Source organism: Drosophila subpulchrella, chromosome 2L (assembly GCF_014743375.2).
Source record: "Drosophila subpulchrella strain 33 F10 #4 breed RU33 chromosome 2L, RU_Dsub_v1.1 Primary Assembly, whole genome shotgun sequence".
Lineage (NCBI taxonomy): Eukaryota > Metazoa > Arthropoda > Insecta > Diptera > Drosophilidae > Drosophila > Drosophila subpulchrella.
In genome coordinates, this window is record NC_050610.1 from 10,687,801 (window position 1) to 10,962,690 (window position 274,890).

At 39.7% G+C, this 274,890-nt stretch overlaps 44 protein-coding genes and 2 long non-coding RNA genes across 99 annotated transcripts; 22 read left to right on the top strand and 24 right to left on the bottom strand.

The window, feature by feature from the left end:
• Positions 1–16,260: 16,260 nt before the first annotated feature.
• On the top strand, positions 16,261–18,249 carry LOC119546052 (RE1-silencing transcription factor). Its single transcript, XM_037852116.1, has 3 exons — positions 16,261–17,365; positions 17,426–17,689; positions 17,752–18,249. The coding sequence occupies exons 1-3, from the start codon at positions 16,466–16,468 to the stop codon at positions 18,067–18,069; spliced, it is 1,482 nt and encodes a 493-aa protein (XP_037708044.1). The 5' UTR covers positions 16,261–16,465; the 3' UTR covers positions 18,070–18,249.
• Positions 18,250–18,386: 137 nt separating this feature from the next.
• LOC119546051 (serine/threonine-protein kinase grp) lies at positions 18,387–41,345 on the top strand. Of its 2 annotated transcripts, none has more exons than XM_037852114.1 (7): positions 18,387–18,584; positions 31,262–31,590; positions 32,424–32,647; positions 37,680–37,857; positions 38,868–39,010; positions 39,519–39,728; positions 40,376–41,345. In XM_037852114.1, the coding sequence occupies exons 2-7, from the start codon at positions 31,487–31,489 to the stop codon at positions 41,053–41,055; spliced, it is 1,539 nt and encodes a 512-aa protein (XP_037708042.1). In that variant the 5' UTR covers positions 18,387–18,584; positions 31,262–31,486; the 3' UTR covers positions 41,056–41,345. The 2 variants fall into 2 exon arrangements, with proteins under 2 accessions (XP_037708042.1, XP_037708043.1); XM_037852115.1 differs by lacking the exon at positions 18,387–18,584 and adding an exon at positions 24,687–25,410.
• LOC119546053 lies at positions 18,813–20,345 on the top strand. The gene is made up of 2 exons (XM_037852117.1): positions 18,813–18,941; positions 18,999–20,345. Exon 2 carries the CDS (start codon positions 19,012–19,014, stop codon positions 19,840–19,842), a length of 831 nt encoding a protein of 276 aa, XP_037708045.1. The 5' UTR covers positions 18,813–18,941; positions 18,999–19,011; the 3' UTR covers positions 19,843–20,345.
• Positions 20,422–21,150, bottom strand: LOC119546054 (E3 ubiquitin-protein ligase rnf8-A). Its single transcript, XM_037852118.1, has one exon. It carries the CDS (start codon positions 21,066–21,068, stop codon positions 20,553–20,555), a length of 516 nt encoding a protein of 171 aa, XP_037708046.1. The 5' UTR covers positions 21,069–21,150; the 3' UTR covers positions 20,422–20,552.
• A 238-nt stretch (positions 41,346–41,583) lies between the features above and the next one.
• On the bottom strand, positions 41,584–43,986 carry LOC119546050 (zinc finger protein 271-like). Its single transcript, XM_037852113.1, has 2 exons — positions 43,864–43,986; positions 41,584–43,804 (listed from the first exon to the last, which is right to left on the bottom strand). Exon 2 carries the CDS (start codon positions 43,800–43,802, stop codon positions 41,685–41,687), a length of 2,118 nt encoding a protein of 705 aa, XP_037708041.1. The 5' UTR covers positions 43,803–43,804; positions 43,864–43,986; the 3' UTR covers positions 41,584–41,684.
• Positions 43,987–44,311: 325 nt separating this feature from the next.
• Positions 44,312–46,607, bottom strand: LOC119548232 (zinc finger protein 431-like). The gene is made up of 2 exons (XM_037855373.1): positions 46,470–46,607; positions 44,312–46,320 (listed from the first exon to the last, which is right to left on the bottom strand). The coding sequence occupies exon 2, from the start codon at positions 46,314–46,316 to the stop codon at positions 44,433–44,435; it is 1,884 nt and encodes a 627-aa protein (XP_037711301.1). The 5' UTR covers positions 46,317–46,320; positions 46,470–46,607; the 3' UTR covers positions 44,312–44,432.
• Positions 46,608–49,122: 2,515 nt separating this feature from the next.
• Positions 49,123–65,329, bottom strand: LOC119546807. Its single transcript, XM_037853387.1, has 2 exons — positions 65,190–65,329; positions 49,123–50,628 (listed from the first exon to the last, which is right to left on the bottom strand). Exon 2 carries the CDS (start codon positions 50,528–50,530, stop codon positions 50,360–50,362), a length of 171 nt encoding a protein of 56 aa, XP_037709315.1. The 5' UTR covers positions 50,531–50,628; positions 65,190–65,329; the 3' UTR covers positions 49,123–50,359.
• Positions 52,914–55,139, top strand: LOC119546237 (C-type lectin 37Db-like). The gene is made up of 2 exons (XM_037852383.1): positions 52,914–52,934; positions 54,456–55,139. The coding sequence occupies exons 1-2, from the start codon at positions 52,914–52,916 to the stop codon at positions 55,137–55,139; spliced, it is 705 nt and encodes a 234-aa protein (XP_037708311.1).
• Positions 65,330–65,521: 192 nt separating the features above from the next.
• On the top strand, positions 65,522–69,723 carry LOC119546806 (cytochrome c-1). Its single transcript, XM_037853386.1, has 2 exons — positions 65,522–65,687; positions 69,214–69,723. Exon 2 carries the CDS (start codon positions 69,223–69,225, stop codon positions 69,538–69,540), a length of 318 nt encoding a protein of 105 aa, XP_037709314.1. The 5' UTR covers positions 65,522–65,687; positions 69,214–69,222; the 3' UTR covers positions 69,541–69,723.
• Positions 69,724–69,951: 228 nt separating this feature from the next.
• Positions 69,952–72,801, top strand: LOC119546056 (cytochrome c-2). The gene is made up of 2 exons (XM_037852122.1): positions 69,952–70,076; positions 72,196–72,801. Exon 2 carries the CDS (start codon positions 72,237–72,239, stop codon positions 72,561–72,563), a length of 327 nt encoding a protein of 108 aa, XP_037708050.1. The 5' UTR covers positions 69,952–70,076; positions 72,196–72,236; the 3' UTR covers positions 72,564–72,801.
• A 609-nt stretch (positions 72,802–73,410) lies between these two features.
• On the bottom strand, positions 73,411–78,251 carry LOC119546055 (V-type proton ATPase subunit H). 2 transcript variants are annotated; one of them, XM_037852120.1, is made up of 7 exons: positions 78,065–78,251; positions 77,428–77,906; positions 76,123–76,353; positions 75,153–75,287; positions 74,526–75,088; positions 74,278–74,391; positions 73,411–74,124 (listed from the first exon to the last, which is right to left on the bottom strand). In XM_037852120.1, the coding sequence occupies exons 1-7, from the start codon at positions 78,099–78,101 to the stop codon at positions 74,046–74,048; spliced, it is 1,638 nt and encodes a 545-aa protein (XP_037708048.1). In that variant the 5' UTR covers positions 78,102–78,251; the 3' UTR covers positions 73,411–74,045. The 2 variants fall into 2 exon arrangements, with proteins under 2 accessions (XP_037708048.1, XP_037708049.1); XM_037852121.1 differs by lacking the exon at positions 76,123–76,353 and having other exon boundaries at positions 78,065–78,249.
• A 574-nt stretch (positions 78,252–78,825) lies between these two features.
• On the bottom strand, positions 78,826–79,908 carry LOC119547121 (C-type lectin domain family 4 member F-like). The gene has a single exon (XM_037853831.1). The coding sequence runs from the start codon at positions 79,894–79,896 to the stop codon at positions 78,946–78,948; it is 951 nt and encodes a 316-aa protein (XP_037709759.1). The 5' UTR covers positions 79,897–79,908; the 3' UTR covers positions 78,826–78,945.
• A 376-nt stretch (positions 79,909–80,284) lies between these two features.
• On the bottom strand, positions 80,285–82,133 carry LOC119547347 (zinc finger protein 391-like). Its single transcript, XM_037854160.1, has 2 exons — positions 81,986–82,133; positions 80,285–81,937 (listed from the first exon to the last, which is right to left on the bottom strand). The coding sequence occupies exon 2, from the start codon at positions 81,931–81,933 to the stop codon at positions 80,380–80,382; it is 1,554 nt and encodes a 517-aa protein (XP_037710088.1). The 5' UTR covers positions 81,934–81,937; positions 81,986–82,133; the 3' UTR covers positions 80,285–80,379.
• LOC119547348 (tRNA-splicing endonuclease subunit Sen2-1) lies at positions 82,107–82,928 on the top strand. Of its 4 annotated transcripts, none has more exons than XM_037854162.1 (3): positions 82,119–82,266; positions 82,321–82,582; positions 82,640–82,928. In XM_037854162.1, exons 1-3 carry the CDS (start codon positions 82,144–82,146, stop codon positions 82,900–82,902), a joined length of 648 nt encoding a protein of 215 aa, XP_037710090.1. In that variant the 5' UTR covers positions 82,119–82,143; the 3' UTR covers positions 82,903–82,928. The 4 variants fall into 4 exon arrangements, with proteins under 4 accessions (XP_037710091.1, XP_037710089.1, XP_037710090.1 ...); XM_037854164.1 differs by having other exon boundaries at positions 82,139–82,266; positions 82,326–82,582; XM_037854163.1 differs by having other exon boundaries at positions 82,107–82,582; positions 82,627–82,767.
• LOC119547351 (COX assembly mitochondrial protein homolog) lies at positions 82,853–83,420 on the bottom strand. Its single transcript, XM_037854166.1, has 2 exons — positions 83,281–83,420; positions 82,853–83,227 (listed from the first exon to the last, which is right to left on the bottom strand). Exons 1-2 carry the CDS (start codon positions 83,330–83,332, stop codon positions 82,923–82,925), a joined length of 357 nt encoding a protein of 118 aa, XP_037710094.1. The 5' UTR covers positions 83,333–83,420; the 3' UTR covers positions 82,853–82,922.
• Positions 83,421–83,618: 198 nt separating this feature from the next.
• LOC119547350 (probable proteasome subunit beta type-2) lies at positions 83,619–84,528 on the bottom strand. Its single transcript, XM_037854165.1, has 3 exons — positions 84,352–84,528; positions 84,051–84,276; positions 83,619–83,992 (listed from the first exon to the last, which is right to left on the bottom strand). The coding sequence occupies exons 1-3, from the start codon at positions 84,440–84,442 to the stop codon at positions 83,704–83,706; spliced, it is 606 nt and encodes a 201-aa protein (XP_037710093.1). The 5' UTR covers positions 84,443–84,528; the 3' UTR covers positions 83,619–83,703.
• A 415-nt stretch (positions 84,529–84,943) lies between these two features.
• LOC119546614 (cytosolic Fe-S cluster assembly factor NUBP1 homolog) lies at positions 84,944–86,019 on the top strand. The gene has a single exon (XM_037853051.1). It carries the CDS (start codon positions 85,027–85,029, stop codon positions 85,960–85,962), a length of 936 nt encoding a protein of 311 aa, XP_037708979.1. The 5' UTR covers positions 84,944–85,026; the 3' UTR covers positions 85,963–86,019.
• On the bottom strand, positions 85,996–90,848 carry LOC119546613 (structural maintenance of chromosomes protein 4). The gene is made up of 5 exons (XM_037853049.1): positions 89,590–90,848; positions 88,907–89,531; positions 88,532–88,845; positions 86,787–88,470; positions 85,996–86,718 (listed from the first exon to the last, which is right to left on the bottom strand). Exons 1-5 carry the CDS (start codon positions 90,720–90,722, stop codon positions 86,254–86,256), a joined length of 4,221 nt encoding a protein of 1,406 aa, XP_037708977.1. The 5' UTR covers positions 90,723–90,848; the 3' UTR covers positions 85,996–86,253.
• Positions 90,849–91,714: 866 nt separating this feature from the next.
• On the top strand, positions 91,715–95,240 carry LOC119546238 (chitin deacetylase 1). Its single transcript, XM_037852384.1, has 4 exons — positions 91,715–91,760; positions 93,534–94,284; positions 94,359–94,881; positions 94,938–95,240. Exons 1-4 carry the CDS (start codon positions 91,715–91,717, stop codon positions 95,214–95,216), a joined length of 1,599 nt encoding a protein of 532 aa, XP_037708312.1. The 3' UTR covers positions 95,217–95,240.
• Positions 95,241–95,513: 273 nt separating this feature from the next.
• On the bottom strand, positions 95,514–96,375 carry LOC119548316 (U6 snRNA-associated Sm-like protein LSm7). The gene is made up of 2 exons (XM_037855496.1): positions 96,227–96,375; positions 95,514–96,170 (listed from the first exon to the last, which is right to left on the bottom strand). The coding sequence occupies exons 1-2, from the start codon at positions 96,239–96,241 to the stop codon at positions 95,853–95,855; spliced, it is 333 nt and encodes a 110-aa protein (XP_037711424.1). The 5' UTR covers positions 96,242–96,375; the 3' UTR covers positions 95,514–95,852.
• Positions 96,376–97,065: 690 nt separating this feature from the next.
• On the top strand, positions 97,066–107,860 carry LOC119548313 (BUB3-interacting and GLEBS motif-containing protein ZNF207). Its single transcript, XM_037855490.1, has 7 exons — positions 97,066–97,220; positions 97,409–97,716; positions 97,783–98,044; positions 98,516–98,933; positions 100,064–100,465; positions 103,059–103,194; positions 103,254–107,860. The coding sequence occupies exons 1-7, from the start codon at positions 97,180–97,182 to the stop codon at positions 103,388–103,390; spliced, it is 1,704 nt and encodes a 567-aa protein (XP_037711418.1). The 5' UTR covers positions 97,066–97,179; the 3' UTR covers positions 103,391–107,860.
• Positions 107,861–108,660: 800 nt separating this feature from the next.
• LOC119548314 (protein yellow) lies at positions 108,661–113,648 on the top strand. Of its 3 annotated transcripts, none has more exons than XM_037855491.1 (3): positions 108,661–108,717; positions 110,529–110,809; positions 112,282–113,648. In XM_037855491.1, the coding sequence occupies exons 2-3, from the start codon at positions 110,545–110,547 to the stop codon at positions 113,376–113,378; spliced, it is 1,362 nt and encodes a 453-aa protein (XP_037711419.1). In that variant the 5' UTR covers positions 108,661–108,717; positions 110,529–110,544; the 3' UTR covers positions 113,379–113,648. The 3 variants fall into 3 exon arrangements, with proteins under 3 accessions (XP_037711419.1, XP_037711422.1, XP_037711420.1); XM_037855494.1 differs by having other exon boundaries at positions 108,693–108,717; positions 110,532–110,809; XM_037855492.1 differs by lacking the exon at positions 108,661–108,717 and adding an exon at positions 108,732–108,752.
• A 28-nt stretch (positions 113,649–113,676) lies between these two features.
• LOC119548315 lies at positions 113,677–115,602 on the bottom strand. Its single transcript, XM_037855495.1, has 8 exons — positions 115,196–115,602; positions 114,954–115,107; positions 114,691–114,894; positions 114,487–114,635; positions 114,303–114,433; positions 114,100–114,250; positions 113,923–114,036; positions 113,677–113,864 (listed from the first exon to the last, which is right to left on the bottom strand). The coding sequence occupies exons 1-8, from the start codon at positions 115,427–115,429 to the stop codon at positions 113,700–113,702; spliced, it is 1,302 nt and encodes a 433-aa protein (XP_037711423.1). The 5' UTR covers positions 115,430–115,602; the 3' UTR covers positions 113,677–113,699.
• A 7,981-nt stretch (positions 115,603–123,583) lies between these two features.
• On the top strand, positions 123,584–144,588 carry LOC119546049 (myosin heavy chain, muscle). 34 transcript variants are annotated; one of them, XM_037852108.1, is made up of 19 exons: positions 123,585–123,601; positions 124,270–124,573; positions 125,162–125,305; positions 126,121–126,501; positions 126,574–126,637; positions 126,707–126,805; positions 127,025–127,128; positions 130,035–130,442; positions 131,303–131,473; positions 132,452–133,041; positions 134,744–134,861; positions 136,109–136,372; positions 137,828–138,037; positions 138,264–139,150; positions 139,731–139,809; positions 140,160–141,335; positions 141,721–142,626; positions 143,327–143,390; positions 143,862–144,588. In XM_037852108.1, exons 2-18 carry the CDS (start codon positions 124,370–124,372, stop codon positions 143,369–143,371), a joined length of 5,850 nt encoding a protein of 1,949 aa, XP_037708036.1. In that variant the 5' UTR covers positions 123,585–123,601; positions 124,270–124,369; the 3' UTR covers positions 143,372–143,390; positions 143,862–144,588. The 34 variants fall into 34 exon arrangements, 33 of the variants coding, with proteins under 33 accessions (XP_037708033.1, XP_037708036.1, XP_037708037.1 ...); XM_037852109.1 differs by lacking the exon at positions 134,744–134,861 and adding an exon at positions 135,401–135,518; XM_037852107.1 differs by lacking the exons at positions 127,025–127,128; positions 134,744–134,861; positions 139,731–139,809 and adding exons at positions 128,920–129,023; positions 134,028–134,145; positions 139,321–139,399 and having other exon boundaries at positions 123,586–123,601.
• Positions 144,589–144,891: 303 nt separating this feature from the next.
• LOC119548081 (cytochrome b5-related protein) lies at positions 144,892–146,759 on the bottom strand. The gene is made up of 3 exons (XM_037855166.1): positions 146,252–146,759; positions 145,558–145,940; positions 144,892–145,473 (listed from the first exon to the last, which is right to left on the bottom strand). The coding sequence occupies exons 1-3, from the start codon at positions 146,663–146,665 to the stop codon at positions 144,960–144,962; spliced, it is 1,311 nt and encodes a 436-aa protein (XP_037711094.1). The 5' UTR covers positions 146,666–146,759; the 3' UTR covers positions 144,892–144,959.
• Positions 146,760–147,479: 720 nt separating this feature from the next.
• LOC119548492 (cytochrome b5-related protein) lies at positions 147,480–150,288 on the top strand. Its single transcript, XM_037855767.1, has 5 exons — positions 147,480–147,611; positions 147,722–147,843; positions 147,920–148,250; positions 148,613–148,995; positions 149,056–150,288. Exons 2-5 carry the CDS (start codon positions 147,746–147,748, stop codon positions 149,567–149,569), a joined length of 1,326 nt encoding a protein of 441 aa, XP_037711695.1. The 5' UTR covers positions 147,480–147,611; positions 147,722–147,745; the 3' UTR covers positions 149,570–150,288.
• Positions 150,289–150,980: 692 nt separating this feature from the next.
• LOC119548454 (UDP-glucosyltransferase 2) lies at positions 150,981–152,662 on the top strand. Its single transcript, XM_037855718.1, has one exon. It carries the CDS (start codon positions 151,010–151,012, stop codon positions 152,579–152,581), a length of 1,572 nt encoding a protein of 523 aa, XP_037711646.1. The 5' UTR covers positions 150,981–151,009; the 3' UTR covers positions 152,582–152,662.
• Positions 152,663–153,365: 703 nt separating this feature from the next.
• Positions 153,366–157,824, top strand: LOC119547534 (UDP-glycosyltransferase UGT5-like). Of its 4 annotated transcripts, none has more exons than XM_037854429.1 (3): positions 153,366–154,005; positions 155,938–156,776; positions 156,837–157,824. In XM_037854429.1, the coding sequence occupies exons 2-3, from the start codon at positions 156,061–156,063 to the stop codon at positions 157,753–157,755; spliced, it is 1,635 nt and encodes a 544-aa protein (XP_037710357.1). In that variant the 5' UTR covers positions 153,366–154,005; positions 155,938–156,060; the 3' UTR covers positions 157,756–157,824. The 4 variants fall into 4 exon arrangements, with proteins under 4 accessions (XP_037710357.1, XP_037710359.1, XP_037710356.1 ...); XM_037854431.1 differs by lacking the exon at positions 153,366–154,005 and adding an exon at positions 154,048–154,177; XM_037854428.1 differs by lacking the exon at positions 153,366–154,005 and adding an exon at positions 155,074–155,228.
• An 837-nt stretch (positions 157,825–158,661) lies between these two features.
• LOC119546383 (trans-1,2-dihydrobenzene-1,2-diol dehydrogenase) lies at positions 158,662–182,040 on the bottom strand. 3 transcript variants are annotated; one of them, XM_037852620.1, is made up of 5 exons: positions 181,867–182,040; positions 160,697–161,101; positions 159,840–160,119; positions 159,229–159,472; positions 158,662–159,174 (listed from the first exon to the last, which is right to left on the bottom strand). In XM_037852620.1, exons 1-5 carry the CDS (start codon positions 181,928–181,930, stop codon positions 158,737–158,739), a joined length of 1,431 nt encoding a protein of 476 aa, XP_037708548.1. In that variant the 5' UTR covers positions 181,931–182,040; the 3' UTR covers positions 158,662–158,736. The 3 variants fall into 3 exon arrangements, with proteins under 3 accessions (XP_037708548.1, XP_037708549.1, XP_037708547.1); XM_037852619.1 differs by having other exon boundaries at positions 158,663–159,174; positions 159,229–159,475; XM_037852621.1 differs by lacking the exon at positions 181,867–182,040 and having other exon boundaries at positions 159,229–159,475; positions 159,840–160,136; positions 160,697–160,831.
• LOC119546382 (mucin-2) lies at positions 171,347–176,422 on the top strand. The gene is made up of 2 exons (XM_037852618.1): positions 171,347–171,560; positions 174,132–176,422. The coding sequence occupies exons 1-2, from the start codon at positions 171,347–171,349 to the stop codon at positions 176,420–176,422; spliced, it is 2,505 nt and encodes an 834-aa protein (XP_037708546.1).
• LOC119546384 (diacylglycerol O-acyltransferase 1) lies at positions 181,085–187,598 on the top strand. The gene is made up of 8 exons (XM_037852623.1): positions 181,085–181,580; positions 181,643–181,734; positions 181,802–181,854; positions 186,293–186,401; positions 186,458–186,601; positions 186,662–186,972; positions 187,032–187,304; positions 187,365–187,598. The coding sequence occupies exons 1-8, from the start codon at positions 181,090–181,092 to the stop codon at positions 187,596–187,598; spliced, it is 1,707 nt and encodes a 568-aa protein (XP_037708551.1). The 5' UTR covers positions 181,085–181,089.
• LOC119546381 (exportin-2) lies at positions 182,091–186,152 on the bottom strand. Its single transcript, XM_037852616.1, has 7 exons — positions 185,937–186,152; positions 184,571–185,430; positions 184,008–184,491; positions 183,647–183,949; positions 183,424–183,580; positions 183,068–183,368; positions 182,091–182,997 (listed from the first exon to the last, which is right to left on the bottom strand). Exons 1-7 carry the CDS (start codon positions 186,019–186,021, stop codon positions 182,260–182,262), a joined length of 2,928 nt encoding a protein of 975 aa, XP_037708544.1. The 5' UTR covers positions 186,022–186,152; the 3' UTR covers positions 182,091–182,259.
• A 402-nt stretch (positions 187,599–188,000) lies between the features above and the next one.
• Positions 188,001–193,536, top strand: LOC119546131 (aspartate--tRNA ligase, mitochondrial). 2 transcript variants are annotated; one of them, XM_037852233.1, is made up of 8 exons: positions 188,001–188,162; positions 188,415–188,565; positions 188,635–188,860; positions 189,606–190,106; positions 190,173–190,351; positions 190,453–190,542; positions 190,599–192,056; positions 192,128–193,536. In XM_037852233.1, the coding sequence occupies exons 3-8, from the start codon at positions 188,638–188,640 to the stop codon at positions 192,995–192,997; spliced, it is 3,321 nt and encodes a 1,106-aa protein (XP_037708161.1). In that variant the 5' UTR covers positions 188,001–188,162; positions 188,415–188,565; positions 188,635–188,637; the 3' UTR covers positions 192,998–193,536. The 2 variants fall into 2 exon arrangements, with proteins under 2 accessions (XP_037708161.1, XP_037708160.1); XM_037852232.1 differs by lacking the exon at positions 188,001–188,162 and having other exon boundaries at positions 188,398–188,565.
• A 132-nt stretch (positions 193,537–193,668) lies between these two features.
• On the bottom strand, positions 193,669–195,735 carry LOC119546133 (phospholipase A1 member A). The gene is made up of 4 exons (XM_037852235.1): positions 195,601–195,735; positions 195,174–195,542; positions 194,595–195,026; positions 193,669–194,533 (listed from the first exon to the last, which is right to left on the bottom strand). Exons 1-4 carry the CDS (start codon positions 195,635–195,637, stop codon positions 193,926–193,928), a joined length of 1,446 nt encoding a protein of 481 aa, XP_037708163.1. The 5' UTR covers positions 195,638–195,735; the 3' UTR covers positions 193,669–193,925.
• A 338-nt stretch (positions 195,736–196,073) lies between these two features.
• Positions 196,074–199,015, bottom strand: LOC119546132. Its single transcript, XM_037852234.1, has one exon. It carries the CDS (start codon positions 198,976–198,978, stop codon positions 197,032–197,034), a length of 1,947 nt encoding a protein of 648 aa, XP_037708162.1. The 5' UTR covers positions 198,979–199,015; the 3' UTR covers positions 196,074–197,031.
• Positions 199,016–200,528: 1,513 nt separating this feature from the next.
• Positions 200,529–203,930, top strand: LOC119546741. 7 transcript variants are annotated; one of them, XR_005219186.1, is made up of 5 exons: positions 200,529–200,677; positions 201,212–201,362; positions 202,366–202,667; positions 203,382–203,470; positions 203,553–203,930. It is a non-coding gene; the product is annotated as an uncharacterized LOC119546741 (long non-coding RNA). The 7 variants fall into 7 exon arrangements; XR_005219188.1 differs by having other exon boundaries at positions 202,369–202,667; XR_005219187.1 differs by having other exon boundaries at positions 201,212–201,354; positions 202,369–202,667.
• An 819-nt stretch (positions 203,931–204,749) lies between these two features.
• On the bottom strand, positions 204,750–209,392 carry LOC119548170 (hydroxysteroid dehydrogenase-like protein 1). The gene is made up of 5 exons (XM_037855282.1): positions 208,972–209,392; positions 206,868–206,990; positions 206,695–206,805; positions 205,500–205,948; positions 204,750–204,997 (listed from the first exon to the last, which is right to left on the bottom strand). Exons 1-5 carry the CDS (start codon positions 209,189–209,191, stop codon positions 204,881–204,883), a joined length of 1,020 nt encoding a protein of 339 aa, XP_037711210.1. The 5' UTR covers positions 209,192–209,392; the 3' UTR covers positions 204,750–204,880.
• Positions 209,393–210,325: 933 nt separating this feature from the next.
• Positions 210,326–216,104, bottom strand: LOC119548340 (hydroxysteroid dehydrogenase-like protein 1). The gene is made up of 6 exons (XM_037855547.1): positions 216,021–216,104; positions 214,303–214,505; positions 212,163–212,285; positions 211,995–212,105; positions 210,879–211,330; positions 210,326–210,565 (listed from the first exon to the last, which is right to left on the bottom strand). The coding sequence occupies exons 2-6, from the start codon at positions 214,466–214,468 to the stop codon at positions 210,449–210,451; spliced, it is 969 nt and encodes a 322-aa protein (XP_037711475.1). The 5' UTR covers positions 214,469–214,505; positions 216,021–216,104; the 3' UTR covers positions 210,326–210,448.
• A 359-nt stretch (positions 216,105–216,463) lies between these two features.
• Positions 216,464–218,073, bottom strand: LOC119546699 (hydroxysteroid dehydrogenase-like protein 1). 2 transcript variants are annotated; one of them, XM_037853179.1, is made up of 3 exons: positions 217,689–218,073; positions 217,139–217,249; positions 216,464–217,056 (listed from the first exon to the last, which is right to left on the bottom strand). In XM_037853179.1, exons 1-3 carry the CDS (start codon positions 217,966–217,968, stop codon positions 216,515–216,517), a joined length of 933 nt encoding a protein of 310 aa, XP_037709107.1. In that variant the 5' UTR covers positions 217,969–218,073; the 3' UTR covers positions 216,464–216,514. The 2 variants fall into 2 exon arrangements, with proteins under 2 accessions (XP_037709107.1, XP_037709106.1); XM_037853178.1 differs by having other exon boundaries at positions 217,139–217,252; positions 217,689–218,072.
• Positions 218,074–227,890: 9,817 nt separating this feature from the next.
• LOC119546605 lies at positions 227,891–238,095 on the top strand. Its single transcript, XR_005219180.1, has 2 exons — positions 227,891–229,459; positions 237,242–238,095. It is a non-coding gene; the product is annotated as an uncharacterized LOC119546605 (long non-coding RNA).
• Positions 238,096–238,354: 259 nt separating this feature from the next.
• On the bottom strand, positions 238,355–239,150 carry LOC119547651 (mitochondrial pyruvate carrier 2). The gene is made up of 3 exons (XM_037854594.1): positions 238,965–239,150; positions 238,866–238,906; positions 238,355–238,795 (listed from the first exon to the last, which is right to left on the bottom strand). The coding sequence occupies exons 1-3, from the start codon at positions 239,068–239,070 to the stop codon at positions 238,520–238,522; spliced, it is 423 nt and encodes a 140-aa protein (XP_037710522.1). The 5' UTR covers positions 239,071–239,150; the 3' UTR covers positions 238,355–238,519.
• A 364-nt stretch (positions 239,151–239,514) lies between these two features.
• Positions 239,515–241,849, top strand: LOC119546995. The gene is made up of 3 exons (XM_037853659.1): positions 239,515–239,956; positions 240,814–240,885; positions 241,408–241,849. The coding sequence occupies exons 1-3, from the start codon at positions 239,555–239,557 to the stop codon at positions 241,810–241,812; spliced, it is 879 nt and encodes a 292-aa protein (XP_037709587.1). The 5' UTR covers positions 239,515–239,554; the 3' UTR covers positions 241,813–241,849.
• On the top strand, positions 241,751–247,288 carry LOC119546994 (carbohydrate sulfotransferase 13). The gene is made up of 3 exons (XM_037853658.1): positions 241,751–242,181; positions 246,215–246,686; positions 246,746–247,288. Exons 1-3 carry the CDS (start codon positions 241,894–241,896, stop codon positions 246,973–246,975), a joined length of 990 nt encoding a protein of 329 aa, XP_037709586.1. The 5' UTR covers positions 241,751–241,893; the 3' UTR covers positions 246,976–247,288.
• Positions 247,289–248,513: 1,225 nt separating this feature from the next.
• LOC119546996 (electron transfer flavoprotein regulatory factor 1) lies at positions 248,514–249,309 on the bottom strand. The gene is made up of 2 exons (XM_037853661.1): positions 249,149–249,309; positions 248,514–249,049 (listed from the first exon to the last, which is right to left on the bottom strand). The coding sequence occupies exons 1-2, from the start codon at positions 249,188–249,190 to the stop codon at positions 248,834–248,836; spliced, it is 258 nt and encodes an 85-aa protein (XP_037709589.1). The 5' UTR covers positions 249,191–249,309; the 3' UTR covers positions 248,514–248,833.
• A 356-nt stretch (positions 249,310–249,665) lies between these two features.
• LOC119548251 (sorting nexin-2) lies at positions 249,666–252,095 on the bottom strand. Its single transcript, XM_037855394.1, has 5 exons — positions 251,819–252,095; positions 251,500–251,603; positions 250,545–251,430; positions 250,332–250,484; positions 249,666–250,272 (listed from the first exon to the last, which is right to left on the bottom strand). The coding sequence occupies exons 1-5, from the start codon at positions 252,002–252,004 to the stop codon at positions 250,222–250,224; spliced, it is 1,380 nt and encodes a 459-aa protein (XP_037711322.1). The 5' UTR covers positions 252,005–252,095; the 3' UTR covers positions 249,666–250,221.
• Positions 252,096–254,481: 2,386 nt separating this feature from the next.
• On the bottom strand, positions 254,482–256,631 carry LOC119547061 (lipase 3). Its single transcript, XM_037853743.1, has 3 exons — positions 256,495–256,631; positions 255,270–256,007; positions 254,482–255,054 (listed from the first exon to the last, which is right to left on the bottom strand). The coding sequence occupies exons 1-3, from the start codon at positions 256,597–256,599 to the stop codon at positions 254,653–254,655; spliced, it is 1,245 nt and encodes a 414-aa protein (XP_037709671.1). The 5' UTR covers positions 256,600–256,631; the 3' UTR covers positions 254,482–254,652.
• Between the last annotated feature and the right edge of the window lie 18,259 nt (positions 256,632–274,890).

Here is a 274,890-nt window from a genome sequence, read left to right on the forward strand (position 1 = left end):
GCGTGCCGGACTCACAAAATGCAGCTTTTTTCCGTCGTCTGATTGTGGAAGAAAAATAAATTTTACAATATTACGATAAGTTTTTAAGGTCTGCAAAAATTGCAGTAATTTTTTGGAACAATTCAATTGTTGAAATGGCATTAATTTGGCTATCAATGAACAAATTATAATAAATGATATTTGGTTTGATAAATTTGCTTCTCTATTCAGTATTTTAATTTCAAATCATTTTTGAAAAGAGAGAAACAAATTACATTTTTCACTATCTATTTAACATTATTCAATGGTAAAAATATGAATATTAGATTTTTATACCCGTTACTCGTAGAGTAAAAGGGTATACTAGATTCGTCGGAAAGTATGTAACAGGCAGAAGGAAGCGTTTCCGACCCCATAAAGTATATATATTCATGATCAGGATCACTAGCCGAGTCGATCTAGCCATGTCCGTCTGTCCGTCTGTCTGTCCGGATGAACGCTGAGATCTTGGAAACTATGAGAGCTAGGCTATTGAGATTTGGCGTGCAGATTTCTGAGCTTCTTACGCAGCGCAAGTTTGTTTCAGTAGAGTGCCACGCCCACTTTTACGCCCACAAACCGCCCAAAACTGTGGCTCCTACAGTTTTGATGCTAGAATAAAAATTTTAACTGAAGTGTATTGTTCTCATCAATACCTATCGATTGACCCAAAAAAAAGTTTGCCACTCCCACTTTAACGCCTACAAACCGCCCACAAACTTCAAAAAATCGTAAGTATGAACGTGGATATCTCAGAAACTATCAAAGATAGAGAATCGGGATCTCAGATTTAGATTCCGTAGCTTTGTACGCAGCGCAATTTTGTTACGCGAATATGCCACTTCCACTCTAACGCCCACAAACCGCCCAAACCTGTGGCGCCCACAATTTTCATGCTAGATACAAAATTTTAACTGAACTGTATTGGTCTCGTCAATACCTATCGATTGACCCAAAAAAAAATTTGCCACGCCCACCCTAACGCCCATAACGCTTAAGTCTGTCTACCGCCGGTAGGTGGCGCATTTCAGTCTTGCTTTGCTGCTTGCTTATCTCCATTTCCCTTTGGCCCCTTTAGCTGGGTAACGGGTATCTGATAGTCGAGGCACTCGACTATAGCATTCTTCCTTGTTTATATTCATATTATTTCTATCGAAACAATTCTATAACGAAGTGTTCCTTGTTTAGAGAGTGCACTGTATGGCTCTCTTTTTTTTTGTATTCTATCCTGAGAGCGTATGTGTACATTCAGTAGAGAAAATCAGCGGTAACGTCATCCTTTAGTATGTTGTGAACATTTCACTTTATCAGTGTTAAAATAAATGAAATATTAATTCAGTACGTTTTGAGCATTCAACCTTATCGGAATTTAGAATGAAAGAATTTCTTTCAAGTATTTTTACAATGTACACACTATATTAGGTTGGCGTACTATTAGTAATACTTGCATTGTGGCTTTCTTACAAGGATAGTAAATTTTCCGCGAATGAGCCTTTGATTATGCCTAGCGCACCACCAATACCACTATATGATCCATCATGGAACCCACCAGACTATCAACGAGATGACCCGCCACCGGACTATAGCTCACTATTTTTAAGGGAGACAGAAAAGTCAGTCCCTATGAAGGAATTTTAAAACAAAGACACAAAAAATAACAATATCTTTAAAAATAGCCTCACTTTTTAAGCAGTTTACAAATTTAAATTCAAATACTGTTAAGTCCTAAGAAGTGTGCAATGTAAAACATTCTCTTTATTGTTTAAAAATAATATATTATTCTTTGTCCCCACTTTCTCCCAATAGATTTTATTTCCAAAAAAATTTTAGACGAAAAAAAAAAAAGAAATCTAATTGTGGATTTTTCAAAATATTAATAACATTTCGAAAGTTCTTATAGAGAGATTTTATAAGCCAGTGTTCTCAGTTTTAAGAGATCGCTGTACAACGCTGCTCTCACGCTCTCTTGACATGATGCTTATTCAATGAGCAGGTATTTATGCATACGAATGACAGCTATACACGCGAATGCGGTTCCGATCATTCTTCAGTGTGTTTGGAGCAATCCACTCCACCGGAACTAAAAATGTCAGATACTCAACTTGTGGTATTTTCAGCGATCGTTAAATTTTGTATACTTTGGTTACTTATCAAGTGTATCGAAAATCTATTCAAGTCTAAATCGAATAGAGAGTCTTTCGCGAGTGCGCCATCAGTGAGTCAGCACCTGTGTGTGCCTAACCCACCAGATTTGGAAGCCCCAGCACCACCAGAGTGCACTACGGATGTTCCACCACTGTACGATATAATATACAAGCCACCAGATGACTCACGGGATGAGGCACGGAATGATCCTCCACCGGATTATAATACACTATTTCCATAAGAATCTGATAGTCAGAACCGCTGTAAGAAGATTTATTCATAAGACTTAAGGAAAGACCTATAGGTCGATAGCTCGAAAAATTGTACATTGATTCCGTTATGTTCATTGTGACCTCAGTTTTATTCATTGCCACTTCCGAAGGTGATTATAAAACACATAAGCATTTAGTTCCTAAAAGTTATGTTTTATACCGAAATAAAAGTAAATGATCAATCTCAGATGAATTCGAAATGAAGTAGTTTTCTCAATGCTGAGTGCGGTAAACAAACTGCGACATACTGAAGTTGTTTATATGAATCTCCTAACATATACAACATTATTAGGCACATTGGTTGGGAGTACTGGTATTGGTATTATTCCCCTAAGATTAATTCTCTTTTGAAACCTAAGAGATGTGAGAGAGGAAAGAGCTATTTATTCACACGTGTATTAATTATGAAAAAAAAAACTGAACTCTCTTTTTATACCCGTTACTCGTAGAGTAAAAGGGTATACTAGATTCGTCGGAAAGTATGTAACAGGCAGAAGGAAGCGTTTCCGACCCCATAAAGTATATATATTCTTGATCAGGATCACTAGCCGAGTCGATCTAGCCATGTCCGTCTGTCCGTCTGTCCGTCTGTCTGTCCGGATGAACGCTGAGATCTCGGAAACTATGAGAGCTAGGCTATTGAGATTTGGCGTGCAGATTCCTGAGCTTCTTACGCAGCGCAAGTTTATTTCAGCAGAGTGCCACGCCCACTTTTACGCCCACAAACCGCCCAAAACTGTGGCTCCTACAGTTTTGATGCTAGAATAAAAATTTTAACTGAAATGTATTGTTCTCATCAATACCTATCGATTGACCCAAAAAAATATTTGCCACGCCCACTTTTACGCCCACAAATCGCCCACAAACTTTAAAAAATCGTAAGTATGAACGTGGATATCTCGGAAACTATCAAGGATAGAAAATTGGGATCTCAAATTTAGATTCCGTAGCCTTGTGCGCAGCGCAATTTTGTTATGCGAATATGCCACGCCCACTCTAACGCCCACAAACCGCCCAAGCCTGTGGCGCCCACAATTTTTTTGCTAGATTAAAAATTTTAACTGAAATGTATTGGTCTCGTCAATGCCTATCGATTGATCCAAAAAAAATTTGCCACGCCCACCCTAACGCCCATAACGCTTAAGTCTGTCTACCGCCGGTAGGTGGCGCATTTCAATCTCGCTTTGCTGCTTGCTTATCTCCATTTCCCTTTGGTCCCTTTAGCTGAGTAACGGGTATCTGATAATCGAGGCACTCGACTATAGCGTTCTTCCTTGTTTATTTGTGTAACCGCCCTGCCAAAGATAATCCAGTTATTTTCAACCCAAATCGACCTTGAACAGCAGCCCACCCACACAAAATGAAAAAGAAAGTTTTCTTGACGAAGATATTTCTACAGATCTAAAAGAAGTTATGATACCCTAAATAATAGAACCAAAGGATATAATAAGTCGGCACTCAACATTCAAACATTATGTTTTATGTAAAAAAGTCCAAACAAGTTTAAGTTTATTGTTCTCATTCTCTTTACTTAACGCAAATGAAGAGATGTGCTGAAGAAAAGAGCAGCATACATTTTGGCAAAAACAAATATAAACAAAACACCTCCGACTCGATTTCTCTTTATATTATTTTGTGAATGTGTTTGAGCTTTTTCTTGGTTGCCTTGGTAAGTAGACCTCAAAATAAAGTTTTTGTTGGTTTAAGTGCGGACTTGAAAAAACAATCTATTAAAAAACATCGAATTTGTTATACGGTTACATCATTAAATTAGTTATTATTATCAGAACTCATTAAATTTCTTCTAAATACAAAAGGCATTCCATTGATTCCGGACTGACTAAATGCAGTTGTGTAAGAAAAATGATTATTACAATGTTACGATAATTTTCAGAAGTCTGCTAAAAATTACAGAAATTTTTTTGGAACAATTCAATTGTTAAAATGGCACTCAATAGGCCATCAACAAACAAATTATAAGAAATGATATTTGGCTTGAAAAATCTGCTTCTCTATTCAAACATTTTTGAAAAGAGAGAAACAAATTACATTTTTCACTATCTATTTAACATTATTCAAAGGTATAAATATGAATATTAAATGGCCCTCGTTATATCAAATCGGTTCCTATATTTTTTTTATTTGTGTAGCCGCCCAGATGTCTGACAAAGATAATCCGGTTATTTTCAACCCAAATCGACCTTGAACAGCTGCCCCAACCAAACACATATACACCGATGCTGTTCAAGGCAACAGCTCCTGGAAATCATCAAATTGCCATTAAAACAGAATTTTCTCTGATTTTGATGACCTCGGGCTGAAATCGTTATCGTTATCAGGGCTAGCAAATAAAATAATAATTTTCAATCGAAAAATGCAGGCACAAAATGGGGAAAAAAGAAGGGCTAAACCGTAGAAGCAAACACAAACACGCGGCGTATACGCGATATGTGGTGGCATCAGAAATCTGGGTCAGTTATGGCCCGTTTGTTGTTGCCTGTTTTTTTTCATATTAAATGTGCATGTGCGGTTCGATGTGTTGTCACTTTTTGGCATTTAATTTCCAATGACATTGGCCGCATCGGCAGCCAAACAAACATCAAACTCACATGCGCCCTAAAAATTGCAAAAAATATTTGCATAGCCCTCGACTCGAGTATTTATTCAAATTGGGGGAGACCTTTCAGAGGATTTTGTGGAGTGCCACCAGATTCGTTGACTAATCAAGAGCTCTTTTCCTTTTCATAGACAGTAAGATTGCTCTTAATTCGAATTAATTAAAGAATGCAAAGTTGTAAGCAGATAACTTAGCGTTAAAAAATAGTTAAATGTTGTTCTGTAATATTCAAATGGTTTTTACATTAACATATCATCCTTTTTGATTTTTCAAGTTTTGTAAAGGTTAAAGATATTATCCTGATCACAAAACAAGTCAATTAATCATTCTCCGAGCTTGATAGACTTTTTTTTAATCCAAAATAGTTTCAGACATGGCAAAAGTCCCATTTTTTTGCCTTCGACGTGCGTTGAACTTTCATTGATTGCACCCACTCACACACACACTCATGCAGGTCATGCACACTCGTGCATAAGCGAATTCCTTTGAGTGCCTTGGTGTGAGTCTGCGCAGGACTTAACCTAGGCAACTTTCTTTCGGGTTGTCGTAGGTCGCGAACACACGTAAACCAAATTGCATGCCAAGCAAAATGGCGTCGCAACCAATACTTGCAACCACACACTCGCACACATCCACACAGATATCCTTTTCACGGCTTTTCATGGCATACTAATCACAGGCAGGACCCATCGGTATGCTATTGATTGACCTGAAAACTCAGTCACCACACAGCTGCAATTGCCATTTAAAGACCTGCTGAAATCACAGACTGCTTGGGGCGATATTTATTATTTAGTTAAATCCATAAAAAGATAAGTATGTGACGAAGTCTGATAAATGGTAAATCAACATAAAAATGGTGTCTATGATTATGTCTAAGAAACTTTGTAATTGTGGTGTATAATACACACATTCAATGCTGTTGATGTCATAGTTAATTTTTCTTCACTACAATCCTTTGAAAAATAGCATTTCCTTTAAAAAAAACCTCTTATTCTTCTTCCTTCATAAACTACTGAATATCATCTGCTAGTTTATATTTATGACTAACAATAACTTCAACTCAACAAACCGATTCCCCCAAAATTTCGACTCAAAGCAATTCAGTGGCAACAACGTTGCGTATACGTAATGTTGATATGTGGCCGGGATTTCTTGGAGATTAATGACTTACCTTCGCCTTCTTCGCCGGCTTTCGCTTCGCTCCATTTCGACAACTGAAAAGGTAACATAAAATGCAAGCGGTTAACAATTAGTTAGTTAGTATTTATGATAGTTAATACAAACTACCAAGTTAAAATATTTTAATTAATATTAGAAATATTCTGAAAAATGAGTTGCAATTCAAATAAATACCTAAATGTTAGCTCAAAAAATAAAGATACATATTGTTACTATCTAAAAATTGCATACATTATCTTTTGTTTTACTTTGATTGCTTAAATATTATTTTATATTTTATATTTATGGTCATGGGTAATAAGTTTTAAGGCATAATAGGACTTAGCTTTTTAATGGTTGTCTTGTTATTTGATGCTATATATATAATAATAGAGCAGAAAGAATTTTTAGAGAATTTTTAAGCTAAAATTGTAAAAATGATGTTGCTGATACATATATTTAAGCTGAGCTTTAAGTTTTATTTAATGTGCCTGATGTGCAATCGAATCCTGCCACATTTTGTCGAATTTCCGCCACGAATCAGACCTTGGCAGCAGATCACCTCAGAAAATGCGTTTCCTGCCAGCCGCCGAAAACAAACCGAGGACCTTGACACACAGAGTCAGCAGCCTGAGTGGAAGCTGCAGTCGACGGCGGATAATTAAATGTCAAGATTGCAAGTAACACCGACGGGGGTTAAGGTGAAAGAGGGGTTAAAGGGGGTGCTGTGTGGGTTGGTCTGCAGCCGTTTGTTTTTGCCTTCATGGCTTACCAAACATGCAGCCACAAAACATGAAGCCACCCACACAAGCATCCAGTGAAGAGATGGATACAGCCAGTATGCACAGGAAAAAAATGTTAAAATTTAATATTTTAAAAAATTTAAAAACATCTATTATTCATCCAAAAATTTTAATATATTAATTTAAGCTTATTTAAAGACATGCAGAAGTTAAGAGCAACTGACAAACAATAACAAACTCCTCTCTTTGCCTTGGCTCTCTTTTATTTCGATTCTTCGCCCTCAAATACAACCCCAAACAAACCCAAAGTATTGTGCTCTTATCTTCCAAAATTTGGCAAAACAGAGGGCTCTCTACTTATAAAGAGCACTGTAGAACTTGGCTCAGAGAGCATATATACTTATCATGCGCAAGGTATAACTACTAACTTAGTGTGTTTTCAGTTTGGCCGAAACAATGGAAATAAACATTTATAAATTGTTTATCACAATTTTAGATTACTTCGAAAACTTTATGTATTTTATTTTTGTCATGTGTATATTACGTTATATGTTGTCTTCGTCAAAATGTCTTAAAAGTCCTGAACCTTCCGCGAGTGAGCCTCCAGAGAGTGAAAACCTTTTTGCGGCAGACCCACCAACTTTGGAAGCATCGTCACCACCAGTTAATACAATATGTGAACCACCTGATGACCCACCTGACAACATCCTTGCTGACCCACGAGATTATCCACCTCCGGATTATAGCGAACGAATTGTATAAGAGTTAAAAATAACGTTTTCTGGAAGAAGATTATTCCACAGATCTAAAAGAAGTTACATATGATATCATAAATTATTGAATCAAAGGATTTTAGAAACAAATGTGAATCTCTAGTCCTAACAAAGTTAAAGTAACCTCAAGAAATTGCACATTTTTTCCATTAATGTGATATATTTATTGTGATTTAATGTTTTTTCATTGATACCTCCAAAAAAAGTAATTTAATTCATAAACATTTACCACATATCTCAAAAATAGTGTTCTATAGGTTACCGTTCTTACAAAAAGTTAGTTAGAAACTTTACCACAAAACATCAAAGTGTAGGCATTTTGCGTAAACAATAACAAACTCTTCTCTTTTGGCTCTCTTTTATTTGGTTTGCCTCTTCCGCCGCAAAATAAAACGTGGTAATGGACACCCAAGTGTTGCCTCTAGAGAGTGAACTAATAAAAACCAAGATTACATATTTACTCAATGTAAGAATATTTTATATTCATATTATTTCTATCGAAAAATTTCTATAACGAAGTGTTCCTTGTTTAGAGAGTGCACTGTATGGCTCTCTTTTTTTTTTGTATTCTATCCTGAGAGCGTATGTGTACATTCAGTAGAGAAAATCAGCGGTACGTCATCTTTCAGTATGTTGTGAACATTTCACTTTATCAGTGTTAAAATAAATGAAATATTAATTCAGTACGTTTTGAGCATTCAACCTTATCGGAATTTAGAATGAAAGAATTTCTTTCAAGTATTTTTACAATGTACACACTATATTTGGTTGGCGTACTATTAGTAATACTTGCATTGTGGTATTCTTACAAGAATAGTAATTTTTCCGCGAATGAGCCTTTGATTATGCCTAGCGCACCACCAATACCACTATATGATCCATCATGGAACCCACCAGACTATCAACGAGATGACCCGCCACCGGATTATAGCTCACTATTTTTAAGGGAGACAGAAAAGTCAGTCCCTATGAAGGAACTTTGAAACAAAGACACAAAAAATAACAATATCTTTAAAAATAGCCTCACTTTTTAGGCAGTTTACAAATTTAAGTTCAAATACTGTTAAGTCCTAAGAAGTGTGCAATGTAAAACATTCTCTTTATTGTTTAAAAATAATATATTATTCTATGTGCCCACTTTCTCCCAATAGATTTTATTTCCAAAGATATTTTACATGAAAAAAATAAAAAGAAATCTAATTGTGGATTTTTCAAAATATTTATAACATTTCGAATATTCTCTGTTTTGGGAGATCGCTGTACAACGCTGCTCTCACGCTCTCTTGACATGATGCTTATTCAATGAGCAGGTATTTATGCATACGAATGACAGCGAATAGCGGTTTCGATCATTCTTCAGTGTGGTTGGAGCAATCCACTCCACCGGAACTAAAAATGTCAGATACTCAACTTGTGGTATTTTCAGCGATCGTTAAATTTTGTATAGTTTGGTTACTCATCAAGTGTATCAAAAATGTATTCAAGTCTAAATCGAATAGAGAGTCTATCGCGAGTGCGCCATCAGTGAGTCAGCACCTGTGTGTGCCTAACCCACCAGATTTGGAAGCCCCAGCACCACCAGAGTGCACTACGGATGTTCCACCACTGTACGATATAATATACAAGCCACCAGATGACTCACGGGATAAAGCACGGCAGGATCCTCCACCGGATTATAATACACTGTTTCCATAAGAATCTGATAGTCAGACCGGCTGGAAGAAGATGTTTCCACAAGACTTAAGAAAAGACCTATAGGTCGATAGCTCCAAAAATTGTATATTGATTTCGTTATGTTCATTGTGACCTCAGTTTTATTCATTGCCACTTCCGAAGGTGGTTATAAAACACATAAGCATTTAGTTCCTAAAACTTATATTTTATACCGAAATAAAAGTAAATGATCAATCTCAGATGAATTCGAAATGAAGTAGTTTTCTCAATGCTGAGTGCGGTAAACAATCTGCGGCATTTTGAAGTTGTTTATATGAATCTCCTAACATATACAACAGTATTAGGCAAATTGGTTGGGAGAACGGGTATTGGTATTATTCCCATAATTTTAATTCTCTTTTGAAACCTAAGAGATGTGAGAGAGGAAACAGCTATTTATTCACACGTGTATTAATTATAAAAAAAAAATTTAACTCTCTTTTTTCCATATTGTTCTTTGCCTCTGAAGCACAAACAGCAATTCAATTATAAAACCGAGGTGTTTATATCCTAGTTTTGTCTACGTTTTAACGTGTTCTAAGATGTATCACCCTTTAGTCAACCAAACGCTTAAGAAAATATTTTAATAAACAGGAAGATGGGTTGATATTTACGAAATTTTACATTAGATAGAGAGTAAAATGTATCAAAACAAGAGTCAATAAAGAGCATAAGAGAGAGCACTGATAGGGAGAATATTCGTACAATGTTATCTTCACATAAGCCCGATCAGTATAAGTTTGGCATTTCAAGTCTAATCAATTTACTGATCTTACAAATAGAGAGAAACATTCAAAATATTTCATTTGTTGAGACTTAAGGGAGAAAACTATAAACACATTTTTTATTAAAGACATCAGTACGTATGAATGATAATCTCTAAAGCTATTGGTATGTCTTAATGTCTTAAATGTCATTAAGCGCGCTCTTTAATGGGGTGTTAATTTGTCAGAGTGGGACCCCAAAAATATCCACCCAAATGTGGACTGCCTTGTTATAAGTATTATAAGAGATCATTAAGAGCTACGGAGAGCATAAGAGAGGGAGAATACACAAATGTTTTTATATGCTGATAAAAAATACCAATCCATAAAATATTATACTTTAGTATGCTTGCAACGTTTCTCTACAACGGAGTTCAAAATGTATTCCGATGCTTTTATATCTTTTTTGTATTGTACGACATTTTTGATTCTTGTTATATGTGGACTTTGTAAATTGTTTTACTGTCGGCAAAGAAAGTCTATACGTAGTGTGCATGTTTCAAACAATTATAAAGTAGACGAACAAGACGAAGACGATTCGCGAGCCAGTTTCTCGCTACAAGATAATACCCCAGTTTTTTTTACAATAAATCTACCGGATATAAGCTTCAATACCTGCGATACCCAGAATGATACCCAGTGTTATACCTCCAACGATAGTTATAGCGATTGTTGCACCAATAGTTACGGCGATAGTTGCTGCGATGACTACGGCGATAGTTGTTGCTATGATAATGATGATTAGTTAAGAACGACAAAAAAAATATATAAATCATTCCCAAAAATCTTAAATTGTAAATCTTTATTAAAATGACATTATCGAATAGATTAAGTCAATAAAAAAAAACTGTAAGCCTCAGGAAATATACAATGAATTCGAAAACTAGAATATACATTTAGTTTTCTCTGTGTATATGAGGAGAAATTCAGGTTCAGGTTTGTCGCTTCACCTCCGGCGAAGGCTGCTCGGCTGCTTGGATGCTTGACTGCTCTCACATCCGGCAACCGATCCTTGGCAGGCTGCAGGACCTCCGGGGACAGGACGAAAGGTGCAAGTGGGTGGCATAAATCTGGCATGCATGCCTCGAGTGTCCTTGTGGCGGGCAACAAACGCCAACGACTTGTGGCTCCACACACACTAGCATACACAAAGTGCGTGTCCTTGGCAAATTCCGCAGGCAAAGACAACGTCGAGGACGAACCGCAACAATAATGGCAGCCACATCATCAACAGGAGCAGCAGCCATAGAGGAAATACCAAGAAAACCTAGCAGACACTCCACAAAACACCAAATATTATTTAAAATAATATTTTTTGATTAGCTTACAAATATGGATAATGACATTCCACCTTTTAAGGAAGTATTTACAACTTTCTTCCCTCCTGAATCATAAATATGAATGTAAAATTATTATATTAATTTTTTAAAATTAAATCCTTTATTACATATATGACTGTACCATTTCACGATTACATATATATACTCATTATACTTATAAACGATTTTTTTATTTACCCAAGCTTTACATTTATCTCTTGTTTTCCACCCTTTTTTAATTCTCAAAGTGCAATCTAAAGGGTATTAATAAAGGCTTCTTCACTTTCGCCATATTCTAACTTTGTTTTCATTCTGTTTTTGTTTGCGGCAGTAACTTGAGTCTCAAGATGGGGCGAAAGGATGCCAAAGGATGTCAGCCAAGGCAACGCCAACTACTTGGAGCCCATTGCAACCCCATTCACCCACGGTGTATTTCCTTTTTTCACTTGTTTTTGGAGAAGGCCAAGCGCGAACTGCTTGAGAAACAGTTCAAAGGGCAGGGGAGCAGCCGTAGAAATCAAAACTCAATGTGGTGAATATTTCACTAGAGGGTAATGCAGGTCGGCATTACGTATACGCCGTGTTGTCAGCAATTAAAGGCGAACTTAGCGAGCAGCTGTTGTTGGCATTCGTGTTGTTGCTGTTGCAGCTGTTCGCCGATGTCCTTGAGCGCCTTCTAATTGAGGGCACTGCACTCGCCTGCGGTGACCCCAAGGCACCCCTTTCTCCACCCTTTTCTCCACCCCCTTTACCCCTTTCTTTTGTGGGCTTTGTTTGTGCTTAAAAGCTGTTTAACTGTCCGCCGCCCTTCGACCCCCCACTTTATGGCATACAAATGTGTCCAAAACACAAATATAAAAATCAAAATCAATTTAAAAATGGTTTTAAAATGACTCCATGTCCAAGAAATCATTATAAACAAATAAACAATTCAAAAATAAATGCTCAATCATATATAAAATTTTTATTTTGCATGGTGACGTTATTTGTTTTTATCTTTAAGAGAATTCTTCGTTTGTGCCTTACAAAAATAAAACCAAGATAAGGGTCCTCTGGGTATATGCTAAATGTATAAATTTGAAATTCCAAAAACATGCAATCTTATAAATAATGTAAGGAAATTAAAAAAGTGGGCTATAAATCATTATGAAAAAAATATCAAAGGTTCATAGAATCTTATAAAAATTCCAATATTTGTTAACCAATAAATGCATGAAAGTATCCTGTCAAAGGTCGCAAGGATCTACTATTATTTTGACCTCCACCGTATTTCTGCGAGGATTGTTATAGTTGCACTTGTGTGTGCTCTCATGCGTGTGTGTGTGTGTGTTGGTATCTATGTTTGTGTGCCAGCTTTTGTTGGGGGTGCAACATGCAAATGAATCAAATTTCTTGCATGTGTTCGCCTTTGCATTCGTATGTGTGCCTCTGTTTGTTTGTTTATTTGCATGGAACAACTCAAATGCAACTGTATGCACCCTACACAAATACTAATGCCCGTGGCCACACACACCATTGCCCACCTGAAAGTAGGTTAACTCGTTTTTACGGTTCAATTTTTTTTCAGTAATGCACAAATCGCGAGGAAACGAAAACACATTATGGATATAAGGCTAACTTAATAATATTATATGCAAACGATTTTCACAGAATTTGGATTTTAACTATTAAACTATAACCAATTTTTGGAGAACTTAAATATCCTAATAATGTTTCAGGATTATCACTTAATCGCTTGCATTTGTATCCTGACATTTATTTTCCTTGATATACCTTTAGGTTACCTATTTTATGTGATGCTTCCATATAAATTATACAAATTAATTGAGTTAACATTTGAACCTGTTTGTTTTCATCAACAAAATGATTAGCTCATTATATCTTTCATTTTATCAAATACATTTTTTAAAAAGGCATTGCAATAAACGATATTTAAAACTCAAATCCTTTAAATATCATTGAGTTATTTTTTAAATTAGTGGTTTAAGGTCGTGCTGAGTGAAAAATCCAAGTGATTGCAGTTATATTAATCCAAAATACAGGTGTGCGCCTAATAGCACATCTAAACTAATCAATCATTTGCTTTTGTTATTTACCAAGCTTTTAATTTCTCTTCTGTTGACCTCTCCTCGTTTAAATTAAGTTAATCAAACACGGGTTTCGAGTGCAACAACTTCAGCTTGCACGGAAACAGTAAATAGATATAATAAGTCTCTGAATACAGTGCGACCTTCTCCCCTTCCTCAATACAATCCCCTGCATCGGGCTGCTTGGTAATCGAGAAACTGGCACAAGTGGACACTGAAGAGTCATCGACAGGACGATGATGGGGATGCAAATGCCGACAAGAATGGGGATGAGAAGGGGGATGGCAATGAGGATGAGAATGAGGACCCACCTGGACAAAGGGTCAAAGGCCACTGGGCAAACAAAGTAAAAATCCTTATCACAACCAACGTGTTCTCGTTTACACAAACAGAAATCCAAAAATTACTGTCTTCATAATTTTCAAATACTTAACTAATTTTTAAATCGTTATTTTTAAATACCCAAACCAGAATTATTTTTTAGCACAGTTTTTAAAATCTCACTATGACTGTAGTTTAAGGATTCGTGAGACATATGTATTATTTTCATTTGTTTTACACTACTTCAGATATCTTAACTTTACCAAATTTAAACAAATCACTTTTGCAGCCTACAAAAATTATTTTAAATACAAATAAAATACCCTTAAATATCTTAAAATATTTGGCTGTGTGCGGGCCACACTCTTACTCACCTTGAGTTGAGATTTCCTCTTGAGGGCGGCAATTGAACGAGTTTGCTGTCGTAGAACCTCCAGTGCAGCAACGAGGTCAGAGTTCGAAAATCAAAACGAATTTGAAAACTGATTCCGGCCAAAAAACTGAAATCATCGAAACGGAATAACAATATTTGGTGGCGCGAAACTCTCTCGAAATCTAATTTTGTTTTTCATTTCCTTTTTTCCGAAAATTTCGATACTCTTGCAAAGGGTTTTATAACTCAAAGGGTTTCACAAACAAATAAAATACTAAACATTATTAGGAAAAAATTTTAATGATGTGTTTTTTTATATTTTAAAATACTGGTAAATAATATAATAGAATTATTAAAATATATATTTTTTCGTATTAACATTTTCCAATAGCAAGAGAATCTAAATTTAATAATATTCCAGCATCCGCCTTGGATTTATCCGATTCGTTTTGCTTTAATTGTTTACGTATGCGTGAGGAACGGCGCGAATGAGATGAAAAACATATCGTTTGAGTTATAAACATTTAGCAATGAAAATCGTTTTCAATCTTTTCATTTAATTTCCATGATTGCTTTGATTGGCTTTAATTGCACGTTTTGACTGACTTATGAGTGGGTGATGGAAATTTTGCGCTAAGTTCACTTTATTTATTTTAGAATATTTAAGAATAATTGCGAATATTTGAGGTTTCTCTTTCACTTGGAATAACCTTGCGCAATTTGAAAATTTTTAAGTCGTTGGGAGGGGTTTTCCACTGCATATTTCCGTTACGTGCCGTGCAACCGGAAGTGCACACACACACACACACAGCCCACACCAATACAATGAAGTGCATGGGGGCTACTTTTTTATACTTTTTTTTCTATGGTTTGGTAACTTTCAAGAGGGTGTTTGACCCATAAATGAATTTATGCCAATTTAGAAAGGCAAACACAGTTGTGGGCTAAAAAAGGGCAACGGGAGGTTAAACATTGGGGCGGGGGCGTTGGCTAACCAATTAAAACGTGTTTTTTTCAGGGGGGTTGTTTATTTATTTGGTATTCCCTGTTGCTGTTAACAGGGGCAGCATAACCGGATATTTTTATGCAATTATTTTAATGGCCTAGACACCAACACAAACAGTCACACACACACACACAAATACTAAAGGGCTAGCCCGTTTTTTACTTGAAATTTACTTGTTTTCCTCTAGCTATTCGCCTGCCTTTTGGCCAAATTAAACAATTTTTTTTTCACTTTAATAATTGGAAATATTTTTGGGTTGTCCGCGGTTTTCCGAGTTTTCCGTGCGCCTTGGCCAGCAGTCGACATGCAACTGAGCGAGTGAAAAAGGCGAAACAGCTGAAAAACTGCAAGGACTCCCGATCCCAAAACCGAATCTTACAGCCCAGACGAACTCTGAACCGAGTTTTGGAGGGGGGCTGCGGGGGGAATTCCATTGAATGGTGGCCCCAAAAACTCAATGAATACGCCAAGCCGGCAATGCAGGCGCTGCAGGGCGCATGTGTCCTGTAGTAAAACGGCGGCAAGGATAATGAACTCTGCCAAGTGCAGGTCGCTGGTCCCCACCCAGATTTTGGTGGAAAGGGGTAGTAAGACTCAAAACCATACAAATTTTTACTCGGCATTCATTATTTTCTTTATTTTGTAAATAGTTTTCATTTTTCAGAATTTTATAAAATTATTATCACTTTTTCTTATTTTCAAAAAGACCGCGCAATAAAAAGACGTTTACCAACACTGGAAGCTCTGCCAACAATGCTAGAGATGGCCTTAATTCGATTGTCGTGCGATAGCTATGCTTCCTGATATCGAGTATAACTATAGGTATCGATATATGCACAATCGAATGCAATGACAGCTGTTGATTTATCGGTATTTCCTGTTTTTTGGTATTTTATCGTACTATCGTCTACACTAGAAACGGTCACTCTAAAAATACTAAAAATTAACAATAGCAACATACGGTACGGTATTTCCGATCTGTTTATAAATAAATCAAAATTAAATAAAAAAGAAGCCATGCCATTACAACACAGAGTTTGCTAACTCTCCAATATGGCTGGCTCCTTAAGATGCACAGAAAACCATAGGCGGTGCCGGCTGCAACTGTAGCATTAGTATTACCCATCGCGCCATTTGTGGACTCCAGTTTGCAATGCTCAGCGAGGATCAGGAATCCTTGGAGGAAGCAGAGGAGCCCTGCGCCGTCTGGAAGTTCCGCTGCAGCGTGGCCAGGTGTCCCTACCGGACCAACAGGCCCTACAACATGGCGCGCCACGAGGAGTCCCACTCGAATCCCATGGACTCCAAGCTGAACTGCTGTCCCTTTTGCGTCTACAGCACCGACAAGTCTTCCAATTTGAAGCGCCACATATCCACAAAGCATCCTGGTGCCCAGGATCGGCTGCCGGAGATTCAGTCCCTGGATCGCACGACCAAGATTCAGTGCCAGGTGATGGGCTGCAGGTACGAGACGAATCGCCCCTACGACCTCAAGCGCCACATAATGGTGCACAACAATCCGGAGAAGAGCCACAGGACCTTCAAGTGCTCCCTGTGCACCTACAGCTCCGACCGGAAGGGCAATCTTAAGCGGCACCATGAGCTGCGCCACTCGGGCATCGAGGAGGCCATTCAAACCGCCGAGGAGCTGCGCCAGGAGTTACGCATGGAGGAAGAGAGGCTGGAGAAGCAAAAGCTGAAGGATCAGATGCTGGAGGATCAGAAGGAGCAACAGCTGAAGAAACAGCAGCTGGAGGAACAGAAGTTAAGGGAACAGAAGCAAAAAGACCAGTTGCTAGAGCATCACATGCTTGAGGTTCAGATGCTGGAGGATCAGCTAGATAAAGAGGACACTCAGGTAAAGGTAGAGACAGCGCTGCCCAAGCCAAAGGAGAATTTGCTTAGCAGTCTCATCGAGGACCTCGTCGACGAGGAACAGGGGGAAAATAAGCTGGAGTTTGTGTATGAGCCCATGCAAGAGGAGCAGCCGCCCATAATCACCATTTGCAAGCCGCAGATAATCCATGGAGACATCAGCAATAAGCAAGTCATTGTAAGCTACTAAACTACATGTTTATATACAAATTTCTCATTCTAATTTTCGTCTAACCAGGCTGTCAATGTAAATGGGCAGCTGCGGTGGTTCCAATCAATAGATCCACCGCCAGGAGCTCCCACAAATCTGGAACTGGCCGCGGAGAAGCAGGCAGTTTTCGCCCAGCAGCGAATGGAGGAATTGGACGATGAGTTGGCCTTGTCACTAGCCGAGCAGGATCAGCAGGAGGAACTGCTCGTCGAAATGCTGGCTGAAGAGAAACCAGTCGAGGCTAAGCAGACCACTGCCATAGAACTGGACTGGAGTTGGAGTACCCCTCATGTGAGATATAACTCTTAACTCTGGAAAGACATAGCTCTCTAACCAACTCCTTATCACTGAAGGCTGTACACCACATTACGCCCACAATTGAAGACGACGAGCACAAAACTGACGATGTGGATGCGGATTTTCCCGATTGGTGGGACGATGGCAAATACACAAAGCTGTCCAAGAACCAAGTATTTCGGAATCTGTCGAAGAAACCCTCGAAGGCCAATGTGCAGCGCATTCTGCGGATAATCTACGATGTGTATTACAAGCCTTTCAAGGAAGATCGCAAGCGGTTCGAGGCCTTTCAAATCAAGGACTCCTGGTTGTGCGCCACTCGAATGACTCGCATGCAGATCATCAAGGACATGTACTCTAAGCAGGGCACCTGAACTATTGGATTAGTTTATATATTTTTGAGAAGAGCCATTTTTAGTTTTAAGTGTAAAGTGTACGAATTAAGCAGAGCACAACTAGTTTTGGCATAAGGCATTGACATTGCATATTCTAAGCTTATAAAAAAATATTAGTTGAATATTTGTTAAAGCGTTATTCATAAGTTAAGTTGCTATTAAAAAATATATATTAAAACAAAACAGGAAAACTTATTTTAAATAAACGGTATTTTTATATGGCAATGGTATATAGTTGTATTTTACGGCCATATGGTATTTTGTAACATTATAGGCACGGTCACACTACTCCCACCAAGTAAAGTAATTTCAGCAGCGTTTGCAGATTTTTTGCATTTTAATTACTTTTGTCCGCAAGTAATGGCATGATCGCTGTGATCAAGTGATTTGAGTCCCAGTGAACTGGAAAAGTTATAGATTTAACAAACAGGAACTCTCAATTCGTGTAAACGTAGCAACAAAAGCAAAACGAGCAGCCGGAAAAGACGCCGCTGGTGAGTTGAGTCAACTGTGCATAATTTGGGGCCAATATTTCTCTTGATCCGCGGAACTCAACGCTTTGTTTATTTAATGACTTGCTGGCTGGCCCCGCTTTTACCCTTTCTCTTCCTTTTCCCCCGTTTTCCTTTTGTTTGACTTTTTGGCGCAATATTATTCACCACACACCGGTGTGAACCGAGTTCACCACAACACGAGCTCTGCCCAAAAAAGTACTAACGCAACTTTCCTACACCGTGAGGGATGGTCATATTGTTTTGTCTTTAAAAAAAAAAAATTCCACGAAACCATTTGAATTTTTCCGGGAGTTTAACTGTTTAGTTGTTTGTGTATACAGGTTAGGGAGTTTTAAGGTGAGTTTGAGGTTAGGGCTGATGCAGAAGAAAATAACAACTAAATTTCGCTTTAAGAACAAGAACGATCATGGCCTGGGTTCCCAATTCGCGTTTCGAGGATGATCTGGTGGACATGGAGCCGGATTTTAACCTTATCCACGGCCAGTTGGCCTACGAGGCCAAGAAGAAACAGGAGTTCTGTCCGCGTCCCAAGGCCACCTACGAATATCTGTCGGCCCGGGAAAAGCGCAACTCGGAGCAGGAAAAGGTCGATGGAAGCCCAGGCGGAAAGGGTAGGGAGATCAGGGAGAGCCTCCAGATGATGGAGAAAATCCAGAAAATATCGGGCACTAGGCCGCTCGGGGAGCATGCCACCATGGCCGACTGGGAGGACAACAGCACCGCGGAAATGGAGTTGGTGGCCATTATGCGACACTTTGGAATGTCGTCCATGGCCGAGGACACGATGCCCGATCTGCCAGAGATCAAGCCTCAAGAAGGACCCATCCATGTCATAAGAAACGGCCGCCGCAGCTTTCCCCTCATCACAGACCCCGAATTCTTCAAAGCATGTAAACCGCGCCGACCAAAACAACCCAGCACTGCCAAGGAACTCAACAGTGCAAACGATTCCATCAGTGATTCCTATTACACAGCCGATGGTTCGGCCAATTCCATTAGCCTGTATGGATCTGCCAAGTCCCATTTGGACAGCAGCCCGGAAATGCGAAAGACCATGAAGCCGAAGCGGGAGGAGTACCTGGAAATACCATACCAACCGTTGGAAGAGAGTTTTGGCCAAGACGAGAGGACCTTTGCCAAGGAGGCAAACTCATCTTCGTCGGAAAAAAGCTATGGAAGAAGGAGGAACCGAAGGCCCAGCCAAAAAGAGAGAGGCCGCCAGCAATACGAACCATAGGCAATAAACCACCAAAGAACCTCGAAGAGCAATTCCCATTGATGTACGCTATGTATCATAATCAAAAAACCAAGCAACGATTGTTTTTTGTATAAAATAAGCATCTTGCCACTTTTATATAAAGATTTTTGTTTCATAAGTCTTTTGATTAAGGTACATACGCACCTCATATTATACATATTTTACTCGTTGCTTGGTGTGTATTTGAAGCAAGAACCAAAAAAAATCATTTAAAAGGATGTTCCTATAAAATTAGATAAATTTGGTTTGAAAACCGGTTAGGATATTGGCCTTAGCCTAATTAATCTGCATTTTTACATGCAATGGCAGGATCAAACATATTCTTTGCTTTGCGAGACATTTTAGGTAAACCAAATATTTATTTTATTTAAACATGAAACTCAGAGCGATTTTATAGACGGGGCAACTCGACTATAGCGTTATAATTTTATAAATCATGTAATAAAAAATAAATTCCCTTCCGTAATTTAAAATGTTGGGTCAATTCATTTTTTAAGATTCCATAAAATAACTATACAGTAGGGAAAATTACAAAATTAGACGTTAAATATGGTTTTAATAAGATATCAGAATTTATTAAAACGTAAAAGTCTCCACTTCCTCGGCATTCTTTTAGAACTTCGCTGAAACTGGGAGTTTTTTGATGACCAACGAAGGCTTGCGTCCAAGGTGCTGCTACATACGAAGGATTACTGGTCGGTTGTACTGTCACAATTGTATGGATGCACCTGACGGATGTCGTCTTCGTAGCTGACCACTCTGCAGATGGGGCACCGATTTGACTGCCGCCAGTAGGTGCGGATGCACATCTCCCCGAAAAGGTGGCCGCATTTTAGCGACACCAGCCTATGGTGGCCTCGCGCACTCCAGTGCAACAAGCATATGCAACAGCTATTCTCTTGGTCGATAATATCCAGCTTCTTCCGCAATTCGCTCGTCGCGTTATTGACAGCTTCTTTATTGGTCTTAATCCTTTGGCGCAATACCTCAGTTTTTTCCATCTCCTCTTGCAATTGTTTGAACAGCTCGTTGTCCTGATCCCGTAGCTCTTTGAGTGTCGGAACTTTGTTGCCATCCTCGGTCAGTTGCCGGTCCAGTTGTGCGCCCAGTTTCCTTTGCTCCACGATTTCTTCCGCGACTTCCCTCTTTAGCATTCCCGATATGGAGCGCGGCTTTGGTTTTTGATTGGCGAGGCTTTTATTCATTTTTGTTATATATAAATATAAATAGCAAGGGGGAACACAAATTTTAGACAAATCTGCGTAGAAAACACAAATGTTATGAAATCTGCCCTGTCACAACTGAAGTTTTAGGTGTCATGATTAACAGTGCTTAAAAAGACTTGCTACCTACAAATGTTGTAAGTTGATTGCAACATTACCACTAAAGATTTGGTATGGTCATATAAAAATTTATCTTTATTTATCAGGTCAGATTAAAAGTGGCAGGGGTTAACCAACACTGGCGTATCATAGTAAAGAGCTGTCAAGTCTATTTAGTTCCTGTCAAATCATTCTGTTCTGTGAACTTCAACTTGCCAGTAAAATTTGTGGAGATTTTTATTACTAAAAAGCGAAATGGAAAACAAAGATATTTCGAAGATGCTTAGGAGGGAGCTGATCCTGGAGCTCCACAAGGAGAGAGCAGAGAATAAAAAGAAGGAAGAGTTGATCCAGGCCAAAATCCATCTGGTCACCCTGCGCAACCAAGTGCAGGAGGAGAAGAGGAAGTCCGAGGAGCTGCAAGAGAAACTAGCGATCCAGGATAAGGATTTGAAGCCATTTATCGACAGGGAGAACCGGAGTCTTTTGGTCAAACTGGAGAAGATAACCGACGGAAACAAATGTTACTTCTGCAAGTTGAAGTTTCAATCGGAAACCCATCGCCGAGCTATTTTAAAATGCGGACACGTATTCGGGGAAATGTGCATTCATACTTATTTGATACTACACAAAAACTGCCCCATCTGCGATTTTCCGGCTGTTTTATGGGATGTTCGTATTATTATAGCAGGCGAAAACCTTTGCACAGCAGACTGATTTTCTTTATAACTTTATTTATGAAAGAAAAATAAATATTTGATGTCAACATCTTTAGGTATAAATTTGTTTGTGGTCTCTTAGCACTTATTTGCAACCAAATATGTTCAGATAAAAAATCTTTTTTGTGGAATGTTTACTTTGCGAAACATTCGATCAATTAAGCGCTCTTAAGATGTACTTCGTTTCCATTTAATTTCCCTAATTCAATCAGGGGATGAAGTGAATATTTGGCAATCATATCAAAAACTGTGAGTGAGCATTAATCCTTAATCAATAAACCCCCTTCCGCTGCATTCTATTGTTGTTGTGTTGGGATCTATTATTAATTTGGCAAAACCGACGCGCCCATCAATTAAGTCTAATAATCTGTCCCAGAGACAATAGAATAACATTGAGAAATTTCCTCAAAGCACGTAAGAATTAATGGGAGAGTGGGGGAACTATAGATTTGGAAAGTAGAGGAAGTATAAACAGTCCTACATCCAGAACTAACATTTATTAATTAATACCTGCAATTTGAATTGTTGATAATAAAATGTAAAAATAATGTATTGTTACTTATGAATCCTTGTTCAAAAACAATGTGGTCCGAATTCTTTTTAAAACCTTCGGTGTTAACTATGTTACATTCCTTTGTAATTTTAATTGTTCATGTCTATCAATTTTCCATTAGTTAGTGTACAAAACATGATACAATAAACGCTATCAATGTAATAACTCCATTTTTTTTTTTAATAAAATGGATTGCTAGAAAATAGCCTTCCATTGTAATGTTTTGAAAGAATAATGCAATTTTTAGTGGCTAAGCTTAGTTTATTTAGCGAAGTTGTACTGTATTTGGGCGGTGGGAGTTGAAGTTGTCTGTCTCCTTTTTCTCGGCGGCTGTTGCTCTCTCATCTCTTTTTTGCTCCCAGCTTCTCTTCTCGCCTCAGAGTGTGAACTCACACACACGCACACAACCGAAAGTTTCAGTTTCCGTGGCAACCGCGTGCGTCTTTTGTTTCCTTTTTCTTCTTTTGCGATTTTCTTTATTTTATTCCCTTTTCTTTATTTTGCGGGGTTGTCAAGCAGAAGTTTTTGTTGTTATTAGTGGTGAAATGGATGCTGTAGTTGTTGTCTTTTATGCATAGGTCTGCTGCTATTGTTGTTGTTACGCAGTTGTACATAAATATGTGTACATACATATGTACATAAATAAATATTGATGTAGTCAGCGAAAAGGAGACAGTCCAGAAGGGGTGGGGAAGGGGGGAGGGAGGAGCTGTGGAGCGGGGCAGACGAAACCATCCACACGCTTTACATATGTATGTATGTATGTACATACGTACATTGCTATATGTCGCCTATGTATATGTAAACGAGTCTGGAGTCGCGGTCTTATTCGATGAGCGAAAGGCGAAGCGAAATCAAAAATAAAGAAGCAGTTCGACAAATGGCGCAAGCTATTAAAATAAATATGTACAGGAACTTTTTTTTTGGGTGGACCCGAGTATGAAAGTCTAAAATAACGTTAAATTAAATATTTATAGCTCTCTTTTTGGGGGGCAGTTCTGATCGACTAAATCTGTTTATAAAACCTGAAGTTTACTGTTTCACCTTTTTATTTTTCTCAATTCGATTTTATTTCTTCAAGCTTACTAGGACCAACAACATAACTTTTAACTCTGTTTACTTATGAAACGCATTCAACCATTTAATGCATAATCCAATTACTCTCAAAATATCAAATTTCGTTGTGTTTAGCTATGAACATTAAAAATCCTTGTTCACAAGGTCCACTCCAATTCCTACGCACATGAGTTGCGGCGAGAGTTTCTGACGCGAAGTCAACTGAAGCTGCCGAAAGGTAAGCTGCGTACAGTGGAATAGCGTGAACATTAAATCTAAAAAAAAAAAAATAATAATCTACATTTTATCTGCATCCAACCAAATAAAGTTTTTACTTCATGTATTTATTCTTACTCTGGCCAATAATTTTTAAATTCTGATATTACGAGTAAATTTTGAAAGCGAGTTCTACTGTGCAATGGTTAAACAGAGAGGGGAAATAGCCAAAGGAGCAACAGCCCTCGCCGGTAGCCGGCTTTCAGCCTCTGCAGCGGTGGTCAGAGACAGGGCACGGTGGGGTGGAACCACAGAAAATACCTTAAATGGTATTAATGGAAAGGTAATATGTTTTCTAAGCAAAGGTCAAATATATATTAGATATATGACACTGAAACGAGAGAAATGTTATATAAGTATCATATTTGATTTTCAAAGATAGCACGTCTCTTTGCACAGAAGTCTTGATCCTTGATCTTCGACATTCGAAAATATTACACATCGATTAAGTTAACTAAAACTTCTCTAATAAGAAATCAAATTAGGTAGTATTAAATAATATTTAAAGTAGAGATTATGATCCCTGTGAGACCATCCCACTGTGCAGTGCTGAACTTGAGCGAGAGAGCAAGTTGAACTTGCCAGATGCTGTGGGAAAAAGGAAGAGCGAGAGGAGAGGAGTCTACCACCACTGCCACTGGCATCCCTCTTTCTCTCCACTTCATCCTCCTTCCTGCATTTTGTTTTTGGCGCGCGCAAGCGTAAGCTCTCTCCGCCTCTCCCAGTCTCTCCGGCGCTCTCTGGAAGTTTCGAGTCTCCATCGAGGCAGGCTTACGGTGGCTTACGATTTTCTGACACTACGTTGCTGACTTACGTTTGGCTTTGGCAGTTTGATTTGAACGAACGAAGCGCCTGCACGGATACAGATACAGATACAGCGAAAGCGAAATACATAGTTCAACTAGGAGACCTCGCCGCATCGTAATAGTAAAGTAATATCTCAGACAGGACGAAGCGCCTGCCACAGGATACAGGGAATGCGAGATACATAGTTCAACTAGAAGACCTCGCCGCATCAAAATAGTAAATTAATATCTCAGACAGGACGAAGCGCCTGGCCACGGATACAGATACAGCGAAAGCGAAACACATAGTTGAACTAGGAGACCTCGCCGCATCGTAATAGTGAATTAATAGTAGTACAACTACTACTGCAGTTGTAGGCGGCGCTTTTCAATCGAATCGCAAAGGAGGATAATGGCGTGGCAGAGAGAGAAACGTGTGCAGAAGGTTGAGGTGGGGAAATGGGAGTGCAAGGACCACGAGGCTGTTTCATTAAAATTGGGATACAGACAAAACGCGGCTCGCAGGATACCGGATACGTCTGTGTGCGTTTGTGTGCCGCATCCATTCAGGAGGCAACAAAGAAAAGGGACGGAAGACATTTTTCAGTGGTGACTTTCTCGACAAAATCCTTAAAAAAAAAAAAGGACAAAACGGTTCGGTTCCTATTCATACGGTCTCTCGGTCTTCGGTTTCGGGGTAGTTCCTCAATCTCCTAGAAGAAGCAGAACGAGATGATGAACCTGAAGGAGAAGCCGTCAAAGAAACCGCTTCGCAAATATTCGGCGCCCTTTCGTTCCAAGTCGCCTAAAATAATATGGAGAATCATGGAGAATATGTAAGAAACCAACAACATTTTATTAAATTCCTAAGTAAACATTAAATATTGAAATCCTGATAGGAGAAGAAAAGGTCTATAATATCAATGGCTTTGCTAATTGCATACTAAACAAAAGTTTTCCAACACGAACTTGAAATTAAAGAAAGAAAGAAAAAGCTCGCCTAATGTAAAGAATACTATGTAACAAAGTCCTTTAGACCTTTAATTTAACTACTCCAAAATTGGTAATATGAAATTTAAATTTGAAAGTTTAGATAGCACACAATTCCAAAATCACCAGTTTTATGATATTGTAGAAGACAATGAGGAATACAAAATATGAAAAAAAAATTTAAGGGATATACAGCTTGCTTTTCTAACTGTTTTTCATTTTTATTGCAACTTAGTAGGTTTCCTCTGTGATCCTCAGAAGAGGGATTTAAATAAAACTAAAACAAATTCACTAATCAAACTTTTATAATATGAACTTTTAGAATCCGAAAATTATTTTCCAATCCGTATAATCAAAAGAAAGATACCTTACTCTGAAGTATATTTAAAAACCACAACAAATTGCACATGCGGCATTTAATTTATATTTTTTGCAGCCACTCTTTGGCTTGTGCGTCTTTTCCCCCTCCTCTTTTTTGCAACGCCCGCGAAATAAAAAGGAAAAACTCGAGGTTACCAACGGAGCAGGGAGAAAAGCAACAAACAAAAAATATATATATAAAAAAAATAAATAAAAAACGCAGGAAAAAACTTGCAGCGCTGGTCTGGCCACTTGTCCGTCTGGCTGCCAGCCTGTTAGGCCCGTCCTTTTCTCTCACTGTACCCGTGTATTAGTGTGTATCTGTGTGCGGCTTTTTTATGGCCATGCAATATCTTTTTTCATTTCTGGCTTTCCTGTTCGCAGCCTCCTTCTGCTGCTGCTGCTGCTTCTTCTTCTCCTGCAGCTTGTGCTTCATGTACAGGGCGCATAAAATAAGATGGGAAAAAAAGCGAATGTTCAAATTGAAATACTTTACAAAACTCGTATTTGCTTAGCCTTATCGGCCCCGCACAGATACGAACGCACACACACACAGACACCTCAGCCAGCGACTCTCTGTCCTGGTAACGAAGTTATATCTTCCCCGCTGTTGCCAAGAGCCTCCGAGTCTTCAGGTCTTCAAGTCTTCCAGTCCGCTCCTCGGTCTCCGAGGTCCGTGGACTTTCAAGCGCCTGTAACCGGTAGATAAAATGCAAAATTAAAAAAAAAAATAAGAAATGAAAAACTAAAAACCAGCCTCCTGTGGCATCTGCATAATCCCCAAGCGATCAATAAAGCAGGGCATTCTCCGCTGCAATTAGTGGGCTATATCATTCATCGCAAACGAGACAGATCATAATGCTCTATAATGATGATTGGAGTGTGTCCCTTCTGGTTACAGTAGCAGACACTTACCTCTGGTGTTCTAAAGATAAATAATACTTTACTTCTGAGAATATATTCGGATGGATTACATGAAATTTAGGTTTACCAAATTAAAAAAAAAAAAACAAAATGGGTCTGAGGGCTACATTTCAATTTATAAACGTTTATTAACTTTAAGTAATGCTATCCTCGGTTGATTCTGGTTAAAGCTAATTTTACATTTGATTTTATAATTATAAATATCAATTAGCTTCTGAAAATATATTCGGATGGATTCAGCTTTACCATATACAAGAAAAACCAATTCTTTAAATTGGACTGACGGCTTCATATAAATTCTTACAAAAAGTTAACCAACTTTAAGTATTGTGATCCTCAATTAATTTAGGATTTAACAATCTGCTTTTGAGATTCACTCACGCATCTTTAAACAAAAGCTAATCAAAGGGGTAACTTATCTCATTATAGCCTTTACTTAACTGGGTAATTGGAAGGGCAAGTTAAATAAACCTTTACGATTTTAAACCACATCACAATAGTAATAAGTTTAGGACCACATACGGATAATAAACTCTGCAGACAACGGGAACTCATGCTTTTTAACTTTCTGTCGAATCATAAAGGAACATTCATAAATTTGTTTACTGCTATCCATTTCCTTTCCTCTAATCCTCGCTTGCGTTCTACCCACTGCTAAATCTCTGGTGAAGGAAACCAAATCCCCTGTTAGAAATCGGAGCTAATGGCTTGGGCTAACCATTAACCAACGTCATTACAGGGTTTTCTGGCATCAGCCAATAAAGCCAGCATGCTGACCATGGCCCGTAGTCGCAGATAGCCTGACTTACTCTTTTGCCGGACTTGAACTCCATACTCCATGCTCTCCAGACTTGATGTGACTTACCCACAATGTCATTAATTTTACTCGTTGCTGGTTTTCAGTCTGCTCCTTTGCCCACTCAGCCGGCGACTAGTTTTTAGTTCGACCCCTTCCCTTATTCAGGAAAAAGCCACTTGTCCAGGAATACACTTAAAAACGAAGCATTTCATTTTAAATTATTGAAATTCATAGTTTACTGACTGCAATTAATAAGAGACCTTTGGGCTTATATTTTATCAGGATGATATAATGTTATTATTATAAATTTCATATAATGGCGGAGATTTTTAATTTCTCAACTTTAATACTCAGGATTAAAATTCAGTTTATTTAGATTGTAGCTTACTAATAAAAGTATCACATATTTTCGGAGCTATATTACTTTTTAAAATTTTTTAGTAGCTATCCCATTGTTTTAATGTCTGTGTAATATCGAAACTTGCTCCTCACACAATTTTCCTCTTTTTAGTTTGCTTTTTCAACTTGACTCGCTTTTTAGCCTTTTCCACCGAGCCATGAAAATGTTGAAGTGTAACTAAAGTGTGAGACGGTGTTGGTGTGGCAACAAAGACACGCTCCAATCCCCACCCACTGCCCTTTCCACCCACCCATCGCACTTTAACCCCATCGCCTTTGAGTGTGCAGTGTAGTGTTCGCTTCGTTTGACTCTTTAATTTTATTTGATTTTAACTCTGTAACTTGTTTGTTTAGGATACGGTTTTTGGATCCTTTCCAGCTGTCTCTTGCCTCACAGCCCTACCCGGACCTTTTCGCTCTCCTGCTCCTGTGAACTTCATTTTCACCGAATTGTTTAGTCATAGGATTTTCCCAGATTTCATTACATAAAGCTAATAAAAGTTTTCGCAGGAAAAGACATTTATCTGATCGGACTTTTTTGGTAAAAAAAAAAAAAAGAAAACATCGTTAAAAGATTTACTCTCCTTTTTCGTTAGTCATTTATTTTTGCTGATAAAAAAGGTCCCTTAAATCTTGCTGAGTGGCAAGACAAATTTATGGTTCTTTGTTAAGCAAGTTCATATCATTTATAAAGCATTGCATGACAGGTGACAATTTTTTAATGATTTGGGTTTAACCTTTGGGGATATGCCTCTACCCTCTGGGGTGGTAACACCTTTAAAATACCAAATAGAACCACATAACCTAAATTGCATAAGATTTTAAAGGATTTTTCACAACTCACGATGATTTTCGAGCAGCCTGTTTTTATTAAGCCTTAGAAAAAATACTTCATATTTTCTTTATTATTTCTTTAAGTATATTCTTGGGATTTAACATAGGCCTTTGAAACTAATTTTTGTTCTACCCCTCTCTTCCTCTTTTCCTAAATACTTGAAATTTTGTCCATAACATACTTTTCCAACTTTGATATCTCTGGCTGAACTTTTTTCTGATGCTTTTGTGGAAAGTTTGGTGAAAACTTGTCAAAGTTTTTAGTGGAGTTTCATTACTCATCCGGTATCATCTGTCCTCCATTTCTCCATTTCCCTACGTCCCATCCCCTTTTCCCTTTGGGCTGCCCGTCACTTTTGAGGTTTTATCCTTGGGCTGTCAACACGTGCTCTGACACGCCCCCTTTTCCGCCCTCCCGGCACTTTTTAGTTGAGGCTAAAGCAGTGTAACACATGTTATCCTATATCTCCCCATTCCCAACCCACACCTAAACTTATCTTTTATTCTGTCAAACGGCGAAAAGGGTTTCTTTGTGTGAATAATTTAGCCAGGATATTTCATATTTTCTGAAACAAATTAACTAAACTTTGAGAAGCAGGTAAAAATGTAAACTACCCTTTTAAAGACTAGTGAATATATAAAGTAATAACAATTTTAGTGTTAGTTAAATGTTAGTATTACTTTTTTTACCACTTTAAAAATGTTAAATTAAAAAAATATTTGCTTTCATTTGTTTTCCGTTGAAGAAATGATAATTTGCAATGATCCCTTAGGGACCAGTAAACAACAAATGCTAACCGTCGTTATCCCCTATCTCACCCCCTATCTTCTCATAATCCCCCAATTCAATTTGCATGACAATCGAAACTCATTGCGAATGCAAAAACGATTTCTTGAAACTTTTCAATTATTTAAACTTTTTACGGGGGGAGGAAAGTATTACTAGGAAGCTCCTCAAATGGCGGACACCTAAAAATAGCCCATGGAAGAGAAAGAAAAACGAAACGAAAGGAAACCTTCAAATACACACACCCATGTGAAAAAAAAAAGGAAAAATTCCACTCTGTTGAATGTACAAATACACACAAGTAAAAATGTTAATAGTGGCCTGTTGAACAAGAAAAAGCAACAGCATCCTCTTTATGCGCTCTCTCCCTCTTTGAATCAGATTCTCTCTTTTGAGCGCAAGCTCAGAGAGCAACAGCAGCGGTCATTAAATTAGAACTAGTCAAGCGTAACGACTACGTCATATTTTTGCAAGAGGTGGAGTTTGTGGGGGTTTCTGTAGAGAATAAGAGCGAGTTTAAATGGGAGAGCTTTTTATGATGGGAAGGGGTGGGAAAGAGGGGAAACAAGTACGCAAAATGCTGAGGGAAGAAAGATTCTGCGGAAGGAGGTTGCTCTCTCATCTCACTTATTTTCCCTTCCTCTGCTTTTCCCTCCAAATCCCCCATATCCACCCACACAGTGTAATTGCAAACATAGTGTACATACAAACATACCTACGCTAAATGTACAACAGGAACTAGTACAATGGGCAGAATGGGAAAAGGTTTAACTAATTTCACGGTAAAACATTTTATTTACGGAGTTCGTAATTTTTTTTTATTCATACTTATGCACATAATTGAGTGAATTCTTTAAATAATTGGATATAAAATCTGATTATTGTAACAAATGATTAATAAATCATATGAACTAAAAAATAACATACTTTTGATGAATACCTTTCACAATTATAATAGGATTTTATTTACGCTACTTTCCACAAATATAAGAGGATTCATTTTTGTAACACTGCCTACAATTAAAATATTATTATTCTAAACTTTTGACAACCACTGTGCTTCCTATTCTACTCTAAAACGAGTACACTCTTCTTCACTCTACTCCATGTCCTTCGCTTCGATTGCTTTATTCTTGTTTGTTTGTTTGTTGTTTTTGCCGCACGAGCTGCAAAGCGGTTGCGCAAAACGAAGGACTTGCGAATTAGGAGCCGAAAGGAAAGCCGAAGAGGCGAACGAACGAACCATGACCATGCCAAAGGATGAAATATTAACAGCGTCACTGCGAAGGGGCCGCCAAAAGTAGTTAACGATTGCCGCTCTTTTTCTCTCTTCTATCTCTCGCTTCTCTACACCACAAGACTTCGAATTCAGCATCCCCATGTGCTTTTCAATTTGCGTTTGTGTGTGTGTTTGTCGAGTAACTGTGAATGACAACCGCGGAACGTTGTGGAATTGTGGAACAGAAATTAGAAAATATTCACGCTTTTCTTTGTTTGTTATTGTTGTCTGTAAAGCCCCTCTTCATCCCTTTCTTTTTTTTTTTTTTTTGTAAACTTTCCACTAATCTCCTTATTTGTTTTTCTTCTTTTTCAGATATGCACGAGGTGGCGAAAGCTGAGCGAGAATTCGGCGGCAGATGACAAGGACAACGCCACGCACATGGCGGCAAGGCTACAACAAGGATACAGGATACGGCCAACCGGATATTAAACTATCAACACTAGCCAACACAGCGAAACGAAACTGAGGCATAACTATTAGCGTGCTTTGCTGTTGTTTCTGTTTCTGTTTTTGTTGGGTGAAAAAGAACAGGACACCATGGCGGCAACGGCTACGGAAATGGGAACAGGTCCTGCGGCCACCAGGGAGTTCGTCGAGGGTTGGACTTTGGCCCAAACTCTGGGCGAAGGTGCCTACGGCGAGTGAGTGTCCTCAAAATTAATTTCAAATTCCACTACATGTAGAATTATTTTGATCGAATGATAGAAATTGTCAGAGTTATGGAAAACCAAACATTTAAAATCTTTATCAAAGCCAGATCCCTGCATTAATCATCAAGAAATCTGGAAGTTTAGAGAAGTTTTTATTTTAACAAATAAAATAGTTTTTCTAAAGAACAAAATAATCATCTTAAGGTATAGATATGTACAATATAAAGAAATTCCCATATGAATGACTTGTACACATTCTTTATATCCTCGTTAGCGTTAGTACCTTGACGATCTTAGATCCTAAAGTAAGCAAGGATAAATATTATGATAATATTTCACTTTAAAGTTTAGTTTTAATTTAAATATTTTTTAAAAAAGTAATTACGATACGATCTTTATTTTGAATATAAATTACAAATGTCCTCGTGCCTTTTTGTGCGTCTGTGTGTGTGTGTTGAAGTCAATAAACCGGAAATGCTGCAGAGCAAAAGAGCAAAAAAAAAAAATACTAACTGAAACGCACTTTTCCGGCGTATTCGCTGTATACATTCATCCCGAAGGCACCCGCTGTGCGCCCCCCTTTATAAGGGACTCCTCAGTGCGCATGTCCCCGGTGTCCGGGTCCGGGTCCGGGGAATTTGAGGACTACGGGAGTACAACGAACGAACGACAGACAGACAGACACACGGCATTCGTAGCACTAGATGCACCCGGACGGAGAGCAGTCGATACACAGACACCAACGTTGCAACTGCAATTGCAGTTCGTCCTGCGTCATATATACCCCAACTAATCCCCGACTATATCCGATATCTTCTATGCAGGGTGAAGCTGCTAATCAACCGGCAGACTGGCGAGGCTGTGGCCATGAAAATGGTGGATCTAAAGAAGCATCCGGATGCGGCGAACTCAGTGCGCAAGGAGGTCTGCATACAGAAGATGCTCCAGGACACGCATATCCTGCGATTTTTCGGCAAGCGTTCGCAAGGCACCGTGGAGTACATTTTCCTGGAGTACGCCGCCGGCGGAGAGCTATTCGATCGAATTGGTGAGTTTTATTTTAATGATTGTGCTTAACATCTACAACTATGCATGTAGATTATTATACAAATCGGTAGTTTGCAATATTAAGAGCAAATAATATTTTATTTTATAGATTTAAGTCTATTTAGGTCCATTTTCTCGTCTGCATTTAAAACCACTAAAACGATATTAAGTATTTCAATTCTTAGGGTTTCTCAGGGCCAAAAATACAACAATTTATTGTACTACATTATTTGTATATGTGTTTTTATAATCTAGAATTTAGAACTAAAAACCTAGCCACTAAAATGTCCCTATGTTAATTCTTTGGGTCACTCAGGACCAACATATAAGTTAATGTATTATAGGACATTATCTGTATATGTTATTTGATAAACCAGTTATTGTAGCAGTTAAAAAGAGGAAAGAAAATATGAAAGACTTAAAAAGTTTTGGGATCTGAACCTATTAAATATTTCAGACCTCTAGAAATATTTGTTTAAAGTCTTCTACTGATGGTATTTTGCTTAATGGCTTACCATTCTAAGCCTTTCCTTACTACAAAAGAGTTTCCACCAGCCTCAATTCCATTCCCAGTCACCACCATTTGAGCTTTATATCAAAGCAAAAGCCTCTTGATGGAGCTACTTAAAGTTTGCTGGCCACTCAACTTGCCATACGCCAGAATCCGGGATGAAACTTGGCCAACATGCCAGGAAACCATAGAATGCAATAAATGAAATTATCCCTCAAAGCATGCTTTGAAATAGTTGAGAATATTGCTTAAATCTGCTTAGTGAATGGGGATTACGAAGGGTAATGTCTCAAGGAAGATTATAGATGGACAAACAATGATAATGATAATGATGAAGACAGGTAAAGAAGGAAATTCTTGCCTTGGCTACATCTTAAGAAATCAGTTATTCTAAGAACTTTTTATTCTCAATATGATTTGATAAGATTGCTCTTGTTTATGGTTCATTATTATTCCTGCCTCTGTGTGTGTGTTTGGCATCATCCTACATTCGAAACTCATCCAAGTGGGAAATAAAATAGGAGGAGTCATAGAGGGGGGCATGGCGCAGATGCCACATAGTCATATAGACGTCGGCCAGACGGGGCAAATATGCCAATATGGGCAAAACAAACCGACTGACAGCGGTCTTGTTGTACTTTTTGAGGGTGCAACTTGAAGTTCCTCCTGCCTGCTGCCATCCAGTGAACTGAAATGGAACGCACACACATCTATCTATGTATTCCTCCTGCAGCAGCGGGAACGACAAATCAGACTGACAAGATACGGATCTTCATTACGCCAGCTTTCTGTCTCTTTTGCAATGACAATTTGCCAAATGTACAGGCAAAGAGGGAGGGGGGGGCAAATGGAAAAGGGAGACGGACACTAGGTGCCAAGCTCGTGGCATTTTCATAAATATTAACAGCTTGGCAAAAGGTCAGCCGAAGAGCAGCGAGTGTGGAAGCGGAGAGAGATTGCCCCTAATGGAAGTGGCGTCCTTGCATTGATTGCCACCTCATCCTGGACCGCCCCCGATTTCGCCAATTCCCAATCACCATCATCATCATCATCGCCAACATTTTGCTCCGCCCTCCCCGCAGGGGATGTTGCATGGGTAGATGGTGTAATAATCAATGTGGCAGCCATATTTAGTCCCCGGTTGCTAAGCCATTTTTAATGATATTTAGAGATGTTACCAAGTTCGAGTGATGGGCACCTTAATTACTAATGCTTTTGAACTTCAAGTGTCAATAAGTACAAAGTTAAAGATTGGCCTATAAAGGCATTCAAATTTATTATTTGAAAACCCCTATTTATTTGATTTAAATGAAAAGTTATAGTTTTTAATGTATTGTATCATAAATACAGCTGAATATCCACTTTGTGGGGGAAAGGTAGAACTATAGAATTATACAAATAATAATGAAAATCCTTATAAACACTCAACACAGTGTCATTTATATGAGAATTTGGTTGTGCGCCGCCCGACGTAGTACACTGTACGTGTGTCGGAATAGTTTTTTTCCTATAGGAGGCTGCCGACCGCTGTTATAAGCCTATTATTTCACTTTTGAACAACTGTATATATGGAAAACTAGGATTGTAGTTGGCTAGTGCATTCATGAGAATAATATTGAACGATTTTAAAATCATGCCATGGTCACTTTAACTCATCACCCAATCACTTATCTAGTCACTCACGAAATCGAATCATCATCAGATATCACGCTTGCATCTCTTCTATGGTTTTAGCGGTCTATCGCCTGTTGGATAGGCAACAAAGCGTCCTTTTTCCCACCCAGGATAGAAAATTGGTTAGCAGAGAGGGATGGGGGACAGCCTATAGGGATGGAGCAAAGGCAGAGTGCAATGAATGGCTTGCCATAAATAGGTTCAATATGCAAATGAAACATAATGGAGATGCACACACGCAACCAGATGTCCTCCACTGCGAACGTATGTGTGAGTTTAATTGTCTGTTTGCACAGAAATGCATCCATTAAGCTTATACACCCTCAAAATAGGGGGGATGAAAACGAGGATCCTGAAATCGGGTGAGCTTATAGATTCCCAAACGATTCGGCCATTCACTCAATCTGAGAAGGGGGTTCGATATAAATTATGCTTCAATTACAAATGAAAATTTCGAGTAATTTCGCTCATTTCCATTGCCTTGCCATAATATCGCACTGTTGGGGCGACCATACTTTTCTCCCACTTTGTAAAATGCAATTAATTATGCTAAAATGTTACTGACATCCTGCAATTTTATTGCTTCCATCTTATTTTCTCGGCTTCCCATTTATGCAAATGTATGTACTTTTTCATCACGCCGTTTTTATTTGCGGTACTCGAGCTTTTTAAGTCTGTCAATATTTCGTTTCATACTTAAACACAGATATCAGATGGCTTGCAGATACAGATACTGGAAGAAAAGTGTTTGCAAGGGAATATTAATCTATTTCTTATAAAAATAATAATACAAATGCAATAGTTTCACCAAATAAAGTTGTTAGGTCCAACACCTTGAGGTCTAAGTCTGCTTTTCTAAGTGTATCATTCTGGCGACGCTATAATTCCCAACCAGTTAAGGCGCTGGTTGTTGGCTACTACGTGAAATATACGTGTACAGTGAAGCCCTTAGCTCCTTTTTGATTGTTTGCATAACTTCAAGACTTAGACTTCTTGAAGTCTGCTAAAACTTTTGAATAATTTAAAAATATTAATTTGATTAGCTAATAATTAAGCTACAAATATATAAGCAATAACTTATTTTCTTAGTGCATCATGCAGTCGCCTCCATTTAATTTTACCCCTGGCAAAAGAGTTGTGCAAATGGCGCCAACCAGCAACATGCCACATGATAAATGAATGGCAAACAATGTGGCACACAGATGGGGGCTGCGCTTATAGATGTGGGCGTGGCACACCTGCCCAACTTTATCTCCCTGCACAATCAACATTTAAGGCATTACAAATTGAGAGTGACAAGAAGCCAAGGAAATACAGAGAAGAGAATGGAAGTAGGAACTGGGGGGAAAATTTGTTGGGAAAACTCGGTGGAAATTGATGCTGCTTCGGTTGAAAAATGATTACTTAGAAGTTTTTACTCGCCAATTGTTTGCTCTTTTCCATCAAATTGGTCGGAACAGGAAAAGCAATTAAAATTGGTAGGGATTTCAAGAGCATCCTTACATATGTTAATTGATTTCCAGAACTCTCAAGCATTTCTCACATGGGAATTGCAATAGTTTCATTCGTTAAAAAAGGGTTTCTTTAATGAGTTCACCTTAAAAGTAAATACCCTTCTAAATGTTATTTAAATTGTTATATTATATTTTCTTTACAAATTCTCCTAAGACCTTTTTCATGGAAAGCTGTAACTCAAGAACTATCGAATTGTATCAATCAAAATGGCAAATTCCATCAGCTCGATGCAAATTTCTAAACATAATTCAGCTTTTTCGCTTTGCCTTTGACCTGCCCGCCATCAAAGTGGAAGAGTCCAAAGCTGGAAAAAGGTGGGGGGTTTAGGGTAAAATCAATAAGTGTCGGATGGATGGGGGAAATGAGATGATGACGTTTGATCCCGGTTGCAGGATGTGGCTGCCTTTGACAGTCAATCAGGTGAAAGGCAGGGGAAATACAATCTGTCTAGCTGTTGGTAACCCCAGGTGATAACCTCCCAGGCTTTGTGTGGTCCTTTGTTTCTCCATCTGTGCATCTCCGTCCTGATTATTTCAATGCACATCCGAGTGCCACTCTACATAACTCCAAAGTGGCTGCAAAGTTGGAAAAACCTTGTGGTTTGTTGCATTATCCTTTTCATAACCAAGAGACATGTCTGCGGGAAATATAAAAGAGCTCTAACAAGTCATGCATTAACCGATTAGAAAAAAAAATGATGGCAATGTAATGTCTTATTAAGAAACAGAGTAGATATTCCAACTTCCTTAGGGTTAAATATTATAGAAAAACCCCAAGATGGAAAAACAGAAACCAAGCTAGCCGTAATATTTTGACTACAAAACCAAGAGGTAAACATGACAGCTAAACAAACATTTTGGCATTGTTTGCTTTGATTAAAATTTCATAAAACTGTTGATTGCATGGCGGCTGTCTCATCCTGTTCCTGTTGTTGTTGTTCTTGTTGTTCCGTAGAAGGACCTGCAACCGGCTAAGCCCATAAATCCTTGACACACACACACTCACACAAGCACATCAGGATGCGTTACATTTGTTTTTCCACCTGCCCAAACTGACCTGCCCTGGGTGGTTTTGCTCTGCTGCACATTTTTCCCATTTTCCGTGCGTCGAGTTCCGCTGGAAAATGTCCATAAAGAAATATAAATACATATAGAAAGAAGGCATACAACATACCTTTATTACATTGCAAAAATGGTAGAACATTGTAATTCAATTTCCGCCACAGGTATTTTTTAAACTGTCCTACCTTAATTGCATTTATATTTATCCAAAAAAAATAAGTGAATTCTTCATCTTTTTTAACCATATATTATCATTTGTTTATCTTTTGCAGAGCCCGATGTGGGAATGCCGCAGCATGAGGCCCAGCGGTATTTCACACAACTCCTGTCCGGACTTAACTACCTACATCAGCGTGGGATCGCCCATCGGGATCTGAAGCCGGAAAATCTGCTGCTGGACGAGCACGACAACGTGAAAATATCCGACTTTGGCATGGCCACCATGTTTAGGTATTAGGTACAACACTATAGATTGGTTATAATAGGAAATAGAAAGGGGTGCATTCAAAGGGATGCATTTTAAACAAGTTTAAGATAGTGCGTCAGACGAACTTTCGATTATCCATTACCCTTAAATTGACAACTTAAATAGCATTTGCTTTAAAAGGTCCCCTGCCCTGCAGTCCATTTTAAAGCATATACAAATATACAAACTGCGTGGAAAACGTATAAAATCCATTAACACTGGCTAACCGGCGGGTAAAAGTTTTTCATCGCCAAACTGACCAACAAGCAGAATAGTTAATTGAAAACGCTGTCGGCACAAACAGCCAAACTAAACATGCCCCCGGTGGTTTTAGTTCGCAACTAAGCGAAAACTCATTTAAATCGTTAGCCTGCATTAGAGAGTTTAAAATAGTTTAAATAGCGTAAAAAAGAACAGTCAGCAATTATAAGTTTATTCCCAAACTTCGTTTAAATCATCAATTCAGTCGTAAATCGTATTTGTTTATACGACGAAACCCAAGCTTATCTTTCATGATTTTTTCGGGTTGAGCTTTCTGTTTAAACAAAATAATCGTAGGGGATCAATTACACAAAGAATATAAGATGGTAAGTCTGGAGGGGTGGAAAAGAAAACAAATGGATTAGTTTATCACCTTATTTAAGTTTGTTTACCATGCAGATTTTCATACTTGCTTTCTTAAGAACCCTTGAAGTAAGAACTGTGTTGATTGCGATGGAATCTTTAATAAGTAATGGTTTTTTATTTTAATAACAAAATTTGAGACCTGGTATTAATATGATAGAATGATGATGATAGAATCCATAATGAGTCATAGGTTTTTCTTATAACAAAATGTTTTTTATAATAAGAAAATGTAACTAAGACCTAACATTTCTCGCTGTGTAATCCCCGACTAAAGCCCGAACTATCTCTCTATTTTGTATGTTCTCTTTACGTTTTCTCCCCCCAAATTCCCGACGACTGGTGCGATTTCGGCATTAACATGGAGCAGGTGCAAGGGCAAGGAGCGACTGCTGGACAAACGCTGCGGCACCTTGCCGTACGTGGCCCCCGAGGTGCTCCAGAAGGCCTATCACGCCCAGCCGGCGGATCTGTGGTCCTGTGGCGTAATTCTGGTCACAATGCTGGCGGGTGGTAAGTGAAATTCCGGTGCAACATCAACCCTTTACGTGTTCTTTTTTCGCTAATTAATTTTTGTGTTATTTTTTGCGTGATTTTTGTGCACTCTCATAAAAAAACAGAAAACAGTGAAAAACCATATACGAAAAAATAAAAATCCAGAGCATTACCATCGATTTAGCTTGTCGCATTTAACGGAATCAGTCTCACATGCATTATTTTTCGGTTCTACGCTCACATTTCTCCTCTTGCACTACTTATCATTTTTGCTGTTTCTTTGGTATTCTAGCTGTAGATTGTTTCACGCACATTGTATATCATCTAAAGCTTTTATACCAAAGCTCCAGCTTAAATTGCTTAACAACGCACCAGCTACCAACCTCAAACAGCCACAAATACAGGAATGATTTGATCAAATTTCACCCGCTTGCCAAGTCAATTTATCCATGTGTTTTATCATTTAGATTTACTTAATATAATACATGATAACATGATTAACATGATTTCTGATTGCCTATTTCAGAACTGCCCTGGGACCAGCCTTCCAGCAGCTGCACGGAGTTTATCAACTGGAAGGACAACGATCACTGGCAACTGCAGACTCCCTGGAGCAAACTGGACACCTTGGCCATTTCACTGCTCCGCAAGCTCTTGGCCACCAGTCCTGGCACGCGATTAACCCTGGAGAAAACCCTGGATCACAAATGGTGCAACATGCAGTTTGCAGATAATGGTAGACCTATGTTTTTATTTAAAGTGCATATGGATCAGTGTCTTTATCTCGGTGCAAATGATGTATTCAAGCCCACGCGATGGCTCAGGTACTTAGTGACTCTCAATGCTTTCGACATCTTGGGACTCGCTCTGTACCTGCGCTGCCAGTGAGGCCTTCTCTACAAACAAATGAATTATAATTTAAATGTAAGAAGTGCTTTGTGTTTTAAGAGGTAGCTGCCTTGCCGTTGCTTTGGCGCTTTAGCTGTATGATAGATTTAAACTACTTCATAAAGCTAGATTACCAAAGCATTGGCTTCTGCAGATCAATCATCAAATGTAAGTTACAACGGCGTGATTATTATTATTAAAACTCATGAACTGTGTGAATATTTGAAATTATTATTATTTTATTACCTATGAGTTGCTCTTTTGTTTGCTTATTATTTGTTCTTTGGTGATTTTAGCTGTATGGTGTGTCTATGTTCCATAGAGCTTTATTACCAAAAACCAAATGGTTTTTGCATTATGCTTGATTTGCTTTTTGCGTTTCTTAACTAAACATATTTATTTATTTCTTTATAATGTTATTATCAAAAAAGAGTGGTTGTAAAGCCTTTACTTGTTAATTCTAATGTTTTTTTTTAATATTCTCTTTTTCCGCAGAACGTTCCTATGACCTGGTGGACTCGGCGGCTGCCCTGGAGATTTGCTCGCCGAAGGCTAAGAGGCAGCGCTTGCAGTCGAGCGCCCATCTGAGCAATGGCCTGGAAGACTCCATCTCGCGAAACTACTGTTCCCAGCCCATGCCTACCATGCGCAGCGATGATGACTTCAATGTGCGACTGGGCAGTGGTCGGTCCAAGGAGGATGGTGGCGATCGCCAGGCTTTTGCCCAGGAGGCACGGCCCAGTTACTCCTTCTCACAGCCAGCTCTGCTGGATGATCTCCTGTTGGCCACGCAAATGAATCAAACACAGAGCGCCTCGCAGAACTATTTCCAGCGTTTGGTGCGGAGAATGACTCGATTCTTTGTGACCACACGATGGGACGACACCATCAAGCGCTTGGTGGGCACCATCGAGCGATTGGGTGGCTATACGTGCAAAGTGGGTGACGATGGTGTGGTCACCGTTTCCACCGTCGATCGGAATAAGCTGCGTCTGGTCTTCAAGGCGCACATCATCGAGATGGACGGTAAGATTCTAGTGGACTTCCGGCTGTCCAAGGGTTGCGGCTTGGAGTTCAAGCGACGCTTCATCAAGATCAAGAATGCTCTGGAGGATATAGTGCTTAAAGGACCTACCACCTGGCCCATTGCGATTGCTACCAATTCGGTGCCTTAGCTAATAGTTTATTTCGACCTTAAAGTACCTCTTTAAAACTTGTTTACATTTACTACTGTCTAGCCTGTAAAGCAACTCATGCATCACCTTCGATAAGATTTTTCTAAACTTCTCAATGTGCTAACTTATTCTTAATTCATTGCATTGTTTACGATTACGTTATGTAGTATTGTTAAGCGGGCTCTCCTACGATTTTAATTTTGTTGAATTTTAAAGCGAATGCCGAGTATTGAAAATTAGTTAGTTTAAAGCGTTATGGAACAATAAATCGAAAACGATTTTGATTGAAAGTTTTGGGCTTGTATTTATTAACTTAATTTAAGCAAATTTAATGGGCTAATGGGATCTGAGCCTGAGTCCGTGCCCACGCACTGAAACATTTCGCCCAAAGATAATGAAAGGGATGTAAAAAAGAACAAGGGAAATATAATTGAATGAAAATATTTGAATTTCAAAAGAGAAAAATGAACATACCGAACAATTATAATGGAAACTAAAAATAAGGGAGTCGCCTTTAAATAAAACTAATTAGAGCATATGTTAATTTATTTATTATCGTAAAATTTGTATATTTCTATATTTATAAATAGGGATGCATTTGTCAAATTGTTGGGTGAAGGTTTGTGGGATCATTTATTCTTGTGAGTCTTTATGTGTTTCTCGAGGGCGGGAAGGTGCGAAAAGCTTGACAGGCATTGGGTACATTTATACGAACGCAACTTGGAGTGAGACTGCATGTGCGACGTTAGAGAGGCTTGATAGGCAAATGATTTCTGGCAATAAGGACATTTATGCGGCTTTTCTCCTATGTGTATTCGTTTGTGCGCCCTAAGAGATGGTTTAAACTTAAAAGTCCTTGGGCATTGACCACAACTATATGGTTTTTCACAAGTATGAGTCTTTACATGTTCCTCCAGCTTCTTTTTTTCCCTGAAAACGATGGTACAATATAAGCACTTGAATATTGGCTTGTGACACATCGTCGTGTGTCGCTTAAGACTGGATTGTTTGTTAAAAGATCTTTCGCATTGGTCACATTTATATGGATTTGCTGTCGAGTGGACAGGTTTTTCTCTCGCGTGATCCTCCATGTGCACATTGAGGCACCAGGGACGCGCAAAGGACATGTCGCACTGCTGACACTTGTATGGCCCCTTCGTTTGGTGGGTTAAAATGTGTCGCTTTAGGTCGATGTTGTGCTTAAAAGAGCTGGCGCATTTATCGCATTCGAATGGACGTTCTCCCGTGTGCACCCGTAGGTGCACTCTCAACATACTTTTGTTGCGAAAAATCTTAGGACACTGCGCACACTGGAACATTTGTTTTTTTTGAGGATTGAGGCTTTTAATTCGCTTAAACTGGAATTTCTTTGCGTGGGTCAACATGTGTCGCTTCAAATCAAGTGCTGCCTTTAAAGCCTTCGGGCATTTGTCACATTTATACGGCCGTTCCCCCGTGTGTTTACGCATGTGTTCTTTTAGACAAAAATTTAACCTAAAAGTTTTCGGGCAACGATCGCATTTAAATGGTCTTTCTCCTCTGTGATCGCGAAAATGCACCTTAAGGGCAGAGGGATGTGTAAAGGACATGTCGCAGAGGTTACACTTGTGCGGTCGTTCCTTTGTGTGGGTCAACATGTGTCGGCTTAGGTCAACATGTTGCTTAAATGCCTTGGGGCACAGGTCACATTGATAGGGTCGTTCGCCCGTGTGAACACGCAAGTGTACTATAACACCAGCTTTTCGCACAAAAGACTTCTGACAAAGATTACACTTATATGGGCGCTCATCCGTTCGAACCCGCCTGTATGCCTCTGGACCTGATTGGTTTGGACGGTAAGATAGGTCATCCGACTGAGAAGAGGTGTCATTTTTAATAAGTCCCTGCGGTTGTTCCGTCTTACGTGGTCGTCTACTTTTGTCACTTGGAGTGTCAGTACTATGATTTGATGCAGAGTCAGCGTCCTCCGCATGTCCCCTGAGATGATTTTGAAAACTACAATGGCGTGCAAAGGTTTTCGCACAGACGGGGCACTTGTGAGGTCGCTCTTCATTGTCAGAGATCTTCGGGCTGCCAAGATCCACATCATCATTTCCAATTTTAAAATGGGGTTGATCATCTTTCCCGACTGACTTTTCACTCTTCGCATCCTCTTGGATTTGACAATCTGAAGACTTAGTTTCGTCGTCTGATATTTCACAGACTTCATCTTTACCTTGAGCGTAGCCATTTGATTGATCGAGTTCACCAGCTGATATCCCACTGTTACTGTCCTCCGTAAACTGGCACATGGATTGATCAGTTTGGCCGAGTGACATCTCATCTTCCAATGAGTTCAGCTCCATAGTTTCGCTATCGAACTGCTGGGCATTATTTTCTTTATTTGACTCCTTTTCCCCAAATGGTATGTCCTTGACTGGATGGCCGGATCTTGATGCCTCGCTCTCAGAGTCCGATATTGTAAAGTATTCCTCCTTACGCAAATCATTCCCGATGCACTCGACTTCCTTGACTTGGCACAGGAACTGGTGTCCCAACTCGGAAGTCTGTTGGATCTCGAAGGCGTTCTGGGCATCTTCCAAGCAACTTAGGCATATATTTTCGGGAAGCGAGTCGCCTTTCTCCACTTGGTAGCCGGACCACTCGGCAATCATGTCCGGAATCGAAGGTCCCGATCCTAGCGTTCCCGCGAATATGTTGACCATGTCATCGCAGTGCCCCAGGCAAACCCGGCATATTTCCTCCATTGCTATGAAAAAAAGAGAGTTGCAATTGAATAAAATCCAACTTCATAATTGACATGCTCACCTTTATAAACAATCAATATATTATAACTTAAAGTACCGTTCCGTACCTGAAAAAAAAACTATTTCGCAGATTGTTTATATCTCCGAATTTCTTTAAGTACTCTAACCACCCTGTGTCGGGTGAACTGTGCTGTTAGGCGCATTTATCGGTTCTGCAATCGAACTGTTATCGATTTTGGGCATTTTTAAAATGTAAAAACTATTATAGATTTGACTTTGTATTATCTAAATACTTGCGGGTTTGTTTTTATACCCTTGCAGAGGTTGTTAATATTAATAAGCTATGATAGTATTTATTTGACAAAATTCATAATTTCTAAAGAGTAACCAGTATACCCAGTCGATTGTGATGATTACTGTAAGGCACATTGGTTTAATGAGTAAAAAGACCCATTACGAGGTTTGATATATAATTTTAGGATATTAAAAACTCGTTTTACCACCTTGTTTTTTACATAAAAGATTGTATATTTGGGCTTTTCAAAAATGTAACATTCAGTTGCTATTCAAGACTTCTTAAGCGTGCATATTGCAACTCTCCTTCCTAATTAATACTTAACTACAGAGTCTCTATGAAGCTCCAGCTTTTAACTCCTTCATATGAGTAAGGATGTGAACATTAAGAATAGATGTTCGCGAAAAAGACTTGTCGCAATAGGTGCATTTAAAGGGTCGCTCCCCCGTATGAGTCCGCATGTGCCCCTTAACAGTTGTCAGATCCATAAAAGCCCTGGGGCAATAATTGCATTTGAACGGCCTTTCTCCCGTGTGAGTTCGAGTGTGTCGCTTAAGTTCGCTCGGTTGTTTATAACACTTTTGGCATTGGGAGCACTTATAGGGCCGCTCCCCCGTGTGGGTACGGGTATGCATAACAATGGAAGTTGAGTACTTAAAAGTCTTTGGACAAAAGTCACATTTAAATGGTCTGTGCTCGCTGTGCGTCTTTAGATGTTTGTTAAGGTCGCCCATTCGCTCAAAGGACGTTGAGCAAAAATCACATTTAACTGGCCAGTCAGACGAGTGAGCACGCATGTGCTTGTTGAGAAGAGATATATGTGCAAAGGCTTTCGGGCATTGATCACACTTAAACTGCTTATCTCCCGTGTGAACCTGGATATGTCGGTTAAGATCCTCCAGTTGCGTATAGCTTCTGTAGCAGTGAGTGCACTTAAAAGGCTTTTCTTCATTGTGAGTCTTGATGTGTTGGTTCTTTCGCCATTCCAGTTGAAACGTCATTGGGCAGATAGGACACTTATGCGACGGATCTCCCGTGTGATTCATAATGTGCAAATTAAGGGAACTTTGATCCTCAAAAGTCATTGAGGACTGATTACATATATGAGATTGGTCTTCATTGTGGGTCTGGACATGTAGGTTGAGTTGTGACTGATCTAGACATAACACCGGGCATTGGGGACACTTTATCGTACGTTCCTCCGTGTGGGTCATGAAGTGGTGCTCTAGAGCTGATGGTCTTGAAAATGTCTTTGGGCAGTAGGAGCAGTTATACGATTGTTTCTCTGGGACAGACTTCATAGAAGTTTCAAGGTGTTGTTGAATGTGCCGAAGACAACTCGTTTTGGTTCGATAAGCCATAGGACATTGGTCACATTTGTACGGTAGCTCCCCGGTATGCTCCGTCAAGTGAAACTTAAGACCAGATTTTCGCATAAAAGATCTAGGACACTGGGAACACTTGTAAGGTCGCTCACCAGTGTGAATACAGAGATGCAATTTCAAATTCCATTTTCGTTGGTAAATCTTCGGACACCAAGGACACTGGAAAGTTTGATCACTACTTGAATCCGTGTTATCACTCGCTGTTTTACTATTATTATCTACCAGTTGACTCTCGAATTTATCATTTTTACCGACTGATACGTCACTTAATACATCATCTTGAATAAGGCAATCGGATTGGTCTTCATCGCTTGATATTTCACATACTTCATCTTCATCTTGGATATAGGTATTTGTTTGATCGAGTTCACCAACTGATCGACTGTTTCTATCCACTGAAATCCGAAAATCGGATTGATTAGAGTCACTAATTGATATCTCATCCGTGAAGAAGTAAAGCTGGGCCTTCTTTTCTTCGCTTGATTCCTGTTCTTTGGTAACTGACGTGTCCTTAACTTGAAAGGCTAGCTTTTCGCTTGGTTCCTCACAGTCAGAGTCTGATATTGTGTAGGATTCGTCCCCTTCCCCGGTGCCCTCCACTCGGCATAAGACTTGGTGTCCCATGTCGGATGCCTGTTTGATCTCGAATGCATTTTGGGCATCTTCCAAGCAACTTAGGCATATATTTTCGGGAAGCGAGTCGCCTTTCTCCACTTGGTAGCCAGACCACTGGGCAATCATATCCGGAATTGAAGGTCCCGATTCATCGGTTCCTTTAAATATGTTGACCATATCATCGTAGTTCCCCAGGCAAACTCGGCATATTTCCTCCATTGCTCTGAAACCAAGAAAACCATATCTAAAGTTAACCTCTCCACGTAAAATCATATGCACATGCATGTTGCAATTATCGCATTACAGGGGCTGGGTTTCGCCCGCATATTGTTAGCTATATTTCAGAGCCTTTGTAATTATGAGACACGTTACCAAATTTCGCCACCAAAGCGTGCACGTTTCCAAATGATAAGGTGATATTTTCGTGGCTAAAAATATCTCCAAAATATAAATAAACTACATTTTTGTATCTCAAAGTGGACAACCTAAAGTTCCGTATTAATGTTTACATTGCTTTTACATCCCAACTTCAAGTACTCCAGGCACCCTGTTGCACGAAAGTGTGCTGTTAAGCGCAAATAACATATGTTGTGCTATCGAATTGTTATCGACTAGGCGGATAATTCAAAAAAGACTACTTCCTGTTAGATAAAATTGATGTCCCTGTCTTATAGTAATACTATTGGGTGGGCAAGAAAGTCATGTCGTTTTTTTTAGTAATCGTTTTTAATCTAATTTATTTACGACTAATCGAGCACCAGGGTCACACTTTTTAGTATCGTTTTAAAGCTTATTGTCTTAGGTACTATCGACGAAAATTTGGTAATTATTCGATAACATTTGTGGAAGCTATAGCAAATTAAACATGGAGGACCAAAGTGAGCATTTTCGGCATATTTTGCTTTTTTACTTCCGAAAAGGAAAAAAAGCGGTCGAAGCTCGCGAAAAATTGTGCGAAGTGTATGGTAAAGATGCCATGAGTGATCGCCAATGTCAGCGCTGGTTTGCCAAATTCAGGCTTGGAGATTTTGGAGTTAAAGACGCCCCACGTTCTGGTCGACCATCGGCCGTTTTTGACGAACAAATTCAGGCTTTGCTGGATGAAAACCGGCGCTATTCAACGCGGGAGATGTCAGAGAAGCTCAGTGTGTCGCATACAACGGTTGAAAACCATTTGAAGAAACTTGGCTACGTAAGCAAGCTCGATGTTTGGGTTCCGCATAACTTAAAGGAAATTCACCTAACTAAGCGTATCAACATCTGCTATTCTCTGCTGCAACGGATTAAAAACGATCCTTTTTTGAAGCGGATCATTACTGGCGACGAAAAGTGGGTTGTTTACAATAATGTCCAACGAAAAAGATCATGGAGCAAGAAAGATGAGCCAGCCCAAGCCACATCAAAGGCCGATATCCATCAGAGGAAAGTTATGCTGTCTGTTTGGTGGAATTGGAAGGGTGTAGTGCACTTTGAGCTGCTGGGACGGAATGAAACCATCAATTCAGATGTGTACTGTCGCCAGCTATCCAATTTGGCGGAAAAAATTAAAGAAAAGGAGCCGGCACTAGCTAATCGCAAGGGTATAGTCTTTCACCATAACAACGCTAGGCCCCACACATCTTTGGTCACTCGGCAAAAATTAACGGAGCTGAATTGGGAAGTGCTACCACATCCACCTTATAGTCCGGACTTAGCACCTTCAGATTACCATTTGTTTCGCTCTCTTCAAAACTCTTTGAATGGTAAAAACTTTGATTCAGATGAGGCTGTCGAAAACCACTTGTCTCGATTCTTTGCTGGAAAAGACCAAAAGTTCTTCGAGCGCGGAATTATGCAGCTGCCCGAGAGATGGTCATTAGTGGTCGAACAAAACGGCCAATACATAATTGATTAATTATAAGTCCTGATATAAATAAATCATCTTTGAAAATATTGAAAAAAAACGACATGACTTTCTTGCCAACCCAATAAAATATAAAAACAAGGAAGAACGCTATAGTCGAGTACCTCGACTATCAGATACCCGTTACTCAGCTAAATGGACCTAAGGGAAATGGAGACATGCAAGCAGCAAAGCGAGATTGAAATGCGCCACCTATCGGCGGTAGACAGATTTAAGCGATATGGGCGTTGGAGTGGGCGTGGCAAATTTTTTTTTGGGTCAATCGATAGGTATTGACGAGACCAATACAGTTCAGTTCAAATTTTGTATCTAGCATGAAAATTGTGGGCGCCACAGGCTTGGGCGGTTTGTGGGCGTTAGAGTGGGCGTGGCATATCTGCGTTACAAACTTGCGCTGCGCACAAGGCTACGGATTCTAAATATGAGATCCTAGTTCTCTATCCTTGATAGTTTCCGAGATATCCACGTTCATATTTACGATTTTTTGAAGTTTGTGGGCGGTTTGTGGGCGTAAAAGTGGGCGTGGCAAACTTTTTTTTGATCAATCGATAGGTATTGATGAGAACAATACATTTCAGTTAAAATTTTTATTCTATCATCAAAACTGTAGGAGCCACAGTTTTGGGCGGTTTGTGGGCGTGGCACTCTACTGAAACAAACTTGCGCTGCGTAAGAAGCTCAGGAATCTGCACGCCAAATCTCAATAGCCTAGCTCTCATAGTTTCCGAGATCTCAGCGTTCATCCGGACAGACAGACGGACAGACGGACAGACGGACAGACGGACATGGCTAGATCGACTCGGCTAGTGATCCTGATCAAGAATATATATACTTTATGGGGTCGGAAACGCTTCCTTCTGCCTGTTACATACTTTCCGACGAATCTAGTATACCCTTTTACTCTACGAGTAACGGGTATAATAATACCCAAGATGTTAGCCCCATTTAATAGGAATACTAAAATTATAAAAATTATTACCCTACATGTTAACCCCATTAAAAATTCAAATATTCAAAAGTATTATTTATGTTTGATCAGTAAAATTGGGTTCAATTTTATCCCCGCCAAATAATAACTAAAAACATTTATTGCATTGAACACTCAACAGCTTAAAGACTTTATTTATTGATCGATATCGATTTATTGCATTTTTCTCAACAATTATCTGCTGCAGTGATATTACTATGTTCTAGTACAGTTTTCTCATTGTTTTGGCATTTACCGTTATTACCGTTATTACCGTGATGCTTGCAGGGTTGCATTCTGGCTTACTAACTAATTAATAAGTAAATTTGAATTTCGAAAATCTCTGATAAATGTATTTGTTATCTTTCTTGTCGTAGTTTTCTCATTGTTATATTCTCTATTACTGTCTGAGGTTGTACAGAAATCAAGATTCTTCATCGCTATTGTGTTTTTTGCATTGCTACTGTGTTAACTAACAACAATTGCTGTCGTTTGGCAACTTCTTTGGGTTAAATGCACTTCTCATATTGCTGGGCTTGGATAACTATTGTGAGTTAGTGTTAGTATTTATTGGATAAGCGCATTTGCATAGACTCCGATTCGAGTTTGATGTGTAAATATATTCCTCTACATGTGTGTATACATTGTATTGTTATTGTTAGTACTGGCTCAATTGCTCGCTTCTTTAGTTAATATATTTATCTATTTAATAGCCTTGCATAAACGTTTTCTCTTGATGCTTGCTTTTTTTATTTTGTTTGTGACACGCAAAACATTGTTGTAATTACAAAAATATATATATACCTCGTGTTGTAGTCGGCTGTTCTCGAAACTTAAGCACTAATAAACCCGAATAAACGCAATAAGTGGATTATGATTTAATATTTATTTGCTTGTAGTTTGCAATTTGTAAGTGTCTCATATTTCTTTTCACTTATTACAATACAAAAGGTACGAAAGGCGCGAGAAATTCCGTTGCCACGGAATTTACACTAAAAATTGACTTAATTGTGAAGAGCTAACTGAAAGAAAACGATTTCGATTTCCCAAAAAGGAGCTTAAAATAAACATTGTATTATTTGTTTTGGGGTATTGTGGTTGGTATTCCTTGCTTTTCAGCTTAAACTTAACATGGTATTTCTGGTAGAAGGTGTATCCTTGATTACTCATTTGGTAATACTTATTCGCTACATTGCTGGAAAAGTTAAGGTGACCATATAGGTTGGTGTTTCTCTCTCTTGGTGTCTCATTATATATAGGAAAACTTGACTGAAAAGCGGCAACTAGTTCGAGTATCTGTTATATGCTTAACCATTTTCTTTTCTTTTGCGTTGAGGGGTATGGGAAGGATCTCGAGTTTGGGGGGTATCTCGACCTTATAGACTAGCTCCGTTACTCGGCGCGGCAGAGCAGCGAGGCGAAGCGGAAGAGACGCATCCAACTGAAGAGCTTCGACTCCAGGAGATTCTCCTCCGCCGTCGAGGTGGTCATCGAGACCCGCGACGAGTTGGAGGACTTGCTGCTCCGCTTCTGCTGCATGATCCTGGGCGAGCTCATCTTCATTATCGAGTAAGTCGTCTTGGCGGCTTCTGGATTGCACACGCCACAAAAGTGGACGTGGGCTACGGGGTCACAAGCGTGGAACGAACGAAACGCACAGGCTGCAATGAGAAGACGGAAGAATTGGGCGGGGTATTAGTATAGGTCGAGTGCTATTGAAAGTCAATGGCTGAGGCCTCGAGCATCACTCTACTCCCTTTTTGTCGAGTGGCTGCCGTGACATTTGAGCGCCAGTCAGCAAATCCCCAAAAATCCCCTGCGAAAAGCTGACTAATGGGGAATCGAAGGATGATGCGGTGAATGAGAAAGTGTTTTCAAGAGTTTTCTCAGAGGAAGCTACTGATTTTACCCACCCAACAAAAAATAAATTTTATATATATTATATAACTTTATATTTTATAATGCCTACTCCTGAGGGTAACAACGATTTCCTAAAAAATTTAACGTCATTTAATTATAACTTTTAATTTTAGAAACTTAGATACAGGAATGCTCGTATTATGATATTCGTAAGTCCCCCAAAATCCTCAGCGAAAAGCTGAAATGAAAGTTCATGCGGTTATTAAAAATATATATTTTAGAATACCATTTGCGGAATCTTTTCGATTTCCCAACAAAATTTCAAAAAAATGTTGTACTACTATACTACTATATTATATATATCATATCATACCATTTTATAATATACTCAAATTAATTTAATAGCAACTTGTTACTTTGAAAAATTATCCTGGTATTATAACTTTAAACTACAGATTTAATGTTAAAATGTATATTTATGTTTTCATCTTAGGAACTTTGTTTTCATATAACCCCTTTTACCTTAAGTGCTATCTTTATAAGCCACAAAAATACTATTTTCACTACTTCCACTCTAATTTAAATGTCGCCCTGCAACCTACCCATAAAAACGAACTAGTTTTTTACCAACGGGGCTGCTCAGCTCTAATCGAAATGCTCCATTGGCTCCACACACACCCAGGGCATTGTACAACCCACCCATCCAAAGCTGATGACCTTGCCCATATGCACCGAAGTATGTATGCTTTGTACACGAGTGGTATGCCCAAAAAGAGGCCCAAATCGAAACGTTGCCTTTGCCTGCTCCAGTTTTTCCAGATCTGGCTAAAGCCAGATTCAATGACAAAACCGAACGCTTCGTTACGGATAATAAAAGAGAAACATACAAATCGGCTTTGTAAGTGAGACTGCATGTACGTAAAGTAAAGTTTACATTTCGAGTACACACATACATAAGAACTGAGAATTGATGTTTGCTTTAATTGGACAAAATCCTGCTTTTTTTGGCTGAAAAAAAAGATTACATAGTACAATATGTGAAAGGGAAAGATTGTGTGTGTCCTACGTCACTGGTAATTATGCAATGTGCAATCTACTCCCCTCCCACATTTCATCCCACCGCCTTTGGGCAGCAAATTAATTTCAATTCCCAGTCAAGCTTTACAATCCCTGCCCGTTTTCGTCTGTGTGTCATACACATGTGTTATATGTATATCTATGGCGACAGTCGAAAAGTGCAGTCCGCTCATAAAACATTTCCATATATCAAGCAGATAATAATAAAAAAACTACGACAGCAGCTTGTCGCGTCCACGCGACACATAGAAATATTGTTTTGTTTTTTCCGCTTTGTATGTTGGGGATCGCTTTTCCTTCTAGCTTCTTGCTAAATATTATTCCACTTTGTATGTTTTGTAAGCAATCTTGTCACCGCTCAAAATACGCCTGCGCATTCGGTTGGCTCATTATAATGCTGAGATCATGAAGATAGCCGGGCCAACGAACATTTGGGAGAACAGTGGGTAATGTAGGGAAAATAGTGCTTAAATTCCACAATTACCAAACATAATGTTCACCCATTTAAAATAATAGAAAAAAAAAACAGTTTTACAGGCTTTCCTATTTATAATTTCAAAAGGAGTAATAAAATCTCTAAGTACACCCATCAAAGAAACCGTTTACCTTACATTTTTCATTCATAGTTTTTATATTATTTAAAAATGTGTGTATATCGAACTATTTCTAAACGAATTTACGCATTTTATTTATAGAACTTATAGGGTAATGAATTTGTTTTAGGAAAAGCAATTATGGCTCAAATTAGTTCTATAGAAATTCCACAGTATCAATAATAGAAAGGCATTCAAAATCATTTCGATTGATTATCGGAGTTTTCCAATAATTTTTTAAAATTTCCATCCAGTGTCCCCTTTTTGACTCCATTATCACGTACGCCCCTGCATGGATTTTCATTTCTTCTTCTTAGCTTTGACATAAACATTTCGGGAATGAGAAATATTTTCTGTTTTCGTTTTAATCTTTGGAATACTTCGAATGCAGCTGCTGTGTTGTCAGTCAGAGAGGGATGGGGCGAGAGATCGTGATGGTGTGGGCGTCTTAAAGCTAACGGGCCAACACGATACTCGCCCACATATCTATGCATAATACCCCTTCCCCACCTTCAATGCCTTTTCAAGTTTCACAACTCGGTCGACACTTTTTGCCTTCGAATTGCATGTTTAGATTTAAAACAAGGAAGAACGCTATAGTCGAGTACCTCGACTATCAGATACCCGTTACTCAGCTAAAGGGACCAAAGGGAAATGGAGATATGCAAGCAGCAAAGCGAGATTTAAATGCGCCACCTACCGGCGGAAGACAGATTTAAGCATTGTGGGCGTTAGGGTAGGCGTGGCAAATTTTTTTTTGGATCAATCGATAGGCATTGACGAGACCAATACATTTCAGTTAAAATTTTTAATCTAGCATAAAAATTGTGGGCGCCACAGGCTTGGGCGGTTTGTGGGCGTTAGAGTGGGCGTGGCATATTCGCATAACAAACTTGCGCTGCGTACAAGGCTACGGAATCTAAATCTGAAATCCCAATACTCTATCTTTGATAGTTTCCGAGATATCCGCGTTCATATTTACGATTTTTTGAAGTTTTTGGGCGGTTTGTGGGCGTTAGAGTGGGCGTGGCAAACTTTTTTTTGGGTCAATCGATAGGTATTGATGAGAACAATTCATTTCAGTTTAAATTTTTACTCTAACATCAAAACTGTAGAAGCCACAGTTTTTGGCGGTTTGTGGGCGTTGGAGTGGGCGTGGCACTCTACTGAAACAAACTTGCGCTGCGTAAGAAGCTCAGGAATCTGCTCGCCAAATCTCAATAGCCTAGCTCTCATAGTTTCCAAGATCTCAGCGTTCATCCGGACAGACAGACGGACAGACGGACAGACGGACAGACGGACAGACGGACAGACGGACAGACGGACAGACGGACAGACGGACATGGCTAGATCGACTCGGCTAGTGATCCTGATCAAGAATATATATACTTTATGGGGTCGGAAACGCTTCCTTCTGCCTGTTACATACTTTCCGACGAATCTAGTATACCCTTTTACTCTACGAGTAACGGGTATAAAAATCGGACGACATTATCAATTTTGAAAATTTGTTTTCCTTTTTTTGCCAATATGTTTTGATATTGTTTAGTTCTAATCTTGTTCTTTTTAAATAAATGTTTAATGATTAATATTTAATTGGATTTTTTGGGCGTCCTATTAAAAAATATGTCATGCTGATAACAGATGACGTTAGAAGCAGCCCAAACTACTTTTGGGAAGATTTTTTCAGAATTCTTGAATTGCATATAAGGTTGATAAGAAATTAATTATATAAAAATGAGAGGGCTATAAAAGTCGGGGAGCTGTGAAAAATTGTTTAGTCCTCTATTATATTTGCTTACGAATCCATTAAGTAGATCTTTATTTTACGCAATGCGTACATTTTTATTATTTTTCCTTTTTGGAATTCTTGTTCAAAATACTCTTGGAAAAGATTTGGTAGCCCAATTTGCTTATCTTGCTGACCAAAAGTTGTAATGTAATCGTTTTTGTTGCAGTTCTCTAGTGACCTAGAGCGAAGACTTGTGACTCTGGAAGCTCGGCAATATGCTGATAGTGATGCCTTTGAGGAGAGACTTCGAAGATTAGAAACCCACTTGCCCACTCAACGGAGAATCGAGATATCGCAGTCTCTGGAGACAGATAAGCCTGTTGCCGACGAAAATGCCATTGGTGAGAGAATCGAGAAACTGGAGGATGCTTTAAAGCTGGAGTTGGCTGATCACTTGGGGAACATAACTTCTAAATTCGACGCCCTAGTTGAAAAGCTTGCCGAATCAAAGGTGGTATATCAGAAGATTGGTGAAAAGTATTACTATATCCATAATTGCGTTGAGAGGAGCTGGACTGATGCCCAACTTTTTTGTGATCAAAAGAATGGACATCTTGCGACTCTTCAAAATGAAGAGGAGTGGGAGGCTCTTGCTGAGCACTTGAAGAGTGACAAAAACTATTGGGTTGATATAAATGACAGAGACGACGAAGAGTTTATATCCGATTTTACACAAAAAAAACCAAAATTCTTAAAGTGGAGTGATGACGAACCTAATAATGGAGGTGAATATGAATTTATAGAAGATTGTGTGGAACTGCAAGGAAATAATAACTTTTACATGAATGACGCACAGTGCTCAAACCATAATTTATTCATTTGCGAATTCGAGCCACAATGCATATCGTAATTCAAAGAAATTGGAAGCTGTTTCACCGAATAAACAATTTCATTTAATTCATAAATTTGTATAAATTAAAAAATATGTTTGATTTGAGAAAATAAAAAAATTAAAGAAATAAAAACAAAATGTACTTGGCTTTTTGCTATTAAGGATCGGAAAATAAGATGCTGCTTCAAATTTTTTCCATTTAAAGCATTTGATGAAAGTAATCCCAAAACAAAAAGATAAGCCACCCAAGATGAAGGTCCATTACATCTGGATATAGAAATAAACTTAAACCAAGAGCAAAAAGATTTAACGTAGTACCCCATTCTTTTCAGTGTATGAACGCTTATCTCTACGCTATTGTAATAATTACTTTATAATTGCTTCGAGTAATTTATTTTAAGGGATTGGAGTCGAGGTTATTCTTATTTTACCTAACCAAAATCAGCTAGTTCTTTATGGTGTGCCAACTAATAGTTGACATTTTTTTCTATCTCCTCATCTCTTCAATGACAATTTCAAGGCGGTTGTTTTATTGGATCCCCCCTACCACATCCCCCATCGGTTGGCACCGCGGGGCGTATGCGTGATGTTTTTATTGCCGTTAAATTAACCGAATGCCCCAAAGCCCAGGCAGTTTTGAAGTCGCGGGGAAAGTGGAGAAATGGTTGCGAACATGCAATACTTTAGATTTGGTGTATATCCACGAGTATTTGTGGACTTCGCTCCCGCCCCTGGGGTCATGAGTGTATTTCAATATCCTGGGCGCCAGCTCTTGGGATATTTATGAGTGTCGAGTGCTGGAAATCGAATATCTTTGATGACGACGCTGTCTTTTCGGTAATTTGTTGCCCATCATTGTGTTGCCCTGAAGTTTTATCACCCACGCAGACAGCTTGACATATTTTAGGGCCCATAATGGCCGAATAACAGCTAATAATATGATGTGAATCTTGATAGATTTTGTGGGTTTTTTACACCTACAGTTGCACTTTGTTTCCAGCTGGTTGACAAATATTTTCCATTTTCCTCCTAATTGGCTTCAATTTTATGTCGCCGCTGATGTGTGTGATTTTTTACTTTTTCTATACACATGTGTATTTCTTGCTTGTCACCCCGGCTCACATTGACCCACTTGGCGCCACATACTGTGCAATAGTAGTATATATGTAGTAGTATATAGTGGCAAAACAACAACTGCAGTTTGAGCCTGTGCCAAATTCAATTATCAATTTGTGCTTTTCATGCATTTTCCATTTCAACTCGTCTTTTTTCCTCCGTCGCTCGTTTCAAAAGTGGCAGTTGGAAAGCCAAAAGTAGGGAGTTGGCCTTTGCCATTTGGCATTCGGAGGAACACGACAGCTACGAATGCCTGAAATGCCGTTGATAACACTAGTTAACCTGATTTCGTAAATTGGTAAAACAGAATGGCTATTGACATTTTTATGAACCGACGAACAAAGGGTATTTTTACAACACAGAGAGAATTCTGACGTTCTTATCTGAGTTGAAAATGTTCTTTAAAATAGAACGACATTTTTGAAGCCGAAAATGTTTTCAATGTTCTTGAATCAAGTTGTACATTGTATATCTCAACTACTAAACTATTAGTCCAGCCAGTGCATACTTATTAAAAAGTTGTTAAGTAAACTCAATTTAACTTTTCCCTTCTCACCGTTTCGTTCTAGTATTGAGAACATTGATACCAACATGTACTTACACGGTTTTAAGGAACCAATGCTCTTAATTCAAGAACAATGTACTTGAATAATTCTCTCTGTGTAGATATGATCACTCCCGTACTTGGAAACTAAGGTTTATACGCTTATTTCAAAAATATAATCCCCCTATACTTTATATTTACATTTATTTAACATTATTAAAGGATTACAACAATTTTTTTTTGGTAATGGTATCTTACCAAACTTTGCCCAGATCGCCTGTTAAAAATACATTTTAACACAAAAACCTGATATATATTTATAAGAACTTGTGTCTATTGATCTATATTTGATTTTTCCACACTAGTTCCAGCTTTAACTGTAACTTTACGAGCTTTTTACTAGCTGACCTCATTACCTCCACTTAGTGTTATTAGAACCGTGTTTAGCATTCACCGGCTAACTTCTAGATACTTGCTGTGAATGCAAACCGGCGGTTAGATAACTGCCCCAACTTTTACCACTATCGTTATTATTATTATCGCCGCCACTGTCGCATACCGCTATCTGCTGTCATGTCACTGACTGTCCCTGGCGGTTTCAATTGCATTTCAAATGAATGTTCCACGACTTGCAGTGCGTTGTTCCCCATGGAGAATGGAAAATGGGACCGGGAAACATGGCAACTGGGAGCTCGACTTGGTGTTGTTATCAAGCGCGTGCCACTTGAGCGGTTCGCTGAGTGACACAGCACTACCACAACTGCAACCACGACCACAGATGCCACAACAAACAGCGACCCACTGCCACGCCCACCGAGACCCACTGTACCGCCCAGCCACCCATCCGCCCACTTTGACATCCGTCTTAATGAGGCTTCAATATCACTTGCCCATTGCCACCCATTCTACACAGAGAAGAATATAGATAGTATTGAATTCATTAACCATTTTTCACGTAAAATTAATAGTTGCTTACATTTTTTATTAAGTTTTAAATATTTTTTAAATATTATATTTATAATTATATTAACTTGAATTTGTTTTTCAACTCGTTAAAGAGGCAAAGTAACTATACCATTTATTTCATTTTATAACGATTATTTAAATATTTTTTATTTAACATGTGATTAGCTTAAATATTTTCTCTATATTTTTTATCACTTGTGGATTTTTAGTTTATTTAAAGATTTAACTTTGATTATAATACTAAATTCAATTTTTTAGTGACGTCGAATATTAAAAGTTAATATTACTAGCACTGTATCTAATTTTTGATGCCTTGACGTAAATATTTTCCAATTAAACCATGCATAAGATAATTCGTTGTTGTTTTTAATTTAAATAGTTATTAACTTTTTTTTTCAATCCCTATTTTGCCTTATGGATACCTTTTTCTCTCAGTGCAACTGATTGGCATGGCTGCTGCTATTGTAATTTGAAAGCTGAGCGAAATTGAGACACCGATAGAGAGGTCTAGACTCTAGAGCTAGAGCGTCAGATCTTTGTAAATAGATAACGATATCTAATTGGGTCAGGCTGTACTGTAATACGCATTTTCGACTTGATTGTAAGCCGTTTGATTGATTCAACGGGGCTTAAATAATGGATCGGAAGACCTTGAGGCCTCCCTCTGTATTTTCTACAAACAGCAAGCATTACATGACAAAATCTTGCTGTGATCTCACCAAGAAACAACAAACAAATGACATCACATGGTGGCAAGTCAAGTTGGGGACCCGTTCAACTTGAGTCGGCAATTAGAAGGCAATATTCAAGAGATCTACGTATAAATCATAAATATTAACAAAGCACACACACACACACTGGACGATAATGGGAGTTCAAAGAGGCAAAGATACACACCATAGAGAAGATGGGAAAAACCTGAATAAATATTTATAAGAATGCTAATTCCCCGATTGCAGTGGCTGCAGTGAAACGAAGCTGCGGAGAAAAGTGTAGCCAGCAGATGCATTGTCTTTTGGCCCAGAACCGCAGTCAAGCATTTTGGGATGGGGGAAAAACCGCAAAAAAGGCGGCAAGTGCCCTACGTCCCCCCCTGGCAACTGCGACATTGTAACAGTCTAGTTAACTTGCAACTTACAAGCGAATGTATCTGTATCTACGAGTTACTTTACAATGCCCCCATCTCTGTGGGCTACTCCACTACTACGAACACATCTCATCTCTCTTTTCACCTCCTGTGCCCTCTGTTGACTGACTTTCGAAACGTGTTGTCATGTAAATTAACCAAAAAAAAAAATGAAAGAAAAACTGCCATGTTGCGGGTTAGTTGAGGAATACGAGCTACATGCAGCTATGCTGCAAGTATCTTTCAGATACACAGAACACACACAGCGACAGTGGGAGACTGGGCCAGAAGAAGCCACCTCGGCCTGAGAAAGACAAATATAATTGACAATGGAGAACAGCTGGAATGAGTTGCAAACATCACAGACAAAGCCGTTTAAATGGAAAATTGTTAGACGTCACAGGCCAGCGGAAGAAACATCCCAAAACAGCCCGAAGACCAGTTGTCAGCTGTTCGGCGAAAACTTCAGCAGGGAAAACTTTACGCTGAGCCCCACAAAATCCTAAATAATGGAACACAATTTGGTTGGCCCTTAAGTCAATTTACCTTAGGTAACGTTAAAAACGTTTAAATGGCTTGACTTGGAGGAAAAAAGTCACTATGTTTTCAGAGAGATATATATACGATGGAAAAAGGTCTTTATAATAATAATAACAATAAATAGATGATATTTTTTACTTCCAAGATTCAAGCTATAAAATATTCATTAACTATTATATAGTTATTTAATCCATGTTCGGAATGGGAGTCATCTTTAAAATTATACAAGATACAAATTGTAAAATATTAATTGCCCTTTATTCCTAATTAAATATTGGGTAAGTTATGATCATAAAATGTAAAATGTTCAAGATATTATCGAATACTCTAAAAAGGATGTAGGCCTGCACATACGGGATCATAAAACTAGAATATCTTCGTCATTATAGAACATTTACATTTAAATCAAGAGTGCCTCATGAATGTACCCAAATTTGCTGTTACATTTCTGAACATTCGTTTAAGTTTTTTCTCCAAAGGGGTTCTATTACACAATATTGGAAACATTCTTCTTTTCGTTGCTTCTTAAAATATCAAGAAAAATATATCTTAATAATGTTGTAGTTCCAAAATGACAAGTCAAATTAGCTATTTTAGCTCTAGTTAATGCTCTTTAAAACCTTATTGATATTTTTTCAAAGTTATACCATTTTTTTAATGATCTCTTAAATGTACAAGAAGAATCGCACATTCTATAGCAATTAGTAAACCAGACACTGACCCATTGCGAAATCGCACCTTAATATTTTCGTATTCCCCCACTCGACCGTAGCAAAAACATTCCCCAGACGGATAAATACATTTTCAAACAAGCCATTACGCGGAGTGCGAAGAACCCAGGGGTGCCCATGTGCAATATAGCCAATGGCCACTTCCATTTCCTGTTCTTTTGGCACGACCATTACGCATACGCCACGTACGCCAATACGAATGCAAATATTATACCATTATTGCGCATGAAATGCCAACGTAAACAATAATAAACCTCAAGACCTCAAGACGATGGCGAAGGAAAGGCCAATAAACAAGAAGCCAAATGCGGCCACCAAAAAATAAAGTTGAAGCATGAGGAAAGAGGAAAGAAAAACGGGGTATACGAAGTTCAAAGTTGGCCAAAAGAAATTGCGCGGTCAGCTTTGGCCAGTCGGTCATTAGCTAAAACCAAAGTCCCATTGTGGGCAGCTCGTTAACTTGGTTGGGGGGAAAAAAAAGGGGGAGTGGATCTGAAGCATGGTTTTATGGCCGAACTAACCTCTTGCATAATGATGGGAAAATCTCTATGCATGCCCTTGATAAGAAATGCGGCACACAAAGCCAGATAGACGGGGTAAAAATACAGATAGACAGAGCGAGAGATCGCTACGCTGATGGGGATATTATTTTATGGCTCATTAAGCTGTTTTAAATAAATTAATGAAACAACGGAAAATGTCCCAATAAAATGTAAATGAAGGCAACCAAAATGCAATGCATAAAAAACATATAAAATCTGAGTGATGAAAATACCTAATTAAATTTGAATTGAATACAGTGCCCTTGAAACACAATGTGTTTAAGCTTTTAAGTAAATCAAATAGTACTAATTGATTAGGACATTCAAATAATTATAAGCAATTAGTGAATACTTTTCACGCCTTTAGACTCAAGAAAGTATCTTTGTTCAAAACAAAGCGAAAGATTTATGAATTGAAAGATACAATAAATCTGCCAAGTTTTCGTTGGCGAATCTCCTAATGGTTTCAATTCTTATTTATTTGGATAAATTTAGAAAAATACACTGAAACACAAAAATGGAAAAGAAAAAAATAAATATCTGCACATTGAATTTATAACAAAAACATAATGGTCAATATTTAAATTGAAGGTAAAAAATAAATATTAATTTTGAAGCTAGTCATATTTACTTAATATTAATATATTATTTTCATATTAAATTCAAATTTTAAAATCTTTGAATGAAAAATAATTGTAAACTTAAATATTTTCGTATTTAAAGTAAATAAAAACCGTAATGGATAAAAAATATAGCAATAAAATGCAAATTGAATATGAAATCCTAGGATTTACTACGTTTTTAATCAGTGAACCTTAACAAGAAAAATGGAAAACTTTAATATTTAAGTTACCACATCCAATAAAGGGGATTTGCGGTAGAAAAAGCTCTTAAAAACCTTAAAACTCTCTTTATTTTTTGACTTTGAAGTTTATTCTGTCAAGAATTTCCAATTAAGTCAAAGACCACACACCATCTTCAGAAGTTCCCCAAACCTACATTGCCCCACTTTTCGATGACTTTAAAACTTTCTGTGCTGACCAAAGCAATTCACTTTGCAATGAGTTTTCCAGCTTAGCGTGGGGGTCTTCAGGGGTCTTTCCCCCTCAAGTACTTCCAATCGTGGTCAATGCATAATTCAGAACACTTATTCGAGGGGCCACAAAATAAACAAAGATGACGCTGTGAAAATATTGAAGACCACACACACTTACGTTGCTGGAAAATTGGATTGATGGGGGAAGGTTCATTGGGTTTGACCCCAACTTTTTGCATATGGTATCAACCTTTTCGTGACCTTTTTCAGTGCAAGCTCAAGCATCGATTTTCGATTAAATCTAATTGACATGACGGACCACGCCCACTTCCGCCCATTCTGTCTGTCTGCTTTTCCTGTCAAACTTGAGTTTACCCATTTCTCCGCTCGTTTCCACTGACCATTTTCCATTTCCATTTGACACGCTTCGGAATTTTCAGCAAGTCCTGGTTCTGTGCGTAAATTGTTGTAAATAATTTATGCCATTCAACGTTGTTGACTTAACATTTTTTTTTTGTTTTTTGGTTGGCAAAATTGTTTTTGGAGCTCATTGTAGGCCCCAGACTGATGGCTTGTCATTAATTTTCGGCTAATCTCAATCAGTCAAACGAAACGGGGAAAATTCACTTTTCGAGCCATTCTAACCATTCCCATCTATAAGCCAGCTGCTAACTTTTATCGGTATTTGAGTGACAAGGCTCATTTCGGTTTTCGAGGCCATTTCCTCTTCTGGGTAATTGAAATTTCGTAGATAAAATTGGGAAATTAACAATAAAATGGTTTAATTGGAACTGGCTTAAATAGGTTAGCAAACGCTTAAGGTTGGAATTTATCACATCCGGACAATCGTAGAAATCATCAACAATTTTGGGGAAGTGATTTGAAGAAAATACAAAGTTGTTCTACATTTATTTTAAAAAATTAGCCAAGAATTTGCCTCATCTGAAAAGCTTCATTATTCATTTCCTAAAAGAAAAATTATAACAATCTCTCACTTTTTAACAATGTACTTAAAAAAATATTTGAGTTCTAAAAATATTATTCATCATTTATAATTCACAGAAGGCATTGGTAATTTATCAAATCTGTTAAAAGTTCCAAAACAAAATTTCCAATTACTCAAAACAAAACATTCACCCAATTCCAAGCGCTTTTCCCGCATGACAGTTCATTTTCCAAATATATCTGTGGTTTTCAGCCAGCTGGCCACAAATTTGTTGATGTCATCAATGACATTTGTATAATTCTCGTTAATAAAAATGCACTTAGTGGTAAGTTGGGGGAGTAGTTAGGTAGTGCTTGTCTTGCTTATCTGGCAAACACTTCATGACCGCCCCAATATTCCGACCCCAGGCCCCCGGGAAAAGCGATTCATGTTTGTAATCTCCTTTGTTGCTTTGGTTTTCCTCCATTCGCTTTATTATTTTAAGCGCAAATATTGATTTCCTTTTCTTTTTTGTGGTGGCTTCCCCGAGTTTCCGAGTGTTATAAATGCAATACAAACGACCCAAAGTTTGATAAGTTTTTGTGTTTCCCTTTTTTTTTGGGTTTTGATGCCCCATATGTTGGTTATAGTTATGGTTGAGGGACACCAAGTGCACTTAACGATATGATAAGAAATGAACGACCAACAGAGCTGACCTAGATAGAGAATCCGATAGCTGATATAGTACAGATGAGTTATGTACTCGTTTCTTATATATGAGACAACAGTGAATGCTCAATTAAATGGCCAAGTGTTCAATTGCCATTAAACCGGGCTCATTACACTGAATGGGTTCGTGAGCTTCGCACGATGAATATTAATCATTATGTTTTATGTTTCATGTCTCTGCCAGCAGGATAAAGCAAATTAATTAAATTATAGCGATTCCTCAACATTTATGCTGTAATTGATGTTGGGGCTGTGAACTAGCTGCGGCCCATAACAAAAGACCATGCCGCACATACAGTTCGGCTCATTGGCCTATATAAAATGCCAGTGCCATGCCAGGGCATAAACAAAAGCCAGAAATGATTAATAAACTGAAGCCAAAAAGGGGGCGGTACATCAGTTCGGTTCAGCTGGCTGACTGGTGTGTGGAATACAGATGAAGTGACATAATTGAAAGCCAGGAGGTGGGGCCGAGGAAGCCTTTGAGAACTTTTTGTGTGAACCTACTCGTCGAGTACATGGGGCCAAAGTAATCAACTGCCAACAGAAAAGGGAACGAACCTATTCCTTATAACAGCCAAACGGCAAAAAGATTATGCGCTTCAGTTCGCATGAGGGCTACTTTCAAAGTTCCCAGGAAAGGTTATGTTTACTCAACAGGGCGGAAAACTGCGGCTCAACTTTTACTTTAAAAGAATTTAAAGATAAAGAAAAAGAATGTGGATAAAGTTCAATCAGCCAGTTACCTTTTCTTTTGATAAATTGGTTAAAAAATAACATGATAAATTTGAAGTTCAAGATTTTCTTAAAGTTAATATATTTCTTATTTATAAAAACCAAAGCCCAACATTGCAAAATGAACCGAATTTCCAAAAATATAAACCCATACATTATAATATTTTATTAAAAGTAGAACAGAAACCTGATTTTTAAAGAAAATATTTGAATTTTAAAAAGATTCGTCGAGTATGCACGCTTGCCTCGAACTTTATGCGTTCGGCCACACCAAAAAACTATTCCATTGCGTAATTAAAAGTCTAAATGTTTACCATAAACATCTTCAAATGACAGAACAAAATGTCCACATTGAAGAAATTTAGAATTTAAGATGACCAACAGAAATATAGTTTATGGCCAAGAAAACAAATGCATTTGTTCTTTTGACTGGCACTTAACCTACTTAGAACATTTATCTTTATGAGCTTGTAGGTACTACATTTTCATATTTACTTAAAAAAGTTTTATCATGCAGACCCTTTTTTATAATATTTTTCCATAACCGAAAGTATTACAACCCACTTTGCGACCCAAGTAAATCAATTTCGCATAAAATAAATAAAGAAATAGATTTCCTTTCAAGTTGCGGTCCATCCTCTTCATATGCAGATGTCCTTCGCCGATAAAAAGGCGAGACCCTTATGGGATAATCTGGTTTTAGGCAGGAAGCACATAAGTCGCCGAGCTCTCGTTCATATCGGAATTTACAAAGGAAATGCGAAAAAGAACTCGGTGTGGAAATGGGGTTGGGATTGGGGAGGCCATAAAACCAAATGAAAAACGAGTCGAGATTTACGCTCGAAACGGAAAAACGCAAAAACAAAAAACTTTTAGGCGTGATTACGTAAAATGCGTAAAAAGAACAGAGAGAGAGAGGGAGAGGGAGAGGGAGAGAGTGGCATTGATGAGAAAGAGAGGGCGTCGTAGGAACCACTTGACGCATTTCAAGGACACGTGCAGCCTTCGCAAGGACATACGCAGCATAAAAGAGTATGGCGTTACACAACACTGGCTCGTAACGGTCTTTTGAACTTACCGTAGTTTGATAGTTGGCAGCTCCTTTGATGGCTGCCTTTTATTATTAGGTTTTTTTTTTATTCAGCTAAGTAGGCCCCGGCTGAAATGCTTTCGACAGTCGATGTCAGTGGCCAGAACACAGATACTTTTCGAAGGTGACAAGCAGCTAACAAATTTTCCGTTCTCGCCGAGTCTTGTTGTTTTCAAGGGATTTTTTAAAACTCGAAAACTTGTGCGATTTTCAATTTCCTCCACGGACGTAAGGCGCGTAGTATTCGATCGCTGTGCAACGGTAGCGTAACGGTGAATAGAATCGGGAGCAGAAGAACCGAACGCCGCGAACTCAGCTGATTGAATGAAAACGCCAAGCGGAGCAGCAGCCACGGTTGCCCCAAGCAGCGCTCTTTGAGAGAGGGACACCGAGACAGAGAAAGAGAGAAAGAGCTCCAATTAGTGGGGGCAGAGCAGAGGCAGAGCAACAAGCAGCGGCAGAGAGCGAGAGAGAGGCGTCCAGCAGGTAAGCTTGTTGCATTGTCAGTGCTGCCCCCCGTACAGGGATGAAAGTTTTTAAATATTATAAAAATAACAATCGACTTTAAAAAAATTATCAATTCTAAATAATTGGGTAGGGACACTGAGAGGTTAATTACTTTTTTCTAAAATTTGTTTTTCCTTTTTGATTTATTTTCTAAAAGGTTTAAGCAGAAGTATCATTGCTCTTAAATACTTAAATATTATAGTATTAACATCTGTTAATTATTAAGATTTTAAAATTGGTGTAAAATGTTGTGTAGATCCTTATATACTAAGGGATACTTCCAAAAACTTTCTAACGGAATTATCTCAATGTCAGATAATACAATTATTGTTTTAGGGTTCCTCAATTTTTCATTGTTTTGTTTTAACCAAATAAATATTTTAAAGTTAATAAAATCAACAAATTTATAAAATATTTTTCAATATTCGAAACCCAATTCTGAATTCTTGCAAAATCCAATAATCTCAAAGGATGCACCACCCCTTTTTTTCTCTCCCCCCTTTTCCACTTTGACACATCCATGGGTATGGATGCAGCGACGTCAGCAGTGCAGTTGCAGCAAGGAACAGTTATAAATTGCCTGAAATGGAGCATTTTTAGCAATTTTTCATTCACACATTCCCAGCGTCGCTCTCACGCGCAGCGCTGCAGCTCTCTCTTTCTTTCCCTTTCTCTGTGTCATTTATGTTGGGGCTGCTCTCTTTCTACTCTCTCTCTCTGGCCCCATGGCCTCTCCTCTCAGCATAAAATGCAAAGCCAACTAAACCAGCGGTGTTGTTGTTCTTATTGGGGCTTATGTAACTTTCGGGCATCCGCAGGCACAGAAAGCAGAAAGCGTTGAAGGGCAGTCAGCGACCTCGTTCTAGAAAAGAAGCCATCTCTCCAGCCCCACCACCCCCCAAAAGAAAGCCCCCGAAGAAGAAGGAGGAGCAGCCACAGCAGTGAAAAGCGCGTAGTATAAACATGCTGTAACATATACAGTAGTACTTCTGGTACTTAAACCAAAGAATTGAATAGAAATAGTAAAAGATCTTCAAGTTTGACCTCGAAACATTCAACAAGATCATCTTGTAAAAAAGTTTAAGTATTATTTTTAAATAATAATAAGAAAAAACACCTTTAAATTAAATTTATATATATATAATTTTAAGTTTTAAACTTACTATTTCTGCTTCTCAAACCAACAAATGGTATAGCAATAGTAAAAGATCTTCAAGTTTGTCCTCTAAACTTCCAACAAGATCATGTTATAAAAAAGTTACATATATTATTTTTTGACATAATATCTTTAAAATGATTTACCCATTCAGTTTTAATAAAAACCTTTTATTGTTTAAAGAAAACACCTTGAAATGGAATAAAAATATATATCATTTCATGTTTCTATCTTAATAATATCTTTAAAAGTCATAAACTTTTCTGTTTTTAAATAAAAACCTTTTTTGTTAATAAACGAGCTTAACATTTCTTTTTTTTTAAAATCAAAATGAAAATCTGTGGCATAAAAAAGTTCACTTATAAAAGTTCAACTGTGCAATCCAAAAGGGGAACGAGAAAGAAATGTAGGGTTTTTGCCATGCAGAACAGGCAGGGTGGTGGAGGTGGTTCTTTATGGGTATAGTTTGGGGGTGTGGCTTGGCGGGAATATCAAAGTCATGCCAAATTGCGCAACAGCCAAAGCGTTGTTCTTGGTAACCCGCTGACCGGGGTTTTGTAGGAGAGGGAAAAGGGAAGCTAAAAAGCTAAACTCGAATTCCAGTGGTCAAGTCTGAAGTACTCGAAGAAATTCTTAATAAACATTATGTATAAGACTTGCCATGGTTACAACACAAGTTAGAAACTTCAAGGTTTTCCCAAAGTACCCGCTCTACTTTCTTTGGAAGACAATAAACAAGTTATTCTAAACATTAAGCTTGGTAAACTTTAAAAATCAGAACAGGTTTATGCATTAACTTGAAAGAAAATATACAATGTAACAAATACGTTCACCATATAGTTTTAATTTTCTTCCACGAGTTGTTCTTTATGACTTTATTATTAATTCTTAACAATATCCGCACTTCCCCAGCAACATCCGTACTTACCAATTCAGGTATTATGACATCCTTTCGTTCCTAGACTGTCCTTTGTTCCCCGCTCCCCCCCAACATGCCTTATAAACCCCATTTGTGGAGCAACCTCTCACCTTTTTATGGACTTCCGCAGCAATAGATCTAGTAAACAATAATGCCCCCACCCCACTCTCTTTTCACTGGGCACTATCACATTCTGCCGGGCCCGTTCAAGCGTAATTTAATTTCTTGCGCCATTTATTTATAGTGTTCAGGAGGCAAAGGAACTCGGGCCAACAGCCAGGATAGTTTTGCCTGCGGCTAAATTATGGCTCCTGGGTAAATTAGGTTAGGTCACAGTCAGGATGGAACGATGCGGATGTAGATGGATAGGGTAGGGTACACCTGATGCCTGGAAAATGTCACTGGACCGAATGTGACACTAGAACAAATATTTACCCCATTTATGATAAATGATCTAAAATAATCAAAAATATGAGAGTGGCTTTAAGGTTGTATATGAAAATATTTAGGTTCCCCTAATACCAGGTACCGTTCATAAAAGTTTTGCGACTGTATCTATAAAAACCTCTCGTTTTGTATAGTTATTTCTTGGTATATTTAACAGGCTCTCAAAAGGTTATGCTATATTTATTGAAATTTAATACTCAACTTTTAGTGGATGCTTAGTTCTCTAATGAGTACTATCCCCGTATAAGCCCTATTTGCCCCCTTGTTTATCACCCCCATATTTCGTTTTTCTGTTTTTGTTATGCGGTGGCATCTGTTTTTGCCACAGGAAAAGTGAAGGAAAAGCGGGGAAAAGCGGAAGGGAGTGCGTAAAATGCGTTTTAATTGAAAGGAAATGTTCAAAGCACATGTGCATCTGCTAGTCAACAAGGGGTGGGAGAGGAGGTGGATCGGAAAAGGGGGCGGCAGGCCTGTGTCTGCTAATTGAATTACCTTTCGGTTGCTTTTCCCATTAGAAGTGCCGCCAAGTTCTCGAGCTGCTTGTTTGCTTTTCATTTAATACCCATTTTGATTCAATTTTTGTTTTCTTATTTTTCTGACCCAATTTCGTTTTTTGCTTCGTGCATTTGCAGCTGTCTCCGTCTAACTTTGTGCAGCCCAGAGAGGGGCCAAGAGAATCGCTCTCGCTCTCTCTCTTGAGATGGGTAGAACTTGCACTTTCTAAGGATTTTAAATTTTAAAAATGTTTAGGAACGAGAGTTAGGAACTAGTTTTTACGTTAGGGAAAACAAATTATAAACTAAATACCATAAGGGGTTTAATACAGTATAAAGGTTCCAAAACACTACTAGTTTTAGGAAATAGTTTTTACAGAATAAAAATAAATATGATTTGATGATAAATATGATTATGAACTAAGTACCATAATATCTTGGTTTCAAAAAAAGTACCCCCTAACGTATTCTCTTTCTTCTTATCCTCAGACTTCCAGGATGGGTGCAGGTGATGCGGAGAACGGCAAGAAGATCTTCGTGCAGAAGTGCGCCCAGTGCCACACCTACGATGTGGGTGGCAAGCACAAGGTGGGTCCAAATCTGGGCGGGATCGTGGGCCGGAAGAGCGGCACTTCCGCGGGGTACAAGTACACGGAGGCCAATATGAAGAAGGGTGTCACCTGGACGGAGGGCAATCTGGACGAGTACCTCAAGGACCCCAAAAAGTTCATTCCCGGCACCAAGATGGTCTTCGCCGGTCTTAAAAAGGCTGAAGAACGGGCCGATTTGATCGCCTTCCTCAAGTCAAACAAGTAAAATAATAATTCCTGCGAAACAACAAGATCGGTAACCATAATATCTGGAACACTGCGCTATAGAAGTCATCCTAAAAATGCCGCTATCCCTTGAATTTATTTTAAGCTGGCAACAAATCTATGCCCGATAACATTTAAACAGGTTTCCTTCTTCTTTATTCAATTAAAGTTGATGGAACTAAAACGTCGTTTTTGATTTTGATATGCGCGCGTAATGGTACTTATGGGAGTTATAAAGCATACAGCTTTTAACAGATGTGGTTATATGGTCATATTAAAAATTGTTTTATTGGCTCCTGCTACTAGCGGTAAAGCTTTTCGGTTTTATATTACTAGCAAATAGATTAAATATATTTATACATTCATTAAAAAAATACGAATTCATTTTACATTTAACGGTATTTTGGAATCAGAAATGGTATATGATGGTATTTATTTTCAGGCAATATACGGTCGCACACTAATTTCAAAAAACGAAACGACGAAACATAGCGGTCATTCGTGAAAAATCGGCAACGCTCGACGTTTGTGTTCAATGTAAGTAGTGGGTGGACTTTTCGAATTTTCAAGTGACGTAAATATTACCTTGAATAGTTATTGATTAGCGAGTTCTCGGACAGATAATAAGGGTAAACACTTCCGCGTAGTTAAAGTTGCATAAGTTCCAGCCTCAAAATGCTGTGAAAATTATTCGCATGCAAATTAAATATTTTTTTGGGGGATAATTCAGGTTACATAAACGCGTCCTTGTGTGCGTGTGTATATTAAAGCGATTTATCCGCGAGATGTTTACCAGTTTATTTGTTGTATATTTTTATTAGTCAGAAAAGTGAGCAAAAAATTATTAATGGTAAAAATAGCAATCCAAAGTCACATTGCCATTGAAAAAATCGCCAGAGAGCGTCGATTACATGAGCAAAGAGAGAGTACAGAACCCGATCATCAGCTGTCTCGCTCGCTCTGTCTGGCAAAAAATATATCAATTCTTGGAATCTTTTTTGTTTGCCTTTGCCGTAGCTTTGGAGTTTAAAAGCCCGCCACGTGGTTGCTAAGCAGGTTTTTTCTTTCCCCAATGTGCCATTTTCTATATGGCAAAAAAAAACGAAGAGTTTTCACCTTTGCAAGGAATGAGGCTTATGTAACATTCGCTTTTCTAAGGAAACTTGGATGTTGGCCCAATTTGCACTCATCTCTTTGTTCTCACCTCTCTCTCTCACACCCACACAAAGGCCAGAACACGGCTGCCTTTGGCCTGCTTCCAATTTTCCAATTGCACTTTCCCTTCCTCTCACACGCACACGCATAATGAGAACTTACTGAAAAGTTCTCATCAAGGCCAAATCAGATGTTGACATTGTTGTTGCTTTGACTTCCCCCCACTCTCTAAGTGCATGCTTAGTACACAGAGAGAAATTAAGGCTGTGATATAATAGATTTTTATTATTTTACATGTGAAGAATTTGAAATCAAAAAGTAGTATTTCTAAAGTAATAACAATTTGTATATAATTTATTTTGATTATATAAAAATATTTATTCCAAATATGTTCATATTTCTGTATTTAACCTTATCTAATTTCTCTTAGTGTAGTTGCGTGCTTGTGTAGGTGACTTACTCATTGCAACGGCACTTTCCTCTCTCAAGTTCAAATAGCTGCATGCAACTTATTAACCGGCAATTAGCAACTTGACCGTAACACAGACCCTGGGAATTCTACTATTCTAGTTATATAAACAACTAACGCTTTTTCATCGGATGCTTCCTGGTGAATTTTTTAGCCTGTTGCTGAGTGATTCCATTCTGACGCAATTATTCGACGATTGGCGAATGTGTGAGAGAGAGAGAGTGGGGGCAACAACATGTGACCAGCGTCTGAAGCTTTTTTTCAAAGTCTGTGTTTTTGATGACGTTGCCCTACACGCGCGTCAAAAATAGGAAAAAAATAATATGTGGGTGGAAAGGGGGAGGAGAAGGTAAATGGGAATGCAGACTCAGTTAGATAATGAAAATTACAGCCTTATCAGAAACAACAGCCGACTAATGCACTTAGCATAAGCGATTTTAATAATTCCGTTTCCGCAGTGAGCTTATCAATTGTTTACATAACCGGGCAAGGGGACAAATATTTTTTCACGGCCCCTACACACAGAAAAATGATCACAAAATGTATCAAAGTTTATAACATTAATATTATTATAACGAAATAATATAAATTTGCTAAATAATAATACTAATGTTCTGTTGATTATTAGTTATTAGTAAAGTCTTTAACTTTTTTAAATATGTGCACTAATGTTGTGGTTCGATTTTGATCTTGAAAAGGACTTAGTACCAATTTGGAAATAGTTTTCAAAAATTAAGTAAAATAGCTTTGAATTTTTATTTTTTTAGTAGTCAGCCTTTTTTTCTAGTGAAACCCGTACTATCAGATTCAATAGATCTGAATCGTTTGCAAAATGATAGGAATGAAAATACCATTAATGATTGAGTTCTTGACAATACCAATACCAATCAGCAAATATTACTTTCGAAAAATTATGAACTTTGGAACTAACTTTGCTAGCAATAGAGTTAATAAATTGTAGCTAGGTTTTTAGGTAATGTTAGATCTATTACTTTGATCATTTAGTAATTTTCTTTATCTTGTATCTTACAGTCGAGTCCGTGTTAACACATCAATCAACCACATAATCCACAATGGGCGTGCCTGCTGGTGATGTTGAGAAGGGAAAGAAGCTGTTCGTGCAGCGTTGCGCCCAGTGCCACACTGTTGAGGCCGGCGGCAAGCACAAGGTGGGACCCAACCTGCATGGACTGATCGGTCGCAAGACCGGACAGGCGGCCGGATTCGCGTACACGGACGCCAACAAGGCCAAGGGCATCACCTGGAACGAGGACACCCTGTTCGAGTACCTGGAGAACCCCAAGAAGTACATCCCCGGCACCAAGATGATCTTCGCCGGCCTGAAGAAGCCCAACGAGCGCGGCGATCTGATCGCCTACCTGAAGTCGGCCACCAAGTAAAGGTGCTATCCACAAACTCACCAACAACCTCTGCAGGATGTCTAACTGTATTATTGTGTTCAGTCACAGTCCGGCAAACAACCGCAACAGAAACAACTACAAATCAACAAAGTACAGACCTAAAAACTACAATTATGTTAATTATAAAGTTTAAATAGGACAATTTATTATTTAATTTAAATAAAAAGTGGAATATTTAATTTAAACCCGATGAGAATTGTGACAACCACAAGAAAAAGTTAAATAATAAAAAAAAACAACTAAAAACGATGTAAAGGTGCTTTATTTTGAGTGGGGAAAAAAGAATACTTTGAATTCCTTAGAACCTATTTATTGTTAGAAAGATCTATAATCCCTTGCTCTTAAGTTCAAGCTTTAAAGCTTATAAAGAGGATTCTTTTTAAGGGAACTCCCCAGCTCTTAGTCATGCAAAAATGGGTTTATTATCGGCAAAGAGAACTATGAACTGGCGAAATTGTTTCTCTGATAACCATTTATTGAAAAGCAAAGAGTAGATCTGGCCATAACTACTACTATATCACGTGCCTCAACCAAATAATAGTACAAAGAGAGGCCAATAAGAGATTTCCCTAGGTCTCGTGTCCCAGATAAGAACCGATAGCTAGTAACTGAACTATGAAACCGTTCTAAAAGAGCATCGCAGCTACCTAATCAAATATTGCGTCACAGTATAATAGCAATTTTGAAAGAGAGCCCCTCTACAAAGTAAACTTCTCAAATCACATGCCAATTCTTACAATATGAGTTATACAAGAATACACTTGAAAGTTAAAATAATTTTGGCTAGTTTATGTATATTTTCTTTTACACTCGCAAAACTTGATCGTACACTTTAATAACAACTTTATTATGCATTACATATTTTTCATTTCAATTATGCTTATTTGATTTAGTTTTAAATGAAAGAAATACTTGATAGGTTTATACAATATATTTTTGTTTTCTTTAGTTTTGTTTTTTTTTTGTTTAGTTGTGGGTGCGCTGACGCGATTATAATACAAAAGAAGTGCATATCATCTGGTTTAGAAAAAACTCTGTACAGCGGCGCACACATAATATTAAGAACACAAATAATAATAACAACAAAATATAAACAATCGAATTGAACGGAACAATCCTAGAGGATAGACGTTTGTATTTGCTCTGCCATTACAGTGAATTGCTTTTTTGGAATGCCAACAAAAAATCGAATTGTTCTCTCAATACGTTTTATGGACCGAGGGCGTAAATGGGCGTGGTCGGAGGTATGGGCTAAACAAGAACTTAGTTTAAACGGGGAACAAACATGCGCTTAAGGTAGCAAGAACAAACATCATTGTAAGTGTGGTGGAGAGGTGAGGGATCAGGCTGGAGATATAGATCCCTCCGCGACTCTTATTGTTAGTTAAGGTATCAGGCTGGCGGCCTGGCTAGAATATTTGTTGTGTGCCTGTGCATGGATGACTGATTTGATTGGACCACTTAGGCCTTGCCAGTGATGGGTGCGGAACCTTGTTTCTGGTTCTCGTTCTCCTTCTCCAGCTGCTTGCCCAGGTATTCCCTGATAATAAAAACAAAGAGTATTTTGAGTACACAGAGAATTTTGATCATCATAATGGTCATGGATTGAAAATGATTGATATGAGGATCACAGGACCTGTATGCGGGATATGGGGAATGCATGAGAGAATATGCACTCAAAATCCATACTAACCAGTTGTGTACCATCAGCTTTTGCACGGCCAGCAGGGCTTCGTATCGCACATTGGGATCCTCGTGTCCCAGATGCTGCATCACGATCTGTTTGCCACCCAGCTGCTCCAGCACACTAAGGAAAATAAGTTTATTAATAAGCTGCTTAGTACTATAAAGCTTAAATGGTTTCCGCTAGGTTTTGGGTGGGTTTCAAAAAGGACAACCCTTAAACAGCGGGATTTACAAATATTTATAGAATATACTCACTGCTTGCCGCGGGGATAGTGACGCACATACTCTCCGATATCAAAGCAGGCGACGGAGAGGATGATGGCGTCCTTGGAGGTCTCCAGCAGGTGGACAAGGATGCGCAGCAGCTCGTAGTTCTTCTCGTTCAGGCGCTGGGCATTCTCACGCCAGAACTTGGCCGACTTGTGGACAGGCGACCACTCCAAGCGACCGCTGCGCACCTCAGTGGCGTACTCATCGAAGGAGCTCAGGTCCTGCACAGAGTTCTGCAGCTTCTCGCTGAGGTACTCCACGTCGGCGGTGATGTCCTCGTCGTCAAAGCGACGCTGCTCGAGAATGGATAGCTGCTTCAGCACCTTGCACTGGACCATGGCGATGCAATGGTCCTTGGCCACCGATGTATCCTCTGGCTTCTCGATCAGATTGCGGAAGACAGCGAGGATGATGCGGGTCACCTTCTCCTTGGCACAATCGCTGAGGATATCGGCCAGGATGGGGATCACGCTGAACTTGTTCATCTTGGCGGCCAGCAGGGGATTGAAGGTCAGCACCCACAGGCAGAAGATCAACTGGTATTGCACCTATGAATAAGAAATCGAATTTAAATTGTACCAAACAATTTAGGCATTTCAATTTCAAACTCACCTGGAAGTTGACACGGGTCGAGAGGATGCGGATCAGAGTGCTGATGCCGTCGACGCCCACGAAGGCGAATCGGTACTCATCCACGCGGAGCATCATCTGCAGGCAGCGGGCCACCGATTGGATGTATTCGTTGTTCTATCAATGTTAAAAAACTCCCATTAGTTAATTCTCGAATTCGATTTATCTTTTCATTGGTTAGGTTTGTTAGTTATGACGATATCAGCTGGAATCTATTTTTGGCTAGCTACAACAACGATAATTACTATAAGCTACGCACAATAGGAGAAATATAGTGAAATAGAGAGTGGACAACATTTAAAGAGAGTTTAATATGCAACATCAATGGGGGTTCGAACAGTTCACCTTATGCCATTGTTTATCTTTGTGTAATTTTGGTTGATTTTCGTGTAGTTTTAACCCGTCACCTGGACCTTGATTTCCATTACACCACACTGATATGCCTTTTATACACCGCTTGACAACACTGGTTGCTAAGTCCTTCGCGCCGGATTCTCCTGTATTCTCACGCGCTATTAGTCGGGTTAGTAAACAATTACGAAATAGACTAAGAAATATCACACAAACACACGGATCACAATCGATAGAGCTATTGTTATAGCTCCAACAATATAGAGGTATAGATTAACGTCCATTTAAATAATTCAAATTTTGGAATTTAACTTATACGAAAATTCTTAATATTTTTGTCATAGACCATTAAAATAAAAATCGTGAGAATGTTAGAATCTAATTTGTTCGAAAATTAGCAATATTTTTTATAGATCATAGTTTTTGTACCGTATAACACGACTTGTCTCATCGACTGTGATCCTTCGTGTGCCCATAATTGTTTGATAGTTTATTCGTGTTTTGTGTGTGTTTTTGGTGGGTGGGTAAGTGAATGTTTTGGTTGTTTCGGCGAGTGGATTGCTGCGAGATTGGTTTTTTTGGGTTTAGTGGTTTGGAATACCGGTATCACGCATTTGCCGTCCTGCTGCTGGTGGTCACTGCTACCGCCCACCTCCCGATAGCTCTCGTTGGCCCCCTCGGCCAGCTGGTGCTGCTGCTGCAGCTGGGCCAGAGTGGGACTGTACTGGTGGCCATGGTGGTCTTTGTCTTTGCCATGCTGTCCATGCGTGTGCACAATGATCGTTTGTGTCCGCTTGGCCAGCTGGGCCATCTCTTGCAGATAGGCTAAGCCCTAGGGTGGGATCAGAGGTCGTGGGTCGTGGGGGTGGTTCGTCCACAGACATCGATTCAATCGATTCATAGATGGTAAATTGCATATAAATTAAAATTGTTCACAGGGTTCAAGTGCAGCGGAACAGATAAATACGTTTGATGGACAAGAACACAAGGTAAATAACATTATTATAATCTGGTGCTATTTATGTGACACATGACACACGACTGCACGTGATGATCGGGAGTGGTGAGGTGGCGAAATATATATCCGGGATACTATAAGGTTTGGATATGGTGTGACAAGATTCTGAGTGCTGATGTACATATGGCATAATGTAGTTACAAACTCTTTGTTTGGTCTCCTCATTTGCAGAGATTTCACGAGTATTTCACCAAGACGAGGTCAGTTGTGTTTGGTTTTTAGTCTTATACGAGGTCAGTTTCGGTTGTTTTAAATTAGAATAAATTATTATGGGTATATATACGGAAAGCAATACTGACAAGACATGCAGGAAGCTGAATATAAGGTTAGCTTTGAGTAGGGTTAGGTAATTTTTGCTTAGGTATATGAAATAAGGTTTTAGAAATAGTTAGGGGATAGATTTCAATTCGCATTAGAAAGGGAATAAAAAAAACTTTAGTTAATCAAGCATGAACCATGCTATCTTCCTACGCTACATATCACATGCTATGAACTAGTGCCTGATTTGGGAACCCATGAATCAGCAAATTTTGTCAATATACAACTAATTTAAATATTTTCACTAACTTAATTAATATTCTAACTAGTAGTGCAGGGATTAACCTCTTAATCTTCAGAACAAAAATTGCTTTGTAAAATGGAAAATTTCGTCAATATACAACAAAAAATAAAACTTGCACTGGGTGTATAAACATGCAGTTGCATGATTGTGCATCCTTGGAATTTAAACACTTGGAAAACCCTAACCCAGTGCAAGAATTGCTTAGAAAAGTGCCAAGTATATACCAAAACATTCTTCACATGCTCTCCTAGCTTCATTTACAGATCATTGACAACATAAACATGCTCGCGGAGGGCTCATCCTCTACCGCACACATGCAGACTCACGTTGCTGGCCAGCTGATCCTTCAGGAACTGCAGATAGAAGTTCAGATCGGACTTGGGCATGGTCTCATGGCCCCAGCAGGCGAACTTGGCGAGGATGCGCGACGCCATGTTGACAATGAAGCCATCCTGGCGGTTCAGCAGGTTGAGGAACGGACCCCAGATGCACTGCTTCAGCTTGCCGGCCGTCTCGTGGAACAGATCCACCCGGGAGCGATCCTCCTGCAGCAGATCGTCGAGCAGCACGAGTATGTACTGGATGGTGGAGTCCTTGGATAGATGCGAGACAAGATTGAGCAGGGTCTTGACCACCTGGCTGGAGTTCGTGGCCAAGTAGCTGGCGCGTGACTTGTCCAGAGCGCTGATCGCCTTGTAGTCCTCCTCGCTGATCATCTGCGACTGCATGTAGGATGCCCAGTTGATCGCCCTCGTGCGGATGTCCGCCGCCTGCTGCTGCAGCACCGAGGTGGCAGCAATCATATCTGCGGGGTGATACAATAGAACAGGTTAATCGGCGAGGATGATGGGGTGCTGCGATGGACAGCCCAACCACCCCACACACCCACACACTCGCACTTCGATTTTTCACCAGAGGTCGACTGCGAATTGCGGGGCGGTGCGGTGCGGGGGAAAAACTCACCAATGTTCTCCTCGGGCAAATACAAGGCGGTAGTCATTTTGAAGGCTTTCTTGCGACGACGCTCGGCACACACAAATTCAAGCACAGAATTTATGAAAATCTATCAAATATTACCCAGTGTTTTTCACACTACTGCGACACGACCGAAATTCAGCTGACTGGTCTTGTGACTTTTCTGCAGCCGTTGATCGAATAGTCGATTAGTGAACATCGATAGGTGAGCAATAACCGAAAGCTATCGATGGCTTGGGGCTGCCAACTGATTTTTCCCTATTTCGAGGAAAATATTTTCTAGATTTTGAATTTAAGCCCCATTTTTTTATCCATTTACAAAAATGGTGTGCAGCATTTTTATATTTTCTTGACTAAGGTTTCCCAAAACATCTTTCGCATTTCGCCAGTATAGTTTTTAAAAATTTTTTTATAACCTTGAGGCTGTTGAACCCAACCGTATCTCCGGTATGCAATATTTACTTTAAAATCAAATTAGAAATTATATTTTGAGTTTTTCATTTTTAAAAATAATTTCAGACATTAACTTATAAAAAAAAATTAAAATATTACATGCTTTTAGTTTGAAATAAAAATTCAACAGAAGCCCATTAGCCCTCAATATCTAAAATGTTCTGTTCAATACCCAGATTGTAGTTCATTCGGTAGATGATGCAGTTGCTCATAAGTCTGATGGTCCACCATCCTAAGGCCCACTTCCAAAGAAAAATCTCTCTTTCAATACAGGAAACCACATAAAACAGTTAAAGTGCTTTTAGAATATTTCAGTTTTATTTTCCAATCAAGAACAAAATTCGATCTTTACATTTTTTGAACTAACTTATCAAATTTTAATCGGAATTAAATGTGTTTTTATGTATTGTCATTGCTTAACTTAAGTGATTTGTCTCTTTTAAGTACATTTCGTTTCCTGCTTGACAAATAAAATATCTTCCATGATTGCATTCGTTTACCCTCATGGCACCCTGAAACAAGACAACGCAGTGCATATTGTCGTTCCAATAATCGGGTTCACCCGGACTCCACTTTAAGTACGAGACTTTCTTACCGGTGTCCACACTTACAAACTCCCCCGAAATGGCCTTATCATTGACGCCCAACCAGTATCGATCACCATGATTGACCATCGCGATAATGGCATTTAGTTCCTCATCATTTTCAAATGTCGCCAAATGTCCCCCCTTATCTACACAATACTTTTCAGCATCACTATAGGATTTCACACTTTCCAAGATAAAGAAATATCTAGATTGGACTTTCCGATAGTTCATAATTAATCTAAGCATGTGCATTATGTTTTCAAGTGGCCTTTCCAGATCGAACCTGATTGGGACCTGCCGGATTAACTCCTTCAAAGATTCTTCCATCCTCTGTAACCTTATATTTACAGCTTCTTGCAAGGCTGCCTGTTGTGCCTGGGTTTCCTTAACTGCCGAGAAATTGATGTCCATCTTGTTCTGCATAGATACCAGTAAATTTTCTATGCCTGTAAGGTGGTACTCCGTCCCACCAAGCTTATCCACAACGTCCTGAGCAATTATCTGCTGGCTCTCCAACTTCTCCAGCCTGAGATCCTTGGAGTCCAGAGAGGCCTTAGCACTGGTAAAAGCTTCCTGTACGGATGCCAACTGGATTTGCATCTGATGCCGTTCATCACGGGTTCGGTTTGCACTCTCCTGTTGGTCAATAATGAAATTCATTACTGGCCTAAACCTAGAGAAGAAGTGATTGCCACAGCGGGTTTCCAAGTCCTCTGATTGAGATCCATTTAGATTTCCAGTAATTAAACTGATGACCAGAATGGCTGTGAGCTTATACATGGTTTAAGAGCTCAACTCGATGATACTACTGAAATGATTGGGCTCCAGTGCCTCTTTTATATGCAACAGCCTGTGCGCACTTACAAAATATAGAATTTGATTTATGACTCAAAAAAAATTTAATTTCTTTTATATGTATGTATATACTTTGATCTTTGTTTATTGACGGTTAGCGATAAGAAGCGGAAACTCATTAATTACTGATTAGGTGGAATTAAATATTGCCCGGGAATAGCAACGCTAAATATTTTAAAACACATAATTCGATTAAAAATGTATAATTAGTTCATAGAATTTTGTTCTTGATTGCAAAAATAAAACTGCATAATTCCCAATTAAACTGAATTATTCGGTGCCCTTCTTATACCTAAGAAAAACAATCTTTTAGTTTTTTTTAAATTCAAGGCAACGAAAACCAACAAGTTGGGTTTTTATTATAATTACAAAATATTTTAAAGGTATATCTTAGTCACAGTTTGTCTTTTAAAGTTTGCATTGCCTTTGGTGCTTCAGCATATTGTTTCTAGCCGTAAAAGACTTCGAACAGCAGGCACACTTAAAGGGTCTTTCGCCAGTGTGGGTACGGATATGAACTTTCAGATCGCAAGGTCGATGAAAAGACTTTGAGCAGTCATCACATTTGTGGGGCTTTACTGCAGAGTGCGCCCGGATGTGTCGATTTAGATCGGACCTGGACATGAAGGTCTTGTTGCATTGGGAACACTTGTTCGGCCTTTCATTAGAATGAGTCAACAGGTGGTGCTTGAGATGGTGTGCCTTCTTATAGGTCTTGGAACACTGATCACACTTGAACGATCGTTCTCCGGAGTGCATAGTAAAGTGGGCTCTGAGGGCATAGGGACGTGCATAGGAGTTTGGACACTGGGGACACTTAAACGGTCGTATCTCCGAGTGACTTAGCAGATGTCGACTGCAACTTGAGGAATACGGAAACGACTTGGGACACTTGGGGCACTTGAACACTCGAGGAAGACCTGATGGTGAAGGCTTCGGTTTATCGGTCTGATCCTCTGAATGGCTCAAAATGTGTTGCTTCAACTGCTTTGCCTCCGCAAAAGTCTTCGGGCAATCGGAACATCGGAATTGCTTGCCATGCGATTGTGCGTGCAGTGTACAGGAATCTTTGTCCTGAAACGTTTTCGGGCAATAATTACATTTGAAGGGCAAGTAAGGTGTGGGTATACGTTCCGATGCAGGCAAATCCGTTTTCGTTTTATCATGCAAATGGGTTAGGATTTTTTTCTTTAATGGGGTGGTGGATGCAGAAGTCTTTTGGCGTTGTTTTATTTGAGGCTTTTCAGATGGTACCTCTGTTTCAGAATCCGGATAATAATCGCCCTCTTCGAACCCAGTGGTGCTAAAATCTGAATCAGAAAAATCAGACTTTTGACCATCGGCGTCTTCTTCTGAATGGGTTACAATGTGTTGGCTAAACTGTAAGGCATCCGCAAAAGACTTGGGACACAGGGAACACTTGTAACGCCGTTTCCCTCGAGAAGGCAAGTCCGATGTTTTGGGTATATTACCCAGATCCAGATCTAATGCAGATAATATATACTTCTGGCCAATATATTGTTCCGTTTCAACGACTTCAATCTTGCAGACATCTTCCTCGAATAGGTCGCTTTCCATTGCCTTGCATGCTGCCTCCAGAAATATGTCCTCATCGATAGGCTCGTTTTTAACCTTGTATTCCTGGGCGCTATTCGATTCCTCACTATGTACATTTTTAAAAGGTTTTTCCGTTTCTTTGTCGCAAATGGAATCCTCACTGTCTGAAATTCGACAGACTTCCTCCTTCTGCAGTTTTCGGATTATTCCAAATGTGGCTCGGGCATCCTCCAAGCAGGTTGGACATATACTTTCCGGAAGTGAATCGCCTTTCTCAACCTGGTAGCCGGACCACTGGGCAATCATATCTGGAATGGACATTTCCTGGTCCTGCACACCGTCAAATATATTGATCATATCGCCATCCTGTTGCAGGCAAACCCGGCATACTTCCTCCTCATCCATTTTCCTAAAAGCCAGCGATTAGAAAGGAATTTAAATGTTACATTTAACTTACACTGAGGATATTTTTTATTAGCGATATTTATTTGTTTACCATTACTCCAGTGTAACCGTGACTAGGGTTTTCAAACAAACATACCATCTGGGAAGATATTTTCTGGTATTTTTATGGTATTGCTATTTTCCATGAATGTTTTTAATGAATAAAACAAAATGCAGTTCTCATTTCCCTGCAAAAGAAAGCGCTGCTTTAACAAAAATCTAAATTTCACGCCTTTTCCGAGTTGCGAGATTGGAGAACGCTATCAGGGAAGATTTACAGGACTCTCCGTAGAGGTAAAAGATCCAGTTCAGGCGAAATCGTTGTATGACAGCGGCTGTTTTGGCAAGGGAAGCAAATCTCGCGGAGGACCGGCATCTGGAGATGAGGATGAAACGCTGCTCCTGGGCTTGGAGGAGTCCTGTTTCCTGGCCTACTACTTGAACACTTTGGAGATAACCAACTTGACTGGCAGTTCCATGGACTATCAGGCGTTTTTGGAGTCTGCCAATAAGCTAAATGAAAGATTTGTGGAGAACCTGGCCTGCTATTTGTATTTAAAGTCCAAGAATTGGGTGATCAAGAGTGGCATCAAGTTTGGCGGTGATTTTCGTAAGTTTTAAGCTTGGGAATCTCAAAATATTTATATAAATCAGATCCCTATTTCAGTTATCTACAAGCAAAGCCCTCGCTTGTACCATGCCAGCTTCTTAGTTATAGTTCAAACTCCCTGTGATACGGATTACTATCAATCAAAGAACTTGAAGGGCGTTCAACGTGTGGCTGAAACTTCCGATAAGGATGTGCTGCTCCTAACTGTCCATCGACCTAAGGATGTACTCAATCCCAAGGACTTGCAGGAGACCACAGTAACAGAGACAATTGTGCGGCGTTTCAATTACTTAACTTTTGTACAAAGCAAACAACAATAAGGAACTAATCGGAACTGATTCTACAACTTCTCCAGGCGATGCTTCTTGGGTATGCCGGTGCTGCGATAATCGGCCCGTTCTTGGAGGTATATCTGCTTGCACTCCTCCTTGAAGGCCTCGTTTTGGTACCACTGGGTAAGGCACTCCTTGAGGGCTGAGTTTTGCTTCCGGCAGGTGGCCACCATTAGTATACTGCTGGCCTTGCAGCATTCCTGGAAATCGGCCACTTCCTTGGAGCAGAATTCCGCTTTGGCACGATCCCGCATTATCTTGGGTATCAGTACTTCCCTCTCAACCTTGCGCAATCTGGTATCGTTGGGGTCACCTAGCGGAAGGATTATTAGTAACTACTCCTAACTCTTTGTTCTGACGACTCACCAAGCCCATGGGGATTATGGGGGTCTACGGTTGTCTGTTGTTCGAGGCTCATTTTGTGTTAAAAATACTATTTATTTTGTGTAACAACTTTTAGTGTGACTGATAATTGTACTACGAAAAATGCCTTGTACGTAAAAATACTGAAAATAAATATTCCTTATAAATTCTTGATTCTATTTTGTATTACCTATGTATTAACATGTTCAACAATTATGCACAGAATGCAAAGTAAAGATATTCTTGCGAAAAAATTAAAAATTTTGATTATGTGATGACGGAGCGACGAAATAGAACTAGACCAGGCTATTTTTAAAATATTTTGAGAATCTTGTAAAATAATAGTATTATCATCAGTTTCGTACCAAAATCCAGACGCATTTTATTAGAAAACTGTGCATTTAGAATGCTTAAATCGAAACCTAACTAAGCGGCCAGGCTAGATGAGCTGATGGGTTCCAAGTTCCGCACACCATCCTTGTCCACCACGGCGACGGTGAAGTTCTTGAGGTTGACGACCAAACGCTTCTGGATCTCGACGATGCACTTCTTGAAGACCTCGTAGGCCTCGTCCTGGGTGATGTTGGGGTGCCAGTAGCGATCGTAGATGCTGGATGCGAAGACTGCACCATAGCCATGACCGGCATAATTCACGGGCATCGCATTGGCCAGGTAGTCAATGAAGTTAAGCTCGGGGCCCTCGATGGGATCGTAGCTGGATAGTAAAAATGTGGTAAGATTTGGAAAGGATAAACCGATTCCTTGATCCTTACCCGGCCACAAACATATAGACCTGATAGGGCGTGCGACTGCGAAGATATTCGGCCAGATTTTTGCGCGTGAAATGGGCCGACGCATGTGGACTCAAATCGTAGCCGTTGCGCATCTTGTACAAGGCTATGTTCTTGGCAATGAACTCGGTGAACTGCTCCGTGTCGCCCGACTCGCCGACGGTCGATATAAGCAGATTATCCGAGACCTTGTGGATTTTGTTCTGATCTGCAAAGGGTTCGAAGTGAAGAAGTCACCGCATGAGACCCAAGCCGCCAAGAAAATTCAGACCCCCGATCTTACCCTCTTTCATCACGATTATGGAGCGGGCGTGGGTGGTGTCCGCCGCCAGCATCACGAAGTCGGGGCCCTTGATTCCCAGCAGTGTCTCCATGTCTCTACTATTTATATACTTTCGGCGCTTTCGGGAAAATTTCCAAGTTGTTTGTGAGTTGCCGAAAAGCAATGACAAGCAATAGTTAGGAGCAGTGTGTGACCGTGGCAACGAAAAATACCGGACCTGTAAAAAAATACTAACGGAAGTTTGATACCGAAATGAATTTATTTTGTATCCATTAAATAAATTAAGTAATTGTTAAGTAACAGCTTATTAATAAATATGTTAAATACGAAATATTTTTAAATATAAAAAAAATTTAAACTTCCTTTAATAACTAATATAAGGTCCTTAAATTCATAAACTTTTTACAGATGCAAGTTAATTAACATTTCTTAATTGTTTATCAAGTTAATAATCAGTCAGGTATTTTTAGTCTATACAAACCAAGTACTTGTAATTGGTTTGTAATAAATGTTTAATATTTATATACGTCTGTTTTCATTTTTTTAAATATTTAAAATAATCCTTTTAGACCCTCATGCTACAAGCACATTTTTTTTAATTGGCCACACTGGCCGTCACTATCATTTATAATTTCACAATTAACTTCTAAAATAATAGCCATTAAACCTTAAGCCATGCAGGCACCTCCTCCAGAACACTGTCCTGGCGTGGAGAGCGAGGATGCGGGCAAGGGAAACGCCTGCGCCGGCTGTCCCAACCAGAGCATCTGCAGCGATCCCAACAAGAAACTCGAGGATCCCGGCAAGGCTCTGGTGGCCGAATCGCTCAAGGATGTGCGCAACAAGCTGCTGATCCTCTCCGGAAAAGGCGGCGTGGGCAAAAGTACGGTGACCTCTTTACTGACCCGCTATCTGGCCAGGAGCTGTCCGGACAGCAACTTTGGCGTCCTGGACATCGACATTTGCGGTCCATCGCAGCCTCGTCTGATGGGCGCCCTGGGCGAGAATGTCCATCAGTCGGGATCCGGCTGGTCACCCGTGGGAATCGAAGACAATGTCTGCCTAATGTCTATCGGCTTTCTGCTCGGCTCCGTGGACGATGCCATCATTTGGCGGGGTCCCAAGAAGAACGGCATGATTCGGCAGTTCCTGAGCGAGGTGGACTGGGGCGATTTGGATCTGCTGCTGCTGGACACACCGCCCGGTACCTCCGATGAGCACATGTCCGTCGTTTCCTATCTGAAGGACGACACTAAGCCGGAATCCATGCGCGCCGTCTTGGTGACCACTCCACAGGAGGTGGCTCTGTTGGATGTGCGCAAGGAGATCAACTTTTGCAAGAAGCAAAATATCCCCATTGTGGGCGTCATCGAGAACATGAGCAGTTTCCGTTGCGGCAACTGTGGAAACAGCTCGGAGATCTTTCCGGCCAAAACCGGCGGAGCTGCAGCCATGTGCGCCGAGATGGGAGTTCCGCTGCTGGGCTCCCTGCCCTTGGATCCCCAGGTGGCCAAGGCCTGCGATTCTGGCGAGGATATAACGGAGATTAAGAACCCTACCACTGAGGCGCTGGAAGGGATTTGTTCAAAGATTATGGCTAGCTTTAGTTAAGAATGTAAATTTTATAATATACAAATTTTGTTCAATAATACAAAAACATTGACAGAACGAGTGGTCCTTCTTAACACATAACAAAGGTTGGTTGCTGGTACATGATTTACTTATAGAAACTAGTATTATTGAATGAAACAAATTAGCTGGGGTCTGTTTATATACAGCCCACTCTCTCATCAGCGTTTAAATAATCAAATTATAAGGAAATTAGCAGTTTACAACATGAAGCTTTACAAGAGAGAACAGGCCTTTAGAAGTCTAATTATAAAATACGCCTTTGTTTTAAAGTTAGGCATTAACCAGCGGTGGGGAACAGGGCGGACTGTCTAAGGAGACATCCGTTGTTATTCTGCCCGTGGCGTTCGTTTGTTGAATGGCTTCCGCGATGACAGCGCGCTCCACAGTTTGGGCAAAAGTGGTATCCCTTCCTGTGCTTTCCAAGGGCGGAGCAAAGGTGGTTTCTCTTCCCCCCAACTGATTAATCAAGCTGACTATTTGTTCTGAAGCCGTGGCTTGGGTATCCTGTGTTTGACTCTCATCGGGCTGTATGGTAACATCCTGCTCGATGGTCCCGCCCACATACTGACTGTTGGCGATGACGGGCTGCTGAGTGGGCAGCGCAGGCGGATAGTTTAGCATGGTGATGGAGTCCGTGCAGTCGCTAACCTTGTATATGCCCACCAGAAAGTTGGCCAGCTCGAACATGTTGACGCGAAGTGAAACAATGATGAACTGGGCGTTCTTAGTGCGCTCCTAAAAAGGAATAACATAGGTATTGTAAGTAATGTAAGAAAATATGACAAAATCACTAGCATATTCACCTTTATATAGTGCCCTACAATAGAGACATTCTTAAAATCCAGCGCCGCATCGATTTCATCCATGAAGTACAGCGGCGATGGCTTGTAGTAATGAAGGGCAAAGACCAGGGCCAGCGAGGACAGAGTCTTCTCACCGCCTGAGAGATTCGAGATGTATTTCCAGCTTTTCTTGGGCGGTCGCACCGTAAAGTTTACGCCCTCGGTGAAGGGATCCATGGAGTCCACCAGCTCCAGCTCGGCATCCCCGCCCAGCGTGATCATCTGGTACATTTCCTTAAGCTTTCTCGTTATGATGCTAAAGCCATCCATGAACTCCTTGTAGCGTCGCTTTCGCACCTCCTCATACTTGTCGCGCATCTCGTTTCGCTTGGAGGTGATGTCCTCCAGGACGCGGACTCGATCCAGGTAGACTATACGCTTCTCGTTGAACTCCTTGATGCAGCCCAGGTTGGGCTTCTTGGTTTTCAGATCCTCCTCCAGCATAGTTTGCTTATATTGCAAGGCTTCCAAGGTCTCTGCTTCGAGCTCTTCTTCAGTGAGTTCTTTGAGCGGTGCTTGTGGTTCTGTTTCCCCGGGAATCTCGTTGAGCTTCAAAGGACCCAGTTGAGCCTGCCAGCCGGGAATGTCGGATTTCACCTTGTTCATTTTTCCCGCAGCCGCTTGTAACTTTGTATCTATTTCAATACGCTCAATATTTCGTTTATTCTCCTCCTTGGTGATCTCATCTATTTGTTTTTTGATATCCGAGGATTGGGATTTGGCCCCTTCGATTGCGGCTTCCGCTTCTTCTGCCTCCTTCTGCAGCTCCTCCTGCTTTTCCTGACATTTCTGCCGGTCCTCGCACAACGCTTTTAACTTTTCCTCCGCTGCTTTTATGTTCTCCCGCAGATTATTATTGTTGCCGGTAATCTTTTGTATGTTGCGATCAGCGGAGGCCAAGGCCACGTTCAGGGAGCGCACATTGGCGGCCAGCTTCTCGATCTGGTTGCCCACCTTCTTGATCTTGGCCTGCACGGGCTTGACATTTTCGTTTCTCATGGTCTCGTACTGCGTCTGGATCTCGTCGATTTGGCTGGAAACAGCCTGCTCGGCGAATTGTGCCTGCTCCAATTCTTGCTTCGCTGCTTCTATTTGCTCCTCCCGCTCTTTGACGGCCCCCTCGTCCGTTGTCTTCTTCAGCATCCGCTGGCGCTGCGCCTCACACTGCTTCAGGTTGCTGGCCATCTGTTGCTCCAGGGAGGTAATGCTCACCGCCAGCCGTTTGTACTCCGCCTCATCCCGCTGCTGGCTGTTCCTTAGGGTTTGTATCTCGCGCTCAAGACTGCCCTGCTGCTCCTGGCAGTAGTTGACACGCGCCTGCAGCTCCTCCGCCTGAATCTGCATGTCCTCCAGAGCTTTCTGTGACATTTGCGAACTTTCCGCCGATTCGGCAGTCTTCGTGCGCACCTGGGTGCCCATTTTGCCGCGTATTGGGCGATTGCCGCCACCAGACATGGCGCCCGTCATCTCGATCATCTCACCCTTTAGGGTTACAACACGGAAGCGTTCTCGGCCATAGGCAATGCGGGTGCCCTGCTCCAGTTCGTCGGCCACGAGTGTGTTCCGCAGGGAAAAATAAAAAGCTGTTCTCACCCGGTCGTCTTCAACCTTAACTAGATCGTATAGTCTAGAAACGTTCTCTGGTCTGCAATCAATATAAAGCAGGATATTAGCAGACCAATCAGGTTACCATTTCCATCACATACGTATTTATCCTAGAGTTCGCTTCCCGACGAAGGTGCTCGATCTTGTCCAGCGTAATAAAGGTGGCTCTGCCCACGTTGTACTGCTTCAGCGCACCAATGGCCGCCGATGCAGTGTCATAGTTGTCCGTGACAATGTTGTCCAAGCGTCCACAGGCGGTTGAAATGGCCACATCGTACTTGGCATCTATGCCACCCAAATCTCCCAGCCGCCCCAGAATGCCTGGGATTTTTCCCTCCGCCTTCATGCGCATGAGGAAGTCAAGGACTTTGTTATTAGAGCGCTGAGCCTGCATGACCGTCGATCTTTCGTTGATCTAAAGGGAGTATCATTGATTAGTACAGAAAATCTGTAAGGATAAGCTAGCTAATCCTTACCTCTGTCCTGAGCTTGTTACACTGCATGGATAGGTTGCGCTCCTCTTTGACCATTTTATCCACTTCCGCTGTCTTGTTGGCTATTTCGTCTTTCATGCGCGGAATGCTTTCCTTCAACTCGTCCACCCTGGCCACCTTCTCCTCAAGACTCTTCTGCGACTGTTCGTAGGAGTTCTTCAGGGTCTCATATTTCCTAGTCTCGGTGGTCTCGGCCTGTTTGAGAATCTTGAGCTGTGACTCGATCACCTGCAGCTCTCCCTTGGCCGCGTTGACCTTCTCCTTGAGCCCCACCAGCTCGTCACTGAGCTTCAGGCGCTTCTCGGTCAGTGGGGCCGTAGTTTCCGTCAGCTCGGCCTGCTTTTTTTCAAGTTCCTCATTCAGTGTCACCTTACTCTTTTCCAGCTCCTCTAGTTTTTTATTACAATCTTCGATTTCGCGCTGGTTTTTCTCCGGCAGCTTGTGCAGATCCTCCAGCTCCTTCTCGTTCTTCTCTATCTGGGCCTTGTCCTTCTTGCGCTGTTTATTAGTGTTCTCCATGGTGCTTTGAATCTCAGTGTGGGCACTCTCGATGGTCACCAGCCTTTTCTTGATTTGTTCGCGCTTCTTCACTAGAGATTCGTAGGCTCTGGAAGGTGGGTAGATTAAAATGTAATATATGTATCTATAGGTTTATTTGTACTTACTCAATTTCCTTGCGAATGATGGTCTCCTTTTCCGCTCGTTCTTGTTTTAGGGCAGCAGTTCCTTCGTCGTGGGTTTTCATCTCCTCCACACAGGCCTCATGCTCCTGTGTGTACTGCTCCAGCTTGCTCTTCTTTATGCTGACGATCTTCTGGATGTGGAAAGACTTGGTCCGCACCAGCTCATTTTCCTTCTTCAAATAGTCGACGGCCTCGTTGAACGGCTGCTCCAGATCCTTCATTTCGCGCTCGGCCAGCTTGCATCGGTTGTGCTTCTCGGTTCGATCGTCGGTGAGCTGATCGACCCTCTGGTTTATCTGCTGCAGTGGTCGAATGTAGCGTTGGGTTCCCACAATATCCTCCAGATACTCCAGCATCCCCGTTTCGTTTTCCGTCTGCCCCTTGGGCTTCATCATGGCAATCGACTCCACCTCGCCCTGGAGGATCAGGAAACGGTTGTGCTCCAGATCTACATGATGTTTCTTTAGCAGCTTGGCCACATCCTTGAGCTGGGCTCGCTTGTCGTTGACCGTGTAGAAGGAAGAGTTGTCCGCCATGGCTGTGCGTTCGATGACAATGCTGGAGTCGGGTACATCTTCGCAGGTGCCATCGCCCTTGTCCACGATCTGCTTGAAGTGCACGGCCACCGAGCAACTGCGAAGATTGGGGAAACTCGAGGAGGAGTGAATAAGGGTGGAGACACGCTTGCAACGGATGCGATTGGCGCGGCAGCCGAAGACGAACATCATGGAGTCGATGACGTTGCTCTTGCCACTGCCATTCGGTCCAATGATGGCCGTGAAGCTCTGATGGAAGGGACCCAGTTCCACCTCACCGGCGTAGCTCTTGAAATTCCGATTCACAATCTTGGCGATGATCAGTCGCGGCCCAACGCTCTCCATGGAGCAATGAGGCGGCACCGGCGGCGGGATGTATATGTCGCCAATTCTGGTGCCACCCTCCTCGTCGTCGAAGATTAGGGCATCATCTAGGGCGTCCATGCCCGCGTCCTCCTCCTCCTGCTGTTGCTGTGCCCGCAATTGCTGGGCAGTTAGCTGCGGCACCCGGAACTGGCCGCTCTGGCGTCCACCGCCCACTGCCTTGGGCGTGCCCTTGCTAGGACGCGCCTTCTGCATCTTGAGTCCTTAGTAGAGAAAACCAAGAGTGGATTAAACCAAGCCGTGGCCGCCAATTACAAATAACTTTTTTTCGGGCGCCAACAAAAAATAGGACGCTAATTGCAGTGTGACCGTCTTCGTCTACCACCAAAATACCCCAAAGCCACTTCAAAAATGGAAAATCAAGGTAAGTTGGCAGTTCTTCCGTTTAAATTTGAAATGACAGTTACACCGGCTTTAAAAACGGATATAACAGAATGGAAAAACAATACGATATTAAATCAATGGTTCCTTTAATTCCTCAATTTTTAACTTACTAAAAAGGCACTTATTTATTTATTCATTAAATATGAAGGTCTTTTAACTTCTGGTAGAATAATTATGAATATATGTATCGAATGTTTATGTAACTTTATTTACGATAATTTTTCAAAGTTTTAAAGTTCCGTACTTTAGAAAATATGAAAAATTTAACATTCAACCTAAAAATCTATTTGTAAAGATTTAACGACCATTTATATTTTTTTAAATCGGTACCAAAACCACTATTAAGTAATAAGTTGTTATCAAACTTATAAATAATTCAGCCAACTAATATTTGAAAAATGCTCTCTGTAACTCTTAAACATAAATATATCACCCACTGCTAAGAGCTTTCTCTGGCTGGCTCTCCGCTACCCTCTTGTAAGAGAAATGCCCAAATATATAATGCCTTGACTGCATCTGGCTCGACTTCAGTCACAATTCGTCTTTGGCTCGGTGCGGTTCCACTCGCGATTTTCTTGGTTTTTCCAGCAGAGCAAAAATAAAAACGCTCGTCTCGAATCGAAACGGATAAATATTGGACACACGACACAAAGTGGAAGAAAGCAGGCTGGAAAATGCTCTGCCCGGGGGAAAATGTAAATTGCCAAACGGGTTTCACAGTCAAGGTCGTCGCTTCCGCCCAGCGACGCTTTAGGCCGCTATCACCGCCCCATTTCAACACCCACTCATTACTCAGCTTAATAATGGTGATTATGATTATGTCGTCTTCGCTGGATGCCCTGGTCATTGGTAATTTCTCCCCTTTTGTTCGGTTTTTGATTTTGATTGGATGCGTGTCTTGCCTTTATTTCTATGCTTTTTTTTTTGGCATGCGCATGCGCGCGCGCATTGGGTGTGAAAGTTGTCGATCGGATCGGAGAGTTATATAACCACAAACGGGGCGCCAAGTGGGTTCGAGTTGTCCCCGTACCCCACCCAAAAAAAGCAAAAAAAAAAACGGCGTGTGCATTGAACCCCATGACAGTTCAGTTGCTGAAATTTTCCTGACCCGCTGCCTTGGCCTCTCCAAACTAGCAAGATGATAAATTTACTTTCTAAATGCTGCAACTGCCCAGCTGCTCCAGCTAGAGCCACAGATTGAGATTGAGATTGAGATACATACATACACGGACAGCCCAAACAGCCAGTCAGTTGGACTATCTGTTATAGCCATACATATCTCGAGCCTCGAGATCGCATCTTGCATTTGGCCAACACGCGTCTCTTGCCCAATCTCTGCCTGAGTTACGATCTGGTGCGGCACGGCTACGGGCCATTGCTGCCAATCCATGATGCAAACGCATTTCAATCTATACGCCGCATTGTGGCCCACGGCTGGGGGCGTTTTTTCAAGTGGGTGGAGCCGGGGGAGGTTCCAGAAATTTGGTATTCCAAAAGGAAGAAAATTGAATGTATTGGATAATCTCATAAAAGACTTCAGTTAGGATTCTGTATTCTAAACACATTTCCCTAGAAAACCCTATTTCCGAAAGGCTCTCGAGATTCTCATAAAATGTAGTTAGTTCTAATAGGGTTAAGGCTAGGAAACTTGGTTTGCGGGAGCTTCCAAGTATTGGGTATTCCAAAGTTTTCAAGAGTTTCTGGAAGATCTTAAACATAAATGGTTTTTCAAAATGGCTTCAGTTAGGATTTCGAGGTCTTAACACATTTTCCTAAAGAAACCTATATCTAGAATATGCTCCAGATTTTGACAAGTTACTTTTAACAACGTCGAGCCTTAGGATTCTTGTTTTTTAAGATAATTTAATTAAATAAATTGTAAAAAATGTTCAACGAGATATTTCCAGGAGGTTTCCTTAAAAAGTTTATTTTAATATAGCCAACAGATCTTTTTTTAGCTTCACTGTCAAGTGTCGTGTCTAAATCCCATTAAAATTCAAAGAAATAACAAATTTAAATAAATAATTAAGTGATTAAAAGTAAAACAAACCAATCCAAATTATAAATTTGCAAGGTTACCCAAGAATTATATTCTTTCTGCAAGATAATGTGTATAAAATACATTCAAATGGCAAGTGATTATAAGTTGGAATGCCAGTATTTCGTGACTAGTCGGCATATAAATCATATTTCTCAGTTACCAAGAAGAAAGATCATCTGAGATAATATTATTTAAATGTTAATCGAGGTCTCTAGCATATCAGAAAGGTCATCACAAGCCAACTCATTACTTTAGGATCTCTGTAACTAGTAAGTGGTGTATGTTTCCTTGAAATTTGTCAAATTTTCCAATTCAGTTCAACTCAAGTGGCGAATGGCGAACGTGGGCTTATGCGGTGTTTCTTTTCCACAGTTGGCTATTCGTAACTACCTCCCATTTCTGTGCGTGATTGGTGGTAGCCAGCTGAAGAAAAAAACCAGAAGAAATATTGCTGCAATCGGTAGTGGATAATTTTGGCTTTGACGTGAGCAGTTTCGTTTTTGGGTCAGCCGCATTAATTAGTCTCCTTGTTAATTACACACGGCTATCTCACACCCAGTTAACGAATGTGTGCCTTGCAGACAATGATGGAAATGGTATAATCACGAGCAACCACACTCGGCATCGTCGCGCGACCTCCGGAGGAGCATCGCCAGCCAATTGCATGCAAGATGCACGCTTCTACCGCAATCCCAACCGGCCGGTCCACAAGATCTGGACGAACAGTGAGTGCGCCAAGTATTTTCTCTGCCTCGACGGCGAGGTCTTCGAGTTCAAGTGCTCCGAGGGTCTGCTCTTCGATGTGGTGCGTCAGATCTGTGACTTCAAGGCGAATGTGGATAATTGCGATGTGAGCGCGGAGACGCCGGCGCCGAAGCCCCTCCTGGAGATGGCCGACTGTGCGGATGACTACCAGTTGGGCTGCGCCGATGGCACCTGCCTGCCGCAGGAGTACTTCTGCGACGGATCGGTGGACTGTCCCGACGGTTCTGACGAAGGTTGGTGCGATGTTGAGCACGATCCGAATGCGGCGGGTGCTTGTGATCCCCGGAAGTGCCAGTTGCCTCAGTGTTTCTGCTCCAAGGATGGCACCCAGATACCCGGTGGTATTCCTGCCCAGAGTGTGCCGCAAATGATCTTGCTGACCTTTGATGATGCCATCAATCATGATAATTGGGAACTATTCTCCAAGGTTTTGTTCACACAGAACAGGCGGAATCCGAATGGCTGCCCCATTAAGGGCACATTCTATGTCTCCCATCCGTTTACCAACTATCAGTATGTCCAGAAGCTGTGGAACGATGGTCACGAGATAGCCGTGCACTCGGTCACGTAAGTTGGAAAGACTGGAAATATATTAATTATTAAAAATATATTACAATTTATTGCTTATTCCCTTATCCTAGTCACCGTGGTCCCGAAATGTGGTGGTCCAAGAACGCCACCATCGAAGATTGGTTCGACGAGATGGTTGGCCAGGCGAACATCATAAACAAGTTTGCCGCCGTTCGCATGGAGGAGATCCGGGGAATGCGGGTGCCCTTCCTGCGCGTCGGCTGGAATCGGCAGTTCCTCATGATGAAGGAGTTTGGCTTTGTGTATGACTCCTCCATGGTGGCACCGCACTCGAATCCTCCTCTCTGGCCCTACACCCTGGACTACAAGATGCCGCACACCTGTACGGGTGTGAATCAGAATTGTCCATCTAGGAGTTATCCGGGCATTTGGGAACTGGTGATGAATCAACTAGAGGCGGATGAATATATGTGCGGCATGGTGGACAGTTGTCCGCCGCATTTGAGCGGCGAGGATGTGTACAGGATGCTGACGCACAACTTCAAGAGGCACTACCTCAGCAACAGGGCGCCCTTTGGCCTGTATTTCCATTCCACTTGGTTCAAGAAAATCGACTATCTGAATGCCTTTCTGGTGAGTGTTGAATGGAGAAGATAGAAATTGATTCTCATTCTTCATTGTTCATGTAGAAATTCCTCGACGATCTGCAAAAACTGCCAGATGTGCACTTTGTAACCAATCAGCAGGCGATTCAGTGGATGCGCCATCCCACGCCCAGCAATCAGCTGCATCAGTTTGAGTCCTGGCACTGCCAGCCCAAGGATCTGGATCCCCACGAGCGGGTCTGCAACCTGCCGAATGTGTGCAAGGTGCGGAGTCGGGTGCTGCAGGAGGATCGCTTCTTCTATACGTGCATGGAGTGTCCGGCTCAGTATCCCTGGATTCGCAACGAGTTCGGTTTGGACTAAGGTGATAGCCCGCATCACACTAAACAGGGCCTCGGAAGGGGTTTTTAGTTCCGTATTATATTTGAGCTGTCCAGAAAGCAAGTCTTAGAAGGCCTCTTATTCAATAACTTTGCATTTATCAGCATTCATGGTGATACAGATAAATACCAATTGGTATTATACAGGCTTGTTTAAGAATTCGATTTGAATTTGGAGCATTATGGAAAACTGTTGAACAATATTACTATATTATTTACAAGGTTGTTTAAAGGTGCTAATTAGCAAACTCTGGAATGGTTATCAAGGATTTTAATACAATTTTAGGTGCTCAATATTTATTAATTGGAATTTTAAGAGCTAGATAGATTAACATTTAGGTGATCAAAATCAAATAGTAACAAAAATCTCAGAGAATTTCTAAACTTGCCTGGTGTAAACATAATTTCCGAGACAATCATATTATGGAGTTCAAAATCCTCTTTTTGGGGGCCGACAAAAGTTGTAATTTGTGGCCTAAATAGATTTAAGAACTAATTTATACGTATGTCTCCGCTAAATATATTTAAACCGATTTCCATAAAAGCGCTTTGTACTTAGTCTAGACCTGGAACCGAAGATCCACAGTTAGAGATACAGATCCTGATCCTGATCCATCGATTACTGCGTTATAAACGGATTGGCGATGCTTTCCACTCCGTCCTGCGGACAAATGAGGACCAGAGCTGTACCACGACACACCACCAGTCCCAGGCTCCGGTTCGTCTCGGTCAGCTTGTAGGGCTCGTCGGAGTCCCGCAGGTACTCCACCGTGTTGTCCAGCACCAGGTTAAGCAGCGCATCGTAGCCCTTGAGGATTCCGGATGCCTCGCGGCCGCCCGCGAATTTCACGCGGATCTGCTTCTCCAGGTACTTGGAGAGGTCCAGAATCGACTCCTTGCGGCGCTTCTCCTTGCCGTCATTGTTGCCGCCGCCCACCTGCAAGGTCACGCACATGATTAGCCCCTGAATGTTTATGCATTTATTTATTTTACCTTTTTATCTGCCATTATGCGGTTTTTATGGTAAAAATAAACGCCGGCTGGTTTAGAGTGACCGTTGATTGGTGTGCCAGGAAATGCCACCAAGATATAACGCTACTCGCCGGCAGGGGGCGCTAGTCGAACTGCAAAACCATCGATACAAATATCGATAGTAGTGGCAGGGCTGCGGGACTGTTGTTTCTACCAGTTCAGAAATAATATCAGAATTAAAGATACATTTTGCCAAAGAAGGAAATTTATTGAATGTTTCATACTGAGGTCATGAATAACAATACATTTTCTTGGCATTATGTAGTACTTCATTTGTGTCATACAAAGTACTGTTAGAAAGTCTCATAAATAATAATGATGAATTAAGATGATATTAAAAATAATGGTTCCAATATCATGGGCTGTTCCTTTCAAAAGATAAGAGTGTTGGACAAAACCACATGGCTTCAAAAATAAATGAATTATTTCTTAATATTTCATGTCAAATGTAAATCACTAGTGTCATACATAATGTTGTTAAAAAGTGTCATAATTAATAATGATTAATTAAGAGGATTTATTTATTGTACAATATTAAAAATAATGGTTCGAGTATCATGGGCTGTTTTTTTCAAAAGAAGAAAATCAACTATAATAAATAATAATACACACTAATACAGATAAAAGTGTTGGACAAAACCAGATGGCTTTAAAAATAAATGAATTATTTTTAAATATTTCATGAAAAATTTGAATATTTAAAAATGGTATGGAAAGTACATTTCTTGGGGCCAAACAGTGTAACTTATCGATAATTCCGCGTTCCTAGATGCTTTCACACCATCTGGTCACTCTGACTGGCTCTCCATTTTGTTTTCCACGGCGAAACCTTTTTTGCTACATCAGATTGCATTTTTACACCACTTACTCGAGCGTTTGTTTAAATTTAAGTGTTTTAAAGCAACCAACAAACAATGGGACGCAAGAAGAAGAAGGCCTCCAAACCCTGGTGCTGGTATCCTTTTCGCAAAACAAACAACAAAGTTTTTTTTTCACGGCATGTGCCGCTGGCTGTATCTCCACATACATACACACAAATTTATATAATGGTGTTAGGGAGCTGCAGAAAGTGGGCGGGGGAGGGGTTGGGGTAAAGGGCCACATCTCGAGAAATTTTCCTTAACTCTTAACTAAAAAAACTAGGTACTGCAACCGAGAGTTTGACGACGAGAAGATCCTGGTGCAGCACCAGAAGGCCAAGCACTTCAAGTGCCACATCTGCCACAAAAAGTTGTACACCGGACCGGGGCTCTCCATCCATTGCATGCAGGTGCACAAGGAGACGGTCGACAAGGTGCCCAACTCGCTGCCCAATCGCTCAAACATTGAAATCGAAATCTTCGGCATGGACGGCATTCCCGCCGAGGATCTCAGGGATCACGAGCGTCAGAAGAATGGCGGCAAGTCGGATTCGGACGACGATGAGCCGGTGGCCAAGAAGAAAGTGGAATGTGAGTCTTCCACCCAGCCATCCATAATAATCTCCATAAATCTCTAAGCCCCACGTTCGTTTGCAGATGCCATGAGCGTACCGCCGCCCATGATGATGCCCCCGAACATGATGCCGCCACATATGCTGGGCCAATATGGCATGGGCATGATGCAGCACATGCCGCCGTTGCCTCCGTACCCAGTGCCCATGATGCCGCACATGATGCCGCCGCGTCCCCTCTTCCCAGCCGCCATGGCCACCACCTCGGCGGCAGCTGCTGCGGCTGCGGCCCATCATCACCACGCCGCCGCCATGGCCCAGCAAAAGCCAACATTTCCAGCGTACAGGTGGGCATCGATAGCGGGGAAAACCATATTAGAATTATGCCCATTTCGTTTGACAAAATGCAATGTGTTGTAGTGCTGTTCTAGGATGCTGTATTTTGAACCTCGCTGAGAAATATTTCTTTGACATTTTTTGAAAGCGGAATGTTCTACATTGAATCAAAAAGGCTAAGAAACTAATAACTCCCTACAAAACTTGTTTATTGACATTTTTGTCAGTCAATTTTGTATGCAAATTTTCGATTCTATACCTTTTTGATTGAGGTGAGGTCGTTACCTTGAAACAGAAGTTTCATGTACGGTTGATCCTTACACATGCTTAAGGCTAACAATCATTTGAGACTTTTTTAATGGCATTTTCTAAGTGGTTTTCCCCTCATTAAGTTCAGCCTTTGAAAAAAGTCGACGACTTCTAGGCCTAATCCAAGATCTTTTTCACTAACGTTAACCTTTGTTTTTGCCTTCTCGGTAAAGTAATGCTACCATAAGTGCTCCGCCCACCACCAATCATGCTGGTGGCGCAACCAGCGCACCACCAAGTGGTCCGCCCGATGGCCAGCAACATCAGCAGCGACCACCGGTTCCGCCAGCGGCAGGCGGCGCTGCCACCGCTGCTGTTACCACCAAGATCATGCATCCGCAGGAGGACATAAGCCTAGAGGAGTTGCGCGCCCGACAACCGAAGATACAGGCGCGTCTGGCGGCCGCTATGGCTGCCCTGGCGAACCCACAAAACCGCAAGAGTCCCAGTAACAATGGCGGTGCCCTTGCGTCGATGCCCGCTACTCCGCCGCCCCCGTCGCTGGCCGGGATCTCGCCCACCGGCAGCAACAGCAGCAGTGGCATGGCTAACGCGATTGCCGTCTCCACAGCCATGTCGAAGGCCCAGGAAGTGAGTTCTTATCATAGTTATAGAAACCATAGTCAATATAAATAAACAGACCGCGACGGAAACGACTTCCAACTGATAAACAGAATTAACATAACGCAACGGACTGAAAAGCGGACGTGTAAAAAAGACAAATTCCTCAGAAAATAAATTAAAATAAAATATACAATTGCACATACAAAACTTGACTCACATTTGAATTTCGACTGCATTTTGCGTTCTAAGAGAATTCCATTTTTCCAAACTGGACACGTTTTTTTTACACATTACTGATACCAATTTTGGTTACCATTACGTTGACGTTCTAATTTTCGTAAAATGCAATGGCGAAAATTACGTTTACACGACCACAGCATACGAAAGCAAACAGAACTACACAAAACGAAACAGAATTAAAAGAAAAGAATAACTTTTTTAGCATATAGTATGATATATGTCTGTACAATTTTTTAATTAAACAAAGAAATTAATGGCAACAAAACAAACGAAACGGCGGTTTTCAATTTAACCAATTAAGATTCTTTGATATAAAGCATCTATCCACGAAACCTAGGGAATTCGAAAGAAGGGAAATATAAGGTTTTTTTTGTCTTGGTCCCCCAACCTTAATCCCCAAACCAAAATCTCATAAACCAAAGATGCTGCCAGCTTATCTTCCCTTACATTTCGAATAAAATAAGGAAGAGGCTGTATTCAAATTAATTAAAGGGATGTATATCAAGAATAGCTTGATAATTACCATTGGAGAGGGTCTATTTGATTGGATCTTAGGTGCGGACCTTAAGCTCGAAATAAGTTGCTGAAGAAAGAATTAGGAGACTTGGACTTTTATTAGAGTTGTTGGTTGTTAAAAAAAAGATTTACAGAATGCTTAGAACTGTTAACAAATCCTTAGTAACAGGTAGGACAAATTTAACAAATAATTAATTTTAAAATAGTTTTTATTCAAATAAAGGCTTAAAGAAGGGTTGCAATACCCAGATATTTCTCAGTGGAATAGAAAAATAAATTATAATTTATCACCACGATATAGAATTTCCCACTCAGTCAAGAATAATGGGCTGTCCCAAAAGAAAAACTCCTCCCAGTGGCATGTGAGATGAATTCAATCGATTCCCAAAATTTTCTTACAGACCGCCGCTCTAGTAGCCGTGGCACAGGCTCAGGCTCAGGCGCACGTCCATGCTGCCCAAGCCCAGGCTCAGGCCCAGGCGCAGGCTCAGGCCCAAGCTCAGGCTCAGGCCGTGGTCCAGGCCCAGGTGCAGGCCGCCCATGTGGCCCACGCTGTGGCAGCCCAGCAGCAGGCGGTGCACCAGCAGCAGCAGCAAGCGGCGCAGCAGCAACAGCAGTCAGTGGCGCAGCAGCAGCAACAGCAACAGGCCGTGGCACAGCAGCATCATGCGGCTCAGCAGCAGCAGGTCAAGCAACTGGAGGAACTGAATCGGGCTGTGATGCTCCAGCGCTTTCAGGCTGCCCGGCAGCCGGCAAATCCTGGCGCTGCGGCAGCGGCTGCGGCGGCCGCAGCCGTCGGCATGGTAAGTCTCTAATCCAGCGGTGCTGCGTATGCAACGCGAACAACCAATCAAAAGAATGAACTTGACTTAACAAAATCGAATTCCAAGTGCTGAGAATCTCAATCTGTAAAAGATCACAAAACAAAAAAAAGAAACAAATACCGATCTTGTGTCCCAGGGTGGTACCAAAAAGCCAACGACAGCATTTTCCAGTGGGTTAACCCGATTTAGTATAGAGCTTCGCCCTCATCATCATGCTAATCACCTACTAGCAAATGTTTTTCCAAATAACTTGGGGGGTCCTAAAATTTAAATGATTTTCAAGCTATATTATAAAGAGTTAACCAAGCCCCACTCTCACAGAACTAATATTAAATTTCTGCCGTTGAAATCATTTGTTGAAGTCATTATTGATCTTGGTCAAGGGGATAACCGATGTGTTTAAAAGTATCTGAAACAGTTTTTGTAATTCCAGACCTTTAACATTCAAGGAAAAAATTGCCTATTTCGAAGCTCGGTGCATTCGGTACATTTTTAAGAACGTTTGTTCTCAAATTTTTCGTTCTTCATTTTTCTGGGTGTGCAAGTACCTTAAAACCACTTGAGAGGTTATCAGCAAATTATCGTTCTCCCCCTAAAATTCAAATAACTTTTCTTTCATTTGTAAAATAATCCATCCAGTAGTGAGCCACACTACGAACGCTTGCCAACACTGCCGCTTGAGATTTCCTTTACTTTTTGAACACATCACTTTTATCCAGCTTATCCAACAAGGGATTTCAACTGTCTCAACTAATATGTCTCACACCATATCAAATTCTAAACAGTATTTAGCTTGTAAACTCGAAAAATGTGTTAAAGTTACCGTTACAATTGCAGTACAGAGCAGAAGTTCAGTGTTGATAAACGATAAAAAGTTGCAAAAGTGTTGCGCAGGGCCCGAACAGTTTACAGTATGTATGGTTTTTGTACAACAACAAGTTTATCTTTCCCCCACCAAACCCAACCTAATCACTCCCTCCCGATTAAAACTCACACCCCGCAATATGATATGTGAAATGCAAAGTGCGCAATGCAACAAGATAAGTAAAAGCCAACAACTCAATTATAATCTACTTAGTCGTACTTATGCAAGTAATTATGTAGTCTAAGCAAGTACCTACTCTCCTCTATCTCTCAATCACTCACCCCCCATGCGTATATAATCCACAAGATCAATCCCGTCCCCAAGAAAGTTTCTAGTACGTACTGCCTTGCAAGTAAAACAGAACAGAATGAACTTACAATTATGATAATGAATGAGAGAAAAGTCGTGAGTCATATTTATAAACTATTTTGCAAGCCATGTAAGTACATTTCAATAATTTCTATTACCAAAAAACAAAAAAAAAAAAAACAAAATACTTTGAATTTGTCGTAATGGTTGCTGCGTTGGTTGGTTTAATTGATTGATGATTGATTGACTGGTTGATTGATTAATTCATTTCCACAAAATATACACATGAATTAAGTAAGACTACACGCCGCATTGATATGTCTCTATATCTCTATCTCTATTACCTCGATAACTTCATCCACCCAAAATATACAAACAATCTGATATATATCTCATAAGCATAATATCTAAATGTTCTTTGATCTGTAAATTGTACTACCAAATCAATGTTTTATGTTCTAAAGATCGTGCATCTCTGTCCCCCCACTTCCCCGTACATACAATCCGTTTCCTTTCGATTACTGCCCGACTAACACACTCTATCACTCATCTGGTTTTATGCGCAGTACAAATGCTTATCAAAGGTAGAGGACTATCGGTTGCAGATCCTTTCCGTTTCATTTTTCACCGATGAGCTTGCCATAGAACCCCTCCTCCTAACCCCCATCTCACCCTCATCCAACTCCCATCTTAGCCCAGTTTGAAAACTAACTTCTAACTGAAAGATATTGGAACTTGAACTCGACCCCATGCCTCCGGTTAGTAAATCAAATTACTATTTCTTTCTCTTAAGTGCGAATACGATTAATTTATACATGTTGCTCCAATTGAAGTGCAATATTAAGATACAAAAACCAATATTAAGATACAAAACCTTAAATGGTTTGCAATGCAATCCCCTCACACCTTCTTCCACACCATCGTCGTCGTCAGTTCAGTTTCCGAATTGTAAGTACTTTTCTTTTTAAATCAACAAACTATTTAATTACAAACGAACAAAAAAATTATATTGTTTTTGCCATGGTGAGAAGAGAAGAAGTCGTCTCGCCTCTTCTCGCTGCTCTACTCAATATTCTACTCTATATATCTTGTCTCTGCTCTATCATACATTTGTAATGCGATGCAAAAATGTTTTCCACCCACAAAAAAAAAACCAAACACACATACACACACACACACCTCTTATCCATTTATTGAATAAGTACGCAAAAACCAACTTATTAATATTTTAAATGAAAAAAAAAAACAATACAAACATAATTAATAACAACTTAGCTAATTTTGTGTACAATGGCTTCAATATAGACCCGGCTAAAGTGCCCTCAAGACTATTAATCCGAGCTCTTGTTTCCATGCTCTTCTATATCTTTCTCTCCTCATCCGATCCGTCACCTCCAGATGCCGATACCTGGCCACATGCAGCTGATGCAGCCGATGTTGAGACCGGCCATGGCCTTTGGTCCGAATGGAGCTCTGATCGGCGGGAATATGCTAAGAGCAGCCGGTGGACCCGGATTCAATGGAATGCCTGCAGGTGAGTGGATCAAAGATGTGGAAGTGAATGGGTTTTAATATATTACTTTCTTTGTTTAGGCCTGCTGCCGATGCAGATAGGACTGCCGGGAATGCCGGGTGCCTTGCCCGCTGGAGCGATGGCGATGCCTGGAATGGGCGTGATGCTGCAGGGACATCCAAACATGCTGCAGATGATGCAGCCGCGCTTCAGATGATGTCTGCCCGCTGCGCCGGGTCTGTTGCAGGCGCCAGCAGGCCAGCCGCCAGCGCACCTGCAACCGCAGCCGCATCCTGCGCGTCCCTTCTCCAGGACGACGCCCGCTCTGCAGGCTCACGCTCAGCCGCCGCTGTTGAGCCTGCCGCTGCCACTGCTTTTCCACGAGTGAGGCAAGAGGATGATCATGCTTATAGTTGCAAACGGCAAACAGCGCGCGCACTCAGCAAGCAAGTTGTTTTGAAAACTCCAACCAAAGTCAGTTCTTTTTCAATGTATAACAGTTTTTGAGACACAACACACACCCCACACATACACCCACTTCTTGGCCCCACGCTACCCACTAATCAGCGGTTATGCCTAGTAAACCAGTCGATGTCATCTATATATATATATATATCTTTCGTTCATCTAAAGCACTCCATTCTAGCTTTTGTTCCAATCCAAATTGTTTAATTTCCCCAATCCGAACTTCTCGATGTGCGTGCATAATTACATCTTTTAGATATATATTATTCGTGCTCTCTCTGTATAACACAATGTACCACACACATACACACACTAACACTAAACATCTGAAGCTACTTTGCTGTGCTGTAGATCTCTATCTTTTATCTGTATCTATATCTGTATAATCAACAAATTAATCGTTGACATTATCTATACAAAATGTTGTTTTTTTAACATTCTCTTTCTTTTTTTTAGTTTCATTTAGTGAGCATATATTTTAAACACATCCACCTACACTCACACACTCAAGTTGTTTAATTATATCTCCTCCAAAACAAATGAAAACCGAAAAGAAAAATCCGAAAATCTTCGAAATCACACAAAAGCCAAAAAACCAAAAAAACCTGAACGCTCAAAGCTCTGGGTATGTTGACAATTGCCATAAGCAGCATTTTTGTGTTGTTTTTGTGTTATTCGTGCGTAATTTATACTTTCGATTCTTTCTGTCCATGTGAAATGCTCTGCAAACTGTTACAATGTTATACAATTCATACAACTACTTCCGTTCAGGCCCCATGTTGTCTATACCTTCGTTCATTCGTTCAGTTGCGGCTGACAAAAAGTAAGTCCTATCTTTCTTTACATAGTATATTTAACTATATACATACAAAACATATTTATAAAAAATATTCAACATTTCTTTGTATCGTTTCTGTTCTTTTGGTATGTAATATATATATATTTGGTGTGTGTCATCGCGAGACAACAGATCAGAGCAGGTATCTACCTTCAATTTGTTTTTCTTTTTTAATAATTATATATGCATATTAAATACTATCTATCCTAAGTCATTTGGTTATGGTATGGTTGGTACTAAACAACAAAAACACCAGAGACAACTACAATAAATCAACTAGATCCCCAGTTAAATCACTATATAGCTTATAGAGTTGCCTGTAGAGGGCATCTAGATAGGAATTTCTCACGTGTTAGTAAGTACACTCGATACGTTGTTTTGGGATCGATCTTAATGCTTTTGTTTTGTTATTACCGTAGTGTTCTTCCAAAACTCCCAGTTATCATCTAGCTTCCTTTCCACAACTTCAAATAGTTATTGAACTAATTAAAGATAATACTCGATAACTTGATCCTTCATTGAGGCACTCAGCTCAGTCTTTTGTTAATCCGATGGTAAACCTATGAAATTGTAGCTAGCATAAGTAGTCGATTGACAGTTAAAGAGTACTAGTCGTAACCATTTTGTTTTGTTATGTTTTTATGGAAATCAGCATGAGTCAGATTGTTCTTCGTGCCCCGGCGAGATCTTCGAATACTCCTAACCCAGTGTAGCCTAGGGTAGTTAGACTTAGCACTCAGAATCCTGGAGAGCACCACACGTCGTCACACTAACTAACCTCACCATTGTTTGAGTATACCTCTAGTAAACACTTGTAACCCAACCATATACTACTATATATCTATGTATAAATACATGTATTAATGTAATAATACCGTGTAACTTAATCATAAGCAATGACAAGTGAAGTGAACTGCCCAAGAAGAAGCGAGTGAATCCGAACATATTCCCCTCACTCGGGCCAGTTTAGCGCAAAATTGATGTTGGACTCTCTGGTCTGGCAAATTAGCCGCACCGCCATCGGGATATCGCCGGCCGGCCATATCAATTTCGTTGGCCCGGTTCGATAGTCCTGCGGTGTTAGAACGGCGTGCTTCAGACGAGAGTACCTCAATGCAAGACAGACAGTATCCCAGATTCGGTGGCACTACTCGTATACGATTCACACACTATCCCCCGACTAAAATCGCATCTGTACACAGTACTCGTACTCGTAGCATATATTCTCTCTCTCTGGTAACTGTATTGCGAAGATTGTAAATATTTTTGATGGACGCATTTCATTTTGTAGAGTTGCTTTTACTTATCACTTATGCTTTATTTTTGTCGGGAATGCAAATAAACTTAAATTTTTTGTTCGAATCGAAAGTCTTGAGGTATTTAAAAATGTTGTAACTAAAATCGGTTATAAAGTTTCAAGTTCTGGAAGCCTAAGAAGTGTTTTTTAACCGATCGGTCATAACGTTTTATAACCGATCGGTCATAACGTTTTTTAACCTTTTTGATATTTTCATTATATATTTTTAAATTAATAACATTTTTTGTTTGAATAAAAAGTCTTGTTAAGGTATCTCAAAATATTATAAGTAAAATCTGTTATCAAGTTTCAAGTTTTGGAAACCTTAAAAAGTATTTTTTGATCTAAAGCTGATAACTTTTTAAACCTTTTTGATATTTTAATTATTTATTTCTAAATTAATTATACACTTTATGCGGCAATAAATAAAATAGGTATATAAAAATATTTAGTTAACAAAGTTTTTAATTCGTTGGTTTAATACACGCTTTCTAATTGCCATTTAAGGGCTGTGTTATGTTAGTTAATCATGATTGTTAAATAGAGTCAAATCAAATTGAATTTACTTTCGTTTATGTTTAAGTTTCGCTTGCACTTCCCGTCCGTAGTCAAGTTTTAGTATTCTTTTTTGGTGGTGGTCCTTACAAATCGCAATAATTTCATATTACAAATTAATCTTTTAACCATTCAATTCTATCCATGCAATGCACGCGTTCATTTGAAACGAGTACAGCTAAAAGGCTACAAGTTTTGTTAACATTTAATGGGCTTTAGGTGTTTTGCGAAAGGAAAAGAAAACTAAGATCTAAGAATTAAAGTTGAAAATTACAAATTAGACCACCGATCTTCGTCTGTCTTTGCGCTGGGCGACACGCGAGTAGCTGAACAAATGGCAGTCACTGTAATACTAAACCCCACACAACCGATCCCAGGCGTAAATGTCTGCTGCGTTCAGTCGAAAGCGTGTCACATTAATTTTGCTGAGCGAAAAGTCCCCTGCGTCCGTCCTCCCCCCTTCTATCTATATATATATATATCTATAAAGTAAGTGGTATATGTCTATCTTTGGATTATGTTTTGCATGCCCTGAAGAGTATGCCTTCCGACCACAAAAAGTACAAGTTCGAATCGGACGCAGGCGATGTGCCGGAGTTTAGTCAGGAGATATACTATATCTGTGTGTATCGTAACTCTGAGGCGAGGGCACATCACAGTTATTGAGCTAACTGTTGGACTTTTCGGTCCTTGTCTTGCGACCACCCAATCGTTATATCCACACCGCATAACACCACAACTATAACCATATATATGGGTATCAGACGAACCGAATTTGCATACTACGCGTCTTGTACAATCTACACCACCCGTCGGCCGAATCACCAACCACCACATCGACCACACCATTTCTCAGAGCATCCGTATAAAGATGGATCCAAAAGAGAGATATGCTATACGATAATGTTTGTTTACACATTTTGTTTAGTGTTGATTTACTCATTTTATCAATATAAAATTAATCAATAATGCTTTGATAGTTGCAACTACTTTTTTTGGGAAAGTATTTCAAGATCGAACAATTTTCAAACTAATCAACAATAAGAATTTGTTTTGCCAAAGATCTTTGAAGCTTTCGACCAAAGTTTTTTTTTATTAATTAATCTTTGAGTAAATATAAATGTTAACCATGTTTATACTTTTTTTCATAAGCTTTAAGCCATTTTTGTTGCATTTACTTTTAACTAAAGCTTACGGAATTAACAAATCAATTTTTCCTTATCCATTTCTGTTCGTTCAACAAATATAATCACACAAAAACTTAGCTAATGCCTATATTATATTTAAAGCAAATGCATAAAATCAAAAACCAACAAATTTGCCTATGTTAAATCATTTTTAATGTTGTAATGTAAATGAAAAGATGCAAAAAAAAAACAGAAGGAAAACAAAAAAATATAGATTTAGCATTCTTGTACGTAAAATGTTTTTACCAAAACGAAAAAAAAGAAAGTATACAAACAGCAAGTTATATAAGCAATTGTTTAAATTCTTTTAAACTAAATATAAATCTATAATTAGGAAAACAAAAATGCATAATAAGAATATTTCTAGTTTAAAGTTTCGATTGTTCTCTATTCTTTTGAAATTAATTTATTGAAATTTTAATAAATCGAATAAAAATGAACATATCATGAGTTTTCTTGGGGAATTGGGTTTCTGATTGGGAGAAAAAGGACCACATTGTAAAGTTTATGAAAAATAAATAAACTCTTTAAATTTGTATTAGAGGCGGAATATTCCTTCCAGCTTCTCATGTTTTAGTATTACATATCTTTTTATATTTTATCCCAACTTGATGGGAAATCACACCCAACCATGATGACTCATTGGGTTATCCCCAATCACTCACTCTGCCAATGAGACAACCAGAAGTCAGGAAGTTTCCACGATGAATACCATACAAATTAATTAAATTTTAATTTCAAATATTGATTAAAATACAGAAATTACTCGGACACTGGGCTTGTATAATATCTTTTCATATTTATGGGTCAATCGTGAATAGACAGTAGGCCCGTAATGGCTATAGGCAGTGTGGGACTTTTTTCAGGGGCTTGTCAATCACAGGGACCCCAGCTGGATATTTTAATGACTAGATTAATATCTCCAAGGCGTGGGAGTTATGTTATAATATACTTTATTTGCGGGATAGCCCAGGGAGCGTGCCGAAAATGAGTTTAATTCATTACCAACGTGCTAAACCGTCTTAACGGCTGACTAATTCAAGTTCAGTCGAATTCCGAGAGAGCCTCATGGAGCGGGAACCACTCACGCAGACCGGTCTCCAGAAAGTCGACTTGACTGGCGGCTCACTTGACTTTTAGTTTCGTTTCGAGTCTCGACGTTGGCGGTTGTGTACCCGCTATATTTGTAAACCTAAAAAAAGGTGTGTTAAGTGCCGACCCGAGCTTGTGACATTTGGTAAAGATTTGTCCAGCAGATCAAATAAACTCGGTGGTCATAATCCCGAATCCAGGGCCAAACGAAAGATCCAAGCCACAAACTAAGTAGTGTTACTTGATAGGGCCTGCAAAACTGTAGTTGATTATAAAAGTGTGCCTTCAAACCACTCAAAAAAAAAAAAAAACAAAATACTGTAACAAATATAAAACAAACAAATAATAACGAGTTAAGTAGAGATGAAAGTTAAACCTGATTAAAAGCCATTAATAATAATACTCAAAAAGTTTAATTACATGCTGTGCTTAGACACGCCCACAATTCAAATGGGAAAGGTAAAAAGCTAAGAAAGTACAGGTATTTTAAAGCTGAATCACCCAAAAAACTCGAAAAATACGTGCTCAAATCGTTCATCAGCGAAAAAATGCCCATATCATCAATAAAATTTATTAGATGGAACAATCGAGGAGAATGGCGGTCAGTCGGAGTGCGCCCATTGAAATGCTAATGCCTGAATAGCAAGACTCAACTTGAATTTTGATGATGAGGTCGAGTGTTCGAGACACGCAGATACATTGATGGTACAGATACATTGGTTAAGATACTCTAAAAATAATGTTTGGATGTGCTGAGGAGGGAAAAAGGTTCAATGGGTCTGTAATTACAATCCAAGAGTGATGCTTTTCCTAAGGGCTTTTGAAAAATTTTTTTGCAATAAGTACCCGAATATTCCCTCCAAAAAGGGTATACAAAACATCGGTGAAGTTCCCCGAAAACGTTCTGATCTTGTGGTTAGATAATGTTCTCTAAGACTCGCTTTTAAGAGGAAAAAAGTATTTGTGGTTTGGCAGCTTAGTCAGAATTTGGCCGACTCGAAACAGACCAAAGGCAACTTTCAAATTACCAACGGAACCAAAGACAAAACAAAGTGTGACTCACATGGGAAATAAGAAGGCCAAGAAGTATGGCGATGGAGGCTGGTCCAAGTGACAATGTTGAATGATTATGAACTTTAACAGAAACAAAGTAAAGAGAAAAAATCTGGAAAATCAGCAAATTAAATAGTTAATAAATTGCTGAACTTTTTTTAGCAACAATTTTGTTTGTGCCAAATTCCATTCATACAACGTACACCGACAAAAAATGGAATTGTAAAAATAAATCACTAAACTAAATACAAAATCTTAATAGTCATTTCAAAACATAATAAATTTCTTGATTTAATTTGAAAATATTTAAATCATAGTAGAAAATATTAGTTTTGATGTTTGTAACATTTAACGTTTAAACATTTTTAAATCATATTTAGCCTTAGCATTAAAAACCATCTTTTCATATTAAATAATTTAAATTTATTAATATTTAAAAGTAATAGTTAAATTATATATTTTAACATTTATAGCGCAACAAAATTTTAATTTAGTATGAAATTCTTGGACTATTGGACTATTACTTATTTTATCATTTAACGTTTAAACATTTTTAAAACATATTTAACCTTAGCATTAAAAACCATCTTTTCATATTAAATTCAAATTAATATATTAATACTTAAAAGTAATAGTTAAATTATATATTTTAACATTTATAGCGCAACAAAATTTTAATTTATTATGAAATTCTTGGACTATTGGACTATTACTTATTTTTTCAGTGTATATTATTGAATGAATCCGTATTTGCTTTTTCCGAGTGTCTGATCTGGTTGAGTTTATGGCTTGGACAAGGCCATTGCGGCTTAAGGGAAGCTTAAATGCGTATATCAGCTAATATTAATTGATTTTCTTGTGTTTACAGTAGATAAATAAGAGCCATGCTGCGATTCACTTATGGACTGCTCCTTCTGTGGGCGGTTTCTGCCCTGGGAAACGACAATCTCCGCGTGGCCTACGAGTGGCGGGAAATAGACTTCAAGTACGCCAGTCCGGAGCAGAGGTGGTCGGCCATCGAGCGGGGCGAGTTCAAGCCGGCCAATGTGATACCCTTTGGCCTGGAGGTCGCCGGCCACCGACTCTTTGTTACCCTGCCCAGATGGCGGGCCGGAGTGCCGGCCTCGTTGGCCTACCTTGATCTTAATGGTAAGCGCATGAGTTGCATTGTTGCAGCTGCCACATCGTTTGTGCTTGTAGTTGAATTTGAATATAATTGCCCCGCTGCAATTGCACTATGTGTGCCAAGAACTGATCTGGGATCTCAAATCTGAAAACTGAAATCTCATACCTCGGATCTCGAGTCTCGAATCTCACAGCTCGGCAATTGTTTGTCTGATCAACTAGACCATCCAAACAATTCCGTTTCCTTTCGCACTTGCGGCAATTAGCATGATAATTCCGCTCGCTGGCGTCATTAACTGTCTGACAACAACCGCACACCACAAATCGGTGCATACTGGTTGTACACATTGTATATATAATGGGGTTCATCTGGGGTTCAGTGCGGGGGCTGTGAAGTACACATTTGGTCATAGCAAGTGCACAAATTGTACTGAATGGCTTATAATCTCGAGATATTCCCAGTTCTAAGATTTCAGATCAATAGTAAATAGGTTTGGGTCTAATTTCGAAATGAGTTATCTTTATTCTGAATTTTTCTGACCTTTTTTTACATTATTTTTTAATCCTGACATACTCTCAGCTCAAAGATTTTAGATCAATATTAAATAGGTTTGGGTTTTATTTCAAAAAGTGTTATCTTCAATCTGAATTGTTTTTCTGTTTTAACTTATATTTTTTTAATCAAGCTTACAAGTATTCAATATTCCTTATAACAAATTCACGTATTTGTCTTACAATATAGGGTGCTAATTAAAATATTTCCGTATACATTTAAATCAATTCCAAGAACATAAAGTTACTTTACCTTTTACCGCCTAACCACAAGGCAAGTGGGCCAGTTGCCTTAGCCACAACTCAATCTCGGCTTATTAGCCAGTTAATCAGCTTAGACATGTGCAAATTTGCAAAGCACCAGTGCGCATTACTCACCAACAGTCAACAAATGCTCACCAAAATTTTTCGAGTAGTCTAATTAGCGGCATCCAAAACAAACAAGCAATGCAAATCCCCAAATTAATATACAACGCAACAAGTGAAGTGTTTGTTGACAATACCAATAAAAATAAATCAACCAATTTATAAGAAAAACCAAAAAAAAAAAAAATTTTAATTTAAATTTTAGTACACTTAAAAACATATTGAAATTGTTACCATACAACACAAGAATAATTTTCCAAGAATAATTAAAATGAATTTTTAAAATAAAGAAACTTAATAATAATATTAACTTTTAAAGAAATATATAAATTAAGCAATCTTTAATTTGGATTTCCTATAAACTATTTTAAAACCGAATTATTTATAGGTTACCTATCAGATTAACCTATAAATAATTCGGTTTTTACACAATAAATTTTATACAATAAATTTTCAAAAAATAATACAATTAAAAAAAATCATATGTTTTCTTTAAATATTCAAAAATTTTTGTTCTCCCTTTTTATTTTCTGTTAATATTTTAAAATATTTATATTACTTTCTTACCATTCTTCCAGATACTTCCAGCAAAAGTCCTGACCTGAAGCCCTTCCCCAGTTGGCAGGCCCACAATCTTCAAGAAGCCGAACCGGAATTGGTCTCTCCATTCCGCGTGCGAGCCGATCGATGCGGACGCCTTTGGGTTCTGGACTCCCGAATCTCTGGGGTTTTGGAACAGACCAAGATCTTTGGGGCAGCCCAACTGCTGGTCTACGATCTGCACAATGATGATCTGCTGCGACGACACGTCGTGCCCGCCGGCCAGTTGAAGCAGGGATCCTTGTTGGCCAATCTCGCAGTGGAGGACTCCGATTGTGAGAACACCTATGCCTACGCTGCCGATTTGGGCAATCCCGGCCTGGTGGTTTACTCGTGGAAGGACCAGGAGTCTTGGCGAGTGCAGCATCATTTCTTCCATCCCGATCCCATGGCTGGTAACTTTAGCATTAATGGCATTGAGTTCCAGTGGGATGATGGTCTATATGGTCTGGCTCTGTCGAAACCTTTGGAATCCGGCTACTCCACGTTGTACTTCCATCCACTTTGCTCCACCATGGAATTCTCCGTGGATACGGCAATATTGCGAAACCAAACTTTGGCCACTTCGACGATGATTTATCGGGAGTTCAAGGTGTTGGGTTCGAGGGGTCCAAACACCCAGGCTGGAGCCGAGTTCTTGGATCCTGCTACCGGTGTCCTTTTCTATGCCCTGCCCAATCTCAATGAAGTTGCCTGCTGGCGCACTGCCACTGAATTTAATCACAGTTCCCAGAGTCGCATCTTTATGAGCAACGATACTTTGGTGTTCCCTAGCGATATCAAGGTGGATGACCAGCAACGTCTATGGGTCCTCTCCAACCAGCTATCCGTATTCATCTACGATGAACTGTATCCCGGTTCCATTAACTTCCGCATTTTAACCGCCAGTGTTAAGGATGCCATTGAGAACACTGCCTGCGAAATCAGAACTTCCCCTCTGCCGGATGTGATCAACAAACTTGGTGATATACTAAACACGAATATCAAGGTGAGGGTGAATTCAGCTGCTTCCCTGGGGAACTTGAGCTCCCTGATAATCGTTGGCCTGTGTTTGCTGATGAGCTTTAGGATCTAGGTCTGGACGTACAAAAGTATCTTGCACACTCGAATGAAATACTTTCGGAATTTTAATAATTCAAAGTATTTTTAAAAACTTTTGAGTAACACCGAAGATTAAAGATCTCCGAGGATAGAGTTCTGTTGCTTGTTGGTTTTAAAAACATTTCTGATTTCTTAAAGGTACGAAATATTTTTATTTGAGTGCATCTGTATTATGTTAAGTTTTAGGCTAAGAAAACTGTAACCATGTTCGTGATGTTGATTAAATGTAAGAAGTGTATCGGAATACTTATACTTCCTAGTTCTAATACAGAACCAAGCCAGCTTAGTTCTTGACTCAAAATTTAGATTGCTTACTATCCTTCTTTTTATAAGCAATGGCTATATCGATGGTCTCATCGCTTGTTTGGGACTGACCATCCTCGGAAATCTCTCGCTCCTTCTTTGCCTGCTCCTTCTGCTGCATCTTCTTAATAAAGCCGCCACAGAAAAAGAGGGTCATCTGAAAGGAATGATTATATAATAAATAATATTAAAGGTTAGAAAATAGCTAATCCTACGTGTTCTAGTATTCCAATCAACCCCAGGACAGACAGACCCAGCAAAAATCCTAGGGAACCACCCACATCCGCTATGAATTGCGTGGTGTCATAGCTGGGACGCTCTTCAATCATCTGCAAATGGAACATAGCAGGTTCAGGCAACGATCGATGCATCATATCATTTTAGCCCCCTACCGATATCAGTTTCGTTGTGTAGTATATATAGATTTGTGTGCGGGGCTCTGGTTGAATGAAGGTCTTGCGGTTCTGAATGAAAGTTGTGTAGATTCTCGATTGGCAGGGCTGAACACAGTCGCAATCAAAGTCATCCTCATTTTCATATACACTGAAAGATAAAATTATTATTTCCAAAAGTCGAATTATGTTTCCATCCTTACTCCTTATAGTCTGATATTAGTTTTCTCATGGAAACAGAGTCGTTGCAGGGCTCACTTGCGGTTTCATGCATCCAAGGTCCCGAACACTGCATATTATCAGCCAAATCCTGCCAGATGCACTGTTCACCACACTGAAAGGACTCCAAAATGTTAGCCTAACAAAATGTATTGGTTCTTAACCTACCTTTAAGTCACTGTAGTCCTCATCGTCGGAACAAGCCTCTTGACGCGTCTGGACATTAGAGAAGTATTGGGTCTGGAGCTTGATCTCGATTTCCTCATTGACACTTACAAAAACATATTCCACACGCCCAGAACCCTTCATGTTGATTTCTGGATCGGAATAGGCTTTTAAGCTTATGTATCTTTTCATTAATGGTAAGCTTACCTGTAAAGTTTTCCTTCTTATCGTGTATGAAAACATGCCAGCCGATACCACCTGTATCCACATCGCTGGTTGAAGTGGTCAACATGGAATGTTCTAGCATCAGGGAGTATCCCACGTCTTTCGAAACTCTCTTGGCGGGTTCCTTGGGCCTAAGGGTATAACACCGACCCATATAAAAGTGTAGACTGCTGTTCATCACCACATCTAAATAAAATCGTTATATGATATTTGTATTTAATATATTGTAAATGTATTTAACCTACTACTTGGATTTTCGTTAAGTCCGTAAAATACAAAAGTGTCACCCATATCATGAGTGCTATTTTCAAAGAACTCTTCCAGAGATATTTCTCCAAAAGGATAGTTCATCCAGCAGGTGGCGTATTTCGGGTGGGGACAGGCACCGCCAGAAAGGCGCTAAAGAAATATACTTTGATTTAACCTTACTCTAAGTAGTTTTTAAAAAACTATCAAAAACATTATATTATTTTCTTGATACACTAACCGTTAGCATCTCCTCTTTATAAGGCGGCTCCCGACAAATGGTGACCGCCGGCATTTCGATGGTTTCGTTTAGGCTGTAGTAGGAATGCGTGGAGATGGGTGGATCGTAGAGCTTGGAGAAGCACTCGTACAACTGGACAATGACCACAATGCAGCAGGCGAAGAGGACAAGGTAGCGGATGAGCTTGGCTGGATCACGGAAGATCCAGGCCCGAGTCTCCGACCAGTAACCCATGGCGTGCGGAAAGTGAAACTCTAGTGAGCTCGGTGGTTATGGATACACGTTTCTGTCATGGCTGAGGGCCAATATCTTTGGTCTGTTGTGCGGCTTGTGCGAATTCCCACAGTTGGTCAAGATAAGACTAATATTGATTTACGTGCCGTGGTGGCGATAAGCTCCATTCACCCCATCGATCGCGACTTTATAGCCGGTCATATGTGTGTGGCCGTGTTTATCCGACTTGTTTACAAAACGCTTAGTGCCGCTAATCTTAGCGTAACATTACCTATAATTAATTAATTAATGATAAGACTTTTGCAGATAATATGCTCAAAAACAAAACAAATTCTTCGTTTCTGAACTTTGCAAAACAAAATCGTAATCTTAACGAGTTCCTTATGTAAAGACCCATTTGCGGTGCCTTAGCCTGTTTTTAAAGCATTTTAATACGATTTTGCAGATAATATGATAAAATACCATACAAATTCTTCGTACTCTTACGTTTGCAAAACAAATCTTATTCCAAATGAATGCCTTATATAAAAACCCATTTGCTTATCATCAAGGCGCCTTAACTAATGATAATAGTGTTGCAGGAATTATGGTTAAATACACAGTACATTCTTAATATTTAAAAATTACAAAATCAAGTCTCCATCCAAATGAATGCTTTATATAAACCCTATTTGACCCCAAGTTTATCATGAAGGTCCCTTTAAATGATAAGAGTTTTGCAGACACCATGCTCTTTCTATGTATTTTAAAATTGCAAAAAGATATTTCATTCCAAATGATTGCATTATATAAAGACGCATTTGCGATGCCTTAGCCTATTATCAAAGCACCTTTTCATGATAAAAGTTCTGCAGACACAACGCTAATTCTTTGTATTTGAAGATTTGCAAAACAAATCCCATTCCAAATGAATGCCTTATATATAGACCCATTTGCGATACCTTAGCCTATCATCAAAGCACCTCGCACGGGCATAGTTTGACCTTATAGACAGCCAAAGCGAAATCTATGCAAACACCTAGCCATTAGCGAGCCATGTATAAGGAAGCTATATAAACAGATCGGGATATATGGCCAAAGCTTTCGGGGCACAAACAAACAATGCGTGGTGGATCCAGCTAGATCGTGTAGAAGACATTCCTCAGTTGTGACGTTAAATCAGAGCAGCAAAAACATCCCAACCCAAACCGACCCACTGCTATATATCCAAGCCCCTATATACAACGTTCCTATGTACAGTGCTGGGAAAGTCAAGAAAGAAAAAAAAAGAAGAACTAATAAACAAAAAGAAACTTGCTACTAAAAATAGACAAATTGAAACATTTCATGAGATGAAAACACCAACATAACGTGGACATGGACGTGCTGACGAGCACGGCAAAAAAATGAAAGAAGGAAAAAAAGAAGAGCGCTTCTTTACAGATACAGATACAGATACGAATACAGATACAGATACGATCGCATTAGATCTGTGTATCTGGCGTATCTGTGAGATATGTTGACGGACTTGTCGGTCGGCGTACCACACGGCGTATGCGTTCTGCGCCCGTGGATCCGTGGATCCGTATAGTTAGTGCCCAGGACGCAGTCCCTGTGTGCGAGTGTGTATCTCTACATATATCTACATAGTAAATTTTAAATTTTAGATACTCTCGTTCGCATACATAGAGAACTGCAGAGCTGAGTAGAGCGTACGTTCGCTTGTGTTGAACTTCTTCGCAACTAAATAGCTTTTGCTTTAAATTTAGAACACAGCGGCGGCTATATTAAACGCATATGAAATGTTTTTTAGATTCAGTAGGTATGCTGCTGGCAAGGTATATAAAGAATCCACCATATATAATATATGTATATACACATACAACTAGTACGAGGTCCTACACCCGATATTTGTATGAAGAACTCTACCTGCCATTTCAATGTTTTATATTATCTGCCCCCTTAAAACTTTCTAATCTTATTATACATATGCGATACGACCCAAATACATTATGTTCTTCCCTCGCCTTTGGTGGAGTATGAAATATGTTTTAAAAATACACTTTGCTTGTCGCTCATAAATTTCTAAAAACAAAATCGAAAAATACTTTTACATTCGGTTCGGTACTGAGTCATTTCCATGCTGTCTTTATGGCTATATGGCTGTACATTATTAATCAGAACGCATACACACATTACGCGCAGAGGCGTCCGCAGGGGGGGAGGGTATATTGCCCCCCGTGCAAATGGAAAATATTTTCATTTCCCATTTTCACTCATCATTAATAAAAGTCTCGACGCTATATAGACTTCGATTATTGCAATTCGCTGCACTTGAGTTCTATAGTATGGTAGTGGGCTATATAGTCGATTCTATGGCTGGCTGCCTGGCGTACTTGGCTGCAGTCGGTTTAATTGGGTGACAAATGCTTACAGAAATAATTTTTAATGCTCCACACATCAGTGACTAATACTAAATGATTCGATTGGATTGCCTAATTAATTAGCGATAGATGGCATCTACATACAACTATGGGTAGAGACATCTTCTGCGGATCGGTTTTGCATTATGCGTGTGCGATTTTCAATTGAGCCGAGGCAATTAATCATTTCAGACCACACGGGTCCACATCAACACCCAGCTGAGGGCTGGAAAACGTTTTCTGTTTTATAGATTGCATAAATATCTAAACAAAATTGTGTATTGGAAAAATAAACATGTTGGGATTCGTTTTGGCCACAGACCACAACAACCATGGTGGAAATAGTTTAACCAAAATGATATCATAGATTTATGAATAGGGTTTTCTGGTAACTTTTATTATTTTTGTCGGTAGGCTTGATATATTTTAATGTTTGGGCTATTCCGCAAGAAACGTGACAAAAACCTTTGGGTCACTAAAGAAATTATATATTTTTTAATGAGGAATACTAGTTGTATTGCATCATATACAATTTTTATTTTACGAATAATTTGGAGAGATCAATATAAGTTTTGATTTTTGTTTATTTATTTGAGAAGATTTAATTAATTATTAAAGGTTATTTTTTTGACGTTTAAATATTTAAATTTAATACAAATTTTCTTTATATTATTATTATATATTATAGCAGAATTTCATATGATCTAAGCAAAAAATATTTTTAAAGAAAATTACGGGATCCAAATGGAAAATAATATATATTTTTTGTCAGCTTTAAGAATTAGTTTTCAGTATGATTTCTCAGTAGGTACGTATATATGGATTCATTATAATTAATGCCTGTAACATCAGTTTTCTCTGTTAGTGATCAATCAAAGAACAAAGATCCATAGTTAGAATGTGTTAGTATACGGCTATATTAACTCTAGGATTGACAGTTGCAAGTGCAAATGTCAAAATTTCCGTCCATCGCTCCATTGGAAAAAGAATTTGGCAAGACGTACAATTACCAGATATTTCTTAGGATGACCAAAGCCCCTGTTGCATAACCCACACGTAATGCAGGAAGTATTCCTTCATTTGTCATGCCATGTGCTACCTGGCAACGAACCTCCTCCTGCAGCCTCCCCACCAGGCTAAATCATTTGCGAAATTAAGAGAGATCTCTGGGGTAATGGGTGTGGATGTGGGCATGGGATCGGTGCACCAGAGATGCGATGCAGATGCCGCCGAGTGCTCGACGTTGACCGACGATCGGCGCTCGAGGATTACGAACTACGGTTTGGGGGTTGGGACTTGCGGATTGCGGAGCAACCGGCCGACGATGGATATTTTTATATCGACAATTTGGATGGGTTCCAATGCATTTAGACGAGAGTTATCTATAGACTATGCATGTATTTTGGTCACGGTTGGCGTTTTTAAAATATTTTCATTTTATGTGAACCAATTGGTTGTGCATAATTTTTAGGGAATACCATTTGAGAAAAATTTCGGACAGGGTTACTGATATCTTTAAATGAAACCTATAGGGCGGAATGTTATTAAACTAGGATGCATTTTCAGCCATACCTGAGCGAAAAGCATTTACAGTTCGACCTGGGAAATAAAGATCATTTGAATACAATATTTTTTTTTTGTTTTTAGTTTTTTTTATGATATTCTTAAAAGATATCAATTATTTCCAATAAAAAACAACAAAACTAACATTTTTGATGCCCAAATAATGATTTTAAAATATTACTAATCCCCAATGCTAACATATTTGATATATAAATTCTTAAGATTTCTTAAATGGTGATACTGATTTATATATTATAAGTTCAGATTTCTGAAATAGTGATAGAGAAATACTATATTTGCCAACAAATTTTATTAGTATGGAACTTAGTTCTCAGTGTACTGCAAACATGTTTTCAAAAATTGTTGTTTTATAAAGCTTAGATTATTTTAGAGGTTAAATATATGTATACATTTTCAATATTTTGAACATGAAAAATTTAAAATGCTATTGTTGTTAATGGGTGTATGTAAATATGTAACCAACTTCATAAACATTTTTTTTTAATTTAAGAATTTAGTTGATAGACTTAGAACATTGTCATAAATGACAGGATTTAAACATATAAAATGTTTTTATGGACAAATATGGGTCAACATTTGTGCTAATTCATGAGCAATTTACTTTTCAGTTTGCCATCGTTGATGATGATTTATGATCCGTCATACAAAAGAGCACAAGCCTTATAGAAAAGCCATTTGCAAATGATCTACTAACCGACTTGGGGGCTCAGGTATAGGTATACCCACTACGCATCTGGTTGGGGCTTTAGGCTTTCCCTGTGATCTGCCTTTCTGTCACAACCAACCCTCGTACCTACCCCCCAAATAAAAATGCCTTTCAAAGTGTCTTCTTTTTGGCAGCGACTATGGGTGGTGTTGATTTTGGCGGTGCTGGTGGTGCAGGTGCGGAGGAGGACCTCGCACATCGCAGTGTGGCGGCAGCTTCGAAATAGCCCATTGCAAGCAATAATTGTTGCTGCCTCGTGTAGACAAGCAGCCCAGCCCCTGAAGACCCCCTCGACCACCCTGAAAAATTTGAGGGAGGCCGCCAGTGCCAAAATACACAAAAAAAGCAGCACTATCTTGACACTAAATTGCAAAAATTGCTTTGCGTCAATGACTCAAAAAGAAAATGTGTTTTGTGCTTTTTATTAAAAATTGGGAACAGAAAAATGGGTTTGTATTTCTGCAAGGATGCAGGGGAATCATCTAGAACAACTTAAAACCTGCCCCCGGGAGACCCATGATTTATGACCACTAAATGTTTATTCTTTTAAAAACTAATAAACAAATGTCTACGGGTTTTCATGCTGAGGATTATACACCATTATAACTTTTTGCCTTGCATAAATGAAAAAGAAATACTAAAATAATTTTGGCTCTTTAACTAAATTCTTGTTTTTTGTTGTTTTTAATGTCGAGTTTATGTTTTCCTCCTATTTTGCCGACAACTCTTGTCGACAATGTCACAGATTTTGTTTCAGAAACCTAACAGAAATTATGATAATTTTATATGTGAGAAAAGAATTGAGAGCAGCATCCCCGGCCCAAAAGAATAGAGACAAGAGAATTGAGACTTTTTAAAACTATAAATATTCCCAAAAAATGTTTGAAATTTGTTTTTGTCTGAATTTATGCGTTGTTGCTTTTTCGCGTATTCTTTTTCCGCTACAATTTGTTGCTTTGTTAAATCTCAAATATTTTAAGCGCTTCAAGTCATTATGAAAAGTATTTGTCGGATACCTTGCAGTGGGTGTATATGGATGTATATCTTGTATTTTCATTTAATATATTTTTCTGCCAAAAATATTGCATGTGTAATTTTGTAATTGGTGGAAAATTATGAATAATTTTTGTGTCGGAATTTGACACAATTGTGAGGGGGGGGGGGATTGAAATTCTGTTGGCATTTATCATAATTGTCTTTGTCAGCGTTATGGATTTGATAAATTCCCGACAAATCGGCAGAACACGGATTTCATAATGCACTTGTATTTGCATTGGTATTTGTATTGGGTTCTAGCATTGAAAGCTAAAGATTTTCGCATTGCATTGCTTTGAAGGACGCCGACTACATTGATTTGATGTGGCATTTCTCTGGCTATCTATCTATATCTAGAGTGCGAGTATCTCTATCTATTTTTTGTGCTTTGTGGCTGCTTGCATTCTCTGGCCCATCGATGTTTTCTTGAAGTTCACATCTTTATTTTTGGCAGACACGAATTTTTCTATGCTAGGATGACAGCTCATCAATCATTAGGTCGAAGGTTCTGGGTTTTGGGTTGTGCCATGTAACCATGATCCAGATGGATGTTTATTGATCTATATTCCCATTGATTGCTGTCGATCGATCCTCTCGAACAGCTGTTTGGCCACTGATCGTAAAGTGATCACCGTTCGAAAGGAAGCCCACCTAGCGCCGCCTGATCTCCCACATTGGTGCCAGATCGAATTGGCATTGAGGTGACCAAAAGCCAAAACCAGAACAAAAAGCGAAAAATGATCACCGAGAAAAACAAATAAAGATCCCCCAAACCAACCATACACATGTGTGCGTCTAGAAATGATATGTGAAATAAGTAAAAAGAAAGCTCGAGCGTAGAAAGAGCGGAGAAGAATTGCTTCACGGCGGAAAAGTTGTCATTGAAATGGATTTTACTATCCGACTTGACTCATGGGAGAAATATATGCGAGAGAGCTCACGCAATAGACGGAGAAGACGAGCTTTTCACTCTCGATTCCGCAACGATCCTGATTGCATCATATGCTCACACATATGCCCCCCATGCCATCCCAGCCCCCCAAAGAAATGCCCACTTGCTAGAGAAGAGGAACCAGAGCAGCCAAGTGCTGCTAGACCGAAAAAGGGAGCAAGAAAAACCGAAACAGAAACAGCGCCACGCACACCGATCGTCGGATCGAAAAGCTTTCGGGGTCTTACGGGATCCATGGGTATCAAGTTGCCCCGTATAAAAGGCAAGTTTACCGGTTGCACGGTTCAGAACGGCTTTCGAGCGCGTAAGTGCAACACCTTTGATGTGCGATCTCTGATTTTTGGATATTACCACCCAGCAGTAGCAGTAGCAGCAGCACCAGCGGCAGCAGCAACAATTTTGACCTTTTTGTCAAAAAAAAAAAGCATAAACCTAAAATAATTATTACTACATCTATATATATATATTCGAGAAATATCGAGAAACGCAAGAAAAGTGTATGTGTGTGTGCGATAACTACGATCCTGGCGAAAAAGGATCTATGAAAACTATGTGACAATAAGAACAGTGACCCGGATTACTTACCTCGGATTATCGAATCGAAATGGATTACAATTACCGATCTTACCTTAGGAACTACTTCAGTTACTTAACCTAACCTATAGGTGCAAATTTCCAATCAGAAGATAGTTTCGTGAAAGGCATGCAACTCTGTCTTCAGCTTCTTGTGTAACAGATCCCAGAAAAATATCTCACAAAGAGATATAAAGTGAAGTAACAAGGATTTGAATTAAATACCTTTAAGAAACCAAACTAGTTTAGTCATCCTTTATCTTTTAATGATAAAAAATAGCCGTCCTTCAAAATATCATATGTCGGTTATTTTCAAAATTCGAATCTTATAGATCAGTCAAATGTCAGAGAGAGACAGCCAGCTGTTACTTCATCAAAAGTGAAAATTTGTTTTTCCTTGTGTCTTCGAAATGCTGTAATAGCAATTTCGAATTAATGGCCAAATGATTTCATACACAAATACCTTTGTGGCCGAGACATATGCGTGGCATGCTATTAAATAGAAAATAGAATTAGACTATTCGAATTCGTTGTCGACTCATATACATTGGCGAAAATATTTCGAATATGTTTTAAAAATAACCAAAGACATTAGAAAGAGATCGCCAATACATATACTTTATATCTATGTGTGCCATGCGGTAGCATGAGCCGAAAGCTCTCGAATCTACCAAATACATATACAGTTTCGAAATAATTTCGAGAATTTTAAAAATAACGCATTCGTTGAAAGTTCGCGTCGAATCGAATCGAATCAGATTGTCGATAGGCGATTTCGTGTGGATTGTCGAAAATCGTTGGCCATCCGAGGTTAACTGAAAGGAATCATTGCGATCTTGTAAATCGGTCGTACTAGAACACGCCTCTTTATCGGGTTAGCGGTTTAATTAATCCGAACTTGCGTTCCGAAATCTGAAACGGTAATAGAACTTTTCCTGGTCCTGGTAGAGTGAGTGAGTTGTGGTGACAGTTAAAGATCCAAGAAAAATAAAAGAAAATAGATATTTAGTAGAAAACACTTTGCGGTTCAATAACCGGTTCGATTTTATTTACAAAAAAAAACCTGGAGAAAAGTACGCCGAAAATTTGATTGAAAATCGGACGTTACGTAACAAATACCAACGCCCCGCAAATTCGTACATATATAGCAAGCTGCCCACATATATATATACGTGATATATACGTAGAAATCCGTATCGGATCCGTGATCTATATTTAGGCGACAACCCACACAATTCACTTGTTGTCTGTTTATAAGAAAAACAACAACCAAAGACCGACAAGGCCTAATTAACTTTGAGGTGTGAGATAAAATCGAAGCATTTGAATAGGCACACATACATAAATATCCGGTTACGCTAACGGGAATTTCGAAAACGCGAAACGGGAAAAATGCTCATATTTGGAAATCGAAATAAAATTTCGAAATCTTTTCCACACATACACACACACACGTAGAACTTTTGTTGTGTCTGCTGTTGCTGCTGCTGTCAAAATGGGTCAAAAGCATAAAAAACCAAAATATCAGACTTCGAAAAAAAAACTGAACCATATAATAATTCTGATTTTGTTTTGTTTATCTTTACAGGGAAGTTTTGGGCTCACGACGCGATTAACTAAGAAATTTTAAAAAGTCCCAATAATATTATTTCACGAGTTTTTAAGTTTCTAAACGAAATTTAATCAAGATGCCGAAGCCAATCCCAAATCAGGAGGATGAGGATCCCACCCCCTACTTGTTCGTGTCTTTGGAGCAGAGGCGTATCGATCAATCGAAACCCTATGACTCCAAGAAGTCGTGCTGGATTCCCGACGAGAAGGAGGGTTATCTCCTTGGTGAGATCAAGGCCACCAAGGGCGATATCGTCTCCGTCGGTCTGCAGGGTGGAGAGGTAATAACATCGTCTATGGGAAGAGACATCATCAAAAAACGCATCATCAAAACCGGTTATTGGAGTAAATTTCCTAAGGGCCTTTCCAAAGAGTTCGCCACTTGTTATCCCTGGACAAATTCTTTTTGGTACTAAAAAAAGGGTTTATCGATGGGTAGTAATGGGCGGGGACTTGGAAACCACCAGAGAAACTTCAATGACCTCTAACGTAGCTAAAAAAAAATGAAAAGAAACTATAGATTTCACCTATCATATACGATTAGGTACGAGATATTAAATCCGAGAAGGTGGAAAAAGTGAATCCACCAAAATTCGAAAAAATCGAAGATATGGCCGACATGACCGTGCTTAACACTCCTTGTGTGTTGCACAATCTGCGTCAGCGTTACTATGCTAAGCTCATCTACGTAAGTGTTGTACTGCCAGAAACTCACTAATATATGGGTATCTCTTCTTCTCTCTCTCAATCTCAAAAAAACGAACTGCTAACCCCAACGTCTAACCAACAAAAATTGTACAAAAACTAAACATAACCAATCGAACTGAATCCGACGAATCGAACGAATATGACAATCGAAAACGATATAGACACGAGACTTAAAGAAAGATCTGCTCCAGCAAGTGAACCCTCCGAAATACGAAAAAGCCGAGGATATGTCCAACTTGACATACCTTAACGATGCCTCTGTGCTCCATAACTTGAGACAGAGATACTACAACAAGCTGATCTACGTAAGTAATTGCCAAACCAGGGTGGCACACAAATATGCGTTCTATGTTTTTACCCAGCCGCTTACCCACACTCACATTTAGAAAAAAAAACATCCCCAAATTCTTTAAACCTTTATTAGAGCTCTACAGCAACTAGTCTCTAATCAAAGCCTGAAAATACCTAATGCAATCTAGTAGACTGCTAACCTTATCATTGGCTACCTTTTCAAAATTACCACACTCATAAAAATCATTTTAAATAGCCCTACAAAATCCTAACCCTAGCTAAATCCTCATTTCCTGTGACGTACGCACTAACAAAGCTGTTATTAAACATCTATCTTGGCCGTCCAGTCGGATGAACCGTACAACTGGAAACTAAACGGTTCTACACACAGCACTACACACACCACACAATCAAAGCCACAAGAATTGGTTCTCAACATACAAAGAAAGCCGAGCTGAAAAACTCCCCAAAAAAAGATCATCAATCACATTACCCCAATCAAAACAGAAAAACTTTAAACAAGTATCCTGCAAAACATCGTAGTTAGTCCTTACTTATAACAAAAACCGAACACCAAAAAACTGGTAGACCAAAAGACAACCGAAACTGTTACTAAAAGTTGTATTTTTAAGAAAAACTGTTCTTAACTTTTCCTCTGTCTATGGAGGGATTATGAGCTCTTCAAAAAAAACTTAAAACTTAAGATGCTCTAAATCCACCTACTCCAAAAACTAACTTTCTAAAAAAGCTAACAAAGATGAATGTCAGAAGAATTCTTCGCCCGTATTAACCATTGAATTCTCTCCAATCTCCAATCTCCGAAAAACAGACCTACTCCGGTCTTTTCTGCGTTGCCATCAACCCTTACAAGCGCTACCCCGTGTATACCAACCGTTGCGCTAAGATGTACCGTGGCAAGCGCCGTAATGAGGTGCCCCCCCATATTTTCGCCATCTCTGACGGTGCCTACGTCGACATGTTGACCAACCACGTGAATCAATCTATGTTGATCACCGGTGAGTCTGGTGCCGGAAAGACTGAGAACACCAAGAAGGTCATTGCGTACTTCGCCACCGTCGGTGCCTCCAAGAAGACCGAGGAAGCCGCCAAGAGCAAGGGCTCCCTGGAAGATCAGGTTGTGCAGACCAACCCTGTGCTTGAGGCTTTCGGTAACGCCAAGACCGTGCGTAACGATAACTCTTCTCGTTTCGTAAGTACCACTTAAACCATATTGAAACCATATAGAATATCTTAATAAAATATGTTTCCTTTAATAACCCAGGGTAAATTCATCCGTATCCACTTCGGCCCCACTGGTAAACTGGCTGGTGCTGATATTGAGACCTGTAAGTTATTACTTTCCCTTGGAGAACCATTATGACTCAGGATCTAACATGATTCTCTTATCTTTACAGATCTGCTGGAGAAGGCCCGTGTCATCTCCCAGCAGTCCCTGGAGCGTTCCTACCACATCTTCTACCAGATCATGTCTGGCTCCGTTGCCGGTGTTAAAGGTATACAATCGTCTCACTCACTCATCCAGACATCCCTCATCCAGAGAATCATCGAACTTTTTATAGTTCTTTTTAAATCTCTTCTAGTTGTTGTTTAGGTTCAATACACACACACAAACGAACACCAAACACAACATACACACCCACACACACACACACCAATACAATTGATACCATAGATTAATCAATGTACTTTCTATATACACATTATCTGTCTAGACATTTGTCTGTTGACCGATAACATCTACGATTACCACATTGTCTCCCAGGGCAAGGTCACTGTAGCCAGTATCGATGATGCTGAGGAGTTCTCCCTCACCGATGTAATTGCCCTATCCTTATATCAATCTAAATTTCGTTTTTATATTGTTGATATTGACACTTAGATACTTATTACTTATTTGGCTAAACTACTACTATCGAAATATCGTAATCTATTTTAGAGCAATTTATAGCTAGTTGGTTAACTATATTATTGCGTACCGCTATCGTATCGTAAATGGATTAGGCCAAACCCCTTTTCCGCTTAGCTGTAGCCCCAATACTATGCCAAGAAACATCCCGAGGATCGGATAATTGGAGTTCATAGTAGAAAGCTTTCACTTAGACCCCCGCCCCCTGTCCCGTCCACAACCACAAAGGTCCTAACACATTTCATATCAATCTAACCCTTCAGAACCCTTTAATAAGATCATTATTGAACATATTTTTGTTTCTACCTCTTCCACATACCTTCCACCAAATACCAACAACACACAACCACACCTTTCATAACTATCGTACAATGTTGTTCGCATATATATCGAATATATATCTATAAAGAATACTGCCTGCTTTCGAACAACATTTACGATTATCGCATTGTCTCGCAAGGCAAAACCACCATACCAAGCGTCAACGATGGCGAGGAATGGGTCGCCGTGGATGTAAGGCCATACAGAACATGGTTACTTGTCTGCATTATCGTACTACCCACGAAAACATAACCCCCCCCCCCAACAATCCATAACTCCTAACTTCCTTAAGTGTTGTGACCTCAATGTTGTTCAATCTAAATTCAATTGTACATATATATATGTACGTATCTCCGTGTCCTAAACTCCGTGTCCTGGTCTTATTCAAAATTGATAATGCCTATCAAGCTAGCCAAAGCCCAAAGCATAACATAACTCTAAACCTAATATAGAACCTAACCAACTTAATCCGAGTAATACTTTTAGTAGATAGGTAGGGTGTAGGAACTTACCATTACACATCCGTTTATTTCGTTTTAAATGCTATATGATCGAGTCTTTTTGTTCGCGTAAATTAGAGATGGTATTTCTGGGCCAACATATTGGCGATTATCCAGGCATTTGCCAGGGCAAAACGCGGATACCCGGTGTCAACGATGGGGAAGAATTTGAGTTAACTGACGTAAGTTGTGGTGCAGGTCCAGTGTTTCCCAACCAAAACCCAACTCCAACTCGGAACTTTTGTAAAAAGATATTTTCTCTATCAGTGTTACGTATTACCTTTTTTTTCTCTTTATCAATTCCACTGATGATGTTTGACAATGATCCGAGCACGATCTTATCGATCTTTCGCTCTATGTAGTGACGGCTATGATCTCTGTGTACATATGGTTAACTTTCAAATGTTATTCCGGAATTATCTTGAGTTACTGCGCTCTCTATCTCTCTTTCTCTGTATTTCTTCTACCAGTTTATTTCCCACGTAGTCTTGCACCACAATCCAAAATTCCGCTTGTACCATACACAAAAGCCACTAAATAGTCCCAAAAACCCATTAGCTGGGAGCAGGAATGAGTATCTCTGTTGACCAAATGCCGAATCTATACAGTTGATTTATTTTCGACTTCTCGCTTGACACCGGGTTGTATTTGAATGCCATTGAGAGAGATGAATGCCTGCTCCTGGCTGGGAATGAATGCACAAGGATAATGCCCAAATCGAAGATATACAAACACACCACAAAACACTCCAAAAACACACACACAGCATAAAGCATAAAGCACATGTGCATTAAATATGTGATACCCTAGGCTTAGAGCATAAGTTCTGTTCTTCTTGCTAAACCAAAGAAAAACCTCTCTTCCGACTATGTGTATGTAGACATGTGCTTCCTCTCCGATAACATTTACGACTACTTTAACGTGTCCCAGGGTAAAGTCACTGTACCCAACATGGATGACGGTGAGGAGTTCCAGCTTGCAGATGTAAGTGGTCGCCAAACCAAACACACACACAAGAACCTATACACCTCACCTACGCACACACACACACACACTCGCAGACATATAGACACTTCCCGCAAATTATATGCATCCGATATCGGTAACGTCTGAACGACAAGGAACCCACGAACCGATGAGCTATACCAACCACACCAAAACCAAAACAGATATATTTTGTGTGTTCTGTGATTATCCATTCTTTCTACATGTTTTTTTTTCTTAAATGTTACCCAAGTTTCGGTTCCTAAAATTGAGCACATAGAGAGTAAGAATGATGGAATGGCGAATGTCGCAACCCCTGCCCGAAAAAAAAGCATCCTAGGGATCGGTCTCTAAGCCGATGCTCTGTCAATTTTTTTATCTGTACCTGTACCTAATACGAATGGCCCGACAAGAACGATTGGAATGAACTGCATCATGTTATCCTAAGAAATTCTTAGTTTTAGATAAAAAAGTGTGTGTGAATATTCCCTGAATTGTACCTGGCAAGGACACTATGTACAAATTCAATTTGAATCCTTTATGTCTATGATAACTTTTGTGTATGACGGCAACAGACTGACTCGAGAGCCGTCTTTACCAAAACTGGTTGAAAGTTAAGCACGTAAACCTCCTACGATATCAAAAAGAAAGTTCCTATTTTTTCATGTGTCTTGTTAGTGTTTAAGCAACCCGGCAAATCACGTGTTTCCCAATGATTCCGGAATACTTAAGCCACCACCCTGGAAAACCTAGCTATAAAAAAAGATCTGTAGGATTACTAACCATAACGCTGCTCGTAAGAACTTTTGGTAACTTGTAGTAAAATTGTTCAAGCATGTCAAGCATGATTTACTAGACGTAAGCTACACTCAACCACAAAAAAAATGCTCAAAAACAAACCCAAATAACGCCAATAAAAGCCAATTAACCCAAAAGATGATGATATACGAAGTTTCCCATACTAAAGTGCCACATTTCTTTCCCACCCCCAACAAACTTTTCGACCTATAGCAAGCCTTCGACATCTTGGGCTTCACCAAGGAGGAGAAGGAGAATGTGTACAGGATCACCGCCGCTGTCATGCACATGGGTGGCATGAAGTTCAAGCAACGTGGTCGCGAGGAGCAGGCTGAGCAGGACGGTGAGGAGGAGGGTGGCCGTGTGTCCAAGCTGTTCGGTTGCGATACCGCCGAGCTCTACAAGAACTTGCTGAAGCCCCGCATCAAGGTCGGCAACGAGTTCGTCACCCAGGGCCGTAACGTCCAGCAGGTCACCAACTCGATCGGTGCCCTTTGCAAGGGTGTGTTCGATCGTCTGTTCAAGTGGCTGGTGAAGAAGTGTAACGAGACTCTGGATACCCAGCAGAAGCGTCAGCACTTCATTGGTGTACTGGATATTGCTGGTTTTGAGATCTTCGACGTGAGTATCGGACGGATCGGGGGACTTGGTCGGTCTTTAATCTTCTCAAGGGGATACTTGGTATTCACCTTGTGGGATTCTAGTCTGCCCTAGCTGATGATGATCTAGCTCAAGTCATCCTAATGATTGAGCTTATATCATCTGCAGCTGACCTGCTAACACGTCTTTTAAAAGTTTAGCTAGGGACTCAGATTCAGAATCACAATCAGAATCACTCGGGGGAACTGCATAGGTGCAACCTATCTTCGCACTTAAACGCCCACAAAAACCACACAAAGAAACACCTTAGCACTATCCGTAGATACCTTAAATGATCACCATATTTTACCATGTAAATATTCTTAAATAACTCCAATGTAGTACAACGGCTTCGAGCAATTGTGTATTAACTTCACCAATGAGAAACTGCAACAGTTCTTTAACCATATCATGTTCGTCATGGAGCAAGAGGAATACAAGAAGGAGGGTATTAACTGGGACTTTATCGATTTCGGTATGGACTTGCTGGCCTGTATCGATCTGATTGAAAAGGTGCTTAATAGTTTCAACTCAATCCATGTTTATATCTTTGATTTATGTACCTTATTTTGTGTGTTCTTGAAAAAAACGCACCGAAGTATTTTCTGTTTGTTATGTCATGTTATAGCACTTTCAATCGATCTTTTAGATATGAACCTAGTCTGCGGATGGGTATCCGCCAGAGTGATCTCAGGTAAACTGTAATCTGTAAAATGAGTGTGTTCTGAATGTCAGGGAATCTTGTCGGCATGCCCCACCCAAGCACTGGTTTTTTATGTGTTGAATATGTACTCATCCCATCAATCCACGCCATTTCCCCAAAAAAAAAAAACTATATCTAGTACAACGGTTTCGAGCAACTGTGTATTAACTTCACCAACGAGAAGTTGCAACAATTCTTCAACCATCACATGTTCGTTTTGGAGCAAGAAGAATACAAGAGGGAAGGCATTGACTGGGCCTTCATCGATTTCGGTATGGACTTGTTGGCCTGTATCGATCTGATTGAAAAGGTTCGTCTCCTCGCAACCAACCCTCCAAAACTATCCGCCTTCGCTCGTTTTTCTATCTCATACATATAAATAAGTTTATGTATAAATTTATTGGCACCCTCGATGGCAAATCATCTAAAACTGATGATCCCAGAAGGGGCTAGCCTATATATATATATTTATTGTTACAGTCACGCGGAGAAGTGCGCCCACAAGCGTTTTCTAGCTCCATATATATACATACTATAAGCACCCACACCCACACCCATGTCACTTTTTATGCAGAATGAAGTACCCCCAGAAAGAGTTCGAGGGAAAACAGAAAGTAACTAACCCAACGAAAATCGAACATTGAAAACAACATCCAAATTAACACCGCTTTATTATTACGTTACATATTGTTCCGTTCCACCATCTAGTACAACGGTTTCGAACAATTGTGCATCAATTTCACTAACGAAAAACTGCAACAATTCTTCAATCATCACATGTTCGTTTTGGAACAAGAAGAATACCAACGCGAAGGAATCGAATGGACCTTCATTGATTTCGGCATGGATCTGCAAATGTGTATTGATCTGATCGAAAAGGTACAGACACGGCCATAACTATCTATCAGAGCAGATAGCCCAAGCTGACCATAAAACAATAATACACACTTGCGATTGAAGTGCACATCTAATCAGTAATGCAATCTAATCGATATTAATTTTCATTAACTTAGTTATAAGATCGCCTAAAGCTAAACAAGCACCAACAGTTAATGCATATGCAACTTTACGACTCACCACTAAAATTGTAAGGGGTAAGTTCTATGTACTAATGTGTTCTGTAAGTCGTATATTAGTCGAGCGTTATGCCGCTTATAAGTATTGTCTTTTAAAAAATTGAGAACTACTTTAGTTTAATTGCGTGCTTTTACTAGAACAACAAATTTCAGAAGCCCCAGAGAATCAACGGCAGAAGACTAACTTTGCATTGGTTTTTCTCACTCTCTAGCCCATGGGTATCCTGTCCATCCTGGAGGAAGAGTCTATGTTCCCCAAGGCCACCGATCAGACCTTCTCGGAGAAGCTGACCAACACCCATTTGGGCAAGTCGGCTCCATTCCAGAAGCCCAAGCCTCCAAAGCCCGGTCAGCAGGCTGCCCACTTCGCCATTGGCCATTATGCCGGTTGTGTGTCCTACAACATCACCGGTTGGTTGGAGAAGAACAAGGATCCCCTGAACGACACCGTTGTCGACCAGTTCAAGAAGTCGCAGAACAAGCTGCTGATCGAGATCTTCGCCGATCACGCCGGCCAGTCGGGTGGCGGTGAGCAGGCCAAGGGAGGTCGTGGCAAGAAGGGCGGTGGCTTCGCTACCGTCTCGTCGGCCTACAAGGAGCAGTTGAACAGCTTGATGACCACCCTGCGTTCGACCCAGCCTCACTTCGTCCGTTGCATCATTCCCAACGAGATGAAGCAGCCTGGCATGGTTGATGCCCATTTGGTTATGCACCAGCTGACCTGTAACGGTGTGCTTGAAGGTATCCGTATTTGCCGTAAGGGCTTCCCCAACAGGATGGTGTACCCCGACTTCAAGATGCGGTACGTATGGGTTACGGGGGGTCTTAGGTCTTTAGTTTTTGAATATCGAACTATAAACTTAAATCTTTAATCATAGTTAATACACTAGAGCACTTAGACTTAGCATTTTGAATTCAGTTCAGCACTTTTGGTATCTTGCACATACACCAGTTAGCTAGCACCTAGGTGTAAGCAATTAATTATCGATCGATTATTAACTTGTCAATTGTAATACTCAACTATAGTTACATGATTCTGGCACCTGCCATCATGGCGGCCGAAAAGGTGGCCAAGAATGCTGCCGCAAAGTGCTTGGAAGCCGTCGGACTGGATCCCGATATGTACCGCATTGGTCACACCAAGGCACGCTTTCCTTATTTTATATTCACCTTTCGTTTTGCAAGCGAATGTCCTCACTCCAACTGTATGACTAGTGTATCTTTCAATTTGAATCCCCACTTGTTTCTCCTCGTTGTATGTACCATATGTACCATGTATTAGCAAATCAATTCCAGTTCCAGTTCCAGTGCTGTGTTAGGTGTATCTCCGTCTTAAGTCTCACTGTGTGTATCACGATTTGTTCTGAGTATGGAATCAAAAACGAACTTTACATCCTGACAGGTACCAGATTCTGAACCCTCGTGGCATTAAGGACCTTGATTGTCCCAAGAAAGCCTCCAAGGTTCTGATCGAGTCCACCGAGCTGAACGAGGACCTTTACCGTCTGGGTCACACCAAGGCATGAAAAGATCTTTATTTTATCTAAGCTTAATCTGGCAAAGCAACTTCAAAATTGTGTAAAAACGGACACTTATGAGTGGATGGCTCAATAGTATTTTTATGTAGTCAATAATATTTGATACGGTGCTCGAGAAAACCTCAACGAGAGAGCTACCCAATATGAAAATTCACAACATACTTTACACTTCACACACCTGACAAGACATTGTTGGCGAGTCACAACTGTACCGAGTGGGTACGATGGTATAAATATTTCCATATTGCAGCTATCAAATCCTGAACCCAGGTGGCATTGTTGGCGTCGAAGATCCCAAAAAGTGTGGATCCCTCATTTTGGAATCCACAACCTTGGATCCCGATATGTACCGCATTGGACACACCAAGGCAGATAACCGTTCCAATCCGTTTAGAAGTTTCATGCATTTTGAACTTATTTCTTTCTTTCTGCTCCACCCCCTCAATTAGTAGTTTTGAAATATTTCCCCTTCACACTCGACGAATACCACACAGCTCGTATTCGAATCCAATAAACTTGTCTGAACTTCACTCGTATATCAAACGCCAGTCAGAGGCAATACGAGCCCAAAGCATCCACAAAGAAATACAAAATACAAAAACAGAATTCAAAAGATTTCAGGCGCCCTTTAGGTAAACAGCAACATAACCCTACTAAGGGCGCTCAGTTCAAATTCAGCACTTCTCTCCTTATTCCCGGAAATGATATGATATGAAATCCCACTCCAACATGCACACACACACACACAAACATGTAGACACGAACACCAAAACACTCGAATAATCCCAAGCATGGGTTCGAAAGTATTATCGTACAAGTTCCTTTTTGAGTCTTTATTGTTAAGAGTTCAGATCAACTGTAACTAACTCTAGACCTTAAGCTAGACGTACTAAACCATAATTAGATACTTGAAATACTGTAGTATCATTTAATGTTGATTATCATCATATATATGTGAACATATAGCTACCAAATCCTGAACCCCAAGGGCATTAAGGGCCTCGACTGTCCCAAGAAATGCACGAAAATTTTGATCGAGTCCACCGAACTGAACGATGATCAGTACCGTTTGGGTAACACAAAGGCACGCACAACCAATCATATTTTCTATCCTTGAAATACTTCAAAAACTCCTTTTGTCTATGGCTCCGAAACTGATGTCCAGACTCTCATTTACACTTTGCACTTTGAAAACAGAAAACACTCATGGAGTCGTACCTAGTCGAGATCCAAACTAAGCAAAAAGCTTAGAGTCTTGAGCCGGGAACACTCTGTTCGCATGTCTTTTTTCTCTATCTCTCTATAAGTTGGCCTGCGATTAGAAGGACTTACCTTACATACTTCAAACCACATCCTTACCAAAATCCAAGCCACAAAATAAAAACCTTTGCAAAAAGGAATCCACAATCCACCCCACCCAAAATTCCTACTATTGGTGTACACCTTTTATATTAGTAGTAACATACCTAGACGTAACTCTACTACTCCCTAGACAGTAGTTAATTAATCTAACCCCCACCAAAAACCAATACAAATTTAGTTAGAACGTATGCAATCTTATACTAACCAAACCGTTTGAAACAAATTAATACAATACCTTCAAACTACAAAACCCCCATACAGCTACAAGATCATGTGCCCCAAGCAATTGAAGGGCGTTGATAAAGACAAAAAGGCCACTGAAATAATCATTAAGTTTATTGATTTGCCCGAAGATCAGTACCGTTTGGGTAACACAAAGGTATATGACCGACAATATATCTTAAACATTCATTCACAAAACTATATAATCCGCACTTCTTCTTTCTCACACAACATCTTCTGCACACTTTCGAGGATACATTTTCCAGATCTGCTTTTCCTAAACCAATCATGACAACCCTTCCAGCTGATAGAACACAGCTTTTGTCATAGATTGGGTTGGGGATAGTTTGGGTCTGGAGACTTTATCTTGTCTATCTTAGTCTCATCTGAGTGTTATCATCTGCCTGTACTTAAATCCCATTTGCATCCCTATACTGACACCATCTTTTTATGTTATTGTTCTTGATCTGTGATTGTATGTACCTTTCTGTGTTATTGTTTGTACCATCCAACCTCTATCTATCCCAGTTCAACCTGTCCAAAAGTGTTTTTGAAGAACCGCTTAAGCGAAGCAAAAAAAAAAAAAAGAATGAACCTCTACCGTCTGAATGGGTTTCCCCCAGAAGCTCCCAGAATGTGTTGGTTCCGCTTAGTGCACGCGCTCTTCAGTTGACGGAACCAACAGAAATCTAACCTATATTTTCTTTTCCCCACCCCAAAAACCACCTCCAAACACAAAAAAAACAGGTGTTCTTCCGCGCCGGTGTCCTGGGTCAGATGGAGGAGTTCCGTGATGAGCGTCTGGGCAAGATCATGTCCTGGATGCAGGCCTGGGCCCGTGGTTACCTGTCCCGTAAGGGCTTCAAGAAGCTCCAGGAACAGCGCGTCGCCCTCAAGGTTGTCCAGCGCAATCTGCGCAAGTACCTGCAGCTCCGTACCTGGCCCTGGTACAAACTGTGGCAGAAGGTCAAGCCCCTCCTCAACGTCAGCCGTATCGAGGATGAGATTGCCGTGAGTATTGTCTCGGGCATTTATGGCTTTGGTTTTGGTTCGACGACGGTGAACTTGGACAGGACCAGTTGCCGGTGACAATCATCCAATGGACGCAATGTAGCCCTGGGGTGTCCATTCCATTTGATCATTGTCTGGGGTAATTGGATGAGTCAAAGCAGCTGCATCCCCAACTCAATCTTATTTTAGCCAATACCCATAAACATTGTTTCGATGCGAAATTCTTGCGCTTAATTAAGCACACATCTTAATACCTGCAGCATGGGCTGCATACCCATTCGAACATCCCCCCCCCCCAACCTATTCGAATAACCCAAGAGCCACCCACCCACTGGCAGCTGCTCGAACATATCGATACGATCTGATTCCAATCGCCGGGCTAGCCAAAAATAGATGCTGTCATAATCTCCTCGCACTTTCGGGCCAAATGTGGCCTCTGTTTTCGCTGGAATCCAACAACTCTCTTCACCTCTCACATTCCCAAGTGTACATGGTACACACAATGTACCTACTTACAAATAGTTTTTGCAAAAATTATGACTGGTTCTATTCTTGGCCCTGCCACATAGCTGGGAATTTGGTTTTTTTAAGAGCCACAATTAGTTTGCCAATTAGCTTGCTAATTAAATAATAAAAAATGCCCCATGAAGATGCCCACGTATAGTTCCGATACCCGATGAGTAATTTAACATGCATATACCAATACGCACAGGGATCTATATATAAGTAGAATACTTAAGATGGTACACCTGCTGGTAGCGCCGCACAAGTGCGACTTGATAGGCCCCATACCAGAGCAGTATAGCCCCATACCATACCATACCAAAGCGATTCGTGAATTATGATGGCTATACCTCCTAGCCAAGGCGATTACACACATGCCAAGTGGCATGGGCATGGGCATGGCAGCAGCTGCCATATATCGCTGCTCTGCTCTGCTCTGGTGCCATTCAGTTCAGTTCTGCTCGCATCGGGGCGTTTTTGCTAATTTTATAGCCAAAGTGGCCCAGTGCATTTGCAGCAGCCATTCCAGTTGTATTTGACCAGTCGCCGTCGCGGTAACGGGTACCACACACAAAAAAATCGAACCCCCAACGAAGAACCAAACGAACTGAGAGGAGATCACCCTAGCTAGCTAGCTAAACTAGGGCAAATAGGAGTTATTAAAAGTGACTAGCCCTTTAAGAAAGAGCTTAAGAAAAGTGATTTAGCGCCATGGCGGATGAAAAGAAAGCCAAGAAAACGAAAAAATCCACCGAAGCAACCACACCCAGTGCCACTGAGGAAGCAGCTCCAGCTGAGGCTGCCCCACCGGCAGAGGCTGCTCCGCCGGAGGCTGCTCCCCAGCCCGAGGCTGCCGCAGTCGAACCACCAAAAGCCCAGCCCCCAGCTGAGGAGATCAGCTCCTCGGGCACATCCTTTACTAACCCATCGAATGCCTCTAATGACTTGCAGCGTCTGGAGGAGAAGGCCAAGAAGGCTGAGGAACTGCATGCCGCTGAAGTGAAAGTCCGCAAGGAGCTGGAGGCCCTCAACGCCAAGCTGTTGGCTGAGAAGACCGCTCTGTTGGACTCCCTGTCCGGTGAGAAGGGTGCCCTGCAGGACTACCAGGAGCGCAACGCCAAGTTGACCGCCCAGAAGAACGACCTCGAGAACCAGCTGCGCGTAAGTATCCCATTAATATTGAACCATTAAAAACGGCCATTTATGCGATGGCATCAATCCAAGTGGAAGCAGCGAAATTGATCAGAGGCAATCGAGCATGAAAGTTGCTCGGCTATTTCTGGCCATTTGCGCTGTTCTGTGCTAAATTTAGGAGTGACCAATCACCTACGTACTCAGCCAATTAACATCAACCCCCTCCCCCTATCACAATTTCAATACTCAATAGGATATCCAAGAGCGCCTGACTCAGGAGGAGGATGCCCGCAACCAGCTGTTCCAGCAGAAGAAGAAGGCCGACCAGGAGATCTCTGGCCTGAAGAAGGACATCGAGGATCTGGAATTGAACGTCCAGAAGGCCGAGCAGGACAAGGCCACCAAGGATCACCAGATCCGCAACTTGAACGACGAGATCGCCCACCAGGATGAGCTCATCAACAAGTTGAACAAGGAGAAGAAGATGCAGGGCGAGACCAACCAGAAGACCGGTGAGGAACTGCAGGCTGCCGAGGACAAGATCAACCACTTGAACAAGGTTAAGGCCAAGCTCGAGCAGACCCTCGACGAGCTGGAGGATTCCCTCGAGCGTGAGAAGAAGGTGCGCGGCGATGTTGAGAAGTCCAAGCGCAAGGTTGAGGGTGACCTCAAGCTGACCCAGGAGGCTGTTGCCGATCTGGAGCGCAACAAGAAGGAGTTGGAGCAGACCATCCAGCGCAAGGACAAGGAGCTGTCCTCCATCACCGCCAAGCTCGAGGACGAGCAGGTCGTTGTGCTGAAGCACCAGCGCCAGATCAAGGAGCTGCAGGCCCGCATCGAGGAGCTGGAGGAAGAGGTCGAGGCTGAGCGCCAGGCCCGCGCCAAGGCTGAGAAGCAGCGCGCCGATCTGGCCCGCGAGCTGGAGGAGCTGGGCGAGCGTCTGGAGGAGGCTGGCGGTGCCACCTCTGCCCAGATCGAGCTCAACAAGAAGCGCGAGGCTGAGCTGAGCAAGCTGCGTCGCGATCTTGAGGAGGCCAACATCCAGCACGAGTCCACCCTGGCTAACCTGCGCAAGAAGCACAACGATGCCGTCGCCGAGATGGCCGAGCAGGTTGACCAGCTCAACAAGCTGAAGGCTAAGTGAGTACCTTTCGTTATTATTAGCCATTTAGCTAGCTTTTTCAGGTGCATCATCGAAACACAGAGGAGAATTTGAGTGTGATATACACTCCTTTTCGAAGATCTTGATTACCAAACCCCCATAGCTAATAGATATGTGATCTTTCTTTTACCCACTTTTGCTAATCCAGGGCCGAGCACGATCGCCAGACTTGCCACAACGAGCTGAATCAGACTCGTACCGCCTGCGATCAGTTGGGTCGCGACAAGGTAATATGTCGTGATAACTGGCGCCCGATCAGGGACGCCCAGCGATCCACACATATACAGAATTACACTGAACACGCATGTTCCAACCAAATAAAGCAATCACACAACTACGTACAAGTAAACTACGTCCGTGTGGCATCTCCTCTATATGACCATCTCTCTGTCTAATCAAAATGTTTAAAAAGGTTTCTCGAAAAGGGTTCAACGCAAGGATATTAGCAAATCGCTCGCTTCTCGCCTCTGTATCTGTCTTTCTATCCCCCCACAAAACATGAACTAACCCGTGAAATACGATCCTCTGTGTCTATCTATCTATCTATGTCTAAACCAGGGCTGAGAAGGAGAAGAACGAGTACTACGGCCAGTTGAACGATCTGCGCGCCGGTGTCGACCACATTACCAACGAGAAGGTATTACAATTGATCTATCTCACTATATATGCGTTAAATGCTCTCTCAACGCGATGCTGTAAATTAAAATGCTGAAATTTCTAGTTTTGCCACGTCTACATCTGTGTATAGTATCAACGTAGTTGCAATGCAACCACACCGAAAATCCCTAGAAAAAGAAAAAAAAAGAAAATTATGTATAAACTAAAACGACCCCCTTGAGTAACCTCCAAGCTTGATCTACTAAAATCCCAATGCCTTGTACAGCACTTGACACGAAACCAAAATGCCAACACACTCACAACCAATGAAGGAAACACCCAATACCTTTACGAAACTGATCAATCTATCCCAATTTCAAACCAAAACAGGCTGCCCAGGAGAAGATCGCCAAGCAGCTACAGCACACCCTCAACGAGGTGCAGTCGAAACTGGATGAGACCAACAGGACTCTGAACGACTTCGATGCCAGCAAGAAGAAGCTGTCCATTGAGAACTCCGACCTGCTCCGCCAGCTGGAGGAGGCCGAGTCCCAGGTGTCCCAGCTGTCCAAGATCAAGATCTCCCTGACCACCCAGTTGGAGGATACCAAGCGTTTGGCCGACGAGGAGTCGCGCGAGCGTGCCACCCTTTTGGGCAAGTTCCGCAACCTGGAGCACGACCTGGACAATCTGCGCGAGCAGGTTGAGGAGGAGGCTGAGGGCAAGGCCGATCTGCAGCGCCAGCTGAGCAAGGCCAACGCTGAGGCCCAGGTCTGGCGTAGCAAGTACGAGTCCGATGGCGTTGCCCGCTCCGAGGAGCTGGAGGAGGCCAAGAGGAAGCTGCAGGCCCGTCTCGCCGAGGCTGAGGAGACCATCGAGTCCCTCAACCAGAAGTGCATTGGCCTGGAGAAGACCAAGCAGCGTCTGTCCACCGAAGTGGAGGATCTCCAGCTGGAGGTCGACCGTGCCAACGCCATTGCCAACGCCGCCGAGAAGAAGCAGAAGGCCTTCGACAAGATCATCGGCGAGTGGAAGCTCAAGGTCGACGATCTGGCCGCCGAGCTGGATGCCTCCCAGAAGGAGTGCCGCAACTACTCCACGGAGTTGTTCCGTCTTAAGGGCGCCTACGAGGAGGGCCAGGAGCAGCTGGAGGCTGTGCGTCGTGAGAACAAGAACTTGGCTGATGAGGTCAAGGATCTGCTCGACCAGATCGGTGAGGGTGGCCGCAACATCCATGAGATCGAGAAGGCCCGCAAGCGCCTGGAGGCTGAGAAGGACGAGCTCCAGGCCGCCCTTGAGGAGGCTGAGGCTGCTCTTGAGCAGGAGGAGAACAAGGTGCTGCGCGCCCAGCTGGAGCTGTCCCAGGTCCGCCAGGAGATCGACCGCCGCATCCAGGAGAAGGAGGAGGAGTTCGAGAACACCCGCAAGAACCACCAGCGTGCCCTCGACTCCATGCAGGCTTCCCTCGAAGCCGAGGCTAAGGGCAAGGCTGAGGCCCTGCGCATGAAGAAGAAGCTGGAGGCTGACATCAACGAGCTTGAGATCGCTCTGGATCACGCCAACAAGGTAAGTTTACTGAAATACAAAAAATTAGCATTATTGTTTGCACTTTGAAAACTCTGAAATTTAAAAAGAGAGAAATAGTCAAAGCTCTCTAAAATAGAAAAAGAGAGCGAATTGCAAGATGGCGAACTCTCCAAAATAAAAAGAGAGCGAAAAGCAAGATAGCGTACTCTCCGAAATAAAAAAGAGCTAGAAAAGCAAAATGGCGAACTCTCCTAAATGCTAAATGAGAGCAAAAAGCATTATGGCGAACTCTCAGAAATAGAGCATGAGAGCCAAAACCAAGATGGCGAACTCTCCAAAATAGAAAATGAGAGCCAAAAGCAAAATGGCGAACTCTCCAAATCGGAATTTTAACAAATTAAATGTTTTTTCTTCCCATTTCTAGGCTAACGCCGAGGCCCAGAAGAACATCAAGCGTTACCAGCAGCAGCTGAAGGACATCCAGACTGCCCTCGAGGAGGAGCAGCGCGCCCGCGACGATGCCCGCGAACAGCTGGGTATCTCCGAGCGTCGTGCCAACGCCCTCCAGAACGAATTGGAGGAGTCCCGCACTCTGCTGGAGCAGGCCGACCGCGGCCGTCGCCAGGCCGAGCAGGAGCTGGCCGATGCCCACGAGCAGCTGAACGAGGTGTCCGCCCAGAACGCCTCCATCTCCGCTGCCAAGAGGAAGCTGGAGTCCGAGCTCCAGACCCTCCACTCCGACCTCGACGAGCTCCTCAACGAGGCCAAGAACTCCGAGGAGAAGGCCAAGAAGGCCATGGTCGATGCCGCCCGTTTGGCCGATGAGCTCCGCGCCGAGCAGGATCATGCCCAGACCCAGGAGAAATTGAGGAAGGCCCTCGAGCAGCAGATCAAGGAACTGCAGGTCCGTCTGGACGAGGCCGAGGCCAACGCCCTCAAGGGAGGCAAGAAGGCCATCCAGAAGCTGGAGCAGCGCGTCCGCGAGCTCGAGAACGAGCTTGATGGTGAGCAGAGGAGGCACGCCGATGCCCAGAAGAACCTGCGCAAGTCCGAGCGTCGCGTCAAGGAGCTGAGCTTCCAGTCCGAGGAGGACCGCAAGAACCACGAGCGCATGCAGGATCTGGTCGACAAGCTGCAACAGAAGATCAAGACATACAAGAGGCAGATCGAGGAGGCCGAGGAAATCGCCGCCCTCAACCTGGCCAAATTCCGCAAGGCTCAGCAGGAGCTGGAGGAGGCCGAGGAGCGTGCCGATCTGGCCGAGCAGGCCATCAGCAAATTCCGCGCCAAGGGACGTGCCGGTTCTGTCGGTCGTGGTGCCAGCCCAGCGGTAAGTTTCAGCTAGAACTCTAAACGCCCTTCATCATCATACCCCTAGCCCCTCTAGACCTTATGATTCCCTCTCTTGAGAAAAACAAAATATTAAATCCCCTTTGAGTTTCTCTCAATCGAAACACCTCTGAGCCCTCATTTGGCTGCAATAGCGCTCATTATCATTCACGTTCTCTCTAGATCAGATCAGTTTATGAATAATTTGTATATTCTTCCCTTTCATATTGCGCGCGTATGCTCTGCTTCTTCTCACGAATACAGATCTAAATCTGAGGCAACACCAAGTGAAAAAAAATCTATATAGCGATCCAATTATGGTTCATTTACGATAATGAGAGAACAAAAACCATGCAAAGAGAATTATAGCTTATAAGAATTATTATAAAATAAATACTAATAACAATAATATAGTTGCATCATACGACATTCGCTAGCAGAAAAAAATGTAAAAATTAGAAGCCACCCAAATCAGAAATCAATGGATCAAATTCATCGAATACCAACCAAGAATGCGTTCATTTTGACAGAAAACCAAACGAAAAGCAAAAAAAAAAAAAGAATTACAAATAAACAAGCAAGCAACCAACAGCAGCACCAGGCTAAATCAATCGAACTGCTTTCTCTACCACCATTTAAAAAAATCAATACTATTCTTCCACTATATTATTATAAACTGTATTTGTACATGTGTACTGCAGCCGACAGCGTCAAAGGGCCGCAAGAGCGCGCTGCTGGAGCAGTAGAAACTTTTCTGAAACATTTGTAAGTGGACGTGTTCGTGCACGTCTTGACCCGTTCTTGTTGTGTCGGAACTCTTCCCTCCCACTCCCTCACACACACGTCAGTCAGTCAACCGCAGCTCATCTCGTTGTCTCGCTCACTCGTTCGTTCGTTCTCGTTAGTCAAACTCATTCGTTACGTTTTGTCGTCTCGTTCTCGTACTCGTCAAGCGTTCTCGCTCCTCTCTCATACGACACTCGTTCCCCCAATAAGACATACTCTCTCTCGAAGAGCATCTACTTTAGCTCAATTCGTACCTGGTTATTGTTTTTTTCATCCCTGCACTCGCTAGCACTACGAAACGTGCTGAGAGAGTGCTAGGCGTTCTCGTTATCGTTCAATCCTTGTGCAGTCGATCCAACCTGGCGACTCGTCCCATTCCCCGGCATGTTTTAATATGGTATTTCTTCCTGAACTAATCCTTATTTAATTTTGTTTTACTTTCTTCTACAGCCCCGTGCGACGTCCGTTAGGCCACAATTCGACGGATTGGCCTTCCCACCAAGATTCGACCTTGCTCCTGAAAACGAATTCTAAATGCCATTTCATTTTTTAATTTATTTTAAATGATATTTCATAATGATTATGTTTATGATTTTAATTTAATTTCTTAATTTAAAAACAAAATAATAAAACTATAACAAAATATATATCGAAAACGACGGGAGGCAAACCACCAACACCAACGCCAAATGCACTTAGGCAAAAAATGAAATCAAATAACAACTATCGATCATGGAATCGATTACATACATAAGTGAACAGTAACAGGCTTTTGTGTAAGCGCGACATTTGCCATGGGGACACTGCTAGCTGGACCTGTATTTGTATTTGTATTTATATATTTTTATACAACTTTCGAAATGCATTCAACCAACTAACTATCAAAGAACCAAATCGATCCTCAACCGAACAACATGAGAAACAATCGATCGCGAAATGAGAGAGCCCCGTCAAAGTGAAGGCCCCGCGGCGGTGTCCGCCGGTAAATGTCGCCCGCTGTTCGAATATTTTGATCTATATGTATTCTCAATTACTTTTGTCATACAGACCAGACAAGACTTACGGACGACACAAGCTAAATGCACTGCGCTTATGTTTATGTTTAATTTTGACTCTATCAAGCAATGATAAAGAGATAAGATCATCACTCGACACTAAATGAAAAGTATACAAAAAAGGAACAAAATAAATGTAAATCAATTTAACAAGTGTGTTTTATTCTTTGTGTTGAAATGGGTATAGTGATCACCAGCTAAAGCCGCGACCCTACCCCATGGGGTACGATTTTTTCGCTGCCTGTGCTCTGCCGACACGCACAGCATACGCTTCAAATTGCTATAAATAAAATATTTCTTCTGAATTTGTTGTTGCACACTGTGATCTAACCGAGAGAAAATTAGAAACAGATAAGAATTACCTTATCTGCTACAATTTCTATTCATAACTATAAAATACGTTTGTTAAATGAAAACACTCGGTATATGGTTACTACTAAGATTATGTGAATATATTTATTTATTTTTAATTAAGCCCCATACAAAGTAAATCCTACTTTCCCGCCCCAGGAGGCCTGGGATTGGGCTCGATGCGCAGAAGTTGCTTGTGCTGGCCGATCATGTGCTCAATGTGGTTGCATTCGCGCAGATGACCCTTGAACTCATCGAGAGTCTCGTACAGCACTGGATAGAGAGCGGGTAGGAGGCCATGATCCAGCGTGGGGAAGAGATGGTGGAGCACATGATCGCCAAAGTGGGTGAGGACCAGGAACTGTGACCACTTGAGATCACCGCGATCAATTATTGTGTCCACCTGAAAGAGACCCCAGTCGCGATCCTCGCGATTTGCATCGCCCTCGTGATAGATTTCCGGATCGTGATGGGCAGCATTCAGACCGATCACACAAAAGCTAAAGCTGGCGATCGACGTCATCGCAAGCCATGTGCGCACGCTGATCCAAACACCCGCAGATCCTCCAGTTCCCAGGTATATAGCGATGGGTATACTCAGCGGCACCAGATCGTGCCAGTAGAGGATGTTCGTGTGGCGCAGCGAGTAGAAAATACTGCAATAACCATATCAATCAATCAAAACGATCACTGATTAGACTTTGTTTACGATCGCCACCACCTCGATCACGATCACTTACCGTGTGCCCATCTGTATAAAGAAGGCCAGGGCATAGGCCACCGGTTCTGTGACCCAGGACACGTAGCGCATCACCTTGCTCTTGATATGCGGATTGGGCACCCAGCACAGCAGCGGCTCGAACATCGAGAGCTCCAGATCGAAATAGGAATTGGGATAGATGTGATGGGACAGGGCGTGGGACACTCGCCAGGCGGCGAAGTTCATCAGACCCAGGTTGAAGGCGTACATCTGCCAGTTGTCCCGACGATGGAAGTAGTTGTGGGACACGATCACCGTCCAACAGAGGGCCACACCCGCCAGGACCAGAGCTAGAAGGCTATCGAACTTGGCACTGGCGATTCCGAAAATGAAGAGCGACACAAGGACGCCGAAGTGTATAAGCTACGGAGAAAAAATAGATTAAAAGAAATTTTAAATAACAAAAACATAAAAAAAAAAAAAAAAATTATTTCTTTAAAAAAAAAAAAATTTCTTTCTGTTTTTTTATATTTTATCCAACTAAATAACCGACATGCTACTTTAAAAAGACGTGAAATTTAAGATAAGTATTTTTTGATTCAATTACTAATAAATTTCGTGGGACTCGAGAGGCTCACCTAATCACTATATGTAAATTATAAGAAATATATAATTGATATGATCTAGTATTCACGCCCATTTTCTATTAATTATTTTAAAGTTTCAGCACTCACATCACTCTTTCGTTTTGGCCGCTTGTCCACAGTCTTCAGCTTTTCGCGCACTCGCTCCTTGAGGGTCTTGTAGAATCCCCCTTCCTCCAAAGTCAGGGTGTAGATCCTTGGCTCTGCTGCATCCCTAACCCGGTATTTGGCAATCATCTTCTCGGGAGCCGTCGTAAGATGATGTGCCTCAAAGGCTTCGGTTATGTCGGTGCCCTTGGTCTCACGTATCCAGAAAGGACCGCCAGGATGTTTGTCAATGAACTCGGTGAAGTCATAGATGCCATCGTAGATTCGCCAGAGTCCTTCCGCGCGATCGTCCTGCCGTTTGCCCTTCTGCCAGCTATGTGTGGTGATCAGGGGCGAGTTTCGGTATGTGGGGAATTTGGTGGCGATGCCACTCTTTTTCCACTCCTCAATTACCATTTTGAAGAGTCCTTTTGATCCTTGAGGTCCTTGAAAAACACCGATCCACCGATTCTGGAACCGACACGCTGCGATTCCAGCAACCAACTGAAAGGCACCGACAATGGCAAGAGGATTTTATGCGTAGCGCCAATCTCGGCAGATTATATAAACCGAAAATCGATTCCATTTTACAGGCAAAACGTTTCCATTTTGATAAGAGGGCGGCCTTATCAGCGGAGCGCCGTGGGGCCACAGCTGCCGGCTCTTAGCTATTACCTCTATCTAAATCTCATATTTCTTTTAAACATTTTGTCCTAATCAGAATTTCACTAGGGGAAATCACCTAGTGGGCATGTCTGCCCAGAACTCGTCGACAATAGGTCAGTGCGGTGCCCATAAACATTGCTATATCATCGCAGAAATTTGAGGCTTCGCTTGGCTGACGAAGGTCTAGCAGTTATAATGATTGTTAGGGGTAGTCTTCTCTTATAAAGATCCCATAAAAAATGCTTTATAACTTGGACAAAAAAAAAATTTGGTTAAACACGGTATTAAAATTATTAAAGTCAAGTAGTACTTTGGAACCTATGTAAGAGATATAAGGGTTTTTAGGGTATTGAAGACTAGTTAAAACTTAGGTTTTCTTTCTGGTAGATTCTTATTTAGTCTATTAACCTTAGTCCATTAAACCCTATGTTAGACTAGCAGTGAAAATAAGTTTGCACTGAATACCATTTACATATTATTTCATTTCCAACTGACCCATGATAAGAAGTGAGAGGTAGTGAGCGGAAAGCTTTCGATCTGCGATACTCTCGGATCAGAGCTTTACTAATTGATCGAGCAAGCGTTATACGAAGACAAAAGCCGAGCGACGCTCCACATAAAAGTTTAGTAGGCGCTACGTAAACAAACTCTGCGGTTTGTCTTCATTTGAGGGGGCACCGAACGACCGGTTCTTTCGGTGAGTACTAAGTTGAACTTGGGAATCAATCAGCTAGTTATCAGCCACGATTAGGCATTAGCATGCAAAGTACTTTCTTCGGTTAATGCTAACTCATTTTATTCTTGTAGATCGATTAACAAGCTGTGCACATAATGGCGCCCAATATTGAAGAGGATGTGGCCTGGAAGGTATCGGGAATATCGAGGACCTATCCGAGTTATCGCCAGCAACGACCCATTACAAGTGAAAGGTAGGTATCTGGTGGATTTGAAAGTCTTTCTACAAAGAACTCAAATGAAGGGATATTATAATTTTATCTTGCTTAGCTGGCTGGAGGGCAAACATGCAGATGACGAGGCCGAAGGTCTTTGGCGCATTAACGATAAGCTTTATGACTTGAGCGACTTTGCCGCTCGCCATCCGGGCGGTGCCTCTTGGATTGAGTGCACCCGTGGCACAGATATCACGGAACCCTTCGAATCTCATCATATTGAGGAGCGAGCTCGGGGAATGCTAAGCAAATTCGAAGTGCGACAGGCCACGAAGCCAAGGAACTATAAATTCACCCTCAAAGAAAATGGTTTTTACATGACCCTAAAGCGGAGGGTACGGGAAAAGCTAAGAAAAATCGAGTACTCCCCGACCAAGAAAACTGGGGTACGAATTAGATTTTAAGAGTCTTGAATTTACTCATAAACTACTAGTTCCTTTACAACGATTAACTATTTTTATAAATATATATATTTAATAAGAAAGCTTTGTCTTGAAAGTTCCTATTTTCTACTTTAATTATTATTGAATATTATCTTGTTCAATGGTATAAGTTGGATAGAATCCGTTTTTCCCTCATAACTTTCTTAACTTCTTTATATGGTATTCCTCCCTGTAAAGATACTACGGGACTAGATAAATGTAAAATGGTAAAACAGCAAAATGGTAAAGGTTGTTTTTAAAATTTTTTTTAGTTGATAAGAAGCGGCTTTTTTTTATGATCTATTCTATTTTTTTTAATCTTTCAGTTCCTTCACTTGGGCATCCTAGTCTCCGTTTTCATCTTTAGCTGGGTAGGCACAGTCCTGGACTCTTTGGTCTTTCAGGGACTTGCTGGCTTGGCTCTTTGCTGGGTGGCCACCTCCACACACAACTACTTCCATCAGCGGGATAATTGGCGGATGTATACCTTTAATCTAACGTTAATGAACTTCCGGAGTTGGCGCATTTCTCACGCCCTATCACACCATGTTTATGCGAATTCTCTGCATGATCTGGAGATGTCCATGTTTGAGCCATTTTTGTGCTGGATTCCCGATCGTCACTATGCAAGTAAAATGCAACGATGGATCTCTGTGGTTATATCACCAGTGGTGTATGTAGCCCTGTTTCAGGGACAGTTTATCCTGCGGTGAGTGAATTAACTAGCTCTGTTCTACATGGTATTAATAAACATTTTTTTTATTTACAGCATGGCTCTCTCCTTAACTAAAAGCAACCTTATGCACTGGGATGATCTCATAGGTTTTACCCTACCAATCTTTTTATATGTCTCCACTGGCGTTGGTCTGCTTGCCACTCTTGCTAGCTGGCAAATAATCGTAGCCGTGGGCAGCTTTATTTTTGGACTTGTGGGCCTCACAGCAGCCCATCATGATCCTCGAATTCTACACGATGGAGACACCCAACGTAAGGACATTGATTGGGGTCTTTATCAGGTGGATACAATCATAGACCGTGGAGATATCAAGTGGTCGGATCTCTTGGTGCTCACCCACTTTGGAGAGCACGCCCTGCATCATCTATTTCCCACTCTCGATCATGGAGTACTCAAGCAACTCTATCCCGAGTTAAGGAAAACCATTAAAGAGTTTGACGTGGAACTCAGGGAGATTAATCACTGGGGCCACATCAAGGGTCAAAATCAGCAATTGCTAAGGACCAAAAAGAATCCCCTGCCACCGGGTAGTAAAAAGTTGAAGTAGAATGGGTTTGGGTTAACTATGATAACTATGATATATGGAGGGGAATATTTTGTTTTTGTAAATAGGGACGATTCAGGTTAAAGTAGCCCTACAAGTAAAATTAATTGATCTTAAATATTTTTTATATTTTCTCTTATAAAATTCCTTGTTTAACTATCAAAACAATTTGTGCTCTTATCAAAAAGGTTTGCTCGACTCTCTTTCAGTTTTAGTTAATGAAATTTAAAGCTCTTAGAGCGTTTCCGCTTTTTAATGGTGTTGGTTATGATACCTAAAAACCTTTTTTAAATCTTTTTACGGCCCACCAACATTTTTTGCATCATTTAATTACTTTAAGTTAATTGAGTTACTTCTTTAAGTTGAGACTTCAGCTGGTGTTGAGAAAAAGTGATAGTTTTTTTTTGAGTAAACCCCCATAAATGGTAGACAGCGTCAAATGGTGATATGGAAATGTGTTTTGCTGAATCATCGTGACAATGCAAATAGGAGTATTGAGCATGAATCGATTAGAACATTAATTTTAAATGTTTTTCGGAATTCTAGAAAAACAAAAATATATAAAGCTTATACTAAAATGTTATAGGGTTATTTAATTTAATTAAAAATATATTTATAAATATTAGGAACCACAATTTCATGTTTATAATATTTGTTGGGCTATGTCTGTTATTATAAATAAATTGTTATACGTCTAATTTTGTGTTGACTTAGAGAAAATAAAAAACTACAAATAATTTGAAACAATTTTTTATGGGAAACACGTATAACTCATGATATATATTGTGAATAGCAAAATAAGTTTAGATTAAAAAAATAAAAATGAATATAATAATATTAAAGTGAATTTGACCTTGAACTTATATTTTTCTAAAGTTCTCTTAAAAAGCTGCAAACTTGTTGTCAAAGATATTTTCTTAAATCCCCCGATAGCAGGTTTATAAACCGAAAGAGTCGATTTAAACTTTATAGAGCACCTAGATAAGAGTATCAATCGGAATGGAAGAGAGTCGATAAAGAAACTGTATGCCTAGTATTTATAAGGTTCATTATGAATTGCAAAAACAATTGAAGTTGTGAAATTCAATACAATAACAAATATATTTAAGTCCTATTCTATTGTTCATTCAAAATTGTTTTTACCCCAATTGCTTAAGTACAAGTACAATCTCTTAAAATTCGAAGACATTATAATTCAGAATTCCCTTTCAAAGTACTTTATCACATAATGGTCAGCTTAACACCTTAAGGAAAAGGAAAGAGTCGAGTTAGACCTTTAAGAGAGATAAGATAAGAGTATAGTTTGGAATTGAAGGGAGTCGATAAGCCAATTAAACGACTAGCAACTTGAATTTTTTACCCATAAATAGCTAGCCGCATGCCCAGTTCTCTTCAGTTTTTAGTTCGACATTGACCGGAGAGGTCAGGCAAAAAGTTTATAAAATGTTCGCGGTTCACTCCGTACTTTTGTTGCTGCTCGGTGTGGTGGCTTCCACCCAGGGAGCCAATATTCTGGGGCTCTTCAGCAGCCACAGCCAATCGCATCTGATCATCCACATGTCGGTGGCCAAGGCCCTGGTCGAAGCTGGACACAATGTGACGGTGGTATCGATGCTGAAGCCCAAGGTGACGCACAAGGACATCCACCTGATTGTGATCCCGATGAAGGATGAACAGGAGCTCATTATGGAGAACCAAATGACTGAAATGGCCGGCCAGAAGAATTCTCTCGTGAGCACCATGATTCGACTTCTAACTGGCATGGAAGTGATGATCAATGCTCAGGCTGAACTGCTCTCCGATCCGAGGTTCCAGCGAATTTATGAGACCAAATTTGATCTGATGATATTGGGTTACTTTATCAACGACTTCCAATTGGGAGTTGCCCATAAGCTAAAGGTTCCCGTAATCATTGACTGGATGTCAGCCCCTGTTCCAATAATTGACATGTTTACTGGTAATCCCACAGAGGTATCATATGTGCCCTTGCTAGGCACTGTTGGAACACATCCATTGAGTTTCTTTAAGAGAGCGGAAAACTTTGCTAAATTCCTGTTTTTCGAGTATATTATGGTTGTCTTTGATTTCAAAATAAACCGCATATATAATGAAGTCTTCCCGGAGAAAGATCAACCAACTCTCAAAGAGCTGAGAAAGAATATCTCGATAGCCTTCGTCGGATCCCGTTTGATTGCTGAGGGTCCCATTCGACCACTGGTACCTGCCATCATTGAAATCGGAGGAATTCAGGTGAAGGATAAGCCGGATCCGCTGCCCAAGGATATCGATCAGTTCTTAAACAAGTCCACCCAAGGAGCTGTCTTTCTATCCCTTGGTTCCAACATCAAAAGCTCAACGGTGAAGCCGGAAATTGTGCAGACCATCTTTAAGGTCCTGTCGGGACTGAAAGAGAACGTTATCTGGAAATGGGAGGACTTGGAGAACACACCCGGCAACGCATCCAATATACTTTATAAGAACTGGCTGCCCCAAGATGATATCCTGGCCCATCCGAACACCAAACTCTTTATCACACATGCCGGAAAGGGTGGCATCACTGAAGCCCAGTACCATGGAGTACCCATGGTGGCCTTGCCTATTTTTGGGGATCAACCCGGAAATGCCGCAGTCATGGAAAAATCGGGATATGGCCTGGCTCTCGATCTGCTGACCATTACCGAGGATACGCTGAGGGAGGCCCTTAAGGAAGTTTTGGAGAACAAGAAGTACAGCCAAGCTATTGGAAAGTTCTCCGCCTTATACAGAGATCGACCCCTCTCTGCAAAACAATCGGTGGTTTACTGGGCGGAGTATGTCCTAAGACATCATGGTGCCCCCCACCTGCAGAGTCCTTCGGTGCATATGAATTTCATTGAGCTCCACAATCTTGATATTTACCTTCTAATTGCAACAATCCTGGTCTTGTTTGTACTCCTAACTCGTCTGGTTGCGAAATTTGTATGGAACAAAATACGGGGCAAAGCAAAGATCTCACAGTCAAGAAAGAAGCAATAAAATAAATTAAATAATAAGAACTGTTTATGTATTATTTATAGAAAGTTAAATATTTTAATAAAAAAACAAAATAATTTTAAATAACTATTTCATTTCTAATTACTAACTATTATCGTTATCTTCGCTTGATACGTGCTATCAATAGTTAAGATGGCCTAGTAATATTGTTTTGGCACCCCAAAGGTGGTTATTATTATAATAATATTGAATGAGTTTAAACCGCTCCAAAAGTTGTTTAACCATACTAAACTTTTATTTTAGTTTGACTTTCGACGGGGTTAGTTTTATTTGACTTTGTCAATCTTTATAAGGTTACATATTAGTACAGGTTTGTAAATCAAATCTGTTTGTGTAAAAAGTATTGAAAGGAAATAGTAGGATATACATTTGTTTCTTATATTTTGCTATCAACAATCATATAAAACCACCATCTGGCTAAATTACATACAAATGTAGGCCCTCAAAATTCGCAACAAACATGATAACATATGACACGATTTGCGATTGATAAGCTTGCAGTTTATTTCAATTTAAAGCGTTTAACCATGACTCAGGTCGCAGACACGCGATACGTTGTTAGACCCTAACGATAGCTATAAATCTATTGAGATAGTCTTGCCCGGTAGGACAGACCCTATTCAGAATTCCGTGATATGCCCAGTCACCCCGGCGCAGCTATACAAATTAAACCTGTATCAATTCAGATTGTTGCTGACGACATCTGAGGCACAGTTCTATATAAGCTGTCCCGCTGGAAAGATCGAAACTTAGTCGTTTGTTGTGAGTTCCATTGAAAAGTTCATTTATTGAGATGAAATATACTACGATTGTGCTTTCGTTCATATTACTTCTGGGCTCGAAAGACCCATAGAAGTGATGGAGCTAATACTTTAGGAATTTTTGGTACCCACAGTCCTTCCCATGTTATCGTGCATATGGTTGTGATGAAAACCCTTGCGGATCGGGGTTACAACATTACAGTGGTGACCCAGATGAAGCCCAATTTGGCGGAACATGAAAATATCACAGTGACACCGGAGCGAAAAGTTCATCCCGTCCCGATGACCAATGACTTTCAGCTGGGCATTACCGCCAAGCCTCACTGTCCGGTGATCATAACTTGGGTGGGCGTGCCCCTGCTTTTTATCCTTCTTGCATGCCCGGCTTAAATGTGGCCCTAGAAGCGGGTCAAAACTCCATGATGCTTACTCAAAGATTGGGTAACTTTTTCAGGCATTCCATCCTGGACATAGTCATTAAACTGTTGAATTTAAAGATGAACCTAATGTATGAGTATTATTTTTGCTAAGTTACTTTAAACTTTGGCTTTGGTCGTTGGTTGGATAGGCACACACTGACGGCGAAGGAATTGGAGGAGAACATCCATGAGGTCCTTGAGAACCCATCGTATCGAGAGACCATCGGTAAGTTCTCCACCCTCTCTATAGGGATCGTCCTCTAACAGCCCGTCAATCGGTTGTCTACTGGACCGAGTACGTACTGCGTCACTAGGGAGCCTATCATCTACAGAGTCCCCTCATCCACATGGACTTCATAGCCAGCAATAATCTCCATGTCCTTGGAGTAATTCTTCTCGTGAGTCTGGTACTTTGCTGATACTCATAGTCATATATAAATTCGTATTTCGCAAGATTTTTAATGTTGTGCTTGGCCATAGTTATCAAGAAAAAACCCTGCCTGCCAAGCTTAAAAATAATAAATCGTTATGCCATCTTGTCATTGCGAATTCGTTATATCAGTTGGCGTTATGAAATGCGAAATTGCACAAAAGTGTTGCTGTGGGGTCAGTGATCAAGTATTATGTTCTGTTTTGAGGAATACCCATTGATAAATTAACATTAATAAAAAAACAACTGATAATACCTTTCTTTTATACTTTTTATAAGAAGCAACACTGATAAAGACTACTAGAGAGATAAAAGCTTTGCTGGAAAGCATGACTGCGTATAAAAAAGGCATTTCAGGGGCGTAGCCTACGCTTAGTCTTGGGGGTTCAGCCCCTTAGAAAGTATGCTATACAAAATGTCTTTTAAAAACCCCTCTGAATAAAGACCTGACTCAGCCACTGTATATGTGTATATGTAGGGTTAGATAAACACTGGGGGCCTTGAAATTAATCGTTTGCAATTTTTTGGTGTCGCACAATCTTAAATACTTTTTGACCAGGAGCGGATTATGGCTTAGTAAGGGATTAATGCACAGTAATGCTTCTTAATAGAATAACCTAAGAATCTTAAACCCTTGCTATCTGCAATATAACTCAAGTGCCCCCAGAGACCTGCACTTTACGTAAATAATTTAATTATACTGATGTCATGCACCTTTAACAACCCGGCAATTAATGAAATAGCAACAAAGACTCCCAGACCTAGAACAACACTCGCCGCACTCAACAGGTTGCTCCCACAATCCCCCACAGCGATTATTTTTAGAGGCCTCCCGCTCAGTAATTCTCACTTCTCGAGAACTATTCCATCCCATCGGGTCATACCGATTCCGATTCTGTTCGGATTCAATTCTCAGTTATTCGAGCGGCATCCGAGGCAGCGCGTGCCGAACGCGTATTGTTTTCCAAATCTGTTTTATATTATTTAATGGCTCACTTGGGTGTCTCTATATAGACGAGGTATTTCGGATATCTATAATTGTTGTGTTGGAGTCGTCGGGGGAGTGTGCCAATTCAATGAAATAATAGTTAACCTACAAGTTGACATTGACAATGAGACAAGGTTGCACTTTAACCCATGTACATGCAGTTCAGACAATTTAAATATATATTTACTCTGGTCTATTTTAAAGTATAAGGTGGATTTATCTGGTTACTAGTGACTAATAAATGTGCCTTAATAACAAGGTGACTGTTTACTTAGAACACGAAAGGTGTAAGCAATTAAAAAATATAGGGCACATGCATTATAATAAAACACTAAGTAATGTATATATAAACAAATCCTTGTTTAACATTAATGATGAAATAAAATGTTCCACAAAACGAGCACTTTTGTGTGGAATAGATTGCACTTTAACCCTTCACGAGTTTAACAATCTTTAAAATATTGTCTGTGGTCATTTTTAAATGAGCAAAGTCTAAAGTGCAAAAAGAAAAGAGGAACGATTTAAGCAAACTATTTGATTTCCAAGTACAATATTTTTTTGATATAAATATATGTTGAATCAAAATTGTTTAAAAATGATCAAATATGATATCATGTACTAGACTTCCTACATAAAAGACAACGTGTACTTCGCTTGAGGTACACGTAATAACTAGTTAGCAAACTCTTTATGAAATTCATGCCACTGAATATAAATATAAATATATATACTTTTTGCAGATTAAACGATCGAAGGAATCTTATCAGTGCGTTATCGCTGAAACCAACTGAGTATAAGATAGCTGCCGGCTGCTTGCAACCCAATCAGTTTCCATTTGTACTTGGACTTGAACGGAGCTAGTCATGACACAAAACCGGAGAAGCAGTTGGATCGGCTGCAGTTTGGGTGGCCTTCTGGTCGCCCTTCTGGCCCTGCAATCGATGCCTCAGGGCACCGAAGGATCCAACATCCTGGGCGTCTTCACCAGCCACAGTCCGTCGCACTTCATCGTCCACATGTCCATCATGAAGACGCTGGCCGAGAAGGGTCACAACGTGACCGTGGTCTCCTCGATGCCACCTAAAGTGACCCACAAGAGCATCAAGCACATTGTGATTCCATTGAGTGCCGAGGATGAGAAGGTCCTCAACGATGGCATGATCGGTATGGTTAAGGAGAAACCCTCGATTTGGAACACCTTCAAATCGATCTTCAGCTCGCTGACCTTGCTTATTGATAAGCAGGTGGATGTTCTGGAGGATCCGAAATTCCAGGAACTCTACCTCAACAAGGGCAACAAGTTCGACGTGGTCTTCGCGGGATTCTTCTTTAATACCTATCAAGTGGCTCTGGGTGCCCGGTTCAATTGCCCCGTAATTATTTCCTGGCCGGGTCCACCCATGTTGATGGTCAACGAGGTTCTGGGCAATCCCGAGCTCTCGAGCGTTCCGCAAATGAATGTTGCCGGCAAACCGGGACAGCCCATGAATTTCCAGCAGCGTTTGCAGAGCTTTGGCAGCACTGTGGGCTTCAATGCTCTTGCTCTCTTCCTGAACTACAAATACAACGGGTTCTATGAGTGAGTTTTTATCAATAGATTGAGAAAATGATATGATAATCCCCTATCTTAACACTTTAGGCGACTTTGGGGCAAGGACAAGTCAATGCCCAGTTTTGAGCTGGCCAAAAGGAATGTCTCACTGGCCTTTTGCAATAGCCATGCCATTAGCGAGGGACCCATTCGTCCGAATGTTCCTGGTATAATCGAGATCGGAGGCATTCAGGTGAAGACCAAGCCTGATCCTCTACCGGAGGACATCAAGGAGTTCCTGGAGAAGAGCAAGCATGGAGCCATACTCTTTAGTTTGGGTTCCAATTTGAAGGGCGAACACATCCAGCCCGAAGTAGTGTCTACTATTTTCAAGGGTCTGAGCAGCCTTAAGCAGCAGGTGATCTGGAAATGGGAAGATTTGAAGAATACACCTGGCAAATCGGCGAATATACTGTACAAGAAGTGGCTGCCCCAGGATGATATCCTGGCCCATCCCAAGATCAAGCTTTTCATCACCCATGCGGGTAAGGGCGGAGTGGCGGAGGCCCAATACCATGGAGTTCCCATGTTGGCTCTACCCGTCTTTGCCGATCAGCCGGGAAATGCCGACAAACTGGTGGCGAGTGGATACGGTCTACAGATGCCTTTAGCGACTCTGGATCTGGATGAGTTCAAGGTGGCCATTAAGGAGGTCATCGAGAATCCCAAGTTCGCCCAGAAGCTGAAAACCTTCTCACAGCTGTATCGCGATCGTCCTCTGAGCGCCCAGGAATTGGTGGTCTACTGGACGGAATACGTGATCCGTCATCATGGTGCACCACACATGCAGAGTCCCCTGGTCCACATGAACTTCATCGCCAGCAACAACCTGGATATCTATATCCTCGCCGTTCTGGTGCTCTACATCCTCTTCCTCATCAACAAGATCGTGTGGAAGTTCTTGTGGGGCAAATTGTTCGCCAAATCGAAAAAGGATTCTCCAAAGAAGAAGGTGAAGAAGCAGTAGATAGGTATATAAAGGATTATGTGAATTTTATTCTTAGTAACAAATTGAAAATTAACCGCAAAACGAAAAGTCAAAATAAAACTTAAACAAAAACATCTACAATGTTTTATTTACCTTCAAAATGTAAATAATTAAGAACATACTAATAGTGTAAGAAGGTATGTACAATTAATATGTACATGGTATTCGCTTATCAAAAATCAACATATCATTATAAACTGCCGAATATCTTATCATTGCACTATCGTTATCAGCGATTATAACCAGTTACATTCAAGTGACGCCAGTGGCCTGCATTATATCATTTTTGCTGAACACTTAATGTTAATAACAGTGACAACTATTTACAGAGCTAGAACAATTATTTCATTTGTCGGTCGATAAGGGAACCCATTCTCTCTGAAAGCGATTATCTATAAAAATATCAACTCTCATGTTCTCTGCCTTTGGTTACGACTGGTTTTTTGCATAAATTATTTGATGAGACGAGCTTTGTTTACGAAATTAGTTGTTTATAGTTGTTCCCTTCTTATTTATTTTAAAGCACTATATGCATTTATGCTTGATAAATATTTTTAATTACATTGTTGGGGTATACATATTTGATCAAATATTTAGCATTTCAAAAACTCATTTCACCAAAGTCGGTTAAATATCCCAAGGCCAAAGGTATTCACCTTATTGGAAAAAAATTCTTTTAGTTTATATTTTTTTAGCCTTGACTCAAACCACGCAGCTTTTAGTAAGCTTTTGAATAATTAAAATAACGTAAGCAACGTAAGATGATCGCGTAACCTATCGATCGGTATATAACTCTATATCGTAAAATTATAGAAGATTTCAAGTTCTATAAATAATATGAATATAAATAAAAATTTTGAAATATTTATCTATTGACTATCTGATTTTATTTAAAAGCATATCTAATTCTAATGTCCGGTTACGTTATATTTCAAATATGTATGTATGTATCTTCCAATTCTAGGGGGCATCTATTGCCTTGGACCTGGGCGGCGCTTCCTCCTCCTGCTGCTTGGTTTCCAGGGTTCCATCGCTGCTCACATCCTGCACCACCCGACAGGTCTCGCTGGCCAGTTCCTCGGGATCCTCGACTATATCCTGGACTTTCTCGATCTGTCGCTGTAGATCGGGAATTTGCTTGCGATTGGCGAATTCACCCACACCCAGTTCGGCATGAATGCTGTCCATTAGATTGGCCAGCAGGAGGCTCTCGTTGTGGCTAAAATCATCGCTTTCGTTGCTGCCCTTCAGGATGCAGTTCCTCACCTCCTCGGCCTCGTAGCACATCCCTAGTCTATTGTGGTAGTGGGTGGGGGGCATCTGATCGCCCCCTGGCAACGGAAACTCGAAGTCCACCTCCTCGGTGATCAAACGCGTGGGACACCAGTAGTTGTTCATCTAAGGAGAATTCGATACTTGAGGATAAAGATGGGATATTGCATATTAACTCACTTTGATGGTCCCATTCTTGCCCTGTATAATCGCCTGGTTGCTAAGCTTCTTTTCCGCACTGACCTCGATGAAGGCCCTCTTGCCGCGGGTGAAACACAGTTCGATGTCGGCGGCTACGTCCACGTGCTCCGAGTTGACCCTGCCACTGACTTTGAGGCAACGCGGCACCTCCCGAAACACCCACAGGGCCAGCTGCATTCCGTAGACTCCGAAGTCGCTTGTGACTCCGCCGTAAAGTCCTAGTCTTCTGAGGGTTACTTGGAGTCAATATCTTTTAAAAACGTAATTAATCGCGCAACCTATAGATCTGTATATATCTCTTATAGATTTACTCTAAAGTGCTAAAATAATCTAAGGGACACTAAACAAAAATTTTCGTAGGCTTCGGCAATATTTTTCTCGTTTTCAAATTTTTCACCCCCTGAACTCTTCAGAACAAGATGGAGCAATAAAGCCCATGGTCACTTATTCGACAGTTATAACAATTTAAACCCGTACACGAATTCTTCAACAGAATAATACCGCGAATTCTTCAGAACCAGAGGAACCAATTCGACCGTTATAGTTACGTTAGTCACACTTCAGTTTCAAAGCTAGATTCAAAACCTTACCCCTGCGAAACGGGCAGACCCAGACTGCAACGGACATTCTGCAGTTCACCCAGACGATTCCGCAGGATTTGGTGTCGCAGGTAATGATAGGCGGGCACGCATCTTGGCCACATGCCCTCCATGAGAAAGAGACCTCGCGCCCGTGCCTTTTCCAGCAACTTGGTCACCTGCTCCTCCGTCATGCACAGCGGTTTTTCGCACAGGACGTGCTTGTCGTGGTTCAGCATTAGATGACACAGCTCCGAGTGTTGCGGATTCAAGGGCGAAATGTACACAACATCTGTGAGAAAGAGGGTGCTACTTAAATTAAATACACCAAGAAACGGAATAAAAGCCAGTATTAAATAACCTCAAGAAACGTTCTTGATATCAAGACGATTTTTTCCAACGAGATGAAAGTACACAGAGAAAACTATCCAAGAACATTGTTCTTGAATTGAGAACATTATTTTGAATTGAGAACATTGTTCCTGAATTGAGAACATTCGTTCTTAAAAACTATGTAAGCACAATTTGGTATCAATATAAGAACGAAATGGTGAGAAGAGAAAATTTAAATTGAGTTTATTTAACAACTTTTTGATAAGAATACACTAAGACTGAACTAATAGTTTATTTGTACATACAATGTACTTAATTACCGCCAATTCAACTTGATTCGAGCAAAATAAAAACATTTTTAACTTAGATGAGAACGTCAGAATTTTCTCTGTGTAGTCTTTCGATTTTAGGAATTTGAGAATAAATTAATCAGCAACTGTTTTATTAATTTAAAATTAATTTAATCCTTTTTTAGCCCCAAAGTTTTGGTAAGAAATGAGATAACATTTTTGAGCAGTATTTATTTGGTAACTCACCCACATTCGGGCACTTGGCCAGGTCCTCAAAGCTGGTGTACACATTCTCAACGTGGTGGCGTTCGGCGAAGGCGAGGGCGTGCGACTGGTAGGCGGCCACACAGGACACGATGCGGTGATGCTGCTCCGGCAGGACACTCAGCGCCGCGGCAAAGTCATCCGCCATCAGGCTGACCGGAGCGATTCCCCACCGCAGCGTTGGTCCCTCTTCCACCGCCCACTCACCCTTTCCTTGCACTGCCTTTGGTACCGACGACCTTAAGTCGAACTTGGAGGGGGGAGGAAACCGATTGATGTGAATCTGCCGGGGGCGGGATCGCCACATGTTTTGGTCGCCAATATCGCCGCCAACGAATCCAAATCTGCTCCGCCCGCCGTCCGACCTGGATATGGATGATGGGCGATCTGCGGAGCAAAGCGGTTAGTACTGGCATTTTACAGAGAAAACTGTATTTGGAAAATATATTCTCTATATATATTTTTAAAAACTTAAATTGAGTTTTTATTTAGGTACCAAGGAAAAATTGCACAAAAAAAATATATCATTTAAAATACATATATTAAATAAAGTTTTTAAAATAATTACTGCAATAACGCCCAGTGAATTAACGCCCATTCCGTTTATAATTTATAAAATAAGGGATATTTTTTTAGATATATGTATAAGATGTTATAAAATGATCTTTTTTTACTGGGCGTTATTTCTCCGGGTTTTATTGAATGCACTCTTAAAATTTTGTTTAACATTTTTTTTTTTAAGTTTTATAATCTTCAATACTTTTAACTGATATCCTAAAAACATATCGGTATGTACTCCGAATTTTTTTTAATATATTTTTAACACACAATCCCATATTTTTGTCGAGTGTACCACTGCCATTGGCGATCGGTGGCAACTTTGTCGCGTAAAACGCATTTCATTCATACAATCGAGCGCTTTTCCACGAACTGGCGAAATTGCGGGTGTTGGTTTTGGTTTTGGCTGTGGTGTTGGTTTGGGCCGCTGGGAAACCGGTCCGGACTCCGGGCCATCCGTGGCCACATCCACGTCGAAACCGAGACGACGGGCGCATTATGTGGCGCTGTTTAGTGCGTCAGTTCCTCCATAATTAGTCATATATGTTTAGCATCACAACTTGTGAATGACTCGCTGCCGTTCGCTGCAGCTCATAGTCAGGTTTTGTCTTTGATTTTTATTTATATATATAATTTTTTATCTTTTTTTTTGTTGTCGTCGTATTGGCCTGGTCCTGGCCAAGTTGGCCAAGTTGGGAGCTGCCTGGGCCGCGCACTTTGCGCTTCGTTCTGTCCGCATTCGAATTTCACTTTCTTTTTTAGAAACTAAGCTTTGGACTGTTTGAGCATTTATCACTGTAGTACCTGCCAAATGGGTAGCCGCACTTTGACAAGGTGTTGTACTTTATCAGCAGGGAGAAATCGATGGGTTTCTATCAATTTAAGTGATTTAATTAGCTAAATTACTATTATATCGTCATATTTTGATTTCTTTTTATTTTTAGTAAAAACATTTATGGAAACACCCGCAAAAAAAACAAAGAAACAATTTTCTCAATTTAAGAATTTGTCTTATCACTGATTTGAGAAGAAACATTCTTAAAATCAAGACCATAAAAATAATAAAGATTAAACACACTACTAAGATACAATTTTCTCGATTTAAAAATTCGTCTTCTCACTTATTTGAGAAGAAACGGTCTTGAAATCTAGACTAAGATTAATGGATCTCGAAGAAAAAATAAAAAAAAGACTTGATTCTATTTTTCAAGAAGAATATATTCTTGATTTTGAGACTTCGAGATTAATTCGATTTTGGACTCATTTTGAGATCGGGATGACTGGATTTTTTGTGTGATCATTTATCCAGAAGACTTCCCATTGGATTTATTGTGTGATCATTTATCCAGAAGACTTCCCATTTTTATTCTTGCAGGAGAGCATTGGCTATTCGGTTTTCCTGCACCCAAAGCTGCCACCTTTCCCGGCGTATTTCACTTTTCAATAACTCGAGTGCGTGCAACAATGTCCAGCGGCGAGTGTCCGCTTCTGTGTTCGAGTGTGGATGGCGGAACCGAACCCAACAAAAAACTAAAAATTTGTTTATCTAATTAGCAATGCACCGGGCGACGTCTGCGCGGGCAGCGCTTTTCACCTGATTTTGCATGCATGGCAGGCGGCACAAGTGGCAAGTCGATGGCCGTAGAAATTGCCCTAACCCCAAATGCAAAGCGATAAACACACATTATATATGTGCGAGGCGCGTTTTTGGTTGGCCAATGAACGAAAGTGTTCTTTGGGTGTTGTAGACGGTCCAAAAAAAAACGGTTGAAAACCAAAAATCAAAAATGAGAAAATAAGAAAACAAACCAACTCTCGCCCGATGACGGAAGTGTCTCTGTGGGTGAAATTATGTGCCAGTGAAAGGTTGCCTAATTTCTGTCATTAAACTACATGGGCTTGACCAGGACGCAAAGATGCACTGACACAAATTGCTGCAGCACATGCAGCACACACATTTAACACACTGATGTGTATTACTTTACATAAAGAAAAATATAAATAGGATTTAAAAAAAATGATAACTCACTTCAAATAACAACTTTACCAAAAAAAAAGATTTTATGTTCATAATAAAGGAACCAATTTCAAGATTTCAATTTATTTTGCATTCCTTACTTCTTAATTACAATAAATATTATCCATAAATTCATACCCCATGTTATGTGCACGTTTTAACTAAAAGAAAGTTAGATAGTACCTTTCTAAAAATGACAATATAATGATCATTTTCAAGGAATGTCAATCTATAAGTTTGATATTACATTGAAAAGAGGTTTTTTGTGATATCTTTTAAATTTTGCTATTGGAAACAACAGAACTAGTAATAAACGCTGAAAAGAAAATGCTTTTCTTAACAAAAAGTGGAGTATTATTAAAATTTGTAGAGGAACTATTATTTCTTGTCCTTAAATACATAAATTCATATTTTAAAGGCACATCTTTTAACTCAAAGGTCTTAACTACGTTCTAAAAATGTTTTCTGATTTCTATTAACTTTTATACTGCCCAAAAAAAAGATAAAAACGCTTTTATAAAATGTTTTTTTTAGCATGGATTTAAATATTATTATTTTTAGTGTGATGGCTGGAGGAGATTATTGTGCAAGGGGTGCGCGACATGAGCTGACAGCCGGAGCACACAAATTTGCCATGCGTGTGTCTTTTGATGACTCTTTCCCGAGAGCGACGACACGGCGGAGACGACATGTTCATTAAAGCCAGTGCCGCATGTGGTCATCTGGTTGCTCTGGTGCACCGACAAAGCAAATAAATACTAAAATTTGCATGCCTGCAACATAAATCGTCGCAAAATATTAAACAAGTCAGCGGCAACAGTTGAAATCAATAAATTTATTGATACAGTTTACACGGCTGAGTGGGCTGCCAGATAGCAACGGGAAACTAGCAACTGGCAACTAGCAACTTGGCCACATGCAACTTTGGTTGCATGCAACACATGCGCTAATTAAGGGGGTTCCCGGTTGCAGGCGGGGGTGTTTTGGCCAGAGCTGCACTTGAGATGGCGCGATGGCCTTGCAAGTGGCCACAGAAACAAGTTAACGAGTCCCGGCCAAATGACCAACTGACTGAGGAAACTCATTTGGTGTTTTGGGAAGGGGGAAAAGCAGAGGAAAACAAATTACCGGGCAGTGATTTGCGATGATTTGGTCCTTCTCCTACTTGATTTCATCTCATAAAAGTGGTCAAAATAAATAAAATGTGATTCGATTTTAATAGTTAACTAATTAAGTTTGCAGTGATTTATTACAATGTATTTACTCCAGAATTTATTACGGTTTGATTTGATTTATTTTTTGGTATTTATTTGAAACACTTTGAGTGTTTTAGCTTAAATGCAAAAACTACATTTGGTCAAAATAAATAAAATGTGATTTGATGTTAACAGTTGAAACAATCTTTGTAAACAAATTATGCTAGCAGTAATTTTTTAATTATTTATTGAGTTTTAAATGTGCAAAACAGAAATTACAAATTGTCAAAATAAATAAAATATAAATCGATTTAAATAAATTAATTAATTACTGATTCAGCATTTTATTATGTGAAATTTATGTATTGAGTTTTAAAAGCAGAGGTTACAATTTTTTTGTATTTCGCAGATTTATTCAAAAAATGTTTCTTACCTCAAAAAGAAAGTGAAATGATTGCCAGCACTTAAAATTCTGTAACCATAGATATTTATATATTTTGCATGTTTCGCCATTCTGGGCTGTGAAAGTCATGCGTCGAGTTCGTTGCCAGAGTCTTTTGATTTGCCATACGTTTTTTGTTCGAGACTTCTGCAACATTGCGCCTTAATTGACACCTTCAACGTGGTGGGGAATAAAGGGGGACAAAGGGAGGCTCTGTGGCCAAAAGACAGCATAATCTTGTTGTTATTTTCATTGATTTTTTATTTCTTTTACATTTGTCAGGCTGACGAGTTTTTGTATGCATGCCTGTCGGCTTACTCTCATCTTGGCCTCAACTACGCACACGCCCAGCAGCAACAGCAAAGCCAATTGACAGCCAGTCATGTCATGACTATTGCCAATTGTTTTTGCTGCCCAAAGCTTTTAACATCTTTTACGATTTCTTGGCCGCCAGTAGAAATTTTATTTGGCCAAAAGATTTTCGGATTTTATGCAACAGGTGGAGGCGAAAAGCGAAAGCTGAGCTTGGGAGAGGAAAACGCAATATTCTTGGCAGCCGGAAGGTCTAACCATTTTTAAAATAACCTGTTTTACATTATATCATTATACTGTCCTAATATTAACCTAGTAACTTGCAACACTTGCATATATTATACAGTTTTCGGTCCTCTAAGCCTTTAAAAGACTTCTAGGAATATTGGCTGCCAGTGATAGCAACATGTTGCAGGTTGCACAGCGGCAACATCAACAATTAACTTTCAACACTTGCCTATTACTTGTGCTTTTTGGGCCGTTAAATTTTCGGTTACATACTGAGAACCCCTAGAAAAAAGACCAGTCCGATCAGAATTCTTGGCCAGCAATGGCAGCAACATGTTGCAGGTAGAGAAAAGTGAGTCTGGCTGTGGCCAGCGGCCACTTAACCTATCAACTAACAAGACATGCCCATTTCTCAGGCTTTATAGGCATTCTTTAGGATCATTAGCTAACAAAGCATTAATAGAAAAAAGAACAGCCCAATCAGAATTCTTGGCTAGCCGTGGCAGCAACATGTTGCAGGTGGTGAAAAGTGAGTCTGGCTTTTGACAGCGGCAACAATCATCGCCAAACAGGCAGCAACAAAAGCGAAAAGGCGACAACTTTGGTGACGAAGCCCCGACTGAGCGTGTGTTTATGGATTCGCTGTGGCTTCGACTGTTGGCTTTGGTCAAAAGCGTTGGCCAAAAGCGTTGCGACGGCAGCAACACCACGAAGACAAGTGCAGGCTCTGCTCATTTTTTTTTCAGCTGGTTCGTTGTACCTGAAAAATCTCAGCCGAAGACCGCTGCCCGCTGCCTGCGTCGACTGCGCTGCCGCCTTTAACAGTTTCGAATTTGAGTTTTGGCCAAGACCACGCGAAATCAGTTAACAAACGGACGCGTTTTGAAACGGATGCACACTGGCTGGATGCACCGGCGCGAAGAGAAGCGAATCGAATCGAATCGTATCGTATCGTATTGAAGCGAAGCGAGGCGAGGAAAACCTGAAGCTCCTCCATAAAGATCGAGATCCCTGGTTTTTGTCCCAAAACCCGAGGCCGTGCGAATGTCTGTTTCTGTCGGTTTCGGCGGCAGAAGCTCGAAGAGCTGCTATCTTCATCGCCCGGTCGCGCTGGTCGTTTAAAAGTGAAATTTACTGAATGAAATGAAATGTCTTCTGGCCAGCCCCGCTGTCTGGCCGAGTGGCTTTGTGTTTGATTATTGATTTGTGACAATTGTCGGCAAGGAAATGACTGCAAATTAGTTGGCAAACATTCGCTGCCCCAAAAAGGATTAAAAAACACAGCAGATTATAAAGCGATTTGCTCGCAAAATAGTGGAGATATTTATTCCTGTGCCAGTGGGCGGAAAAAGAAGGTGATGTAAGATCCTGCTTAAATTGTGTAAGCTTGTGAAAGTGAAAGAACTAAACGTTGAGCTATTATCGTAGACGTTATTAGGAAGGATATAGTATTTAAGTGAACTTAAAATGTTTTTAAAGTGATTTTAAAACACTATGTAAGAGACCTTAATAAGTAACAATTTATTAGGATTGAGGACTTAACATTTCCCTTTCCTAACTAAAATAAACATTCCTTTTCTATAAGGATCGTAAATCGTTTAGTCTTATAACAAATGACCACTTGAATTGATTGTATGTTTCAATGGTATAACATCATGTAAGCCTACGTGTGATCAGAGAAAATCATGTTCGATTATTCATTGCGATTTGTGTTCATTAACTATTGAAATTGATCGTCAGACAACGTGTTTGATCAGTGAGGATTATGTTAACTAAATTTTAAGTGGTTTTACAATTGGTCGATAAAAGACGCCAAGGAATGAAAGGTTTTTCTTAATTGATAGGAAATACTTTTAGAGACCTCCCAAGATCAAATAATTTTTTTAGAGATAATAAAAGCCATCCAAGACTGCAATAATAAATTCTGTAGTAAATTAAAAATATTTAAAGGACATTTTAGATATAGTTTTGATATTTATCCAATAAAATAAATCTTTTATATACTAAATCAAGCCGAGATCTAGCACTTTCGACACTTGATCACGATCTATTGTCCACGACCATTTTCACGCATTTTCCATCAATCAACTCAACTCAACTCTCGGTTTTCAATGGTATAATCCACGACTGCGGATGCAGCACATAAATTCCACCTTTCTTCGCCAGCGAAATCTAATGTTTTCGTCTCTTTGCGCAAAGAATTAAGACGCTGAATGGAGTTAAAGCCGGCGCTTGTGCCAACAGGCGCAAACAAACAGGCATCACTCATACGCCGTGTGTACAGAATGAATGAGAGAGAAAGGGCAGGCTGCCACTTCATTTTCCAGGCACTCCCGGGCCACTCGATGCATTTATCTTTCACTTAAAGTGAAGATGACATTCTTTAAATGAAATTAACTGCCGGCAACAAAAAGCCGAGGCTGCAATTGCTGATGCATCTGTTGATGTTGCTGATGGCGCTGATGTTGCTGGTGTTGCTGATGCTGATGCTGCTGCTGCTGCTGAGGTTGCTGCTAATGTTGCCGCTGTGGCAGCTGCTTCTGTTGGCAGTTGCTTTGGCTGCAATTAGTATTTGTCTTTGGCTAATACGCTGCCATGTTGGTATGCATCTCAGTGCGCCAGTTTCTTGTGTTGCTGGTTGCAGGTTGCTAGTTGCAGGTTGCCATTGCTGCTGGCATAAAAAATGTCGTGCACTTGAATGGATATTTGGTCTCTGCTTCGGTTGTTTGTCTATTTATTGGTCTGTTTGCTTGCTCATCGGCTTTTTATAGCTGCCTTAAAAAAAAAAACACATTGGCTTAGCCGTCCACTTAACAGCTGTCGCTTCGAGTGCATCTTAGTGTTTTTCTTTATACATTTTTTTTTTGGATCATACAGCTCCTCTGGAGCCTTTTGGGTTTGATGTTGTGGGCAGCTTTTGAGTGACTGAGTGCCGGCTTTTAAGATGCATCGATCGAAAGTGCCCGGAATGCATTTATGATAGGGGGCCATCCATATGGTTTTGATTCGGCGTGGGTTGCCGCGATCAGTGGCCATCAAAAGGGGTCGAAAGCCTGTGAATTACTCGAAAGTTGTGGAATAAATCGGCCTGGTTTTATTGCGGCAGGTGTAAAGACTTGGCGCCTAGGACAATTTTATACGAAATCTTTAAGCCTGCTAAATGGAAATACTTAAAACGGCTGGCACTTTATGAGACCACTTTAAGTTGCGACTATTAATAAGGTATAAAAATAAAAAGCTTTTAACATTTCTGATAAAAACAATGTTATACTTAATTCAGACAAATTGGTTTGTAGCATAAAATATATTAATTATTCCACATTTTTCACTGCAGACTATCAAAATTGTTATACTATATTAAAAGTTAAATATTTCTTCCAATAAGAAAAAATCCTTAATCAAATTGGTTTGTCTGTAGCATTAAATACTTTAATTATTTCACACTTTTCAATGCAAACAATCACAGATTATGTATTTAATGTTAGATATTCATTCTTAAAGACAACACATCATTATCATACCAATCACTTTATAAAATGCCTTTAATTTGTCTATCAGTTAATCGCACATCACTCAACTCCAACACATTTCACTTGTCATGTAAAGCCAATAAAATGAAATAACACAGAAATGATGCGTAATTAAACGCATTATGCAAATGCGATGTAAGACAATAAAGACAATTAAATAACTCACGCGAAACGAGAGCGTTAACAAACAAGTTAGGCCTACCTCATAAAAGTGGAATAGTCTTGATGGAGGAAACTCTGTAGGAAATAGAGGAAAATTGGTTGAAAATTATGTCCATCATTAGTGGCTATAGGGGGAAAATGTTTGTGGTTTATTCAAAAAGTCGACCGAACCAAATTATATTCAATTGCAAGGCCATCATCATATAACCCATCCCACTTTTCTTGGCCGTCGGCGAATTTTATTTGATTTTAATTGCCGCCATAGCAAGATGTTTGCCATTTAATGGCTTTATTTATGCGTGTAGTAATCAAGTTAATTTTTACGATTGCCGCCGAGCGCGTTGCAAGCACGCCGGCAACAACAAGAAACCCGTGGAGCTGCTGCGAAATAAATGCAAATTTTCTTTTATGATCAAAAAGCACAAGTTTCACTTTCGATGGGAACGAATTGCCCGGCAAGCGCAAGCCGAAAATAAAAAAAAAAATATTCGCAAAACAAAAAAAAAGAGACAAAGATGACATGCAACTGGGGAGGGAGATGATGATAAGAAGCCCTTGGGACACATCTTCGGGAGGCCGAAATGCAGAAGAAAGAAAGCCAAAAGCCGGAGAGAAGAGAAGAGCCGCCGCCCACCCAGGTCGTCTGCATCCGCAGCATCCACTCTCCAGTCTTCGGTCCCCGGGAAGTCTTCTGGCCGGTCAGTCACGTCGTCTGTCTGCCCTCTGCCGCATAATGCCATAAATTATGAAATAATCGAATCAATCTCTGGGATCCGTGAAGTTGTCGCTGCCCAGGAGGAGACGTTTTTTATCAGACCGAGACTTTATTATATGGTTAAATGATGGGAAAGAAAAATTTAAGAAAAAATCTTAGATAAAGCTTCAACGGTAAAAGACCCTTGACACATCCTTGATTTTTGACTAGCAGACTAGATTTGTTTTAAGGTCATGGTAACCTAAAGAATAATCAGTCTGCAGCTCAATAACCTTTCATTAATTTTTATATTAAGCTAGATTTATCTTCCCAAGTACTTATAAATTCAGACAGCTAGTAGAAAGCCCTTGTACTAATGTATATTTTTCTATAGTATTTTCGTTCGTACCACCAATGCTCTAATGTAACTAAAAGATAAACTCTTTTTACTTGTTAACTTATTTTACTTCTAAACAAAAAAATATTTATCTTGTCTCATTAAAAATTTCAAGTTTGTTGCTGAAGTCTATTGTTTCTAAAACTTATTTGTACTATAATATATCTCAATAATAACCTTTAATAATAAACATATTATTTTTTTCCCAACACCCAAATATCTTTTCATATTTTAGGCCTACTAAAGTATTGGTTTTTTTTTCATATAAGCTGATTTTGATTATATTTTTATTTATTTGTTGATTTTATGTTTTTCTTTATTTAATGGACTAGAGTAAGATTAGTGTCTTTTTTACGTTTAAAACTACTAATCAATGTAGTCTCAAATTTTATGTTAAATACTATCAAATACTTTCGATTCCTGGTCTTAAATATTTCTATTTTTTCCGGGTTCCTCATCTCCTTATATTCCTAATTAGACATTCACATCTCACTCCAATAAGAACTAGCCAATTGATTTGTCAAGTTTGTGTCTTAAGTCTTTTGTTTCGTGGCATTTTCCCTCACCTGAGATTGGTATTTTTTAATAAAAGTCCGCTTTATCTGATCGTTTCATATATCCTCCCCATTATTATACCCTCAACAGGTCTCGTCAAAATCCGATTAGTTAAATCAATTTGCAATTTAATACCATTTCATTATTAAACCGAGCTCAGTGAAAGGTTAATTTTCTTTACTCTTTAGTTGTGTATTAAACTGGCATTCCATTTTATGATTTTATGATCACAGCTAAAAGGCTACCTGAATTTTTATAGCAGGTCCAAATTAACTGGCCAGCAATCTGGATAACAACCTGTTAAGTGAGCCAAATGCAACACGGCTGCCAAAAACTTCCTCATTCACGTCCGGTACACGTTATCCAATAGTTAAGAATCCATTGCGGTGGCTGGAAAATTGCACAGATCAAGTTCGGCGGACACAATCGATGTTGGCTATTAAATCATCAGCGAGTCATAACCGAAACTGAACAATTTAACGAAAATTCCAGATAAGACGACAAGAAAAAACACCGAGACCGACGATCAACGAACCACAAGATGATTGGTGAACGCCACAAGAGCCGCGATTTGGTTACGATACTCGGCCTGTTCCACCTCCTGCAGCTCCTCCTGCTCCACGGATCCGCCGCCGGCCATGTGATCGAGGTCTTGGCTCAATCAACAACCGCATCCAAGTCGGAGCCGCAGACTTTGGAGACGAAGACGAATGGCAGTCAGGATGGGGCTGGTCTAACGCCCGGTGCGACAACAGGTGAGCGAACAACAACCGAACAACAACCAAACAACGAAAAACAACCAACAACCGCAGCGAAATGAAAAAATATGAAAGATTTGCACTTTGATTTTGTTTCGCCAACATAATTGGGTGCCTGGGTGCGGAGAGTGGGCACTATTTTAATGGCCAGCATTAGGAGATCAAACAATTTTGAACGCAATCATGCGAGGCATTTTAATGCGAATGAAAGTGAAAATCGTCTGGCAACATTGTTTCGTGGTCGCAGGCAATTATGCAAGGATAAATGGGATCCAGATGCATGTGCTCGATTGGGTGGGATGGTGAGGTATTGGAGTGGCTCCGGGTAAAGTGATCCACCTAGCCAGTGTAGGCAGTGCGCGCCCACCCATTATGAAATTTAAGTGGAAGGGCTAATCGACGCAGAAAATACCCTTAAACATTTTCAGGAAGTTAGTTTATATCACAATCATTTTTTGATAATATAATAATATTTAAGGCTTTTCTCGATTAATCCTTAAATTCTAAAATCCAGATTGTAAGGAAAAGGAATCGGATTATATGCAAAACAGTATTCTTAAAAATCAAATCTATGTGGACCTCGGCTAAATATATTGTAATATTATATATTATATTATATATATAGTTTAGGCTGAAATTGAATTAAAAATTTTGGGATCCAATTTTTAACTGAAGTCCATGATCTTTTAATAGTTTTTAATTTTATAAAATAATTTACATAAATTAAGAGGTATACAAATTGTTGGTTTATTATATTAAAATCTGCATATAAATAAAATACTATACTTTCAGAAACCATATTCCTAACAACTTTAGGTTATTTTCTTCAATATATTTTATGAGGAGTATAGTTACAACCTGTTTTTAAATGAATACCCCTGTTAAAAAATGCACTATTAGATCAAAGATTAAAATAGTATTTTCTGTAATAAGTACCCTAAAAGAAAACTAATTTTTCAAGGCTGATAACATTGTTTGCTCTGAAATGCACCCCACTAAAATAACCTGCGAATCGATAGCCTTTTGGGTAAGCGTATTAAATGCCAATTGCTAGAAGGAGATCAAGATGCATGAGTGGCCATTTCCGCTTGAGCCAAGTGCATATCCTCACGTCGAGGAGCTGGGAGTTGGGAGCTTGGGAGTTTAAGAGCTGGGAGCTTATAGCTCCGCATGCCTTTGCAACCGCTCAAATGGAAAGCGATTTGTCTGGTTTTAGCTAATAATTTATCAGGCCTCCGCATTCGCAGTCGTCGCCTTCGCCACCTCTGCCATTTATTTTTCCTCAGTCCGTTGATCAGTCAATCAAGCAAAGCCAAGCCAAAAACCGAGTGGATCCAAGTGTATCCAATGCGACTTTGTGTCTGGCTGTCTGTCTGTCTGTTTGCCGTGTTGATTGCCTTGGTCATGGCCCCCACCGATCATCGCCTGGCGACGGAGGAGGAGCCTCCTCCCAGTGGAGTGCCGGCTGCCAGGTGGGCGTTGGGGATCACAGATTTTCTGCCGGCTTGGCCTCTGACTTGGACTTAATTAGGAGCCACATGGCGGGGAGCTAAACGGAGCTCATCCCATCCCGGCGAGGGGATCAGGCTGCGGGTTCAATTGACTGCAGCTCCAATCTCGCACACTGTCCGCGGGCATTAAAATCAATTTATGCAAAAACTGCTCAAAAGCAATTGAAGTTGGATATTCACGAGGGCAGTTCTATAAGATCTTGGCTTTCGTTTTTATTTGTATTTGTTGCTTTAGGTTGGACATTAATTACTACATAAATATATACCGAAAATTGTAGAGATATACAGGCATGTTTTTAAAACTAAAAGTGCACAAAAAGGAACATGGGCTTTTAAATGAAACTAAAAAATATAAGAACGTTGCAAATTTCATTCTAAGGCCTCAGTATTAATTCTAGTAATCTTTCCCAAAACACAAAAACGCCACATAATTTTTTTAGGGCCCAAATTTTATAGCTTATGTACTGAACCATACTTTAAAAATATTAAAGTTTTAGGGCTTTTGCTTGTTAATATATTAAGTGATGTGTGAATCTATTATTTCTAAAGAGGTTTTGTTAGCTGCGACTTACTTAAAAATTATATTTATGCTGGTTTTTGTTTTTTGTATATATTTAATGAAGCATTTTATTGTAGAGACAATATTGCTAACTGGAATACTAAGCCTTGCAGGGAAAATATTATATTTATAGTGGTTTTTATTTTATATATATGTTTAAAGGGCACACATCATTTCAAACTATGCAAACTACTTGAGTATATATTTTAGTAAAAATAATCAAATAAAATAAAAATCCTAGAGCTGCCCTCGCTTTAAGCAACCAGGATGCCGGCATGGACTCGACCAAGTGACGGGACAAAAACATTTGTTAACACTTTAACGAGTTATGACTTGGCTGTGTCCATGGCACATAGCTCCTAGCTCCCAACTCCCAGCTCCTCACCGAATCTCCATCCCAGATGCCCCACGGCCATTTGGGGGGCAATTAAAGTTGCACATGTAAAAGTAAATTGATACGGCACTCAATCATCCGACATGGTATCTTTTCTTCCACAGCTCAACGGCTGGATCCGAACAACAACAACGAGTGGCGACCTCTGGGACACGGGGATCCCCTGCAAAAGGATCCCACCTACGACTACAGTCCGCCAGCCCTGGAAAGGGTACGCTACTGGGCGGAGAACAACAGCACGGGTCAGAGTAATCCGGAGGCCAGGAAGAAGGAGCTACCACCGGAGGTACTGCGCAACAAGACCAAAAGCGAGGTGCTGCTCCTGGGCGTGGCCAGTGAACGAGTCAGGGTGCCACACTCCCACTCCTATCCGCCAGTTGGATTGACCCACAATCAACAGCATCAGCAGCAGCAGCAGGCTAAATATGCCGCCATCCGGAGGAGCTACTATGCTCCCACCCAGCAGCAACATGGTCCACAAACCCAACATATGCCATCCCATTTCAATGCCCAGCAGCACATGCCACCCACCCATTTGATGCCGCCACCCATGATGATGATTAAGTCCAGTGGTGCCCCTCCTCATCTGGAGTACAGACACAGTATGATGGCCACCGGAGCACCCACCTCCTACATGAGCCTCAACCACATGAGTTCACCGACGCCCAAATCACCAATGACTTCCTCGGTGATCTACCATCAACCAATGGGTCATCACACCTCCTTGTCATCCTCCACACCCTGGATGACCAGCATGCCACCACATCGTCTGAGCTACTCGGATCCTCATCTCCAGGAGTCCATGCACACCTACAGCTTTTCGAGGCCCCACCACCATCAGCAGTCGATGATGAGCTACTCGCCCAACTCGCTGCCAGGACTTCAGAGTGGCTCCAAAACGGGACTGAGGAAACCCTGGCTGCATGAGCTGCTCCAGAAAGAAGTGGTGGTTACATCGAAGCCCAAGGTTAAGCCCACAATGCCGGCGACCAAGTATCTGATGGGCACAAGTAAGCCACATCATCCATTGCCACCTATGGGAATGGGCATCAGTTCCACGCGACCACCGTTTACCTATGCTCCGGTGACCTTTGTGCCTGGGCCACCCACCATTGCAGTGCCCACGGTGGCCACCAGACAAGAGTTGCAACCCGAGATCTACATCTCACCCACTCCTCAAACGAGTAACCCTGGCTTCAGACCCATGTTGATGACCAGCACAACCACCGTGGGAACCACTCCTTCCACCACAACGCCCATTTATCACCGAACCAGCACAACAACCACGAGTAATCGCCTGCTCATCCCCCAGACGAGCAATCTGGCCCAGAGACCCACAGTGGCTCCGGCTCCGAGTGAACCCACCACTGATTCGCTGTTCTCCCACTACAAGCAACCACCGAAACCCCTAATGGGACCCATGTACCTCATCATCGAGGGTCACTCCAAGGTCAAGACCTATGGCCAAAACGAATTGGATCCACATAGTCCCAAGATAGTGCCGGTTATCTCGAAGAGGGAACCTGTGGTTAGGATAGCTGATCCCAACGAGAAAAGGGGCACAGTGGAATCCTATCAGGTCAAGCATTTGCACACCAAAACCACGCCGATGACAACGACAACAACAAAGACTACGACGACTAGTAAACCCACTACAACAAGAGCTCCTCAAAAAGCTCCTGTCTACAGCACTACTAAAGCTCCGGTTAGCACTACCCCAAAGATAACAAAACCCCCCACTATAAAAACCACTAAAGCAACAACAACCAAAGTACCCATTAGTAGTACTACCCCGTTAGTTCCAAAACAACCCAATCCAGAACCTCCAAGTGGTGTTAATGATCTGCTGAGTCTACTGGACAATATGTTTGCCGATGCCCATGAGATAGCCTCATCAACGGGGTCACCTTTGGTAGCTAGTTCTACCACGAGCACCGTGCTAAAGCCTGTTAGCACCAAGTTAATGCCCCAGCAACCGGAACCGAGGATTTCCAGTAAGGCGGGGTCCATAGACAGTCTGCTCGAAGATGATGAAGCCGGCGAAGATCTAGGGTCAGCGAATTCCACCGCGACTCCACCTCGATCAACGCGTCAAATCTTCGACTATGATCAATTGCCAGAGTCACGGATTAAAGTTGGGGTCACCACCAGCGATATTTTGGAATACAATGATGATGATGATGGGGAGGAGGAGCTGGAGGAAGATGATCAGACCACCGATGGTCAAATAGGGAATCAGGAGAACGACGAGGAGGAGGAGGCAGACGAATCACACAATTTACTCAAGCGAATCGATCAATTTGTGGATGATGTCGACGATGGAGATGACGATTTGGAGGACCTCATCGAGGGTCTGGACGAGGACGAGATCGACGAAAGGCGACAGCAGCATTAGCCCAAGATAAGCATTTTTCTTAAACTGCGCTCTATACCAAATCTATCAGAAACTTTTTCTCACGCCTAATACGTTCTTGTACATAAGTCAGCTTTAATTGAATCTGTATTTATTTGTTGTTAGTTCTTAGGCCTGCTGGCGTCACAATGTGACTGCACTCTATACCGTACAATTTCGTTGTGTAATTAAGCATTAAATTATTGAAAATTTCACTTATGTTTTTTAGTTGTTAAAATAAAATTGCAAAATGCAATAAATGAAAAATAAATACGAAAATGAAAAGAAATTAACTGGCGCCATCTATGGAGGATATCAGCTGAGAGCGCCACCTAGTGTTGGGCAATGGGATCTTCTACATTGGTCTTTTGTTTTTAGCATACATAAATAAAAAGTAAGTACATATCTACTTTAAATAATTTAAAGTAAGAATACTAGGGCTAGGAACGAAAACTTAGAAATCTTAAACTTTAATGTTGTAAGCGATGTTTTTAAATATTTTGTTTACAAAATATATTTACATTCTTTAACACGCCGTTTCAATGTTAAAAATTCAAGCAAACCGCCAAGAAGCAAGCTTTCCAGTGAATATCGATCGTTCTTCGCTCGATAACGATAACACAAACTTGTGTTTGACAGTGCTGACAGAATTTTGGCGAATAAAAGTGGTCTTAAATAATAATAATGGAGCACTTAAATTAAAAACACTAAAAAAGCCCAATTTTGTAAAATTAATTTAGGGCAATTATGTATTTTATTGTTCTACATGTTCCGTTTTCCCGCCCAAAGCAGCTATTTCCCGCCAAATCTTCGCCATCACTGATGTCCGACCTATCGCCTCGGTTTGTTTATTTCCAATTGGATTTTCCAAGCGCCAGTTGAGAATTCGCCGTCGAAGAGTGCGGTTTACGGTAAAAGAAAGCGCTTCCAGTGCGTGACGATAAATTGGATTAAATTGTGTGCGCAAGGTGTGTTAACAAAACAAAAATACTATATTATTAACAGAAAGCCAACAACAAAAGACGCTCAAGTGCTGAAATGATCAAGTGTGCGAATATTTTGTTTACGCTTCCCAAGCGATCTTCGTTCTCTTTTCAACTCTCGCTTTTGTTTGGAGTTAATGAAGGCGGAGTAATGAACTTGAGCGAATAAGAAGAAGATTTGCAAATGCAGTTGTTCCAATCAGAAATGTGTTTCTTTTGGCCACAAAGAATCCAAAGATAAACACGTGCGAAGTGATTTTGTGACTCAAAAAGCCATTAAGGCGGTTTCATTTTTATGATAACAGCAGCCACAAGCTGACAGAAATAATAAATACAAACAAATCATATTTAATCGAATAGAGTATGCAAACTATACAGTACAGTATATAGCCATCATAAATTAGTGAAACTATCTCCGCCTTCCCTTGAATTGAATGAGCGGTGATAATGCCCATATAGCTAAATTGTGTGAATGCCTGTGCATATATTTGCCCGATGGCTATATAACCTTGATCCGGGCATTGCGTCGCGGCCTGAAAAAAAACTTTAAAAATGATTTCCGAAATGTGGCGTCGTCGGCGTCAAACAGAAAAAGCCTAACAGTGGAAACCAAACAAAAAACCAAACAAACTTCTATGCCAAAAAACCGGTTAATGCCAAAAACCCAAACAGAGACTCTTTCTGATCAGAGATAAAACGCGACCCAACCAGAGAGAAAGAGAGAGTGTCTGGTTGGAAAACAAATTCCATTCCAATTAGAAATTATCAGTGGCACGGCAAATGTCAGACTGATAAGAACATTGCTTCTTTCTGATTAGAGAGTAGCCGGCATATTTTCGTGTCTTTTTCCTCTCGATATTTGCGACTACAGTCGAACTTGCCTAAAGATAATCTCTTATCTTAGAACTAAAATTATTTTCATATAATATAATTTATAAATGTTCTTATACAGTGTTATAAGAAATACGTATTTTGTTTGATATAAAATAGGGGCTATTTATAGATAGAATAATCATTATAGTGACGAGACTCTTTGTAAGAAGAATTTACAAGCTCCGAAACTTTTAGAAATACTTAATGCTTATTACTCAGCAGTAAAATATTTCGAATCCCTTGAGTAATTTCTGAAAATCTCAGTTTGTTCGACTAATATAATTTCGAGGAGCAATATTTAACGATTGAAGACTAATTTTAGAATGTCACAGCTAGACCTACTTAAAGAATCTCGACTGTAGAACGTCTGCATCCGTTTTACATTGTAAGGGGGCAAGAAAAGTGTGATTAGGGTGGCCCAGCCAGACATGTCTACCCTGGCAACATGATAACGCAGGGGCTTATGCAATCACCGAGTTTATGAACCACAGCTTTGATAACCTTTATCAATCGCCGTTCGATCGGGAGACGCTCAGCAGTCATGATGATGGATTCATTCGAGTTACTGACCTACTTTTATCGCCGCTATGAGAAGTTCTTCCTTATATGGCGGCAACCGGTTCCGGCAGTAATTATCAACCAAGTAGGCTACAACTTGAAGTGTCTGGAATATTTCCAAGATGTTAAGGTCGCCCTAGGGCATAGGCTTTTATGTGACTTACGACGGGAGTGCATTAAGTAAACAGTGAGCATTGGACAGACGGACCATTGGTATCTGTATAGTACAGATAAGAGCTGCAGTTACCGCTGCAACGCCCCCACCTTAAACGGTTTAAATATAAACCGAAAGTTCAACAAACTAATCGTTAAACCGCAGCGGCCATTCAATTCAGGTTCGGTTTCCTTTGCCGCATGCGGGTGATATAGTATGTATGTGCCCACATATCCATTTAAACAGTAGCGGCCAAGGTAATAGCACAGTTGAGAAGTACTGAATAATATTCTCTAAAACTTAAGAGTTAAAACCTTTCTTAAGCGATTGATAAGATCTTATTATATTGTTGAAAATGTCTTTCTAGTATTTATGATATTGCATTTTTTGTGAGTATAACTCTTTTGTAAACCCTAAAACTTATATCAGTTTAAATCTTTCTTAAACGATTGATAGATCTTATGTTATTCTTGAACATGTCTTCCAAATTTTTATAATACATATCTTTGTGAGTATCACCCTTTTGTAAACCCTACAATGATCATAATGTAACACTTATTTTTTGTGGGTATCACCCCTTTTGTAAACCCTACAATGATCATTTCATTTGACCTCCATTGTATGGTTTCTTTTATGCATGTAAGGCGGTATCTCTGGGAGTATGTATGTACATCTCGTACTTCTTTGGTCCCACAAGCCTGGTAATTACTCATCATGCGGTTGATGAGCCATGACGAGCTTCGACTTCGAGTTCTGGATGAAGTTGCGTCACGGTGACTCGACTTAAATCGTTCTGCATTTCATGTATATATACGTTTGAATTATATGTCTTTCCTGCACTTGGATCAGTTCAACGCACTGAATAATTATGTAAAAGTTAGTGTTTAATGCCATTGGAATATTAAGTGTACTATGAGATTCAGAACAAGTTTTTCCAAATCAAATCAAGAATAATTCCTTGATATTTACATTTAAGTTTTGACCAGTTTTAACCAGTATTCCAATTAGTGGCTCTGAAACCCACTGTACATTCGCTTTAATTTGATTTTTAATGCATAGACGATAAGCAGCGATAGTAATCGAACTTTGATGTCAAATAAACAAGGTATCAAGAAACTACTAAAATAAAACTATTAAGTAAAATTGTTGCCTCCATAAAGTGACGTTGATGTTGTTACTCAAGAATACTTTCAACAGATAACCCTCAAATTTCGTCATAGAAGCTGTTTGCATCTATTATACTGAAATATAAATATTAAACAATTGCTGAAAAAACAATTTTCTAATCGTTGTTTGACATAAACAAGTTACGTGAGTGCAATAATCACAAATCATTCAAAAATAGAAACTGAAGATACAGAAAACTATTAAGTATTTGTGAGTTCCAGAAATTCAATTAATGAGGCTTCGCCAGTTGGGTGGTATATTTAATATATTCATTGAGGTTTAATGCTGATAATGCCATAGTATTTGATGATCATCTAGTTGACATGCGATCTTGACTCAGGTAGCTAATGTCAAGTACGATCGTAACAACTTTGCAACTGGTTTTACACGATATTATAAGTGAGAAACTGCTGGCTTTTAGACCAGGCGAATTAACCACACTATCATTTGCGGGTTCAATGTCTATGCAAATCGGTATCTGATTACTTAATCAGCAATCGCACAGATGAACTTTGGCCGCAATAGCTGAGGAAATTGCTTCTGGGTGCGTCTGGATCCATTTATTTCTGAATACATTAAAACTATATAAAACGTGTTTTATATTTGCGACTTATTTATTGGTCGCATCCATAAATATAAACCAAGAAATTATTTGATTAAGACTTTATACTACTTAATTACTTATCAGAGATATGTATTTGGTCAACGGATTACAAACTCCAGTAAAGCCATAACTGATTGTAGCACTCTCAGTTCCAATCTGAGATATTACTGTGTCAAAATAAAAGTACTTGAACTTTTTATAAGGGAGATACCAAAACAAATCTTATCTTTGTGTACCGCTTTAAATAGCAAAAGAATTTGCGATACGAAAAACCAATCATCATAAATACAAATTTCTTTATAGAGGGGGACACAAAAACTGTTAGACCATTATGACCACCAACAAAGAACCCCAAGATAAGGGGCACGGAAAAACAGAACCCACCAAGAATGGAATATCTGGAGGTGTGGGAATCATGAAGCGCTTGAGAAGATCAGCCTCTGCCACGGAACACAATCTAAGCAATCTGCGAAACCGCAAATCAACTCAAAACCTATTCGATCAGCATGGCAATCCCATCGATCTGCGGCAGTATCGTAAAGTCTTGGATAAGGATGAGAATGGAAATGGAAATGGGAATGGAACGAATGGATCTGAGAAGAAGCTGAGATATAGGAGAACGCAGAGTGTGACTCGTGCTGAGGAAATTTCGAATAAGGAGGAGAAGCAGCGGAGGGCTCAACCAGGCAGACCGATCCATCGACCCAGAGACTCCCTGTTCTCCTGGAGCTCTGGATTTACTAATTTCACAGGACTGGTTAACTGGGGTTTTCTGCTGCTTTGCATTGGAGGCCTGCGGTTGGGTCTAGAGAACCTGCTCAAGTAAATATTACGGAAAGCTAAACTAAAAAGCAATTTTAACAATATTATTCCTCACTGTTTAGATATGGCATTCGCATCAATCCCCTGGACTGGTTCTTTTTCTTAAGCGGTCACAATGAAGGCGAGGGTCACAATGCCCTCATCCTTAGCATTTGTAAGTTCTTAGATCCCAAATATTACCAATCCCACAATCTTAACCATTTAACTACCCTTTTTTCCAGACTCTCTGGTTCACATTTCCCTCTGTCTGGCTGTGGAAAAGGGTCTTGCCATGGTAAGTACTCACTTTGATAGCATCTAACGCCTAACTTGTTTGATCGCGATTTTAGGCACATAATTAGCTTGAACATGGTTTATCTATTTATATGATAAATTTTAAATATCGAATTATTGCTAAAATAAGAACAATTTTGGACAGTACAAAAGTGTTTGACAAAAAACGATTTGTTCCTATGAGAGGAAAGTGTAATACTAGTCAGTACTTTTGAAGCATTCCGAAACGAAAGCATATTAACTTTTAAAAACATAACTATTTATTGTTTACAAAACTTACATTTACGTACAATAGATACAATTTCCAATGACAATAAACCGGGCATGCAATGAGTGATTACGATAAGAGTTGCGAATGTATGGCGAGGTTTGATTGCGATAAATGAGCCCAAGTCATTTGATTCCTTTAGGCAATGCGTACACCAGCCTGATCACAATATTTCTGCAGCACTTGCTTGTACTCCGGTTCGAGGGGTGCCAGCAAAGTTGGCAACTCTCCTGCCCTGGACTGCGCGAACTTGGAAAGCGATGTGGCCAGATACTGGCGGGCATCTGTGATCTCTGCCAGGTGATCCTGCTGGTTGGGCTGGGCATGAGTTAGTTGGGCAAAGGCCACTTGATAGCCCGCATCGGGATCCTCGGCAACTCCGGCAGACTCTCCTATTTCGAGTCCCTTTAATTTCTCAGGTGGTCGCTCGAAAAGATCGATTAAAGAGTGTAGCAGTCTTGGCCAGAAAGCCGCGTACTGTGGCTGCAACATTTCCGGCGTTTCAGTGAGCAGTTTTGTGGCACCGACAGCCACCATTTTGCGATCCTGTTCCTTGGGAACCTTCCCCATCTCAGTGATGAGCACGCGATCCAGCAGCATGCCAAACATGTTGGGCTGTATCTCATCTATCAACTGAGCCAGCTGACCGCCACTGTACTTGATTACATAGAAGCTGAAGAAGACGATGATGCCGCTTAAATACTTGGGCGTCTTCGAGAGAGACAATCGCTGGAAAAGCAGGCCAAAGATCTGACGCAGAGTAGGCTGGATTTCAGCGGCTGGGTAGTAGGAAAGGAGATTCTGCAGCAGATAGAAGCCTTCGTGGTCGTTGGCCTTGGAGGCAATCATCTTCTGGAAGATCCCAAGGATTCCACTCTGTAATGAAATGGATGAAATTGGAATCAGTAAATTTATTTCTGTGTTATCTCTCTACAAGTTTACTCACCAATTTACCCAAGGCTTGAATCTGAGCTGAACCCTGCTTGATGAAAGCTGAGATAAGCCGAATCAAGGGCGTGACATTGCCCGTACGGTCCCAAAGAGCTGGAGACAACAAGCAAGGGAACAGAGCCCAATATGGTTCCGGTATGGAACCAGAGCCCTCCCGAACTTCCAACAGCACTGAAAGCATTTGAAAGACGTAGGGCATAAATTCTACAATATCCTGCTGTAGAATGCCTTGGAAAACGGGGAACAAGGCCTCCTCAAAGGAGCTTACAGCTGAGGCATCGGCCTGGCAAACAATCCTGTAGAGACGTAGGTTTAATAACATTTCCTAAAAAGGTCATTCCAATAACTTACTTGATGGACAGAGCCAGCGTTTCGAAGAGATAGTGATTAAAGTGCGGGCGCGAAGGATTCTTTGCCACCTGGGTGAGAATCTCGGTGAGCCGAGGAAGGGCAACACCCATAAAAGGCAATGAAGCCGATTGCAAAACCGCAAAGCTTCTCATGATAGCTAAAAAGAAAAAATAGACTCGTTGTTATACGAAAGAGAACTGACCAATTCGCATCTCAAACTCACCTTTCATTACATACTCATTCTCGCCGGATCCCGGCAGCGAGAGGGTTGCAAACAATCCGCTGATGAGTTGAGTTGCGTGAGGTCCAAGAACTTGAGGACCAAACACCACCGCGTTGCTAGCATCTTTCATGGTGAGGATCTTCTCCACGGAGCAGGCAGCATAGCTGTGTACCACTGGGCTTTCGGCGGGAAGATGTCTGATGAGCTGCGGCAGACAGTTGGCCAGAACCTGGGGACCCAAAATGCTGCGGAATACCATTACGTACTTAATGGCAGCCGCCTTTAGAACGGGTATTTCGTTGACTGCAAGATGAGACATATATTAGCTTGATGGATATACAATTTTGTATAGTTAACTTACTGTTGGGTCGCTCCAGTTCTGGAATAATCTGCTGAGCACAAAATTCCGGCAGTGGCACCAGCTCCGAGGTCTGTGTGATACCATGCTTTTGGGTTCCACCTCGAGAGGCCCATGAAGTGACCAGATAAATAGCCGTATCCTTTGACCTCCAATTGGCAGCCGGATTCTCCTTGTACTTGGTCAACAATATCTCCAGATACTGACCAAAGATGCCAAAGATCTTTTGCTCAAAGTTAATGGATAGAGTCTTGACCAGATCGCAGGCCGCCCGACGCCGAGTGTCAATGTCAGAGCCCTCAATGTCCCGGCGAATGTACTCCTCTGGACTGTCCTCGAATATTTCTTCATCTGAGGGCCGAATGTCCAGATTGGGAATGACAACTTTATCGCAGATCTGCGCAAGAATCTCTGGGTTCTCGAAAATGCTCTGATAGTGCTGCCGCTCAGCCACAACGGAGAGGAATTGCAGGGCATGGGAAACCAACTGGGGAAAAAAAAATAATATTAAATTTGAAAATTATAAAATAGGTTCTTGAAAAAGCTAACTTATTTCTATCACTCACCGCGTCGTACTTGGTTTGCAGGCTAGTCTTGACCAGCAGCTCCCAGACTGCCGTCACGAATTGCTCCATGAATGGCTTGAACTCCTCGTCGTACTTCTTGGCATACAGGCAAATATTCTCGCAGACCTGCGTGCGCAGATGCTCCAGAACCCCCGCATCCTCATCATCGCCAGTTCGCAGCGATGGCACATCGACGGCCAGCTGCTGAATAAACGCCCCCATCCACGTGTTCATATTGTCCTCAAAGAACTCTGGCAAATCCTGGGAGTTTAGCGAGAAGAACACTTTGTTCACTAACACCAGAGAGCCGTAAATGACCTTCAGAGCCTCCGCATTGTTCTCATGCACCTTGGTCAGCTGCATGGTGGCCTGGAGCAGATCTGTCAATGGCTTGGCCATGCGATCCAGCACAAATTTGATCTCCTCCCACAGAGCCTGCGACTTGAACTCATAGCGATAGCGCTTGAACAGCGAGTGAGCCGTTTGCAAGACGCCGTTGATGACATTGAAATCGCCCGAGGCGAATCTCTCCACCATCTCGTCGATGAGCTGTGGCCATTTTTTCGGAAAATCATGCTTGCCAATGATACTGACAGCGTCGCTTAGTTGTTTTTGCAAAGCCACCGGCGAGTGAAGCATCAGCGTTACGATCAGGGTCTTGATTGTGTTCCTATCGCTTTCGTGGATGCGATCCGGACCATCGGTGTCCAGGTGGGCCGCCCAATTCCGCTTCACATAGTTCTTGAAGGCAATGGCGCCCGCCACCCGTGTGGTCATGTCCATTTGGGCTTTGTCTATCAGGTTGAGCAGTAGAATAGGGTAATTCTGCTGCAGTTCCGTGGACTCCAGGAGTTTTTCGGCTGGAAAATTGGGGGGAAGAGAGGGAGAACTTGTTAGAAAAGATGTTTGGGGGCTCAGACAAATGTTTTAGAATTTGGGTAATTGGGTAGAATGAACCATTTCCATAAAATCAATATTAACAGCGATTTTAAAAGATATTCCTTAGAAAGGATGCTTAGCACGTGTGGGCTAAAGATTCCCATACTATAATAATAGCTATAATGATAAAGACCTTTGATTTAAACAGGTCTTGGAAAAAAAGCTATAGAATAAAGGGATGTGCTTTAAGATGAAGCTGGGAAACAGTCTTATCAAGACCGGAAATCTTAGCTCAACCGAGTGTAGACAGCATGTATTCCATAATATTTTATAGGTCTGGAAAGCATGTAGAATCCTCCATAGGGTTTTTAAAAACCGTATTTTTCCCAAGCGTCGCCAAAATCATTTCCCGCGCACGCACACAACACGCATGTGCAGCTGTGTGCGTGCCGTCCGTGTGCACACGCATTCCCACACACACACTCACCCGGCCGGCGGACATTGGGATCGGCGCTCAGCGTCTGCTGCAAATAACCGGCCAGCAGCTGCAAATTCGCCTCTGTCACTTCCATTTCGAGTCTGTTTTCTTTTCGAGGGGCTAATTAGTTTTAAGTATTATCACTGGGGGGTTTTTCCTCCGCACTTTTGCAACATGAAATGAAATCGCAAATGGCTTTTCGCACACAATGCTCGCGGATCTGGAGATGGGACTTGGAACTATCGGTAGTTGGAGTTGCGGTTTGGTGATGGGAGAAATTACCGTTACTGGTTATCGATAGTTGTTTTATTTAAATGTACTTTTTTATCTTTTAAATAACATTTAATTTTTAACCAATTTTCCAGGAAATCATTGCCGAAAGTTTAGGCATCTTTATCCAGATTGTTAACATTGTGGTGATGGTCTGCCTGCCCGTGGTCACCATTCACCTTAAAGGGCATGCCTTCAGTTTGAGTAAGAATAAAAAGATAGCCACAAATAATATATTTATAACTTTCGTATTTTTATAGTGGGTGCCTCAACTGTTTGCTTCTTTTACTCTGTGCTGTTTCTAAAACTCTGGTCCTATATACAAACGAATATGTGGTGCCGACAGACCTACTACCAAAAGAATCCCCGGGAACGTCGACCCAGCATTACTTTAGCGGAACTGAGTAAGTTTAGATAACTAAACCCCATAACATATTTAATATTTTTCTTTACTTAACATCTAGAAAATGGGTTTTTGGATGGCGGTGAAGAAGATGAGGACGTTTCAAAGTTGGTGCAATATCCGGATAATCTCACCTACAGGGATCTCCTGTACTTCCTTTGTGCTCCCACACTCTGCTACGAGTTGAACTTCCCTCGAACTTCGCGCGTGCGCAAACGCTTTTTGCTCAAGCGCTTGTTGGAGGTGGTGATTGGAGTGAATGTGGTGATGGCTTTGTTTCAGCAGTGGATAATTCCCTCGGTTCGGAACTCCCTGATACCGTTTTCCAACATGGATGTGGCATTGGCCACCGAACGACTCCTTAAACTGGCGGTTAGTATAGAAGGAGTTTATAAAATTCTTAAATTATAAATTTTCTTAAAATTTCTTAGTTACCCAATCATTTGTGCTGGCTGTGCTTTTTCTACCTGATGTTCCACTCGTTCCTAAATGCGGTGGGAGAGCTCTTGAACTTTGCCGATCGAAACTTTTACTGTGATTGGTGGAATGCCAATAATATTGATACCTTCTGGCGGACCTGGAACATGCCAGTTCACAGGTGGTGTGTCCGTCATCTTTACATCCCAGTGGTCCAAATGGGCTACTCCTCAAGACAGGCTTCCACTATTGTCTTCCTGTTCAGTGCCATCTTCCACGAATATTTAGTAAGATAGGCGATATATTAACTTCCTACCTATTTTAAATTATTTTTGTTCTGATTTCAGGTTTCCGTTCCCTTGCAAACCTATAAGATCTGGGCCTTCATGGGCATGATGGGCCAGATTCCTCTCTCAGCCATTTCCAAGTCGATTGAGAAAAAGCTGGGTCCCCGAATGGGCAACATAATCGTGTGGGCTTCCATAATACTCGGTCAACCTCTGTGCATAATGTGCTACTATCACGACTACGTGGTTCAGCATTTTAAGCACTCACTCAACGGCACCGACTACGGCAGTTAGATTGCGTAAATCACTCTTTTTGGGATGGTTTATCTGCACTGTTGGGTCCGTGTACTTTTTGTAAATTATAAGCCAGAATGCAAGTTAAGAAGGAAACTTGTGATTGCCAGAATACAAAGCTGATTTTGTATGACTTTTGCACATGCATGTAGTACTGATGAACACAAATAGATTGTTATTGAATGCATTTGTTAATGAATTTAAGTGTCATGTAAATAAAACAAATTTTAAACTCATAAAAAGCGACTCTTAATTTAAGATATATAAAAAATATTTAAATAAACACACATCGATAAAGAAAGTTAGGCATTCGATAGATCCACCCTCGGAACTCACAACGTATCGATGCTTAACGGTCCTACTTAATCCCAGACAGAAAATATCGATACTGCTATCGATGTTTCTCCACCTCTACCAGCCAAGCCAAAACAGTGACAATTTTTTCGTAAAATTCAGAAATCAAATTGAAGTCCATTTGAGAGCCAGACATTTGTGAATTTTCGGTGACTTTTTGCTGTACGAATACGGCGTAATTGTGGCCCTACAGTCGATCCAGTTTTTACGGTACAGCTCTTAACTATACACAAACTTTTTCGTCGGCTTTTTCGCGACGCCCGGCACATACATACACCGTCGCATTTTTGGAAAGTGTGTATATGTTTGTGCCGCTGTCTGATTAGAGTGCGTCTGTGTGCGTGTGCAGCTCGTGCTGGGGTCTGAAAATTTTTCCTACATATATCAGTGCCCATTGCATGAGCCAGTAGTTAGGAAGCAATTAATAAAAAAAAAACAAAAAAAAATGTTACTAATTTCCAGGACCCTCTGGCGAAGTCATCAGCGGCTTCAGCTGCAACAACAACTCGTGCATAGCTCATCCAGCGGCGGTTTATTGGCGGAAAAGCATATTCGGCATCGGAGCACCCCGGATTCATTGGTTTCAGCGCAAGAACCGGCTGATTGTGGTCACGTAAGTGCTCGTGAATCACTCCCTTACCATGAGATCGCTCCATGATCAATCCCTCGTTCCGATTTGCAGATCATGAGTGGCAGATATCGTGGTGGCGGTGGCGGCGGCGGCGGCGGCAGATTCGGAGGACGAGGTGGCGGTGGCGGTGGTGGTGGTGGTGGTGGTGGTAACTTTGGAGGAGGAGATGGCGGTGGCTACAACGACTTCGACAACTACCGCGGTGGCGGTGGCGGGGGCGGAGGTCCCGCCTTCAATGACAACTTCGGTCCCGGTCCCGGGCCAAATCCCTTCAACAGTAAGTAGATCCCAAGATATTTTAAATTCAGACCATTTAATGTATAACTTTGAGGAAGGCCATGTTTTTCGTATGGTTATTTAGCTTATAAGCTTATTTTACATATTCCTTAAAGCGTTTTTCAAAAAAAATCTAAGAAATCGAACCTAATATTATTTTTAAATTAATCTTTTATGAGTCTTTTAAAAATTTGACGGCATTTTTCTTATCTACATACGTTCTAATAAAATTGCTGTTTAGAATTAAAAGAAAAGTTCTGTAGAACAATTAATTAAAATATGTAAAAAAAATTTAATAACATTTTTATTGAACTTTAATGAACTTTAATGATCTGAACACGTTGTAAAACATTTATGAAACAAGAGAGAAGACACAAAGCGATTGTCTCCAAGATTGCATACTTTATTTTCTTATAACTTATTAATAAATGGTCTAATTAGAATCATTTTTGGCATGTAGATGGGTATTGATAATCAAAACAAAATCCCTTTTTCCAAAATCTTCAAAAATGAAGGCGCTAAAAATTTTAGCACCTTGGGCCAAATCTCAACTTTTTAGCTTTCGTAGTTTTCAAGATCTCAGCGGACATGGCTATATATGTATATTAGATTTACTCAATGAGTAACGGGCATAAAAATATCGATTAGTTCCAAGGGAAATAATAAGCTGCTTCTTGCATGCACATCAGATCCATTAATATTGTATTACATTAACCATATACTAACCATAATGCTCTTTGTTCTAGTGGGTGGTCCCAACATTTCCGGCAACGATCTTATGCAGCTGATGAGCGCCATGGCCAGCAACTTCAACATGAACTCGCAACCCCCGCAGCCGATGCGCCAGAGTTGCGGCGAGTTGCGCAACCACCACTGCGGATTATTTGTGGAGCTGACCGGCAGGCTGATCAAGAAGCGGGTTAATCGCTTTGCAGAGCTGCGCGATCGCAACGGGGGAGCCTGCCAGCTGGTGGTTCTGGAGGACAAGCATCCGCGGGTGGCGCGCCGCATGAACAACATGCCTGAGAACACCACCTTGACCATTGTGGGTCTGGTGATGCGTCGTCCGCACAATTCGTGCAATCAGACCATGCCAACCGGCGAGATTGAAGTGGAGGTGCAGGACATCCTCAACATTCACTTCCCCACCAGCGGGACTAAGCGAGCTGGTGACAAGCGCACCTACAGCACCATGGTGCAGCAGCAGACTAACCTTGGGATAACCAGCACCGAGTACAAGATAGCCAGTGAGTGGAAAGGACGGACCATTAGATGTTGGTTTATCCTCAAATTTACTTAAAATAATTTTACAGAGAACGAGAATATCTTAAAGTACTTTGAGAACCGCGATCTCACCTGCAACGATCTGCGTCGCGAAGATGTGGGCAAGACGGTGACCCTGGTGGGTTGGATTCCGTCTACCAAGAATAACAAATTTCTACAGCTTAAGGATGGTTATGGCCAGACTCAACTTATGATCGAGGATCAGTCGGTAAGTGAGGAAATTCCTTAAGTAAATATATTTTTAAGTGGTCTTCAGCTAACTTGACAGTAAAAGTTTATTAAATATGCTACCGTATATCACTCTTTCAGCTTAGCGACACCTTCCTATCGACACCAGAGCAGACTGTAATTCAGATAGTGGGCAAAGTTTTGGGCAGACCCAAAGCCAATGTTAATTTGGTAAGCATAAAAAGTCCGTTTATAAATCACAATTTATATTATAAAACTTTCTTTAGAAATACGATACTGGTGAGGTGGAAGTTAGTGTGACAAGCGTGAAGATCGTGAACCCAGACGATCCCTACGACGGTCCCATCAAGGCCAAGGAGAAGCAGCAGAAGCTGTCAATCGACGATCTGGAGGCTGAAGAGGCTGCCGCCGAAGCCTCGGGCAATCTCAGCAGCAATAATGGAGAATCCAAGGAAGATGGAGCGGATGCAGACCCAACTGCTAATAGCTCCAATACTGTGGAGCAACGAGTCAAGGTAGCGGATACCAACAAGTTTGCCGATCGCACACACAACTGCGGTGAACTAACCTCCAATGAGATCAACGAAAAAGTAATCATATGCGGCTGGCTAGAGTTCCAGCGAATGAACAAGTTCTTTATACTTCGGGATGCTTATGGACAAACTCAGGTTCTCTTGTTGCCCAAAACAGTGGGTCTAGAGGATTATGTGGAAACGGGCGTGCCCATTGAATCGATTGTGCGTGTGGAAGGTACAGTGATACCTCGCCCAGCGGCCACCATAAATCCCAAAATGCAAACTGGACATGTTGAGGTGGAAGCAGATAGGGTGACTGTTCTCAACCCAGCTAAGAAAAACCTACCGTTTGAGATTCGGAAGTTCAATCGCGCTGGCGAACGCTTGAGACTCACTCATCGGTATCTGGATCTGCGCTTTACTGATATGCAGCACAATCTTCGCCTCCGATCGTCTGTTATTATGAAAATGCGAGAGTATCTGATCAACTATTTGGGTTTCGTTGAGGTGGAGACACCGACCCTCTTTAGGAGGACTCCCGGTGGAGCCCAAGAGTTTGTGGTGCCCACTCGTAAATCAGGACACTTTTATTCGCTCGTGCAGAGTCCACAGCAATTTAAGCAGATGTTGATGTCCGGAGGAATAGACAGATACTTCCAGGTGGCTCGTTGCTACAGGGATGAAGCGACGCGTCCAGATCGTCAGCCAGAGTTCACCCAATTGGATATTGAGCTTTCCTTTACCAGCCGGGATGACATCATGCAACTCATTGAGGAGACACTCCGCTATTCGTGGCCCAAAGATTTTCTTCGGTTGCAAACACCTTTCCGTCGCATTACCTACGAGGAGGCACTCGAAAAGTACGGTTGTGACAAACCGGACACTCGGTTCGGTTTCCTTCTAAACAATATCTCTGAAATCATTGAAAAGAGCGACGATTTCAAGGAAAAGTACGAGGATCTCGGCGCATATGCCATCGTGGTGCGGGCAAGTGAAGCCTTTTGGAATGGAACTGCCCGGAAGCATTACGAGGGTCTCGGTAGGGAATTTAAGGGCACGTTGTTCGTACGTAAATTCGGTCCAACGAAGGATGTGCAAGACAAGCTCGGCAACCTGCTGGGCGAGGAAGTTGCCACCGAGGTAGCCGAGAAGTTTGATCTCGAGGAGAACGACCTGCTCTTTCTGGGCATTGGACCGAAAGTGGAAACTGTAAGTATCTAGCATCTTTTACTAACATTTATGTTATATGAATACAATATTTTGTTTTAATTTGCTTTTAGCGCACTCTATTGGGTCGCATCCGACTGGACTATCACGAGTTTTTGATCGAGAACGCTAAAATAAAGAAGCAGAATGACTTCCGCTTCCTGTGGGTGATCGACTTCCCGCTGTTCGAGCGGAATCGTGAGACCAACCAGTTGGAGAGCGTTCATCATCCGTTTACCCTACCACACAGCGATGATCTCGACAACTTTGCCACGAGCTGCGAAAACATGGAGAACATACGCTCCCAGGCTTACGATTTGGTCCTAAACGGCCAGGAAGTAGGAGGTGGTTCCATTCGAATTCACGATCGTGACATGCAGCACTTCATACTTGAACAGATTCTAAAGATCCCACATGATCATTTGTCGCACTTGCTCAGCGCATTGGAGTCTGGCTGCCCGCCCCATGGTGGCATTGCCTTGGGTTTGGATCGCCTGATGGCCATCCTATGCCGCGCACGATCAATTCGTGATGTGATTGCATTCCCCAAGTCACTTAACGGGCGTGATCCGCTCTCAAACGCTCCGGTTCCCATTTCCGAGGAGGAGATGAAGCTGTACCACCTTTCGGTGACAGAAGATGAAGAGACCAGCACAAACAACACGTCACACGAACAGGAGGACGACGATCCCGACCAAGAGCGTGCTCCTCCATCTCCGATGTCGGCGACCAGCGACTCTGAGCAGCCGGAAATGGATGTGGATATCAAGGCAGAGCCTGATGACGAAGAGAAACCTGTACCAGTAAAAGAGCCAGTCAAGCCGCCAACCAAAGCGGCAGTCAAAGCAGCTCCCGCCGCCGAAGTACCCCCACCCGACGAGCCCGTTTCACCGGTGGCTGCTACGCCGTCCAGAGTCAGGCGGGTCGTCAAGAAGAAGGTCTAGAGCGGCGGCTTATTAACATTACGGATAACGGATTAGCATTTTACTTGTAAGCTCAGTAGTCAGGACGGAGGATGGCAGCTGGCGGACTAAATAGTCAGCCATACAGCAAACACAGCGGTCGGGTCGAAATGGCAAAAACCCTTTTATACACACAGTTGTACACCATAAAGGATAATATATGTACCCACCCCGGATCTTCTCAACGGATTTCAATACCAGAACATAGAGCCTAGGACAAACTAATTATAGACTCACATCCCGACCCGGCTGTCTACATTCTTCAAGTCCATTTCTAATTATAATGGCAACAAATTTACTACAATTTACAAAATATACAAACCAGCTATTGTATTCGGAATTGTTTAATTATACGATGCTTGAATTACAGTTTTCACTGTGTTTCCAAATTTGAATCTGATTTCTAGTCATCGATTGTGTACGATCGGTGTTTACACTCAACGAATATTAATTTATGTAATAGAACGGATTAAAATGAAATTGTATTAAACTGAATTACTCAATTGAAATGTCCAAACAAATTATCTGCATAATGGAAATTTGTTCAAGAAAATTGTCCGATTATTTAACCAATAACATTCAGCACATAGGATGTAAAATTATTTGTATTGTCTGATTTTTAAACCATAATGATTGTATTAAACCTCCTACTGGTTATGCATGTCATTATTTCAATATCTACGCAATTTGTTTACCCTTTTTGACTATAACCTAATAAATCGCACAAAATTAATGCTCTAATTATTGTAGTTCAAATCTTTGGATTTGTCAATACTCAAGATTTGAAAATGACTCAAAGAAAACTAGATTTAAAGTCGTACTTGTTGATATTAGCTAAGGTGGCTCTTAAAAAGTATAAAGGAATGGGGGCAAGGAAGTGTTTTTAAAAATGTTAAAGCATCAATTGGGGCTAATCCACTGTTGGCACAGCAAATATGTTGTTCTCCATGAATCCACATGTGAGATTCCTTCTGTAATCCCACCAGCTAAGTATTGGAGCCTGAGTACTGAATTGCCGATCATCTGGTTCTATAAGTTCCACCGTTTCCTGTTCCTCCACCGAATCATTATCATCATCGTTCTCTTTTTGCTCCGGACTGAAGCTTGTCCAGTGCTCGTAGGGATCCTGCCCACTGGGAGACATCTGAAGGTTATTAAAGTTGGCTGCCAATTTACCAAACTGATCGATGTGATGCAGGAGGGGATCCACACCCTGATTTGGAGGTGCCTTCAGCTTCTGCGGCGGAGCTCGCCAATGTGGTTTCTTTGCTCCCAGAGTGGGCAGGTCCGTCCACTTGCCCAGAGCAAATGGTGAGCTATCGTTGGTGTCTATCATGAACATTCCCCTCGTAGTAGGTCTTATGTTGTCACCAGCCTCCAGCAAGAAGTTCGTGGGAGGACACATGCCCAGGAGGTAGGATATGTATCCACTGCAGGCCCAACCCCAAAAGCCCTTGGGTGAGCGAATGGACTCCAGAAAGTAGGCGGGTGCCCGTTGATGACTGCAGGCAAAGGAATCTGGAAAATGAAAACATAAGTAAGATATCATATTTCATAAAATAGTAACCAAAAGACTCACTAATTTTCTGTCCATTACAACCAGGTTGCATGATTCCGCCATTCATGTAGAAGTCCGCATGACCACATCTCTCCAGTTTTCCCTGAACCAAAGCATTGGTGTGTATCACATCCACATAGCTAGCATCACTCGGATCTAGCTTGTCCGCATTGCCGGAGGTGATAAATAAGGGCATAGCCGGATCCAATCCCGTAATCCTGGGCAGCATGAACGAACTCAGGTTCCGCGCTATATAGTTGGGCACCTGAGCTCCCAGTGAGAAGCCTATCACATGGATATCCGTATTACCCGTCTCCACTAATCTCTCTACCAACTGGGCGGTGCAGATTCCAGCATGTTTGGTATTATGAACTGCACTTATATAGCAGGGTCCTGGCGACAGGATACTCCAGTCAACATAGATGATATTATAATCCGCCTTGGCCAGGTATTCTAGAAAGAAAAGTATTGCCTTTAAGTAAAAGGTTCATAAATAGTTGGTTGGTCTTAAGACATACATATATGGTTAATACGGTTTATAAATAGATCCTTGATATTCAATATTATTTTCCCAAATATCGAAACCCAGTTATAACTCACCCTCTCTCATTTGTTGCAGGGGATGCAGAAACATATCCGAGTTATAGCCATGGATGATGATCTTCGTTGGATATCGGGGATTGAAGTAGGAGTCAGTCAGATTGGACTTTTCCATGGAGTCGTCTATATGAAGGCACTGTCTATCCATCGGATTGTGGCGTGTGTAGATATAGTACTTAACATCCGGATCGGGACAACTTCGACCTATGGCCCATTTGCAGGGTCCGATGGTTATGTCCCTATTTGAGGGTGTTGTTGTGTGGGATGGTGTGGGATCCGTAGAACTCTCTGTGGTGCTCCCATCCTCATCAATTTGAATGGGTTTTAGGTTTAGAAATCCCCTTCCAAGAGCTGTATGACTAAAACATGCTGGAAGTAATCGGAGAATAAATATACTCTGTATCTTTAAAGTCATCTGAATACCCACCTAGAAGCAGAATTCCAATGACACATGGCAAGTGCATTTTTCCATTAACTATATCCACCTGCAGTTCCAACTGTTTTAAAATTTCTTTGCCAGAGTCATGAAGCGATCGGGCTGAAAACGTTGGAGAAACTAAGAGCCGGCTGGTCGATTCAATTCGATTTTGGCCAAATTGTAATGAGATATGCAAATGTGTGAGTACTTTTGATATGCGTGAGTTTGAGTACGGCTATAAAGTGAGAGTTTCGATGGAAAAGTGAAACCAAAATGAGAATTAAAGACACAAAAAAAGTTTCATAATTAAACAATTCCAGGAAGTTTTAATAAAATACCTAGAATAACACACGATTCACATTTTCTAATGCTATGTGTATGATATAAATATCTTAAGTATCTTCAAAACACTATATAATCTATTTCAGAATTCTTTATTATTTGTTTATAATTTTCGTGGAAAACTTATAAATGCATTTGCACAACACTCACTCACTCAACAATGTGCACTCATAGACCTATTTATAGACTTACCTACGTGATTGAGGTTTCAATTAACAGCGTTTACTGAATGAAAACTTTTTGTTGTTATCGCAAGAGATCTTGGCTCACGTACAAAGCCGAATGCTCGCAGGTCTTTTGCCTTTATAGGACTCGTGTCTTGCGAAGAATCTTGTAGATTTGTTGACTCACTCTCGTTTCGGAGACCCACATAGATAACTTGAAATATTTCCCGACCCAGGTCAATGAAAACAAACTTGAATGAGATTTGTAATTTCATTTAACCAGAGAAGAGGAAATTATACAAGCCCTATATCTTTTTTATCCCCATCATGTGGTTGAACGTGGGAATATAGCAAACATTTAAGACTTGCTATATTTTCTCAGCCAAAAATATTTGGCTTTCTGCTTAAAGAGTTCTCTGGAATTTTTTGATGCTTTTTCAATTTATTGCCGGTACGTGTGTCTAGAACGCCCACGATTTTCCTCTCGAAATCCACTCGCAAGCAAACTATACATAAACTATCGTATATATACGTGCCAATATGTTCTTTGGAATGTCAAACAAAATGCGAATAAGTGGTTAGATGGGCCGACATTTCCCGCCTGTGTCTTTAAGCGAGCGACATATGTATGTGCCTGGGATTGGCAATATAGTCAAATCCATTAAAATATTAATGGCTAATCTGCATATGTAAAAACTATAAAATCTTTAGGGGATGCAGAATATCTTATTTTTCGTTTAAACAATTTTTGTGATAGTCTATTTCACTTTAATAATTATGATGACATAGATATTTTTTGATAATGGGGAGATTATAACTATTATACGTCTTTTGTTTATAAGATATCACAATCATTTCAAATTTTAATGTCTTTTAAGGGAAGTTACATTTTAAATATCAAAATAATTCTTATATTATTGCTTAGGACAATAACTTATTCACACATATTGATCATGCATCTGGACGAGGGATTCATGGGTTTTTCGGCCTCACACTTGAAGGCCTCCTGGAACTCGGGCATATTCATGTAACCCCTATTGAGTTGGGCCGCAAAGATCTCCGTTTGGCGATTACACAACTGCTGGGCCACCGCATAGAAGAGCACCTTTTGAGGATCCAATCCGAAGAACTGCAGCACTGCGGTTTCGGCAAAGGCGAATCTTTCACCCTGCAGCCAGAAGAGGTAATCCCTGAGAGAATACTGAAATGAGCGATAGAAATGGAAGGTCTCCGCGACCTCCTCCGAGCCAAGTGGTCTATAAATCGGAGCCAATTCTGCATCGTAGTGTTGCAAGGACTGCCTTTCGAGGCAGTCCATAGCGGTATATCGACCATCGGTGTCCAAGAGAAGTCGGGACTGCCTCCAAAGTCCCAAACCCTGGGTGGCATAATAGTGATAGGTCGGCCGATGCAATGAGAGCAGTACGAAGTGGAGAAAGTGCCTCAGGAAATAGGGTGGCTGATTCACATCCTCTTCATCCACATAGGGCGATGCAAAACTATGACGAAGTTGAGCCTTTCGGAGGAGCAGAAGATTTCGATGAAAGGAGTTATTCGCGAAACCCAAATCACCATAGTTTTCGTTAAGTTCTGTGATATTTAGATAGTTCTGAGCATGAGCCTGTAGGATGCGTGCCACCTGTAGCTCCTTTTTCTCCACCGAAGCTGGCCAAAGATGACCATACCAATCTCTTCTGGACAAACTGGATCTTCTTATCTTCTGGAAGCGGGTTGTATGCAGTTGATAGGCAGCCAAAGCCACATCCCTAGTTAGATGGGGACTTAAGACATGCCATTGCCAGTACTCCGAATGCAGTAATCTCTCGAATTCCTCGGATATTTTATAGCAATCCGGATATCGGAGCTGCTCCTTGGCCTGCCACATCACATAGTTGTAGACTATTCGGGGTTCGGTTTGCCTTAGAACTTCCCAGGCTTGGCTGATCTTCTGCACATCTAGGGGAAATTTTCGCGCCATTTCCAGCTGCTCTTTGGAGAAATTAAGCTCGGCAAAAAAGAGCTGAAAGTAGTCCTTGGTGTTCTCATCCAGGATCAGCTGTTCTTGACTGGGTCTCTGGGTTGTAGTTCTCCCATTCCTGGTTAAACTCCTAGCCAACGGCAGTTCTCCCCTCATTCCACGACAAAGAACCCTCATCTCATGTGCTATTATATGGGACGCTTGATGATGACGGCCCTTTAAGACATCCGATAGGCTCGATTTGAACTCCTCCATACTGGGACAGGGCAGATCCTCCATGGGAGTCACATAAATCGTATCCAGGGCAAAGTAGATTCGCAGTAGGGTGGGTAATCCATGGGCTGCCAGTTGAGCCGATAGAACTATCCAATTAAGTTGACCATTAAGTTGTCTTCTCTCCCATTGATGTCTGAGAAAAGGCCAGGAAGAGAGCACCTGCTCATGTCTGGCCAGGAAGGGAATCTCCTCCAGCAGACGCTCCCAATGGGAAGTCTTGGCAGTTCCACCAAAAACATTACCTTCTCCCCTCTTTCGACACTGTGCATAAAGTTGAGAAATCAATTTTCCTGGTATGGTTTCAAAATTGTCAACCTCAGACGCAAAGAAGTCCATTCGGTCCTGTTTGTTATAGAGATATGGTGGCAGAAATTCATCAGAGTTTTCCTCTAGTTCTCGATCGAAATTTCCGCAGGCATGGGCATAAAAATCATCACACGGTTCCAATGAGTCGTTCTTGATTTTCACCATCTTTCTCAGGTTGCTATCGTACAGTTTGGTAAAAAACGCCAACTCCGTTTTCGAGCCAAAATCCGATTCCACTTCCGCATCCGAATCCTGATCATTTTGAGACCTCACTATTTGAATTACAATAGCGATCAAAACAAACTGAAGCTTCCAGCGCATTTAAATTATATTTTTATTGCGGTCCGGTCGTTTGTTTTGTTCCACGAAAACTGCGCAAAATTTAGCTCGTACTTACTCTCTAATGAGTTGATAAGCCACGGAAGCCGCGGATTGAGCTATATATTCTCGATTCTATCAAAGTTCGCCCAGTTCTCTTTGCTCTCTTTATAGAGCCCGCCTTGACCTTAAAGATCTTTGCCATTCCGCTTTGCTTTACATCGCCTATTGATGAAATGAACTCGGAATAATATTTGTTTATGGTTTTGATGGGGGGATTTGTTTATAAATATGGTTTTTAAAAAGATGCGCGTGCTGTTCAATAAAATTGTATATTTAATTATATATATGCATATGCTGTTCATTGCACTTTTAAATTACTGACAAGCATGTGTTCCCTAAGACTTTTAGCACTCAAACCTCAAGTAAATTTCAAGGAATTACAAAAAATTACCAAAAATCTTCATGGGTGTGTCAAAATATACGTACTTTATACATAAAAGAGCAAAAATACCTGAAAATGTATCTTAAAAAAGCTCTTAAGCATCATAAATCTATGCAAGCTTTACTAAATCTAACAAACATTCCCCATACGCAATGTGGTCACAGCTGCATTGGCTCAAATAGAAAAACAGAATGTTATTCCAATTGGTTTATTCTTGTTTTTAAAAAAGTTTACATATATCAAAAGAAATTGTTTTCAAGCACAGAACTTTTTGGATGATTTTTAAAAGGTGTTACAATTGTTTCTGAATTTTTTCCAGACATTTCATCAATGCTTTTGTTCAACTGAACAAAATTTCATTGACTTTTCATAAGTATTTTGGTCATTATTAATATATACTTTGGTGTCAGGCAATTTTGTTTTCAACATTTGCGCATTGCAAATTGACTTAATGACAAGTGTCAGCTTAGGGAAAGTGTATGTTTTTTAGAGAAGTCAAGGACCCGAAATGTGTGACAGTTGTTTATGAAACTTTTGGGTGGTATTTATATGTCAACAGAAGATGAGGGAAATGTTTGATTAGGGTAAGATGATGTAGTACATTTTCTGTAATCATTTAGCTAGTTAAACCTCCTATAGGCTTTTAAAGCTAAATATTACTTAGAGAGATCATATGTAAGCATCGTAAATTTAAACATCCCTTGCCATTTCCATCTATACAAAAACCTTTTAGATCCCACACTACATTATAAACTCATGTTTTTAGTTCCTTAGCACTTGCGGAAATTCCAAAACGCTGTCAATATTTTCAAGGCAAATGTTTCGAAATGGAACAAACTATATACTATATGCCTGAATTATTTTTAATGAGCGTATTGTTATTGTTGGTGGTTTGTCTTCAGATCCGGCCAACGGCTGCTTGAAAACTGTCAAAATGTGCCCCGCAGATTTATTTTATTTATTTTCGATGTTATTTCTACGCGACTTTCCAAAAAGTCTGCACTTTCTGCCCTGGTAGTGGCGTCTCATTTTGGCCAATGGGACAAAATATTTCGCTATATCCACATATATTAGAAAAAGAAGCACCTATACACGCGCACGAATCTATATCCACTGAATGGATGCCTGCAGATTGCTAAGTATTTCATCTATATCCCAATTCGTGGACGGGCCAATGATTTTAGTTGAGCCAAAGGCTTTCAGCAGTTAATAGCACAAAATTGTGTCTTCCCCCAGCGGACAAGAAAAATCCTAAAGGTAACCGGGCGACCAGTGAAGTGACCTGCAGACCCCAGTCAAATGATTTAAAAATTTCGGAATTCTAAAATCGAATTCAAGTGTGCCGTGTTCGTAAATATTTCCGCACTTTTCTTTTGTTGGAACCGGTCCAATCTATAAAACTGGAATTATTCCAATCTATATAGACATATGGTTCTTTGATTGCTCTATCAGAAATACAAAGCGAACCAGAACCATCAAATAGATATAGCCAGGCGTAGAAAAAACCGAAAAATATTTAATATTTTCCATATGGCTTTCATATCTGTCGTCTTTATATAGGATCTATACTTATACGTTTGGATTTTATTTGATTAGCTTATTTTAAAACAAAATCATATGTGTTTCGCGGAAATTTATGGCCGCCTTTTTTATGCTTCTGTCAAATTAAACTTCTCACGCGCCAAATAAAAAAATACTTTGTGAATATGTAATGGGAAAATAAATTAGTATAATTTTAGCCTGGCCGTATTCTAAAATAATACAGAATATTTTCTACCAATTTTTCTGCAGCAAACCCAATCAACATGAGTGAAGCCCAGAACCTTTTCACCACCTTCGGCATCCTGGCCATCCTTCTTTTCTTCCTTTACGTCATCTATGCCGTCTTGTAAACGGATAGCGGCGAGATGAAGGTCCTTAGAGCAGGATAAAAGGTAATAAGGTAATGATTACTAAATATATTTCCTAACCTTCGTAGCTAAATTAGGCATAAAAATTATAATGCGATTAAATTAAATCCTTTGTAAATATGTAATAGAAAGAACTTACAACCTCTCCCAAGTTTATATTCAAATCAATTAAATTTTGTGGCTTCGATTAGAACATTTGTAAAATTGCAATTATCCCAATTTCCCCATTGAATTTATTCGAGATAAATTCACATCAATCACAAACCTTGAAATGCTCATTAAGTCCAAAATGTGCCATAAACTCAATGGGGGCTACGTGATGTACCCGATTTTTCAATATTCCCCCAATATTTAGAAACGATTTGACCAACAAATTAGGCAAAACCGGCATATTTTCCGGTGGAAAGTAAATAAATATGTTAATCAAACAAACAACTGGAGAAGAAAACAAGTTCCCACCATCAAAAACCAAGAAATAAATAAATAAAGCATTTTTCAAATGACAAGGTCCAGTCGGAAAAAGGCAATTTGTCTAGGTGCAGTCCAGCAAATGAAAAATGTTCAAAGAGCCGAGAAAAAATTGCCCAGAATCGCATGGAATTCAAATATATATACCGCAAATATACAGACCGAGCTATGAATATATACATATATATATATATAAATCTAGAAAATATTTGTGCCGCCTCAAAAATATGAGCAACAACTGGACACCCATACCAGCGAATAGCCGGTGATATGTATATAGTACAAATATAAAAGAATATTTTATATATGGTCTATATAATCGGATCCAGGTCTATGTGGGTTGGTGCGTGCGCCTAGGCAATGGCCATAATTCCAAGCGCTGGCCAACTTTTTGTGGAGAAGTGGAATTCAGATCGGGAAATTCAGTTATAGCGCGCCTTTAGCTACGAACGGTTGGAAATCTCTCCATCTCAAACTAGAGATCTATTCAAAAGTGTGTGATTTGTGTCTATGGATCGATCGATCAATCGCTTACCTAATTATTATTATATCTTGTAATCAATATAGCAGCAAGCAAACAACCCAATCAAAATGAATGAGGCCAAGAGTTTGTTCACCACCTTCCTCATCCTAGCCTTCCTGCTGTTCCTGCTCTATGCCTTCTACGAAGCCGCCTTCTAGGACCCCATCCCCAGTCACCAGACCAACACCACCATTATTATTATCACCCATCAAGGATAGCTTACATGTTGAATTTCAATTCCAAGACGCCGGCCATGCCATCATCTTGTGGTCCGGTGGAGCTTCTAGGACCCTACGCGTTTAAGATGTTTAGCATTTAATGGATTTCTACTAGTAACCTAAGCCAGGTGAGCCATACCCCTGCCAATTAATTCAATTATCAGTCACACACATCAAAAAAATTATCGATATATTCCCAAGAAAAAAAGAAACCTTGACTAAATTTTTTGGCAGCCATTTGACCGGCCCGATAATAAATAGATTTTCCGTTTCTATTTTTTAACGACAAGATTTCGACATGGCCCACTAAGCACCTTCCTGTCGTCACTGCCCCCTTCATTGGGCAGCATTAAAAATCATTTTCACACAGCATTTTCCGAATGTCGCAACTTTGTGATTCAACTTTTCAAATTTTCGCTCGAAAATGTCAAGCATAAAAATGTTCAAAGAGACAGTTTTTTATGGCCACAATTTATGATTGGTCAAGGTAGAAATTATAATTAATTTATATATTAAATACTTTTGAATATTTTTTGCAGTTTGATGCATAAACTTGAACAAGTTTTCGAGTATAGAGTGTTATTTTTGCGAAAGACAAATCTGCTTTCGAAATCCCTCAGTGAGTTATTTTGAAGAACCAAAAATAAATCTCAAAGGAGCTTATGTTCTTTGAGGCAAACAAAGCAATGCTGCCCATTGTTTATGCCAATGCGGCCACTTGAACAAACAAAACAGAAAAATAATACACTCATATATTATTAAGTGCAGAGACCTTACGTCAAAGGAAAAAATAATTTTTATAAATTTAATTTTAAAAATATCTTTCTCATAACCACTTCCAGATGACGTCAAAGCCACCAGCTGCCGGATTCGGAGGCTCGGCGATCATGATGAGCACTTTGCTGATCGATGGGTAAACCCCTGCCATGTGGTAAGTACAATTAATCTCGATCCCCTGGGATGCCCGCCAATTCGATAATTTCCCAAACATTTCTTCGTTTATTTTCTCGCAGACCTCCGGCACATTTCTTCCATCTTAAAGATCGATCCATTCGGAATACTTTGCTGCCGGCCCTGGCGTCATCTGCTCTAATCATAAATTTTATTTTGTGATCTTTATTATTTTCGTTTGGCAATGGAATCTACTTAATTTGCAATTCATAGACCATGATGTACAGTATAGGCAAATTGAGACCAACAGCAGCAATCAATGTGTAACACCAAGAATTGGTTACTTCATTGTTAAACAACACATTTATTTCGCATTCGTATTTGTTAAGGCATACATAATGTATAACTGCATTTTACTCGACTTTTCCTAAATTACTTGTGAATAACAACCGCAAAGCAACAACAACAAACTGCAGGAATAAAAACAAAAAGGAAACTAAGGACTTTATGTTTTATTTTTCTTAAATATTTTTAATAAGGGGGATTTTTTAGTATTAGCAGGCAGAAAATGGAACTTTTGTTAAATCATAAATTAAGATATATATTTATATATAATCATTCGTTCTACAATTTATTTTGAAATGCTGTTGATTTTCTTTAAAGAGATTGAAAGTATATTTTAAAGCATACTTTTAGGCTGACATATGTAGTCGTTCAAGAAAAAATTCAAAAATATTAAAAATATTAGGTTCTTAATATTTTTTTTAAATTGATTAATGTGAAAGCCAAAAATTATGCCTATCAATTCTTAAAAATGTTGTATTTTTTGGTTTTCAATTTACCGTTTATTAAAATCAAAATTTTTTTTCTGGATAACCATTAATAATTCTCCCGTCATAAAGCTGCAACTCACTTGCAAAGTCATTTTGTGTAATTGTGGGCAGTTCCTCGAGAAATCATTGAAGTACTCCAACTTCATTTGCATGCGACTGGCAAAACGAGGCATTTAACTGCTGGCCAAGAAGACAATATACCAACCAAACGTATATCATAAAAGTTTACCATGTCCAAAATAAGCGAAAAATGCAGGCAATGAAGCGGAGACATCGTAATCGTTGGTCTTCTGACGGCTTACAACTGCAGTTGGCCACTTTGCCATTTTGTCGGTCAGCAGTTTCGCGCGCTGGCCAACCGGTTTAATATCTAAAACCGACGAAAACCATCCAAAAACCCCCTTCACAGCAAACCCCCTTTCATACTGCAACGGTTATGCAATACGGCAGAGTTAATGCATTTTGGCAATTGATTTTGCCAGCCGGTTTTATTTGGTCGTGCCTTTATCTTTTGTTTTATATTTTTATTCTTTCATGGCTTTCTTTTTCGAGTTGATAGCTTAAGCCCTAAGACTAAGAACCAAATATTTACATTATTCCTAACCTAGCTTAACAAGTTAAATCAGCTTCAGTTTCTTTTGCTTTTGCTCGAGGGCCTCGATTCTCAGCCGCTTGAAAAGTTGATGGCCCATAAACGTGCGAATCGGCAGAGGAGCCAACTTCATTATGGCGTACTGTAATTGGAGAATGTTTTATATTTTGATCAGTAAACAAATTAAACTAAATATATTTTTTGACAGCCTAATATACTTCTTTAGCTTTAATCCATTCAATAAGAATACATAGTAATTCTTGCTTGATTTTTGACTAACTGACTGGATTTACCTTATATTAATATAGGAATCTAAGGATGATTTAATACATAAAATTTGTTTATGTCATAAATTCATAAAATGTTTTTAGCTGTTAATCTTTTTTATAAAATAAAATATAAAAGTAAACACAATTAGTAAGGCAAAAATCAAGCCAGTACCAAAAAAAAAAAAATGTTTAAATGAAAATAAAGCAATAGCTTAGTTAGGTTTTTTAAAATTATTTAAAACCTTTAAATTCCTATAATAGGAACAACACTACGTATGAGTAATACTCTTGAGAGCTCTTAAATTTAGGAAAATTAATAGTGTAATAGCTAGAGCTATAGATATTGAAATATTTTAAATCTATAGAAGTACACACCTGAATCCCATGAGTCCAGAAACCATTCGTTTCGCTTGTTTTTCCCAGTGTAAAGACGGCGGAGCGGGCATAGGTATAGGCATTGGGGAAAAGTAGACCTCCCTGCATCACCCTATCGGCATAGGCATTCATTTTGGTCACCACAAAGTTGGGCATCAACAGCTGCACATGGATATTGTGCTCGGCCAGCTCCAGTTCCAGGCCCTTTGAAAAGTAGGTGATAAACTTCTTGCTGGCCGCATAGACGGTCATGTTGGGCAGGGGCTGGAGTTCCGAAGAGGATCCCAGGTTCACAATGGCTCCCCTTCGGCGACCAATCATCTTGGGTAGGATCTTGCGGGTGAGCATGGTGACCGATCCCATGTTGACAGTGAGCATGTCCCACAGCAGATCCTCCGAGACCAGGTCAAGGGTCTCGGGGTGCTCGTACATCATGCCCACATTGTTAACTGTAAGAATTTATGCTGTTTTATTATTTTATATATATATATTTTATATATGACAAACTACTGGCCTAGAGCCCCAAACGATTTTACATTAATTATAGTTCTTTGCTCATAATGGAATAATATATTTTAAGCCATTTAAAATCGAAGTCAGAGTGGCATCTAAACGAAGCCGGCCAAGCTCAATGTCAACTCTTATCGGCCACAACTTTATTAACAATACCTTGAGGCCTTCGCAAGGCTATCAAAATGTAAATTGCTGAAGCGTTTATAAGTCTGGTGGGCCGAATATAAGTAAATACCCCGTGTACTTAAACATCACCTCGCCAATAGACCAAAAACCAGAGTCGTTATAATTGCACGCAATTATTACTATTGTTTGACATTGGCAGTCGCACAAGAAAGAGTCACAAAAACATAACCCACATATATGGGTTTACCTATAGGTAAATAAAAAGCGGCTACTGTTGATTGCCGTTTGGTGTTGACAATGACGAATGTATGAAATTGTACAGTAAATATCGCTTAGTAAAATGTTTTGAAATCTTGAATAATGATTGTTATTGGTGAAAAATTAAACAATACCATTTATTAGATCTATAAACATGTTGCATGTCTTTTACGATTCAATTAAGAACTTTAATTTTCAAAGCAATCTTTTTGTTTAGCTGTTCATTCTCAAATGGGTCAACAAAAAATCCATTACTAGTTTATAATAAAGACAGCATAATTTATATGCTATTACTTACCCAAAATGCCAACGTCTATTCCCGCCAGTTCTTTCTCGATTTGATCGTATACCTCGCGTCCCTTGGCGAAATCCACAGCAATCCACTTGGACTTCACTTTGTACTGGCTCTCTGAAAATGAATTTCGAAAATAAGTAAATACAATACGTAGGTATACCAATATGTGTGCTAACCAATCTCATTGGTGACGGCAATCAGCTTCTCCTTCGTCCGCGAGATGAGTACCAGGTTGAGACCCTGACGAGCCAGCTCCCTGGCATATTCCTTTCCAATGCCATCGGTGGCACCAGTCACCACTAAAGTGAAGGGATTAAATAAAAACTTGATGAGTACAGTACAGGCGAAGGTTGCCACGAGGAGTGGAATTCCCATTTTTACAATACTACTGAGGGAACATGAAAACATTAAAGTCCATAAAAATGGTACAGAACTTTGTATTTCATTTTTATCTTATCCCTGGCAACTAGGATTATACGATCTTTTGTCACTTTTAGTTTTGTAAACATCTTTGACATTATAGAAATACATATTTTTATTAACATTTTATTGTATCGCTCAGAATTTGTATTTTGTAGGTATATAAAAACGATGAAAGTAAAAGTATTTTAAAGTATTTCGAAAAACCTTTTTTCACAACTCAATTATTTAGATTTAGGCTTACTTATTATTTACTTTTCAAGACCAGTTTCGTCAATTTCTTTCGTTTACATTTAGTTTCAGCAACTGAATAAAGACGAGACCTCCTTGAAAGACCTTTTCGAACCTAGCATTTGCCCGCTAATTAACCCACTGCATTCGACTGGGTCTATTTTAATCACATTGCTAGTTGTCTATTGTCGACTGTCGAAACCTCGGCAAACATCATGAATGGATTTGGCCGCAAAGAAGCACTCAGAAGCAAACCGGCTGGCGTGGCAATTTCAGCAATGTTGCCACTGGCATCTGGTTATTGGTTGCCAAATGTTTGTGCAACGGAAACGAGAAAACACTGCAGCAATATCAACACCGGCAAAAGCAACATTTAAGAGTACAACGGCAATACCACTCGATTTTTGCGCTTGCGTGTACTCCAATAATTACAAATGCCGTATATTTTGCCCAGATTTTGCACTTCGATTGGTGAGCAATAAAAATCGTTTGAAAAATCCATAACTCAATTAGGGAAACTATGCAGAAGTCGATCACTGGACACCATTGAAGGTCATCTATTAGTTAAGCAATTAACTATAAATGTGAAATTCATAACCGTTAGACCACGAATAGCGGCACGAGATTCGAGTCAATGAAAGCGAAATAATTAAATCATAAAGCAAAAACAAAATGCGAAAATCGCAAGCCGGTTTACGGGTTGAATGACTTTGTATGGTCCATAAATAAAAATATAAACAAATCAGCTTGAATTATTTGGTAATTGTTTTGGCAAATCCTTCTGACTCGCTCTACTGATGGAAAACAAGTTCGTTGTAAATATTCCATAAATATTAATTAAATACTTAGGATGCAAAATTAGGAAGTGTATAAATAACTTAATTTATTTCTGATGTTGTACTCAATTTTAACTGATCTTGACTTTATAAACAAAATTGTAATATTAAAGCCTGCGATATTATCCAATATTATGATAACAAATTCTAGGATATTCGTTTGCACTATAGAAATTATAACGAAAGTGATTCATAGTGATTAATGATTTCTTATCTTATCATAATTAGATTTCGTAACCTCTTCCATCAAACGTGCTAGACGGGGAAATAGCATATATTGATCAAAGATTTATACGACCATAAAAATTGTTATCTACATTTTTACTCGTAGTTCAAGTGGTACCCCATAGTTTAAAAATCATTACATTCATTTATCAGAAAAGGAATCCAAGTGCTGTAAAATACTCTAATAATCAAATTGATTATTTTAATAATATAATTAAGCTCACGTTATTCTTATTAAATCCGAGAGGATTGTGTTTTTACAGACATTTAGAAAACTATTAACTAATTTTTATAAAATTGTGATATAATTGGGATGTGAGTTGAGAGATGATTGCCAATTCTAAGAGATAGTGAGTGTTTCTCCGTATAGAAAAACACTCCCTCCAGAAATTGGGTAAACATTTGCCTTTGTCACAGTAAAGCAACCAAAAAAGGCCACTTTAAATATTGACAGACCCCTGGGGTTAGAGTATGCAAATAACTGATTAAATAACATGGAAAACATACAGTGTGCATAGTGCGATATCCAGGGGTTAAATGGGTTGGATTTACCGACCAAAACACTCACCTGCCCATTGTCCATATTTTTCCACCAAAGTCTTAGGCAACTGCGGCTGGAAGTAGGGTTCCAGAACGGCCTTGATGATGCTGATCAGGGACTTTAGGTTGTCGTACAGGAACGTGGCTATAGAGAGTAATCCCACTAGATAGATAGCCGCGGAGATCAGCTGCCAAATAAACGCCATCCTGAGCAGCGTGTAAATGCTCACTTCCAGAACTGGCTGCATGGTTAGGAAATTTTTCTTTATATAGTAGGAAACCAGGCGATTGGAATAGGCTGTGGAACCTATTCTTATCACTACACGCCCGTGCTGATTATTTAGTGTTGTGTTGAGAACACTACTATTATACCGATTTATAATCGTCCGACTTTCGTACTATCGCACTATCTGTCCGTCTTTTATTTTCCCGGGGCAACAAGTTGCAAGTCTGAGCGCCGATCACGCACTGAAACTGAACACTTGGAACCGCGGCTTCGGTTTTGTTTTTTTTTTTTTGGCTCTCGGTTTTCGGATTTTCAGTTTCGGATCGGGTCTTCAACAAGCAACAGTTGTAAAAAAAAACAGCGACTTAAAGCGGAAAGGCCACTGCAGTTGGGGCTCTTTTCCGCGGTTTTACTCGGCTTTTGTCGGTTCATTATTTCATAAAAATCGTAAATTAAATTTTGTTGCCTTTTACTGCGGCCTAAAGATGTTGAAAAACTACGTGTCTGGCTCTGGGTGAATTATTTGACATTTAATTGCCGCCAGAGATATGACTCTTTCACTGGGACTCTTGGATTTTTCACCCATGAGCTTGTTTGCCTAGTACATAATCAGCTTACTAGCGGCGTATAACTAATTGCAAACAATTAAGCGAAAGATGCGTTAAATTGTTTTTTGTCATGCAATGACCTCTGTCATGTGAGACAGTTTGTTTCTACAGATTTATCCTCATTCCGACATGAAAAGTGCTGGTATATAAAATAATTGCTGTATTACATTATGGCACCTTACTAGAGGGTTTCTTGGTTTATACTATTTTTTAAAGTATAATAATTTGACAGGGGTAATATTATTAAAAGCATTGTTTCATTTGATTTAACACTTGGAAACAACTTTGTTTTATTGTTTGATTTATTAAGGTATGGCAATTGAAAGGTTTTTGTTTTTATTATATCCATATTAACGATGTTATTTTTTTTAAACACTTGAACAAAATTTGTAGGAGTTACAGATACAATAAATAAACATTAAGAAAATAACTAACTTACCAAAATAATAACATTGTTGCAGCATTTCTGCACGTTGGCCAACTGGTTTCATGGCTAAAACCGTCCAAGATCTTATCCAGCACACCCCCTTAGCCAAATTGCAAATATATTTATTTTTTTGTTACAAGTTTTTATTTTTTTTGGTTTTGTACACAAAAATTTGTTTTTCTAGTTAAAAGATTAAGCCTTACGATTATGAACCAAATATTTACATAACTTAAAAATTAACAAGTTACAATAGGTTCAGTTTCTTTTGCTTCCCCTCAAGGCTCACTAGTCTCAGTCGGTTGAAAAGCCTATGGGCGAAGAATGTGCGTACCGGTTCGGGAGCCAACTTCAGGAGGGCGTACTGTAAAAATAGGTTTTTTATATTTTAATCAGTTACAAAAATAAATATATATATAAAATCAGTTACCAAAAATAAATATATATGTACTTAAATAATAATATTTCTTCTAGCTCGATGAATTTATTTGGAATAAAAAAAGTATTTGTCTTTAATCTAAGATTAAAATATTTATTAGGCTAAAAAAAAAAATTAAGCAATTCCCTTTGTGAAATTGAAATTACCAATCCAACTGCCAATCCAAGAACAACTTGCTCAGTTTTTGGCGACTATTTGAAATTGTAAGACTATTTTTTGAAAGTACAGTAATACACACCTGAACCGCATGTGTCCAGAACCCGTTCGTCTCGCTCGTTTTTCCCAGTGTAAAGACGGCGGAGCGGGCATAGGTATAGGCGTTGGGGAAAAGCAGTCCTCCTGCTGCACGGAGTTCGTGATCGGCATAGGCAGTCATATTGGTGCGCACAAAGCCGGGCATCACCAGCTGCACATGGATATTGTGCTCGGCCACCTCCGCCTCCAGGGCCTTGGAAAAGAAGGTTATGAACTTCTTGCTGGCCGCATAGACAGTCACGTTGGGCAGTGGCTGCAGTTCCGAGGAGGATCCCAGGTTCACAATGGCCCCCTTTCGACGACCAATCATCTGGGGCAGGATCTTGCGGGTGAGCATGGTGACCGATGCCATGTTGACGGTGAGCATGTCCCACAGCAGATCCTCCGACACCCGATCCAGGGTCTCGGGTTCGTGTATCATGCCCACATTGTTAACTGTATAGATAAAAGGGTTTCTTTATTATACAAAATATTCTTTTAATATATATATATATATATATATTATTTCTTTTAAAAATTGAATATTCCCGGCTCATATCAAAATAAAAGTGGCGAATACACTTGGCTGGCCAAGATCAATGTCAACTCTTATCGGCCAAAAGTTTATAAAAAAATGCCTTGAGGCATTCGCAAGGCTGTTGAAATTCAAATTGCTGAAGCGTTTATGAGTCTGGTTGGCCGAATAAAAATAAAACCCCAACAACAGCGCATCGCCTATGTACTTTAGCCACTCTTCGCCTCGCCAATAGACCAAAAACCGGAGCCATTATAATTGCACGCAGTTATTACTATTGTTTGACATTGGCAGTCGCGCACAAGAAAGAGTCACAAAAATATAACCCATATATATGTGTTTACCTATAGGTAAATAAAAAGCGGCTACTGTTGATTGCCGTTTGCTATTGACAATGATGAATGTATGAATTTGTACATTAAAGATTGGTTAATATGTATAAACATCAGCAGGTGCACACGAATATCATTTAAATTTGGAAATAACCTTTTCAAGCGGGGATTAATTTTTTGGAAAATGTTTATAATATAAATATGATCTATATTTTACAAAATATTGTAATCAATCTGTTTAATCATAACTTACCCAAAATGGAAACATCAATTCCCGCCAGTTCCTTTTCAATGTGTTCGTACACCTCGCGTCCTTTGGCGAAATCTGCAACAATCCACTTGATCTTCACTTTGTACTGGCTCTCTGAAAATGGATTTCGAAAATAAGTAAATACATTAAAAGTAGATAAACAGTTCTTACCAATCTCATTGGTGACGGCAATCAGCTTCTCCTTCATCCGCGAGATGAGTACCAGGTTGAGACCCTGACGAGCCAGTTCCCTGGCATATTCCTTTCCAATGCCATCGGTGGCACCAGTCACCACTAAAGTGAAGGGATAAAAAAAGAACTTGATGAGTACAGAACAGGCGAAGGTTGCTAAATGAAGTGGAAGGAACATGAAAACAATTTTTAATTGTATAAAATTTAACTCAATTAAAAAATCCTATCGAATCGAAATTTTATAACTTAGTTAAAACAAAATCTTTTGAATAACTTAATTTCCAAATTTTTTTTATCTTCCCAAATCTTAAGTGTTCATAAAAGTTATTGCGAACGGTAAAAGTATTATTCTAAAAAACATTTGTCCCATTTTTGTATCGGTTTGTCTCTTTCAAGACCTATTTCGTCACTATCTTTCGTTTACATATCATTTTAGTAACTGAATAAAGTCAACTCAAACCTACCTTTTCGAACTTAACATTTGCTTGCTAATTAACCCACTGCGTTCGACTGGGTCCATTTTAATCACATCGAAACCTCGATAGATATTATGAATGGATTCGGCCGGAGAGAAGCACTCTGAATCAATTGCTGCAATGTTGCCAATGGCATCTGGTTATTGGTTGCCACATATTTGAGCAACGGAAACGAGAAAACCACAAAATTATATATTGGCAATAGCAACACCACTCGTTTTTTGTGCACGTAGTCGGATAATTCCGAATGACGTATATTTTGCCGAGACTTTGCACTTTGATCGGTTAATAATAAAAGCCGTTTAAAAAAGTCCATACTTCAATTAGGAGACTATGCAGAAGTCGATCACTGGTTACTATTGAAGGTCACCCATTAATTAAAAAACAAACTAGAAAAGCGACAGTGAAATTTACAACCGTTGGACCACGAATAGCAGCACGAGATTCGAGTCAATGAAAGCGAAATAATTAAATTATAAAGCAAAAACAAAACGAACGAATAAATCGTAAACCGGTTTACGGGTGAATGACTTTGTGTGGTCCATAAACGAATATGTAAACAAATCAAGTTGTTCGAATAATTTATTAATTGTTTTTGGCAATCCAAATAAAAAAATTTACTTGTATTAATAAATATATTTTCAGTAATTTCAAAATATGTAAATATAGTCAGTTTTATGACTTTTACAATATTCCATTAAATACTTATAGTATTACCAAATTCTGTTTATCATGTTTATTTGTGCAATTACCCTGTGTAGTTTGAAAATTCCCACTGATTAGAAAGTTCTATGCTAGTCATCCTGACTACATATATCTTACGTAAAAATCAGAATGATTGGTAAATTTGCTATCTTATCGAAAACTTATATTTCCGAGTATATCCATACATATGTACACAATTGTCAAATTAATCCTTAGACTTTGTGAGTTCCTAAAAATGTTGCTAATCATAATGATTTTGTGGAAACTTTAAGAAATTTATACTGTTACCCTGGGATATCAAAGAGTTTTGTGATAGGAAAATCCAAAGAAATTGCTTCTCATGCTGACAATAGAAATTTAATATTAAAAAACTGATTAACTTGTAAACTAAATAAAGTAATGTACAGTTTAGAATTTTATATTTTCGAGTATTTTGGTATATCGAATAAAATCATCAAAGTTTGGGAATTAATTTAAGAAGAATAAAAGTTTCTTACTTTCAATTGTAACTTATACTTTCTTGGTTTAATTATCTTAATGAAAATGTTAATATTAAAGTTTGTGATATCCCTATCAATTTGAATTAGGCTGTATAAATTATTACTAAAATTCATAGTCACAACCACTTTCATGTCTTATCATAAATGGATTTTGTAACATTATACTACATTACTCAAATCGATTAGAATATTGGGTTATTAAAGAATTACCAAGAAAATAATCAGTTATAAATGGGATATGAGTTAAGCTAATGACTGTCTATTTAAGAGATGCTGAGTGTATCTCCGTATAGAATAAAACGCCCTCTAGAAATAAGGTAAATAATTTTCATTTGTGAGCCAGCCGCAAATATTGACAGATTTAAAAACATGAAAATCTTATAGGGTGTAAAGTGCGAAATTCAGGGGTGTAATGGGTTTAACAATCGATACACTCACCTGCCCATTGTCCGTATTTTTCCACCAAAGTCTTTGGCAATTGCGGCTGGAATAAAGGTTGCAGAACTGCCTTGATGATACAGAACAAGGACTTTAAGTTGTCGTACAAGTAAGCGGCTATAGTGAGCGAGCCCACTAGATAGATTACTGAAGAAATAAACGCCATCCTTAGCAAAGTTTAAATGGTCACTTCCAGAACTGGGCTGCATGGTTAAGAGAGTTCTCTTTATATAGTAATAAACAAAGCGACTTTCGTCCGGTGATAAGAGCGCATTGAAGAGGTTGTGGAACCTATCTTTATCACTATATTTCTTTGAGAATTACTATTATACGGGTTTTCAATCGCCCTCGACTCTTTTCCCCGAAGCAACAAGTTGCATGTCTGAGCATCAATCAGCAACATTTGTGAAAAAATTCTTTGATAAACAGTGAAAAGGCCACTGGAGTTTTTACTATTTTCCGCGGTTTTACTTTACATTTGTCGATTTATTACTGTTTTAAATTGTAAATTTTGTTTTCGCCAACACATGTGGAAGATTTATTTCTACGGCTGGGCAAATTATAATTTTTTTGAATATAATAATAGTAATATATTAATAATAATAATTTTAACATATTAATATTTAAATATCGCGAAAAAGTGACACTTTCTCAAACTCTTGAATTTTTCACCAGAAAGTTTTTTTTTTGCCAAGTACCCAATTAGCTTACTAGCGGTGTATAACTAATTGCAAACAATTAGGCGAAAGATGCGTTAAATTGTCTTTTGTCATGCAATAACCTCTGTCATCTGAGACAGTTTATTTGTACAGATTTTCCCTCATTTTATCGTACATTGCTGGAGGGCTTATGATTTGTTTAATTTTTTAAGCGTACTAAATGTTAAGTTTATTTTTTTAGCATATATCATTATTAGCTCTGATTTTATACAGATGCTTTTTTTTGATACAGACTAATATAGATTTTTTTTATTTATTAAACATTTCTTAATAAATTATATATTGTATGTTTCAAGTTGATATAACTTCATTATTTTCTATTGACTTCCGTTATTTGTAATTGTTTTGCCTCATTATCTTTTACAGTTCCAATACCACATGTTGTGCTTATCAGCAAAGCGAAAATGCATTTCCGAACAAAAAAGCGAAACAAACTTATCAGTGCATTTCAGTGACGCAATAGGTCAGTCCTAACGTATTAAATAGTGTTTTCACCTTTTCGTTAAAGAAAAACATTCTGAAAATAAATATATACGGAAATTTGGGCAAAGGTTTAGCTAATGTGTTGAGCCATTAAGTAAACATTAATGAATGAAGAGAGTCATAGAGACTAATGACAATAGGAAATATCCCAAATACTACTGTAGTGTGAATAAATCCCACAATTATAATGCATGGTGATAGACTTTTTTAGTCTTGTGATTTTATTTTACAACTTAATAAATGAGGACTTTACTAGCACCTAGATCATTTCTTTTCATTTTTAACCAGATGCTATTTTTCACTTGTTGCTCATTTGTTTTGTTGATATTTCCAAAGGAAAGAAATGTTCCAAATGTTGATAAACAGTTTGTTTAATATATACTTATCGTTCCACAACCTGATAATATGAAACTTTTACTAACAAATTTTAAATATAATGCCAACGAACAATTCTATTTAAGTTTCCCAACGCTATAAATAAAATCAATACTTTATAAGTAAGGTGCTGTCGCTTACCGCCCTAACCGAATATTGATTCCAGACTGAGGAACTTGGGGGGATAAGTTTATCGAGAGGTCAGAGAGCTTTCCCCAAATGTTCTATGTGCAAAGCACAATTTTATTGTTAGTACTCGTTTAATTTAAGAGAAAGTCTGGTTATATGTACCAAAAGCTTAAAATAGCTAAGATAAATCTTTTGCTATTATACAAAAATATACAAATGAAATATTTTATTACAATGTACATAATTAAATGACATAATATTTATTGTTAATATCCATATAAATAAATAAATTCATAACACAACCGAAAGCTTAAAATAATTACTCGTTGGACTTAGCAGAGTCACAAACCCAATTCCGAGTTGGGAACCCGCTGAAAAGTGTGCTATAGTTTATGGACAAAATAACATTGTAGGAAATGAAAAACAAAATGTAAAACAAATGTCTCTGGTATAAATACATTTTTGGATCTTCGAGCTGTATTTTCATATATTTAAAAAAAAAGATTTTACTGCTCCCTTTTTTTATCCGATACTTTGTTGAACATTCTAGAGGCGGCATAAGTTCGAGCCCGCCAGGTGAATGCGGTGGCCAGTGCATTCTGGACATGGTGCCACAGGTAACCCGGAGTCTCATCCACTCCGTCCCTCAGCTGATCCACGGCACTCTTGGCATAGACCGATGCTGATGGGATGAACAGACCCCCTTTCATGATCTGCCTGGAGTACGAATTAATCTTGGTGACCACGAAATTGGGGGACAACAGCTGCACATGGATTCCAAATGGCCTGGCCTCGTGATACAAAGCCAGGGTGAAGCTGCGGGTGTACGCCTTCGATGCCGCATAGTATGCTCCATAGGGCAGGGGCTGGAGTTCCGTTCCGGAACTGACATTCACAATGGCTCCCCTGATCTTGGACGCCTTCATGCGCTGGAAGAAGACCCGGGACAAATGGGAAACGGCCACCACATTGGTGTCGAGTATATTCTGGGTGTCCGTCTGGCTCCATTTCAGAATAGATGACGGCCTGCCGGTTCCAACGTTGTTAACTGTAGGTTAAAAAAAGTATTTATTAAAGTAAATTTTAAAGAGTACAATATAAAGTTCTAGTTTGAATTTAATAAAACTTACCAAGTATGGAAATGGGCACATCGGCTGTCTCTTTTTCTATATGCTCATAGACCTGAGAGCCCTTAGTAAAATCAGCGATCACAATCTTTGTCTGCACATTGGAACCAGCTTCTGCTAAAATAAAATAAATATTTCATTTGATATTTATATAGACTTATGTTTGCCAGAATGCGGAGAATAAAAAATTATTTCAAGGCTATTAACTAAAAAGCCATTGCATGACTTTAAATTTTAATTTGGACAAGACATTGGCGTGTTCTTCAAATATATTATAATTAATCTAGATATTAAATGTCAAAATCGTTGATCTATAACAATATAACCACTTTTGTCGGTCCTCTAATAAAATGAATATACATGATTGATCTTTTTAATAGTAGTTATAAGCTCCAATATTTAATATTATAATATTAGGTGATCTGATTTGTTTTCTGTTACTTTTCATGACTATGAAAATTAATAAATAGGTAATAGTCATGCAATCCAAATGATAACCGTAGATTGGTAATCTCAGAACAATTCCTAGTCACCTATCCTATCGATGACTTACCAATTTCCTTGGCAACCGCCTGCAGTTTCTCCTCATTCCTGGCGATCAGAACCACATTGATGTTCTGGCGGGCCAGCTCCTTGGCGTATTCCTTGCCTATCCCATCGCTGGCTCCCGTAACAGCGGCCCAATCTCCGTAACGCTCCTTGAGGGTGGGTCTATTATCGCTGAAATACCTGAGTTTCAGCAATTTGTACGGCGTTCTAAGCTGTTCGTAGAGATAAGAGGCCAGGGCATAGAAGCCAATAACTGTTAGGAACGTTGATAAGGCACAAAACATTTTCGTTTGGCTTGTTTCTATTTCTAACTTGATAGAATTGTCGAGCAGAGAGTACGATGTGTGCGATTCGGTTGACTCCCTCAAACGGACTGTGGTCACGGAGCAAATTGCACACTTTTTGCCCGACAGGGTGATGAATTTAAATGGCATGAATTAATAGAAGCCACGGCTATCAAAAGGTGTTCGACTTGCCGTTAAAAATGTGCCAAAAGATTAAAATTTCTATCGTAATAATTGTGACTTGCGAGTATTTCGTTTGATCCATTATGGTATGGCTAATGGTTTGACACTCTTTGGCCTATAAATGCTCAAATTATAAATGCACATCCATTTATTTGGGTGCATTACACTGGAAGTTTGTGTGCAAGGTCGGGTTTTCAAGGGGGCTCAAAGATCAGCTAGCCTAATAGAACAAGTGAAAGTCGCTAATGGACTTACAAAATTATATGAGCAATAAATATTTACGTATAAAGAGGACTTTTTATTGCCTCATCTGCCAGGACAAAGAATTTCTTAGTTAATAATAACTGAAGTAAGTCAATGGTTTTAAAATATTTACACAGATAAAAATATTGATTAGATATGGTGATAATTTTTATGAAATTCATTTTCATAACTATCTAGTTAAGAGGCGTATCGCTTTAAAATTATCTTTTCTATTTCGGAGACTGTCAAATATTGATGACTCGCTCTTATCCAGAGTAACTTGTTCTTTATTTACGATTTTCATAAAGAGAAAAATTATGCTTAATCAATTTACCATGAGAATATCAAATGGTGTAGTTGTGAAGTACTTATTTATTATAAAATAAATCTTTGGTAGGTATCTCATATTTAAGTTCAGATAATACGTAAAAATGCTTTGGTTGCCTATTTCACCATCAGGCATCTTCAGAGTCAGTCATCTTCTAGTCCTGAACTCAATCCCCAGATGACATCATTGCCCGTTGGTCCTTTTGTCCTTTGTTCGCCAAAAATGCACTCTACACTCAGCAGCACACTCGCACATCACAATTACCGCCTTGAAGAGGCATTCATAAATTAGACAGGGCACAGAAATGGCATTTTACAGAACGCTAAGTACACACACGCCCCCCAAACCAGCCAGGGGGTATACCAATCCTAAACCCCTTGATATATCTATCCCCCTTACATAAAGTAAGGAGATCAGGAAACGCTGTGAATCGAACTGCGGAACACGGAGCACGACATGGGTTATATATCAACCATGACCATGTGTGTCGACACCCGGGGAAATGGGTTGAGTTTTTTGGCTGCTAGAAAATCCATTTTGAAAAATATATATTTCCTACCATTTTTCCTCGTTTTTGGCTGCCGCAAAAACCGCATTTATTCAAGTGTCAAATAAATTCATAGTTTTTCGCTCCAAAAAAGGGAAAAAGTCATGTCGAGGGGGCGTCGACTTTTGGCGTCGGCCAACTAATTAAGTCGAATGGTTTTAAGGCCAGGCCAGAAAGCAGCCAGAACTTATTCGAACCAAATGGCAGCCGCATGAAAGTATTCAACGATTTTCGTTCGCCCACCGATGCCAAAAAGTATTTAACAATTTTTAAAAATTATATGGTGTGTTCCGAATGAGCAGCAACTTATGCTAATCACATTTAATTGCTTTTTAAGCGCACTTTCTGGCAGTTTAGCTAATTAATGTGACTCATACGCATTGTTGCTGTGGAAAGGGAACCTTAAATTTTCGAGAACTTAAAGATATATGGCCCGGCGTTACAAAAATATTGCAGGCGAATGGCGCCAGTTTTCAGTTCATGGCACATATGCCAAGATAAGAGGCTATCCGGAGATTTTTAAGGGAATGGGGATTGAAAATGGTAGTGGGATTGGACCAAACTGGCGCAGTCATTGTCAAAAAGTCAAACAATTTGAATTATGCCTTGCAATTTGTACATCCGTTTTGACTTGGCCCAAAACACAGAGAGTCCTTCGCCCACTCCCTGAGTCCTTTTTATATATGAGGGAAATTATTGTTTGCTTTGTTTCGCATTTGCCGCTGGCGGTTATTCTATTTTTATTCATATGACTATGAACCCAGCTCATGTAATGCTCATTTTACAGATTTTTATTGTGGTTATTATTGCATTTACTTTGGGGAAAGGAGTGAGGAGCCTTGGAAGAAATGCTTAGAGAAGTAACAAAGAATAATGGTATGGAAATCTTTATGATCTAGAAAAAATTACAGCGCACCGAGAAACACGTAGAAGTTCTGATATCAAATCTTGTGACCAATAAAATAATATATAGATTTGAATATATGGAAACCAAAAATATTTTAACTCGGCATGTACTATTTTTTAATTAAATGGATCTCTGCGAAAGTTCAAAGCAGATTGCCTTAAAATAGTCTTTTACCTGTGGAGGTAGGAATATCGGCCAAAGATTATATTTTAGAAGGTGTATAGATTCTAAAGATATATGATATAACGACTATGATATATATTCAACAGTTTTTAGATTGTTTTACTTACTGTAAAGCTGCGATATCTCTGTGTACATACATCTGAATTCTAAACTCTTCCCCAATTCTCCACTTAATGCCCCCAATTAATTGTCCTGGCATTCATTTGTAACGCTCCCTAATCTCTGACATATCGTTAAAGCGCATTGCTGGCACTGCCGACTGCCGACTGTTGACTAGCAGGATGCTTAAGGATGTTTATGTCAGGCACTGAATTTTAAGTAGCTCCAAAGGAGGCTTGCCTTTGCGCATCGGCAGGGAAAAAAGAGTTGTCAAGTGAATTCGTGACAGGCAGAATGGAGGAGAGATTTCCCTTTCTATCACATCGAAAGAGTTCGCCCCTTAAATGGCGCATGAAAATTAGCAAGTTGTCTGTCGCCTGCCATTATGCGGCACACTTTGAATGGTATTTCAGGCTGCTTTTTTTCCTTTTGATGGTTTGCCATTTAGGGCTAAAGGATTAAACGGTTTTATACAGTCAACAGTTAATTAGCAGTTTGTGGCTATCGCAAAAAATGTTGGCTTGCTTTCCGAAGGAGCAACTTTTGGCCATAAAAGTGCAATCAGTGGCTAAGTTATGTCCATGATTTTGGGTTCACATGTCCGGACGGCACCTGCAGGCGAAATACGAAATACTGGCCATAAAAAATGACTAACGATTAAGCCGGAAGAGGAGAAAGCAGGAGTGCCAGGACAACCAGCAAGTGTCGTTTTGAAAAATTCAAATCTCGTTGCCAATAAAAGCCAATAAAACTCGTAAAATAACTCAAACAAAAAATTGTGGGTGGTTCAAGTGTTTTGTGTCGCAATATTGCGGGTATGCTTCCCGATTCTTGTGGTTTAAATTTGATCTGCGGAGTTGGAGTTTTGCAGATGCATTTAGTTGCCTTTCCACATACATTTATAGACGAGTCTGGGGAGGATGGGGAATACAGGCGGTGTCATCGTTCCCATGACCGAAAATAGCTTTGCAATTGGATGTGGCGTCTACACCTGTTGGGAATATGTCGTCGCCGTCTTTTGCCATTATTAAGTTGTACGAGTTCTGTTGTAGTTGTGTACTTTAAGTTCTTTTTGGCCTAACAAGATGTGAATAAATGGGAGCACATGCTGTCACAGGTGTGGAAAAAGTCTTGAAAGTGTTACTAATACCTAATACATTCAGGGAAAAATTAAATTTGAATTGAAAGATTACCTTTTTTTATTTTATCAAGGTTCGATTTCTCAATGACCTGTTAAGTATCTAAATAGTTATCCATCAAAAAAAGTTAACTTGAAGTTAAATTGTTTGGGAAGACAAATTTTCTTTTTATAATGTTACATACACATTTAAAGTATGTAATTTCTCAATGAACTGTTAAGTATGTTGTTAGTTATCTATTAGGGAAAATTAACGTGAAGTTAAACTGCGTGGAAGTACAAATTCATTTTCTAAGTGTATTATTACATACATATTTTATATATGTTATTTCTCAATGACCTTTTAAGTATCTAGTTAGTTATCAATCAGAAAAAGTTAACACGAAGTTAAATTGCTTGGAAAAAGAAATTCATTTTCTCAATGTAATGTTACATACATATTTAACTAGAGCGTTAAGTTAGATAAACTCTAATATATATTAAGGATCTTTATTTTTCCTAAACATCAAATAATCTTACTGTCAAAAGATAACTTGACATTGAGAAATCGACCCTTTACTTATGAAATACTTAGCACAATTCATTTATAACTGGAGCTTACAATATTTATTTATTATTATATCAGTCTAGTTGTTACATTAAACACTTCTTCTTAATTATGCGACCAGGACTTGCATCAATCACGGTGTTTTTACTGCCGTTTGCCAGGTGGGGCACAAATCACAGCATTGACAACGGTGAAACTTTCACAGCGACAAGTCCGCGATTTTGCCCTGGTTTTCGCAGAAGCAGTAGTAGTTTCCAACTTATCGCTATCAGAGACCCCGATGAAAAATCAAAGAAAAGCCCCTGAATGCAAATGACAAATGCTTTCGCGTATTTCAGTGATTTTCCACTGCCTTTCTGCACTGCATAAAGACGCATTTTGAATGCAGACGAGTCGGCTGACCGACAGAGTCAACAAGGCAAATGAAATTAATATGCGGATGGTGTTCCTCCAAGCGGAGGCTAGGTTCTCGGTTCTCCAATCTTCTCTTCAGCGGGGGGCTGGAAGGGGTTAAGTTCTTCGGTGGCCGATATTTGAACTGCATTTTCTGGTGCTGGGCAGACAATTCCTGGCGCTATCGCGATGCCAAATACGCGGCCAGGCAAAAAAATCGCCGACAGCGACAAAACAAAATAAATATCCATATATGGGTGGGGGGGGATAGAAAAAGGATACAATGTTCTTGGGGCAGAGAAAGGAATATTCAAACGTTTTCGCATCCTGTCAGAGGATGCCAGCAAGGGGCAAAAACAATTTCGTGCATTTAAATGCCAGCACTTGGAAATGGAACGAGATGATTCCTTCTTTATGGCAGAGTGCCTTTGCCATCCTTCGAAAGAAAAATATTGTCTAAAGCGAAATGTCGCTTTTGTCTTGCCCTCCGTGCAAAACACATAAATCTCGGCATATGTGCATTAAATTGCCATCCCAGATCGGCCAGAGTATTCCCCCAAAAAACATAGGTACTTTAATTGCCACTTCAATTTTCAATTGTTTTTCTATTCGCTTAACTTGGCTGTAAACCTTTCTTGGCCTCTCTGTTCGGGATGTTCCACCTCACTCGACTGCGGACAAACTTAATGACCTGAAAACATTTCGATAATGTGGGTGACTCTTCATTGTCTCCGCTCGGCAGTTTGTGCGGGCTTAGGAAATTATCAACTCGACGCCTTTCAGCAAAAACCGAAAAACGGATGGAAGGTAATTTCCAGGAAAACGATTAGAAATTCCTGTGTTGGCAGTGGGAAAAAATAAAATAAGAAAAACCCTAACGATTTTCGGGGTTTAAGAAGCTGACAAAAAAGAAGGGAAAGATAAGGCCAACAGACTAACATATTAGGCCAAGTCTGAAAATGCTTGAATAGTTTGGGGTGAAGGATTAAAACCTTTAAGAGAGGATTTTAACTGGGCATTTTAGTAATGGTAAGCATGGTACATAACATAAATTTCTTAATAAACAAATAAACGAAATCTTTAAATTGACTGCTATATAACTTATATTTTTTTTGCTTTAAAAAACTTAAACCATGTAAGTGTCCCATAGAATTTTTTACAACACCCAAACTTTTGTAACTTTTCCCTTGTCCATTCACTTACAAAGTCCTTCGGTTACCACTAAAAAAATACTGCGGTTTTTCCAGTCAAGGAAAGTTAACCCTTTCCATCCAAGTTTATACATCCTCCTCTGGTGTCCAGCAATTTGGCAAAAACCGAGTGGAGGCCACGTGACTAACATAACCAAATACAGTTATAGCCATCGCCGTCTCGGTGAGCAAGTGCTCGAAAAATGTTTTGTTTGGCAAAAATCAAGATGTGTGGCGTCCTCTCGCTTTTTGCCCTCAGCCTGATTCCCCAGCCCAGTTTTCAATGGGCTTTTACTGCCCAGTTAGAAGAACTGTTGGCAACAGTAGAACTGGATGCTCAGTAATGGGGGATGGGTTTTTACACTAGGGTGAACTTGAAAAATGTATAATTATTAAAATAAGAATTTTATACAGAAGAGGAATTTTCGACAATTTACTTTACAGCCAACAGATAGCCACATAAAGTTATATATCATAATTTTTAAGCCAACATTATACATTATAAAATCATATAATCATAATAGAATTAATAATAATCAGGAAAATAAATAAATAAATAAAAAAATTACGAAGAACGAATCAGGGGGATATGCTTTAAGAACTTAAAACTATATCTGCAGATCTGTTAAGAAACTAAAACACTATTTAAAAAGAAATAAGAAAATAATTGTAATCATTTATGTTAGAGATAATTTAATTATTTTTTGTAATTTATCAAGTATATAACCTAAAACAAAATATAAATATCATTTCAATCATTAGACTTAGAAAGAAGGCTTCAAAATTGCATAATATATAATTTCTAGAAATCGATTGTACGCTAAGAATTTCTTTTAATAGTAATAAGGTTAATTAAATTAATAAAAAAATAGATTCAAGGAGATATGCTGTAAGAACCTTAAATAGTATCAGTTGTTAGGAAACCAAAACGCTGTAAGGATATACAAAATATTTCTAATCATTTATGTTATGTTTGAGATAATTATAATTACTTTTTTAATTTATCAAGTCTTAGCGAAGAGTTTTAAAAATTGCAAGCGATATAATAACTAGAAATCCACTTTACAATAAAAAATTCCTTAACAGAAATACCAAATATATTTTGATATATATAAATATCTTTTATATACCAAATTTTAAGGAACTGATAAAGTTTAAATAAAATGTTCTATGTTTATTATTTTTTGTAAAAGCCCCAAGAAAACAAAATAAATCCGATATCCACCCTAGCATGAACTCGTATGTTTATCTTTGGTTTGGCCTTTGTCTCGCTGAAGTGGTGCAGGAATTGGAGGGAAAGTGGTTTGGGGATCGGGGATGGCGTTGTTGTCCTTTGGCGCTGTTTGGGCAATAAATAAACGTTTAGTTGGTAGCGGAAACAGGGCGACAGCAACAGCAGTTCCCTCGATTCGGATGAGGATGGCATGGCATTAGATGGAGGGCAGGTGGGGTTCCGGTTTGGGGAACGAGGTATTCGGAGGGGAGACCTTGTTTTGGCCTCTGGCAGCACGTGCTGCTGCGGTCAACGTGTGGCTCGCATTGTTGTCACACTTTTTGCTGCCGGTGGTTAACTGACCCCCATCCTTCGTCCTTCGTCCTCTGCCGTTTGGTGGCCATATTAATGGACGCGTAATCGGTGCTCAATTAACACATACTACTTTCGGCCCCTAAAAATGCACTGAGAGAAATTCGAAGGCTTTCGGTATTTTATTTTGAAAACATATGATCCATTACCGCTGCTATAAATGGTAAATCCTTCTTAAAATACTTTTTAAAATTCAAAAGTAATAGTTTTATTTGATTTCTAATGATATGGTCCCAAAAATGTTATATAAATAGATAGATTTTATTTTAAATCATTTTTGTTTGCATAGCATTTTCCTAAACTTTTGTAAAATCTTACCTCAAATTTCTTCCAGTGCCGTTACAACATTGTGGCCTTTATTTAACATGCATTTATTAGAAATTTATTAGCGCTGGTTAAAATTTTACATCGAGATTTTTGCTTTTCGCTTGCATAAAATTTTTACACTGGCGCCACTCGTTTCATAACTCAGACAAAGTATCCACTCAGGATGAGAGCGTATGGCTTGACTTTCGATCCTTGGGGACTCGAGGGCTTCCCTAAGTCCACTTATTCTGATTGGCATCGATGCCCTGCGAAAATGTGTCCTTGCATGTGCTAAAACCTGTTGACCATTTGCATTCATTTCGCTCGAGGAGTTCTCAAAGGGCCTTTCTTCCCTTGTAGTTCTTGCACTTTTTAGTGCCTCATTTAAATTCTAATTTTATGGCAGCGTTTATGCTTTTGTCGAAAAGCAGCCATGTTCCTACGTATTTATATATCTCTGGCAGATCTGCTTGCTCCGCTCGGAATCGCAATTGCATTCATAATTGGGTTGGAAAAATTGATTGTTGCTCTGCAGATTACCTTGCTCTATTTGGTTTTCTTTCACAAAAACAATTTGGTAAAATAACAGCTTGATTAGTCATGTCAAGCGATTGATTCCTAGATTCAAGATTTCGGAACCAAAAGATATCCTTAATGGGATACAATTGCTTTGTGTTCATACTATGATTTCCTATGAATAAATTTAATACTACTATTTCAATCTATTTAGGCAAAACATTTAATTCTTTAACAGTATCTTATTATTGATTGGTTGGATTTAGAAAGTAAGTTCATTTTAAAAACAATCAACTTAGTTTATAAACTAAAATATTATGTTTTCATAAATACTATCATATATTTCCCTTTCCCTTTTACTATAGGCCCCGCCAAAACCACATGCTAGTCATAAATCATCTAATTGTGTTGTTTTTCGTGCTCAACACCGGAACTCTGGAATATTAGAATATTTTGATCCCGAAAATATTTTAAATTACTCAAAAACTTAGAATAAGAGCGCAGAAGTCCGCAGAGAAGTCGGCAGAGGCAAACGAGCTCGGTCGCTGCGACGAACATTTTCCGAGGAGCTCACGAAGTGCCACGATTTTAACCAGGGGGAGGGGGGATCGTTCGCTTGGAGCTTCGCCAGTTGGACGCCGGTCGAGGGTCAGGGGGAAGGGGGGTGGAGCAGCGGCAGTGGTGGCCTGTGCCAATGCAAGGGGGGCGTAGCCCTTGAACACTGAGAGAAATATATATAATAAAATGTCTTAACTAAAATATTAATTAAAATCTAATTTATTTTTAAAAAACTTATTTTTATTGAATATAGTGAAAAAGTATTAATATATTTCTTTACAAGGGGCATAAAGTGTAGTAAGTTAAAAATATATATTTGTGCTTATATATTTCTTATAAATCAAAATATTTTTTATTTTGTAACTAGTTGAACATTATTTCAAAAATAATATTAGTTTTTATCTGATAAATGTATTTTGATGGAAAAGTTTTACCTAGAAATCTAAAAAAAAGTGTATTGAAGTCACGTTAACGTTAAGCTTTATATGAAATATGTAATATTTTCAAAATATCATTGGATTATACTTGAAAACTGTTGACTAGAAAATACAACTTACATGAAACTAAAGAACTCGCGTTTTAAGAAAGGCAAAGTTTACCTCGAAAAGGGTACACTAAAGTCACGTGGATGGAAAGCTCACATGTCATATTTAAGTATTATTTATATTAATATGGGGTTATGACCAAAAATTCTTTGGCAAGAAAATGGAAACTCAACGAATCTAAAGAATTCGCATATAAAGAAGCAGAAAGTACACGTCTTAATCTATATATTTATTTTAAAATGTATTCCTCTCGTGATACTCCCAATTTTGACTTAGGAATATAAATATTTTATGTTTTTGAATAAACCAAATATTTCTCTATGTGCATTAGGGGGAAATTTACCGAATCTAAAGAATTCGCGTATAAAGAAGCAAAATGTACACGTCTCAATCTACATATTAATTTGAAAATGTATCCCTCTTGTAATTCACCCAATTTTTACCTAGGAGTAGAAATATTTTCTTTTTTTTGAATAAACCAAATATTTCTCTATGTGCATTAGGGGGGCGAGAGAGACTGCAGGGAGAGCCCCCGACGACGACGGCGATGCGATGCGATGACGACACAAAAAGCAGAGACGACTGCGACAAAGAGAACGCCGTGAATGTGAATTCAGAGTTCTGAACGTTGCAATCGTTCGAGGGCCTCTGGCTCGCTTTTTGGCAGGCCGCACGGCCAGTCGTCAGTCAGTTGGCCAACAAACTGGTAGCGTCTGGTGTGGCGAGCCAACAAAAGGCTGGCAGGGCGGCCAACACCGGACCGGGCCCGAATCCGGGTACCGGGTCCATGTCCGGGCTGCATCCACAACACGGCTGCCAATTCAGCGGAGTTTGGGTCTCAATTTGACGCGTAGCCAGCCAAGAAGAGTGCTGGCCGGCCAACAACAAAAACAGGTGACGCAGGATGTGGCCAAATGGGAAAATGGCCGGAGGAGGAGGAGGAGCAGTAGCCGGAGGAGGAGGAGGAGGAGGAGGAAACGCAGCGCACTTTTTTGGCCACGGTCCGCGTTTGATTAGCCAACTCAAACATCAGGGCCAAGATCAGGGCAATTGACAGCTCACCCTCTGCTTGGCACTCGGTCACAGAGACACACAGTGCTACTCGGTCGCCATGGATGGACCACAGTGGAGCCTGGGCAGTATGAAAAAAACACCTGACGCTGCCCAACAATGATACCTCCACGTCCGTCTCGATTATACAGCAAATAAGAAACAATAAATAAACAATTAAATAAGATATGGAGTATTGGCTCCGCAACGGCCAACAAGAACAGGCAACAACCAGTTGCTCTGTGGTGCTGAAAGTGAGTGTGTAACAGTGTGTGCCTTTGCGAATAGCCGAACAACTGACCAACGTGCCAAAAATGGAAAAGAGGAGGAGCTGCTGGCAGCCCTGGCTCGGACCCAAGCAGCAAGAACAACTGCTAGTTGGCAGGAGCTGATTGTTTCATCTGGCCAGGCTTAATGAAAGGACTCGGACTCGTCCGCGTCCTGGCCACAGCCGCATGTCAAACGCAGCCAGGCAAACGCCAGTGGAGCCCCAAAGGATAAGCATCGCCCAAGACATCGGAGGATGCTATCCAAAATATAACTCACAAAAATATTCAAACATGTAAAATACTAAGGACTAAGATCCTAAATAATATAAAACAGCAATATTTCGCATTGGATGGTAACTCACATCCATGGAGAAATAATAAAAACAAAGCAACTTGAAATGACAAAACAAATTCATAATATAAAACAATAAAACAATTATAACAATATAGTAGTAATAGCCAAGAAAAACTTTTAAAAAACCAAAAAAAAAAATATAATACCCAACCTACAACTATTTTTCAAATAGTTTAAATAGTGATTTATCCCCATATGAACCATAATCACATATGCTATGACCATAAACTACTCAACAAGCAATAAATTGAGCAAATATTCTATAACCCCCCGCAAGTATGACGTTATAAACACTTATAAATACGAAATAGTACCAAGCATAAACCATTAGTGCAATACAGAACGTCTATAATCCAACGTCAAAAGTTTTATAACGCAACGATACTTGTTTATATTAAGCACTTTCAAACATAATATTTAACCTAAATCAGCGCGGGAAGTTTTCGGCTCGGTGAAAGCATAAGATGTAAGGCACAGCTGAAAAAAGGAAAGAAATATTTCAAAGGAAGGAGTGGAAAACATCTGAGCGCGGAAAAGTGCTGGAAAATGGTGAGTAGACCCCTTCAGATTGATGTGTGTTCAAATTAAATATAAAAAGTTTTTTATATAACTTTATATCCAAACAAAATGCAAGATATTATTTTTCTTAAAGGATAATAAGATGCAGAATAGTTCTTATTAGTTAAATTCAAAATATTATTATAGGAATAGGTAAGAAACCTATGTATATTCTTAAAGAGCTTAAACAAATATTTTTACTTTTAAGATTTTTATAAAAAATATTTTGAGATTACATAATTTAAAACAGTGTGTCCACTGATACAAAAATCCCAAAAAATCCATTAGTTTCATAGTCAATTTAAATATTTTCGTTTTGGTTTTCATTAATAATAATTTTTAAATAGAAAACTTTAATGAAATGATTTGAAACGATTATTGTATTTTAAGTGTGTAGATCATTCAATTAAAAATGGGTTCAAGTATATATGAAACCTTAATTTAGAGATTCAATTCAATCTTGGTTTCGCATTAAAATTTTTTTGCTTGAGTAGTTAACTTAAATATTTTTTGCAACTTTTTAAATTTAATATGCAGATTTATACATATCCTTGTTCATTATATATTAGTTACTATGTTTATGCTATGAATTTCATGCATTCTCCAACACATGAAATTATAATAGCCCCTGTTTATACAACACAGTCGAATTCACGAAATGATATTAGTAAGGCTGTCAAATTTTTCGAATTTGATAAAGAGCTCTATAGAGTAGTAGGCAGTGAAGTAGGCTGTGCCTCAGCACTTCGTAAATTGGGACTGAATTCATAGTCAACTTTCGTGTGTTATCGAATTCATGAAACGGTGTTTATGCACACACGAATTTGCTCATTTCATGAATTGATTTCGTGAAATAGGCATAGCATAAACACAGTAACAGTAATAGACACCATAACGTGTAATTTTTAAGTCAATAATAGCACATTACAACTAAACTTTAATCGTTCCCCAAAAATTGTATGAGTCCTTGCCACATGGCGATGATAATCTCCCGCCAAAAAGAGTGGAAACTCCTTAACCCCTAACACAGTTTATAAGAACAGCCTGGCGCCACATAAATAAACCCAAATGCAACACAGAAATGACAACGGGAATGCTAAATGCGCCGCAGGAGGGCGTGCCCGGTGAAGGACCATCCAACATTTTGTCGGGGTCCCCAAAACGAATTTATAGGCCTTGGCCAAAAAATGTTAAAGAGCCCTCCCACAACTGGAGATATTCGCCTCCTTCGAGTCCTGTCGCTGACTGTGCTCATGGTTCAATGAACAGCCGCCGAGGATGAGTTGTCTGGTTTAGAAGGAGATTACCACACCCACCCTTTTCAAGGCAGACCAAAAACCCATCCATTTCAATCCGAAAATCACGCAAGATGAAACGAAATTCATATATCAGAAATTAATCGCATAGACAGATTTATTCCTTTATGACTGAACTGAACAAAAAATACACGCCAGAGTACAATGTACTTTAGGCAATTAAATATTTGTTCTAATACGTATGCCCTTGCCTTGCGCACTTTTCGATTGGAGCCATAAAATTGCCTAGTTTTATGTTGGATTTTCGAAATTTTAAATGCCCAAATTTATGAGCGTCTGCAGTGAAGAAGAACAACAAGAAGCTGCAGCAATCAAAAAGTTGTACAAAGAGATTTACGATCCATTAAAACAATTAAAAATCTACCCACTGCTCTGGCGCTCCTAGTAAGTAGTTAATTGGCCGGAATGGGCGGCCAAAAAATTAACACGAAATTTAATTGCCAAGGACTTAGAGCCCAGGACATTCTGGGAAAAAAGGACATTCCCTAATGTCTCCACATTAATTTTGTCTTCACTGGGCTTCGTTTTTTTTTGTTTTTTTTTGCCTTGGCAATGGTCGAACATTTTTTTGCAGCCGTTGAAAAGGAATTTGTTGACACCAACAATGTTTCGGACATCCTGGCAAATAATTCTCCCTTTTTTCTCGCTGGCCAGGAAATTGGCAACTAAGCCATGCCAAGTCCAAGGCTTTGTGTCCTTTCCTCTTGACTGCCTGCATATGTCCAACAAAAGGTCCTTTATCGCCGTTTCCGCCAGATATTCGATTCGATTCGGCATTCAAATACCGATTTTGTGCAGCGAAAGGCTTGAAGATTTATGGCCTGCATTGATTTTATTGATGGCCGAGTGTCGAAGGGTCGCATTTTTAAACGTCCGCCAAGTCGAGCAATTAAAACTAATTGAATTGCCAGTGAGAAATGGTCAAAGCGACTTTAAATGCATATCGACGGGGCAGTTTATATATTTAAGTTGAATATTTATTCCAACCCCAGCTGCTTTTTTGTGTGTCGGCTTCAGACAAACCATAATTCTCAATGGCCTAGACGGGGCAAATAAAGCAAACAAACAAATAAATCGCCAAATTATGATTTTGGCCAGCTCCTTCTGCAGTCATCAGCAGTGGGAAAAACAAAAAAAAAATAATCGCCAAAGAAGAACTTTGTCTGCCTTTGGTCCAGTCCAGTAATGATTTACTCTATTTGCATATTTTTGCACTTATAAAAATGCACAAACGATTTTTCATTCTCATTTTTCTTAAAACTTATTAGTGCGACCCGCCATCCTTTGAACTGTCCTCTCTTATTTTTTCGTAACTTTTTCCTTTGCCTTTTTTTTTGTTATAATGATGGTCAGGCCTTTGTTATTTATTTGTTATGCATTTGGCCCGCAACTTTGTCCCGCACTGCGTATACGTTATGTCGAGGTGGCGACTCCTTCTTCATCACGTATACGCCGCATTGTCGCAGTCTGCAATTGGCAGCGCCTACAAGTCTGCGGTGGTGATTCTTCTGCTGCTGCAGTGGCCAACACTTCACAAATATTCCATCTTGCAAGGCGTTTTTTATGAGTTAGGTTTTCCTATCATAGAAGTTGAATAGTTTCCTTAGAGTGTTTGTCTACAATGCTGGTATTAAATTTAACGCTTTTTATTTAAAAAAAAAAAAATAAATATTTAACGGCTAGAAATCAAAGTTTTTCAATTATAAAATATTTGACAACAAATATTCTATCATATTAAATATTATTTGTAAATATTAAAACATATAAATTTTTTTTTTCCGGGTAAACTATTTTTTTCTATATAATTATTTTAGAGATTTAATATTTTACACTCTTCTTAATGTTAGAGTAAACTAGTTTTTTCAATATTATTATTCTAGAGATTTAATATTTTACCTTTTACTTAATGTTAGAGTTCTTCAGCTTCTCTATGATGGGGCTTCTAACTCTTTTTACCATTTTATCCACATTTTTTTCCTCCGAACGTAAGTAATATCAGATTATTTAGTTAACAACTACACTTGGATCTTCTTTTAATCAATAGCTACAAATTTGTTGCAATTTTTTGGAAAATAAAAGCTGTTATCAACCAAAATAAAACATTAAAATTTATAAAAATATTTCTTTTATTGTAAGAAAGTCAGTCTCATCAGAATTTTTATAACACAAGAAATGTTTTTCAAAAAAATTGTTATTTGACTTTTAATATTTTGGAGAAATATTATAACTTTTTTCCTAAATGTAAGAGTATTCCAGCTTCTCTGTCGCGGGTTTTCCAACTCTTTTCTGATTTTTCCTCCCCTTCTACTTCCGTTTCCGCTCCTTCCTGTGGGCCTTTTTCCCATTCCCTGGAACCCAAAAGCGCCTCGAACATAAACATAAACAAACGCAGCCAGCAGTCGACGGCTTCTTGGCTTCTTGGCCGGGTGCTGCCAAGATTTTTGGCATCATCGTTGGCAACGCATCCTGTGGAATGCGGATCGCGTGGCTGGCGCGTGGATTGGGGCGTGGCTTGGGGGCGGTGTGGCGCCTCTAACTTGGCACTCTCATTATGATTTTAATTGCTGACGCACATTTTTGACGAGCTGCCCAGTTCGGTGGTACGTCACCGATTGTTGTTGAATTGGCCAAAGAATTCTTGGCCAGCCACCAGCCAGCAGTTGCCAACAGGTGTCCAATTATCATTATGATTGTGTTTATCACCCGCCGCCAACTCACACGAATAAAACACAATAATGACGTTTGATTGGCCTTCGGCAAGGCCGTTTGTCGTTGGCCAAATGTCAACGTCTTGTAAAATTTATTGGCCAATATTCAAGCAATTTTTTTTCTGTTGTTGGCTTTTGGCAGCCAGTTAATATTCGCAGCCTGCCAATTTCCCGATTACGATTTTCTATTTATCTTTTCGCATTTTCGGGTGCTTGGTTTTTCTGTTTCATGCTTATTTGATTGACTTTCAGTTTTCATCAGATTTTAGAGCGATGGCAACGCTTTTTTAGAAGCAGACAATTTTGTTTTTAGTTTTTGTTGCATATTTTCACTGCAGTTTATAAAAATAATCATAACTTGTGCTGCTTTTTTGTAGATAAAAATACAGAGTGAATTGCATTTCGGTTTTTAAAAAGCTTCATAAAAAATGCATTGCTGCTTGGTGTTTATTCACTTGAAAAATTTTCGGCGTGCGGAATGTGTTTTTGAAAAATGTTTATGAGCTTATATAAATATATATATACCAAATATGTTGAAAATAATTATTTAAGACACAAGTCATTATGCGATTTTATTTAAAGAATTAAAAAAAAAAATAGAATAATATTTACTATGATTGTAATAAATGTTTAATGTGCTTTTGTTCATTGTATGGATTTTTTTAATAACTTGGATTGCATTTTTATTAAATAAACTGCTTGAATATGAAACCCATTATAAAATTGCCTATGATGTAATAGGAAAAGGCTACTGATATAAGCAAAAAAGGATGATTGCACAACAGCCTTCCTTCCTTACCCCCAAATTAACCCAATTAAACGACTGCACATTCGATAAATAAACTGCAGGCTAACTGCATCTCAAGGTTCATTTGTTTACCATAAAACACACACGCCGTCGTGCAAATTAAGCAAATTCTAATTAAAGCTAAGAAAAACTAACACTAATTACAATTTGTGCCGTCGCCCTATAGACAGAGGCAAAAACACAGACAGATGGAACCCAAAAAAAGCAGAAAAAAAAGGAACGAACAACACATAAAATACATTTTCGATGAAGCAACTGAAATAGATTAAAACGAAATATACAACCAGATGCATTTGTATCTGTAACCGTGTATCCGTATCTGAATCTATATCTCTGGCCGTGCGAAAGTATTAGTTGTGTCCACGAAAATAGAAAAAGCGGCGACGCTTTCAACGCGTCTTTGCCCGCGTCAATTGCGCGTCATCGCAACTCAAAGATCCAAGAACACATAGAGAGCCAGAGTCTGAATACTATTTATATGTGGTATACTACATGGTACATATACCACATATATTCTTTCTTTTTTTTTTGGGTACATAAGGGCAGGCGACAGTTCTGCGCAATTTTCTCGGGCTTTTCTCTTTCGGTCTTGACGTTTTTATCGCCTTCGGGCTTCGATCCTCGGCGATCTCCGCCCGTCAAGTGTGTCCGAAAATAGCAAGGTAAATGAAAAATTCAACACGGCAAAACGAGGCAAAATCAGCCACCAAGCGAGAGCAAAAAAAATACAAGAATCAACTTTTAAGCAACCAAAATGCCGAATTTCGAATTTCGGCTTCTAGAAAAAATAAATAAAGGCGAATTTCTCCCTCTGAAAATCATTGAAAAACAGCAAGAACATATACAGATGAGAATCAACAACAACAATCCCCAGAAATAAGAAAAATATAAGACAGCGAAATTTGTTTAAAACGTCAAAGACGATTTTGCCATCTTTTAGTATATATAGTCCCAAATATACTTTATTAATTCGTTCCGTCTGCTTTCTATAATAAAGATTTTCCTCAAGGGGCGTAGATTTTAACATTAAAGAATATTTTCATTTTCTAGATTTCCCAGAACTTTATGGGAATTCTTCTAGTCAGACTTTTGGGCGTTTCTAAAATTGAAATAAAATTTATTAGCTACATTGCAAAGATTTAATTGAGTTGAGTTGACTATTCGAGATCATGTGCGATGAGATCATTTTAAGTTATCATTTTTGATTTCAGATTTATAGTTATAATTTAATCTCTAAATATTTTTCATTATTTACTTATTAGAATTTAAATTAATTTTTGGATCTTTATGATTTTCAATATATTTAAATATATGTATATATGGTCTATCGTCGAGTAACCTTTCATTAGTTCCCTCGAAACCAGGAAATATTTAAGTAAATGTACGAGGGGCTATGCAAGTTCAGTTTTCTTATATACGCTTGTTTTCACTTTAGAATTTTCCTAATTTTCCCTACTTATATAAGACCACATCAAAGCCATCACTCATTTGACACTTTCAGACTTTTCGCCCATGTCCAAGAATGAATAATGGATGGGGAAGTAAGTTAACAAAATAACCGCAAAGGCTATATATCATAATTTGCCAATGATTGTCGCACTGGGCTCATAAATTTGTAAAGCAGCTGTGCTGCTGGCAATTAAAAGCAAGTGTTGTCCCTCTTAGCATCGCTTGGATCTTTTTCTGGGATATTTCTGGACCTCTTCCCTTGGCCATAACTCACGTAAACCTAACACGTGCGTGTGAAATTAGAGGCAGGATGGTAAATTGTCTGGAATAAATATTATTTGGGTCTCGCCGCAATTGGCAGCTGTTCAATAGCACAGTTCCTGACCTAAGTCAATGGGGGAAACTCTCCCGAAGTCATTTGGCCCCGGGGGAAAAAAATAATGAGGGTACCGAGGAGGATATAGTGGCTCATTCCGGCAAACGATCTCGAAGCAGACGGCGTGTCTGCCGCGCGTCTTGGAAACTTATTGGCAAAACTCCATGATCATAAATTATGTCGGCTTCATTTGTTTACGCATCGGCCGGCAGGTGGCGCTTTAATTACACGACAGCATCGGCATGGGGGATTCCCCCGCAGAATCTCATCGAGCCGCTTGCCAAGATTCCGCATTACGCAATAAAGTTCATTGCCATGCCGCCCGTCTTTCAGATGCTTTCTTTCTTTCCCATCATTTTTCCTACAATTTTCGTTTTTTTTTTTTTTGGAAGCGAGCGTGAGAAAAATTCTAGGCAAGATTTTGGCAAGCTACCATCTTGGCAGAGGCCCATTACCCATTCCACTGATAAACACCACCACCGTGGCACAGTGGCCCAGGTCTATAAGAAGTCTAGATAAGAATAGATGAGCGGGATGAATAAAGTTTGGGAAAGCCCGAAATGAGTTGCTAAACAATATCTCTCCATTAATGATCGCCTGGTGAATGATATTATATTTATTTCTGAAAATTCAATTCTAAACACTCGAAAAAAACACATTTTAAATGATATTCAAAATAAACAAGGTTGAAAATGTGTACGAAAATAATATTAAACATTCGTTTGTTATGCTTAAACTTTGTTTTACGTATTATTACATTTTAGATTCTATATTTATTTAAATTATTTACCACACTTTTTAGGCTTAAATATTACAAAATTTTCATTTTTTTAACAATTACCTAAATAAAGATGTCTTAGCTTTAGTTTTCTAATATGTATTTAAACAACTAGCTTCCAATATAACGTCAGTAAAAAGTTATTTAAATGAGGATATAAAATAAAGAACCCTAAAACCAAGACCATTTTTGGCAAGAGCAACTTATCTTGCTCGTTGGTAAATGCCCAAAAATGCTTCCAGATTAAATCCAAGTCCCTTACCATCTAAAAAATGATTATGTAGCCTTATTTTGGCAGCCAAAACTAATGTGAGTCCACTTTCCTTCCCCCATTACAGCAGCTGAAGGCCCAAAGGAAGCCTCGTTGGCCAATTGAGGAGGAGACCCAGAAAGTCGAGCCGATTTTCCGCTGCAACCGCCGAAGGTCTGACCAACCAATGGCAACGCACGGCGGCGACGAAGCCCGGCCAAAAAGGGGGGAATCCCCGGGAAACGGGGGGCAAACCAGCAGCCCTGCAATGCATTTCTTTTGGCAACATGTCAAGCGGACCCTCACACACAGCCACACGGAAAACTTGTGACCAACAAGGATACTCTCTCTGCCCCGCTCACATGCGCATCGAGTGGTATACGTAATATATCAAGTATACGCCTGTTGGCCGGGCAAAGTCAGGGCTGTGAGTGTGTGCGAGTTGTCGTGAAAAAGGCAGTGCTGCCAACTGCATTGCTGGGCTGCCATCGACTACAACCCCCTGACCTGAGGGAACACCACCCTCCTCCCAGCCAGGAGGCCAACGACGAGTCCTTTTCGGAGGCAGCGCATTGGCTGCAGGACGACCGGCGACGGGACGACCAATCACCAATCAAATCGGAGCTTGTGCGCACTATCCTGTCCCGGCCGTTTGCAGGACGAGAAGCACGGCATCCAGGACCTCAGCCGGAGACCCCAAGCCGATTGCCAATCTCTTAGATTTTATGCCAAAAGTCTCCTATATTTTAACCTTTTTTTTAGTTTAGTTCTCTAGTCGTAAGTCACATGCCCAAGCCGACGCCCCCAGAACATCGGGGGGCGTGACACATTAGTTTAACGATAGAGTTATTAGTTTCAAGCAGAAGCTATACGATGAAGATTTCAAGAATGCATAAGAGAAAAAGGAATAAAAACTGTAAAGCTTGAGAGCGGCACAACAAATCTGATGGTTGTTTTTATTTGGACAATGCGGTTTGTTCACCAAATCCTTATTCCTTTTCAGATTTCTTTAGATTATGTTTTTTATACGATTTTGGGTTTGGAAAACAATTATTTACGGAGTTTTGAGCAAGGTTTCTTCGTTAGTCAACCATTTACTTTTTCTTCTGGTCTTTTTCTTTGTAGTTTTTTTACTGGTTTTCATTTAAAATTCATGAGTATTTAGGAAATGTATGGACTCTTTTAAAATAGTACGGTATTTGAAATAATATATATTTTGAGTATTTAGCAACATGAAATTTTAAAAAATTTTTAATTTAACGGTGTTTTTGCCAGCTTGTGTTATTTAAATTAATCAAAAACGTGTATAATTTCAGAGTTTGTTCATCAGTAATTTATCATTCAACATGGATATTTCTGTAGGATGTTACCAATCATCTTCCGATTTGATAGGACAATTAGTATGATTGTACACCGCATTCCGGGAATTCTCATTTCGCCATCTCAGATGCTTTATCACTAGGTAACCTTGGATAAAAAAGACGGCTACATTGACAGCCAGAAGACTATAGTTCTTGGGTGTTATAACAACGGAGTAGCGAGACCAAATTAAACCAGTGGCTGCCAGGGAGGCGCACTGGTTAAGCGAGATGTTCCCAGCCGGACGATTCAGCGTATCACTCAGGCCTGCCAGCACTAAACTCTGAACATAAAAAGGTTTATTAGAAACTGCTTATTTTCCTAGATATCTTCGGAACCTAGTCCAATCTTACCCATTTAAACGCTGGTGCCCAAAAAAACACAGTTCGGGGACCTTCATAAATGGAAAATTAAGTTTATATATTTGGTAAAAGGATAAAGGATAAATTTACCTGCCGGAGATTGCCAAAGTGGCTGCACTGCATTTGGAACAATCTTATCTACAGCACTAACGGTGGCATTATATAACTTTGACAAAGGTCCCGTACCCTTAGACATCCTTGAAAATAACAAAAAATTTTAAACCATAACCAGAAAAATAAAAAGGAATAATTTCGAAGAGAAAGGCAAAGTGAACTAAGCTAAATATTTTGGTACAGTTAGAAACTATTACTTATGCAAAATTAAAAATTCTTTTGTACTTAACAATTTTATGTTTTTTTTACAGTTTCATTTAAATGAACATTTTTTTTATTATTTCCTTCATCTGCCTCAATATTGACTACAGCCTCTGGCTTATGTCAAAAACATATCTTTTTGTCTAGAATTCAAATTTGCGCGCTCTTTTAGAGATGCGGGCGGGAAGTTGATATATCGATACTATGAGCGAAAATGGTATACCGATAGCCGCGATAACTTTTTTATAAAATTTGTATGGTCACCTTTTGAGAACAGCTGATGTGCTATCGAATTTCGATAATCAAAATATAAAAAGATAAAGTAATTAAATTAAACTAAATTGTGACGGAAAAAGGAAATAATAATGGATCGCTACGGAAGGGAACGTTCTCCGCATAGGGAAAGAAAGAGGGAACGCTCGCCGTATAGGGAAAGAAGAAGAGAGCGCTCACCCCAAAGGGAAAACAGGCGAGACAGCAGCAATGTTCTGACCTACAAGAAACTCAAGAAAATGCCGCTGAATCTGCGGAAGAAAGCGGTACGAGAGGCCCGTAATCGCCATGAGACGATCTCGGGGAAGCGACTGAAGCGGAAGAGGAATCCCCAGGATGTCCCCACTGCCCGCCGCCTCCGAAACGACTTCGATCGATCCGAGCACAACGCCATGCTGGCCAGCACTTCGCAGGAACTACGACGCATCCTGCAGGACTTCGAGACTCTCTCGGACATTCCCCACGATATAACACCCATTGAGCTTCAGGGGGAGGTAATATGACCCCATAAAGTTTAGTGATTCTTGCTAAAACCTTTTGAGAAGCTAATAATTCTGTAAGACGGGCAGTTTTCTGCTAGAAGAACTGCTTCCTAAGGATTCTAATCCTCTAATAACTTTTCAAGGTCTTCTATATAAACTCTAGAACAATGTCAAATACAGTTCCAAATCTTTACACTTCAAAAGTTTTTTATAAATTCTTTAAATCTTTATTTCTTACATACAAATTCTTATCATCAAAACTCCAAAAATGCCAGACTGGCGAGAAATAAAACAGATCTCATATGTAACTTTAAGAAACTAACACATTTTTTCTTCAAACATTTTTTCTTTACTTATGAAATTGTTTCCCTGATCCACTTCCATTTTAAATTTCTACGCTAAATGGCGCTTAAAACATCTTATTATGCATAACAAAAGGCATACTGCAAAAAATCAAAGATCCGCTTTGTACAACAGTCCCAAATTTTTGCGCATAACAACGTTTATAACGCCTCAATCAGCATAACAAAAGCCCTGATGCAAAATATCAAAGATTGTAATGCTAATTTTGATTGACAAAACTAGATCAACTGAAATTCAAAAGATAAACAAATGATATTAAGAGTCATTTAACCATCCATATAACCAGATACTCTTCAACCCACTATAACTAGTGGCAATTAGCACCTTGAGGTATTCGTTCTTGCAATGCTTTCGTCACCGATATTGGTCATTGACTACTGACCTACTGCTGAACACTCAACATGCTAATTGATTGACTTTTATTATGAAGAACTCCGTTCCCGTTACGCCGTTTTATTGCCTACGGGTCGTATTACAGTACCTCTACATATATTTCATAATTCCAGATAGCCATCGCAGAGGGACAGGCCACAACTATCCATGTACAGCGGGATGGACTCAGCACTCTCAACGTGGTGGTCAGTATTCCCTTGAATTCATTTGAGTCGCAGCTGCTTGCACTCGCTTTCAATAAGCTTTTCAATTAGCCACACATAACGATGAGTTCTGACAAAAAGTCATCTACAGGGAAAGTGGGTCGGAACTAATCTGCAAACATTTCAGATATTCACTAGTTGCTTCTTGTAGAGAAGTCCTCAGAAAATATTAGCATTTAAAAAATTATAATAGATTATTAAGGGTACACTTGTTAAGAATCTGGGTACGCTGATCAAGACAACCCTATTAAATATCCATATTGTTTTATATAAATACCAATATAGTGTAAAACACTGGTAGTTCTTCAGATTTATTAACTGATTTTAGCTCTAAATGTAGTTCCTAATTGAGTATTATTTTTAAGAGAACACTATTGACCACCCAGATTACTTTTATCCTTAACTGGCGGCCTCTGCCTAAGCCCGACTCTCTTTAATATCCCCTCATGTCTCTTCAGAACCAATTCTTCTCTGACTAACTTGATTTCCCTCGGTTTCTTGCAGCTCCACCAGCGCGAGCCGACGATCGCACAGCTGAAGAGGGCAATTGCTTTGATCTCGCGCGCCCAGCACAAGCGCAGGCAACGCGAGCGGTACGAAGAGCGTCTTCGGCGTCGGGGAATCGCCGACGACTCCGACGATCGACGGCAGCGCCAACCAGTTGTGGTGGCCAGCTCCACCGGCGAGTTAGTTCACTCCGCTCAGCGCAACGGGCATGATCATCGCGCGTTCGTCTCGTGGCGATTTCTATGGCGCTGTTTTGGACTGCTCAACGTGGACACCAATCAGCCCATCGACGACCGACGCTCTGGCGGCAGGGCCACCCTAAAGGAGCTGGGCATTGAGAACGCCGCCACCCTAAAGTTTGTCCATCGCGTCAAGTACTTCGGGCGCCAGCGACAGAGCTAAAGTCAATCAAAACCAAATGATAGTGTCCCCAAAGAGTGTCAACCATCCGATTCGAAAGTCGGGCAGCAAAACGCGGTCAATATGGATCAACTGGTTTGGCTTTCGTTTTGCATTTCACTTGGCATTTCGCTCCTGGGCAATTTCTCCGCTGGCCTGCCGTTCGAGGATGGAAACAACAACAATGTCAAGATCACCCGCCGCAGCTTGGAGCTGACCCAAACCATCAATATCCAGCGGCAGGAGTACATGCAGCGGCAATGCGAACTGCTGGGGGATCACGCGCAAACGCTGGAGGATCTCAGCGAGCTGCAGATGGACCACATGATCGTGGACAGGGAGCACAAGCTGCTGTACTGCTATGTGCCCAAGGTACGGGTGAATCCGCAGGGAAGGGTAGCCATTCAAATGCTAGCTCGGCAAATTAAGGTTTGAGACAGGGGCATGTCGTTTTTTCTTCGTTTGCATAAATGGGCTATTCAGCAGTGAATTTTGATTAGTAGTGGTTTGCTAAATTTATTTGCTGTGCCTCTTTCTGAAATGCTTTTGCTCAAGCTAATCAATTTTGCAAGCTTATAAATTAGTAAGAGTTCAATTTTTTTCATGTTAGTGAACCATCCATTCATTTTATCAGCTATATTTAATCTTCCTGTTCAGCAGACACTTAAACTCAATCGCAAATCTAACATCTGCCATATTTTAACAAAACTCTGCTGATGTATTTTCTTTGCGGTTGCCATGTTCCGTCCCATTAAAAAACCTCAACATACATAAGTCAGAAATCTCAGTTTTCAGTTTGTGCCTCTGCCTTGTTTATAGAAACTTGTTTGTCTTCATTTTCCGTTTGAAGCACATGTTGAGCTTCTGTTGATCTTGCGTCTTGTGGCATCGGCATGAACGACTATTGATGAAATGTTTATTTGGCCCACAATATGACACAAATTTTGTGAAATACCAGGGCAGACAGTCCTTCAAATAACCAGATTATGGAGCTGTAAAATCCTTATAAAGAGTGGGGTTTACTTGAGTTGATTTATGGAGAGCTCCATTACGAGTGCATTTGATTGCTAAGCTCGCGCCACTTCTGGCTTATCGAAAGGGGGAGTCGATTCTCGTGTCAGCTTTATATATGTGCATTCAATATAGCGCTGATTTCACGCGATTTAACGATCAATTACAGAGGCAAGAATTCCACCTCCCATAGAAACAACAACCTCTGTCAAACGAGCAGCAATTATAGGCCAGTAATTCTGTAAGTCGTTGCCATTTCATTTACATTTGCAACTGCCAGTCATCTTAAGTCGCTAATCTTTTGGGTCCAAGTCAAAGGCCAACGTCTTGAAACGTCTGCGATTCTGTCTTACTATTGGACTCCATTTGATAAGCTTGATTTAATGAAATTTTTAAATAGAATAAGATTATTCAGTTGAAGTGCTTCGAGGTCATCCTGTGACGTCCATAGGTGGAGATAGAATATTTATTAAATTAGTTTGATGTCCACTCTTAATGATATTTGCCTAATTGGATTAGGAAATTAATTTTTTAATGCAGCTATAGGAAATGGCCTTTACAGCTCTCTCTTATCAATCAATGAGTTATTGAAAAACATGAAACCAAAACTATGAGATTAGATTGCCAGGTGCCGGGTTCTTAGGTGTTTGAAGTTGGGTGAGTTGTGACAAGAGTGGTACCGAAATAGCTCAGTGTTTCATGTTGCCGTTGCCCTTTGAACCCTAACTTCTGTCAAATCATTTTGGTAATTCGCAGCAATTAATATCCCACAGTATCAGAGTGGAAAATTATTTATTGGTACGAACTTAATACAGGTACTTCTGGACTTTTAGATTGGGCCATTATGTGGTTATTCGACTATGATAATTTATAATCCCAAAATTATTATTTATAAGGAGGAAATAGCGATAGTTATCTTAAATTATATATTATTTATATAACGTATGCCATTAGAAAGCCAGTTATTACATGTTACTAAGATAATCACTCTGTTTACAATGCTCAGCTACAACTACAACTATCTGATCTCGTAGAACCCACTTAGTTAAAGCCAGTCCCCAGCCGGATTGTACAGAGATTGTTAGACACACAATGCCATTGAAGTGTTCCACTTGCCGGGGGGCGTGTCTGGTGAACATGCCACCCGAATGCCTCGACACACGTTCCCTGTTATCTTGGCGTTTCTTCAATGACTATCATCGGACATGAGCGCGACTGGTTTCGATTTCACCAGCCAGGAGGGGTCAGTGGAGTGGTTACAGATTTCGATTGCTTAGCCTGGTCTTGGTTTCGCATTCTCATTCGCCACTTGTTGAGTGGCCAGCTCTACATGTTCCCAGCTCGTTCTTCCATGAAGTCGTAAATTGTTTATGTTTACCCTTGGCCAATAGCCTCTCCACCAGTTCCTCCCCCTTGGTCCCCCTGAAAAGGGGGGCTCGCCCCTCTGGTCGGAATTTTTATGCGACCATCGCGTGTTGCTTTAATGGCCATAAAGAAATTGCGTTAGATGGTTGCGTTTTCGGCTGCTTACGTATGCGGAGGTTTCCCTACATTTGGCTGACCTTTAAAATGATCAAGCAATATGTATTCAAAGGGGATCTAGTAGGATGCGCATATAATAATAATGATCTCTGCAAAATTTTTGAAAGGTCTTCGACTTAATAGATTTTAGGATTTTTATTGTTTATTACTTACTAAAGAAAATATCCAACAAAAACTACTCTTTTTTAAAGTGCAAAGCTTCTGAAAAATCTTTCAAAAGGTGTACTTCATGCTGCAAAAAAATGTTGAAGCTGATGTAAGACTAACAAACTTAGTTCGACAATAAACATTTTACTTCATCTGGCATATTGACACTTCTTCAAGTACTGAAAGTTGTTTAAGCATTCAAAAGCAGTTTAAACTCTGACTTGTTTAAATAAGGAAAAAAGTGAAAATGAGCGAGGTAAAGCAGATTAAAGTATAAAAAAGTTGCCAAGGATGTTGCAAATTTAGAAAGTTGATGTAAACAAAATTCATTAAGGATGAGTGACAGGGAATCTGATGGAAGTTGTCAATTTTTGTTTATAAAACATTTATCCATTTCACTTTAGACCGACATTTTGACATATCTTAACCTTGCGGCTGATCTTTTTGTGCTTTTCTGTACATTGCCTCACATTTTCACCTCATCCACTCCTAAACGTATATCCCCTGTATATGGAACTGTTTGTTTTTGTAATGTGAAATGTTTTTGCGGTGTTTAATTGGGCTCGACACTGCCCGAACAACCCAATGTTTATATAGACTCGGGCATGTATTTATGTGAATGTTATTCCTTCGTAGATTTTGTTGTTCCTAGTTTTCGTTAGTTCAACAACTGACTTATTGCCCAATGCCCGAGAGTGTAGTTCCCTGCCCATCTGGCCATCTCTCTTTGCGAAATTATAATTTATTGCGCTCGGCAATTAAAACCAAAGTAATTCAGCTCATCATACTTTGAGGAGATTTCATTTAGCCCTCAGCAAGTGGATAAAAGGTACTATAAAAAGTAAATTTTTATTACCGGGTCACTTGTCTCTCGTTTCTTGAAGAAAGTATCAAGTTACGAAGGAATCTTGAATTTCTTTTCCAATTTGCTGGCCAGCAGCTTTCGATTTTGATATTAATATCATATTAAATTAGCTTTGTGGCCTCTTTTCTGATTTTAGTGCATTTTAAGATTTTCTCTGTTCTCGGACTATTTTGGGTCTCATACTTTTAATATTCTTAAGATGAGCATTACTTTGAGTTATTAATCTATTAATGGTTCATTTCCCGCCTTGTCGGAACTCATTATTGTTTAATAAAGCTCTGTTTAATAATCATTGAAAAATCATAATCATTAAACAGTTCTAATGACTATTAATAAGCTGTAAATAGTTTTGAAAGGAAACCTGCACATAGTTCATTTTCTATTGAAACCACTCATTCAAATTGTAATGGAAAAAGGGTAAAAGGTCTGTTTAATAATCATTAAAATTTAATTACAATTTAATGCCGAACCATTAAAAAAGGTACCCATTCATAAACAGTTCTAATGACTATTCATAGGCGGTGAATAGTTTTGAAATCACACATGCACATAATTCATTATCTATTGAAACCACTCATACAAATTTTAATGGAAAAGGGGTTGATGTATTCCTGCTTATCGGTGGTTCCCTATAATTATGTTTACTTGTTAAATGCGCAAGTAATGGGTGACTCACTCAACAGCCCCGAAATCAATGGTATTCTACGAGAAAACTTAACCTTCAGTCTGAAACACTTCATAATGTAAACGGAAAAAAATATTGTTCTTGTTTATTTGGTCTAATTGGCCGAAGAGTAGTGTTCAACTAAACAAATTTTAATGTATTTCTATCTTTTCCAGGTTGCCTGCACGAACTGGAAACGGGTGCTGATGATGCTCACGGACAAGTGGCACAACGGAACCGATCCTCTGCAGATTCCGGGCTCTTTGGCTCACTCCGTGGGGATGTTCACTAAGCTGTACGATTTATCCGAGGCGGAACAGCAGCAGGTGCTCAGCGAGGAGTATACACGATTTATTCTGGTGCGACATCCCTTCGAGCGGCTGCTGTCCGCATATAGGAATAAGTTGGAGGGAGATTCCCCCAGTGCCCGGTACTTCCAGTCGCGGGTGGGTCGCCAAATTGTGAAGGAATTGCGTCCGGGTGCCAGTAACGATTCGCTGGAGCACGGCGACGATGTCAGCTTTGGGGAGTTTATCCAATATCTGGTTACGCCGGAGCTAAGTCGTGCCAATCAGTCGGATTACAACGAGCACTGGGAGGTTATAGCCAAGCTGTGCAATCCCTGTGTAATGAAATACAATGTAGTTGGTGAGTTTCAATGTCAACCTACCAAGAAACCATAGATTAATAAACAATAATCATTCCAGGCAAATACGACACTCTGCTGGACGATTCCGCCCTGGCTCTCTACTTGGCTGGAGCCAACAATCTAACATTCCCCACTGGCCACAAGCCATCGAGCACTCGGGCCAATCTGCGCACCTATTTCGATCCCCTTCCCATCGGTGCCATACGCAAGCTGTACGATATCTATGAGGAGGACTTCCGGCTATTTGATTACGCATTGGATGAGGTCCTCGGCTTTGAGTTTGGCTGATTGTGAATACCTGCTCTCTCTCTCTATATATTTCCAAGTCTCCACCATAACGCTTTCCACTGGAAAAGATTGTGATTTTATGCTAGGATTGATAGAATTAAGTGCACTTCAATGCGAATATTGTTTTAGTTCTGTTTACCTCCCCGCGCACAAATGTTTCCAAGGATATTGATTGTAGTTCTTAGTAAGTAATGCTTGTTTTTCTATGGTTTAGTTAGTTTAAGGAACAGCTATGACATGTTCAAAAAGTGTCATTCATTAGTAATTAATTTATACATTATGAATGAAATATATTTTAAACATATTAAATGTATTTAAACTGGAAATTCGATAAGATCGCTGATTACCTGTAGGGGATGCATTTCCGCTTATTGGTAATTGAAAATTGCAGTCAAAGCAGTCACGGCTAAACAACTTTCATACTACAAATTAAAATGCACATCCGGTGAAACCTACATTTTAACGAGAAGTGGGTAAGAGTTAGCGAACGCATTTAGTATGTACAATATTATTATGCTCAATACTTTTTTTTTAGTTTTTTTTAATAATGCAACATACTTGCTTCTTAGGTGTCGGTCTGTATGAGCTGGAAAATCAAAGTAACACAATTGTTTCATGGATATCATATCAATTAGGGAATTTCCAGCGTCTTAATTGATAAGTGCTTTTTAAATTAATCAATAAATTGTGTTTGAGAGGGTTGACCAAAACGAATAAATTTTGTGTGATTTTCAAATATTCAGGGCCAACATAATTAATTTACCAAGCCCATCTATTTTAGATTTAAAATATTAAAATAGTTTTTTAATTAATAATTAAATTAGGAGGTATTCCGTGGTCGGTACAAATATAACCGACAGCTTATAACGTAAACGCATTCCATCACTCTCTTATCAGTTGAAAGCTCGCTGATAACATTGAATTGTGAATAGTATGCGAGTCTTTTAAAATCTCCCTTCAAAGACATTGCAATACAGCTTTCATGTTTTCGTCAGCGCGAAATCAAAAGCTCAATCAACCCGATGGCGTCGGAGGTTGTTTATCACCAAGACATGGACAGTTAGTGGTAATCGTGTGCTTTACTGACTTATATATAGATGGGGGCGACCCACGATCAGCGGTCAGATGAATTTAAATACGCAATATTGTCAATAAGCGACGGCGAGACGGCGCCCAACGCATTCGGGGAATGTTGGCAGACATGCCGAATATCTGATAGATACTTTAATCACAGCGACATATCCGAAATAGACCCAGATAAACATACACCTGCCAGGCCCCCTTCCGGAGGAATCGATCCAAGGTCACTGCAAAGAAAGAAAGTAACGATCCAATAGGATAACTTTATCCTTGGAAATAGGGATACTATTAAAACATAGTCAAAAGTGCTAAGCTTATTGGAACTTAAAATATACTATCTGTTGTGATATTAATATATCTTAGTCATGGTTAATTTTTCTATGTATTACTGATATGGCATATCTTTTTTCCAGTGCCTTCGCCTTCAATTAACTTGGTCTTGGTTTTTTTTTGGTTTATTCAATGACTGCTTCGTTTATTCGCTACGTCCGTTTTTCGTTTTTTTTTTTTGGCTGCCTCAATAACAAACTTTAAGTTGGACATTGACAAGACATTCGAAATTATTGTTGTGTGTTTTGGGTTCGGGTTGCTTTGGCCGAACAATATGCATATATTATATGGGTATGTGGTACTCTTTTGTGTGCGACAAGCAAGGCTAACATATCATATTCTCACGATTCCTCCTCCGTCGTTCTCCCCCCGATCATCGTCATCAGTCCTTGAATTTTCGCCACGATTTCCGCATCGCTGCCACGCCCTCTCTCTGCGTTCCGCCCGCTTAGTCATTGTAGCTATAGCGCTGCTTAACACTCCGGTACTTCTTTAGGGAGTACAGGGCCTCCACCTCCTTGGCCAGGTAGCGTCCTTGGGCCAGCAGGGCCACGATCTTCTTGGGATCCTGCTCATCCTTGTGGTTCATGAAGGCATCGTGGATCTGCTTCCTGAACTTCTGCGGCCCATTCAGGCCGGGATATTCGCGTCCCAGGTACTGCAACTGCAAGTGTTTACGCAATGTCAATTGGGTGCTCTTTTCAATTTTTAGGTGGATGGGGGGTGCACGTGCCACCCGGAAAAAACACCGCACAGAACTTACGTGCTTGTAGAGGGTAATGACTTTCGAGCGCAGCTGTGACATCACCAGTGGTCAGCGGCGTTTGTTTGTCTGTTAAATGCAAGTAATCAACTAATTCGCAGCTGTCTTAACCAGCTTTCGGTCCGTTTATTCCAAGAGAAGTGATTCACACGGAAACCTCGGCGTATGCGCAATTTTTGTGAATGTCAGAAAACGTAAGGAAACGTAAGTGTCGATTAACGTAAGTGCCAGCAAACGTAGTGCAAAAATATATCGATATTTTCTGTATTAAAATAAATATTTATATCGGGGTACTGATATTTGGTGTTTGTTTGGTTAGAAAGGAATGGTCACTTTAGCATTTGAACGTTACTTTAAACTTTATAATTCAATCAACTTTAACTAGCTGATTATAATGTTTTAAGATTTTTAATTACAAAAGTATTAAATTATTTTTATGTTAATCAAACTGTTAAGCCACAACTGAATAAAAATAAATTAAAACCCATTCTAAAAAAAATAAAACGATGAAACAATGTACATCTATACATATTTACAAATTTATTTGTTGAAATGCTCTCTTTGTCATGATACAAAATGTTTTAATAGGAATATATATATAAATACATAAATATACCAACAATAAACGGGAAAAAAACATTTCCCAACCATCATGGCATAAACTTCAATTTGGAAATGGCCAATGAGTCTTCTTCACATTCATCTAATTAATAGATCATTGGCGTTTTTTGATAATACCGAATACATACTTAGAATGAGAACAAGCAGAACTGGGAGTCTGCAGCAAACTTTCAGCTTTCTGTGAATGTATAAAAGCCTTGATAATAATTACTGTGTACGAATAAAGAGATATAGGCTTTGTGAATGCAACGATAAAGTTGAACTTTTCTATGCTTGAGAGGAATCGAAAGCAGTTTCATAAAAATACGATCTTGGCCGCCGCGAATTGCAATATAAGTGCTGAAGGCGAAATTGTAGCTCCAAATCGATGGATTAAGAACGAATTTGGTCCCGCGCATAGCTGTTGGTTATTCAACAAGTTTCTGGAAATGCATCGATAAGCGGAATAAGAGTTAAACAATGTCGCGGGCAAACGGAGCAAAGGCCTCCCAATAGCTGACGATCTGAAAGGCAGACAAGATCATTAACCTTCATTGTTGTTTATTATTATAGGAATATGTACCTGTTGCTGATGCGCCATTTGGTCTTCTATATACTTGATAATGTTCACTTTAAAGTCTTTAACTCTGGTCAATTCGAATCGCTCCATTTCGCGCTTAATTTCTGCCGAAATGTCGTCGAACTGCTGCTGACAGCGCTGCACCTTGCCCTGCCACTGCAATCAAAACAAATAATGGGTTATTAAGAGAAGATACAATAGCTTCATCAGACCCACCTCGTCCACTTCCTGCTGGGCCTGATCTAGCTTATCCGCCCTGTTGGCTAACTCGAAGCGTCCGCGGTTCTCCCGCCGCTTGGATAACTGCATTTGTGCATACTGCCAATTCTGAAAGGCCTTGACGCGCTCGTGGAAAATACACTTGATGGCCCCGAACAGGCCCAAGTAGTCCTTGATGAACTCGGCCAGAATGAAGAAGTCAGAGTTGGCCTGCTCGGAGCGCAGCAGCTCGATCTTCTCCTCCACGTCCGCCAGGTTGGAAAGCGCCCTCGAGAGTCCGGTGTGCTCCTCGCAGGTGCTGAGCATGGCCGCCGATTTGGCCACCAAACCGGTGAGCAGCGACAGCTCCCGCCGCGAGGTGACCAGCGATTTCATGGCATTGTGCAGCTTTTGCAGATTGGCATCCAGGCTCTCCACCTCAGTGATCTTGTCGTCGAACCACGGATCGTTCTCATCCATTTTGTAGGTGATCTTATTCACCGTCTCACCCACTTTGTTAAACAGACGTATCACGCCGGCTCCGCTGAGAGCCGAGGTGTTCACGGAACGCGGCAGCTCCTGGTCGCTCTCCAGGAAGTTCATGAAGTCCAGGTCGACGCGCAGCACCGGATGCTGAGCGGTGCGATGGACAAAACGCTCCAGGGCCGCCCGGCGGATCTCCACCCACTCCTGGGTCATGGGTGTGCCCGGCTCGCCCTGCTGCGGGCTAATCTTGACCTTGGTGCTGCCGATGATGTTCTTGGAGGGCGCCGGCGGTATGATGCGACCCAGCCGCATGTACTTGCCCACCAGCAGATCGTGGATGCCCAGGAAATCGCTGAAGCGACGCATGGTGCTGAACTCGCTGCGCTTAAATTTGGGAATGTTCGTTTTGGTCGTCACCCTGTTGTTTGAAGATAAGTGGGTTTATAATGCAATTTTATATGTTTTCTATGATAAGGTGGTGACTCACTTGTAGGCCAAATAGGAGCCCATGCCATCGCCTATTTTCTGGGGATCTGAAACCACAATGCTGATGAAGTAGTCGCCATCGTCGGTGAGCACTTCCTGCAGTGGCTGGAGGGGATTGGGAAAGGGAGTGTGATTAGATACATATACTATTTCTAGGGCGCAACAAGCTTTGCTGGTGGGCGGCACTCGTGACGTAGTTGCAAAGCCAAACAAAGCGAACGCTGATAAAGCAACCGACGCCCCGAAATTGGAGCTAATTTAATAGAGAGCCCCCAATGCGGGTTGCTCCCCGGATCGGTGGGTCCACTGACCCCACTTACGTGGACATCCCCGATGCTGCTGGGACTCAGGGCGGACACAAAAAGATCACTTTCGTTGCGATCCAGGGTTACGCTGCCCGGCGCTGGCACCTCCTCCTCCTCGTCCTCCGACCCCGAGCCCGCCGCCCCATTGTTGATGTCCACCTCGGCGAAGTCGCGCGTGAGTTCCGGGCTTTCCACCTCCATTTTGGCTCGCTGTTGCTGCTGTTTTTTAATTTAATTGCAATTATCGGATTTTTTTTACTCGTTGAGACGGTGTGTTTGGCGCTAGAGGTGGGAGAAATATCGTTACCAACACCGATGTCATCGATGTTTGAAAAAGCTGGCTGAAAGCTTTCGGTATTTATTTGAGCATAAAAATACTGCATTCCGTGACTTGGTATTCACTGTTTGAATTTAAAAAAACGTTACGGGAATGTTTAAAAATTATAGAGGCTTGCACTATTTAAAATTACAAGTTTTGATAAATCGATTACCAGAAATTCGTTAAATTAAAGAATTCTTACGTATGTTATGTTTTCCCAGCTGTTAATATTTTTAAATTTTTCGTTATAGTAATGTTTAATAAAATACAGAGGCTTAACCTTTTTAAAATAACAAAGTTTTGATAAATTCTCTAAGTTCTCTGAAACTTTACAAACTGTTTATATTTTTAAATAAGCTTTCTCTGCAATCAGTTAAACTCAACAATTCTTGCCAACTTTGACCTAAATAAATCACAAACGTTTTTCTAAAAACATCATAATTTGTGATTTGTTTTTGATTAAGTAAATGCAGATTTAATTACCTTAAACCCCAAACTTTTTGGCGCAAACAAGATTTTCATTTCTAGCTTTCCTTTTCAGGAGAAAGCTGGCAAAATAAATGTTAATTCAATTAGAGCAATAAATTAGAAAGACTTATGTGCAAGTAAAAATATTAAAATTGCATAAAGAAGAAGTAAAGGTTAAAGTAAGTACAATTTGTGAAACTTCAACTTAGATGATTCAGGCAATGTGATTTGAAAAATAAAACAGTTTATTAGTCTTAAAAGGGTTTTTGTTTCTCTCCTTCCAGGGCAATCTGCATTCTGCCTAACTTTTCGACAATAAACATTTGGCCAACAACATGCACGACACTTTGTCGACATCTTGGCTGAGAGTAAGATTTCCTGCTACTTTCTGATTTTCCTCTTGTTTTTCCCCCGGATAGTTTTTCATGCCTGGCGCATATTTTTATGTGGAAAATTTTTCAATTTCTGCAATTGCAACTTTCTGTTGCTGCTGCTTGTTTTTCAGCTTTCGTTCTCCCCTTAGTTTTTCGGCGACTTTTGTTTAAATTATGCATACAGAAGTGTCGCAGCCACTTAGGAAAAGACAGGGGAGGCGGGAAAAAAGGGTGGAAAAGGCCGGGAAAAGTTTGTCAGCGCTTGGCCAGTCACTGTGGATTTTCCGCATGAGAAATACTTTTAACACTTTCTGTTTGCCTTTTCCAACAAATTGAAAACGAAAATAAAGGATTATGGGGTCAGGTTTTGAGCCGGGGGGTTGGGGTAACCAGCAGATTTATAGTCCCCCAGATGTCGGCGAGACAAAATCCTTTTACACTTTATTAATTTTATTCCCCTGTTGCCTTTGATGATCTGCAATTTCCCAACGCCGTAAACTTTTTCGTGCATTTTTTACGTCTGCTGACGCACTTGAGCCGCGTCACCGGCATTATCCTCTTCCACATCAGCGGTCCGCGATTAATAAAGAGCTGCGGTTTAATTGCCGCCAGGCTGGCTTTAATGGTTAATGGCCGAAAGACCGGGGGGTAAAGGCAAAGTCATCCGAAGTGCGAAACACTCCTGAGTGAGCACTGAATGGGAATTACTTAGAGTCAATTAATTATCTAGGTGGTTCACTGCACCAAGAAGCCTTTACCCCTAGCACGGTTTAAATATAACCCTTAATCTAACAAGCTGATAGCACCAGCGATAGGATATCAATAATCCCATGGCATAATCAATCATAAATTTCACAGGATAAGATAGTAATTGATCATATAATGACAATATGATATTAAAATGTAAGTTATTCTTAGATTTATTTAATTCATAAATGCGAAAACAACAAAGTCCTAACCACAACCTAACCGCATTTACTAAAATATGCTTTATATTCCCAAACCATGTAATTCCCCTTCCAATATATACTGCCTTTATCAGTGCATTTTTGCTGGTCGCTTATACAACCGAGTGATAACCGCCCACTTAACCACATAAATCATCATTATAAACATATTTGCAACTGCCCCCAACTAAACCGCCAAACAAACCAGCTCGAGGAGATCCCAGTGCTAATTACTGCAATTTGGTATGAGAATGATGGTAAGGGGGTTGTGTAAGTGGAGATGAGACCGGCTAACCACGTTATCCAGCCAGCGATAATGTTTGTCAACAAACCGGGAGGAAAAAAGTTGGACATCACAGAGGCGTGACCAAACCAAGTTAAGGGAATGGGGCAAGTTGAGAGGGATGAGGATGGGGTTGATGTAACCCGAACAGCAGACACTTGTTAACTGGTAATTAGCTCGGCACGTTTGCCGTTCTCGCCAAAACTGTCTCAGAAGGTCACTCACTTATAATGATTACATTTGGGAAAAATGTCTTGAAAAACTTTACAAATTATTACTAATTTAGATTTTAAAAAAATTACATTTTATTATTACTTCTTGAATAACTCAGTCCCAATAACAGTTTTCTTTAAATATCATTAATATTTTAGATCAAAATAAATAATATTTGATTTAAACTTTTAACATAACTAAATCCCATTAAAAACATAAGCACTATGGTATATTCATCTGATTCCTTATTTCCTCTCAAATTCTTCCGCATCGTAGGCCTTGCTATAATCCACCACCATATCGTTGATAACCTTCTTGACCTCTGTGGCAAATATAAAGTCCAAGTGTCCCCAAGTGGGATCGGGCACTTCATATAGCAGAGCCAAATTGGGTAATTGATCGGGCAGTCGGGAGATATCCTTCTTGTTCGCCGAACCATCCGATAATCCATAGTACAGATAAAGTTCAGAGGTAATTTTGGTAAGATCATATGCTGGAGGCTCTTCCACACCGTAGTATTTCAAATTCTTGCGACTTCCCCAATCGTACAATCGGAACTCGTTTGAGGCAAAGGACTGAATGTAATGAATGGCCTGGTTTGAGGAGACTCCAGCGGGATGGGTTTCAGCAATTTGAGGGAGTAGAGTCTAAAATAGAATATAAGTACAAAAATTAAATAAGGAAATATATAAGATTTTAATAAATAAAAAAAAAAAACTAAAAAGTTAATAAGGATCATTTTCGAGGTAATTTAAATATTAGTCCTTCTTTATTTTTCGAGAAGAATCGTTCTTAAAATTGAGCTGAAATTGCTCTTGAATAAAACATTATCAACGTATTTTAAGATCTCAGATACACTTACCTTATTTAGGTTTCCAATTTCGGGACCTCCCCAGAGCATGGCTAAGGTTTTGCAGTAGCTAAGCATAATTGGCCGATTGCTGCAGGTGGTGTCCAATATTCTCTGGATAAACGCGTTCTGGGGCAGTAAAACCTGGTTCTCCAAAAGTGTAGAGCCAATACCATGGTGTCCAAAGTAGGGGGCCGTGCTTACGATAAGTCCCTCCGTGGTATTACCCATGTAGACGGGCGGGGCCAGCATGTGAGCCGTCTTGATCTTGGCATTATATTCCGGCCTATAGGAGCCCATCACGAAGAAGGCAGTGCAGCCCTGGGAGTGACCCACATAGTGCAGGGCCTGCTGTCCCGTGAGATCCAAGATATAGTCAATCGTGGCGGGCAGATCGATGGCGCCAATCTCGTGCCAGCTGAACTTCCAGAAGTACGGATGCCTCACATCCAGCCTGGTGTTGTTCCTCGAGTAGATATTGCCGCGGGCATTGCCCAGCCAGACATCGTAGCCGGCATCCGCGTAGTTATACGGCAGCGCATCCTCCGGTCCATTGAGCAGGAAGCAATCGGAGCAGCTGAACAGTCCGTGCATGATGAGCACCACCGGTCGGGGGGATTCCCCGGCATTGTTTAGCCTCGGGGAGTGCGGGATGCGGAACAGATTCAGCACATAGCCGTCCGGGGTCTCCGCAAAATGCGATTCGGCCGGATAGCCGTGCTCCGCGATGCGCTCCGCGATGCGCTCCGCCTGCAATGAAAGTTAAATAGGAGTTTACAATGGGTATACAGTTTAAATAAAATTTATTTGGGGCTAGGATCGCTTAGGGAATGTTAAGGATTGCATTGCAAATACTTTTTACTTCTTTAAAGATGATAAATTAAATAATACGACTTCTAGAATATACATTATTTAAATGTTATCTCCACTCCCTAGTTTTAATTGGATTCCTTACACCAGAAAATATGTTATTGCTTTTATGGTGATGATATTTATTGGACCTCTTAAACAAACTATAAATGTTTCAGAGGTGCAATAAATCTTATTCATATTATAAACACTCAAAATATATCTATTTTCAATCTCAAACACATTTTAAGGCCTAATGATGTCCTAATTCGCTTTAAAGATATATAACATAAAGTTTATTACTATATTTCTTATTTTTCTTTTTACTGGTGCCTAAAAACTTTTAAAATATTTGTAATTCCTATACTAAACACAATTTTAAACCCACCGAAGTCTTAATCCGTTTGAAGGGTATATCTATGAAAGGATCAAAATCCTCGATAGCCCCTGCTAAAGCCACAATGGCTAGAATGGTAAGCACTCCTCTCAGCATTTCTGCCTGAACTATCGCCTTCTAGATCGGTCGTACGACTAAGTATTTTCGCAAATACTTATTAATCAATTTTAGCTGAATCTAATCTTTCGATTGCACGTCGAGTGGGGCGATTTATTAGTGTTTCCTTGATACCAGAAAAGCATCGCGTAAATCCAAGATTTATATACTTTTCGGTGTCCATTTGGCCGTTCATGGCGATTATCGCCAATAGATACGCTTGCCCAAGGGGCCGCGTTTAATTATTTTATGAGTTTGAACGGCAATAAACTTAATACCACTACTAGATACTCAAAGGGGTAGCTCTGACTCACCTTAAAAAATTTAATACGAACCTTGTTTTTACAGATGTAATAGATTGTAATTGCTTAATTTAAGAAGATTTAAAGGCATATTTATAGCCTCTATTACTAATAAAAAAACACCTAATAATTACTATTAACCTGTTTTATAAATACATAAAAAACTTGTTTTTTTCCCAACATTTCTTTTCATAAATTTTAACGACTGTTTAAAGTACACCATAATAATACCTATAATTTAACTTTGCCATGAAGAGCTCGAGAGTATTAACAATGCTTTTTTGGGAGCTGACACGAAACCTTTAATTAGCTTGCTCTCCATTAGGGGATTTCCACCTCCAGCTCCCCCGAAATTCCTCGATTCCTTTCGGGCACAATACAATACTCCCCCCTTTTACCAGGTCCTTTTTCCCAATCAGACAGAAATTGCAGAACACGCCTATCAACGAGAGTTGCGCCTGACTTGCTGCGATTTTTGCATTATGTCAGTGAGTTGTAATGCGGCAAGATAGCAGAATGGCTTCTGGGGGCGTGGGGAGGGGGGAGCGGGGAGGGGGATCCGATTGGGCGGTGCACTGGGTGGGGCTTTCCAGGGGGCGGTGATTGGGCGGTGGACCCACTGAGATTGGCATTAAGCGTGGCGAAAGCCACAAATTGCGAGCATCGATGACGCTCGTTCCCCCCGAGTTCTCCGCTCAAAGTCTTACTACACTGAGCGAAAAGTATAGTAGGTTGTCTTTCAATTGGAGTTTTATTTTGGGGCTCTAATTGTCTGTTTACTAAAATCAAGTCAATATTTTTTTAAGAGTTATAATCTCTTAAAAATAAAATTAAAAGCTCGAATACAGGCTGTGGAAGTTGACCATTATTGTTTTTTATATGTTCTTAACATTTCAAACATTTTAAAATTCTTATATTAAATATTATTATTAGTATATAAATATGAGTGACTTAAATTAATACATGTTGGTCTGGACAACGAGGGCACTTTTTGGAAGAAGATCAGACTGCAACGAAAATGGTTTGACATAAATATTGGAAATCATAAAACAAATTCATCATTAATACATACTTTGAAAGGGTTTTAAAATATTCGTCTTTTAAGTGTCTGAAACTCACGGTATTTTAAATTGAAATGTAAATCACTTTTAATTATCATTTAAGCCCTTTATTAGTATGTAGTGTATAAAGTTAGTCGTTCTTCTAAATTAATTCATTGTACTTCTGTGTCTAAAATGTATTGTTGCATAGTTTTGGACACTTCAAATTAAATTTAAATTGATTTCAAAAACCTTGAATATTTTTTACAGTGTAGGTTCTCACGCCCCTCCTGTCTACGGGTGATATGTGTGTATACGAGTTCGGCATTGTCACGGCAATGTCGGCGCCGTCGGAAATTCAGAGGAAAGAGAGATAAACCGAACCAAACGTAAATGCGGTTCATTGAAATTATGTGAAGTGCAGAAAGGGGGTTCTCTGAAAAACTCCCTCAGGAGGAAAAGTATAAAAAAACTTAAAGCCGGTCCAGACTGCAGAAATGGCATCCCATTTTGGGGGAAAAGCAAGAATCAGAAGTATAGCAACAATGGAAAATCTAAGAACACTATACTGTATACTATAGTGAAGACCTCAGCCAGAAAAATACCTTATAGTACTACTTGTATGTCGAAAAAAGTTTAAAATATTTGAGAAAGCAAATAAGCTCCTTAGAATTTATTTCATAAGAAAACTGTGGTAGCTATATGTATCTTAAAAAGATATATATTTTTTGTAGATAATTGCCAGATTGCCGGAGTAAAGCACAATTATTCGTTGCGTTTTCAGCTCGTTTGCCAAATTGCTTTGCGGTGTCTTCTTCATCTCGGTCGGTTTTCTCGGCACTTTCTACTTGCAATTCAATTAAACAACTTAATTGGCTGCCTGATGAGCACCGACTGTCTGCCAAAATGCAACACGATTGCATAAAAATTGCGTTTTTCGCCTTTTGGTCTCCAGCTTGAAACAATTTTCCATCCGCCAGCTGGAAAATCGTGACTTATCACAAATCTAAAGTTACGCTGCGCCCACGTCCATGCATCCATGGATATATATTTCATAGATACAGCCAAGTGTTAGGTGACAGACATGGTGGATGGCAAAAACAATACCGGTGGCAATAGCGCCAATAACAACGTTGTCATCAATGTGTCAAGTTTGCGTTAATGGCCAAGTCAAAAGGCCACTTACAAGCCATCTGCCAAGTCAAGTCAAGTCAACCTGCCCTTAAAATTGTTTTTATTTTTCGTCTTCTATTTTTTTCTGATTTTTCTGGGGTCAGGGCAGAGTTGAATGTCAAATGTGTACATTGTGCATACAGGTTTACAGCAGTTGTCTGCGATTATGCCATACATACTTGCAGATATAAGCGAGATGGTGGTTTGAGGAGGTACCTTTTTGTTAAAATAATAAACGAAGTAGGAGATAATGTAATAGATATCGATAAGTAGACACGTATGACATTGGCAATCGACGAGCTCAAGAGCATCGAACTTGGGCTACTTAAAAACAATTTAGTAATAAAAATGACTTGATATGGGATGACAAAACGTTGCAGCATACTTTTGGAGTCCTTTAAAAGAGATTTGGAGCACCAATTAAAAAAATTTTGTATTTAAAAGAAGATAAATAAAATGTTGTTGAATGCTTAAAGAGCCCATTAAATGTTATTTCGAACCTAATTTAAAAAAGTGTTTATTTTTGATTTGGGATACAAAAAATAGTGTTGCATACTTTTGGAACCCTATGAAGGAGATTTCAAACCCCAATTAGAATAGTGTTTTATTTAATTATGTTAAACTACCTAAGACTTGATTGATTTCCACATTTTAAGCACCCTCTTACCATTTCTTATCGAAGGCAAGGCCAAAAGCAAGCACTTGCTGCTACGATGATGATTTCCAGACATCAAGTTGTATGCGAGATATCAAAATGCAATATTTCCAGTAGAATAAATCTACGAACTCTCCCATCTAAACTCTTGCTATTCAAGAACGAGTGCGGATATGCATATGGCATGGTAGCAATTTTTTTTGCCAGCTTGCAATTGACAAGCACAATAAATTGTGAAATATGGCCGTTGCCTTGCCAGCTCCTCCACATCTTCATCCTGGGTCCTCATCGGGGAGAAATATTAAAGTGTAGCTATGTGGGAGTCCAGGATGGGCGAGCGAGCGTGTGAATGAAAAATAAATATATGCAATAAAATGGAAAGAAAGTCAACTTTCGTTCAAGAGCTTTAAATACTCCTGTAGATACCCCTAGAGCCTAAAACCGAAGAAATATATTGCTCAAATCAAACGAACCTTAAATCAATCTACAGAATGGAAATAAAATATAGTTGAAATACTTACTTTTAAGGGACTGTTCTGTTAACTAAAAATGTTGAAAAAAATCCTTTGAACTTAGTTAAAACAAGAAACCGTAACCTGTCCTTCAGTTGGCACTAATGTTATATTAGTATAAATCTGTTTTTGTTAAACGACTATTAATCCGAAATATCCCCAATCTTTATATGTTACTTTTATATATCTAGATATTATGGCAGAGTAAAATTATGAGTTCACATAAATTTCAAAAACCAACCGAGCAAGGGGCAGGAATGAAACCCTGCCACTTTGGCACCCATTCGAAAGATAAATGGCTGGTGAAAACTGTTTCATTTGTTTCGATTTTATATACTTTGTTTTAGGTAGAGACTTTTTTAATATTATTTTTAATGCATCCCAAAGTGTTGCACACATGAAATTGCATTAAAAATGTGCATATTGATCATAATCGGCGTTTTCCCCATCACCTGATGAGCAACCAACGAGGTGTCGTGACATGTCAGCGAGGGGTGGACAGCTGGGCGGGTGGAAAACTGGCAGGTGGACAACTGGGCAGGTGGACAGGTGACCACAGCGCTGAAAGGCAGGCCAAACATGTGTCGGGCTTTAATTATGTCATAACATTAACGGGGGTGGGGCCAACGAGGTGCCCAAACATGATATGGCATGTTTTGAAAAACATGCGAAAATGCTCAATTTGCATTTGTCCAACAGAAGGGCGCTATTAAATTCTGTGTTTGCCTTGCAGCTTGTTCCGATTGCATTCGATTTGATTGGAATGGAGTCGCCAGGTGGCAAAATGTTGATTCAAAATGGGCTATCTTTAGACTCTTGCCATTTTTAAATCAATTTTTGATATTATTACATTTTTAATTTTAAAACAATTAAGGTGATTTGTCAAAAATAAAGTAAATAAGAGTAGTTTAGATTTTTAAAAACAAAAATATTATAAAAATAAAAATATATTGTATCTTTTTTTTTTAAATTATAGTATCTTTTTGTCGCCTTTTAATTTTTATAACTCTGACAATTTATGACTTGGCCTCAGTAGTTCCTATTTTTATTAAGTGACTTTTTAGTTCTTATCTAAATCGTATTGGGTAATTCAACTGTAGCTCTGGATTTAGGCAAATTGGCACGTTTAAAATTAGTATTACTTTGCACGAATCGATTCCATGTTTTTTTGGTTTTTGCCACTTATGCCACAAATGTGTTGGCAACTCGCGCCCCGCCCCCTTCCGCCCTTTCCGCCCACCGCCATTTAAACAGCAGCAACTAACTCATGCAAAACCAATTAGGTGCGGTCGTTTCGCATCGCAACATCAACATGATGATGCATTGTACCCACTAGCCACCTTCCCCTCCCCTTCCCCCTGGCCATTATATTTTAACCAAGTTTTAATTATTGCAACCGTATGCTGGGTTTTTTTGGATGTGTGCTCCGTAAACGTTTTGAGCGAAATATGCAGCTGGGAAATGTATCACTTTTCGTGTTGGTTTTTCTTCGGTTTTTGCCGCTGATTTTTAATAATCTGCAATCTCGAAGCCGCTTCTTGGCCAACTCTCATCTCATCTGCTCATTAACGGGAAGAGCTGCTCATGCATTGCATTTTGAGTGGTAGTTGTTGGTAGGTACACAAAGAAATGAAAGATAATAAATAGAAAATGATTTTTTTTTTTAATTTTAAAATGTATATTATTGAAAAATTGAAAAATGGAATTTAAAATATTTTATTTTTTTAATTTTATTGAACACAGAGTAGCAAAAAAGGTCGTACTAACTATTTAATTTTACCACACTGGAGAATTTGTAGTACTCTCTGCAAAATACCGAGTTTATACTTAAGTCTACAACAATCTTGAAATATTTAAACTTAACATTTAAATATTAAACATAACATTTTTTTCTTCTGTGTAGTTGATGGTTGCTTCAGCTTGGCTGACTTTTTGCTAAACTCAAACTTCTTGGCACCTCAAGATGGTGGGCCAGTGTTGAGCAATTTGCAAACGCTCACTAATTGTTGGCCAAATGCTTCAGAGTGTTATGGCCGTAATGACGGAAGCGTTCCGCGGAATAAGTGCCATTATTTCTAAGAAAAGGTGCTCTATAAAACAGGCCAATGCAGGAAAATAAAGTTTGGGTAAACATTAAGAGAAATAATACGACCAAAGTTTCAGAATTGTTAAATAATGTGTGTTCAATGAAAATAATATTAAGTCATAGATTTGACTTAGGCATGACTATTATTATAATTAATAAATGTTTTGAATAAAATTATGAATATAACTAAAATCTTTTTGGTAAAAAACTAAACGGACTCATATTAAAAAAGAATACATACATGTCTTTCGGATTTTATTATTTAAGGAAAAAATTATGAGACATTTTGCAGCAATAAATAATGTAAGATGATAAATTTTTAAGATTACCTGCCATTATAATAAGAACGTTTATAATAATATTTATTATAGACCAATATTTTTTGCTGATTTTAGGTAATGATAAAATATGAGGTGATATAATTTGAAATATATCTAATTTGTATTAAAATGTGTTAATTTCCTCACACAGATAATATCATCACATAAATGGTAGTAGTAAAACGTGTTGCTAGCACAACGTCGAACAAGTTGAGCTGAGCTCAGCGAACTCTTATACGTAGATAACGGTCATGCAAGTATAAGAGATGCATATATATGTATAAGAGTGCCAAGACGCAAGTCAAGACATGCACAATCCATTAAGGATAAATGCATGCAGAAATGCAGCATTAAAAGGATAATCGGCGGAGAGTGACAAGGATATCGCCGTTAAATAACTCCTCAGCTGTTGCGCCTGACTGTTTAATTAAAAGTGGCAGTAGACCAGGCAGCCCAATAATGGAAATCACGCCTTGTTTAAGCACAATGCTTAAATCAAATAACCCAAATAATTGGATGACAGTGAAAATCTATTAAGTAAACAATCTAAAATTATAAATAAACAGCTGACTGGCTCTGAAATTGATTCGAATTGAGTAATTTACGGCCGGCGAAAGCAATTTGACAATACAGTGATTATCCCGCGGGATCGAGTTGTCAATGGTAACATAATAGGTTGGTTATATAGTATACCGCGTTAGACAATGGACTCATTTTAACTCAGCCCAGGAGGGTGTTATAAAACGCCATAAGTCGGTACGAATCGGTTCGGATCTGATGAGTTAGGGGAGCCAACTGTTGATATGCCCGGCTGGGCAAAAGAGTTTCGCATTATAAGTTATTATTAACTCGAGCGTTACGAGTGGGGGACTTTCTGGGTGGGTATGATGGTCGAAGAGGAGCGGAGGTGGTGGAACTTCCAACTGGGCAGTGCTCACTTTGGCACTTGTGATGCTTCGGACCCACGGTTTTGGCTCATGCCAAACACGTTTACCCAGCGCTACATTCAAAAAAAAATAGGAAAGTGACGGAATCTTATTCTGATTTTGTGATTAAATTTTAAGGGAAATTTATTCATTAAATTATCAGTGTCAGTTTGTTAAATATTCTGTATATTATAATATTATATTATAATTATTATACATAAATTTGTAATAAGTTGAGGTAAATAAATTGAATTAATTGGATACTAATATGAAATAAACACTTTTAAGAACATGTATTTTATTATTTTCTTAAAGGTTGGATTGAAAAAATTAAATCCAAAATTCCTTTTTTAAATCAAATTTGAATATATTATAAGTCTTATTTTAGTTATACTTGAAGTATTCACATGGTAAAGGTTATACAAATTTTAATAATGCTATTCGGCACAATTTATTCACTAATTATATGTAAAATATCTCTTTGACTACTACTATTTTTGACAGTGTAAGCAAATGGACAAAACCGACACCCGCATTTCGAACACCACTCACTCTTGGCCACTGCCCACTTTGAGCTATTCACCCATTTCTTGTGCGGACAGTCAGCGAGGGATTTTCGAGGGGCAACAAGAACCTCCAGCCACCTTTGAGTGGTAATTACTCCATTTAAAGGTGTACCCCTTTCGCTGACCATACAAACCCCGCAGTCCCCCTTTGGGAGCCAATCAGCTGAAGACCGCCGATGCCATGTGCATAAATTAACAATGCCAAAATGTGTGTCAACCGACATTCCTAATCAAATTCAAATTCAATATGCATTTTGTTTCAGCTCACACACCTTCTACAGAACCCCAGGAGGTATGGAAGAAATGTTTTGGAATGGGGCGGGTAGCTCTATGGTAGCCAGAAGAACCAGAAGAAACTCGAAAGTTGATTGTACCCACCTCAGGAAAGACAATAAAATGGGCAAACTAAATGACCAAACAGCACACACACAAAACCACGTGGAGAAAGATAGAGAAAGAAAAAAAGAAATGTACAACAAAATAATCAGAAATCAAATAGAGAGGGCTACAGTGATGTCGTTAAATACTCTAAAATTTAATAGATTGTGTAATTTTGTAGAATTAAATATTCTAGTCCTTGGATCCCACTAATTTAGTAACAATATTCAAAAAAAGTTTTTATGATCTATATTGCCAACTCAAAATGACATCCCTAAACAATTCTCAAGTTTATTTTAATCTTATTCATAAACTTGTTTGGAAAATCGTTAAGAACTGCAGTAATTTGTAATTCCCATGTGGATTTCGTATCTTGGTTTTCTCGAAAGCGGTTCTTTGAAAGTCAAACTGCCTTCTTTAAGGGAATAGAAGTGGAAATATTTAATGAATACTGAATGAGAACGAGAGTGCACACAGAACGAGCATTTGTAGTAGAGTCGAATATTAAAATGGCTCACAGGTTGAACTTGGCTCTGAAGTTCTGAAGTGGCGGGGTCCAACCAGTTTGCTGCATTTTAGATGAATTTAAAAACACTTCTTTCTCTCGGCCTTTGGTGTAGCATTTTTTAACAGAGTTTATTGATTTTAATATGAAATTAGCAAGGCGTGGAAAGTAGATGAAAATGATATTAAAAGAGAAGGCACAAGTTGGGAACTGGGTACATAAAGAAAATGAATGAGGCAAACTTGGACTCGAGTCTAATAATGATCGAAATTAAGATAGAAGATAGGTTAATGCTGCGTCATAATTAGACGGATCTCTGCCACAGATATGGAAATTTATTTTAGGGCTATGTTTATGTGGGTTAAAGTAAGCTGACTTCAAGGAGAAAATAGAAACTGAAAATTGCAAGGGGCTAATGAACCCTTTTGCCTCTAAATTATTTAGATGCCTATGTTAAACTGCACTTTTTGTGAAATTATATTTTATTAGTTTATAAAAATTCTTTGCTTTAATCAATTTAAATAATGAATAATAATAACAATAAATTTTAGCTTTTGGCCTGCCGCAAACTAATGAGCCAACAGCCGTTTTTAGTATGTATTAATGAGCTTGCATAAAATATATAATTTGTGCGATAAGCTTGGCAATACGTTTAGCTTAAATATTCAATTGGATGTGTAAATTATGCAATGGCTGCATGCAAATAAATATAACATTGGCTAACGGGGCTGCCTCACACTCCATTATTAAAAATAATTTTTGTTTTGGTTTCTTTCATTTGGTTAAAGTGACAACAAAGGAAAAAACTCCAACCTCTGGCATTATAAATTAGGCATAATAATTCAGGAAATCGCAAACCGAGTTGTCAGCAGATAAAGTTGCCAAAGGAGGGAAATAATAGAGAGATAAAATCGCGGGTGAAACCATTTTAGCTGTCCGAGACCCTGAAGAAACACTTTCGTTTGTAAGTCATTAAAATCATAATGACAGCCTTATTATCATTATAATCATCAAGGTCTGGCCAAGGTTTGCAATGGTCATAAATCATGCAATTTCTGCCTTTTGAACTTCAATGGCATCACCCCATTTCTCTCGGCCTGAGTGAATTTTAATTGTCGATTATAATCGATGGCGTAAACTGCATTTTAAGTGCTTCGCGAATAACGCCCACTGAACTGCTAATGACAATGACATTTTATTAAACTGATATTTATCATTGTTTAACTGAGTATCAATCGTTTGGTATTTATTTTTTGAATTATATATAATTTTTTTATGGGTTTATAAGAGTGTCACTAAAACACTTATAAAGACGTCTAAAAGTATGCTACAATATTTTTTTAAATAATTTTCCCTCTCTTTTTAGTGCTATTTTTCACTGCATACTTTTTAGCACCTTTACTATATTAACCAACTATATAGCTTTCTTTTTCTTTATTAAATTGACTGTTTTCGGTAGCTTAATTTACTTATCTCGTTAAAGATACCATTACAATCCATTGTCATTGCACTTTTCCTCGGGTTCAATGCCTTTGGCCGGTCTCCAGTCATAATCCATTTGTGTTTATTCTTATATTCGCTTAGCCGCAGGTACACAAAATAAAAGTACAGGTTTTACCCAGTGCACTCAAATTAAATTCCGTGGCGTTGTAAGCCCTCTGGGGAATAGACCGAGTCCAGCTGGCCAGAAGTTGACAATTTTTTTATTGCCATTTTTTTGCTTTATTATTGTCCTGTTTTTGTTTTTCTAAGCCCTGTGGAGGTTTCTGTGTTTCGCTGAAAAAGGTGAAATAAAGCCAACTGAGTTTTTTGTTTGGCTTTGATTAAAGTGCTTATTGGATTTGCTAAAAATGGAAAAAATTGCCTTTTCTCTTTGTTTGCGTTTTAACTGAAAATTGAGAAGAAAAGCGGCAGACTGGCGTGCTAGAATAATGAAAGAATAGAATTTCTAGTATGTTTTTTGCCAAATTTTCCTTATTTTTTCTACCCAAAAATATATTGAATTTTCTTATCCTTTTTAAAGAATATTAAAGGTAATCGATATAGGAAGCACAAAATCAGTTGACAAACATAAATCTTCTTATTGCTAAGGTTCTTTTTGTTGATAACTTTTTTGGCATTGTAATTCACTTTTTCTTGAGCTGGAATAGCTGACTCATGTTATTGTTTTTCAGTTTAGCCATTGTCTTTTTCCAGCTTTTGTTTGAGCTATTGCATTTAATCTTAAATACAAAAAAAGTTGAAATATATCTGCAAGCGACAAGCATAGTCGTTGATGATTTATGCTCGCACGAATGTTTTTGACCTGCGATATGAATATTAATATGGCATGGGCAATGTTTACACGAAGCACATTTTATGAATATATTTGTTAATAAGTACGCATTCCAAAACTTCTTTTACCTTTTTTAATTTCAGGTGTACGTGTTCAAAAGTATAAATTGTTTATGGGTGAAGATTAAGAATTTTAAATAGGAATATTACGAATTTCTTACAATATTGGTGATGTTTTTTATAAGGCAAAAGTCTTTTCATTGTTTTTTATTATTGCTAAATTTAGGACGTCGGATTAAATGTGAAAACCTTTTTTATTTAATTAAGATTTCCAGCCATTTTTTATTGGTTAAGAATTTTTTATAAATTCGTGATTACAGTTAAGATTACTCTCAGTTTAGATTTGTAAAAAAGATGCGGATCCCATCAGAAATACTTAACTAATAAAAATTTATATTTCATCTTTCGTTTACTCAATATATATTAACGAAACAAAATGAAATAAATATTATTTTAAAACTATTATAATTTTGTTCGACGTACAGCTTTTCACGATATTCACGCCGCATAGACGGAGTGCATTTGAGTTGGCTGGAAGCAGATGAAGAAGATGTTTGCCGGGTAGTGAGACAAAAAGGTGGCTCCAAAGCCAAATCGTGTTTGCACGCGCGCCTTATGCAATTGCCCCGGCTCGTTGTATTCGCTTCAAGTGAGTCTTGGCCAACTTGGGCAACTTGGCCAACTCGGTCGGTCGCTATGTGCTGCCGACGTTTTTGATTTACGTAAAGAGATGTGGTTTTTTCGCTTCTGCCATTTTGGCCACTGCATCTTTGACGACCTTGACGACCGACACCAGATTGTGCAAACGAACCCAAATCCAAACGCCTACTAACTATGCCAGCTCAGAAAAAAAGCAAACTAAAAGCCAGAGATAAAGTTGAAGAAAAACTGCTGAAGAAGGGGACCCAAAATAGAAAAAATGGCAAGTCCAAGCTCAGCTGGGACCTCATTTAGCCAGTGCACATTGGTAAGACGTTTTAAAATTAGATAACTTACAGGCTTATAATTTAAAGCAAGAAAATTTTAATTATAAATTTATTATTGCTGTAATAATGGTTATACATTTGTAACATTCTAATATATCTGCTTATTAGAGTAATAAAAACTTTAAACTGTAAAGCAACAAGAGTAATATGGTTGACTCTTGAAATACACAAGGTATGTATATAGATCGATTATTTTCTTTTGTTAAGATACCTATAGATCCATGTACTTTATAAGTCCCTTTATTTTAATATTCTTTCTTTTAAATACAATGTTACCAGTACAGACGGAAGTACACGTAGTGACGAACGCACCGGAAAAGAGTGCGAAGGCAACCTTATATAGCCGCAAAATACCTTTTTATTCACAGACATCTGAATGTAATTAAAATAAAATTATCTTTGAAGTAAGCAATTTACCAATATTCTCCAAAATTACTATACCATTATGACCAGTGTGCATTGGCTGGATGGACAGATGGCCACAATGAACTTGAGGGCTGAAAGGCCGCCAAATGAATGAAGCCGGCAACTTTATGGGCCTCTTTTGTTGGACCCCAAGTTGAAGTTGAAGACGGAGGCTTAGACTGCGGCCTTTTATAAGCCTTTTGTCCGGCAAATCGGTTGCAGCAACGTGCTGCAATTACAATTGCAAACACAAATGAGGCAAAGTAACCGGGGCAAATTTTTATCAGGCAACCAAATGCATTGGAGCATTCAGACTGCATGACATTGAATGTTTTTTTGAGGTTAGTGGGATTGTTATTATCGAAGTTGTTGAGCTGCAAAGGTTTGGGAGAAGATTATAATTAAAATATAATGTGGATGGCTCTTCAAACGAAACCGTTTCTGTGAATTCATAATGAGTTCCGACTATTTTTTTTACATTTTAACTGTAACTATTGTTTTTTTATTAAAAAAATACTATGCAATGACTTTAAATGCCCATTGCTGCCTTTAATGGAACTTATCATTCAGAGTCCCGAAACTGGTAACGAGTACCGATCCTAAAAATCCAAATTCTAATGGTAAGCTGCATAGTATACAATCATTTCAAACATAAAGTTTAAGGAACCCATTGTTAGTCGTAGCCTTTGGTATTGCGAGTTTCAAGTTCTGTCTTTCAAACAAGTTGCATTATTAACCTTCAGTTATTATTAATAACCTGTAATATAGGTGGGTGCATTACTATTTTAAGTTATTAAGCATGCTAAGAGCACAGGAATGCCTTTTAAATAATTAGAGCTGTCATTATCATTATGAGTATTATAATACTGATTATTGCTGCGGTTGCTGATATGATTTATCAAAAGCCGAAATTAATTATGCCGCTGCTGTTGCCAATTGAATTAAATGCCTGCCGCGCAATGATTGTTCATGGCGATTGCTGTCCAAAAACAGACCCCCTCCCCCCATATCTCCCCGCCCCTTTTGCCGTTCATTTTGCGCCTCAATTAACGGCTGGAAAAGCAACAACGAAACACCAATGGAAAAGCCAGAGGCGGAACAACAACAACATCATCGTTGGGAAATGGTCAGGGAAAAGGGAAAAGCAATTTTTGGGAGTGAGTGTGAAGATAGCCGGGCGTCGTAAATTTTGTACAATTTGAACTCGAAAGTCGTTAAATGTAACACAGGCCACAACCATGGAAGTGGCGGGGCGGCTGGGAGGGGGGATAGGCAGGCAGCTGGTTTCTGGGTGTACACTGAAAAAAAAAAGTTCGATATGATTTAACATTTTAATATTTTTTTGAAAGCGTAATAGAATTGTGTGGATTTAAGCTCGATAGCAAATTTGTTATGATAAAGTAACAATGCATAATCTTATTTGTTTTGAATAAATATTTTAATTTCAGTGCTAAATCGGTAATTGATAATATAAATAAAAAGTAAATACGATCTAATAATAATGGGTAAAATAAAATTCCTCCCTGTTATAAATTTTCCTATTAATATTTTGGTGACAGTGGGTTTAAAAATCGTTTAAAAATACACCATACATTTTAGAGAGTTGAGTTTCAGTATTGAAAAACTTAAGTAACATAATAGATAAGAAATAGAATTTAAGAATGGAAACTTATTAATAAATAAATTAATAAATCATGATAAAAACCTTTACTAAGCGTTCTATTTTTTCCAGTGTACACGCACACCCCCCCAGTGGTAATGTGTTGGAAGGGTGCAGAAAACATGAAAGCCAAACGTGAGAAATTGGGTCACTGGAGAAGGGGCGGAGAAAGTGCGGGGGGGAGCAGGGATGGAGAAAGGAGGGCATTTAAGGGGGCAATAGAAATTGCTTGCAATTGGATACTGCAGGACAGCCAAATGTATGCTGGATGAGGAAAGCTGGCCAGGATTGGGGGCAGGGTAACTGCAATGCGTGGCCTCTGCCTTTGGATAAGTGAATTGCCAGAATTTCCCCTATACCATTTACCATTCACCATTTCCCAACTCCCAGCTCTCTTTCGCCCATTCAAAGGCAATGCGTTTTAAGTGTGATAAGTAAATTTACCTTAGGGTTTGTTTTGGGTTCAAGTGGATGAAATTTCAGAAGTAAAACTTAATTTCCAGCTGGGTCAATTAAAAAGCCATGTGAATGGATGAAATGTGCTAAGAATTTAATTTACGTTCAGCACTTGAAATGCATTTCAGGGAATTCTAGTAAATTCAATTATCAGTATGTGCAATTATATACATTTTTAGAATTTTAATTTGGGGCTTATGTGTTTAATATTGTAATTGCTTACCATTCAAGGTTACAAAATTTAAAATAAAATCTAGAACATTTAATATTCCAATTATTATTATTATTCCAATAAATAACCAAAAATAAAAATAACATTTATAAATAACGGAAAGCAAATAAATTTTCAGAGATCTTAAATATTTATGACCATAATTAATGCAACACTTTCTTATCACTTGTGGTATTTTTTGCTTGCAAGCAATTCCTTTCCGCTTCACCTATTTGCCGTCATAAAAATGCAACGAATTTGAATAAAAACACAGCAACTCTGGGGTAAAAAAAAAATGCAAAGGCACGCGATAGGTAAATGTGTGAAGCAGACCGCAAGCGAATGCCAACGGGCAGTGCAAATACAACCCATTTTCCGAACCCAAAACCCCCTTTCCCCGCACAATTTTCCTTTTTGGCGCAAACAAAATGGTAAAGAAAAGCGAAAAGCGAGCGAAAATGTTTGCATTTTGTTCCGCTAAGTTTTGTTTGCGCTCGAGATAGTTGGGTTGGCCGGGGATTCCCCCTTCTTAAAACCCGACTTTTCATCTTCGCCTTCGTTTAGCCGCATTTCTAGTGCATTACTTTTCCAGTTATCACGTATGGGGGAGTTTTTCCATGTGTGTAGCTGGGGGATTTATTGTTTTCTACGTGCATTCTAAGCAGAAATTTAAGCGAAGCAAATCATTTCGGATACCTCCTCACAAAAATAGGAATCCTCGAGAGCGAACCGAAGGATACTCACGCCCGCTCAAGTGGCTATTTATCCTTATTTCGCTGGAAAGGCGCAATAAAAATGTATATAAAAATTTCTCCTCTTCGGCTTAAGTAGCTGAAAGCATTGAGAAAGTGCAACGTGGAAGGACCATACAAGGCTATTTATAAATGATTTTTAGGGGTCCTTACACATACGCTATATGCAGAAAGGGGTGCGATTCCTTTGAACCTAAAAATAGTTTTATGGCTTAATAAAGCCTGCGAAGATTTAGGACTTTCGCAGAAGGTGCGGGAAAAGTGCTAGATATTTATTATCCCTACATAAAACTAGTCGGGATTCAGCTAAGTTTAAAGCAGTAAAAAATAACTAAATATATTTAATGATTTTCAATTTAATTTGTTGGCATAATCTTTTACTTTACTGTAAAGGTAAAGTAAGTAATGATGGTACATTTCTTGATTACCTTTTCACCTGTAAATAATCCTCGACCATAAACTGTTCATTATTACTTTTAAATATTTCCTTTCCTTGTAATCCTTTTGACCTGAACTATAAAAAGTATTTTTGACCATTCAAGCACTATTCCTTTCAGCAACTTCTGCTCTAACTTGATTGGTTTCCCTTTGATGTCCTGCCAACTAATAAAATGGGGCCACAAAGCTCGACTCAAAAAAGGGAATGCTTAAATAATATTTAATAAGCTTTTTTGACAAGTCAAATTGAGCTTTAATTAATTTATTTGGTTAACAAAAGAAATATGCGGCTCTAATAAATTCGAGCCGAAATAAAACCCCCGGTCAGTGTCAAAGTCCGAGTCGAAAATATGTCATATTCCTACGGCGGCCAAAGCTGGCATAATTTATGAGAACATTTTTGCTCCTTTTCAGAATCTGAAATGCTTACAAGAATGTGCAAAAGGTTGAGTTGGGTTGGGTGGCTGGGGTCACAGGTGATGTATTGTATTTCTCTGATTTATTGCTTTATTTATGCCCAGACAGAAGGCGATTTGTGTCACAGACGGACTTGAAATGGCCATGGCAATAACGAATATCAACAATATTAATAAAATGGTTCAGCGTTTGATTACATTGTAGACGGACAACGATATAAGTGGAGGGCAGATGTGTCTCAATAAATTGGTTTTAATTGCACTTCTAAGCTGATTTTCTTGCCTAAGATATTTGGATTTGTCTAAAAATTCTTAAATAAATTTATCAATTACAGACATTCAAAGTTATAATGATTTAATTTGTGTAGTAGGTAATCTTCAACAACTTAAATAAATAACATAGATTCTTTGAATGACTTTGTAAGCCAAATTCTCTTTGAGTTATTTTCTTTATGAACTGGTCAAAATTCGTTTGAATTTAGCCATGCTTTTGTCGATTTACTCATACCAAAACGGCTTTTAAATTGGGTCAACTTATTTATGGAAATGCAAAAATATCAGGGAAAGTAGGGCAATCTTGGTCCAAGATAGGGTGGTCCTCAGACCCAACGGACAAGCACCTCACACGTTCTTTTTCCGTACTCTCTACGTGACTTTGGCATTGTGTAAGTCTCCATTTCCCCCACTTTCCCTTAGAAAGAGTCTTGAATAATGACCCTGGCAGTTGGTATGTGGTCGTCCTGAGAGCCGCAGGCTCCTTTTAAGCTCACTTCACTTGCAGGAATGCTGTGCGTTGTATTATCCTTATAGCCATCTCACTCCCTGTGTTTATATACTTAGTATGTGTTGACCACAAATTATGCACGTGGGAAGCCCAGAGAGGCCCAAGCAATTGCACAGTTGTCCTTGAACCCTGGAACTCCCCGCTTCGCCATTTTATTTGTTAGCCCATCGCACGCAGCCACAGACACGCGGATGAAATTGATGTCCTTGCTGGCTCATAATACAAGGCTGGGATCTACGTGTCTCTCAAGTGTCAATTCTATAGATGGCAAAGAGCTTTTGAAAATATGAAAAAATCTGTTAGGCAATACGGATTTTAAATTAATAACATTTAAAAGAATATATAAGAAATCAATAAAATTAAAACTCACAAAAAAGGTGCCGAAGAGTATGCAACACAATCTTTTAAATCCACTGCAAGTCATATTTATCTTTTTCACTGCATACTTTTAGACACCTTTAAAAGTGATTTAAGGTCCGTTTGATTTCCATGATATCACCTATATCTTTTACTATCTTTCACATTTCGACAAAAGGAATACACCCTAAAAAGTAACAAAATAGCAGAGTAGAAACAATATCTATAAAACAAGCATAGGAAAAAGGTCACGCACTCAGTGTTCGTCCTTTGCGTTTGTTTGCCTTCCAAACTGTCGAAGCTTTAAAATTCCCTACCCAGATTATATTGCACTATTCCAATTCGGTTGCGTATATGTATTCTATACATTGTATAGTCTTTGAATACAATTAATTTCCCTGTTGGTGCCACAATTGAAATCGAAGCCTCGAAATTTGCGGTCAAAGTTCATGCAGAATGATAGTTAATTGCGTTCGTGACAAATTGGTTTGGGGCCGGACTTTTTGGCCAACCATCAATGCGATGGCCAAATTTCATTTGGGTTCCGGCCACCGAAAATTTGAATTTTGCATATGAAATCGAACCAGAAATGTTTTTCATATGCAAATATATGTGAGCGTTTTGTAAATAGCACAGTTCGTTTTGGAACTGAACGTGGGCGAATATCAAAATATTTATTTATTTCTTTGTTAGTTTTAAAAAGTAGAACTGCGGAATTGATTTTTGGTTTTTTTAAAATTTAATTTATATATTTTTAAAGGCATTTATTTTTTAAAACACTTTAAAATACTTAACATTGTATCTTTACTTATCATACACACTGTACAGGAAATCCGCAAATAAGTAGAAACAAGCAAATTTCCTTGACAGGAAACGATTCAGCTTTAGCCAAAATTAATTTCAATAAATACATTTCCATCTCCGCATTTGTAGAATTGTGATTTGCATAACATTTTCTAGTACGACAAGCGTAAAAATATGTTTCAGCCAGGACGAGGGAAATTCCAACACGTGTCCTTCATTTCGGGC

Coding starts and splice junctions, on each gene's coding strand:
- LOC119546383 (XM_037852619.1), bottom strand. CDS start 181,930: ATGTTCAAGCTAATTATGTGCCTAAAATCGCGATCAAACAAGTTAGGC. Junction 161,102..181,866: donor AGGCGTTAGATGCTATCAAA/GTGAGTACTTAC, acceptor TTTGCTCCGCAG/ATCGCCCATCATCCATATCC. Junction 159,175..159,228: donor GCAAGAATGGGACCATCAAA/GTGAGTTAATAT, acceptor AATTCTCCTTAG/ATGAACAACTACTGGTGTCC.
- LOC119546238 (XM_037852384.1), top strand. CDS start 91,715: ATGGTGATTATGATTATGTCGTCTTCGCTGGATGCCCTGGTCATTG. Junction 91,761..93,533: donor GCTGGATGCCCTGGTCATTG/GTAATTTCTCCC, acceptor TGTGCCTTGCAG/ACAATGATGGAAATGGTATA. Junction 94,882..94,937: donor ACTATCTGAATGCCTTTCTG/GTGAGTGTTGAA, acceptor TTGTTCATGTAG/AAATTCCTCGACGATCTGCA.
- LOC119548314 (XM_037855491.1), top strand. CDS start 110,545: ATGCTGCGATTCACTTATGGACTGCTCCTTCTGTGGGCGGTTTCTGCC. Junction 110,810..112,281: donor GGCCTACCTTGATCTTAATG/GTAAGCGCATGA, acceptor CCATTCTTCCAG/ATACTTCCAGCAAAAGTCCT.
- LOC119546053 (XM_037852117.1), top strand. CDS start 19,012: ATGGCCTGGGTTCCCAATTCGCGTTTCGAGGATGATCTGGTGGACATG.
- LOC119546132 (XM_037852234.1), bottom strand. CDS start 198,978: ATGCGCTGGAAGCTTCAGTTTGTTTTGATCGCTATTGTAATTCAAATA.
- LOC119546382 (XM_037852618.1), top strand. CDS start 171,347: ATGATTGGTGAACGCCACAAGAGCCGCGATTTGGTTACGATACTCGGC. Junction 171,561..174,131: donor AACGCCCGGTGCGACAACAG/GTGAGCGAACAA, acceptor TTTCTTCCACAG/CTCAACGGCTGGATCCGAAC.
- LOC119547121 (XM_037853831.1), bottom strand. CDS start 79,896: ATGTATAAGCTCACAGCCATTCTGGTCATCAGTTTAATTACTGGAAAT.
- LOC119546054 (XM_037852118.1), bottom strand. CDS start 21,068: ATGAATAAAAGCCTCGCCAATCAAAAACCAAAGCCGCGCTCCATATCG.
- LOC119547348 (XM_037854161.1), top strand. CDS start 82,144: ATGCAGTTCTCATTTCCCTGCAAAAGAAAGCGCTGCTTTAACAAAAAT. Junction 82,583..82,639: donor CAAGTTTGGCGGTGATTTTC/GTAAGTTTTAAG, acceptor TCCCTATTTCAG/TTATCTACAAGCAAAGCCCT.
- LOC119546994 (XM_037853658.1), top strand. CDS start 241,894: ATGGATCAACTGGTTTGGCTTTCGTTTTGCATTTCACTTGGCATTTCG. Junction 242,182..246,214: donor TGTACTGCTATGTGCCCAAG/GTACGGGTGAAT, acceptor TATCTTTTCCAG/GTTGCCTGCACGAACTGGAA. Junction 246,687..246,745: donor AATGAAATACAATGTAGTTG/GTGAGTTTCAAT, acceptor TAATCATTCCAG/GCAAATACGACACTCTGCTG.
- LOC119546381 (XM_037852616.1), bottom strand. CDS start 186,021: ATGGAAGTGACAGAGGCGAATTTGCAGCTGCTGGCCGGTTATTTGCAG. Junction 185,431..185,936: donor TCCCAATGTCCGCCGGCCGG/GTGAGTGTGTGT, acceptor CCAATTTTCCAG/CCGAAAAACTCCTGGAGTCC. Junction 183,950..184,007: donor AGAACTGGAGCGACCCAACA/GTAAGTTAACTA, acceptor CTCATCTTGCAG/TCAACGAAATACCCGTTCTA.
- LOC119547651 (XM_037854594.1), bottom strand. CDS start 239,070: ATGTCTAAGGGTACGGGACCTTTGTCAAAGTTATATAATGCCACCGTT. Junction 238,907..238,964: donor ACTTTGGCAATCTCCGGCAG/GTAAATTTATCC, acceptor CCATTTATGAAG/GTCCCCGAACTGTGTTTTTT. Junction 238,796..238,865: donor GGGCACCAGCGTTTAAATGG/GTAAGATTGGAC, acceptor TTTTATGTTCAG/AGTTTAGTGCTGGCAGGCCT.
- LOC119546806 (XM_037853386.1), top strand. CDS start 69,223: ATGGGTGCAGGTGATGCGGAGAACGGCAAGAAGATCTTCGTGCAGAAG.
- LOC119548251 (XM_037855394.1), bottom strand. CDS start 252,004: ATGGAGGTGGAAAGCCCGGAACTCACGCGCGACTTCGCCGAGGTGGAC. Junction 251,431..251,499: donor GGCTCCTATTTGGCCTACAA/GTGAGTCACCAC, acceptor TTCAAACAACAG/GGTGACGACCAAAACGAACA. Junction 250,485..250,544: donor CCCAGCAGGAAGTGGACGAG/GTGGGTCTGATG, acceptor TTTTGATTGCAG/TGGCAGGGCAAGGTGCAGCG.
- LOC119548081 (XM_037855166.1), bottom strand. CDS start 146,665: ATGGTAATTGAGGAGTGGAAAAAGAGTGGCATCGCCACCAAATTCCCC. Junction 145,941..146,251: donor GGCCAAAACGAAAGAGTGAT/GTGAGTGCTGAA, acceptor TTTTCTCCGTAG/CTTATACACTTCGGCGTCCT. Junction 145,474..145,557: donor TTTATACAGATGGGCACACG/GTAAGTGATCGT, acceptor TGGTTATTGCAG/TATTTTCTACTCGCTGCGCC.
- LOC119547351 (XM_037854166.1), bottom strand. CDS start 83,332: ATGAGCCTCGAACAACAGACAACCGTAGACCCCCATAATCCCCATGGG. Junction 83,228..83,280: donor CCATAATCCCCATGGGCTTG/GTGAGTCGTCAG, acceptor TCCTTCCGCTAG/GTGACCCCAACGATACCAGA.
- LOC119547350 (XM_037854165.1), bottom strand. CDS start 84,442: ATGGAGACACTGCTGGGAATCAAGGGCCCCGACTTCGTGATGCTGGCG. Junction 84,277..84,351: donor CATAATCGTGATGAAAGAGG/GTAAGATCGGGG, acceptor AACCCTTTGCAG/ATCAGAACAAAATCCACAAG. Junction 83,993..84,050: donor GTCTATATGTTTGTGGCCGG/GTAAGGATCAAG, acceptor TTTACTATCCAG/CTACGATCCCATCGAGGGCC.
- LOC119547061 (XM_037853743.1), bottom strand. CDS start 256,599: ATGCTGAGAGGAGTGCTTACCATTCTAGCCATTGTGGCTTTAGCAGGG. Junction 256,008..256,494: donor TCAAACGGATTAAGACTTCG/GTGGGTTTAAAA, acceptor CTTTCATTGCAG/GCGGAGCGCATCGCGGAGCG. Junction 255,055..255,269: donor AAATTGGAAACCTAAATAAG/GTAAGTGTATCT, acceptor ATTCTATTTTAG/ACTCTACTCCCTCAAATTGC.
- LOC119548170 (XM_037855282.1), bottom strand. CDS start 209,191: ATGCAGCCAGTTCTGGAAGTGAGCATTTACACGCTGCTCAGGATGGCG. Junction 206,806..206,867: donor TGCCGTCACCAATGAGATTG/GTTAGCACACAT, acceptor ATTCATTTTCAG/AGAGCCAGTACAAAGTGAAG. Junction 205,949..206,694: donor AATAGACGTTGGCATTTTGG/GTAAGTAATAGC, acceptor AAATTCTTACAG/TTAACAATGTGGGCATGATG.
- LOC119546614 (XM_037853051.1), top strand. CDS start 85,027: ATGCAGGCACCTCCTCCAGAACACTGTCCTGGCGTGGAGAGCGAGGAT.
- LOC119548315 (XM_037855495.1), bottom strand. CDS start 115,429: ATGGGTTACTGGTCGGAGACTCGGGCCTGGATCTTCCGTGATCCAGCC. Junction 114,251..114,302: donor CTAATATCAGACTATAAGGA/GTAAGGATGGAA, acceptor TTTATCTTTCAG/TGTATATGAAAATGAGGATG. Junction 114,037..114,099: donor ACACAACGAAACTGATATCG/GTAGGGGGCTAA, acceptor TTCCATTTGCAG/ATGATTGAAGAGCGTCCCAG.
- LOC119546052 (XM_037852116.1), top strand. CDS start 16,466: ATGCTCAGCGAGGATCAGGAATCCTTGGAGGAAGCAGAGGAGCCCTGC. Junction 17,366..17,425: donor TCAGCAATAAGCAAGTCATT/GTAAGCTACTAA, acceptor TCGTCTAACCAG/GCTGTCAATGTAAATGGGCA. Junction 17,690..17,751: donor GGAGTTGGAGTACCCCTCAT/GTGAGATATAAC, acceptor TTATCACTGAAG/GCTGTACACCACATTACGCC.
- LOC119547347 (XM_037854160.1), bottom strand. CDS start 81,933: ATGGATGAGGAGGAAGTATGCCGGGTTTGCCTGCAACAGGATGGCGAT.
- LOC119546049 (XM_037852105.1), top strand. CDS start 124,370: ATGCCGAAGCCAATCCCAAATCAGGAGGATGAGGATCCCACCCCCTAC. Junction 126,502..126,573: donor ACGATAACTCTTCTCGTTTC/GTAAGTACCACT, acceptor TTAATAACCCAG/GGTAAATTCATCCGTATCCA. Junction 133,042..135,400: donor TACCCCGACTTCAAGATGCG/GTACGTATGGGT, acceptor ACCCCCATACAG/CTACAAGATCATGTGCCCCA.
- LOC119546056 (XM_037852122.1), top strand. CDS start 72,237: ATGGGCGTGCCTGCTGGTGATGTTGAGAAGGGAAAGAAGCTGTTCGTG.
- LOC119548340 (XM_037855547.1), bottom strand. CDS start 214,468: ATGGCGTTTATTTCTTCAGTAATCTATCTAGTGGGCTCGCTCACTATA. Junction 212,286..214,302: donor AAAATACGGACAATGGGCAG/GTGAGTGTATCG, acceptor CCTTCACTTTAG/TGGTGACTGGTGCCACCGAT. Junction 211,331..211,994: donor AATTGATGTTTCCATTTTGG/GTAAGTTATGAT, acceptor TTATCTATACAG/TTAACAATGTGGGCATGATA.
- LOC119546384 (XM_037852623.1), top strand. CDS start 181,090: ATGACCACCAACAAAGAACCCCAAGATAAGGGGCACGGAAAAACAGAA. Junction 181,855..186,292: donor TGGAAAAGGGTCTTGCCATG/GTAAGTACTCAC, acceptor CCAATTTTCCAG/GAAATCATTGCCGAAAGTTT. Junction 186,602..186,661: donor CATTACTTTAGCGGAACTGA/GTAAGTTTAGAT, acceptor CTTAACATCTAG/AAAATGGGTTTTTGGATGGC.
- LOC119548454 (XM_037855718.1), top strand. CDS start 151,010: ATGTTCGCGGTTCACTCCGTACTTTTGTTGCTGCTCGGTGTGGTGGCT.
- LOC119546237 (XM_037852383.1), top strand. CDS start 52,914: ATGGGGCGAGAGATCGTGATG. Junction 52,935..54,455: donor TGGGGCGAGAGATCGTGATG/GTGTGGGCGTCT, acceptor TTTTTGTTGCAG/TTCTCTAGTGACCTAGAGCG.
- LOC119546613 (XM_037853049.1), bottom strand. CDS start 90,722: ATGCAGAAGGCGCGTCCTAGCAAGGGCACGCCCAAGGCAGTGGGCGGT. Junction 88,471..88,531: donor GCGAACTCTAGGATAAATAC/GTATGTGATGGA, acceptor TATTGATTGCAG/ACCAGAGAACGTTTCTAGAC. Junction 86,719..86,786: donor TTGTAGGGCACTATATAAAG/GTGAATATGCTA, acceptor ATTCCTTTTTAG/GAGCGCACTAAGAACGCCCA.
- LOC119546699 (XM_037853178.1), bottom strand. CDS start 217,968: ATGTTTTGTGCCTTATCAACGTTCCTAACAGTTATTGGCTTCTATGCC. Junction 217,253..217,688: donor GGCGGTTGCCAAGGAAATTG/GTAAGTCATCGA, acceptor ATTTTATTTTAG/CAGAAGCTGGTTCCAATGTG. Junction 217,057..217,138: donor TGTGCCCATTTCCATACTTG/GTAAGTTTTATT, acceptor TTTAACCTACAG/TTAACAACGTTGGAACCGGC.
- LOC119546996 (XM_037853661.1), bottom strand. CDS start 249,190: ATGTCACAGCTGCGCTCGAAAGTCATTACCCTCTACAAGCAC. Junction 249,050..249,148: donor TCATTACCCTCTACAAGCAC/GTAAGTTCTGTG, acceptor AAACACTTGCAG/TTGCAGTACCTGGGACGCGA.
- LOC119548492 (XM_037855767.1), top strand. CDS start 147,746: ATGGCGCCCAATATTGAAGAGGATGTGGCCTGGAAGGTATCGGGAATA. Junction 147,844..147,919: donor CGACCCATTACAAGTGAAAG/GTAGGTATCTGG, acceptor TATCTTGCTTAG/CTGGCTGGAGGGCAAACATG. Junction 148,251..148,612: donor CCCCGACCAAGAAAACTGGG/GTACGAATTAGA, acceptor TTAATCTTTCAG/TTCCTTCACTTGGGCATCCT.
- LOC119547534 (XM_037854429.1), top strand. CDS start 156,061: ATGACACAAAACCGGAGAAGCAGTTGGATCGGCTGCAGTTTGGGTGGC. Junction 156,777..156,836: donor AAATACAACGGGTTCTATGA/GTGAGTTTTTAT, acceptor TTAACACTTTAG/GCGACTTTGGGGCAAGGACA.
- LOC119546055 (XM_037852120.1), bottom strand. CDS start 78,101: ATGACTACCGCCTTGTATTTGCCCGAGGAGAACATTG. Junction 75,089..75,152: donor CGACCCGTGTCAACTTCCAG/GTGAGTTTGAAA, acceptor TCTTATTCATAG/GTGCAATACCAGTTGATCTT. Junction 74,392..74,525: donor CACTATCCCCGCGGCAAGCA/GTGAGTATATTC, acceptor TATTTTCCTTAG/TGTGCTGGAGCAGCTGGGTG.
- LOC119546995 (XM_037853659.1), top strand. CDS start 239,555: ATGGATCGCTACGGAAGGGAACGTTCTCCGCATAGGGAAAGAAAGAGG. Junction 239,957..240,813: donor CCATTGAGCTTCAGGGGGAG/GTAATATGACCC, acceptor TCATAATTCCAG/ATAGCCATCGCAGAGGGACA. Junction 240,886..241,407: donor TCAGCACTCTCAACGTGGTG/GTCAGTATTCCC, acceptor GGTTTCTTGCAG/CTCCACCAGCGCGAGCCGAC.
- LOC119546050 (XM_037852113.1), bottom strand. CDS start 43,802: ATGGAGGAAATATGCCGGGTTTGCCTGGGGCACTGCGATGACATGGTC.
- LOC119546051 (XM_037852114.1), top strand. CDS start 31,487: ATGGCGGCAACGGCTACGGAAATGGGAACAGGTCCTGCGGCCACCAGG. Junction 32,648..37,679: donor AGAGCTATTCGATCGAATTG/GTGAGTTTTATT, acceptor TATCTTTTGCAG/AGCCCGATGTGGGAATGCCG. Junction 37,858..38,867: donor GGCATGGCCACCATGTTTAG/GTATTAGGTACA, acceptor AACATGGAGCAG/GTGCAAGGGCAAGGAGCGAC.
- LOC119548232 (XM_037855373.1), bottom strand. CDS start 46,316: ATGGAGGAAATATGCCGAGTTTGCCTGGGGAACTACGATGATATGGTC.
- LOC119546133 (XM_037852235.1), bottom strand. CDS start 195,637: ATGCACTTGCCATGTGTCATTGGAATTCTGCTTCTAG. Junction 195,543..195,600: donor CATTGGAATTCTGCTTCTAG/GTGGGTATTCAG, acceptor GATTACTTCCAG/CATGTTTTAGTCATACAGCT. Junction 195,027..195,173: donor CCTGCAACAAATGAGAGAGG/GTGAGTTATAAC, acceptor TTTTCTTTCTAG/AATACCTGGCCAAGGCGGAT.
- LOC119546131 (XM_037852232.1), top strand. CDS start 188,398: ATGTTACTAATTTCCAGGACCCTCTGGCGAAGTCATCAGCGGCTTCAG. Junction 188,861..189,605: donor CGGGCCAAATCCCTTCAACA/GTAAGTAGATCC, acceptor TCTTTGTTCTAG/TGGGTGGTCCCAACATTTCC. Junction 190,352..190,452: donor TTATGATCGAGGATCAGTCG/GTAAGTGAGGAA, acceptor TCACTCTTTCAG/CTTAGCGACACCTTCCTATC.
- LOC119548313 (XM_037855490.1), top strand. CDS start 97,180: ATGGGACGCAAGAAGAAGAAGGCCTCCAAACCCTGGTGCTG. Junction 98,045..98,515: donor CCAACATTTCCAGCGTACAG/GTGGGCATCGAT, acceptor TTCTCGGTAAAG/TAATGCTACCATAAGTGCTC. Junction 103,195..103,253: donor ATTCAATGGAATGCCTGCAG/GTGAGTGGATCA, acceptor TTCTTTGTTTAG/GCCTGCTGCCGATGCAGATA.
- LOC119546807 (XM_037853387.1), bottom strand. CDS start 50,530: ATGAAGATGAGCTCGCCCAGGATCATGCAGCAGAAGCGGAGCAGCAAG.